The sequence below is a fragment of the Carcharodon carcharias genome, chromosome 1 (genome assembly GCF_017639515.1).
Source record: "Carcharodon carcharias isolate sCarCar2 chromosome 1, sCarCar2.pri, whole genome shotgun sequence".
NCBI lineage: Eukaryota > Metazoa > Chordata > Chondrichthyes > Lamniformes > Lamnidae > Carcharodon > Carcharodon carcharias.
Genome location: NC_054467.1, coordinates 61,906,362 through 62,194,719, shown reverse-complemented (window position 1 = coordinate 62,194,719; position 288,358 = coordinate 61,906,362). Strand labels below are relative to the sequence as shown.

At 43.1% G+C, this 288,358-nt stretch overlaps 2 protein-coding genes and 1 pseudogene across 5 annotated transcripts; 2 read left to right on the top strand and 1 right to left on the bottom strand.

Annotated features, from left to right (window-relative positions):
- Positions 1–57,154: 57,154 nt before the first annotated feature.
- On the top strand, positions 57,155–207,035 carry smad1 (SMAD family member 1). Of its 3 annotated transcripts, XM_041200126.1 has the most exons (8): positions 57,155–57,318; positions 57,728–58,076; positions 89,958–90,594; positions 156,140–156,391; positions 160,824–160,946; positions 184,964–185,185; positions 193,586–193,842; positions 204,625–207,035. In XM_041200126.1, the coding sequence occupies exons 3-8, from the start codon at positions 90,195–90,197 to the stop codon at positions 204,766–204,768; spliced, it is 1,398 nt and encodes a 465-aa protein (XP_041056060.1). In that variant the 5' UTR covers positions 57,155–57,318; positions 57,728–58,076; positions 89,958–90,194; the 3' UTR covers positions 204,769–207,035. The 3 variants fall into 3 exon arrangements, with proteins under 3 accessions (XP_041056060.1, XP_041056051.1, XP_041056068.1); XM_041200117.1 differs by lacking the exon at positions 57,728–58,076; XM_041200134.1 differs by lacking the exons at positions 57,728–58,076; positions 156,140–156,391.
- Positions 207,036–216,909: 9,874 nt separating this feature from the next.
- mmaa (metabolism of cobalamin associated A) lies at positions 216,910–263,072 on the top strand. 2 transcript variants are annotated; one of them, XM_041200146.1, is made up of 6 exons: positions 216,910–217,575; positions 223,014–223,136; positions 229,672–229,842; positions 248,889–248,974; positions 251,603–251,752; positions 262,437–263,072. In XM_041200146.1, exons 1-6 carry the CDS (start codon positions 217,146–217,148, stop codon positions 262,740–262,742), a joined length of 1,266 nt encoding a protein of 421 aa, XP_041056080.1. In that variant the 5' UTR covers positions 216,910–217,145; the 3' UTR covers positions 262,743–263,072. The 2 variants fall into 2 exon arrangements, with proteins under 2 accessions (XP_041056080.1, XP_041056091.1); XM_041200157.1 differs by lacking the exon at positions 223,014–223,136.
- Positions 263,073–287,050: 23,978 nt separating this feature from the next.
- Positions 287,051–287,987, bottom strand: LOC121283088 (annotated as a pseudogene).
- Between the last annotated feature and the right edge of the window lie 371 nt (positions 287,988–288,358).

The window sequence follows — 288,358 nt, the reverse complement described above, 5'->3', positions numbered from 1 at the left end:
ATGCTGAGCGTTGCAGCGCATGTTTCACATTGGGCGGGCCTTAATTGGCATGAAATCGCGGTCACGGCCCAATCATGTGCGGCGGTCAGCTTCCTGACAGCTCCTGCTCACCCTACCGAGCCCGCCCGATAAGAGCAAAATCCTGGCCTATGTAATTCTATATCTGGATTAATAAACCCTTGACAGACATCATTGGGGTAAATTTTATATCAACACCTGCCATCATATTTGAAGGCAGGGGCAACATAAAATAAAGCAAACATGTGAACATACAAATTAGGAGCAGAAGTAGGCCATTTGGCCCATCGAGCCTGCTACGCCAATTAATAAGATCATGGCTGACCTGTTTGTGTTTCACATTCCCATCTATCCCTGATAACCTTTGATTCCCTTTCCCAACAAGGATCTATCTACCTCCACCTTAAAAATATTCAATGATCCTGCCTCCACCACCTTCTGAGGCAGTGTTCCAAAGTCTGAGAGAAAAATATTCTCCTCATATCTGTCCTAAAAGGGTGACTGCTCATTTTACAACAGTGCCTTCCAGTTGTTTTCTCACCCACAAGAGAAAACATCCTTTCCACATCCACCTGAACTGCCTCCAACACATTTACATCCTTCCTTAAATAACTGCACACACCATTCGCAATGGGGTCTCACTAATGCCCTGTATAACTGAAGCAATACATCCTTACTTTTATGTTCAATTCCTCTCGTAATAAAGAATAGCATTCCATTAGCTTTCTTGTGAACCTCCTGGCACCCAGCAGATTGCCAGCCTGCCACTTTCCTGTGCACCCCCAACCTGTCGCCCACCTGACGAGGCATGAGCAAGGCATCAGGCAGCTCCCAGCCCTTAGATCTATTGAGGCCCTTCACTGGACAATTAACTGCTAGTTAAAGTCCTCTTTTCACCTCTGCCACAATTTTTCTGTCTGCGGGAGAGAGCGGGGGCATGGCAAACAGCCCGGCGCTTTCACTGCACAGGATGCTGGCAGGCAGAATGGGGGTACCTCCTTCGGGAGTCCCTCTGCCTTTTTCCTCGGGACTGCTTATAATCGCAGCAGTGGCCACTACTGTCTTCTGGCACTACTGGGACTACATAGCTGCCAGCTAATCTGATTGTCCCTTACTAGTGAAAATCCCACTCAAATTAAATAAGGCCATCCCCAGCATACTATCACTGAGAGGCATCCAGCTCTCTGGTCAGTGCGGTGCAGATGGACATTTCAGTGGAGATGGAGGGAAGTGGAGGAGGTTAATTCAACCCACTGTAAAATCCACCCTTAGAATCATAGAATGGTTACAGCACAGATGGAGGCCATTTCATCCAGCATGTCCATGCTGGCTCTCTGCAAGAGCAATCCACCTAATATCACTCACCTACTTATACCCCTATACCCTGTAAATTTTTCCTTCTCAGATAATGTTCCAATTCTCTTTTGAATGCTATGATTGAATCTGCTTCCACCACACTCTCAGAAAATGTGTTCCAGGTCCTAAACACTCACTGCATAAAAATGGTTTTACTCAAGTCACCGTTGCTTCTTTTGTCAATTAGCTGAAATCTGTGCCCTCTGGTTCTCAGTCTTTCCACCAAATGGAATAGTTTCTGTCTATCTACTCAGCCCAGTCACTCTCCACAGAATTCCCAGCCTCTGGTCTGCTTTTGTAGCCACAGTGTTTATATGGCTGGTCCAATTAAATTTCCAGTCAATGGTCACCCCAAGATGTTGATGCAGCGAGGGATTCAGTGATGGTAATGCACTGAATGTCAAGGGAGAAGATTAGATTCTCTCTTGTTGGAGATGGCATAAATGTTACTTCCACTTAGTAGCCCAGGTCTGAATGCTGTCCAGGTTTTACTGCAAGGAGGCACAGACTGCTTCAGTATCTCAGGAGTTGCGAATGGCGCTGAACATTGTGTAATCATCAATGAACATCCTCACTTCTGACCTTATAATGGAGAGAAGATCATTGATGAAGCAGCTGAAGACAATTGTGCCTAGGGCACTACCCTGAGGAACTGCAGTGATGTTTTGGGACTGAGATGATTGGCCTCCAACAACCACAACCAGTGAAGGATTTTTTTCCCCGATTCCCATTGACTTCAATTTTGCTAAGGCTTCTTGATGCCACATTCAGTCAAATGCTGCCTTCAGCCAAGGGCAGTCACTCTAACCTCACCTCTTGAATTCAGCTCCAGGAACCAAGCTGTAATGAATCCTGGAACTGAGTGCCACTGGCAGAACCCAAACTAAGCATCAGTGAGCAGGTTTTTGGGTAAGTGCAGCTTGATAGCACTGTCAATAACACCTTCCTCACCTTGTTGATAATTGAGAGTAGACTGATGAGCAGTAATGGCCACATTGCATTTGGCCTGCTCTTTGTGGACAAGACATCCCTTGGCAATTTTCCACTTTGTTGGGTAGATGCCAGCACTGTAGCTGTATTGGAACAGCTTGGCTAGAGGTGTGGCTGGTTTTGGGGCACAAGTCTTCAGTACTCAGCTGGGATATTGTCAAGGCCCATAGCCTTTGTTTTTTCCAGTGTATTCAATCATTCCTTGATATCACGTGGAGCAAATTAAATTGGCTGAAGACTGTAATTTGTGATACTGGGAACGTAAGGAGTAGGATGAGATGGATCATCCACTTGACACTTCTGACTGAAAATGGTTGCAAATCTTTCAGTCATGCCTCTGCAGACATGCTGGGGCCCCCATCATTGAAAATAGGGACATTTGTAGAACTTCCTTCTCCAGTTGTTCAATTGCCCTCCACCATTCATGACTGGATGTGGCAGGACTGAAGAGCTTTGATCTAATCCATTGGTTGTGGGATCGTTTAGCTCTGTCTGTTGCCAGCTGCTTTTGGCATACATGTAGTTCTGTATTGCAGCTTCATCAGGTTGGCACCTCATTTTTAGTTTTGTTTGGTGCTGCTCCTGGCACGCCCTTCCGCACTCTTCATTGAACCAGGATTGATCCCTCGGCTTGATGGTTGGAAATGGTAGAGTGGGGGATATGCTGGGCCATGAGGTTACAGATTGTAGTTGAATACAATTTTTCTGCTGCTGATGGCCCACAGTGCCTCATGGATACCCAGTTTTGAATTGCTAGATCTGATCTGAATCTATCCCATTTAGAATGGTGCTACTACCAAACAACACTATAGAGGGTATCCTCAGTGTGAAGACAGGACTATGTCTCCACAAGGACTGTGAGGAGGTCACTCCTGCCAATACTATCATGGACAGATAGATTTGCAACAGGTGAATTGGTGACTTCTTGTTTGTTCTCTCACTGCTTGCCTTAGGCCCAGTCTAGCAGATATGGCCTTCAGGACTCAGTCAACAGTGCTGCCACCAAGCCACTTTTGGTGATGGGCATTGAAGGGTACATTCTACATCCTTGCTTTCTTCAATGCTTCTTCCAATTGGTTTTCAACATGAAGAGTACTGATTCATCAGCTAAGGGAGGGCAGTAGATGGTAATCAGCAGGACGTTTCCTTGTCTGCGCCTGACCTAATGCCCTGAGATTTCATGAGGTCCAGGTTCAATATTGAACACTCCCGAGGCCACTCCCCCTTGACTGTATACCACTGTACCTCTAGTGGCTCTGTCCTACCATTGGGACAGGACATACCATGGGATGGTGATGGTTGTGTCTGGGATATTGACTATAAGATATGATTCGGTGAGTATGACTATGTCAGGCTGTTGCTTGACTAGGCTGTGGGACAGCTCACTACCACCTTCTTAAGGCAGTTAGGGAAGGGCAATAAATGCTGGCCTCCTATATGAACATACAAACATACGAACAAGGAGCAAGAGTAGGCCATTCAGCCCCTCAAGCCTGCTCCACCATTTAATAAGATCATAGCTGATCTGATAGTAACCTGAAATCAGCATCCCACCCACCTCTGATAACCTTTCACCCCCTTGCTTACCAAGAATTTAACCACCTCTGCCTTAAAAATATTCAAAGGCTCTGCTTCCACTACCTTTTCAGGAAGAGAGTTCCAAACTCTCACAATCCTCTGAGAGAAAAAATTTTTGCATCATTTCTGTTTTAATTGGGCAACCTTTATTTTTAAACAGTGACCCCTAGTTCTAGATTATTCCTCTCTACATCCACCCTGTCAAGACCTCTCAGGTTCCTATATGTTTCAATCAGTCACCTCTTACTATTCTAAACTCCAGCAGATACAAACCTAGTTTGTCCAACCTTTCCTAAGCCCATCCCTGGTATCAGTCTGATAAACCTTCTCTGAGCTACTTCCAACGTATTTACATCATTCCTTAAATAAGGTGACCGATACTGTACACAGTATTCCAAATGTGGTCTCACCTGTGTCCTATATAACCTCCCAACTTTTGTATTCAATTCCCCTCGCAATAAATGATAACATTCTATTAGCTTTCCTAATTACTTGTGGAATGAATAAAAAAAACTCTCAATTTTGGCACAAGTCCGCAGAAGTTAGTGAGTAGTACTTTTCAAGCCCATTGGAAAGGGTATGCCTTTTGTTGTTTCCAGTGCCTAGGTCATTGTTGGGTGGTCTGTCCAGTTTTAATCTTTGTCGACTTTTCTGTAGTGGTTTGACACAACTGAGTGGTTTGCTAAGCCATTTCAGAGGGTGGTTAAAAGTCAACCACGGTCAGGAGTCTCACATAGGCCAGACCAGGTCAGGGTGGCAGATGGCAGATATTAGTGAATCGGATGGGTTTTTACAACAATTCAGTAGTTTCAAGTTTCATGGTCACCATTACAGAGACTAGCTTGTTATTCCTGATTTATACATTAATTGAATTTGAACTTCACCAGCTGCTGTAGTGGGATTTGAACTCATGTCTCCTGAGCATTACCATTATGCCACCATCACCCCTAACCAGAGCATAACTTCCCTGATTTTGTACTCATTACCTCTGTGTATGAAGCCCAGGATCCCATATGCTTTGCTAATTAGTCTTTCAATATGTCCTGCATTCTTCAAAGATCTATTCAATTGAACTCCCAGGTCCCTCTATCCCTGCACACTCTTTACCACTGCGCCATTAAGTCTATTTTGCCTCTCCCTATCCCATCTGCCAAAGTGCATCACCTCACATTTCTGAGTATTAAATTCCAGCTGCCCATTCTGCTACTCTATCTATGTCCTGTTGCAGTCAATTTGTATCATTCTCATTGTTTGCCACACCTCCAAGTTCGGTACCATGGGCAAATTTTTGAAGTTTTATGCTGTATTACAATAGCAGGCCTGACCATTGTACAAACAGCAGTTTGCCTGTTATGAGAATGGCACTTGCAGACAGCATTGAGCAATGCTGAAACAAAAACAGAAAATGCTGGAAAAACTCAGCAGGTCTGACAGATTCTATGAAGAGAAAGATAGAGTTAACATTTTGAGTCCATATGACTTTTCTTCAGAGCTCTGAAGAAGAGTCAAACGGACTCAAAACGTTAACTCTGTCTTTCACTCCACAGGTGCTATCAGACCTGCTAAGTTTTTCCAGCATTTTCTGTTTTTGTTTCAGATTTCCAGCATCCTCAGTATTTTGACTTTATATTATTGAGTAATGCTGCCCCACTTGCACTTTTATACCTAGGGAAAGCAGAGCCCTGCACATTTATAATGAAACATATGTACAAAAACCTGTTCATCATAAATACAGCAGCCTATATAAAGAAAATGGGATACTGATTTACATTTCATTGTTTTAGATCTTCTCCCTATCTGTATGATTTATGAAAGAAAAATTATATAGAAATCAGTATTAAGCAATCCCTAAATATGGTATCTTATTTAAAACCCAAATTTATTTTGTTTAAAAAGTATTATTTTGTTTCAAAATTCAACTCACCAAGGTTGAATTTTTCCTGTCTTTTCATCACAATAATAGTGTATTTGGGGGTTGAAAATGGGGCATGTGCAGTTGGAGCCATTTGATAGTGAATAACGGATTAATGTATTTCAGGATGTTCAATGTTGCAAATGCACTGAGGCAGAACATGGGATAGTGGAGGTGAACACAGCTGATTTATCAAAGAGTGCATCCAAGTAAAGGTTAACTACAGCTGTCTCCTCACAGTGAGAGAGTAGGAATATCCTAGGACATGGTTACCACACCTTGTTCTAGTATATATCCACAGGCTGGTTTAAAAGATAAGAACAGATTATCACCCCTTCTTCTGACTCAAGGAACAAACAAACACTGTGGAAGACAGATTATCTCCAGTAAATTAAAAATCCAAAGTATGTGTGCACTTCCTGCCCATAAAACCTTACTTCTTGTAGTTACATTTGTCACACATTTACAAATTCCTATAATGGAAGCTGCCCATGAAGGCTTTTCATCACATCCTGCCCCATTTATGAACATCCCTATGTTATCTCCAACCACATCATATTGGCCAGGACACCCCTGTGGTCATTTTTTGTCATCATCTAATTTTGCAACAAATTCACCATTTCCAACCTATGTTACCTTAACTGGCTTTACACTTACATTATTAAAATGGCATAATCAAAATTGAGCTGTTGACTGCTGTCAATTTTATCTATTTTTTTTTTAAAAGTAGCAGCAGCAAGAATGAATAAACAACCTCTTCTCGCAGTAATATAGATATGTTCACAATTTTAGAATTATACTCTCTAGTTGATTGTGCCTTCAGCCAGTGAAAACATATTTATTTCTTAAGCTTGTATTTTACTGCTCCTTTTCCTTTTCACATCTTTCAATAATATTGTATGAGTTACACAATGGTTGGTAGTTTCACATGAGACGATACTTTCAAGTGACATTCAGTCTAGTAAATCAACTTTTCTTTTAATTCCCAGGTTGTAACTTTCACAGTTTCCCATCCTTGCCTGACTTCCTGCGCAGATGTACATACAATTTCCTCAAAATTGTGAAGACAATAGAATCAACTTGTTATTTGAAATCCACTGCTTTGTGGGTGGTTTAGTCTGTTATCCATTTTTTTCTAAATATGCCTCTGCAAAACACCTTGGGTGTTTTCCATCATTAAAGAAGTTAAATAAATGCAACAATAACAGAAAATGTTGGTAAAACTCAGCAGGTCAGGCAACATCTGTGGAGAGAGAACCAGAGTTAATATTTCAGACTGATGACCTTTCATCAGAACTGCTGATTTAATACAAACTGTGGTGATTGTTTTTGTCTTCTTCAGATCTCTGGTGAAGCAGCTGGGTCAACCATTTCCAGCTGGCAAAACACCAAATCTCAAGATGAAAATTGACAAGACCTGTGCAGCATTGCTCATTGCTTGACTATGCAATAGTATGGAATGGTAGTGAAACAATATTAGTCTTTAGAAGGTAATTCCCAGATCTGCATCAGTCATTATAAAAAGCCAAAAAAAAAATGCCAGATGAATAGTCTTGCAAATCAAGCGTTTAAAATGTGTCCAGCTGCTCAGTTAAAATTGGCCCACAACTTCTGTTCCCTGGGTGGGAGAGGTGAGGGGGGTGGTCATACCCCAGAGTAGCCCAGGAGACTTACCCTTGGAAGTCCTCCAGCAAGGACTGCACGGGAATTACCCGGGAAGTTTACATTTCTGATGGACGATTACCCTGCAGTGATTTAAATCGGAGATTTTGGATGGCTCTTAGCAGAGTAGTTCCACAGGAAATGTTAGAAGGATTAAAACCACTTCTAACTCCTGGGTAACTATGGCTCTGGCCACCATCATCATCACCCACCCCCCTCCACAACTCCCTACTGGACACCCAAATGCTCCCCCGCCCCTGATTACCCCAGCCCCCCCCGCCCCGACCCCCCTGACTACCTAGAAATTTATTCGCGTAGGCACGAAATAAAGAAAGGGACAAGCCCCGCCCTGAATGAATAGGCCTGAGCTGCAGGTGCATGCAGTCTGTGGCCTTGTGTCTCATTTTCATTGAACCTGACGAGCCTCAGATACCGAATGGATGTACCCCGGCAGCTCACCAAAAAAGAGACATCCAAATTGCCCATGAAGGGAAAAAGCTGGCCAGGTCCTATTTACATTCATCAATCTTTTATTCTTTAATCAGCACAAACAACAGGAGAAAAGACTGTTTCGATAGATGCGTGGAAATTTTTAAAATTTCCTTTAGTGTCTATTTATAATGCTGCTACGAGAGTACAATTATTTTCCCTAATTTAGAAAAGCAATACTGTTTCTGGCTAATTGTACCCTATTAATAGACTTCTCAGTCATTACGAATTAAATTAATAATATTATTCTTAACTTTGAAAAATTCTGTATCTCTGCTAGTAGCTATCAGTTTGGTGAGTGTTACAGCAAAGAAGAACAGGAAGTTGTTGTATCAATGGTGCATCCCACCTTCAAAAAAACTAACTGATTGTGAGATGATCCCAACAAATTGAGCTGTTCACAAACTTGGTTTTCTGGTTTGCACACAAGAAAAACTGAATGACAAGGACATTTCAAAGTGACAATATCCTCTTTGATGGTCTATGTATAATACAGTTTGAAAACTCCTGAAATTTAGTGTGGCTCAGATCACCATTTTTCACATGAAAAATTGGCTATATGAAAATGGAGATCCATTGAGTATTGCCATTGTGAGATTTGAACTCTTGATCTTAGGATTATAAACCCAGTACCATAACCACTTGGTTATTTAGGCCAAGCTAGATCCATTGCGTATGGTGAACATTATGTGGAAGCACTTAAAACATCTAATTAGCATTGTAACATCTAATGGATTGATAGCGTGTACTGATTAGACATATGTAGTGGGTTATTATGATTTCCTTCCCCTTCCACCCCCACACAAACAAAACAGAACTTCACAACACATTGATCACAAATCGCCTGAATCTGGAAGCACTGGCAAAGTACGCATTTGAAGCAAATTATGTTTGAATTTTACCCTAATCAAGAAGGAAGTCCAAAAGTATAGTTTATTCTTTTTAAAGTATTGCTCTGAGGGTGCAGCCTTGTAGCCACATATATAAGGTGTACTCTTATACAAGCATTACCGTTTAAAAGGTATTTTTTTTAATTAAAAAATGACATTTTTTGTAGTAATCTGAGATGGTGTCAATAACTCAACCTCCATAGCAAGTGCATCTCAGTTTCTTTCTCTTTTGGATTTTCTTCCTTTTTATGGTTTCAGCATAGGTAAATCAGATTAGAACTGCTTGCTCACATGGATGGTAAGGACCAATGTGGATTGGCTGGGCCAAATGGTCTGCTTCCACATTGTGGACAGAATTTTCCATGTATGAGACTAAGTGCGTTGGCTGGCAGTTTCGGCATTGCCCACCCAGCTGGCTGGAATGGTGGGAACTCACGCCCAATTCCGCATTTGGATGCTTATTAATTACGCACAGGCAAACTGGGAGCTGATTCGTCCACCCACCATCAGCTGGCAGATTGGAGGTCCAGGTTCCACATTTAAATGCCAGTCCAACACATACACCTCACTGTCTCCAGCCCACCTGTCTTCAGGACACATGCAGAGCTGCCTCCCAGCCACAAGAAGTAGGCCAAAAGACCCAAGAAGGCACCACCACACTTCACCCACCAGGCCCTCCAGGCCTTGAACAGAGGGGCACAGGCACACAGGCAAGTTCTCTATCCCAGGGATGGCTGCAGGAAGCACAGCAGCCTCACCTCTCCAGCCGGGGAGGCCGTCGCAGCGCAGGTCAGTACGGCTGGCAACCATGCCCAAAATGGCACCCAGTGCAGGTAGAGGGTAAATGATCTCATCCGCTCTGCCAGGGTAAGTCTTCCTTCAGCTCCCTCCAATATCAAACTCTTATCATGCCATCATGCTCTCAAATGGCTACTCTCTTCAGGGATCTCACACACTATTCGTGGGGGACACATATCAACACTCGTTCTCTCACCAAGACTTTCACATCACCACCATCCCATCTATCATGTTGCTCATATTCCAACCTCTGGCCCTTCTGGGGAGGGCTCACCACACACAGGGGACATGCATCTCACCCAACCTCTGCTCCATCCCTTCTCATCACATACCTTACTTTCTTCTTCATGCAGACCAAGCTGGCACACAACAGGGTCGAGAGATAGCAGACTGGGGGAGGGACAGCCGACATCCTCGCCCTCAGTGAGTTTGAGGATGCTGCAGCCGAGCTGGCTGGGGAGAACAGAAATCACTCATATGGGGAAAGGGAGATCGACCTCTCCCAGCAACCTAGTACGGATCACAGCTCCAGCACTTCATCAAATCCTGACATTCACATTGAGTCACATGCCATCTTATCTAGCTCATGCTCATTAACTGAAACTCTATTTTCAATTTTCCAGGCCCCAGCAGATCGAGGCCCACAAGCCAGTCGAGCACCAGTTTGAGCCCCCACACCATGTGCAAAGAGGAAGCTCTGAAGAACCGCCACAGCACTCGCACCAACCCTGCACCAGCTCAGAGATACACACGTCGGTGGGGCACAGATGTATGTCGGGCTCACTTTCTGGGGACGACCTCGCTGACACACCCCCGCAGCAGTCAGACGCAGGGACAGCTCAGGTTTCCGGCAGTCAGAGGGCTGCTGGAAACCAGCCACCCACTCAGTCCGAGTCAGATGATGAGCCTCTGGAAGTGGCCGTCAACTCAATGCTGGAGGTGCAACGACAGACAGTTAAATATCAGGCAGAGATTTGACAGTCACTCAGCAGCCCAGAGCAAATGATGGAGGAATCCATCCGCCTTCTGTCTTATGTTGTGGTTCTAACATGTGAGAGCCTTGAGGTCACCATGGGAAGGCTGGCGACCACCATGGAGACCTTGGTCCAGCAGGTCTTGCTGGGGTGGGACCCTCAGGCACCCACAGGGAGGATGAGTGTCAGCCAGACACTGCAGGGGCCTCCTCTCAGGATGCTCCAAGTGTACGCAGCCTCTCACAGCCCCCTCTGCCTGTGACCCTATTCGCTCCAGCTGATCAGGCCTCTGATATTGCTTACGCTCCTGAGCAGGTGACCCTTATCAGGCTGGGGCCCTCCAGGCCTTGGGCTACCAGAGGATGTCTACAATGTCTTCACAGACATCAGGACTTAGTAGTCAACAGGCTGCCTCCACCTCTGTTGTGGGAATCAGGCCTAGCAGTAGGGTTCAGAAATTTAAGAAAATTTGATGTCACTTTTGGGTCACGGGTATGCTAAAGAAATTGCACTCTCTGAAATCATTTGACGGTTATGTGAATGTTTTGGTCAACTGAAGTCATGGATTTGTACATTGGAATCCTCCTATGTCGAGGTTTAGCCATCCTCCCACTCAGTGACAGTGTTCCACTGTGAGATTAATATTCCTTTACTTGATGTTTTTTCTACATTACAGGCACTATATAAAGGTGGTATGTGAATTGAAATAGAATTAGAAGTGCTGATGTCCTATGATCTTAAGGCTTAACCACACAGCTCAGGATTGAAGGCACAAGAGTGTAGCCAACTTGAACAATTCTTTTTTTTGACTATTTAAATTTTATTTTTGTAATCTGTTTACTGATAGGACCAGTAAAATTAATCATCCGGACAAAGAATAACTGATTGGTTAGATCTGAATTAATTAAGTTCACCAGAAATGAACAAAAAGACATTTGGTTGAGGGACAAGCCTACTGTCTCCAATTTATTTAATTAAATCACCTAGTGAAATTAGGTTGTATACATGCATAATGCACGTTTATAAAGACAAATGGTGTGCACATGAAATAAATAAATGAATACAATCTCAAACCTGTAGGACTCTTCCTATAACATATCCCAACAGTCCCATTACCTTCCAGTTAAATCAAATCTTTAAGGAAAAAGCCAACATTACTCATTAAACAAACCATTTTTAAAAGTCCATTAACAATTATGGATTGCAATGAGATATATAGCAAAACATCATGGATTTTTTTATGAAAGCCGACATTTCTTATGGACGCTACTTAAATTTAATTTTAAACTGCAATTTCCAAATCTTGTCTAAGAGAACCAGCTGATAAATATCCTATGAAGAGGCATTATTTAAGTTGTTTTTATTAAACTGCATTTTAATTTCCTTGATTAAATAATTAAAATACGCAGAATGAAAACAAAATAGTTAGCACTTGTTAATTTGTACTATAGCATCTTTTAAATAGGGTCCCGGGAGAAGGTATTATGTAAATTGGACGAGTTGGAAGTCTGCAGCTTTTAAATTGTGGACTGGGTTCTCTTTGATTGCCCTCAGTAATTTTACTGGGAGCATCCAATTCATTAGTTAGATGTTAAATACAGGCGCAAGTAATTTGTATGTATTGTATTATATGGAATAAAGTCATTGTTCAACCTCGGCAGTGAGCATTAATTTATACCAAAGTATTACATTAGCCCTTTATATGCTGCAAACAAATTGACTCATTTGAAGACTCTGAGAATTACTTCTAGTATATTCAGTCGAAGCCTTCTTCCTTGTAAGATATTTAAATGATGCTGCAGCCTTTCATTTCCTAATTTTCACTCGCAACAAACAACATCACTAAAAACAGACTATCTGGTTATTGTGACATTGCTATTTGAGGGATCTTCCTGTGCACAAATTGGCTGCTGCACTTCTTACACGGCGTTTCAGAAGTACTTCATTATCTGTAAAGCATTTTGGGATGTCCTGAGGTTAAGAAAGATATGATATAAATGCAGGTTATTTCTTTTTCAAAGTACTAGGGGTAAGTTAGACTAATAAATATAAGGAGCAGCTGTTTCCAGGATCATTTGAGACTGGTGGAAGTGAAGGGTTTTTGAGCCTGAAGACTGCTAAAAGTTTGATTTGTGATGCAGCTGAGAATTTTGGAACAATGATTCTGGCATCCTCCCTTCACAGCTTTGGCCTTGTTTCCGACAGTTTCTGCAGTAAGGGTTTTTGACCACCACCCCACCCCTTAATTCATCTATGCACAGCAAGAGCTTCTTAGATGCAGGCATGGCATTCCTCCTGAGCTTATCTTTGCATGCTGCTGTCTCTGAGCAGGAAAAGCAGGTGGAATTGAGAAAAGCAGAGTGACCCTACCAGATATAACTCCTGCCCCCTACCCGTCCCAACCAAAGTATATACAGGCAGCATAGATCCTATGCGATGATGTGAATTAGATAAATGCACTTCATCAAAGAGGGGACAGAGAAGCCCTCTCATATACTATGTGAGGGGTTACAATTACACTCGTCTGCCTGCAGTGTTCAGTTTGCAGTAATGAGAGGGACAAATTTGCTCAACTTTTACTGGGTCATTTCAGGTAGCCACAGAGCAGGGGGAATCCCTGAAATATCAGGCAGGGCGTAGTACAGACATGCATTTATCAAGTGACTGATTCTTTGCAGACAAGCTGCAGTAATCATTGACTTTTACATTCCAGCAAGGCAGTACTGAGCTAGAGCCAATCGGTTTTATGGGGTTGTAGTTTTCTCAAGGTCCACGATGCAATAGGTGACATTCACATCATTTTGCAAGCTCCTACAGTCAACCCCACAACCTCCTCCATAAGCTGAGTATCCATTCTGAATGCACAGATCGCATATGACAACATGGTTCACCCTTTGGAATTTGGACCTCCCTGCCCTCCTCAATGAAGAAAATCACATCAACAGATGGTGCGTGGTGAGAAGACCTAGGCCGGGATTTTCTGTGCCAGCCGGCGTTGGACGTGTTCGGTTGTGTGAGCAGACAATATGGTGTGATCGGTTTCATGACAGCGTGAAACCAGTTTGCGATCGACCGTTCAGCCCGTTGATGGCAGGCTGCGTTCTTCACCATCTGACTTCAGGAACCTCATTGTAATACATCAGCATATCATTATTAGGCCAGCCCGCCAGAATCATTCCACCCCCCAACTCTCCACCACTGAATTGTACACCCAAGTTGGCAGGAAAACATGCCGATGTGTTTCATAACAGCAGCTGGCAGGCTGGACTTCACTTGGGACTTCAAGATTTGTTTTTGCCTTCCTTGCCTCGGGCAGCACTCACAGTCATCAGCACCAGGCTTCACAGACAGCACCACCTCACTTTTAGGGGGGCTCACAGCAGGTCTCTACCTACCAGTCCAGCCACATGTGGGTGGCTTTTTAATGGCTGCAGGTCTAGGGCTTGCTTGGGGAAGGGGGAGAAGTGGCCTCAGGCAAGGGAAGAGGCTGCAGGACTAGAGCTGTACTGGGGAATGGGGGTATCCCAGGGTGTGTGTGGGGGCACATGTTGATCTGTGCAAGTGACCTCAAGATGGCGAGGGTTGAGGAGGCAGTCTCCAGAGGGGATGAGGCCAGATGGTCATGTGAGGGTAAGTGTGTGTGAGAATGGGTGGTGATGTCCCTTGAGCTGAGAGTGAGTGAGATGCCAGTAAATGTGCGATGGGCTTGAGTGTGTGAGTTTAGAGTGATGAGATGGTTGCCATATCCTGGCTGCACGGATGAGATCATTCATCCTCCATCTGCATTTGATTGCCAACCTCTTCTGTGCAGCATTGGCACTGATCACCACTGCCACCATCTCTCAAGCCTGTTTGGTCACACCGCTGCCTCCAGTGGCCAGAACAGGGGTAGAGAACATCGCGGAGGGCCTCTACGGCATCCAAAAGGCATTCCAATGAGGCATCACTAAACCTGGGGGGCTGCAGTCTTTTTGCCTTTCGTGGACCTCTTCTCTGCAGTAGTCATGGGCTGGATGCACTGAGACGAGTGCACGCAGCTGAACTTTAAATGTGGTGCCTGGTGTGATGAAGTGGCGATGAATTGGAGCCCGCCTGCCATGGAAACAAACCTACTGTCTCCAATGCATAACTAATGTGGTGGGTTTGGGATGATACGGTGTGAAAACCCGCCATTGCAGCCGGCGGCTAAAACATCATTTTTCCCACCGGCTACCGCACTTCGTGCAAACCTGGGACGATTCCACCCCTAGTGCCTGTTCCCAAGGACACTGATCCTATTAAGTTTGCTCAAACATTAGCAAATCAGCATTACATCAAGGCTCAACCTAAATTGCCATCAAGGGGACTGAAAAAGATGCTTTTGCCACTTTGAAGGGTTGAGGAAGGGCTCTGGAATATACTAAAGTTCAATCACGCATAGTTGTTCCTGCTGTGCTTTGCACAATGTTGCCACACAGAAAAGCTTGCATTTGGACATGCCTAGAGAGATGGCTGTAGCTGCTTTGAACATACATCATGGGAACATCACGTTGGTCATTACTAGAGAACATCTTAGTGACTGTTGAAAGTGGTGTTAGAACACAACTGATTACTGTTGCCTTCTCTTCTACTTAACACAGTGTCCTTGTTTAATCACCAACTCAACCCCTCCCCAACCTCAAATAACAGACAGGCCTTTCAGCCTAGTATCCATCTTGGAACATGCTAGCACATCAGATCTCTTTTCCCCTGCATGACCATACTGATCACCTGATTGAATAGACCCTTACAAAATAAGTGCAGTCCTTGCTGTGTGACTCTAATCACCACAAAAAAGAATATGCCAGAAAATGAAGATCCTATTTTAATAAAACAAATTCCAACAAACCTTCTCTGTTCTCACACTGTGCTTCCGCTAAGTGACTAAACTTGCTTTTCTTTTGTCCTGCTGTTGCCTCCTCTGTGCCACCTTCATGATGACCTGAGGGGGAAGGCTGTCATTCTTGGCACCTGCCTGCCCCCTATATTATGGGGGCGAGCTCAGGAGTGGGCAGGAAGGTGGTGTGATGGGTGCCCACCCCATTTACGTGCCCTCCCCATGGGAAACATGTCCGCCGGGGGCACGTAAAATTCAGCCAATAAGGTGCAGAAAGAGATCGTTCGGCCCATTGTACCTCCACCAGCTCTTTGAAAGACGGATCCAATTCTTGCTGAAAAGAAAGACATGTTGCCGAAGCTTTTCATCTTGCACTCATCAGGAAAGATGTAACAATGTCAAATTTCAAACAATCACAACAACTTATACTACACTAGAAAAGGGTACTAATTGGTTGCCTTGCACCCTTTTCTCCTGCAGTATAAATTGTGATCATCAGAAATTTGGCATTCTTGCAGTTGTCCTGACAAGTGCAAAATGAAAAGCTTTGACAACATGTTTCTTTTTTCATCAATATTCAAGTTCTGTAACACCAAGCAACTATCCAATTAGTCACATTACCATTCCCTTTCCTCATTGCCCAGTAAATTTTCTTCTTCAAGAAGTGGGAGGTAATTTGGGGAGGGCAACCAAAGGCAAGGGGATACATACTAAGTGGAAGGATACTGAGAAGTGTGGAGGAATAGGGGTACCTTGAAGTGCATGCCCATAGATCCCTCAAGTTAGCAGGATAGGTAGATAAGGTGGTTAAAAAAGCATATGGGATACTTTTCTCTATTAGTCAAGACATAGAATATAAGACCATGGGTGTTATGTTAGAACTGTATAAAACATTATGAAGCCAAAGCTAGACAACTGTGTACAGTTCTGGTTACCACACTACAGGAAGGATGTGATCACATAGGAGAGGGTGCAGACGTGATTTAGGAGGAAGTTGCCAGGAATTGGAGATTTTTAGTTATGAGGAAATGTTAAATAAGCTGAGGCTGTTTTCTTTTGAACAGAGAATGCTGAGGGAAGATTTAAATTGTATAATACTATGAGGGACCAAGATACAATGAATAAGAAGGCCTTATTTCCCTTAGCAGGGGTAAAGATTGAAAGTAATTGGCAAAAGGATTAGAGATGAATTGAGGAGAATTTTTTTCACTAAGAGGGTGTTGGGGGTCTGGAACTCACTGCCTAAAAGAATGGCAGAAACTCTCACTATATTTAAGAAGTATTTAAATATGCACTTGAAGTGCTTTAGTGTATGGGACTGCAGACCAAAAGCTAGAAAATGGGATCAGACTAGAGAGCACTTTTTTTGGTTGGCACAGACTCAATGGGCTAAATGATCACCTTTTCTGCTGTAAATTTTCTATGTTTCTATGGGTGGAACTTTCTGTGCCTGCTAGTGTCAGGGGTGTTCGGCAACATGAGCGGACAATATGGTGAGAAAGTCAAAAATCAGTTTCACAACGTTGTGAAACCAATTGATGGTGGGGCCTTGTTTCCCACCATCGGATATTGGGGACCTCATTGTAATACATCTGCATATCATTATAAGGCCAGCCCACCAGAATCATCCCCCCACCCCCGCTGGATCATCCGCTCACGTTGGCATGATTGTACGCTGACATGTTTCACAACAGCATATATAAGACACGCACTTGGTGAGCTACTCTTTGAGGATAACTTGGAGGTGAGTGCATAGTAGCATTGCGCACTGTCATAAGGGTCGCCTGTTGGACCTCAAGGTTAAGGTGAATTAGGAGGGCTGGTGGGCAAGGGCTGCCCTGCAGTTTAAGATAGTGTACAAGTGCATGCAGGGTAGTGGAAGAGAAGCAGCCACGCATTAGGGAAACCTTGTATAAAGTGATCATTCCTCTGCAGCTGAGACAGTTCAAGCGCAGCCACATTGACACATGTGGAGTCGGGTCTCTAGCTTATCTGCCCACTCAAGCAACGCAGAGGCATCAAAGTGCCACCAAGTTATCCAGAGCTTTTCACTACTCGAGCATAGAGTGCAAACTAATGGGCATTTTAGTGGACTGCAGAACAAATGGATGATTGATCGCATTGTACAATCTCCTTGCTAAAGCTAGCCATGGAGCAGTCACTGGTGGAGGCGCTCACAGCCCCTTGCAATGTCATCATTCAGGTTTGGACCCAGTCTCCCCCATGGTTCAAGCTAACAGTGCAGCCTTGCAGTGTGGGTTAGGAGAATGCCTGCGCCTGAGCTGAGAGCACAGCATGCAGTCCCAATGGGCAAAGCTGCTGCCATTCGGTCAGGTGGAGTGGGACAGACATGGGTGGGTTTTCAGGCAGCCATGCAGTGCACTAATCTCTGGCCATCCAAGTGGTGGTCAGCACTCCCTAGGATGCATTAAGAGGCCTTCAGACTAAACCAAGAGAGCTTCTTAGAACACCCAAGCTAACACACGTCTCTCTCTTTCATCCTGCAGGAGGAGTACATCAGGAGCATGGAGGTTGGTGACCTAGCTGTATGCCTCATGGCTTACTGAGAGCAGAGGTGACAGAGAAGAAAGCGACGGAGGCACCTGGCTGGGCAGAGGGAGGAGCAGCACCCCTAGGAAGTAGGGGCGGCTGGGGCTCCCGCACATGCTGCCAAAGAGCCACAGTGAGCCATCGCTGGTCAGCACCGAACTGGACCGAGGGACTATAGACGTCTCCTTTCATTCCTGCAGGTGACCGGGAACCAGTGTCGCTGAAGACTGCGCATGTCTAGGGAACTGGTAGGAGGTCACATCTGCCAGTTGCTGCAGGGGACATGGAGGGCATCCATTGCCCTGGCCTTGAAAGTGACCACAGCGCTCAATTTTTAATGCCAGTGGCTCCTTTCAGGGCTCCACAGGTGACCTCTGTGGGATATTACAAGCGTCTACCCACAAATGCATCCATGAGATCATGGATGCCAACTTCGCGAGGGCACACAACTTTGTGTATTTTGCCCGGGACCAGGAGAGCCAGGATGCAAGAGCGATTGGATTTGCCCAGATCTCAGGTTTCCCATGTGTGCAGGATGCCATCGACTGCACTCACGTGGCGCTTAGATCTCCGTGGCAACAAGCGGTCAACTATGTTAACTGCAAGGGCTTCCATTCGCTAAATGTGCAGCTGGTGTGCAACCATCACAAATGCATCTGCAGGTCTGCACATGGTTTCCAAGGAGTGTCCATGACTCCTACATTCTCAGTCGGTCACAGATCCCTGATATCTTCTAGGGTTCACAGAATCTGCAGGGATGACTCCTCGGGGACAAGGAATAGCCACAGTGGCCGTGGCTGAAGATACCTGTGTGGCGGCCTCAGACTGCAGCAGAGTGATGGTATAATGCGGCTCATGCTGCAACTCGCAACTTGATGGAGTAAACCATCGGGAAACTAAAAATGAGGTTCCGGTGCCTGGACTGGTCTTGTGGAGCCCTGCAATATAGTCCACAGAGGGTATCATGCATCATTGTTGCTTACTGCGCCCTTTATAGCCTGGTGCTGCAATGGCCAGAGGAGCTGATTGAAGAGGAGATGGAGGAGCTGGAGGCCTCCTCTGATGAGGAGGACTTATTCAAATGGAGACATTACTTAAATGGAGAAAAACTGCAGAAAGCTGCAGCACAGAGGGATTTGGGGGTCCTTGTTCATGAATCCCAAAAAGCTAGCATACATGTTCAGTAGGTAATAGGGAAGGCAAATGGAATGTTGGCCTTTATTTCAAAGGGAATGGAGTACAAAAATAGGGAAGTCTTGCTAAAACTATACAAGACACTAGTTAGACCACACTTAGAATACTGTGAACAGTTTTGTCCCCTTATCTAAGGAAGGATGTACTGGTATTGGAGGCAGTCCAGAAAAGGTTTAGTAGGTTGATCCCGGGTATGGAGGGATTTTCTTATGAGGAGAGGTTGGGTAGTTGGGCCTGTACTCAGTGGAGTTTAAAAGAAGTCTAAAGGCGACAATGACAGCAGTGAAGTCATTGCACTGGCTAGACGAGGCAAGTGTGCTTGGGAGGCCCTCACAGCTGCTATATTTGTGGAGGATGATGAGAACATGCAGTGAGGAGACACCTTAGATCCTCACATTGCATCTGTGAACTTTTAACTCCAGTCTGGCTTATGGCAGTGCACATACCCTCCGTGATAATGCTCCTGTGATGGAGATGCAATGGAGGATCTAATAGTTGCTCAATTTCAGGAGGATGATGTTGAAACAGTGAGGGCACTCCATAGATCTTCATCGTTGTCTTCAAGGACCTCCCCTCCCTCATCCCCATCAAAGTCCAGAAGACCAGAAGATGTAGGAACAGAAGTAGGCCATTCAGTCCATCAAGTCTGCTCTGCCATTCAATGAGATCATGGCTGATCTGATAATCCTCAACTCCACTTTCCTGCCTTTTCCCCATAACCCTTGATTCCCTTACTAATTAAAAATCTGTCTATCTCAGTCTTGAATATACTTAACGACCCGGCCTCTACACCCCTCTGCTGTAAAGAATTGCACAGCCTTTGTGAATGTCTGCCTCCTGTCTGGCCAAGGACAGCTCACTTGTGCTCTGTGATCAGGGTCATATCATAGAGACACAGCGATGAAACTTTAGAAGCATCTGATCCCTTGTCCAACTTCAGCACCTGACCCATTCAGGAGCACAGCATCACTGGTCACAGATGCTGAAGAGATGGGAGCCAGCCCCACCTTAAAGGTGCTGAGAGCACACAGGGAATGATGGAACTCTGTGATGCCTGCCCACGACATTCTGGCATTAATGACAAGCACCATCAAGGTGCAGGCATCATTACTGTGTCCAGGGAATGTGAGGTCAGACCATCACTTTGGTCTGAAAGCTGCACAAAGCACAGGGAAGAGGCCCTGGACTGCGACGCCTGCCTTTATCTTGTGCAGAAAGGTTTCACATCTGAATGACATGAACACTGCTCATCAAAACAAGGAGCCATAGGCAGGGAGACATTGTTGAGAGTTTATTTACAATAGTGAACATTATGTACAAGTGATTAACATCCGTGCCCAGGATGAGCAACTACGTCTTCTTAACCTTCCTAACCCCGTTGCTCCCCGGAGATCCACAACGGAGGTGGAGGCAGCCTGCTGACTGCTACCCCCTGTCTGTGATTACCTTGGCTGCGTCCTCTGGAGGGCCAAGACCTGGAGGGCTCTGGCCTGCTTTCGGGTCCTGCTGTGTGCCAGTGGCACCCTCCTCGGCCTGTAGATCTGGAGCTGATGGGGTCGCAGGAAGACGGGGTGCAGATGGGCTGGACACTCCCGGAGTCACCTAGATAAATGGCCCTGGGGTGTGCACCTGCTGATCCTCCTCCCTAATAGTGCCTGAGGGCCCCTGGCTGACTCCATGAGAAGAAGGGGTAGCTGGAGTGAGATCGAGCTGCCCCGCAGCCGTCTCGCATACACACTGTTAGAGGGCAACTATCACGTCAGTGATGGAGTTCAGCCCACGCAGCAGTGCAGGAGTGACGTCCTGGACCAAGGTCTCCATGGCGGCCACCATCCTGCCTGTGTTGACCTTGGTGCGTTGCAATGCCGGCACTATCACCTCAGCCTGAAGGTGGATGGACTCCTCCATCATGCCTTGCAATCTGAGGAGTGCAGCGACCATCCCTTCCTGATGTTCCTGAGCTTGCCTTTGCAGCTCCAACAATTGTAACATGGCCAAGTACAGAGGCTCGTCATATGACTTGGACTCAGCAAATTCCTCAACTCCAGCAGTCCTCCATGTGCTGGACACCTGGGAAGTCTCTGCCACCACCTGCTGTGGATCAGACAGTGCGATGTGCTCACCAGATTATGACCCCGAGGCTACTCTAAAGATAGGTCCCACCAAGGTGTGTGTCTCTGCTCTGGTAGAGGGTGTAGGTGAGCGTTGTGACGAGACTTCAAGGAGGGGGCCTTCAGATTCCTCTTCAGAGGTTTCTTTGGGGCTTGATTGGAGGCCCTGCATCATGGAGTCCCTCAGCTGTTTCCCAGATATGCCTGTGAAAGCAAGGAGAGATAATTAGTGCACGGCAGTGGCCTGTGAAACAGGACACATCAGTTACAGCATGGTTGTCTGATCAATGCTGCACTGCTGTATCCTCACTTGGTAGAGCAATGCTGACCTCAACGTCAGCACAGGTCTGGCCCAGATCCTTGCTGGCCAGCTAGATGGTTCTGTTTCCAAAGTCTGTGAGGACCTTGATTTCAGGCATTCCTCCACCAGCCAGCAACCTTTCCCTGTTGTTGTGTGCCAGCTTGACCTGCATGAACAGATTTGGAGAGAGTGTAAGCAGGACACCTGCCAGTCCAGATGATAAGTATGCCTGGCATGTGTGGTTGGTGAGTGGTGACATGGATGGGATGAAGACAATGAAGGTGTGTAAGAGAGAGTGAATGGTGTTGTCCCTTGAACCGGCAATGAGTGAGGGCCCTGTTGATGTGTGATAGGTTTGTGAGTGTGTGAGTTGGGACTGATGAAAAGAGTGACTTACTCTGGTGGAATGGAGGAGATCATTCATTGTCTTGCAACACTGGGTGGCTGTCCTCTTTTGCAGGGCATTGGCGCTGAACACTGCTGTCACCGCCTCCCAAGACAGACTGGTGATGTTGCTATCCATCCCCGCCAGAGCGGGGGTACAGTACATTACAGTGGGCCTCCATAGCGTCCAAGGACACATCATTAAATTTGGAGGCTGCACTCTTTTTAACTTTCGGAACCATGTCTTCCGTGCAGCAGCCGTGGGCTGGAAACACTGAGAGGGGTATGCGCGACTGCTCTTTAAATATGGCACCCTAAGTGATGAAGCGGCAAGGTGATGGTGTGGCAGGCGAATGAGAACCCGCTCGTCATGGAAACGGTTTGTTTCTTGGGAATGCATAATTAATGTGACAGGATTGGGATGATATGGAGTGAGAAGCTGCCATTGCGGCCAACAGGTAAGATGTCATTTTTCCCGCCCACTGCTCCACTTAGTGCAAATCTGGGATGATTCCTTCCCATGTTTCTAAGTATTTCTCCAATTTCCTTTTGAAAGGTATTATTGAATCTGTTTCAACCGCTACATCTGACAGCAAACTGAGTGATGCAAATTCTTTACTCCCTATCTGCTGGTCCTACAACTACTGCAACCTTCTGCTAGAAATGTTGATCTTGAAGGTGCATTCTAAGTTCCAATCACCCCCAGCATTTTACTTTTTATTTTACATGTGATTTGCACCAATGGATTGTTCATTGGCTTTGCAAATGATCTGACCCAGGGTATTCTAAAAGATTCAGGTCTGAAAGCATCTGAAAGCAACAAACATTAGTGCAAATAAAATTCAAGTCACCCTATGCAATTTTGGGCCCATCACCTTTAATATTTATATCAAACCCTAACGAAAATCCAGTTTTTTAAAAAAAGAATACCTTTATGCTTTGCCTCCTCCACCCTCATCTTCAATAAGTGCAGGGAGCTCATCGCCTTTTCTCAGTAAGATTATCATCCCTTCAGCTTCCCTTCCCACATCTCTCCCTTTCCTTAGCCCACCAAGATACACTACCTCTGAGTTACCCCACCCCTACCATAGACCTGAACTTTTATCCCTGTCTAGTTTTCCTTCTGTACCCCTTCATGTCCTCCATGCTCTTTAATCTTATCATATCCATGAGACCCATTCCTGCTCTCTCAGCCCTATTCTGACTAGACTGCAGTCCACCCAACTTCCCATCCTGACCCCCATACTAGTAGATATCACAATTGATTCCCTCTCCTCGTATTGCACCCCCTCATTTTCAAATCTGTGATCACCATCTGCCTCCTCCAAAAACCCATTGACACCTCTATCCTTGCAAATTATCACCCCATCTCCAACTTTGGTGCAATATCCCACATTATCCTTCTCGACCTGCCTCCAGGCTTTGACATGGTTAATTTACACCATCCTCCTCCAAATACCTTTCCTCCACCATCCAGGAGAGCCAAAATATCGTCTCCTGGTAAAAGCAAAATACTGTGGATGCTGGAAATCTAGAACAAAAACAAAAATACCTGGAAAAACTCAGCAGGTCTGACAGCATCTGTGGAGAGGGATTGCCAGAGAATCTCTGGCAATGACCTTTCTTCCTACCCAACACTGAGTTCCTCCAAGAATCTATCCTGGGCCCCCTCCAATATCTCATCTAAATGTTGTGCAACACATCCAATGTTACGTTCCACATGAATGCTGATGACACCCAGTTCTACGTCACCACCACATCTCTCAACCCTTCCACTGTCTCTGTATTGCCAGGCTGCATGTCTGACATCTGGTATGGGATCAGCTGAAATTTCCTCCAATTAAACTTTGGACACAGCAAAGCCACTGGCTTTGGAAACGTGGCACCCTCTTTGACTTGGAGATAAGCTCCTAATCATGTATCCACCCCATCACAAGACCGTCTACTTCCACGTCTGTTTCATTGCCCATCTCAGCCCCTGCCTCAGCCCACTTGCTGCTGAAACCCTTATCCATGTGTTTGTTCCCTCTAGACACCAATTTTGCAATTCTCTCTTGGCTGGTCTTTCACTTTCCAACATTAACTTAACCTCATCCAAAACTCTGCTATTTGTATCCTAAACCACACCAAGGGTCATTCACCCATCACTCCTGTGCTTGCCAACTTACATGGGCTCCAGATCCACCAATGCCTCAATTTTAACACTTTTATCTTCATGGTCAAATCCTTCCATTACCTCACTGTTCCCTATCTCTGTAATCTCCTCTGGCCCTACTATCCTCAAGGAACATTGGGTGGAATTTTCTGTGCCCGCTGGCGTCAGGCATCATGGCGGGTGTGAGCAGACAATATGGTGGGAAGGCCAAAAGTTGATTTTACGCTGTCGTGAAACCAGTTTGCAATCATCCGCTCTGCCTGTCAATGGCGGGCCACGTGTCCTACCGTTGGGCATCAAGAACCTCATTGTAATACATCTGCATATCATTATAAGGCCAGCCCACTAGAATCATCCCCCGATGTCAAATTTATCGGAGGGAAAACATGCCGGTGCATGACACTTCTTGTCAAGTGTAACATGCAGAAGACGGATCTTTTTGTCAGGGCCTTGCTCACATCACGGACATCCGAGGAGCAGAAGATGCTGGAGCCCGACAGCAATGGGACCCTGAAGGAATGTGCATCACATGCTGGGTGGATTCTAATGGACATGGCTCCGCTGCGAAGCAGCTCACAGAAGGTGGAAAATCACTGTAGAGGGTCTGCTTTGGAATTCAGTGTCTTAGCCATGGTCTGTCATTGATGTCATCAAGGGGATGGAAAGGAAAGTCCAGCTGTGAGTGAGAGAAGATGTGCCGGCGTGGGCTGGGTGGAGGTGGAATTTAGGTGATGGGGGGTTAAGCTTGGGAAGGAGTGTATGAAGGAGGTGGCAGGAGAGGTAAGGTTTGGAGGGGGGAACAAAGGTGTTGGGGCAGTGAGATTGGGAGGGGGGAGCAAAGGTGGCGGGGGGTGAGGTTAGGGTGAGTTTAGGAATGGGGGGAAGGGGAGAGTGATGGGGAAGAATTTGGCAATTGGGAGGTCAGTATAAGCAGGAAGGAAGGTGTAAGGGAAGGACTTTGGAAGTGGGGAGGTGTCCTATGGGGCAGGAGTCCAGGGGGAGGAGTAAGGATTGGAGGAAGAAGTAAGACCGGAAGAAGAAGTAAAGGTGGAAGGAATCCAGAGAAGGGAAAAAGTAAGAGTGGAAGAAGGTGTAAGGCTGGAGGAAGGTGTCAGGAAAGGGGAAGGACTAAAGGGAGGGGAAGGAATTCCAAGTGGGGAAGGAGTCCAGATGGGGGATGTCCAGGTGAATGTGCAAGGAAGGGGCCTGTGGAATCAATGTCTGCCTCCTGGGGAGAGAATTGAGGGTGGGCATAGTAGGAGGGAATGCTGAGAATGACAGAGGACAGAGTGAGGCTGTACGGTGGGAGGATAAGGGTGTGACGGTATCAGTAGCAGAGACGGCGAGGGTGGTTGGCAGGGACTCAGAGGCAGACACGTGCCTTGGGTGTGCAAAGGAGGAGGTCAGGAAAGTTAATGTGAATGGGGATGGGCTTTTCAGGGAGGTAGGGAATGCACACATTCACCTGAACATCCCCAAAAGAAAAGAGCTGTGGCTGGTTAGGCGATGGGGGGAGGTGGAAGATGTTGCCAGGGGGGTCAACAGGGGGGAAAGGACATGGGTGACTGGGGGAGGGGAAAGGACGAGAGACCTGAGCAAAAAATGTTAGACACACCATGCTTGCATATCCAAATGTGAAACGAGACTCGTGGAGAATGGGAACAGATGCTGCATGGGAGTGTGATCAGTAGCTGGGCGGAGATGCAGGTCTGCTCAGATGGACAACTGAAAGCGAACCCCAGCAGGCAGCATTGAAAATGCCCAGGGCATTGAGATGAGTGTCATGGAGGAAGGATCCGCGTGCATGGGAGAGTGTTTGCACAAGGCTCCGAAAGGCCCTGCCACACGCACACTTCTCCCTCCAGAAGCACCCATGGGCCAGCTGGGTGCAGCTGAACTGCTGGAGGAGGGAGGGGGTGGGATGCAGGAGGATGTCGTGCAAAGCCTGGAAATGAAGCTTAAAGACACATTACACATTATTCCGTGAAAGTGAATATATTTTCAGATTATAAAGTGACAAAATGTGTTCATCTGTGCAACCAACTATGATCAGAATTTCTTAACTTTGAGGCCTTACATTCTAGGTACTGCCCTGACATCCGAAGCAGGGGTGGAGACAGCCTGTGCAATAGTTGGCTCTGTTGCCTCTGATGACTTTGGTGTGGGTCCTCTGGAGACCTGATGCTTTGAGGGTCCTGGCTTGCTTTGGCTGTCCTCCTGTGGGCCAGCTGCTCCCTCTGCAGTGACAAAGGATGAGGTTCAGGGAGTCACAGGCAAAGGGGACTTGGAGGGAGAGGACAGCCTCTAAGATTCCTGAGTGAATCACCCAGGGGTTTCCAGCTGCTGCGGCCCCTCCCTTTGGGTGCCCGAGGGCCCCGGCCTGACTCCTTGAAGGAAAGGAGCACCTGGAGGGATGTCAAGGTGCCCTGTTTCCCTCTCGCGTTGCCACTACAGAAACTCACCCATTGCTACTGTGATGGAGTGCAGGTCAGCATGCATCTCCGCATTCTGCTGGATCAGGGTCTGCACCATAACTTTTCTATGGTTCTATGGTCCTTTCCTTCCCATGGATACCTCCATATGTGCACATGTGGGCACCACTTCATCAGAGAGCAGGTGGACGCACTCCTCTGACCTATTCTGTTGAGGGCTTCCAACAGCTCTGTGTGAATTTCCCTTGCTTTCTGCTGACTCTCCACAATGAATTGGAAGACCCAAATCCAGAGGCTTGTCATCTGACTCGGACCTCACAGATGCCTTTTCCCCAGCAGCCCTCCAAGTGCCAGGGAGCTCGGCTGAACTTGTCTCCTCTTGCTGGTCTGTGCTATGACCACCAGATTGTGAATCAGAGCCTGCTCTAGATCTAGGTCCCACCGAGGTGTGTGTCTCTGCGCTGGCGGAGGATGTGGGTAAACACCATAATGGGTCTTCCAGGCTTCGTATTTCCAGCTCTTCAATGGAGGAGGTTTCATCTTGGCTGAAGGTGAGGACGTGGATGGAGGTGAGGGAGTGGCTGGCAGAGGGTGTCGGTCGCTTGGCAGAGCTCCCTTTGAACCAAAGTAGAGAAAATTAGTGCATGGCAGCGGAGTCAAAAGCAGGAGAGAGAGCACTCACAGTTGCATTGAGGGAGGGATGGTGTGGTGCAGGATCCACACGAGGGTGTTCGCTGCCAACCTCATGGTCACCGCAGGCACAGTACACATCCTCACCAGTCAGTGTGATGGCACGCTCCGCAAATTGAGTGAGGGTCCTAAAGTGGGCCACTCCACCCCCAGTCTGGGGCCTCTCTTTGCTGTTGTGAGCCAGCTTCTCCTGCATGAAAACAGATGAAGAGAGTGTGAGCAGGACACATGGCACTGCATGGAATGATTGTGCGGTGAATGGAGCCATGAACGGGATGAGGATGTGAGAACAAAGAACAAAGAACAAAGAAAAGTACAGCACAGGAACAGGCCCTTTGGCCCTCCAAGCCTGCGCCGATCATAATGCCTGTCAACTAAAACATTTTGCACTTCCAGGGTCCATATCCCTCTATTCCCATCCTATTCAAGTATTTGTCAAGCTGCCTCTTAAACACCACTATCATACCTGCTTCCACCACCTCCTCTGGCAGCAAATTCCAGACATTCACTCCCCTCTGCGTAAAAAACTTGCCCTGCACATCTCCTTTATAGTTTTCTCCTCACCTTAAATCTATGTCCCCTAATAATTGACTCTTCCACCCTGGGAAAAAGCTTCTGACTATCTACTCTGTCCATGCCACTCATAATTTTGTAAACTTCTATCAAGTGGCCCCTCAATCTCCGTCGCTTTAGTGAGAACAATCCGAGTTTCTCCAACCTCTCCTCATAGCTAATAACCTCCAGACCAGGCAGCATCCTGGTAAACCTCCTCTGCACCTTCTCCAATGCCTCCATATCCTTCTGGTAATGTGGCAACCAGAATTGCACGCAATATTCCAAGTGTGGCCTAACCAAGGTTCTACACAGCTGCAGCATGGCTTCCCAGCTTTTATACAAAATACCCCTGCCAATGAAGGCAAGCATGCCATATGCCTTCCTGACTACCTTATCTGCCTGCGTTGCCACTTTCAGTGACCTGTGGACCTGTACACCCAGATCCCTCCGCCCGTCAATGCACTTAAGGGTTCTGCCATTTACTGTTTAATTCCTGCCTATATTAGACCTCCCAAAATGCATCACCTTGCATTTGTCCGGATTAAACTCCATCTGACATTTCTCCGCCCAAGTCTCCAATCGATCTATATCCCGTTGTATCCTATGACAATCCTCTTCACTATCTGCAACTCCTCCAACCTTAGTGTCGTCTGCAAACTTACTAATTAGCCCAGTTACATTTTCCTCCAAATCATTTATGTATACTACAAACAGCAAAGGTCCCAGCACTTATCCCTGCGGAACACCACTGTCACAGCTCTCCATTCCACTGCTATGCTCTGTCTTCTATGACCAAGCCAATTCTGTATCCATCCTGCCAGCTCACCTCTGATCCCGTGTGACTTTACCTTCTGTACTAGTCTGCCATGAGGGACCTTGTCAAAGTCCTTACTGAAATCCATGTAGATAACATCCACTGCCCTTCCATCATCAATCATCTTTGTCACTTCCTCGAAAAACTCGATCAAGTTAGTGAGACACGACCTCCCCTTCACAGAACCATGCTGCCTCTCACTAAAACACCCATTTGCTTCCAAATGGTAGTAAATCCTGTCACGAAGAATCTTCTCCAATAATTTCCCTACCACTGACGTAAAGCTTACCAGCCTGCAATTTCCTGGATTATCCCTACTACCCTTCTTAAACAATGGAACAACATTGGCCATTCTCCAGTCCTTTGGGACATCACCCGTAGCTAGTGTGGATACAAAGATTTCTGTCAAGGCCCCAGCAATCTCCTCCCTTGCCTCCCTTAGTACTCTGGGGTAGATCCCATCTGGCCCTGGGGACTTATCCACCTTAATATTCTTCAAGGCGCCTAACACCTCCTCTTTTTTGATCTCAACATGATCCAGGCTATCTACACACTCCTACCTAGACCAATCGACCGCTAAGTCCTTCTCTTTGGTGAATACTGATGAGAAGTATTCATTTAGTCTCTCTCCCATTTCTTCTGGCTCCACACACAGATTCCCACCTCTGTCCCTGAGTGGGCCCACCCTTTCCCTGGCTACCCTCTTGCTTTTACATATGTATAAAAGGCCTTGAGATTTTCCTTAATCTTCGTTGTCAGTGACTTTTCGTGACCCCTTTTAGCCCTCCTGACTCCTTGCTTAAGTTTCTTCCTACTTTCTTTATATTCTCCATGGGCTTCATCTGTTCCCAGCCTTCTAGCCCTTATGAATGCTTCCCTTTTCTTTTTGACTAATCTCACAATATCCTTCGTTATCCAAGGTTCCTGAAACTTGCCATGCTTATCCTTCATCCTAGCAGGAACATGCCAGTCTTGAATTCTTATCAACTGATATTTGAAAGCCCCCCACATGTCAGTTGTTGATTTGTCCTCAAACATCCGCCTCCAGTCTAGATTCCTCAGTTCCTGCCTAATATTGTTATCTTTAGCCTTCCCCCATTTAAGCACCTTAACCCAAAGACTCGTGTTATCCTTATCCACCAGTACCTTGAAACTTACTGAATTATGGTCACTTTTCCTGAAAGGCTCCCCTACTGAAACTTCAACCACCTGGCCGGGTTCATTCCCTAATACCAGGTCCAGTATTGCCCCTTCCCTTGTTGGACTATCTACATATTGTCTCAGGAAACCCTCCTGGATGCACCTTACAAATTCTGCACCATCCAAACCCCTAGCACTAAGTGATTCCCAGTCAATATAGGGAAAGTTAAAATCACCCACCACAACAACACTATTGCTTATACATCTTTCCAAAATCTGCCTACGTAACTTCCTCAATCTCCTGCCGGCAGTTGGGAGGCCTATAGTAAACCCCCAACATTGTGAGTGCACCCTTCCTATTCCAGAGCTCAACCCATATTGCCTCGCTGCATAAGCCCACCGAAGTGTCCTCCTGTCGTACAGCTGTGATATTCCCCTTAACCAGCAGTGCAACTCCCCCACCTCTTCTACAGCCCTCTCTATCCTGCCTGAAACATCTAAATCCTGGAATGTTTATCTGCCAATCCTGTCCATCCTTCAACCAAGTCTCTGTAATAGCAATAACATCATAGTCCCAAGTACTAATCCAAGCTCTAAGCTCATCTGCCTTGCCTGTTATACTTCTTGCATTGAAACAAATGCATTTCAGACCCCCAGTCCCACTGTGTTCAGTAATTTCTCCCTGCCTGCCCTTCCTCTTTGTCCTACTGGCCATATTCACTAGTTCCCAGTCATTTATTTCAGCTGCTGACCTGTTGATCTGGTTCCCACCCCCCTGCCATACTAGTTTAAACCCTCCTGAGTGACACTAGCAAACCTCGCAGCCAGGATATTGGTGCCCCTCCAGTTTAGATGCAACCCGTCCTTTTTGTACAGGTCCCACCTGCCCCGGAAGAGATCCCACTGATCCAGATATCAGAAACCCTCCCTCCTACACCATCTGATCAGCCATGTGTTCAGCTGCACTATCTTCCTATTTCTAGCCTCAGTGGCACGTGGCACAGGGAGTAATCCTGAGATTACAACCCTAGAGGTCCTGTTTTTTAACTTTCTGCCTAACGCCCTGAACTCCTGCTGCAGGACCTCATCACTCTTCCTGCCTATGTCGTTAGTGCCTATATATTCCACGACCTCTGGCTGTTCTTCCCTGTTCAGAATGTCCCATACCAGATCAGAGACATCCTGGACCCTGGCACCAGGGAGGCAACATACCATCCTGGTGTCTCTTTCACGACCACAGGAGCGCCTATCTGAGCCCCTGACTATAGTGTCCCGTATGACAATTGCTCTTTTGTGCTTTGACACCACCCCCCCAGCTCCACCGCCGCTGAACGAAAGAAACAGCTGTGGTGCCATTGCTCTGTCTACTGCTGTTGTTTTCCCCTGATAGGCCATCCCCCCAACAGTATCCAAAATGGTATACCTTTTAGAGAGGGGGACAGCCACAGGGGATTTCTGCACTGACTGCCTGCCCCTTCTAGCTGTCACCCATCTATCTGTCTGTACCTTGGGTGTAACCACATCTCCAAAACTGTCAATGACGCTTTCCGCCACCTGAATGCTCCTAAGTGCATCCAACTGCTGCTCCAACTGATCCATGCGGTCTGTGAGGAGCTGCAATTGGGTACACTTCCTGCAGATGTAGTTGCCCAGGACACTTGAAGCGTCACAGATTTCCCACATCCCACAGGTGAAGCACTTCACCCCAGCAATTGCCATTTCTAGAACTATTTAATAAATTAATTTAAATCTAATAACTGCTTATTGACTCCTTATTAACTATACGTTCCCTAGGGCAAGATTTCTACTATAAATGCTAAATTCTAAGAACAATAATCCCCTGATTCTGGTCTAGATACCCTCTATTAATTAAGTGATTAATTTATTTGGTTTAATTAGTTTAACAATGTTTTAGTTTCAAATTCAGTGTAGATTCTCTACCAGCCAATCAGGTCACAGATTTACCGTGAAGCCACTTTTAATTATTATTTTTAAATTTTTTTTTAAGACCCGAGGTCCACGAATCCCTGAGGTAAGGTTTTTATACTCACCTCGATAGAACTCCACCCTCCGACTCTGAGGGAGTATGAGACTGATGGAGATGTGAGGGTGTGTGTGAGAGTTAGTGGTGTTGTCCGTTGAGGTGTGAGATCCCTGTGGATGTGTGATGTGTTTGTGAGTGTGTGAGTTGAGATGATGAGAAGAGTGACTTACCCTGGTGGAACGAATGAGACCATTCATCCTGTTACGGCAATGGGTGTCTGTCCTCTTTGGCGGGGCATTGACACTGACCACAACTGCCACCGCCTCCCATGCTGGACTGGTGACCTTACTTGCTGGTTTTCTCCCAGAGCAGAGGTAGAGGACATCTCGGCGAGCCTCCAAGTCGTCCAAAAGATGTTCCAGGGACATGTCACTAAATTGGGGGTCTGCAGTCTTATTGCCTTTAGGGGCCATGCCTTCTGTGCAGCAGTCCTGGACTGGAAGCACTGAGGGGTGCGCTTTAACTATGGCGCCCGACGTAAGGAAGCGGCAAGGTGATGGTGCAGCAGGTGAATTGGAAGCCATCCACCATTGAAATGATGTGTTTCCCAGGAATGCATGATTAATGAGGCGGGATTGGGATGATATGACCCAAAAAGGCACCGTTGTGGCCGGCGGGTAAAACTTTCTTTTTCCTGCCTGCTACTGCACTTCATGCAAATCTGGGACGATTCCGCCTATTGTGTTTCTCCAACTCTGGCTGCTTGTGATTCTCAACTTCCTTCACCCCACCATTGGCATTCATGCCTTCCATGTCTAGGTCTCAAACTCTTGATTTCCCTGTGGAAACCTCTCAACTTCCCCACCTTTCAACACATCAATCCCCCTTTAAAATGCTACTTAAAACCTACATTAAGAGGAAGCTAACTAAATAAATGAGGGTGAAAGGGTTGGAAGGTTATGTTGATAAGGCTAGATGAAGACTGGGAGGAGACTCGAGTGGAGCATAAACTTGGCAAGGACCAGTTGGGCCAAATGATTTATTGCTGTGCTGTGAATTCTATGTCATTCTATGTGCTTCCAATTGATGTGATGCATCAAATATGTTACAACAGTGGGTGGTATGTAGTAGTCAGTCTGCTTTTCACCTCTTGCTTTCAGTTCTCATCGCTGGCTAGCAACTCTTGTGAAAAGGGAGCCGAGTCCATAAGTCTCTCTTGCCAGTATGTAGCCTCTTCACCAGCAAGCCCTACACGCTGCCTCCCAATAGCAACATACGTAAGCTGGGTATCTTGCATACCAGGTTAAACTACAGGGACTCAGTGGAGGCCTGACCCCCAGATGTGTGGCATGCTGGCACGTGGTGCCCACGAACCAGAATCCCAGCAAATAGCCCCACTGCCTTGTGGGTGTCTAAGGAGAGAAGAAGGCTAGGGAAATAAACCCTGACAGAAAATCCAGAATGGAATCCCGAATGCAGCAATCTGTTATCTATCAGGCAGCATTCCTGCAACTCCTGCAGAAGAGCTGGTACCAAATAGCACTGGTTTCATCCTTTCCTTTGGACAATACTAGTAATGCCAAATGGTGGGCGGTGGCGTGGTGCTGATGCTTGGGCAACTCAGGATCTCCATACTATTTGTCCAAACCTGTGCCCTTGAGAGGACACTCCAGGCTCGTGGTTTATGTTGACACAACAAGGGAAGAAACAATTACCAGTTATAAGCTCTCTCTTGATTGCCATAGAAAGATCATCATATCTGATTGGATAGCTACTGCCCACCTCAAGCTGGGCAGCCCCCAGTCAATTCGGTGCTGTCCCCCCATGGTCTGCTTGCTTCAAAGAGTGCTTGGAACTTAGAGAATCATTTCTCAACAGGCGGGTTACTAATCTATGCACCAGGCAAGACAAACTCAACAAGGAAGACACTAGTCTTATTCATCACCAGTTGGAACACAAGGACCATACCTCCTGGCCTTACCGACAACCTTCTGCAGATAGATGACGCACACAAGACAGCTGTGATTGACAATGAACTTACAAGGCTTAATGTGGACATTGTTGCTGCAAGAAATGGAACCCTTAAAGAGAAACACTAAACCTTCTTCTGGCAGGGTAAAGCTCAAAAGGCAACACATGCGCATCGAGTGGGTTTCGCAGTTAAAAACACTCAACTTGTGAGGACTGAAACCCCCACAGAAGACTAAGAGAGACTTTTTACACATCACTTATCAACATACGTGGGCCAGTTAACCTCATGCCTCTGTGCCCCAATACTCTCCTCCACCCCAGAAGTCAAGGATCAATTCTATAAAGCACTTGACACATCAGCAGAATTCCCAGCACTGAGGAACTGTAGCTTCTAGGGGACTTCAACACAAGAGATGGTACCAACTACACAGCTTGGCCAACGTGTGTAGGGCACCAGGGAATCAGCAAGATGAACAAAAATGTGCAGAGCTTGCTGGAGCTATGCAATCTTTCCATGGACTCTGTGTGATCAACAAACCAAGCCATGTCACAAGGTGTCGTGGAGCTCACACCAAGATCATGCCACTGGCACCAGCTAGATCTCATCATCAGCAGTTGTATCACCCTCAACAGTGTGCTTATCACCCGCAACTATCACAACGCTGACTGTGACACTGGCCACGTCCTGGTATGTAGCAAAATCAGGCTTCAGCCAAGCACCACTCCAAGAAAAAAGGCTGTCCTCAGTTCAACACTTGCTGTAGCACTGACCCAGAAAGGATCCAGGAGTTCATCAACATCCTCAATCAGGCTCTTCTGGACAACAATCCCCACGGCAAGATTGCAGTGCAAAGCGGGAATATCTGCACAACACCATCTATAACTCTGCACTCACTGCTTACAGGAAAAGAGATCAGAGGAATATTGACTGGTTTGAGGCTTCTTGGACTGAAATGGAACCAGTTACTGCAACAAAGAGGAGAACCCTCATGAGCTACAAGATCCCAGCAAACAAAATCTAGATGCTCTCAGACTGCCACAATCATGTCTCAGTTGACTGCATGGCACTGTGCCAATCGGTGGTTGAAACACTGCACAGCATGCAATCTGTTGCTGAATTCGGGGATGCTGGAGGGATGTATGAAGGAATCAAGAAAGCAACAGGCCCAGCAGCAACCAAATCAGCCCCCTTGAAGACAAAGGCAGGGATGATCATCGCTGAACCTAGCAGGCAGGTGAAAATGCGGGTGGGGCATTATCTCAAACTACGCAACAGAAAACATTGTCACCAAAGAGGCCCTCAACGGCATTCCAGAACTTCCTGTCATGGAGGAGCTGAACAGCGAGCTTACCACAGTGGAGTTTAACAAGGCTTTGACCGTCTTGCCAGTGGTAAAGCCCCAGGAAATGATGGCATTCCACCTGAAATCTTCAAACTTGGGAATTCAGCACTGCTGCATCATTTTGTCTCTGCTGGAAGAAAAGATTTGATCCTCAAGACATGCGTGATGCAAAAATAGTCACCTTGTCTAAGGGGATCAAGTGACTGGGACAATTACCGAGGCAGGTCCTTGTTAACTATTGGTCTTGCTCATGTTGCAGATTGCAGACCCTAGCATCACACATCTACCCTGAGACTTAGTGCGGCTTCAGAGCTGGCAGATAGACAGCAGGTATGATTTTCTCACTTCGGTGGTCACAGAAGAAGTGTCACGAGCAGCCACTCAACATTGCTTTCATAGACCTCACTGAGGCCTTTGACTTGTCAGCAGGGGCAGATTCTTTAAACTGCTGCCTAGACTCCTGGGCATCATTTCTCCTTTCCACGAGAACATGCACAGTTTCGTCAGTTACAATGTAGCATCATTGGAGGCTTTCAAGATCAGCAGTGAGATAAAGCATGGCTGCGCCCTGGCACCAACTCTCTTTGGCATATTTTTCTCCATGCTGCTATTGTATGCTTTCAGTGACTCAAATGAGGGTGTCTACCTGCATGCCAGAGCCAATGGCAAGCTGTTCAACTTGGCAAAGCTGCGTGCCAAGATCAAAGTGGGCAAAGTCCTGTCCTTGAGTTGCTGTTCATGATAACACCGCACTGGCATCCTATATTGAAGTTCACTTGCAACAGCTTGTAGATCAGTTCTCCCGGGCCTGCAAGGAGTTTGGACTGACAATCAGCATCAGGAAAATCAAACTCGTAGGTCAGGATGTAGAAACTCTGCCTTCCATTACCACTCATAACCTCACTCTGCAGGTCATTGACAGCTTCACAGACCTTGGATACCTTAACATACCTTGGCCTAAAGAACACCTTAATTAACCAATGCAATATGATTTCATCAACAATATTTTGGCATTTGTGCTGTGGAAACAAAAATGTTTACTCTGATTCTTCTCTGGGTGTACTTTGCTTGCAGGAATCGTTCAAGTTTTTGTACACGTTGGCCCATGTGTCTGATTGAATGATAGATGTATTATTTGAACAGGAAACTCTCATTTTATGTGCCACCCAAAGATTTGCGTAATATACCCCTGCATTTTATTTAATTTGTTTGGGAGTTTGCACTAGAAGTTGCAAAGTGCTGTGCACAAGTAAGTTGTGAGGGGCTTTATATAAATGAAGTTCTTTCTTTCTTATAACCTTTCCAACAATAATGGCAATAAACTAGCGATAAACCATTGTAAATGCTGCCAATTACATTTTAGATTTAGGGGTAAATCAATCTCTACCTCAGTATTGTCCATTCCACATCCTGAAGCAACATACAAGTGACACAAAGGACATTATTCCAACCGATTCCAACAGATTTCTCTTTACTTTCGCCTCTGCTTTATTACTGAAAAGAAATAGGCCCTCTAACTTTTCTATGCTGTGTGAGATCATCATATTGCTGGTATAGACAGAATTCTGAAATGAAAGTACTCAGGAAATGCACTTAATTCAATTTATCAGTACTAATTTGGTCACCACAAAATTTCCACTTTATGCTGCCCAAATACAATTACATCTTTTTTCACCACAGTATGTGGAGTTGCACTAAGTTCTGTCACTGCTTGTAACATGCACAAAAAAAACAATTTAGCATAGGATGTTCTGAAGATGTGCTTTCCCCAGTTTCAATATTTAATTCACAACTGCATGAATTTCATAATAATAGCCAAACTTCTTTGTACAGAGTTAAAGACAACTCATTAAATGGGGCAGAAAACAAAAACAAAACCCCACCCACATTATGATTATGTAAAAAAAGTACAATCTAAAAATTACAGATTTCATATCAAATCCTCTTGGATTGGACATCAAATGGCATGGGCCATCTTGCACGTGTTCTTCAGCTCAAGCATATTTTGCATCATAAATTGCTGGATGCGCAAGTTCCAAACAGCATGGCAAGAGCAAAGAATGGTCTGGAATAAAAACAGAAAATGCTGGAAATAACAGGTCAGGCAGCATCTGTGGAGAGAAACAGTTAACATTTCAAGCCGACGACCTTTCATCAGGACAAGCATCTGAGACCTCAGCAAATGACAGGATCAACAGTGTATCTGCAATGAGATTTGAGGATTAAGAAAGAAAACAGATGATGGATTAGGAGGTTGAATTAGACTCAATTCAGGTATTGGAGGAAAAATGGGAAGGGAAAGAAAGATTGGATTCAGAGGGAGAAAAAAACAGAAAGGGAAAGGGAGAAATAAATTTAAGAATTTGAAATTGTTTACATCCCTAAAATAAATGACTACATGCAAGAACGAGACTCAACAGTTTAAATTGTTCCCTTTCTTGGGCAGAGAAATTGATTGGTATTACATTAACAATTATCATATCATTAAAATATTATTATACCATTAATTGTGAGCACTGACTTTCTATGGCAAATTTAATTGGCAATTAATATCTAAATCTGACAAGCTCTTTAAAATAACAAGCAGACTAAGGTAAAATGGTGATGCAGTGATAACAGCTATGGGTTTATAACCTATAGGCCCAAGCTAATACTCTGGGGATAAGGGTTCAAATCCCACCACAGCTGCTTTTAAAATTTAAATTCAATTAATAATTCTCGAATTGAAAACTAGTCTCTATAATGGTGACCATTGTCCTTGTCTAGTGAAGGAATCTATTGGCCTTATCTGGTCTGGCCTAAATATGACTCCAGACCCAAAACAATGTGGTTGGCTCTTAAATGGCCCAGCAAGCTACTCAGTTCAAGGCCAATTAGGGAATGGGCAGCAAATGCCCATTAGTTGCTGGGGATGCCCATATCCTGTGAAAATTGATAGCAAATTTTTGAGATTTTCAACTCCCCTGAACTTACAAGCCAACTTGTGCATTAATAGTGACATTATTTTTTCAGGAAGATATGATCCATTACACTTAGACACTTAACAGGCTGAGGGAAATTCCTGTTTCCCTCGGCTGACTAATATTGTTTGCTTTCGGCTCACACAATTGTAATGCTGAAAATAATATCAATATCATTGTAATAAAATTATTCAAACATCAGGAATAGTTTAATTATCATAATCTTAACTTAAACAATTAAATAAATAGTAACTAACCCTTGTAACTAACAATAAAATAATAACACTCTAATTCTGCTCAATATATTGTTCATATTTCCCCCATTGTTTTTTTCCTGTTTTCAATCTCCATTTGAAAGAGGGAATCAAATTCACACCAACACCGTGTATTTATACAGCACCTTTAATGGAGTAAAACGTCCCAAGGTACTTCACAGGAGTGTAATCAGCCAAAAATTGAAACCAGGCCAAAGAAGGAGATATTAAGACAGGTCAAAGCATTTCATAGATTATTATTGACGTCTGTCCATCTCGGAAGACAATGGACTGCGCCCAGGACGCATGTCACTTCTGTATTGAACATGTCTGTTGTGGCTGTAGAGGTGGACTCATGAGTGGCAGCCTCTTCTTCAGCTGGCACAAGGTCAACTGATGTTTTCTTCCTTCTGGCGGGCTCTCTTTCCTGCCATCCGGTCACTTCTTTTGTCCTCCGCTTTTTCCACATCCTTGCTGAATGCTTGTCTCCAGGCACTTAGGTCAGTAGCGAGGACTCCCCATGCATTGGCTGCAATCCCAGTCAACTTGAGGTCACCCTTGCAAAAATCCTTGTATTGCAGATATGGACAACCTGTTGGTCTCGTGCTGATAACAGGTTCACCACAGAGCATGTGTTTGGGGATGTGTCCGTCATCCATTCAGCTCACATTACCCAGCCAACGGAGTCGCCATTGACTCAAGAGGGCAAACATTCTTGAGATCCCTGCACACTGGTGTAATTCCATATTCAGCACTGTCTTGCCAGGAGATGCCCAATATTCATCTGAGGTAGAAGAGATGGAAGCTGTGCAGCCACTTTTCATGGCTTGCATTAAGTTGTCCATGCCTCACTACTGTAAAAGAGGTTGCTGAGAACATAAACCTGATACACAAGGTGCTTTGTATTTTCAGTTAGTTTGCTATTGTTTCACATTTGACTTCTCAACTTCCCTGCTATGTCAACCCCCCCGGAGGTGAGAGGAAATGTGGGAGGTCAGGGCCTTGTTACTTTTGAGGCTGTTGAAGAGTTAGCCAGCAGCATATAGCCAGGCTGCTTTCTGCCCATATTGCAGCTTAGCCATTCATTGAAGAAATTTGGAGATAGATGTCTCCAAAGGCCAAACGCAGTAAACCTTCCAGCCACTCCACAGATGCTAATGGTAGCTGCAGTGCCTTAATGCAGCTCCATCAGTCCAGCCCTCAACAATGCACCCACTGGTCTCACAGTCATGGCTGCCAGCCTCCATTGTTCTCCCACTTTGGAACCCGCCTACCATCCTTAATTGGACAGTGAATGCAGAGGTGGCTTCATAATCAACTGCCATCCAGAAGATTCCCCCTATTGGTGCACACCCCTGATTTGAGTGGGGTGGGAGCCAGAAATAGTCCGAATGCCTGAAAGTTTTTGAAGACAAAAATTTTTAAAGCACCCATATGATGTACAGATAGACATAATGTAAGGGCTTGGGATGGAGTGGATTTCTTGAAATATGTACAGGAGAAATTTTTAGGTCAATATGTCGAGGGTCCAACAAGGGACAGTGCAGTGCTGGACCTAATTCTGGGGAATGAACCTGGACAGGTGGCTAAGGTGATGGTGGGGGAGCATTTTAGTGATAGCGACCACAACATGGTACAGTTTAAGTTTGTTATGGACAAAGAAATAGACAAGTTGCAAAAAAATGTTTTGGATTTGGGGAGAGTGGATTTTAGTAAAATATGGCAGGATCTGGCCAAGGTAGACTGGGAATAGCTACTTGTGGGGCAATCTACAGAGGAGGAGAGGGGGGTGTTCAAAAAGAAAATAGGGAGAGTACAGGCTCAACATGTTGCCTCTAGGGTGATAGGAAGGACTAACAAGCCCAGAGAATCATGGATGACCAGAGATATTCAGGATACGATGAGAAGGAAAAGAGAGGCTTTTAGCAGGTACAAGGGAAGCAAATCAGCGGAGACATTAGTGGAGTACCGAAAGTGCAGGGCGGAGCTTAAGAAAGCAATTAGGAGAGCAAAAAGGGGATATGAGAAAGCTCTGGCTGGTAAAAGTAGGGAAAATCCCAAGATATTCTATAAGTATATCAATGGGAAAAGGATAACCGGGGAAAAAGTAGAGTCCATAAGAGACCAAGGGGGCAATCTATGGGTGGAGCCAGATGACATCGCTAGAGTGTTGAATGAATACTTCACGTCCGTCTTCACCCAAGAGAATGAGAATGAAGGTATTGAACTCGGGGAGAGAGACAGCGAGGTACTTGAGCAAATTGATATAGGGAGTGACAAGATATTGGAGGTGTTGGCAGGCTTAAACGTGGACAAATCTCCAGGTCTGGATGATTTGTGTTCCAGACTGCTGAGGGAGGCGAGGGAGGAGATTGCAGGGGCTCTGACCCAAATTTTTAATTCCTCCCTGGCCACGGGGAAGGTGCCAGAGGCCTGGAGAACAGCTAATGTGATTCCACTTTTTAAGAAGGTTTGTAGAGATAACCCAGGGAACTACAGACCAGTGAGTCTCATGTCAGTGATAGGGAAACTATTGGAGAAAATTCTGAAGGAGAGAATCTATCTCCACTTGGAGAGGCAAGGTTTGATCAGGGATAGTCAGCATGACTTTGTCAGAGGGAGCTCATGCCTAACAAATTTGACTGAATTTTTTGAGGAGGTAACCAGGTGTGTAGATGAGGGTAGTACAGTTGATGTAGTTTATATGGATTTCAGCAAAGCCTTTGACATGGGAGATTTATAGAGAAGGCAAATGCATATGGGATACAGGGTGATTTGATAAGGTGGATTCAAAATTGGCTTAGCTGTAGGAGACAGAGGGTGATGACAGAAGGATGCTTTAGTGACTGGAGATCAGTGTCCAGTGGCTTACCACCAGGATCTGTGCTCGGTCCCCTATTATTTGTCATTTATATAAACAACATAGATGATTATGTGGCAGGTAGGATTAGTAAGTTTGCGGATGGCACAAAGATTGGCTGGGTGGTTAACAGTGAGGTTGAGTGTCTTGGGCTACAGGAAGATAAAGACAGGATGGTCAAATGGGCAGATAAGTGGCAGATGGAATTTAACCTTGAAAAGTGTGAGGTGATACACTTTGGAAGGAGTAATTTGACAAGGAAATATTCAATGAATGGCATGACACTAGGAAGTTCTGAGGAACAAAGGAACCTTGGCGTGTGTGTCCATAGATCTCTGAAGGCGGAGAGGCATGTTAGTGGGGTGGTGAAAAAGACATTTGGGACACTTGCTTTATCAATCGAGGCATAGATTACAAAAGTAGGGAGATCATGTTGGAGTTGTATAGGCCAGTTATGGTTGCCACATTATAGGAAGGATGTGATTGCACTGGAGTGGGTGCAGAGGAGATTCACCAGGATGTTGCCTGGGATGAAACATTTAAGTTATGAAGAGAGGTTGGATAGACTGGGGTTGTTTCTGTTGGAGCAGAGAAGATGGAGGGGCGACCTGACCGAGGTGTACAAGATTATGAGGGTGGATAGGGAGCAGCTGTTCCCTTTAGTTGAAGGGTCAGTCACGAGGGGACATAAGTTCAAGTTGAGGGGCAGGAGGTTTAGGGGGAATGTGAGGAAAACCTTTTTCACCCAGAGGGTGGTGGAGGTGGGTTACCTCACATCCTTTAAAAAGTACCTGGATGAGCACTTGGCACGTCATAACATTCAAGGCTATGGGCCAAGTGCTGGTAAATGGTATTAGGTATGTAGGTCAGGTGTTTCTCACATGTCGGTGCAGACTCGATGGGCTGAAGACGCCTCTTCTGCACTCTGTGATTTTGTGAACTTGGTAATGATCACTGTTCCAGATTGATTTTACTATGTCAAAATATGACTTTAATTGTATTTACTTTCTTTTATTTGATGACTTATTAAATAGAATGTTGATTTTAATCACTTCTGTATCCAGTTCATTATTCTTCAACGTTATTAGCCAGCTACCTTCTCAAAATATTTAGACTTCAAAATTCCTCTGTTCTGCGAGGCACCTTTCTTTCCTGCAGTTATTTGTAAATAATTGTAGTTTAATGTGAAAAATGCCACTATTTTAGCACTGCTTGTGAACCTATTAAATTGTAAGCAAAACAATGACATTTTTGCTGGAAATATTGCTTAAATACATGCAGTTATGCGAAATATTAAAGTTATTGATCTGATTTGGCTTGATGTCCAACAACAAATGAATATTTTTTAAAGTCAAACTTAAGGCAAATTGAATTTGAATAGGCAATGCTTAGCTCCAAACAAAAGTATTGCTCATTCAGCTGGAATTCAGCTCCCAATAATTGCTTTAATTGGTGTTTAGGAAAGGTCAACATTACTTATTCCATTAAAGTTCTGTTTAGTTTAGAGATGTTTAGAGACAATACAGATTAGCAGTAACTAACCAGTGGCACCACTTTATCACAAGAGAGTCAGCAGGCATGCACATGAATGCAATGACGTGCAATTTTACGCTATTGTGACTGCACCCTAACCCAAACTCACAGAATACAAACATGAGTACTAAAGGCAGTATCTGCTTATCCTCAGCAATCTTGCCAACAGTTTAGCTTGCTCTGCAGTAATTGGTTGATCACCTGTTTTTCCTGGTTTATGGATGCTTTGGCACCTCACCTGCAACCTCTATGAAACTGACAATGGAATCATGGACACTTTTTCTGCCTCTGTGCATAGCCTTCAGTAGATAACTAAAGTTTCAGTTAAACAATCAGCACAAATAGATTTTCTTCTGATCAGGATCTATGTAGGGTGGCAGACCCCTCTCCAATTAAGCCATTTATATTAGGCTGTTCTTGGTCTTGCTGAAATGGTAAACCCAACATCCATGGAATTGTGGGTTTACATTTTTTATAAATGAATAATTCCTTGAAGGATGGGATGGATGTGGGAGCAGCAGCCAAGCAACTGATGGACAAAAGCAACTGTGTTGCATCATTAGTGTCAACTCACAGGATGTAGGGAAGTGTGTTTTGAGGTATTGTACAGAAACTGATGCCTGATTGGCCTTGTCATCCACCTTCCAGATTGGTCTGTATTACCTCAAGTAACATCAGTTCTGCTTCACAGCCAAATTCTATCATTATTCCAGGGTCATCCTCAAGGGAAAAGTTGATCCAAGACTCCTCTTAATGACATGTTACCTCCTCGCTCCTCACAACTGTTATTGCCAACACCAAAGATTAGAATTTATGGGGCCTGAAGTTCCACAGGGATTCTGCCAGCCTCCCATTGTAACTCCAGTGGGAACATTTCAGAAAACAGCATTGACACAGCTGCAGTCGATTTCTGCCACTTCCAGGGATTTCCTGATTGATTTGTAAGAGTGGACTAGCCATTCATCCTGGCTCAGTTGGTCACATTCTCACCTCTGAGTCAGAACCTTATGGGTTCAAGTTCCATTCCAGAAAGTTAAGCTTGTATGGTACTTAGGGAGTACTCCATTATTAGAGGTTCTGTCTTTCAGTTGAGACATTGAACCATGGCCTTGTCTGCCCTCTCAGGTGGAAGTAAAAGATTCCATGGCACTATTTCAAAGAAGAGCAGGGCAGTTCTCACCAGTGTCCTGGCCACAATTTATCCCTCAACCAACATCAGTAAAAGTAGATTATCTGGTCATTATCCCATTGCTGTTTGTGGGACTGCTGTCTGCAAATTGTCTATCCTGTTTCCTACATTAAAATAGAGACTATGTGACATAGACTACAAAGCAGTTTGGGATGTTGTGAGGTCACAAAAGGTGCTATATAAATACATCTTTTTTTCACAAGGCAAGTGTTGGAGGTGGGACACAAACTCCTAGCAATTTCTGCTCCTCAGTCTTCAGTGAGGCTTGACTGAGTGGTAGCATTCTCACCCCTGACTTTGAAAACAGGTTCAAACTCTATTCCAAATACTTGAAAATGAATTCTAGGTTGACACTTCAGTGCTGTACCTAAAGAGTGCTGGACTGTCAGAGATGTTCACCTTCGGTGGCATCACCAAACAGGTGGCTTCAATTGGAAAGAAAGTCAGGCGTTATGTAAAAAGGGCGGTCAATCTGTTATGCCCTGTTTTGCACTACCAATGAAGTAAATTTTCACACCGCTGTAAGTTACATGAGATGTTAAATTGCAACATTATCTGCTGCCTCAAGTGGATGTAAAACACCCATGGTAATTTCTGAAGAAGAGCAGGATAATTCTACAACATTTATTCCTCATTCAACACCACTAAAATCACATTATTTGTCATTTACCTCATTGTTAGCTTGCTGTGTACAAATTTACTAGGGGCTGGATTTTACTTGCCTTCATCTGGCATGTTTTTGGGAGGAGCACATAAAATAGGCCAGCTGGCTAGCCCACCACCTTCCTGCCCACCCCCGAGCTGGCCCCCATAATATGCTAGATGGGTGGATGATGAAATCGGCAGCCCATCCATCATATGCAAATATACAAGTAATGGTCAATTAGGCTTGTTAGCAAGCCTATTGAACTGAATAATATGCTGCTCATGCCATTATACAGGCAGGCAGCTTTGGGCGGGCTGTTTTTTAAGGCCTAGATAAAAAGGGGTCGGAACGAAGGGGTACCTCATTTGCGGGGTGCTCTGTGGTCATCAGGGGAACACCCCCCAAAGATTTCACCCCACCTTCCTTCCCTGCCATCTGCCCTCAAAAGCCCAGCCACCCTACCCATTCTCCCCTTTCCCTGAGATCTTGTTCCCAGCACATCCCAAAACTTTTCTGGTGCAGTGATGATCTTCTTCATTTCCCCTTCCTGCAGTCCCAGCAGTGCCCACTACTGAGCTCTAGCGCTGCTGGGACTGCTGGAGCTGCCGACCAATCAGGTTGGCCAGCAGCTACTGGGGCAAAACTTCCTCCCATTGAGGGGCAGAAGTCCCGTGCTCAACAAATTTAGCTCACCCTCAGCATATTATAGCTGTGAGGTGGGTTTGTTCCAGTCGTGTCGGCTTCTGGTCGACTTTCCTCCTGGAGGGCAAGAAGTACACCCCTCCCCCCCCACCAAACCCCCACCCCCTGTAAGGTGCAGCCCTACATTTTACAAGTATATAATTGGCTGTGAAGGACTTTAGAATGCCCTTGGGACATATAAGGTGTGTATAGTTGTAAATTCTTTTGTACTTGTAATCAACCGTTTCATTATTCTAAGGTAGGGGTATCAGAGTATCTTGGGGTGACTTTCTGCTGGAATTTTCTTGCTTATCTCTAATTTCATTGGAACAGCAGTAGAAACCCTGGAAACACATGTTGTTATAGTGGATAAAGTGGGAGAACTCCTGTGGCAATTCAGTTTTACAGTGTCTAACTTCAAATAAGATTCCAAATCATCTCTTATTTTGCATCTCCCTATAATCCTATTGGACAAGAAAACTGATAATGAGTCGCTTTACTGTTGTACATTAGTTAAGGAGATCAGCTATTTGAATTGAATGTGAGGTAACCTAGAGGTGTCTCTCATCTGGAATAAAAAGGCATTGTTGATTTACAGGAAAGGGTTGGGATGTGAATGATTATGGTCACATCTCAAAATAACTTGTTACCAATAGCAGCTTTGCCATTAAACAGTCTGCCATTACTATCTTTTAAGTATTTGTTCCAGAATTTTAATCACAGAAAAATCCTATCCTATTCTATTCATACAATTCCAATAAGGCTCTTCCAATGGATAAAAGCTGCAGCGAAAAATCAGATTGATAATATTACAAATGTTTGTGATAGGAAAAGTGCTGAGTGGCTGCTCAAAGAATTGGTGATCTGGCTATTACTGCTTTTAATTTGAACAAAAGATTCAAAATCTCGATGCAAATTGGTAAAATTTTCAGAAAGTACCAAACTAGGAGGAGCAGTTTATTCTGCAGAGAAAACAAAGGAATTACAAAACAAGTTAGAAAAAATATGTGTTGTAAGTAGGCAGGATATTGGCAGATGAAAGCTAATGTGGGTAAGTGTAAAATACTGCATGTAGGAAGATAAATGGGCAACATATACTGTACAGTCCATGAATTGTGTCAAAATAAATCAAGAAAAAATTCAGCACAGGGCAATGAGGTGGCTGCTTATTTGCTTCTCATATTGTCTCCTGCTCAGTTGTTGTCTCATGCAATTTCAGGGAGATTAGTGGAGAGAATCCAGCCATTAGATCTTTTGACTATGAAAGGATATAACTGAGGGATAATCTAATGTATAAAAATGGTAACTCTGAGACTTTACTTCAAACTAAATTACAAAAGTAAGACAAGAGGCAACACGTTCAAGCTCATTGAGTCACAGAATTAGAGAATTGCATAATTTTTACAGCACAGAGAGAGGCCATTTGGCCCATTGTGTTTGTTCTGGCTGTCTGTGGGACATTTACCTGGTGCCATTCCCACACCTTCTCCCCATAGCCCTGCACATTCTTCCTTTTCAGACAACAATAAAGGATAACTTTGGGATTGTCATGAATTTATTCTTCACACAATGAATAATGAATACACAGAAGAAAGCTGACCTGCACTTCTTAAAGGTGTCTGCAACAGGGACTAGAATTGACAGTGAAAGACTTTCTGAGCTGGATGAAACCAGGGCAATATAGCACCAAGCCAGAGAAAGGGCTCGTAGGTTCTTAGATGCAACACTGGAGGGCTTAGTGGCAAGGCCTTGTGGCAAGAGCTGTGTCATCATGATGGCCAGGTTGTGGTGAATGTAGGAAACTAGTGCGAGCAGGGAGGCGCACCTTCCACTGCAGGAGGTGGAAATGAGAAAGGGTGTCTTCCCACATTGGTCCAGGATGACCTCCAGATTTATACTATGAACACAGTCAAGCAGTTAACCATGCAGGTCAATGCCACGAGTCTGGTCTCATGGACCTGAATACAGTGCAAGAAAAGACATTCAATAAGTTACCCCATAAAAGCTTAGTACACAAGAAAAGAGCTCATGGTGTTAAGGTGATATATTAGCATGGATACAGGATTGGCTAACTAACAGGGAGCAAACAGTCACTGTAAATGGGTCGTTTTCAGTGGATCAGTGCTGGGGCCTCAACTATTTGCAATTTATATTAATGACTTGGATAAAGGGACCATTGTGGCCAAATTTGCTGATGATACAAAGATAAGTGGGAAAACAATTTGTGAGAAGGACACAGAATCTGCAAAGAGATATAGATAGGATAGGTGGAGTACAATGTGGGAAAATATGAGGCTATCTGCCTTGGTAGGAAGAACACAAAAGCAGAATATTATTTAAATAGAGAGAGACTACTGAATGCTGTGGTATAGAAGGATCTTGGTGTCCTTGTTCATGAATCACAAAAAGTTAGCATGCAGGTACAACAAGTGATTAAGAAAGCAAACAGTATGTTGGCCTTTATTGCAAAGGGAGATGGAGTATAAAAGCAGGGAAGACTTGCTACAACTGTACACCATGTTGGTGAAACCATATCTAAAGAACTGTGTATAGCTTTTGTCTCCTTATTTAAGAAGGGATATTTTTCATTGGAAGCAGCCCAGAAAAGGGAAGAACAACAGAGATCTGGGGATATTTTTTGGGGGACCAGAGTCTGATGTGATAGTCATAGACAATTTGCCCAGTGGGATGATGTGCCCAATGTCTCTTCCTTTTTTCCTCCTTCTCTTCTTCCTCCTCCTGTTCCTCCTCTTTCTGAGATGGTCGCCAAAGGCTTTGTGGCAAGAGCTGTGTCGTCATGATGGCCAGGTTGTGGTGAATGCAGGAGACTAGTGCGAGCAGGGAGGCACACTTGGCGAGTCCTGCTGCCTTCCTCCCAAGCAGTCCAAGCAGCGCAATCATCACTTCACAATGCTGATAGTCTGTCCCATGATATTTCTATTTTTAGCGTGGCTCTCATTGTTAGGAACACTATCTATCCACATATGGTTGGGTGTTGGAAGGGAGACATCAGCCATGTTTACCACTACTAATCCTTGTCACCAAGAAGTCTTTGGTTTGACATGGTGTCTCAAAGATGGCTGGAAAGGCTGACTGGTGTGGGATGAAAGCATTGTGACTGCTAAAATCACTGAATATGTGTTCTAAAGATTGTGCAGAGTGCACTTTATGGGTTATAGATGAATAAATGACCAATGAGGATTTTTGAATTATGTATCCAATATTTTTTGTGGTTTATTTTTAATTTCAGTAAACCACCAAGCCCTGTGGTCCATCCTCCACTGAAACCTTATATAAGGAACTTTTTACATAGGGGAGAACAGTATTGTATATTTACAGGAAATTACCATATAATTTATTGAATAAAGAATACCCCTGTAATTAACTGAAATTATTTCTCTCTAAATCTGCAGTAGAGGTCCCAAAACCTTTATCATCCTTCAAGGAACATCTTAGAACCACAGAAATTTATAGCTCACTAACACGCCATTTGGCCTATAATGTGTCTTTGCAAGTATTCCAAAACCAATCCCATTTCCTGCTCACCGATTAGCCCTGTGTCTTCCTTTGTTTATTTCTGCGGTTGTACTGCCAGTTGTCACTTCACTAGAGCAACAAAGACTACAAAAACTTCTTACCTCAGATTCTGCCAGCTTTCGTTGCATCACTATTAACAATAGCTTAGAAATAATTATATTCTGCTAGGATAAGATTTGTTTTTTAAATTTGAATGGTGATACAGTCATCAGGCTGCTTTAGTACTCCAAGGTCTTGAGTTAGAGCAGCTATCCTTTTCTGTACTTCCTCAGACAGCGAGTTCCCTGTTTCAGCTTTGCTAAGTAGAGGGCGGGCACATCATCCAAAGGAAGAGGAGACAACAGGCAAACAAGTCATCTAGGTTATATTCAGTCCTGTCTTTGTGGCTGGTTTATGAGTGACATTTTAGAAGCTTGGAGTGAATTGTTTGCCAGAGTAAAATACAAAATAACTTAAACGTCCCCCCTTCTGAAAAAAATTAAATAATGCAAGACACTCGTGACAACTATTGCATTTTATTTTTATATTTTTAACATGTGTGCAAATATTACATTCAAATTGTTGTACTTCTGTCATCTCCTTCAAGAAAATATCAATCACTGTGTAATTATATATATTTATTTTTAGCACCAATATATACTTCTTTTTAACAATAATTACTGGCCTGTGTTTTCACCGTGAATCTATTTAAATACTTATGCTTTTGCTGACTTGCTTTTACATACCATGTTGCATCCTCAGCAAACTTAGGCAGATTTCTTAAAATACCATTATCAATGTCATTAATAAATATTTTATCTAATGGTAAAATATAATAGATTATAATAAAATGCCAGAAGTCCCATGACTGATCGATGTAGGACTTCACTAGTCCATTAATAATGTGTTATCACAATGCTCTGATTGGAAGGCCTTGCATTTTTTTTACATTTTGCACATAGAAAAGTGTGACGCATACCTCTTCAGAGTATTCAGGAGAAAACTCTCCTTCAAATCATTTACCAATGCACTTTCAAATTCTAATCTTTGGCCAAGAATTCATCATAACATTTCTTCAGCTACTGGTTTACTAAATCACACCTTCTCCATTGCCTTTAATGTCGTTATCCCATTAGAAATATTACTCTCTGTCACCCTAATTATTCCCCCTGATATACCCCTCATCTCCATTCCCTTAAGTCTGAAGGACAAATATGTCTGTGGCAAACAACTGGTTTGACATTCATCACCAGACCTGGCTGGACCAGGCTCTCCATTATTAAAACTGCTCATTATTCAAAGATCACCCTGAAATACAATTATAACCCCGGCTTCTTTTCTCTACCACAAACTGCCTTCTTAAACCACCTTCCCCACCTCTTCAATCCTCATCTCCGACAATAGACATTTTTGTCTCGAAGATCAAAACACTTGATTTCTGCCTTTGCTGCTTCCCCATAGGCCATTGGGACAAACTTTCCCAAATGTTGCCTGTTGCCCTATCCCTGAAATCGTTTTTCTTTCGATTCTATTCCATCTCCCACAGTTCCCTATCTGACCTCATCTTGTCCGTGAGACCCACCTCCTGCTCCCTTGATCCTATTTTGACCAAACTACTGACCACTCAACTTACTGGGCCCCAAGCCAGCTTTTATTATTAACAGTTTTCTCTCTTCAGGTCCTGTTCCATCCTCTCCTTCCAATCTGTCATCATCAACCCTCTTCCCAAATAATTGCCCTTAACCCCTCTATTAAAAGCTACAGCCCCAACTCTAACCATCCATTCCTCTCCAAAATCCTTGAATGCATTTTCACTTCTGAAATCTGTGTCCATCTTTCCAGCAATTCCATGTTTGAATCCTTGCAATCAAGTTTCTGGCCCAGCCGCAGTACTGAAAGGGCCATTGATAAAATCACAAATGGCATTCTTTGTGACTGTGGCCGTGACTGTAATAAGTTATTCCACTTAATCCTTCTCAACTTATCTGCAACCTTCAGCACAGATGACCACAACATCTTCCTCATGCCTCTCTTCTGTCCTTCAGCTATGTGCTGCTGACCTGGCTTAGTTACATTTTTTATCTGGTGAGTTGAAGCCAGTGAATCATCTGCAATGGCTTCTCTTTCCACTTCCACAATGTTGCCTCTGGAATCCCCAAGGATCTATTCTTGATTCCTCTATCTCTAATTTACATGCTATCCCTTGGCAATATCTTCTAAAAATACAACATCAAGTTCCACGTGTATGCCAAGACACTCAACTGTATCTCACAATCACCTTTTTGGACCCCTCCACTGTCAATGATTTCCACCCTAATTGTCTGACATCCAACACTTGTCGAGGAGAAATTTCCTCCAACTAAATATTGGGAAGACTGAAGCCATTGTCTTTGGCCCATGCCATGAACCCCATTACTGAACCGCTATTTCCAATTACTGACAACTGTCTTAAGCTGAGTAAGACCGCTCACAAATTAGGTATTGTGTTTAACCATGAGATGAATTTCTGAGCACATGTATCATCAAGACTGCCTACTTTCACCCCTATAATGCAGTTCAATTCATTTACTGCTGGAAATCTCACCTATGCCTTTTTTACTGCTTAGGCTTGGCTGTCCTAGCTGCCCTCCCATTTTCTACCTTCCATAAACCTAGGCTCATTCAAAACTCTCCTGGCCATAGCTACACTTGCTCCAAATCTCATTCACCCATCATCCCTTGCTAACTGATCTTCACTGGCTCCCGGTCTAACAACACTTCAATTTTAAAACCTCACCCTTGTTTTCAAATGTCTCCATGGCCTTGCCCCTTCCTATCCCTGTAGCCTCTTCTAGCCCTACCAGGTTTTGAGATTAAAACAGAAAATGTTTGAAACTCGGCAGATCTCCATACCATGCCAGGTCGAATTTTCTGGTGCCCTTCCAAAATCGTCCCACTCAGCCTGAGTATTCCAGAACTGATTACCACCAGCAAGGCCCACCTTAGTTATTAAATCTCCAAGGCCCCGCCTTGTTATTAAATCTCCAAAATCCCCGCCCCTTCCATCTTCTTCATTTTGAACAGATACCCGCTCTCACCAGCTTCCAGCTTGGCTGCTAACACAAGCACAGTCTTTCCCTGCTCTTCACAGTAACTGTATTGTCACTCTTTCTCTCTTTATCTTCAAAAAGCAGCTGCCCATTTTCTGTGTCAGGATGTGAAAACTGTCACTTGCTTTTCAATAGGTTTTAATTTGTGTTTCTTTTCAATGCCAAACAGATCATGTGGGACAGTCTCCAGGGAGAGATTTAGTATGATCACCATCCTTCCTATCAAGGACCTTATGTTAAAGGAGACACTTTAAAACATAACCACCTTGTAAAGTCCCATATTCGTAACACATGGAAAGATGCTCTATGAGAGAGACAGGGTGTAGGGGGTTACTGAGGAATGGACCAGGGTGTCGCAGAGAGAATGGATCCCTTCAGAATTCTGAAAGGGGAGGGGAAGGGAAGATATGTTTGGTGATTGCATCACGCTTGAGATGGAAAAATAGCAAAGGACAGCGGAAGCCTTTGAGATTTCTGTGCTCTTCCAATTCTGATCTCTTGTGCATCCCTGATTTTAATTGCTCCACCATTTGTGGCCATTCATTCAGCTGCCTTGGCCCAACACTCAGACTCTTTGCTGTTTCCCAGATCCAGGCATAAACCAAATGTAAATAAAAATACCTGGAAAAACTCAGAAGGTCTGGCAGGCCAGACCTGCTGAGTTTTTCCAGGCATTTTTATTTTTGTTTTGGATTTCCAGCATCCATAGTTTTTTGCTTTTATAAACCAAATGTAATTTGTTTTTATTAGTGCAAGTACCACATGATTATTGTGGGTGGGGTTGCATGCTGTTACGGAGGGGGAAAGCATTTTTTTTCAGCTACTAATGAGAGCCAAACTGGTCCTCATATTTTGAAGTAGGAAGCCCCACACGCACTAACCTAAGACCTCTGGGTTTGTGAGACCAGTTATACTCCAAAGGATCACCTGGACTGCTGTCCAGAATAACTGGACACAAAGGCACAAGCAGAATATGGGAAGGATTGTTTCTTCAGGTGGCATCTGTTGCAGAAGTTGCCTGGTTTGGAGGGGTACAACTTGTAAACCTTGTGCGCAGTGTGCTGTGTATGATGTTGAATTAACTTCTGCAAATTGCTTAAGGTAAGGGGGTGTTTAGGATCTGACTCCAAGCCCTTTGCCATCCTTCTTCCCTTAGCAGTTGGCCTAAGTCAAGTTTCTAGGCATCTCTCAGGTTTTTTGATCTGTTCCTAGTCATGGAGGTAAGATTAATACAGGGGATGAAGATACTTTCACAAGAGGCTGTTGGGAAGTGGAGGAAAATTTCCAAGAGTGATGGGTCACTGACATCTATGAATTATTGCAGATAATGTTTTCTTTGGAGATAGTGCTATTGGTCATATCAGACAAAAAGTAATTTGTCAGATAGCTGGTGGAAGCGCAGAATCTAGCACTTCTGGAGAAATCTGATGATCTCTTTTTCATGCTGAGCTCTGCATCCAGTTCAGGTGAGCCTTCCTGGCATCTCCCCACTGTGCCATACTGGGGAGAGGAGTAATAATCTTAGTGGGATTTTTGGGTAGGCACAGAACTAGCTCCACGTTGAGAGAATTTTATTGATAGTGAGTATTTTTGGCTCTTTGATAAAGGCAAGATACTGCGGATGCTGGAAATCTGAAATAAAAACAAAAAATGCTGGAAAAACACAGCAGGTCTGACAGCATCTGTGGAGAGAAAGACAGAGTTAACGTTTTGAGTCTGTATGACTCTTCCTCAGAGCTCTGAAGAATGAGATATTAAATGGACATCCTGCTTGCCTGCTCAGGTGGATGTAAAAGATCTGGTAGCATTATTGGAAGAAAAGCTTGGTCAACAAAAGCAGAGTAAATTGGGAACAAAAATAAAAATACCTGGAAAAAATCAGCAGGCGTGGCAGCATCTGCGGAGAGGAACACAGTTAATGTTTTGAGTCCGTATGACTCTTCAACAGAACTAAGTAAAAATAGAAGAGAGGTGAAATATAAGCTGGTTTAAGGGGCCGGGGTGGGGGTGATGGGGTGGGGGGGGGAGGGGGGGAGAGGTGGGGGGTTGGGGGGGGGGGGTTAGTGGGACAGGTAGAGCTGGATAGAGGGCCAGTGATAGGTGGAGAAAACCAAAAGATGTCATTGACAAAAGGACAAAGAGGTGTTGAATGTGGTGATATTATCTAAGGAATGTGCTAATTAAGGGTAGAAAGCAGGATAAGCAAGTTACAGATTGCCCTAGTGGGGGTGGGGTGGGGTGAAGGAATCGAAATAGGCTAAAAGGTAGAGATAAAACAATGGATGGAAATACATTTAAAAATAATGGAAATAGGTGGGAAAAGAAAAATCTATACAAATTATTGGAAAAAAAGGGGGGATTGGAAAGGGGATGGGGATGGAGGAGAGACTTCATAATCTAAAATTGTTGAACTCAACATTCAGTCCGGAAGGCTGTAAAGTGCCTAGTTGGAAGATGATGTGCTGTTCCTCCAGTTTGCGTTAAGCTTCACTGGAACAATGCAGCAGGCCAAGGACGGACATGTGGGCATGAGAGCAGGGTGGAGTGTTGAAATGGCAAGCAACAGGGAGGTCTGGATCATGCTTGCGGGCAGACCGAAGGTGTTCTGCAAAGCAGTCACCCAGTCTGCGTTTGGTCTCTCCATTGTAGAGGAAACTGCATTGGGAGCAATGAATGCAGTAGATTAAATTGAGGGAAGTGCAAGTGAAATGCTGCTTCACTTGAAAGGAGTGTTTGGGCCCTTGGACGGTGAGGAGAGGGGAAGTAAAGGGGCACCTTCTGCGGTTGCATGGGAAGATGTCGTGGGATTGGATTCAGGTATAGGGGATGAGGGAGGAGTGGACCAGGGTGTCCCAGAGGGAATGATCCCTGTGGAATGCCGCCGGAGGGGGGGGCTGGTGTGTGTGTGTATGTGTGTGTGTGTGTGTGTGTGTGTGTGTTTGTGTGTGTGTGAAGGGAAGATGTGTTTGGTGGTGGCATCATGCTGGAGTTGGCAGAAATGGTGGAGGATGATCCTTTGAATGAGGAGGCTGGTGGGGTGATAAGTGAGGACAAGGAGGACCTTATCATGTTTCTGGGAGGGAGAGGAAATTGGGTCTATATTCTCTGGCGTTTAGAAGAATTAGAGGTGATTTTATTGATTCTGAAGGGGAATGACAGGGCAGACATTATGAAATTATTTTCCCAGGATGGAGAACTAGGACATGAGGGCAGAATCTCAGGTCAAGGGGATGATTATTTAGGACTGAGAGGAAAAATTTCTTCACTTAAGAAGTTGTGAATATTTGGAGTTCTCTATCCCAGAGGATTGTGGATGCTCCATCATTGAATACATTTAAGGCTGTGATAGACAGATTTTTGCTCTCTCAGGCAATCAAAGGGTATTGGGAGTGAGCAGGAAAATGAATTTGGAGCTGAAGATCAGCTACCTTGCATTTTCTGATATGTATTAATGACCTAGATCATGGTGTACAGGGCATAATTTCAAAGTTTGCAGAAGGTACCAAAGTTGGAAGCATTGTGAACTGTAAGGAGAATAATGTATAACTTCATAAGGACATGGACAAGTTGGCAGAATGGGCGGACAGGTGGCAGTTAAAGTTCAATGCAGAGAAATGTGAAGTGATTAATTTTGGTAGAAAGAACATGGAGAGACAATATGAAATAAAGGGAGTGCAGGACCAGGGGGTGTATCTGTGTATAGGTTATCGAAAGTGGCAAGACAGGTTTAGAGCCCGGATAATAAAGCATTTGGTATTGTAGGCTTTATTAATGGGAACATGGAGTACAAAAGCAAGTAGGTTATGTTGAACTTATATAAGACACTAATTCAGCCTCAGCTGGAGAATTGTGTCCAGTTCTGGGCACCACACTTTACGAAGGATGTGAAGGCATTAGAGATGATGCAGAAAAGATTCACGAGAATCATTCAAGGGATAAGGAACTTCACTTTTGAAGATACAAGATAAACTTAGGTAAGTTGGGGCTGTTTTCCTTGGAGAAAAGAAGGTTGAGAGGAGATTCAAAAGAGGTATTCAAAATCATATGTGGTCCAGACAGAGTAGATAGGGAGAAACTGTGCCCATTCGTGAAAGGATCGAGAACGAAAGAGTACAGGTTTAAAGTAATTGGTAAAAGAAGTAAAGTGATATGAGGAAAATCTTTTTCATGCAGCAAGTGAGCAAGGTCTGGAGTGCACTGCCTGAGAGTGTGGTGGGGCAGATTCAATAATTGAAGTGTTCAAAAGGGAATTAGACTGTTATCTGAAAATGAAGTATGTGCAGGGTTATGGGCAGAAGGTGGGAAAATGGCACTAAGGGAATTACTTTTTGGGAGAGTTAGTGCAGCCACAACAGGCAGATGGCCTCCTCCTGTGATGTGACAGTTCTGTGATGATCATGTTGAATGGTGGTGCAGGCTCGACATTTCTTCTGTTCTTATGTTTTAATTTTCGTCCTTCAAACAACACCATTGGAAAGAGATTATCTGGTTATTCATTGTGGGACTTTGCTGTGTGCAACTGGTTCCTGTATTTCTCTATATAAGCTGCAATTCAAAAGTAATCCACGTTGTAAAGCATTTTTGTGCTGAGGCTGCAACCCAGTACTGCAGCAAAGTAAATTCTTTCTTTTCCATGTTTATCTTTTAACTCTTGCCATTCTTTCCTTTTTTTTACATCCTGCAGTTTTTGTCTCCTATACCTAAGGACTGCATGAGGGCTTTAATTGTGATACTCCAACTAGCGGTAATACTAGTGAGCCCAGAAAATAATTCTTGAGCAGTTTTCAAAAAATGAAAAGGAATTAAAATATAAGAAATTGTAGAAAAGGTACTGAGGAGATCACAATTCCGTCGCAGATCAGGTTTGTTTAGAGATTTTTAAATGCAAGAAACTCTGGCAATTATACTAAACGGAATTATAAACAACAAGTGCTTAGGTTATTGGATCAAATTGGAAAAGCGACGTTTGCTTAAATATTAAAAACATCGATAAAAATGTAGTTGGAATTTACGTAAATTACAACAGATTTGTTTTCAAGGTTAAATATGAAGAGACTCCGGTAACAATATCCATAAACACAATGATGGCTCGACTCCTCCAGAAATGAAAGATTTAAATGCATCAAAAAAAGTCTTGCAAAAATAACAGTACTGTGATTAGGTATAAATAATTAATAAATGAATTCAAAAGAAAGCAATCGTGAATGAGATTGGAGATAAGCTGTTGTTGAAGTGAAAGGTGCTGACAGTGGGTGTGTTGAGTGGAGTGTAGGAGCTTGACTCTGTTCAAAGTGATTGGGAAAGTAGTGCGGCTGGTTGGCGGTCTGATACATTGCGCGGTGAGCAGTCGCAGCCTGGCCGACGCCGGGGTTCTGGCGATGATGCGGCTGATGGAAGAGCTGCAGATGGAGCGGGAGGGAGGAGGCCGAGCGGCCGGTGTTCAGGTAAGTCAACAGCACACATTACTCTTAGTAATATTTAATTCCTCTTCCCCCTTCAGCTTCGGGTTTCTTTGGCATTTCAGCCGAGTGGAGCCGGCGCGGTTTTAAAAGAGTGAAAGTTGTCGGCTCCCCCCCCCCTTCCCTTAAAAGTACTTTTAGGACAACATGGCGTCACCGGGAAAAGGGGAAAAAAGTGGAGCCAGTTAGCTCGGATCTGGGGCATAAAGTGCATTAACTCCTGGGGAAAGTTCCTGCAAGTTCATGTTGCCGGAGTCTCCGTTTCTGGGCTGCAGCCTCTAGTTGTTGCCGGTGTTTTGGGCTTCAGCTCCAGCGCCGTGTGATCCGCTGCGAAAGTTTTTTTTAAAGTGCAATTTAATCGAAAGGATGCGACTGATCTTTCTTTCCTTCACAGCCTCGTTCTCTTTAGACGTTGATGGAATAACATTCCCCACTTCAGTTTCCACCGAGGTGAAAATGTTTTAATAATGCGTGTCCGCCTAACGCTGCAGGGTACAGGAAGCTTTAAGAATCTTGGACAATTTTCATTTTTTTTGTGTTTCGTGATATTTGATTAAGAGTTTGAATGGAGTTTGTGGACGTGATTTATTTTTATCCGACTCTGGTGTAAATCTTGTGAAACCATCTCCTCCATCTTCTTGACTCCTCGATTTCCATTTCACGGATCGTCACTGGGTGAAATGCAGAAAGTCTCAAAGATGTGCCACGTTTTTTGTTGTATTAAAACAGGGAGCAGTTTTACGGTAGGATTTTCAAAAAATGCGAGGAACTTTGCAGTTAAACTTCTATAAATACTTGGGTTGTGAAAGGAACTTTTAATATAAATTATGCCGTGTTGAAATATATTTTAAGTGTTTATGTTTTGATACGTTAAAGTGCTAATTGTAAATATATCTGAAGTAAGATACTTTATTGATGCTCCGTAGAGGGAATTGTTTATTTTTGATTTAGTATAGAGAAGGTATCTTGTTTCTAAATTTAGCTGGCTAAGAGAGCTTTTGCCTCTGTCGGCTCTTTGTGTACTTTTAGCTGTGACCTCTTAGATGAATGTGACAGGTACTTGCACATAACTGAAATGACCTGTATGGATTATCAAATTTTGGTTACAGTATAACGTGTGCACAGTATGTTTCTTTTATCTGTGCTGGAGATTTTTTTATACGTGTTGGTGCATTATCTGCCGTGCATCCTCCTTGGCATTTTGACAGGAATCAGTTCAAGGCAGGGATTGAGTTACCAAAAGGACAAGAAATTTGTCCTTGCATTGCATTTTTTTAATTTTGTTTATGTTCGATGTATCCTCTCACCATTACAAATTTTCCACCGCATTTTTGTGTTGTCTTCCTGTTGTCAAGAAACCTTTGAAAATGCCCTCATAGGGTCAGAAGTTATAACTGTTTTTAAACATGCCCTTTTAAATATAAGGCTCATTTTTGTCATTAAGGGCAGACCTTTAAATCTAATCTTAGATTCAGTTAAATATAAACATGTGTATGCAAATGTCACTTCACATTCCTACTACCAATATTGTTATTTGTTTAAAAAAAACTTATAAAGATCCTCAGTCAGAAAATGAAAAATTAGAGCTTTCCTTTTGAGACCACATTTCCATAAAGTTTTCTGTATTTTATCTTTTCAATTTCAGCTTATGCATTTGTTCTCCAGAAGAATACTTAAGTGAAGTGTATCCGAACTGAGACTGCCTCTTCGATGGCCAAAGCAGGGAATGCAGGAAAAAATTAGTTTTTGCGTGCAGTTCCTTTCTATTTTTAAATTGTTTCTACATCTTGCATTGATGCTTATGTAATTATTTGGTGCATGTAAATTTAGGATTATGACAATTGTTGATTTACCTTTGCATTCAATGGTATTTAAAGGAAGTGTAGGATAAAGTATTTCATTGTCAAAAATGGTGTGTTGACTAATTTATATTAAATTGTTGCAAAATAGTTTACACATTTGCAGGATTCTCTAAGTGGTATTGGTAATTACACTATTCCTTTACTCTTGAGAGTGGTATTTCAGATAAATATTTACTTTGTGCATTATTGACATTATTGAATCTTTTTTAATGGCAGCATTCCTAGTCAGTAATTTCTGAGGGTGTTTTCCAAATCTGGGGCCCAAGTTATGGGCCAGAATTCAGGACACTGAAAATTCTCCCCCCTTGTATTCTAAATGCAAATGTCACTTCACATTCCTACTGCCCTGTCTTTCCACTTCCTGGTTTTTGTGTTGTACACCTTGCAGCTGGAAGTAGTATAGGTTAGGCTTGTGTGAGGTTTTGCAGAACAAAACAACCAGTTAGTTGGGGTGGAGTGTGGTGTGGAAGAAAGAAATGAGTCAAATGAGACAAGTTAAGCACTGTTGGTTTCTTATTCTTCATCTCTGCATGGTGCTACTTGTTTGGAAACCTTTATTAAGGCAGGCTGATCAGACTTTGAACAGAAATTTCAGCTTTTTTGGGAAATGATGGAGTTGAATTATTTCTAGTTAGTTATTGCAGTAGAGGGTATTCCAATATTTGCTACGTACCAAAATCTTACTGAATTTGGTAATTATGATGTCCTTGAAGGGGTGGTGGTTGTGTTACAGTTCACTCAGAGCCTGAGTTGCTGTGGCAACATGCTCTTGTCCATGCATGTTGTAGTCTGGAGCTATGGATGGTGATGGTAGAGGCTGCAACGTTCCTTCCATCACGTCTGACCACGAATCTCTCCCGCTCTTAACCAGTTGCCATTGGCACATGCTGGAAGGATTTGTAGCTTGATACTCAGCCAGTTTGACTGCATTATAAATGCACCTTCCTTGGACATCAAGTCCTCAGGTGGGACTTGAATCCTGAGATTCTGGCTCAGAGGCAGGGATGCTACCCACTGCACCAAATGACCTCAGCTCTCAAACACAAATACCTCTGGAGCAAACTTTCGTAGTCAAATGTTGACTAGCTGGGTATATTTTCAAGTAAATTAATCATGCATGAACTCAAATTTTAACAAATTTATTTTCCCTTATTGTTTTAAACTGAAGCATCCTTCAGTTCTGTATTATGTATGCACCAGCCTGTCGGATGCAATGGTATTGCATTTTTAAGATTCAGAATTCCACTTTCAGGGGAAGGTATTGCTGTTCTTTTATTGGTTACAGCATTGTCACCAGGAGTTTTAATTGCATCTCTGGATTCAATTTCTATAGGTTGGGACTCGGTTTTATGTTTGGAGTTGGAGTTGGGGTGTATTCCTGATAGAGCACTTTTACTTTTGATTCATTAGTGATTATAAGGAAGTTTCCCTTGCTGAGCAATATGGGTCAGCTTGGTTTTTATTAATACTAAACTATTGACCTGTCATTGTGGGACTGTGGGAGCAACAGCTATGACTTTGTAGTCAGGAGAGATGCTTGAAATATTAAGCCTACGTGCAGGACTTAGTGACTGAATGGGTAAAACACAGTTGGCTGTGGTATTGAGACATATAGATTAGGAAGATTCTGGGTTCAGTTCATGTTTCTACTACAATAGCTTATCCACTACAATTTGGTCTTGTCATGTGTAGACTAGTATGGAAAAACTCCAGCTAGAGTTACTGCTCTTATCAAGGTCAGTGTGGTTGCTACTGGAAAGTGTAATTTTGGATGCGAGTGGGTCAGCTCAGCTGTAACTTTCTTAAATATTGGCAAATCCTGCTGATGTCATTGTCTATGCATTCATGAAGAGTGGATCTTCAAGACAGGTAGTAAATTGGTGCATCAAACATTGCATTAGATGCTTCTGTGTGGCGTAGTCTTCAAATTTCCACTAAGCTGTTGTAATACTGCATCATCACTCACCACCACCAGCCCCTTCGGCCAAAAGAAGGAAGATGTATTTGATTAGTTGCAGCCTGCTATTGCATAATACGTGGGTCTTTACCCCCTTAAAGTTTTACAGATAACTAATGGAATTGGTAGCTAAGTCATCTTCCTCCTGTTTGCTTGGCTAGGTAGAGAAACAGGATAAGGAAAATGAAAACCATCTAAATGGGGCTGAAGATATAGCACAGTGAACTTTGCTTCATGATCGAAAAGCATAAATCATTTTTCACAACAGAAATGTACTGCAAACTTATCATGAAGCAAACCAAAATGGAGAGAATTTTTGATCTTTCACTGTAACTCTTGTACTGAAATTGAGAAAGTAAAAGTGTTGGGAGGAACAACTGTTGCTACATATTCAATGTAACTCCTTTCAGGATCTCGAGGCATTTTACAGCCATTAAAGCATTTTAGAATTGCAGTTACTGTTGTAATATAGGAAGCTTGGCAGACAATTTTGCACAGCATGCTTCCACAAACAGCAATGTGATGATAACGAGCTAAACAGTTTTTAGAAGTTTGACAATTAAGTTTTGAATGGTGGGGCCTGCTCTTGTTCAAAATAGTGCCATTGAATATTTTTCCATTTGTTTGAGAGAGGCAGATGGGGCCTTGGTTTGACATCTCATCCAAAAGATGCAGCACTCACTCAATACTGCATTAACGTTTCAACCTAGATTTTGTGCTTAAGCCCCCAGAGTGGGACTTGAACTCATGATCTTCTGACTCGGGAAAGAATGCTATCAACTGAACCATGGCTGACACGTGTAGAACATGGAGCATGGAGTTTTAATCTATTAAATGCATCACTTGCCGGTGGAATAGTAGGTACTGCAGCACATGGTGTGGAACAAACCAGGAAGGTTTCAGCTTTCATCTTTCAGGTGACCTCGCCTCTGGCCACTGTGAGATGCTACTATTGGTTTTAATGTTTGTTTTAAGGAGAAGAACCAACCAGGGTCCCATTCATGATTGTTAGCCATTGACCTTTGCTGAAAAGTACGTGTGACTGGGTGTTCGTTATTCATAGCTGTGATTTAAAAAGTTTAAATAGCCTGATTTCATTCACTGGCAACTTGTATAAGGGAAAAATGCTAAAGGTTGTGAGCATCTGTGGAGCTATATCTCTGTAAGACTCAGATTTATTTTGTACCCCCACCTGTGTAGCTTTATTTTTCATAGTGTTGTCCATGCTTTCTACCCTGTTTATACTATGATGTATCTCATGGTGCTTTCACATAAATAAGGTGAAAAACCTGCATCTAGAGTCAAATGCAACTTGAACATGGTGTTTAGGATGGTGGGACTGCAATTTATTTTGTGGCCAAACTATATAAATTTTCAGAGTAGTATTGTAATTTACACATTGTTAACCAACGTGAAACTTTTAAAACATAGAGGATGTTGTGGGTAGAATTGTAAGTCACAAATCTATTCTGAAAAAAACAGTCAAACAAGTCAATCTTGCATATGTGGTTTGGTATATATTGCTGTGGATTTGCTTCATTAAGTAATGGCTGACTTCAGAGAACCCCACTACCATGCTATAGGTCAAAGCAATGCATTAGAGAAGACTAATTTTTAGTAGCTGCTAAATTCTCTTCACTTGTTTGAGTTAGAGTTCTCAGCTGAAATGTTCAAACTTCATGAGTCTAGACATGAAAGATGTTTTATAAGCTCCAGAAATAACAGTTGTAATCTATAAATAAGGAACATGCTCTGGAATACTGTGTGCGCTCCCTGTTGGGAAGGTTTTGACTTGTAAAGTTATGAATTGTTTTTGGTGGAATAAATGTTGAAGACAAATGCTGGTAACCAAGCCGAGCTTAGAATATCCAGCAATGAATGTGTAATGAAAGATCAGTGACTGCTTTTACATATTTGTAAAATATTTAAAATGTGTTTAATTTCTATTCTGTTGACAGCTTTAGTGTGTGATTGGATGGATCACTTGCTAACTTTTGTTACCCATTGATTGTCCTTTCTGGTCGTTCTGCAACTTGTGGATTCTTGGCACGATTTTACTTTTCTTGAGATATTTCAGTTGGTCCCTGTGTTGGAAGGTGGTGAGTCTGAACCCACATATGGATTTAAGTATAGTCGTAACATACTGCAATGCAATACTGAGGAAATGCTGCATTTTAGGATATCTGTTTTTTTGGATGTGAAAGAAGCCTTGTCTGCCTTTGCAAAGAAACTATTCAAAGATAAAGAGTGAGATGAAATAGCCAGTATTGGGGGGGAGGAAGGTAACTGGGATTTCATAATTGCCATTAGCTACCTAGAAAGAAAATTTCAGTCCGGCACAGATTGCTAGAGTTGAGATGTAGAAGCGCATGTTTATTGAATCTGAGAGCTTTAATGGACACGCTAGCTACCCTTTATAAATAATGTACATTCTTTGTAAAATGGATTCCCAAGAGCCTGCAGAGAAAGCATCATTATCAGACTCTTCAACCTTCTTTGAAATCCTCAATTGATTTACAGCTCAGAAATTGTGCAAAATGATACTCCAGTCTGCATCAGGTCAGTCAGTGAAAGTCAAGATGTGATCCCATTATCCCAGACATAGTAATTAACCCATTTGATTGGACATGGAATCAAACTGGCATGGCCTTCAGTGTTCTGAGCAGCGAGTGGACAATAGATTTTATTATTGATATATTTTATTAGAATATACTAGCTTAATGGATCTGATACAATAAAAAAAATTGCCTTTGACCTGTAAAAATTGACATTGGATTAGCTGACCAGCAAGGTCATGATAATTGTGTTCTTAATATTTGCCTTTGGCATGAAAAACTTTCTCAGTGTTGCACTATTGACTTTCCTGTTCAAGAGGTTTCACTTATAGACTAGCTCCTGGTCAGTTAAAGGCAAGCAAATATGATTGTACTGTGTACCTATATATTCTGTGTAGTGTAACAAATGTCTAGTAGTGAGTTACAAGGATGTTATTCAATTGAGCTGTTCTGATGTTGTGAATTGTGAGTGGCTGGTGAACATCAGCAGATCTGCAAGATTGAATTACATTCTTAAACTCACTGCCAGACTTAGTAGGCAGTGATAAGGCTCTAGTGTCAGTGCAAAGAAGGGGGGGACCCCACTGCTTTGCTTTGGAATTATGTTGGTTTCTGATTCTAGATTTACATGGCATTGGTGCAAAACAAATTATTCTGGGCCAATGTTGCGGTATAAATGCAGCTTTCCATTATATTCTAAGTGTTATACCATATTGACCATAATAATTGCTATTTTTGATAGAACACAAAAAATAGTTCATTCTCATTTGTTGATCTTAAATTCCACTGTTAAAGATTTTTTATTGATTAAACAGCATCCTTTGGGTCTTTCCGATTTTGTGGATATAATGTATGAATTCTTGTATAAAACTAGAAATTTTGCTTAGGGTTTTGGGGTTGGAAGTAGGTGGGTTCTCCTATGAGCTAAATACAGTTCACCTTAATTTATCCATCCAGAAGTACCTTACAATCCCTCACATTGTAGTATCTGCTAGTCTCTTTAAATGTTTCTGGGGTTTTTGTCTCCACTGTTTTATCTCAAAGTCTATTCAATGTGTTGACCACTTCTAAGTATTTCCTTATAAATTTGCTTTTTCCTAATTTGAACCTATATTCCCTTGTCCTAGTCTTGCAATTTGCTTTGGAGTACTCTTTTGGATTTACCTATTCGCTACCTATGACTCTTTGGAACATGAACAGCAGATTGACCGGTTTCCTGATACCTTCTTCGTGTTCAGTGACATCCTCCTGATTGCTGGTGCCTCACAAATCTCCTTACTAGCCTCTTTCAGAACTCCAAAGTAGCCTGTTGGTGGTAATTTGATTTTGGAGTCCTTTTGGCTTATTTGGCACTTCCATGTCTTTACATTGAAGTTGTTGAATTTACTTTTGTTATCTTTTGTTTACTTAGCATGTTTCTTTAGGAGAGGAGGGAGACAGTTTGCAGTGGGGGAAGCTGAAAGTATAACTGAATAAATTGCAGTGGGATGATGGTGTTTGTCCTTAATCCTTGTACGTGTATGTTGCTGGGTTAGGCGTTAAACTTATTTACACAAGTGCACTGTTCATAGATATAACGTGTTTGTGGCTGGCTTCTGAGTTGAAAACTTTACTTAATTTGCTGTGGTAGGAATTGTGCAGACTTGTTTAAAATTGCTGTTCCATTACAATGATTGAATTCATTGGTAGGCTTTGCCTGTTCGAGGAAAAAAAGCAAAAAGAAATATGGAAAAGAGGAGTAAAAAGGCACATTAAATGTTCTACCGTAGCATCTATAGCATTTTAAAAACTGGATATTTGTTATTTACCTTGCTTTGGTAGAGTAAATGCACCTCTGATCATCCTAACGAGACTTGTATGTATTAGGAGATTCTGTCACTGCATCAAGCATACCAATTGTGTGATGGTCACTGATGTGTATGGTATGATTTACAGGGCTAGGACAAATGCTAACTTTTCTTTTTATATATAAAAAGGCATATCCTTTGATAATTCTGCTGATTTTTTATCTTCACTGTTTGCAAAATCTGAACTCTGTTTTACACTGAGGTGGATGATACCACTTTTTAATAATTGTGGTTCTTGTGAACTGTATAACATGAATGAGAATATATTCTGTCTAGGGCACCCCATCAAGTTGGAAGTCTGTCCAGATATATCATCAACATAGTTATATTTGGAAGGGATCTTAACATTGAGAAATAGGAAGACAGTGAAGATAACATTAAATTTACATTTTTTTTATATTTGATGCATTTGATTCCTAACTAATATACGTGAGATTGTGTTTGTCATGACAATCATAAAGTAAACAATTTATTTAGAACATTTTCAGCTAGTCAAATTGCTGCGCTGTCTCTATATTTGTCATCTGTTTTGGCACTCAGTAGAAGCCGTTCAGTACAGCCTAGCTCACCATCATGAACCGATTAATTAGTAAAATATGTTACACAGTACTTTTTAAAAACTCTTATTATCTGATGCCACGGCAAATGGAGCGTAAGCTGAACTCTTGTCTGCAGCATTACAGTACTATACTTATTTGTTAGAAGTGTGTTTAACAAAAAAGGAAGGATTACTCGGTGAATGTTGCAACCTATCAATTTGGGGACGAGGTATGGTTTCATTGGCAAATATTCACCCCAACTTCAATGCAAATTAAAGACCACTATGTGTTTTAATTAGGCAAAATTGTGACTCTTCAAATGTCAGGGAGAGCTCAAAAAATCTAAATCCAGCTTGTCCAACCTTTTTGCCTTGGGGGCGGGGGGCACATTTCCATTTTTTTCCCCCTCACTTAAGGGGCCAATTATCAAATTTCGGAAAGATAAGTTTTGGCAAAACTTCAAACCGAATTTAAAAAAAAAAGTAATAAGAAAAGAAACAAATGCTGAGCAAAAATAAAGCAATGTCTTAGCAATAAATTAAGTGAAAAAAGAGTATTGACCAGAGTGTATGTGCCAGGTCATTCCCAGTCTTGAGGCACTCACTCACTCATAGCTACGTGGTGGGTGAGGAGGGAGGTTGTGTGTGTTGGGGTGTGTGGGTGGGAGGGGGTGTGTGGTGGGGTGGGATTGTGGGGGTGGGGGGGCTGTGATTGTGAGGGTGTGTGTGTGGGAAGGGTTGTGGGGGTGGGGGGGGGTGTGGGCGGGGGTGGGGAGCTGGGGTTGTGGGATGTGTGCGTGTGGGAGAGGATGGTGGGATGTGCGAGTGCTTGGGAGGGGGTGGGCGGATGCACAATTCCTAACTTCACCCATTCCCCCTCCGTCTCCCCACACGCACACACGCCCGCCCCATGCGCATGCACCCACCCCACGCGCGCGCACACACCACCAGCACCCCACGCACACACACACAACCCACCAACCACCAACACCCTGCGCACGTCGCACACACACACCCCAGGCGCGCACACCCCACACACACACCCCACCAATCACCCACACATTCCGTGCTCCCACACACAGTGCACGTGTGCGTGTGCGCGCTCCCCCACCCGCCCCACGCCCCCACACACCCACCATCGCCCTCCCACGCATGCTTGCGCGCACACCCACGCACTCATGCGGACGCCCCCTTCACAACTTCTCCCCCCTAGACCCGGCAAGCGCACCCACCTGCCCCAGCCCGTGCCCTGCTTGCCCTCACCTGTGGTGGTGTGTTGACTTTTTACTTAAACTGTATGTGCTGGTTGCTTCCCAATATATAAAAATAGGGATAAAAGCAAAATACTGCGGATGCTGGAAATCTGAAACAAAAATAAAAATAGCTGCAAAAACTCAGCAGGTCTGACAGCATCTGCGGAGAGGAACACAGTTGACGTTTTGAGTCCATATGACTTCATCAGAACTAAGGAAATAGAGAAATGAGGTGAAATATAAGCTGGTAGAGGGGGGTGGGACAGGTAGAGCTGGATAGAGGGCCAGTGATAGGTGGAGGCAAAGAAGAGATTGCCAAAGATGTCATAGACAAAAGGACAAAGGGGTGTTGATGGTGGTGATGTTATCTAAGGAATGTGCTAACGAGGACATTAAGGGTAGCAAGCAGGACAAGCTAGTGGCAGATGGCACTAGTGGGGGTGGGGGCAGGGGATCGAAATGGGCTAAAGGGTGGAGATAAAACAATAGATCAAAAATTTAAAAATAGGTGGGAAAAGAAAAATATATTAAAAAGTTGTAAATTATTGGAAAAAGGGGAATCAGAAAGGGGGTGGGGATGGAGGAGAGACCTCATGATCTGAAGTTGTTGAACTCAATATCAAGTCCGGAAGGCTGTAAAGTGCCTAGTTGGAAGATGAGGTGCTGTTCCTCCTGTTTGCATTGAGCTTCACTGGAACATTGCAGCAGGCCAAGGACGGACATGTGGGCATGAGAGCAGGGTGGTGTGTTGAAATGGCAAGCGACAAGGAGGTCTGGGTCATGCTTGCGGACAGACCGAAGGTGTTCCACAAAGCAGTCACTCTGTTTGCGTTTGGTCTCTCCAAGGTAGAGGAGACCGCATTGGGAGCAACAAATGCAGTAGATTAAATTGAGGGAAGTGCAAGTGAAGTGCTGCTTCACTTGAAAGGAGTGTTTGGGCCCTTGGACAATGAGGAGGGAGGAAGTAAAGGGGCAGGTGTTGCACCTTCTGCGGTTGCATGGGAAGGTGCCGTGGGAGAGGGTTGAGGTGTAGGACGTGATGGAAAATTAGGGATTCTGATGGTGAAGTGCTGCACGTAGCTAGCAAATTTACCTTTTTACTGTGATCATCCACACTGAAGTGTGTCTCCCCCTCACCCAAGTAATAGATGCAGCAACCTCCACTTCTACTTCTGTTTAACCCAAAGTTGAGATGATTTTGTGTTAGGTCCAGGATGGATGCAGGTGAAGGATGCTCATTTCAATTGCCAAAAAAGATCTTCTGGGTAGCTGAGTTAATGTATTTTGATATGCGATTCGACTCTGCATTTCACCTTCGTGTACACCACTGAAAGTTAAACCGATATTAATTTTCCGAGCTTCTGCTTCTACTGCATGGTCAGATTTAACCTGACCTTTATAAAATTAGGTGTTGTTGATTTACAAAGGGGATGCTTGAACTTCAGAACATTTCTACTGGGAATTGAAAATCATTTGATTTCTAAACAAAGCATTTATTTTAGGGCGCATTTCAGTTTTTGATAGCGAAGTATATAATTTTGTGCTAAACCTTCTTAATCTTTTTCTGACTATTTGTTTTCCCTTTGCATGTTCCTTGGAAATGCATGAGGCCTAATTGAACTTTAAAATTGACTCTGTCAATCAATGGGACCTAAATTTCAGAAATTTGTCAGAAAACATAAATTGCTTTATGTAATTTACACTTAAAATTATGCATAAATTGAGTTTCCACTATCTTTAACACTGATTTTAAAGCATTGTGCTGTAAGTTGGCCCTGCCAACAAAACTGCCTATGCCCCCAAGTGGAAAAAATGAGCATGATGAGTTTCTGATGATGTGACCACTCAAGTCAAATTAAACATTTACTTTGGGTTTAAAGTTGCTCGTAAGCATGTTTTAAAAGTTTTTAAATATTAATTACCCTGCAGTGTTGAAGCCAGTAAATTATTCAGTATAGTTTTAATTATTGTCAGTAATTTTACAATAAAGTTACTAACTGGTGGGCTAGACATTCATTAAAATCCTTACCTTTACGTGATAATAAAACTACAAGTTACCACTGTTTAGTATATCAAGGAATAAATTTACTACTGGGGGAAAAAACCAACTGTGTTGCCCAGTTACGTTGGTTCATGGAAGATTTTATATTTGTGACTATGCAAATAAGTTTGGATGGCAAGTTGAACTGTAATTTCACTTTGAAATTTGTGCTTAGATTTTTGATCGCATCCAAAGCGGAAATGCTACCCTGTGGTTTCTAACATTTTGTTTGCTTAGAAATGCTCAAATGCTGGTTTTTTTCTCCTTGGCCATGTTTACAATTCTCAGGCCAATAAGGTTAAAATAATGTGTGATTTTAAACTTCATATTGATTATGCAAATCAGATTGACAAAAGTAGCTTGGAAGATGATGTATGTCATAGTGTATTTCGGATAATTTCTTAGAGCAGCACGTTCTACTGTCAACCAAAGAGGCTATATTAGACCTGGTAATGTGCAATGATACAGGATTAATTAATGACCTCATAATGACCTCAGGCCTTTAGGTAACAGTGACCATAACATGATAGAAATCCACATTCAGTATGAGGATGAAAAGTGTGGGTCTACTAAGACTAGAACCGTACCCCTGTAACTGCCTTTATTTAAGTTTGAGGACAGAGTTGGCTAAAGTGAACTGGTAGTTTAGAAAAATGACAGGTGATCTTACTGAAACATAAGATCCTGAGGGGACTTGACAGGGTGGATTCTGAGAGGATGTTTCCCATTGTGGGGGAGTCTAGAATTAGGGTACACTGTATAAAAATTACGGGTGTTCCTTTTAAGAGTAAGATGAGAACGTTTCTTATCTCAAAGGGTTGTTAGTCTGTGGAATTCTCTTCCCCAGAGAGCAGTGGAGGCTGGTTTATTGAATATATTCCAGGCTGAGTTAGATAGATTTTTCATTGACTAAGGTGTCTAGGGTTTCCGAGGGCAGACAGGGCAATGTTGAGACCACAATCAGATCAGCCATGATCTTATTGAATGGTGGAACAGGCTCAAGGGGCTGAATGGCCTATTCCTCCTAATTCTTGTGTTCTTATTTTAATGGTTAACAGCTGCTTTCAAAGCAATATTTTAGAAAAGTGAAAATGAAATACTCCTTCAGTTTTCTTTACATTCACAATAAAAATGAAACACAACCCCACTTTAGCACCAGTCTAATGCTTTTGGGTTGTGTCGCATGGACCAGTCATAAACTATACCTTAACCCAACTTCCAAAAGGAACCCCTATGTTTTCTTTCAAAAAGCGTGTAACAGTTTTGTGATTTTTTTTTGCTGATTGTGGGCATTTTTCCTTCAATTCAATCCTTATTCTCCCTAAGCATCTCTAGTTGACTTTGGCAGATAAGTGAGGATTTTCTTTGCTTTGCAAGTTGTAAATGGTGCTTCCTGTTGGGGGTATGTCCAGCTTAGCTAGGTCTAGACAGCTTTGATTGGGAGAATGAAAACTTAGACCCCTGAGTATGTGGTGGGGTAATGATGGAGTTTAATGTATGCAACACTGTTTAGTTATTACCACTGCTAGTTTAATGAGGGTCAGAGAGCCATTCTACCCATGAGAAAATGGATACAGGAATATCTGGAGCCAAAGACCACTTCTTTCCCCTCCCCCTAAAAAAAAATTAGTCTACAGGTTCCAGTAGTGAGCCAGGAAACCTGTTCAGTTATTGACAGTGCCTTGAAGTACCAGAAATCAGTTTAGCGGTGATAGAGAATTCAAATCCCTGTTAAGAGGCCTGACTTAGTTCCTAACTTTTATCACTTCATGTTTTACATCCTGGTGGCCACGGATATAGCAGTCATTAGTTGATCATTAGTCAAATGTCCAGCATGGGATTGAACCCCCACTGGACAGACATTTGGTATTTGAATCTCCTCACAAGTGGAATCATGAGCATCACAGTCTGCTTTAAAAATGCCATTACCACCATTCCCCTGACTACAGCATGGATGCACAAGATCATCCATGAAATTATGGTTGTAGCTTCAACTTCAGCATCATGATCGTCTCCTTGTAACCAAACTTTAGGCATTTTAAAATTAAGATGTTGCTTGAACGTGAACCAATGTAGGTCAGTGAGTGCAAGGGTGATAGGGGAACGGGAGTTGGTGCAAGGGAAGACTTGGGCATCAGAATTTTGAACGACCTCTGGTTTACAGTGGATATAATGTGAGAGACCAGCAGGAGTGTGTTGAAATAGTCAAGTTTGGAGGTAACAAAGCATAAATATTTCAGCAGCAGATGCGATGAGATGGGAACAAAATTGGGCAATGTTACAGAGGTGGAAATAGGAGGCCTTAGTGGTGACGCAAATATGAGATCAGCAGCTCATCTCGGGGGCAAATGTGACACCAAGATTGTCAACAGACTGGTTTAATCTGAGACGTTGTCAGGGAGAGGGATGGAGTTAGTACCTAGCGAACAGAGTTTGTTGGGGGTGGATATGCAGAAACAATGGATTCCATCTTCCTAATATTTAATTGGAGGAAATTTCTATTCACCCAGTACTGGGTGTTAGGTAAACAGTCTGATAATTTAATTTTGCAATTTGAGAGGCGATGGTGCGGTAGAGTTGAGTGTTGTCAGCATACATCTGAAAATTAATGATGTACTTTTGGATGACATTGCTGAGAGGCAACATTATAGAAGAGAAATAGGCAGGGATCAAGGATGGATTCTTGGGGGTCATTAGAGGTAATGGTGCAGGAGCAGGAAGAGAACCCATTGCAGAATGAGCTATGAGAGTAGTCCCACTCAGTTGGACAACAGTTGGAGGAGAATGGTTGGTCAACTGTGTTAAAGGCAGAGGGCAGGTCGAGAAAGACAAGGAGAGAAAGTTTGCCTTTGTCACATTGGAGTCCATTTAAGACTGCCACAGTAACGAAACAGCTCTAATCAGAAATGGAAACCTGATGGGAGGGACTCAAACATGGAGAGTGGGCTAAAAGAGTTTTAAAATGTATTTGGGGATGAGGCTGGAGTTAGGAATGCATCCTTGGTGAACTCTAGAGGTGATCACAGAGAAATGGAAGGAGAAGGTACTGCTAAACATGCTCTATCCATAATTAGATAGGCTAGTCAAGACCAGTCTCATGATCACAGTCACAGAGAATGCGATTTGCAACTTTGGTTAGAGTAATTGTATGTAAAAATGGCGAGTTTTGATTTGCAGTGAAGTGTTGCAGTGAATGGTACAAAAGGCAGGGAATTATCCAGAGTTGCCATGAGAATTACAAACTCATTTAAGTGGCTTTCAGACACATTACTTTTCAAAATAAATGGTAATATTGATAATGACTCTGTCACTTAAAACTCAGTTGACGTGCAAAACATACAACTTCTGGTTTTCTCCAAAATGAAAGAACATTACTTGTATTCTTGCTTAGCTTTACAAGCCTGGGAGTAAATATAACTCTTCATAATATCAACTTTATAAATACACAGACCACTCCTTTAATGGTATCAGGGACTTAGACAAATCAAATCTTCTCATAAGATTTTGCTACATTCTTTACAAGTCTTAACACATTTAGAATTTTATGATTAATTAACTGCTTGCAGGTGAGACTCTGGTGATTGAACAGATGCACTGCAATCTCAAAGTTTCATAATTACTTTTGGCCAGCTTATTTAAAAAAATACACTGCAACCTTCTAAATCTACATATAGCCTTCAGGCAAATATCCAGATGCGATGGAATTTAGCCAACTATTCCCTGTTGAAATGAAGTCATCTGCACGCCTCATTTTAAGCACATTTGCTATGAGGATCCTTTCCCAGTGATTATGCATTTTAAACCAGCTTCATAAATTAATCAACTACTGCATACTTGAAATGCTTTGCAAACTTATCAGGGTAGGTGGGAAAGGAGTTGAGAACCACATCAGCTATGATCTTACTGAATGGCAGAGCAGGCTCAAGGGGCTGAGTGGCCTACTCCTAATTTGTTTGTTACGTGAATTTGAACTCATTTTTTCTACTGTTGAATTCTGAGATGGATTTAGCTAATATATGTTTTAAATGTGGTAAATATGGTTATTTTGAGCTTAAAAAACCAAGAAATAATGAGATACATTTACCTTTGTTTCAACAAGAATTCATAAAGCAAATATGGAAGCAGGGAAAATTATACGGTGAACCAATTGCATTTCAACTGAGTCTTAGGTCCACTATCAACTTTGAGAGTAGAAAAGGGGAAGAAGGGACTTTGAGATGGGATCTTAACTTTCCCCAGCTGTTCTCTTATTGCCCCTGTCCATGCCTACCCCCATTTGATTTCCACCCCTAACTCACTGTATAGGTCAAGGCATGGGCTTCAAATTGATATTTCTGAAGGATCTCTCTTCTCCCTACTTCTGCAACCTCCTGTAACTTTGTGCTGCCTCTGTTGTGTTTTGCATGCCTCCCTGTTTTCCACCTTGGGGAGCGTGCTCATTCCCAAGTTGTCCAACCTTGCTACATTTCTTCCCCTACTTAAAGAGCCACTTCAGTATGCTTTCTGTGAATTCCTCTGCTTGGGTTGGGTTATTTTTATACAAGGAACACAGCTATATAAATGTGACTTGGTATTAACCCAAAAGAGCAACCTCTTGGGCAACCTCAGATATTTCATAGATAAACATAGTCAGTTCTCGTACACCTAATTCACTAATTATTACTGTCTTTTAACTCAGTTGGAAACAACAGTAATAACTTGGATTTATATAGCACCTTTAAATAGTATAACATACCAAGGCACTTCACAGAAGTATTATCAAGCAAAATTTGATATGGGGCCAAATAGATGTTAGATCAGGTGACCAAAAACTTGGCCAAAGGTAGATTTTAAGGACCAACTTAAAGGATAAGAGAGAGTTAGAGAGGTGGAGAAGTTTTTGGAGAGAACTCCAGAGCATTGCCTCGGCAGCTGAAGGCACAGTGGAGTGATTAAAATCGGAGATGTGGAAGAGGCCAGAATTTGAGAAGTGCAGTGATCTGAAGGTTGGAGGTTTACAGAGATAGGACAGGGAGAGGCCATGGAAGGATTTGATGACAATATTGAGAATTTTAAAATCAGTGCTTTGCTGGACTGGGATCCATGCAGGCCAGCAAGCACAAGTGTGATGGGTGAACAGGATTTGGCCCCAGTTAGGATATGGGCAGCAGAGTTGTTGGGGTTGGGCGTGAGAGGTGGGAATCAGCTAGCGTTGGATTAGTTGAGTTTGGAGATAACAAAGGCATGGATAAGACGTTGAGCAGCAAATGACCTGAGGCAGGAACTTAGACAGGCAACATTAGAAGTGAAATTGGTGATCTTGGTGATAGAGAGGATATTTGGTTGAATGTTGATCTCTGGGTCTGATCGGACACCAAGGTAGCAAACAGCCTGTTTCGGACCTCAGTGATCAGGGAGGTGCATGGAGTTGGTGGCTAAGGAATGATCTTTGTGGCAGGAATCGAAAACATTGGTTTTAGTATTCCCAACATTTTAATTGGTGGAAATTTCTGCTTGTCCAGCACTGGACATCAGGGAAACAAACCTGACAGCATAGACATTATAAGGGTTGAAAGGGGCGGTGATGAGATACAGCAGGGTGCTTACAGTAAACGTGTGGAACCTGATAAGATGTGGATGAGAAATAGGAGGGCCCAAGGATAGATCCATGGGGACTTGAGTTAATGGTGTAAGAACAGGAAAAGAAGCCATTGCGTGTGATTTTCTGGCTATCATTGGATGGATGCGAATGGAACTGGGCAAGGGCAATTCCATCCAGGTGGGTGACGGGGGATAGGCATTGGAAGGAGAGTGGTGTCTCTCATGCTGCAGATCGGTAAAGAAAGATAGTTGGCCTATGGTAACAGTCCCATAGGAAGTCGTGTACAGTTTTGATAAGGACCTTTTCAGTGATGTGGCAAGGCAGAGACTTGACTGAAGGGGTGCAAACATGAAATTATGGATATGGATTGGGTGGTGATAATGCTTTCAAGGACTTCAGAGGGGAAAGGGTGATAATTTGCAAGGCTAGAAGGGGCCAAGGGTGTTCTTTTTTTGGGAGATGACAATAGCAGACAGCAGATTCTCTTTGCCTTGGACACTGTTCCTATGTCCGTAATTCTCCCTGATTGTCATCTCACTGCCCCTCTGTAATCATCCACACCTAGTTTTATAATACTTTAACTCTGGTCTGAAAGTTGATTGTTAGATCTTTGAGATATATAAAAGAATGGTATTAATTTGTAATTCTGCCAGAGTTCTCGATGCAGCTGTTGATTTTTACGCTACATCTCCTGGAAGTCTACTGTTGGGGAGGAAATTGTAATGTGGAATGTTCCTTTGAGGATTATGCAACAATGGAAAAGTGTTATGGGCAACATAATACAAGGACATCTTCCATAAATATGTTCCTAAATATGTTTCCTTTGTTAGCAATTAAAGTAGCAATCACATTACACTGTGGAAAGTTCCTCTTAGGGACCTTATAATGGTTCCATGGTAGCTGGTTGGCTTTGAAACACATCTTTCCTTCATGTAACATTGCTCATTGCTTGTTTCCCCCCCTCCTATCAAAGATGATTGCCTAGTCTTTTTAGGTAGTGTTATCGTTGTGTTTCAGTTATCCAGTAATTGTATTTGTGGGATGAAGCTTATTTTGATAATCAGAGTTAAAACCTAACTTGTAATACAAAATAAACCAAGATGCCAAGTTTCCATTGTAAAGCCATTATTAAAATAAAGGCAATGAATTGCTTATCTTGATGATGTAGTGCTGCATTGATTTTCTCCAGGAGAAATTTACAATTAATTGGATTAATTACATTCACTTTGCATTTTTAAAAGTACTATATTCAGGACTTTTATGTTGGCTTAACAAATTTATCCTCTTGGTAACTGACTTCTGCAGACTAGGGACGTCCCTGGTTTTATTCCTGGTTTGCTAATAGTTGATGTCAGTTGGGGGCCCTAGAGTGGACCTCAATCTCTGTATTGGGGGCAGGAAAATGGACAACAGTTTCTGGTTCTGACTGACAGTAGCACCATTGAATGTTGAGTGAAGACAGGATTGGATTTGACAGTGTGAGACCCTGCAGTCAAATAACCTCTGAAGAGGAAGAGCAAAAAAATATGCCTACTTAGGCAAAGTACTAGAGGGTGTCCAGTCAAATGCGAACTCTTCAAAAGTAGCATCAACAAGTGCGTGCCTTGTTGGGAAAAATTGTTGGAGAATGGAAAAGGAGTCAAAGGATGCACCAAGTCTTGCTAGTTTTAATGGTTCCCCTCTAAATCGTAGTTAGAAACACACCTCTGTGATTACTATAACCCATTGATGGATCACGCGTTGCTGATTACTTTATTTTTCCCGTCAATCTCTTTCCTGCTTTCCTTGTATTTGCATGACATCTTTGACATTGTAAAGCATCTCGAGGCACCTTGCAGGAGCAATAACAAGCAAAATTTGACACTGATCTATAAAAGGATATATTAGGCTAGGTGATCAAAAGAAAGGGAGATTTTAAGGTGATCTAACTCTTGATAGGTGAGAGATTGAACCATCTACTGTCTTGGTCTATGTGGCATGACTGTCACAGCCTTAATGAGCTAAGCCACCAAGGGAGGTCACTAATTTGATTTATATTGTGTTTAGCTGAATAGCCCAATGTTATTGCTCTTTCAGCAGGCTTGCATATTGCATAGAACTGAAGCATTAATTAAATCTTTTTAATTTGTAAATTTTGTTGCATCTCATAGCTGAATCCTCACTATGACTGAGAGGTACTAACATTTTTTGCATAAATGATGAATGAGGTTAAAAATAAGCTAATGCTCCTGAAATTTTCAGCTCACCACATCTATTTAGTTATAGATGATATTTTCAACTGAAGTTTTTGATTTACTTATGGGTTAATAGATATTAGTCATCTTATCTCTTCAGGAAAACTGTTTTGATAAAGAAATATAATGGTAAATGCTCAGTTGGTTTGAAATAATGAGGAGTTTTTGTTAGAAGTCTATCATCTCTGACTATTTGAGTATGTTTTATATTTGTTACACGTAAATCTCATTCTATATCTAACCTGAAAGTTCTTGAGCTATTATGTCTGTTTTGGCATCATTCTCGGTTGTAATTAAATAGCCTGTCATTCCTAGTGGCAGCTGGGTGTAGATCTAGGCTCCTTTTTACACCATGAATATTTCATGTACAAATGTAGTTGGGGAGGGAGTAATTGCTTTGTGGTGACCAGCATGTAGACAGTGCAAATGCTTATCGGATGAAAGTATTGCAGCTGGATATCCCATTCCGTTGTAGATTGTAGTTCTCTTGCTTTCTACCCTAGAAACTGATGATCCAAAGTAGTATTTTAAAGGAGAACGCAACCTTTGCAGCTGTGAAGAATGAGTGCTTAATTTTTTTATCTCCAGTTATGAGCTCTCAAAAATCTAATGTGCAGTTAATAACTATTTCCCTTTCCCATTCCTCCTGACTGGGAGAGGAGGTGGGGGGGGTGGGGGGTGGTGAAAGGAAAAGGGAGAAACATTGGTTTAGAGTTTGGGTTGGTAATGATGGTTGTGAAACTGTTAGTGTTCACTGTCATTACTCTGAAACTACCATAACTTCTGGCAATTGCATATGCGCAGTTAAACACAGAAATCCAGAAGTTGCTGTCAGTGAGCCCCTGTCCCCACATCACTGAAGTATTTTAGCTTAATCCCATGTGTATTTTTCAATCTTTTTCTAATTTTACAGAAAGTAAAATGAGAAAAGTGAATGCTAAAATCTGTTAGTTTCTGGTTTGCTATCTGAGAATTCACCAATGTGATTGGCTGCTTGATGACAGAGATCCCCTACAGCGAGCGCCAGAATTAAGTTCACAGGCAGGTGAAATGCTGCCACAGAGCTCACTAGATCTTTGTGAATAACTTTCTTCAAGTTCAGCAGTGAGCATCATCATTTTGCTGCTGATGGTGAAATCCGGGCCATTGTTTCACCAGTGCCAGACCTATAGCTATCCTTCAAACCCAGTTGCAACCTTCATCTCTTCCTTTCCCAGTAAAATGATTACTACATCCTGTCAGCTGTTCAGGATGACATTTGTCTTGTACCCTCTTTTTTAAAAAAAAAACCCTTTTGAATGAAAAAGGGAAATGTCAATTGTCTTTCCTATCCCTTCCACTTCTTCCTAGCTGTACCTTTGAATAAGAGCACTTTGTCAAATGACACAACTTCTCTGGGGAGACACTGAAGTTTTCTAAAAAAAAAACAGAATTACCTGGAAAAACTCAGCAGGTCTGGCGGCATCGGCGGAGAAGAAAAGAGTTGACGTTTCGAGTCCTCATGACCCTTCGACAGAACTTGAGTTCGAGTCCAGGAAAGAGCTGAAATGTAAGCTGGTTTAAGGTGTGTGTGTGGGGGGCGGAGAGATAGAGAGACAGAGAGGTGGAGGGGGTTGGTGTGGTTGTAGGGACAAACGGTGTGGTTGTAGGGACAAACAAGCAGTGATAGAAGCAGATCATCAAAAGATGTCAACGACAATAGTACAATAGAACACATAGGTGTTAAAGTTAAAGTTGGTGATATTATCTAAACGAATGTGCTAATTAAGAATGGATGGTAGGGCACTCAAGGTATAGCTCTAGTGGGTTTTCTTTTTATATAATGGAAATAGGTGGGAAAAGGAAAATCTTTATAATTTATTGGAAAAAAAAAAGAAGGGGGAAACAGAAAGGGGGTGGGGATGGGGGAGGGAGCTCACGACCTAAAGTTGTTGAATTCAATATTCAGTCCGGAAGGCTGTAAAGTCCCTAGTCGGAAGATGAGGTGTTGTTCCTCCAGTTTGCGTTGGGCTTCACTGGAACAATGCAGCATGCCAAGGACAGACATGTGGGCAAGAGAGCAGGGTGGAGTGTTAAAATGGCAAGCGACAGGGAGGTTTGGGTCATTCTTGCGGACAGACCGCAGGTGTTCTGCAAAGCGGTCGCCCAGTTTACGTTTGGTCTCTCCAATGTAGAGGAGACCACATTGGGAGCAACGAATGCAGTAGACTAAGTTGGGGGAAATGCAAGTGAAATGCTGCTTCACTTGAAAGGAGTGTTTGGGTCCTTGGACGGTGAGGAGAGAGGAAGTGAAGGGGCAGGTGTTGCATCTTTTGCGTGGGCATGGGGTTGTGCCATAGGAGGGGGTTGAGGAGTAGGGGGTGATGGAGGAGTGGACCAGGGTGTCCCGGAGGGAGCGATCCCTACGGAATGCTGATAAGGGGGGTGAAGGGAAGATGTGTTTGGTAGTGGCATCATGCTGGAGTTGGCGGAAATGGCGGAGGATGATCCTTTGAATGCGGACGCTGGTGGGGTGATAAGTGAGGACAAGGGGGACCCTATCATGTTTCTGGGAGGGAGGAGAAGGAGTGAGGGCGGATGCGCGGGAGATGGGCCGGACACAGTTGAGGGCCCTGTCAACGACCGTGGATGGAAAACCTTGGTTAAGGAAGAAGGAGGACATGTCAGAGGAACTGTTTTTGAATGTAGCATCATCGGAACAGATGCGACGGAGGCGAAGGAACTGAGAGAATGGGATGGAGTCCTTACAGGAAGTGGGGTGTGAGGAGCTGTAGTCGAGATAGCTGTGGGAGTCGGTGGGTTTGTAATGGATATTGGTGGACAGTCTATCACCAGAGATTGAGACAGAGAGGTCAAGGAAGGGAAGGGAAGTGTCAGAGATGGACCACGTGAAAATGATGGAGGGGTGGAGATTGGAAGCAAAATTAATAAATTTTTCCAAGTCCTGACGAGAGCATGAAGGGGCACCGAAATAATCATCGATGTACCGGAGAAAGAGTTGTGGAAGGGGGCCGGAGTAGGACTGCAACAAGGAATGTTCCACATACCCCATAAAGAGACAGGCATAGCTGGGGCCCATGCGGGCACCCATAGCCACACCTTTTATTTGGAGGAAGTGAGAGGAGTCGAAGGAGAAATTGTTCAGCGTGAGAACAAGTTCAGCCAGACGGAGGAGAGTAGTGGTGGATGGGGATTGTTCGGGCCTCTGTTCAAGGAAGAAGCTAAGGGCCCTAAGACCATCCTAGTGGGGGATGGAGGTGTAGAGGGATTGGACGTCCATGGTGAAGAGGAAGCGGTAGGGGCCAGGGAACTGGAAATTGTTGATGTGACGTAAGGTGTCAGAGGAATCACGGATGTAGGTGGGAAGGGACTGGACAAGGGGAGAGAGAAGGGAGTCAAGATAATGAGAAATGAGTTCTGTGGGGCAGGAGCAAGCTGAGACGATCGGTCTACCGCAGCAGTTCTGTTTGTGGATTTTGGGTAGGAGATAGAAGCGGGCCGTCCGAGGTTGGGCGACTATCAGGTTGGAAGCTGTGGGAGGGAGATCCCCAGAGGAGATGAGGTCAGTGACAGTCCTGGAAACAGTGGCTTGATGTTCAGTGGTGGGGTCATGGTCCAGGGAGAGGTAGGAGGAAGTGTCTGCGAGTTGACGCTCAGCCTCCGCGTGGTAGAGGTCAGTGCGCCAGACAACAACAGCACCACCCTTGTCAGCGGGTTTGATGACAATGTCAGGGTTGGACCTGAGAGAATGGAGTGCAGTAAGTTCAGAGAGAGACAGGTTAGAATGGGTGAGAGGAGCAGAGAAATTGAGACGACTAATGTCGCGCCGACAGTTCTCAATGAAAAGATCGAGAGAAGGTAAGAATCCAGAGGGAGGGGTCCAGGTGGAGGGAGAATATTGAAGATGGGTAAAAGGATCCGTTGAACTGGGAGAGGACTCCTGCCCAAAGAAGTGAGCCCGGAGACGAAGACGGCGGAAGAAGAGTTCAGTATCATGCCGAGCCCGAAATTCATTGAGGTGAGGGCGTAAGGGTATGAAACTAAGTCCTTTGCTGAGCACTGAACGTTCAGCATCGGAGAGGGGAAGGTCAGGGGGTATAGTGAATACACGGCTGGGGTTGGGACTGGAAGAAAGGGTGGGGACGGAGGGACAGGCAGGGGTGGAGGGTCCTAGATGGGTGTTGGTGTCGATGAGTTGTTGGAGCTTGCGTTCCTCAGCACTTGAGAGAAAGAGAAAAAGTTTCTTGTTGAGGCGTCGGATGAGCCGAAGGATAAAATGAAACTGGGGGCACGCGCAGCTTTGAAAAAGGGTACGGCGGTGCTGCTGGAGGGAGAGGTCGAGTGTGTTCATATGGCGGCGCATGGCACTGAGAGTGGATTTCAGAATGTGACGGGAACAACAGTCCGAGAAACGTTTTATGTCCCGGAGATACCTGTAATCCTCTACATTGGAGAGACCAAACGTAAACTGGGCGACCGCTTTGCAGAACACCTGCGGTCTGTCCGCAAGAATGACCCAAACCTCCCTGTCGCTTGCCATTTTAACACTCCACCCTGCTCTGTTGCCCACATGTCTGTCCTTGGCATGCTGCATTGTTCCAGTGAAGCCCAACGCAAACTGGAGGAACAACACCTCATCTTCCGACTAGGGACTTTACAGCCTTCCGGACTGAATATTGAATTCAACAACTTTAGGTCGTGAGCTCCCTCCCCCATCCCCACCCCCTTTCTGTTTCCCCCTTCTTTTTTTTTTCCAATAAATTATAAAGATTTTCCTTTTCCCACCTATTTCCATTATATAAAAAAAAAACCCACTAGAGCTATACCTTGAGTGCCCTACCATCCATTCTTAATTAGCACATTCGTTTAGATAATATCACCAACTTTAACTTTAACACCTAAGTGTTCTATTGTACTATTGTCGTTGACATCTTTTGATGATCTGCTTCTATCACTGCTTGTTTGTCCCTACAACCACACCAACCCCTTCCACCTCTCTGTCTCTCTATCTCTCCGCCCCGCACGCACACACCTTAAACCAGCTTATATTTCAGCTCTTTCCTGGACTCGAACTCAAGTTCTGTCGAAGGGTCATGAGGACTCGAAACGTCAACTCTTTTCTTCTCCGCCGATGCCGCCAGACCTGCTGAGTTTTTCCAGGTAATTCTGTTTTTGTTTTGGATTTCCAGCATCCGCAGTTTTTTTGTTTTTATCACTGAAGTTTTCTATTCTGATCTTGCTCTTGTGTTTTAATCCTGTTTACCATGCCTGTTTAAAAACAAATTCTCTGTCCAATAGAAGCGGCCTGTCATATGCACTAAAAACAAACTATTTGTGTAAGTGAAATATCTTGCCCTTGGCAGCTCCCAATACTGCTCTGTCACCTGGACACTCTTAGACACATTTTCCATTAATTATGAAGTGGTTTCTTCCTGAGATTTTTTTTACTTATTCATGGGGTGTGGGCCTCGCTGGCTAGGATAGCATTTATTACCCATCCCTAATCGCCCTTTTGAGAAGATGGTGGTGAGTTGCCGCCTTGAACCACTGCAGCCCATGTGGTGTGTAGCACAGGCACACTCATGGTGCTATTAGGTAGGGAGTTCCAGGATTTTGACCCAGTGACGTTGATATATTTAAAGTCAACTGCTGGTGTTCCCATGCCTGCTGCCCTTGTCCTTCTAGATGGTAGTCTTTGTAGGTTTGGAAGGTGCTGACTAAGGAGACTTGGTGCATTCCTGCAGTGCAACTTGTAGATGGTACACACCGCATCAGTGTGCATCAGTGGTGGACAGAGTGAATGTTTGTGGATGAGGTGCCAATCAAGGTGGCTGCATGGTCATGGATGGTGTCAGGTTTCTTGAGTGTTGGAGCTGCACTCATCCAGGCAAGTGGAGAGTATTCCATCACACCCCTGACCTGTGCCTTGTAGATAGTGGGCAGACTTTGTGGAGTCAGGCGGTGAGTTACTCGCTGCAGGGTTCCTAGCCGCTGACCACCTGTAGCCACAGTATTTATATGGCTAGTCCAGTTCAGCTTCTGGTCACTGATAACCCCAGGATGTTGATAGTGGGGGACTCAATGATGGTAATCTTCTTCTTATCGTGTCCACAGACAGTCTATACATGGCCCAGCCAGAACTGGACACATTTTTGCGCCTTGTTGTTGAATTCGGCAAGATCAGCAATAGTGCAGGGTTCCTCTAGCGCTAGACATTGCAGGAGATGTTGTATAGTCTGTGGCTCAGTTCCACATTCACAAGTTGTTGGGCAGGTTGTATATCCCCATTTGCTTAGTGACATCTTTGAATGACCTACACCAGTCCTAAGTCTGTTAAGGCGCTTCCAGGTTGCCCAGTTGCAATTTACTCCTGGGGGAAGGCTTTCATCCGGTAGAATTTCCATCGCTAGGGGTAGTTCGAGACTGGCGAGCTGGTCTTTCCGCAAGGCGATGTGGGCTTCAGATGGGGTTGATTGTAATAGGACAATACTGTTCATGAAGCTCTTCCTTGACTTTAGGCAGCTGGGTGTAGGTGTATGACCATTTAGAGGGTGCCTCTCATCTAGTGTTTGACGAAGTCGCTCTTTCTTGCTGGCTACGTTCTTCTTATATTGGGGGAGCGATACCCGCCAGGATATAAAGGCTGTTGGTGTTTGTTGGTTTTAAACAACCTGTGATAAGTCGGCAGCTTGCATTCAGAATGACATCCATCTTCTTAGCATGAATAGATCTTTCTCATGCAAGGCAGGCGTATTCGGCAGTGGAATAGCAAAGAGCAAGTGCACTGGTTCGTAATATTTTCAAGCTTGCTCCCCATTTTGTGCTAGTGAGCTTATTCAGGATGTTGTTTCGTGTACTCACTTTTGCCTTTGTAATGATGGGAATGCCATTGAATGTCAAGGGCCGATGGTTAGATTCTCTCTTGTTGGAGATGGTCATTGCCTGGCACTTGAGTGGGGTGAATGTTACTTGCCACTTGTCAGCCCAAGCCTGAATATTGCCTAGATCCTGCTGCATTTGCACATGGACTGCTTCAGTATCTGAGGAGTTGCGAATGATACTGAACATTTTGCAATCATCAGCGAACATCCCCACTTCTGACTTTATGATGGAAAGATGGTAATTGATGAAGCAGCTGAAACTGAACACTACTCTGAGGAACTCCTGCAGTGATGTCCTGGAACTGAGATGATTGACCTCCAACAGCCACAACCATCTTCCTTTATGCTAGATATAACACCAACCAATGGAGAATTTTCCACTTGATTCCCATTGACTCCTTGATGCTGCACTCAGTCAAATGCTGCCTTGATGTCAAGGGCAGTTACTCTCACCTCAGCTCTTGAATGTTCAGCTCTTTTGTCCATGTTTGAACCAAAGCTGTAATGAGGTCAGGAGTTGAATAGCCATGGCAGAACCCAAATGGAGCATCAATGAGCAGGTTATTGCTTAGCTAGTGCCGCTTGATAGCACTATTGATGACCCCTTCATTACTTTACTGATGATCAAGAGTAGACTGATGGGGCGGCAATTGACCAGATTGGATTTGTCCTTTTTGTATACAAGACATACCTGGGCAATTTTCCACATAGCCAGGTAGATGCCAGTGTTGTAGAATTGTTCAAAATCTACCTTATTCAACATGGTGGTAGTGCCACACAACCATGATGGAAGGTATCCTCAATGTGAAGATGGGATTTCATTTCCACAAGGACTATGCGGTGGTCACTCCTACCGATACTGTCATAGACAGATGCATCTGTAGCAGACAAGTTGGTGAGGATGAAGTCAAGTATGTTTTTCCCTCTGGTTCAACACTTAACCGCATACCCAGTCCAGCAGCTATGTCCTTTAGGACTGGACCGGATCAGTCAGTACTGGTGCTACCAAGCCACTGTTGGTGATGGACATTGAAGCCCCCCATCCAGAGAACATTCTGTGCTCTTGCCACCTTCAGTGCTTCTTCCAATTGGTGTTCAACATGGAGGAGCACTGATCCATCAGCTGAGGGAAGCACATTTCATGGTAGTCAGCAGGAGATTTCCTTCCCTTTGTTTGACCTGATACCACAAAACTTGATAGGGTTTGGAGTTGATGTTGAAGACTCCCAGGGCAACTGCCTCCTGATTATATACCACTCTGCTGCCACCTCTGCTGGCTCTGCACTGCTGGTGGGATAGGGCAAACCCAAGGATGGTGATGGTAACGCTTGGGAGATTGTAAGATGTTTCTGTGAGTATGGCTGTCAGGCTGTTGCTTGGCTAGTTTGTGAGATAGCTCTCCCAATTTTGGCACCATTGACAATCATCACTAGACTTTTAATTGCAGATTTTTATTGAATTCAAATTTTACCATCTGCTGTGGCAGGATTTGAACCCTGATCCCCTGTGTCTCTGGATTACGAGTCCATCGACAATACCACTTCACCACCATCACCTCCCGGTAACCTTTCTTCGTTCTGTGAATGCTGACTGAGCTGCAGTGTAATTGCAGCTTTTCCTGTCTGGCTTTCTCCGAGTGGACCTTACTGCAGGTTATTTTTTTCAGAACGTTTTACTAACCTCTTCTCCTTGCACTCTTAAAATGAGTGGAGAGTATCCTTAATTTTCTGCCCAATATTAAATTTTACCATGCAGGGCTGGAGAAGCTAGTTTTTGAATTTCTGATTAGAAACTTTTAATCTTTCAACAGTTAAACCCACAACTTCTAATATTGTGAACATCTCTTATAGTCTTTGCCATTAGGGGAAACTGTGATGAAGGGAATTATATAAACTTGGATAACCCTTTAGTCAGCAACAAAGCATACAATCAATTCTTTCAGATTGGCAATGCAAATATTTAATTGGTTCCTGAAGAGAAGCATAATGTAAATTGCCACAGAAATGGAGCGTCCTGACTTTCTGATTTAGGAAAGTGATTCATCTTCACAAGTGGCGTATGCAACAGAGAATAGCTTGGATTTGATCCAACCACTGTTGGATCTGTCCATAAGTAAAAGCATCGATTGGATGATTAGCATTCCAGTTTTGCAGTTTATCAAGTGGAACAAGGATCACAGTGTGGTCAAGTTCATTTTAGGAAAACCCGATCCATTCCAATTGTCTGTCAAAAGTTTTTTTTTAGATTTTGCAATTCCTTAAAAAGGTTATGTTCAAAAGTTGGGTAAAGTAAAAGTACACATTGACACAGCTCCTGGGGGCAAACCACTGTCCCTGAGTTTGTTTATAGATGTAAACATGTACTGTGCTCCATAAACACAACTTTTGCAACAGGTAAGCACATGCTGTGTTCAGAACATTAGATCCTGTATGTGCTGTTCTTCAAATGTGTGTTGCAGTGGACCAGGGTCCAACAACTACCAGGCTGCTTGAGGTTCTTTTTTCGCTAAAGTGCGGTGCTTGAAGGTTAATGCAGCCCATGGTACCCTATTTTTAAAACTTTAAGCTTGTAAATTATTGATGAGAGAATCTTTTCCTGGAGAGAATTGGTTTAGTAAATCAACCTGACCTGAGCTAATGCACACCCCTTAATAGACTTTACCATATTGATTTGTCACGAGTGTATTAGCATTTAGTAATCTAGTTTGTAAAGCATATTGGCTATGTGTTGAGCCAGAGCATTGTTACTACCATGGATTTATTTCACTTTAACTCCTTGAAACCACCATTACAGACAGAAGCCTAAAGTGGCTTAGAAACATAGATAATTGAAGCAGGAGTAGGTAATTCGGCCCTTCAAGCCTGCTCCGTCATTCAATATAATCATGGCTAATCCTCTATCTCAGCATCATACTCCTCTCTCCCCATACTCCTTGACGCCTTTAGAGTCCAGAAACCTTATCTATTTCTATCTTAAATATATTCAGTGACTTGGCCTCCACAGCCTGCGGTGGTAGAGAATTCCACAGGCTCACCACCCTCTGAATGAAGAAGTTTCTCCTCATCTCAGTCTTAAATGGCCTACCCCATATCCTGAGATTATGACCCTTGTTCTAGACCACCCCCCAGCCAGAGGAAACATCATCCCTGCATCCAGTCTGCCCACCCCTGTCAGAATTTTATACGTTTCAGTAAGATCCCTTCTCATTCTTCTAAACTCCAGTGAATACAGGCCTGGTCGGCCCAATCTCTCCTCATACGACAATCCTGCCATCCCTGGAATCAGTCTGGTGAACCTTCGCTGCACTCCCTCTATGGCAAGTATATCCTTTCTTAGGTAATACTTCAGGTGTGGTCTCATCAAGGCCCTGTACGGCTGCCGTAAGACATCCTTGCTCCTGTACTCAAGTCCTTTCATAATGAAGGCCAACATACCATTTACCTTCATAAAGGCTGCACCTGCATGCTTGTTTTCAGTGATTGGTGTACAAGGACACCCAGGTCCCTTTGTACATCAACTTTCCTAATCACCATTTAAATAATACTCTGCCATTCTGTTTTTCCTACCAATGCGGATAACTTCACACTTCCATGTTATACTGCATCTGCCAATTATTTGCCCACTCAACCTGTCTAAATCACCTTGAAGCCTCTTAAAACTCTCCTCACTGCTCATATTCCCACCAAGTTTCGTGTCATCAGCAAACTTAAAAATAATACATTTGGCTCCCTCATCCAAATCATTGATACATATTGTGAATAGCTGGGGCCCAAGCACTGACCCCTGTGGTACCCAATTAGTCACCACTTGCCACTCCAAAAAAGACCCGTTTATTTCTACTGTTTCCTGTCTGTGAACCAATTCTCAATCTGTGCCAATATGTCGCTCCCCCGAATCCCAAATGCTTTAATTTTGCATACTAACCTCTTATGAAGGACTTTATCAAAAACTTATGAAAATCCAAATACACCACATTTACTGGTTCTCCTTTTTCTATTCTACTAGTTACATTCTCAAAAAACTCCAGTAGGTCTGTCAAATATAATTTCCCTTTCATAAATCCATGTTGACTTTGTCTAATCCCATTGATTTTTTCTAAGTGTCCTGTTATCACATCCTTTATAATAGACTCTAGCATTTTCCCTACTACTGATGTTAGGCTAACCAGTGTGTAATTTCCTATTTTCTCTACTTTTTTAAATAGTGGAGTTACATTTGCCACCCTCCAATCTGCCAGGACTGTTCCAGAATCTATAGAATTTTGGAAGATGACAATCAACACATCCACTATTTCCATAGCCGCCACCTTTAGTACCCTGGGATGTAGATTATCAGGCCCTGGGGATTTATCGGCTTTCAGTCCCGCTAATTTCTGTAGCACTATTATTTTAGTAATAATTTCCTTCAAGCCCTCCTCCTCACTAGACGCTCGGTTCCCACCATTTCTGGGAAGTTATTTGTACCTTCCTCCGTAAAAATAGAACTAAAGTAGTTGTTTAATTGCTCTGTCATTTCTTTGTTCTCTATTATAAATTCTCCTGTTTTGGACTGTAAGGGGCCTACGTTTGTCTTCACTAATCTTTTTCTTTTTATATACTTATAGAAGTCTTTACAGTCTGACTTTTTTAGAATAAAAAGGAGAAAAAAAGTCTTGCACATGCACAGTGTTTTTCAAGGACACCACATATCCCATAGCACCTTACAGTCAATTAAATGCTTTGCAGTGCAATCACTGTTGAAATGTAGGAAATATTAGTGAATCTTAGTGTCAATAATAATATGTCACAATTAGCATCTAAACTACTTGACATTTTGCTCCAGAATATCCCAGTCAGACCATCAAGTGGATTGGTTGGTTTAACTAATTACCTTCCTCCTCTTCTTATCCCTCTGGTCCTTTGATCCATTTGAAGGAAGCAGTAATTTTAGTGAGGCCTTATTGGCTCAGGTAGTTCTGACTTGCTGACCTTTTGCAATTGGTATTCATCTTGTCTTTGAATATAATTAGCCAACTAAGAAAGCTAAGTAGTGCTTGTGTCAGAAATATTACTTTTCAGTCCATTGAAAGTTTGTAGAGGGTAAGCTACTTCTTAAAAAAAAACAATATTTTTTAAATTTACTAGTAAATACTGAGCGATTTAGTTGCGTACACTCTTGACGAATGATGTAAGGAAAGCGGGGATTGGGAGAGGGGAAGAAAGTCACCACTGATCCAGAATGATTGAATGTTATCACTGCTATTCAGCCAAGGTCAAAGTATTGTATTTTTTTTTAAGAGATTTTGAGAGTATATCTGATCCCTTATTTATGTGTCAAGTTGGACTGAAAAAAGAACATTTTTCTGAAAATCTATGCATGCATTTCTTTAAATATTTTCATACTTAAGATTACAAATTAAGAGGTTATTTTTATTTTCTTTGGAGACAAAGATAATGAAAAGGTGACAAATGAAATGAAATTGCCTTGCATCTGCTTATAACAATTAGATGTGATATGTGTCTGACACGTTGACTTTTAAGGTCTTTTCCCAAGAATTTCAATGTATGTGTAAGCACTATGTTGTAGGATATTGAAGTGTGTTTTTAATCAAACTATGAATAGAGAGATACAATTCATTCACGTGAAACCAAAATGGAATTTGAATCTAGTTAATTTATGCAAGTTGAGTCTTGGCATTCTAATGTCTAAAATCTTGACTGCAGTTCCAGCTGGTTAGCAAAAAATGTTTGCACTCACTAAGTGCCAGACCCTTTTTTATATCAGTGCACAGTACCTTGAAAACACATTGAGGTATTCATATTTGGAGTGATTAAATAATTAATGTTGAACATGATTCTATTTTAACCTAACTTTTCACTTTCTTGTTTTCCCTTAGATCCAGAAGAAAAATATCTGAACACATTCCAACACAGAGCTAAGAATATTTTTGCCTATGGATTTCTTTTAAAACTGAACTTTGGGACAATCCTGCCAAAAGTACGAAGCGGAATTTCATATCTCAAGACTGGATTTGATGCTTAAAACGGTACTTTTAAAAACCACTTGTTCAGAACTACTGTTGATCTCTTGTATCCAATAGCGTCCCTGCTATTGGCTTCAAAATCCGGTCGAGATGACAATGGCAAGCTTGTTCTCATTCACCAGCCCAGCTGTGAAACGCCTACTAGGCTGGAAGCAAGGAGATGAGGAAGAAAAGTGGGCAGAAAAAGCTGTTGATGCACTAGTGAAAAAACTTAAGAAGAAAAAGGGAGCTATGGAGGAGTTGGAGAAGGCATTAAGCAGTCCAGGTCAGCCTAGTAATTGTGTCACTATTCCCCGCTCTCTAGATGGTCGTCTTCAGGTATCGCATCGAAAGGGTCTACCGCATGTAATTTACTGCCGTGTGTGGCGTTGGCCGGATCTTCAAAGTCATCATGAACTGAAACCACTCGAGTGTTGTGAATTTCCATTTGGCTCAAAGCAGAAAGAGGTCTGCATTAATCCATACCACTACAAACGAGTAGAAAGTCCTGGTAGGTCTCTTTGTCAATCCTTAAGTATGGTAAACAGAATATTAATTACTGAAAGCATATGATATGGACAAAACCTACAGTAGCAGATAAAATTTTCTCTCAGTTGGCAATAAGTGCTTTAGCTGAAATCTGTATTCTGGTTGTTACCATTTTGCAAGACTTTCATAGTATTAATCGAGCTAATTCGTGGATATTTTTATTCTTAATTAGAGTAGATATTTGGATTACAACTCTTAATGTGCACTTAAGCTTAAATATAATTTCATTTTTGTTACCTTTATATTAAATACTACTAGGGATGAGTTTCCACAGGGGTTCTCCTGGTTGTTTACCTTCGTTTTGGAGGAAGCATTGTGGAAGCCCTGAAATAAAGCAATGCAAGCCATTTTTGCAGGGTTTCCATGGCATGGGTGCTTAACAGTACTGTGTGCAGTTAAGGTGGCTTATATACTTGCATTGGTAACAGTTCAGGGAAGGCTCACTAGATTGATTCCTGGAGGAAGGGGTTGTCTTATGTGGAAAGGTTGAACAGGTTGGGCCTATACTCAGTGAAGTTTAGAAGAATGAGAGGCAATCTTATTGAAACATGTAAGATTCTGAGACAGTGGATGGTGGGAGGATGTTTTCCCCTTGTCAGAGAGACTATAATTAGGAGACATAGTTTAAAAATAGGGGGCCTCCCATTTTTGATGGAGATAATGAGGAATTTCTTCTGAGTTGTTAGTCTGTGGATTTCTCGATACCAGAGCGTGATGGAGGCTGTGTCATTGATTATACTCAAGGCTGAGTTCGACAGATTTTTGATCGACCCAGGAGTCGAGGCTTATGGGGGAAGGCGGGAAGGAGGACTTGGGTGCTCTGATTATTGAATGGCAGATCAGTCTCAAGGCACAAAATGGCCTATCTGTCCCATTTCCTGTGTGCTTACAAGTTAAGGTGGACAAGTGGGAGAACTTCTGTATGCATACTTTTTGTGCTGCAAAATAAGGTGCAACAAACCATCATGTTTTCCCAATTTTAGATTGTAAACCTTTTTTTAAAAATTAACATTGGAGCTGCTTAAATGGCTAAGATGGATTTGTTACAAAAACAGAAAATGCTGCAAAAGCTCAGCAGGCCTAACAGCATCTGTGGAGAGAGAAAGAACAGAGTTAACGTTTCAAGTCTATATGACTCTTCTTTGGAGCTAAAGAGAAGGAAAGACGTCTTTACTTCTCCTTAGCTCTGAAGAAGAGTCATATGGATTTGAAACGTTAACTCTGAATTTTTTTCCCTCTGCAGGTGGTGTTGGACCAGCTGAGTTTCTAACATTTTCTGTTTTAGTTTCAGATTTCCAGCATCCGCAGTATTTTGCTTTTATCATAGATTTGTTACAGTTTGGATCCACTCCCAACTCTCTACTTATGCTCACCATAAGCAAGTTTCCATTGGCAGGTTGTGCTTCCTATGAACCAAAGCTTAAATTTTGTGAAAATGAGGTGTAGTATGCCTTGGCGTGAATAGTTCAACCACTGAATTATACTGGAAATAATATGGGAGATGCTTTAAAAAAAGTATTTTTAATGTGATGAGGGACCAGTTTATATTGCTAAGGGGCAAGAGCTCTATTTGCCAAAAAAATAGCAATGCATGACCAAGGACGTAAAGGGACAATATAAAAGTGGTGAATGGGAAAAATACAAAGAAGAGCAAAGGGTGACATGGTAAGAGGTATAGAGAGGAAGTATGAAAAGAAACTAGCAAATGATATCAAAATCAATGTAAATTTTAAAAATTATTAGGAACAAGGTATTCAGGAGCAGTGTGGGCCTTGAAAATTGACCATGGTGATTTGTCAATGAAAATAAGGAATAATTATTTTGTGTCAATATTTACAATGGAGGAGCAGGTCAATGTGCTGAAAATTCCAAGGAAATTAATATTGAATCAGTGACAGGGACTCATCAAAGTTAACATAATCAAAATGACAAATCCTCAGGACAAGATTGTTTCCATCCCAGGGCTTTCAATGAAGTTTTCAAGAACATTGGGATCTTCCAAAGTTCTATCGATTTGGGAACCAGTTCTTTAGATTGGAAAATTGAGCATTGCACTCCACTGTACAAGAAAAGAGCAAGGGGAAAACCAGAGAGATTTCAGCCTCGAAAGGAAGATCAAGCACCCTACTTTTTCCACTCTGTTACATCAATGGCCTCTCCTTTATTGGTGTCAGCTGCTGCATTGGTGGTGGGCCTACTGTGGTCCTTGATCTTCCTCCTGTTGTGAACTGGTTTGTCATACAGTAAGAGTGGGAGTGTATTGGTGTGTGTGTTCTGTTGAAGGATAAGTGTGTGGTGAGAGGCCAGGAAATAGCAGATGTAGGGAAGAGGTGCCATCAATTCAGATTCTTGCTTGCAGTAGATGTAGTGTGTACAAGTGGAAGCAGAAAAAATACATTGTGTGCTGCTGCAATTGGAGGAGGGGTGGCAAGCAGGTGTGGGAGGGCTCGGTGCTGGGGCTATCGTAGTGGTGCAGGGCTATGTAGTGTGTTTAAAAATGGGCAGTCTTGTATGGTAGCTCTGGCCAAATGGTTAAAGTTCTTTCTATATTGTTGCCAGGTCTGTAGCGTGAATCTCTTAACAATAACATACTCAGCTACTGCTGTCTACTGTTGCTTGGCTATCTGTCTGGGGAGGAACAGCAGCAGCTTCTTCCTGGTCACCATCTCACTGGGACAACCAGGGATCTAGTAGTTGTAGCTCAGTAATTCAGCATTCACCAAAGAAACCTCTCCTTTTAAGAGGTGTAAGCCACTTTTAAATTGTATGTGTTGCTGGATTTTTCTCCATCCATGGCCAAGATGATGAACACAATCACGAGCAGTTCTGACAGCTCACCCATACCATGGAAATGACACATGTACTTGAAAATGCGCTTCCTCACTGCAGCAGGTTCTGGCAGGCAGAGATGATGCCTCACCATTTTCTTGCCCAATTTGGGCATAGGTTGATGATTTTTTAAGACCAAAAATATGTTGGCTTAGCACATATTTGACACTGAGGAAAGAATTATACACAGAACCAATGAAAACAAAGTGATGGAAAACTCAGCAGGCCTGACATCACCTGTGGAGAGAGAAGCAGAGTTAACATTTCGAGTCCAATTAGACTCCTGAACCAAAGAATTATATTGGACTCGAAGCATTAATTCTGTTTCTCTCTACATGAATCTACAAGACATGCTGAGTCTTTGCAGCATTTTCTGTTTTCATTTCAGATCTCCAGCATCGACAGTATTTTGCTTTTATACACAGAAGCAAGCTTAATCAGCGGCAAACTCTTATTCCAAACTGTTTTTGATACTTTGGTTTCATAATAGTTTGTTTAAATCCTTTTAGATGTCTTAGAAATCTGTGACGCCACATTGGGCACTTAATAATCCAGTGAGCCCATCTTGCTAGTTACTTGGATATATGGGGCTTGGCTTAAATAGCCAAGTGGTTATGGTACTGGGTTTGTAACCCCAAGATCAAGAGTTCAAATCTCACAATGGCAAACTATGAAACAATGTAACTTCATCTGAATAGGAACAGATGGAAATGTGTTTGTACTCAAAAGAGTTACTTGGATATATGGTTCAAGCAAATGACCTTTAGATGGGTAGCAATCTAGGCCAAAGTGTCAAAAGAAGCCTTTCATGTGACAGCCAGTATAGGGACCTTGCAAAGATTGTCTTAACATCTAACCAGTTTGCCCAATGGAAGGATTGTCTGCAAGTAATATAAATTAGGTAGGCCATACTACTCCGATGCTAGCTATTGTCACTAACGTAGATACTATGTACTTGCCTCATTTCCTTTCCTAACCCTCTACGAAGCTCTCAGACAAAATAAATCCCTTTCAGATAATGGCAAGCAGAAACCTGTTTAAATATCATTGTGTAAATATACACATTATACTGCTTATAACTCTCAAGCCAGAAAAGGACAATGACGAATTGAACAAACAGCCATGATTTCCATTTAAAAAGGAGTCCAGGCTTTGTTACATTTTAAATGAGAGAATATTGGCTAGAAAGACTAAACTGCAAGAGCATTTGTCTCATCGAGCTGAGAAGAATTCTTGCCCAGGTGGATTGCAAACAAAAGTTAGTAGTAAATGAGTAATGAGAGGTTTTCAAATAGGAGAGTTCAGATACAGATAGGACACATTCCTGTGAGAAGGAAAGGAAGGGCATCTGAAGCCAGAGCTTCCTGAATAACCAAAGAAATTAGGATGAAACAGTAGAAGGAGGCTTATGATAAATTTCAGATTCATAAGGGTCAAGAATCAAGCAGAATAGAGTGCAAATGAGAACTGAAAGAGTAAATAAAAAGGGCAAGGAAGGTGATGTTGAAGGAGCCTTGGTGAGTTGCTGCATTGTATTTTTGTATATGGTACACTCTGCTACCACTGTGCGTTGTTGAAGGGAGTGAATGTTTAAGGTGCTGGATAGGGTGCCGATCAAACAAGCTGTTTTGTCTTGAATGGCGGTGAGCTTCTTGAATGGTGAAGCTGCAAGAGGAGAGTATTCCACCGCACTCCTGACTTGTGCCTTGTACAAGCGTTGGGGAGTTAGGTGGTGAGTTACTCACTGCAGCTTCTGACCTTCTCTTTCCACAGTATTTATAAAGCTCGTTCAGTTAAGTTTCTGATCAATAGTAAACCCCTGGAATGTTGATGGTGGGGGATTTAGTAATGGTAGTGCTGTTGAATGTCAGAAAGAGAGTTAGATTCTCTCTTATGGGAGATGGTCATTTCCTGGCATTTGTGTGATGAGTGTTACTTGCCAATTATCAGCCCAAGCATGAATGTTGCCCAGGTCTTGCTGACTGAACACTGACTGCGTAAGTATCTGGGCAAACATGAATGGAACTGAACACTTGCAGTCATGAGCAAAACCCCACTGCTAACTTTATGATGGCGGAAAGGTGATTGATAAAGCAGCTGAAAATGGTTGGATCTAGGACACTACCTAGAGAAGAGAGAATCTAACCATTGCCCCATAACATTCAATGACATTACCGTCACTGAATCCCCCACTGTCACTACCCTGGGTGGGGTTAACATTGGCCATACACTAAACTAGACTAACCATATAAATATTGTGGCTACAAGAGTAGGTCAGAGGCTAGGAATCCTGCGGCGAGTAACTCACTTCCCGACTCCCCAAAGCCTGTCCACCATTTACAAGGCACAAGGCACAAGTCAGAAGTATGATGAAATACTCTCCACTTGCCTGAACGAGTGCAGCTCCAACAATACTCAAGAAGGTTGATACCATCCAGAGCAAAGGGGCCCACTTGATTGGCACCCCTTCCACAAACATAACACGCCTTCCACCATTGATGCACAGTGGCAGCAGTGTGCACCATTTACAAGATACACTGCAGTAAATCGCCAAGGCTTCTTTGGCAGCACCTCCCAAACCCACGACCACTATCATCTAGAAAGACAAGGGTAGCAGATAGATGGGAACATCACCAGCTGGAAGTTCCCCTCCAAGCCACTCACCGTCCTGACCTGGAAATATATTGCTGTTCCTTCACCATTGCTGGGTCAAAATCCTGGAACTCCCTCCCTCACAGCACTGTGGGTGTAACTACACCACAGGCACTGTAACGGTTCAAGAAGACTGCTCACCAAGGGCAATTAGGATTGGGCAATAAATGTTTGTCTAGCCAGCGATGCCCATATCCTGTAAATGAATAAAAAAAATCCTCCTGTGGCTGAGATGATTGACCTCCAGCAACCGCAACCATCTTCCTCTGCTAGGTATGACTCCCAACCAGTTGGAGATTATTCTCACTGACTGTGGTTCTACGTCTTAAATATAGTCAGTTGTTTCTTGAAATCATGTGGATTGAATCAAATTGGCTGCAAACTGACAACTATGATGCTGGGAACTTCAGGAAGAGGCAGAGATGGATCATTCATTTTGCACTTCTGGCTAAAGTTGGATGCAAATGCAGCAGCCTTGCCCTGGTGCACTGTCATGCTGGACTCCCCCATCATTTTGAGGATGGGGATACTTATGGAGCGGCCTCCTCCAAATAGTTTAATTGTCCACCACCATTCATGACTAGATGTGGCAGGACTGCAGAGCTTAGATCTGATCCGTTTGTGTGCGATAGCTTAGCTTGGTGTGTGTTGCATGCTGCTTCTGTCGTTTGGCACAGATATAGTCCTGTGCAGTCTCACCAGTTTGGTACCTCATTTTTAGGTATGCCTGGTGCTGCTCCTGGCGTATTCTTCTGCACTCTTCATTGAACCAGGGGTAAATCCCTGGCTTGATGGTAATAGTAGTGTGAGAGATATGCCAGGCCTTGAGATTTCAGATTGTGGTTGAATACAATTCTCCTGTGGCTGAAGGCCTACAGCACCATGGATACCCAATTTTGCATTGCGAGATCTGTTCTGAATCTATCCCATTTAACACCGTGGTAATGCCACACAACACAGTGGACACTATTCTTAATTTTAAAAAGGAACTATATGTCCGAAAGGACTGTGGGGTCATCGCTCCTCTGTGGGGTCATCGCTCCTATCTATAAAGCCAGAAATCCTGAGCAAGATTGATTAGCAGACATGTTTTGGATCAAGCAATGGGAAACGTGGGAAGTCACTAACAAGTTCCTTGTGACAAAACCCATCTGTCGAATGGCAGTCTCTTGAGCTACCATGACAAGAGTTGTCCTTCCTAAATAGGTTCAGGATAGGGCAAGGCCCCTATGCAGCCAACCTCCACCGCTGAGGTCTCAGTACAAATCCCTTATGCACTTGTGGAGAGACACGAAGAATGATGCACATTACTGAGGGGTGCACCCTCTACAGACTAACAGGTGAACTAAACATCTTAAACTCAGCAAATGAGGCTGTCGCATGGCTTTGGGTATTTGCATTCATTAAATAATAAGCTCTCACCAATACTGTCAGGGCAGATTCATCTGCAACAGGTAGATTTGGAGAAGATGAGGTCAAATCGGTTTTTCCTTCTTGTTGGTTATCTTACTGCCTGCCACACGCCCAATCTGGCAGCTATGTCTTTCAGGGCTCATTCAGTAGTGGCGCAGCTGGGCCACTCTTGGTAATGGGAATTGAAGTCCCCCATCCAGAGTACACCCTGTGTCCTTGCAACCCTCAGTGCTTCTTCCAAGTGGTATCCAACATGGAGGCTATTGATTCATCAGCTGAGGGAAGGCGGCAGTTGATAATCAGCAGGAGGTGAAGTTGCGGGTTGAGCTTGCAAGAGGTTAAGCCATGACTGAGGTCATAAAAAGATAAGATTTGAAGTGCAGCAGAAGATCATTTGGCCCATTGTGCCCATGCTATTTAAAAAAAATGCTATCCTATTTAATCACACCTTCTAGCTCTTGGTCCGTAGCTCTGTAGATTACTGTTCTTCAATTGCATAGACAATGTCTTATAATTGTGTTCAGGGTTTCTACTTCGACCACCCTTCAGGCAGTAGTTTCTGGCCTCTTCCACACTGGGTGAAACAAATACTCAACTCCCCTCTAATCCTTCCACCAGTTACTTTAAATCTATGACCCCCTGGTTATTGACTTTTCTGCTAAGGGAAGTAGGTTTTTTTTATTCGTTCGTGGGACATGGGCATCGCTGGCTAGACCAGCATTTATTGCCCATCCCTAGGTCGGCCTTTTACATTCTATCTGGGCCCCTTATAATCTTGTATACCTCCATTAAATCTCCCCTGTTCAATAAAAATCAATCCCAGCTTATCCAATCTTTCCTCATAGCTAAAATCCACCATTCCTGACAACCACCTTTTAAATCTTCTCTGTACTCTCTCTGATGTGATCACATCCTTACTCAATGGGTGACCAGAACTGAGCACAGTATTCTAGAAGGGGTCTAACTTATGTTTTATATGGTTCTAGCATAACCAACCATACTCTGCCTTGGCCAATGAAGGAACAAATCCTGTTTGCCGCCTTGACCACCTGTTCTAAATGTCCTTCAGAATCTTACTTTTTTTTAATGTATTCCCTTGCCTTGTTTATCCTTCTTAAATGCATTATCTCATACTTCTCCAGATTGAATTTCATTTTCCATTTTTCTGCCTACCTGACAAGTTCATTGATAACTTCCTCACCATCAACCACATGGTTAATATTCTTAACATCTGCAGACGACTTTATCATGCCCCCTACATGTAAGTTTAAATTACATCATCGATATCTATCATGAACATCAGGGACCCCAGTACTGAGTCCTGCCAGACCCCCACTGGAAACAGCCTTCCAGTCACAAAAACCCTTTGCTTCCCACTATTGAGCCAATTTTGGATCCAAATTGACACTTTTCCTTGGATCCCATGAGCTTTTAATTTACTGATCCTTAAATACTCGGAAGCAGTTTGTGTACGCGTTCAGCAAGTTACTCGAATGACTTTCAGATTTGGACTGTTAAGTGGCAAGTAATATTTGTGCCACACAAGTGCCAGGCAAGAGAGAATCTAACCATCGCCTCTTGCCATTCAGCAGCATTACCGTTGCTGAGACCCCACCATTAACATTCGGGGGGGTGGGAGTGGTAGCTACCATGTTCCTAACACTTAACTCAACCAGCCATATAAGTACTGTGGCTATCAGAGTAGGTCAGAGGTTGGGAATCCTGTGTTGAGTGACTCACCAAAGCTTGTCCATCATTTACTAGGCACAAATAAGTAATGTGATGAAATACTACCCACTTGTGTGGATGAGTACAGCTCCAACAGCACTCAAGAAGCTTGACACCATCCAGACAAAGCAGCCTGCTTGATTGGCACCCCATCGATCACTAAACATTCACTCCCTCCTGCACCGTGTGCAGTGGCAGCAGAGTGTACCGTCTACAAGAGTACTTGCGGCAACTCACCAAGGCTTCTTCCATAGCACTTTCCAAGTCTGTGACCTCTGCCATCCAGAAGGACAAGGGCAGCAGACACATGGGACGCCACCTCCTGCAAGTTCCCCTCCAAGCCACTCACCAACCTGACTTAGAAATATGTTACCATTGCTTCACTGTCGCTGGGTCACAATCCTGGCACTCCCACCCTAACAGCGCTATGGGTGCATCTACACCACAACTGCATAGGCTCATCATCTTGAGGGCAATTAGGAATGAGCAACAAATGTTGGCCTTGCCAGTGATGCTCACATACATGCAAGAATTTAAAAATCTGCCATTTGGAACCTTGTCAAAAGCCCTGCTAAGATCAATACTAACTGCATCAAACATCCTACCCTCATCGGCCCTGCTTGTTACCACCACAAAAAATCAAGTTAGTCAAACATGACCTTCCCTTAGTAAATTCATGTTGACTGTCCTTAATTAATCCATGCCTCTCTAAATTACTATTCATGCCATCCCACAATTTATTTCCTATAATTTACTCATTCAGGCAAGTGGAGAGTATTCCATCGCACTCTTGATTTTACCCACAGGTGAGGTTAGGCTGACTGGTCCACAATTACTCAGGCTATCTCTTCCTCCCATTTTAAACAATGTCAGCAGTCCTCCGGCACCAACAACTGTAGGCTGAGAAGATTGGAAAATGGTCAGAACCTCCGCTATTTTTTCCCTTTGGCACCATTAGCCCGGTGATTTCTTTCACTTTCAAACAAGTTTATACCATAATATTTCCTCTTTCACTGTTTATCCCATTTAATATTTCACTATTTAATATAACACTCCTCCTGAATGACAGTGTCTACATTGTCCCTCTTGTGAAAGTAAATACAAACTGTTCATTAAGACGCATGCCCACTTCTTGCACTCCCATACGCAAGTTACCTTTTTGATATCAAATTAGGCCAAATCTTTCCTTAATTATTTATGTATTTATAAAACATCTTTGGGTTTTCCTTGGTTTTACTGGCCAAGATTTTTCATGCCCTCTCTTTACTTACCAATTTCCTTTATAATTTTACTCTTACACTTTTGATACTCCTCTAGGTTTTCTGCAGTATTGAACTCTTGCAATGTTTTACGGACAGGCATGTCTAACTTTTAAACTCCAGTATATCTACAATGTTGTAAAAATGTAGAGGCGTTTGCTGTAAGGACTCTTCAATTTAATCTGAATTCTTAATTGTTTCTAGTTGGCAGAATCCTTAATATTTTCTGCATTTTCTAAAAAGGCTGTTTGGAGAATTTGGATCAAGTGTAATGGGTGAAATACTGGCAAGTGGAATACTTGGTTAAGGTTTCTACTGCCACTACATATTAAGACTGAAGTAGTTGTCATGATAAAATCATAGGCCTTGAAAGTGAAATAGCTCTTTTAACCATTAGGCAATGGAGCAGTTTAATTAGCATAAAGCAGACTGTCATCCCGTAGTTGTTCCAGAATGATAATAGCAATATTTTTTATACCTTTTTGCTTATCATGCTTAATGAATCTGATGACAGCTAGAAATCCAAATTGAGAAAATGTCATGGTATTTGAAGATATAGATATCATCATTCGTACTTAAATGACTTCTTTTGAAGTTGTGGAAGCCGGCTGGGAAATTGAGTTGAATCTGATTCCAGTTAATGTTTTATTCCCTTAATCAAAATGTTATAAAATTAATCATGCATTAACGAAAAAAGAATTCATTAACTTGGAAGAGAATCTGTGTTTAAATGTGCTGGAAATCTGGTATTAGCAGTGGAAATGTCATTCAGCTCAGCGTATAATTGCAGAAAAGGCTTGCTTCAGTATAATGCACTTTGAAGAAGTGGAATATCTCGTTTCCCAGAGAAAAATAGAGCCACTAACAGTCCAAGTGGTTCAGTTGTGTTCCAAAGGACAATAAATTAAAGTTCTGGACAACCTAACAATCTGCAAGAATTTTGTTCATGTTTTGTCTCCATTGGTTTCTCTGGAGTGCTAGCCAGAATCATAATAGACTGCAAATTCTTGATTCTTGTTTTCTATCCTGGATATATGGTCTTTTTTGATTAGAACCCCCCTCTCTTTCTTTGTAAGAGGGTTCAGGTGCCTTCAGTTCTCCCCCTCAAAAGTTTATGGTCTCCATACTGTTTCAGCTAAAGTGATTAGCAGCCTATAGTTACTGTAGCTGAGAATTTAGTGATGTGGGTGAGACTTATTACCTGTTTGAATTATTTTGACTGTTCATTGATTGTCTATTGCTGTACAGTGGAAAGTAAAAGAAATTTCTTTCCTCATACTGGTAAAGAGAAGGGGATCTCATTAGTTACCTGCTTGCAAAATTTATTCTGCTTTGTTTCCCCTCCCCCCTCAACCTCCCACTCCACTGCTTAACCCCAGCCTTGGGTTACAGAATGTAATTCCTCTTTCTACAATTGCTGCTGAAAGAGGGGCGTGTTGGAGCAGTATCCAGATTTATGAAGTTGAAAGGACTTGCCTTTTAAATCAGAGTATTTACCCTCCATTGAAGGCAAAAAACATTTTCCCTTTCCCAATTTCTGGGCTCCATACCTTTCACTGTGGATGTGAATATCCTGTTTGCATTGCTATTGCTGATACCCTCAGGTTGCCAAGAGGCTGCTAATGGACATTTCTCTACAAACAGAATTATCTTAACTCCCTTTGTTTCAACTTTTTCGTGGGTAGGGAAAATTTAAGATCAGAAAATGAGTAGAGTGGAGGAAACCAAGACTGCAAGACTCTAAACAAACAAATCCCAGGAATAAACTATATTTATTCCATGCTACAGAGAAATTGGTGAGATTTGTGAAAAATTGATGATCCTGAGAGTTAAATAATGGGCAGATACCAGTATGCTGTATGTAGGCTAATGTGTCAGTTTTCAAAATGGGTGATAAAACATGTTCTGTGTACATTGGTCTGAGTTCAGTACCAATAGATGTGATTAGGAGTAAACCTGAAAGTTATTAGTGCAATAATAACTTTATTAAAAACAAAAACAAAAATAAAAATACCTGGAAAAACTTTTATTAAAGCAGGTCAGCTGGATTTACAAAGAAAAATCATGTCTTGGCTTCTTAAGTGACATATCCAATGAACTGTGAAAACTGTATGACATGGTGTATCTAGGCATGTGACAAAGTTCTACACACAAGGTTATTAGTTAAACTCAGCTGAAAAATTGCGATAACTCTTGAGAATGGATAAGAAATTGCTGACCAGAAGAAAACAGCACATACTTGTTTTGAGAAGATTTGGGGGGAACAGAAGCACTGGGTGCAGTGCACCTTGGCTTGGTGTTGGGCCCATGACTGTTTCTTAATTTCATTGCTAACTTTATTCAGAAATTCAGTGCAGATTGGCAGACACAGAACTAGGAGGAACAGTTGGTGGGTAGCACAACTCTTAATTAAGTTTAACATGGACACGTGTAATAATGTACTACACATTAGCAACATTTTACATCATCCATTTCCATTAAATTCTGATATTTAGGAAAGAAGGCAAGTTGAGGTAATTAAGGATGGAAATGAATGAATGGTAACCTCTGTAATATCATCTTCATAAATAAATGGCAACACTCAGAATAATAAAAACTGGTACAAAAGTCAGGCTGTACCCAGACCAAGGGCAAGCAAAGGGATTTATGAAAAGCATTGAGCTAGTGGCCATAATTCTTGAGATGTAGTGTCACTGCCAAAACTGTAATTTATCACTCATCCCTAAGTAACCTGCGAAGGTAATGGTGGACTGCAGCCTTGTTTCACTGTAGTCTGTGTGGTAAAGATGCTATGACAGCGCTAATGGATAGGGAGTTTCAGTATTCTGATCCAATATTGAAGGAATATATATGCCCGAGTCAGAATGTTGTGTGAGTTGGAGGTGATGGAGGTCATAGGTTTAGAAGGTGCTGCTAATGCAACTTTGTGAGCTGCTGGAGTGCATCCTGTAGATAATACACGTTGGAGCCACTGTACACCTGTGAAAGAGTTCTTGGATGTTTGGACTAGTGAATGAGATGCTGATCAAGAAAACTGCTTTGTCCAGGATAATGTTGAGCTTTCTGGTGTCTGGATGAGCAAGCTCGTAACAAGTGGAAAGTACTCAATCACGATTCTGACTTATGCCTTATGGTTGAGAAACTTTGGGGAGTTGGTAGGTGAGCCAATCCTGGCAAAATACTGAGTATCTGAACTGCTCTAAAAGTCGGGGCATTAGTGTGGCTGGTCCAGTAGGCTTTCTGGTCAGTTTCTTTCTCACCCTTCCCCCAACTTCCTTTGGGGGTGTTGGGAAATCAGGTGATGCGAGTGCCATTGAATGTAAAGGAAAGGTGGTTAGACTCTTGATTGAACATAATCATTGCTTGGCAGTTGTGCAGTGTGGATGTTACTTGCTACTTAGTCCAAGCCTGAATGTTATCCAAATGTTCCTGCATTCTGGGCTGGATTGTTTTATTTTCTGAAAAAGTGTAAATAAAGAAGAGACTTGCATTTATATAGCAAGTTATGTGAGCTCAAGACACCCCACAATGTTTTACAGCCAATGAAGTACTTTCAAAATGCTCTTTTTGTTTGTCCTAAGGAACTCCAGTGATTTTCTGAGGTGTGATGAATGACCTCCACTAATCCCGACTATCTTACTTTTTACACCAGCCATTGGAGAATCTTTCTCTTGATCACCTTTGACTTCAATTTGACAAGGGTTTCTAAGTGCTGCACTAGAGCAGTCAGTCAGTTCACCTCTGGAATTCAATTCTCGTCTTTCTTTGGAGCAAGGCTGTAATATAGTTTTGAGGGAATGTGGGATGCATTGCTGTGCTGGATGACCATACCTGCAAAGGCTTAGAGTTGCAGAGCTGCAGGCATTGCAAGGCGTCAAGTTGGAGGAGAGTTAACTGGACACTTTGTTCTGGTAAGCAGTCACAAGCCTTATTTTAGAACTGTAGAGTTGGTCTATGGTCAGGGACAGGAGGATGTGACTGAGAGCCAGGCAGGTATAAGGATTCAGCATGTAGTGATGGAGGAACCTCAGCCCCTGAATTTGACCAACAGTTACGAGATACTTGTACCTGTGTGGATGAGAACAAAGACTGCAGGCTGGCTGAGGAAACCATTCAGGGGTGGGCTGGGGAAGGAATGAGGTGGTGATAGGGGACGGTATAGTCAAGGAGGTAGAACTCTCTGCAGTCGTGACTGGGAGTTCTGAAGGATGTATTGTCCGCCTGATGCCAGAGTGAAGGGCATCTCCTTGGGGGGGTAGAGGAAGGATCCAGTTGTCATGGTCCAGGTAGGAACCAAAGATGTAGGCAAAACTAGGAATGACCTGTTCTGAGTGTTTAAGGAGTTGGGGTCCAAATTAAAATGCAGAACTTCAACATCTGTAATCCCTGGATTGTTACCTGAGCCATATGCAAACTGGTAAATGATCGAGCAAATTCTAGAATTAAAAGCATATCTCAAAGCGTGGTATGGGAAGAAGGGGGTTTTGATTTATGCAGCACTGAGGAAAGATGGAGCTGTTCCATTGGGATGGGCTCCACTTAAACTGGGGTGGAATGAATGTCTTGGCAAATAGTATTAATAGGGCTGTGAATGGGTTATGAAAGTAAAAGGGGTAAGGGGAGGGTTCAGGTGAAAGGAGATTTAGAAATCTAAAGAGAAGAGTTGAGACCATGAAACATTGTAGTGCTTTGGGTAAAGACAGGCAGAGTGGAACAGGTAGGGTCAGAAAGTTTAACAGTAAAAGTGCATCAGTGAACAATGCCCATGCAAGTAATAGTAGTTAGAAACTAAAATTAAGGGCTCTTTAACTGCGCAAAGCATTCACAATAAGATGGATGAACTAGTGGCACTAATAGAGATTTATGGTTTAGATCCAATCACCATTAGAGACATCACAAGGTGACCAGGGTTGGGAAATAAATATTTCGGGGTACACAATATTTTGAAAAGAGTAGCAGCCTTGAAAGTAAAGGAGGTCCATAAGGACAGTTGTGAGAAAGGATCTTGGCTCAGAAGATCAGGAAGTGAAATCATTTTGGGTGGAGATTAGGAATTGCAAGGATCAGAAAATGCTGATGGGAGTAGTTTATAGGCCCCCTAGCAGTAGTTACATGGGCAGAAGATTAAGTAGGAAATAATTAGAGCTTGTAACAAAGGCAGTGCAATAATTGTGGGGGACTTTAATCTTTATATAGACTGGACCAATCAAATTGGCAAAGGTGGTCTGAAAGATGAGTTTGGAAAATGCTTTTGTGACAGCTTCCTGGAACAAGAGGTATGAGGGCAGGAGTCGGCAAACTTTTCAACCTGGACCAAACTTTAAAACTTTACCTACCTGGACCATGACAATTGGATCCTTCCTGTCCCACTTTCATTTGGGTATGGAAATTATATTTCAGGTCACAATTGGTCAAGAAATGAAGAATTCATGTTCAAACAGGGACAGCATGTCACACTGTCCCACAACACAAATACCCTTAACACTTAAAGAAAATTAAAACTAAGCTTCTAGTTTTTTAAACACTTGAAATTATCTTAAGCTTGCTGGTAGCAGTGCCTGGGAAACTGCTGATGATTTCCAGTCAATCTGGGAGGGTTGGCAACTCGACTTCAAATGTTAGCAGCGGTTTCCTGCAAAAACTGGACACAGCCAGCAGCTGCCACTGAAAATAAACTAAGTCACATGTAATAATAATTATTTGCAGCAGATAGAATAATGCAAGTGAGGGAAATTTCTGACAGACTTTTGTTTAACAGCTTTACTGATTAAATTTATTCTACTTAGATCTGCGTCAGCAAGTTCCACCAAAATCTATTTCACTCTCAATCATTCTCCTCTGAGCATCTGAGCTGTGGTAGTTCCAAAAATTCCACCAAAATCCAGTGGCCATTTGCAGGGCCCCATTGGCATATGTAGTTCATGATATCTGGCTTCCCAATGGGAAAGACAAGCATGATGGATTACAACTCCTGAGGTGCAATGCAATGCAACTTGAGAGTCAGAGGTAAAGCTCCTAAAGGCCATAGTTTCCCCACCCCTGCCCTAAAGGAAAAGCTGTTTTAGGTGTAGTATTCTGCAGTGGGCAAGAGTTAATTAGAAATCTCATAATAAAAAATCTTCTGGATTGAGATCTATAAATGAGATGTACATTAAGTTTGAAACCGACATTCACAAGTCCCATACAAGAACCTTAAACAAAGCCAGTTACATAGGTATAAAGGGAGAGATGGCTAAGGTTGATTGGGTAAATAGATTAAAAGGTATCTAGGTAAATAAACAGTGGGAAACATTTAAAGAAACAATTCAAAATGTTCAACAAAAATAGATTCCATTAAAAAACAAAAACTCAGCAAGAAAGATCCATCTCTGACTTCCTTAGTAAGTTAAGGATAGTTTAGATTAAAATATGCTGATAATGTTGCAAAGAATAGCGGTAAGCTAGAGGATTGGGAATGCTGTAGAAGCAAAGGGCTGCCAAAAAGTTGATACAAAGGGGAAAATTAGAATGAGAGTAAACTAATCAGGAATATTAAAATATATTGAGAGCTTATCCAAGTGTGTAACAAAAAAAGAGCGACGAAAGTAAATGTTGGCTTCTTAGAGGCAGAGACAGGAGAAATTGTCATGAGAATGAAGAAATGGCAGAGACATTGAACAAAAATTTTGTCTGACTGCACAGTAGAAGTCACATACTAGAAATAGAGGATAATCCAGGGGCTAATAGGAGTGAGGAACTTAAGGTAATTAATATCAGCAGTGAAAACATATTGGAGAAACTTAAGGGAGTAAAATCTGACAGGTCACCAGGTCCCAGGGATCTATGTCCAAGTGTACTAAATGAAGTAGCTGCAGGAGATGGTGAATACGCTGGTTATGATATTCCAAAATTCCCTAGCTTTTAAAATGGTCCTAGCACATTGGAAGTTAGCAAATGTAACACTGCTATTCAAGAAAGGAAGGAGAGAAAACGGAAACTACAGATCAGTTAGCCTGACATGTCGGGAAAATGCTGGAATCTATGATTAAAGAAAGGTCTTAAAAATATACTTGCGCAATCATAGTATGATGAGACAAAGTCAACACAGTTTTATGAAGGGGAAATCAAGTTTGACAAATTTGAAAATATTTTGAGATTGTTGCAAGTAGATAATGGAGAACCAGTAGATGTAGTATACTTGAATTTCCAGAAAGCATTTGATAAGGTGCCACATGAAAGGTTAATAAGTAAGATAAGAGCTCATGGAGTTGGGGGTAATACATTAGGATGGATAGAGGATTGGTTAATGGATAGAGAGAATGATAAACGCAGCATTTGCAGTTGACAGACTCTGGCCCATGGAGTGTGCAAGGATCAGTGCTGGGGTCTCTAGCTATTTACATTTTATACTAATGCCATTGAGGAAGAGACCAAGAGTAATGTATCTAAGCTTTCTGACAAAACAAATCTAGATGGGAATGCAAGCTCTGAGGACACAAAGAAGCTGAAAAGAGATATAGACAGGTTAAGTGATTGGGCAGCAAGGTGGCAGATGGAGTATTATGTGGCAAATTATTCACTTTGGTTGTAAGAATAAAAAAGCAGATTTTTTAAAAAGTGTGAAACTTGTAAATGTTGATGACAGGCTTATGTGTACTTGTACAAGAAACATAGAAAATGAGCATGCAGGTACAGCAAACTATTAGGAAGGCAGTGACGCATTGGCCTTTATTGCAAGTGAATTGGAGTATAAGAATAAGGAAGTCTTGTTACAATTGTACAGGGCTTTGGTGAGACCACACCTGGAATACTGTGCACAGTTTTAGTTTCCATGTATAAGGAAAGACATTCTTGCATTGGAGGTGGTATGGCAATGGTTCACTACATTGATTTCTGGGATGAGTGGCTTTTCCTAAGATAAGAGTCTGAGTAAATTGGGCCAATACTCTCTGGAGTCTAGAAGAATGTGAGGTGATCTCATTGAAACGTACAAGATTCTGAAAGGGCCTGACATGGTAGACAGTGAGAGGTTGTTTCCCTGGCTAAGGAACCTGGAAATTGGGGCAGTCTCAGGATAAAGGGTCAATCATTTAGGACTGAGATGAAGAGAAATGTCTTCACCCAAAGGATTATGAATCTTTGGTATTCTCTACCCCAAAGGGTTATTAATGCTTCATCACTGGATATGTTTTCGGTATCTCAGGAAATCGAGGGATATGGGAAGCGGGCAGGAAAGTGAGTTGAGGCCGAAGATCAACGATCATGCTTGATGGACTAAATAGTCTACTGCTATTTCTTAGGTTCATCAGGACCAAAAGAACATAACTGAGCATCGGTGAGCAGGTTATTGGTGAATAAGTGCTACTTGATAGTACTATTGATGACTCCCTCCATTGCTTTAATTGAGAGTAGGCTGATTAGTACTGATTGACTAGGGTTGTGCTAGGACGTAATTGGGCAATTTTCCAGATTGATGTCAATGTTGTAAGTGTACTGGAACGGCTTGTCTACAGGCATGGCTACTTCTCGAGAATATGTCTTCAGCACTGCTGTCAGAACATTGCCGGGGGCCCCTTGTCTTTTCTATGTCCTGTTATGATCCCAGCTGAGATTACACCTGGGCAAGCCTGATCCCAGGGTGGAACCCAGCTTGATAGATCCTAAGTTTTATTTGTTTGTTTAGGTACGTGGAGAGCGGCTAGTGAATGGAGTCATCGGAGTCAGCTAATGAACTTTTAACGAAAGCAGAAAACATTTATTAAACAAGAAAAGATTAACTATATTACAATACTCCTTCACCCACAATTATACCTTTACAAATATATACAAATTTATAAGGATAACACAAGTTACAAAAGTTATCTTATACTCTAATGTCAACAGTAAGTACACAGACCATGTAAACCAAAAAAAAGGTGACCTATGGTCAGGCATACCACACTCTGAAACCAAGTGACAGGTGCCACCTCAAACAGATGCTATGGATCTCTCCTCAACTCTCCCCCCAGCCTCTTGTCCCACCATGAGCCAACCGGTCTCACTGAACTCCATCTTTCACATGAGGGTATCCAACCTCCACTCTCTAAGAACTTGCTTTGGAATCTTTTCCCAAACCAATGCTTTCTCTCAGACACCTTCCGCAAAGGTTCACCTCCAGAGTTTCGAACTATCCTTTTGACGTTCCTCTCCCCTGGGTCATCACGTGCATTCAAACTGTCTTCCATACACTCTCTCACCGATCAACAGTACCACTGCTTCACATGCCCATAGAAAAGAGTTACAGACCTTCACTTGCCTCTTTGGACCTCCTTGCCTCTCTCAAGCTGTTCTCGCTTTAAATCTGCTTTCTGCAGCTTTTGTCTCTTTAAATCTGAAGCCTTTGTCTCTGTCCCTCACTCTTAACTTTACTTAACAGGACCTTTTCCAGATTCCTGTCCTTCCTTTGACTAGAAGGTCAGCTTGGGACTTTCCACTCCCCTGGATTCTTGAGGTTTTTCTTTATTTTGGGACTTGCTATCTGTCCCCTTTGCTCCAGCCTCTCCTGGCAGCTACTTTCAAAACCAACTGAACTCAAACAGCTTCCAAAACAAGTTGTTGTTTCTAGCTTTTGTGTGTTTGTCTGTGGGAGGGACCTGCCTTTCTGGACCCCTGTTGCTAGGCAACAGCACAATTCCTCCACTCTTGTTTATCTTAGCTGCAACAGTCCTAAAAACCTCATTAGAAATGCAAGCACCTTTTAAATTTGAAATTAAAACTCAATTTGACCTTAACCAAGACACAAATACAAATCAAACTTTAATAAACTTTAAAGCTAAAACTCATTCCTAATGCCCACAAATATGAATATAGTTTAGTTAAGCTATCCCTATTTCCTAATAGTCCAGTTACTCAGCTTTATGATGGAGTGAATTGAATTGGCTGAAGACTGGCATCTATGCTGGTAGGAATCAAAGGAAGAGACCAAAAGCAGTTGTCCCTTTGGCATTTTTGGCTGAAGATGGTTGCAAGTGCTTCAGCCTTTGCAATTGTATGCTGGACTCTGCCACCATTGAGCATCCTCCCGTTAGTTGCTTAATTGTTCACTGCCATTTATGACTGGATTTGTCAAGGCTACAGAGCTTTGACCTGACCCATTGGTTGTAGCATGCTGCATCCAGGCTAGCACCTCATTTTTAGGTAGGCCTGGTACTACACCCAGCATGCTTCTCATTGAACCAAGTTTGGTCATTTGGATTACTAACAATGGAAGAATTGGTGAAGGCAGGTGATATTATGGAAGGGAAAGTAGCTGGCTGTGGTAATAGAGGGGATATGGTACTGGAAGCTCAGCTTGGTCATATAGATGCAGATGCAAATAACGGGGAGCTGGTGGCACAGTGCTAATGGCACTGGACTTTAATCTGGAGGCCCAGGCTAATTCTCTGGTGACACAGGTTCACACCCCATCACGGCAACTGGTGGAATTTAAATTCAATTAATAAAATCTAGAATATAAAGCTAGACTCGGTAATGGTAACCATGAAACTATCAGTGATTATTGTAAAAATCCATCTGTTTCACTAATGTCCTTTAGGGAAGAAAATCTGTCTTCTGTTTCTTCTGGCCTACATGTGACTCCAGATCTGCAGTAATGTGGTTAATTGTTAACTGCCCACTGAAATTGCCTAGCAAACCACTCAATTCAAGAAAAATTAGGGATGGACAACAAATGCTGGCCTCACCTGTAATGCCAACATCCCATGAACAGAATAAAAAAAATGATCTAGTTCAGCCTGAGACACTGACTAGGGAGGTAGATAGAATCGGTGGCTGGGGAAATGTGTTAGTGTTCAGGGCCGAAGGTAATGCTGCTGGTCTTCCCTTGTTTAATTGGAAGCAATTCCTGCTTATCCAGTGCTAGATGTTGGACAAGCAGTCTGACATCAGGAGGGGTTGAGAGAAGTCATGGTTGTGTATGTGGAATCTAATGTGCTTTTGGATGATGGCATTGAGATGTAGCATGTAGATGACAAATAGGAGGGAGCCAAGGATATATTCTTTAGGGATATGAGAGGAAAGGGTGGTAGAATGGTAAAAGAATACATTGCATGGGTGATTTTTTTTGCCTATAACTGGATAGGCAAGAATGGAACCAGATGTGGATAGTCTTACTCAGCTAGACAATGGAGTAGAGGCAGTTGTTACCTATAATTTCTCTATGGTAGCTGAACCTGATGCTTTATTGATTTGTACACACTGCACTTATTAAACCCGTGACCTGAAAACTTTTTTTTTGCAGATGGGGTATTATCTTTGCCTGACGTACAAAGTTCTTTCATTTTATTCGGTCCTTTTTAATCAAAATAAATGTGGATGTATAAGTATTACTGTATAGGAAGGATGAACAATTTTGAAATTCGGTATAGGCTTGATAAGATGCACTGGGTATATTGGAAATCATGCCCTGAGTTCTGTCAGCAAAACAGAATCTATATACCTAAAATATACTATTGGTGAACCATATAAATATTTGCTTTGTCATATAGAACTTGGGTATTGCTGGAAAAAAATGACATGCTGTTGAAGCTTTTTGCCTTGCACTCTCAGGCCAGACACAAGAAAGCCACATTTCAAAGAGAGCAACAGTTAATACTGCATTAAAAAAGAAAGGGTGCTGATTAGTTGGCAAGTTGACTCTGGTAGAATCATCGCCATGGAGAATGCACCAGGAAACTATTGTCCCCCGTGCTTTTGTTTAATTCAAAAAATGCACAATGCCTGGAAGTATTCTTTTTACCTGCAGAGAACAGGCCCCTGCATATGAATATACAGTAAACTGTGTGCTATCCAGCACTCTACCAACCAGAATTCCTGACGTTTCCCTGATACAAATCGACACTTTACCAACTGGAAGTAATTATGAAGTTATCCAGGACCTGTACCTGTACACTATTATTTTATAATTTAGTTTGTTTTAATGTAAAATTGGAGATTAGAAGTAAATACAGTACTGTTCTTTACTTCCTGCTTCTATATTAGTTAATGCTACAAGTATTGTGCTGTATTCCATTGGTAAACGAAATTCACTGTAAACTGGCATTTTTGATAAACCAGCACCAACCATTCACAGCACATGCCGACTGAAAAAGATTTTGCTATACGTAGCTTCTAGCAAGTGTGAGTGAGCCACATGCAAGCCTGACAATTTTAAATTGGTTGTTCATGTAATTCTTGGCACACTTGGGATTATTCAGTAAGTGCTGACTAATCATGGAATCGCAGCCAACATTAGACATTATGCTCTTGAATATTGCAAGCATGGACTGGTTGAGTACTCTGCCTATTGCGAACAGCCGAAGGAATCTGTTGTTTGATACGATTCGCCAATCGTTGGGATGTACCTGGCATCGCACTAGCAGTGAAATTCATATACCACAATACTCATTTGTGCAGGAAGCAGAATGTCTTTTTGGCCTATTGACAGCATCCTGTTAGTGGAAAATGCCATTTGTGTTGCTACTGCATAGTAGCAGCGTGAAATGGCTAGCTTCACCTGCTGCTCAAATCTTTTGAGATAACTATACTATACCCTTTCAGGGTAATTTGAGGTAGACTGGGCACTTTTCAGGTCTGAAAGTGGCGGCCTTAGGCCCACTCGTGAACATGCACAACACATATCAAGCAACGGTCTGACGGTTAGCCATTATCCTGCAGGATGGGTTTGATGGGCCCTATTTCATGTCAGCCTTGCACAGTGAGCAAATGGCTTGGGTCCTTTTTATGCAAATAAGGCCAATCTTGTAGCGCGTGGAGCTACAGGAATCCCAATGCGTTTGTTGATCAGTGAAGGTAGGCTTGCGATACAAAGTAGTGGACAACCCATTGGCAGATTTCTCAACTAGAATGTCGAGGAAAGGAAGCTACTTGCTAGAATTATGTAAGAGTGACGAGTTGCCTTTTGGCATAAATGATAGGATGCATCCTCATTGTTCACTATGTCCACATATGTTTGGGCCACCCAAGAAGCACACAAGTGACATTCCATTATGCTACATTTTACCTGTGACTGGTTCTGGGCAATATGAATTGGTCAAATGGTTGAGTGAGTTGCTAAAACTAGTTCTGAGTGAGCTTTCCGCATGCCTGGTGAAGGATTCCATCACCTTGCAAAGACTACACGTGACCTGCCTATCGACAGCAATGTTGTGTCTATGTGCTTGTTTGACATTGCGTGCCTATTCACTAGTGTGCTACTTGAAGCCGTAGATGTTTGCGCCACATCGCGATATCATGGCAATCTGGACATGCCACCATATCCTGAATTTGTATTCATTGAACTTACAAACTCAGCAACTTGTGCAGTTGAGTTCAGCTTTGATGACACAACATATGCCAAAATGGGTGGTGTTGCCATGGGGATCCCCTCTTGGCTTGGTTCTTGCCAATATCTTTGTTGGATTCCATGAGAAATGCTTTTTCAATGGCATGATCCCTAACCACCTACTGCTTACATATTTCTGATATGTAAATTACACTTTTGCTATATTTGAATCTGTAGCTGCATGGAAGAATTTCCTTGCACACCTTAACGCATTCCACCCCACACTCAAATTCACTTTTGAATGGAGCAGTCTTAATGGGCTACCTTTCCTCAATGTGCCAGTTGAGAAATTCACCAATGGATTCTCTACTGCTGTCTACCGCAAACCTACCTTCGCTGGTCAGTATAATCTTGGGGATTCCTACAGATTCATGAATTATAAGATTGTCCTTATCGGCAATCTTGTAAATAGAGTCCAAGCCATTTATCCAACGTGCAAGCTTGGCACTGAAGTAGGCCACATCAAAGCTATCCTACCGGATAATGGCTACCCTGATCAGACCAATCCTTCACTGTGTATATGGAAAACTCACTCAGCACTGGTTTTAGTAACTCATGTATGGCGGATAGTCACAAATGGGCATAAGGCTGTCACTTTCGGACTTGAAAAGTGCCCAGTCTATCTCAAATTACCCTGAAAAGATAAGGTATCTCAAAAAATTTGAGCAACAAGTATTATGGCACAGCTGATGATAAGTGCTGAGTTGCTCAAATCCCAAAGGGAAACTTGAAACAACTGCCACAACTGTTTTGCAATTTGTATATTTCTTTCGACATGCGTGCCTTGAATTCAGTGATAATAAGTCCACCAAGTCTTAAGGTTTCTTACAAAACTAAATTAAACATTTATAAATAAAAGGAATGATTTTAAGCATGTACACAGGCTGAAAAATTACTACTATGATAACTCCTAGCCCCCGAGTTAAACTAACTTCCAGTTACACTCCTGTTAAGGCAACAATAAAACACACACATTTAAACAGACCCAGGCAAAACACATACCCTGGACAGTTGAATTCAAAATGAGCTTTTCTGAGCTTTGGTTCCTTGTACACAGCAGATTGAGGCTTAGATGCTGGAAGGTTTTCACACTTGTGTTAGATCTTCAAATGCCTGCCCTTACAGGCCTTCTTTCCTTTATGCATATTTCCCCTTTGAATGCAAATTCCCATTGTTTCACTATGCCTTTGGACTTTTACCTCTAATAATAAAAAACCTATCATAGTACCAATTTTATCAGTAATTTTTGGAAAAATAAACACACTGTTTCTTAACTTCTTCTGGCTAGGTGTAACATTTCACCCTCCCTTTTGAATTCAAGCTACTCTGGTTTATTTAAAAATGCAAATGTTCCCTTTACACCTCACATTCTAAAACACATGTCCAGAAATCTCAAAACTTCTCGTTTTGTTGTAGGCATGGGGAAATCCGTGATAACCTTGACTTTCGCATCTTTCGGAGCCAACTTACCATGGCCTAGATATGTGACTTGCGCTTTTGCAAATTCACTTTTAGCCATGTTCTTCAAAGTAGCTTCTTGTAATCGATTAAATAATTCTTTCAGATATTGTAAATGCTCTTCCCACATCCGACTGAAAGCTGTCAAACCGCCAATATAAGCAGCACAATTGCTCAGACCTGCAGTTACTTTGTTTGTCAGCCTTTGAAATTTTGCAGATGCATTTTTGATATCAAATGGCATGACTTGAAACTGATATAGTCCACTAGGAATCACAAAAGCCGATATCTCCTTTGCTTTCTCTGATAATGGTACTTGCCATTATCCTCTTAGCAAGTCAATCTTTGTGATAAATTTGATTGTCCCACTTTCTCAATGTAATCTTCCAACAGTGGTATAGGATATGAATCCACTTTTGTCACTGCATTCACCTTTCTATAGTCCATACAGTTTTTGTGTTCCATCTGGTTTCAGTAGCACAGTGGGCGAACTCCAGTTACTACAACTAAACTCAATGATATCATTTCGAAGCATGAATTTGATTTGTTTCTGTACTTGTGATAACTTTGCTGGATTTAACCTATAAGGATGTTGCCCTGTCAAAGATTAAACTTCTACACATACACCATGTATAGCTAAATTTGTCCACCCCAGCTTAACCTCACAAATAACTTTGTGTGACTGCTGTAGCTTCTCCAAATCACTTTGACACTTGACTGGAAGGTAGCTCAATATGACATTTAAATTCTCAAGTTTATTATCAAATTTGATTAAAGGAAAATCAATTTCAGAATCCTGTATTTCTACCTCTTTCTCTTTATCTACCACCGCTAACAGCTCCTTTTGGTCCTCTTCCCTGCCAAAGTACTTTTTAAGCATATTTACATGATACACCCTCTGCTTCTTTCTTCTATCTGGAGTATTTATTAAATAATTTACTTCATTTAGTCTCTTTTCAACCCTTAAGGGCCACTAAACATTGCCTTGAACAAGTCACCCAGTACTGGTAACAGAACTAGCATTTTCTCCCTAGCAACAAAACTACGAGCTGTAGCTTTTCTGTTTGCCCTCACTTTCATCGTTTGCTGTGATATCTTTAAATGTTCCCTAACCAACTCACATGCTCTGTCCAATTTTTCTCTGAAATTTGATACTTAATCCAGGAGAGTAGTTGCTGAATTTTGACCCACCAATTTCTCATGAATCAATTTCAGTGGTCCCCTTACCTCATGACCATAAACTTGTTCAAAAGGACTAAAACCAGTTGATGCATTAGGGGTGCCCCTAAAGAAAATAACCAAGAATGGAATACCCCTGTCCTAATCCTATGGATAATCCTGACTATATGCCCTAATCATAGTTTTTAGAGTTTGATTCCATTTTTCCAAAGCCCTTTGTGACTCAGGATAATAAGCTGTTGACTTAAAATGTTTTTTTTGCCAAACTGTTCATTGCTTCCTTAAACAGCTGTGACATAAAATTTGAACCCTGACCTGATTGCATTTCCTCAGGTGAACCATATCTTCTAAAAAAAAAATACTTGGTCAACTCTTCCACAGTTTCCTTTATTGTAATATTTCTCAAAGGTGTTGCTTCAAGAAACCTTGTAGACATATCAATTATTTTCAGTAAGTACTGATTTCCACTTTTCGTCTTAGGAAGGGGTCCTACACAATCAATCATGACTCCAGTGAAAGGTACTTCAAATGCTGGAATTGGAATTAAAGGTGCCGGCTTAATCACTGCTTGTGGTTTCCCTTTCACATGACGTTTTACAGAATTTGACTAAGTCCCTATGCAATCCAGGCAGATAAAAATGATTTTGTACTTTTACCTGTGTTTTTCTAATTCCCAAATGTCCGCCTATTGGAATTTTATGAGCTATCCTCAGAATCCTTCTCTATATCCAAATGGTATTACAATCTGATGCACCTCCCTCCAGCTTTCATTTGCTGAAACATGATAAGGCATCCATTTTCTCATTAAAACCTTAATTACCCTTAAGGTAATAACATTCTGGAATACACTTTGTCTCTGTTTCTGAGTAAGCTATCTGATATAACTGTTATATTTGCGAATCCTTTTTCTGTAACTACCAACTGCCTTGAGTTAAACATCTCAGCTGAATTGTCTTCTGTTCTTTCCTCCTGAACAATGTTATCAAAAACAGTGCCAGCTAATTGTACTTCCACACCTCCTCCCTGCCTTTGACCTTCCTGTTTTTGTTTCAACCTATGAGCCTGTGATCTTGTTATCACACATTCTGGAAACAATCCAGGATGCGCTCTCTGTAACACTTCTGTTGAAAACACTTCTACAGGCTGCTCAACTACCATAGACATCACCCACATCTGTGACCCAGTTATATCATTACATAAAATAAATTGAACCCCTACAGTGGACAATTTTTCCACTACTCCAACAACCACCTCACCCGTTTTCCACTTATTCTTTAAATTTACCTTCCACAATGGAATAGGTTTAGTATCTTCATGAACCCCACTTATTATCACCTGTTCCTGCAATACTCCCTCTAAACAACTAATATCACTATCGCACAACATTAAGGATTGACTAGCCCCCGTGTCTCTTAAAATTTTAACACCTTTATCTACTCCACCCTATACACATGGGAAGACTTTCCCTTCACATACAAAATCTTTAAACATTTCTGCAACCTGCTCCTCAGAATTCTCTTGAGTAAATTGTGAACACATCCCCACTTCTTTACCTATCACTGTACCCCAAAAATCCCTACAATTTCCAGCACATTGACTTCATATGTCCAACTTTATTACTATGAAAACACCTCAATTTTTGAATGTCACTTCTAACCTCAGCACCTTCCTTTTTATTCTGAGAAAAAGCTTCCTGGGAATTTCCTTTTTTACCTGTACACAAACCATTGTTTCTTCCTGTGCCTGAACCTCAGAACCCCCAGTACTTTTACTTTTAGAACTTTTCTGTAACCCAATAATCCCTACAGTTTCCAGCACACTGACTTCATATGTCCAACTTTATTGCAATGAAAACACCTCAATTTTTGAATGTCGCTTCTAACCTCAGCACCTTCCTTTTTATTCTGAGAAAAAGCTTCCTGGGAATTTCCACCTGCTCCTCTTCACTGACTACCCACCTTCCTTTCACCTTCCCACTTTCTATCCTTCTCTGATTTAAAAGTGTGACGAAAAAGGTTTAGCTCTGTGAACTAACTCATAATCATCAGCTATCTCTGCTGCTTGAGTTACCATTTTAACCCCCTGTTCCTCCACATGAGTTCTCACTACCAAAGGAATTGACTCTTTAAATTCTTCCAAAAGAATTACACCTCTAAGAGCTACATATGTCATCTCTATCTTTTATTGCCCATATCCATCAGTCAAAATTACTTTTTTATACTCTTTCAAACTCAGTATAAGTTTGCCCAGGCTATTTTCTCATATTCCTAAATTTCTGCCTGTATGCCTCAGGAACCAACTCATATGCATTCAAAGCAGCCTTTTTTTACCACATCATAATTCACCGACGTTTCTTCTGACAGTGAAGCATAAACCTCATGTGCTTTACCCACCAACCTGGATTGTAACAACAATGTCCAGTTTTCCTGTGGCCATTTCATTTGTTTAGTTATCTTCTCAAATGAAGTAAAGAATGCTTTAACATCTCTTTCCTCAAACTTTGGAAGAGCTTGTGTAAATTTAAACATTCCCCCCACATGTGAGGTTAAATGTTTTATCATGATCAAAAGTTTCCTCAGCATTTGATGTCTCCTTTTTAAAATCCGACTTTTTAAGACAGTACTCTCTATCTCTTTCCTTCGTTCTCTCTTCCATTGCTCACTTTTCCCTCTGGAGATCAATTTTCCACATTTCCATTTCTTTTTGAAATAATTTCTCTTTTTCCCTTTTCTGCTGCCTCTAGTTCCAGTTTTTTTCATTTCCAATTCTTTTTCCTTTTTGTTTGCCTCCAATTCAAGTTTCCTCAGTTCATTTGCTTGTTGAAAGTTAAGCCTCTTCATTCCTAACTGAAGTCTCACTGCTTTCAGCTGTGACTCACTGGTGTCAGGTATCACTTCCAACTGTAGATGCTGTGCTATCACTTCCACCATGTCTGCTTTCTTTGCCCCTACAGGTACCCTCAACTGCAACTTATCTGCCAACTCTGTTAACTTACCCTTAGATACTTTTTGTAACCCAATCAGAGTTATAGATTCTACTTCAAAAAAAAGGTTTTAGCCATGGTTTGCAGCCTCACTACTTTAAAAATACCTCACACCAACTCCTAAATGCAAAATGCTTCTTGTAGTCGTAACCTTGAGATTCACCACTCCAAACCATTCAAGGAATATCAAATAAATTCCGATATGAGCCCCCAATTTTGTTATGGCACAGCTGATGGTAAATGCTGAGCTGCTCAAACCCCAAAGGGAAACTTGAAACAACTGTCTTGCAATTTGTATATTTCTTTCAAGATGCGTGCCTTGAATTCTGTAGTAATAAGTCCACCAAGTCTTATAGGTTTCTTACAAAACTAAATTAAACATTTATAAATAAAATAAATGATTTTAAGCACATACGTAGGGCTACAAATCACTACTATGATAACTCCTAGCTCCCTAGTTAATCTAACTCCCAGTTACACCTCCATTAAGGCAACAGTAAAACACACAGGTTTAAACAGACCCAGGCAAAGCACGCACCCTGGACAGTCGAATTCAAAGTGAGCTTTTTTGAACTTGTGTTCTTTGTAGACAGCAGATTGAGGCTTAGATGCTGGAAGCTTTTCACACTTGTTAGATCTTAAAATGCCTGCCCTTACAGGCCTTCTTTCCTTTATACATATCTTCCCCTTTGAATGCAAATTCTCATTGTTTCACTGTGTCTTTGGACTTTACCTCTCTGATAATAAAAATCTACTATGGTACTAATTTTATCAGTGATCTTTGGGGAAAAATAAACATCCTGTTCCTTAACTTCTTTTGGCTAGGTGTAACATTTCACCCTCTCTTTTGAATTCAAGCTATTTATTTAAAAATGCAAATGTTCCCTTTGTACCTCACATTCTAAAACTTCACTCATATGCACACAAAATAGCCATTTTTAGCACATCGTGATTCATCGACATTTCTTCTGACAGTGAAGCATAAGCCTCATGCTCTACCCACCAACCTGGATTGTAACAACAATGTCCAGTTTTCCTGTGGCCATTTCATCTGTTTAGCTATCTTCTCATCTCATTCTAAAACATCACCCATGTTTACCTATTTAGCATTTCAAACTTAGCTTCTCTTCTTACATCAATGCATCAGACCAGCTGTTTTTAATTCAATTAAGTTCCAACCACACAAACCGATAGACACAGACCCCTCTATTACTCTACTTTACAATAACTTCTAATAACGTTATGAAATTATTATATCTTCCTGACACAGGTGAAACTCTGTTCCATGTTGCTACAGTGCATGCGAACATATGAACGTATGAATTAAGAGCAGGAGTAGGCCATTTGGCTCCTCGAGCCGGCTCCACCAATAAATAAGATCATGGTTGATCTGAATGTAACCTCAACCCCACATTCCTGCATACCCCTGATAACCTTTCACCCCCTTGTTAATCAAGAATCTATCTAGATAAAAACAAAAAAACTGCGGATGCTGGAAATTCAAAACAAAAACAGAATTACCTGGAAAAACTCAGCAGGTCTGGCAGCATCGGCGGAGAAGGAAAGAGTTGACGTTTCGAGTCCTCATGACCCTTCGACAGAACTTGAGTTCGAGTCCTTTTAGAAAGAGGACCAGCTTATATAAGCTGGTTTAAGGTGTGTGTGGCGGGGGGAGAGAGAGAGAGAGAGAAGTGGAGGGGGTTGGTGTGGTTGTAGGGACAAACAAGCAGTGATAGAAGCAGATCATCAAAAGATGTCACAAACAACAGAACAAAAGAACACTTAGGTGTTAAAGTTGGTGATATTATCTAAACGAATGTGCTAATTAAGAATGGATGGTAGGGCACTCAAGGTATAGCTCTAGTTGGGGTGGGGAGAGCATAAAAGATTTAAAAATATTTAAAAATAATGGAAATAGGTGGGAAAAGAAAAATCTATATAATTTATTGGAAAAAAACAAAAGAAAAGGGGAAACAGAAAGGGGTTGGGGATGGAGGAGGGAGCTCAAGACCTAAAGTTGTTGAATTCAATATTCAGTCCGGAAGGCTGTAAAGTGCCTAGTTGGAAGATGAGGTGTTGTTCCTCCAGTTTGCGTTGGGCTTCACTGGAACAATGCAGCAAGCCAAGGACAGACATGTGGGCAAGAGAGCAGGGTGGAGTGTTAAAATGGCAAGCGACAGGGAGGTTTGGGTCATTCTTGCGGACAGACCGCAGGTGTTCTGCAAAGCGGTCACCCAGTTTACGTTTGGTCTCTCCAATGTAGAGGAGACCACAAGTTCAACTCAAGTTCTGTCAAAGGGTCATGAGGACTCGAAACGTCAACTCTTTTCTTCTCCGCCGATGCTGCCAGACCTGCTGAGTTTTTCCAGGTAATTCTATTTTTGTTAAGAATCTATCTAGCTCTGCCTTAAAAAATTCAAAGACTCTGCTTCCACCGCCTTTCGAGGAAGAGAGTTCCAAAGACTCATGACACTCAGAGAAAAAAATTTCTCCTCATCTATGTCTTAAATGAGTGACTCCTTATTTTTAAACAGTGACCCCTAGTTCAAGATTCTCCCACAAGAGGAAAATCCTCTCCACATTCACCCTTCAGGATCTTAAAGGTTTCAATTAAATCGCCTCTTCCTCTTCTAAATTCCACTGGATACAAGCCTAACTTTCCAGCCTTCCCTCATAACACAATCCGCCCATTCCTGGCATTAGTCTAGTAAACCTCCTCTGAACTGCTTCTAATGCACTTACATCTTTCCTTAAATAAAGAGATCAGCACTGTACACAATACTCACTGATGCGCTGTACAACTGAAGCATAATAACCTCCCTATTTTAGCAATCAATTCTCCTCACAATAAGTGATAACGTTCTATTAGCTTTTCTAATTACCTGCTGTACCTGCATACTAACCTTTTGTGATTCATGCACTAGGACACCCAGATCCCTCTGAATCTCAGAGCTCTGCAATCTCTCACCATTTAGGGAATATAGTTTTTTATTCTTCCTACCAAAATGAACGATTTCACATTTGCCCACATTATACGCCATTTCCCAGATTTTTATCCACTCGCTTAACCTAATTAAGTCACTTTGTAGCCTCCTTACACCCTCTTCACAATTTGCTTTCCTATCTATCTTTGTGTTGTCAGCAAATTTAGCCACCATTCCTTTGGTCCCTTCATCCAAGTCTAATATATAAATTGTAAAAAGTTGAGGCCCCAGCACTGATCCCTGTGGCACAGCACTTGTCACATCCTGCCATCAGAAAAAGACCCATTTATACCAACTCTTTGCTTCCTGTTAGCTAACAAATCTTCTTTCCATGCCAATATGTTACCCCCTACACCATGAGGTTTTATTTTCTGCCATAACCTTTGATGTGGCACTTCATCAAATGCTTCTGGAAATCTAAACACAGTACATCCACCGTTCCCCTTTATCCACAGCACATGTGACTCCTTCAAAGAACTCCAATAAATTGGTTAAACATGATTCCCCTTCCACAAAACCATGTTGACTCTGCCTGATTGCCTTGAATTTTTCTAATTGCTCTGCTATAACATCTTTAATAATAGATTCTAACATTTTCCCTATGACAGATGTTAGGCTAACTGGCCTAAGGTTTCCTGCTTTCTGTCTCCCTCTGTTTTTGAATAAAGGAGTTATATTTGCTGTTTTCCAATCTAGTGGAACCTTCCCTAAATCTGGGGAATTTTGGAAAATTTAAAACAGTGCATCAGCTATCTCATTAGCCTCTTCTTTTAAGACCTTAGGATGAAGTCCATCTGGACCTGGGGATTTGTCATCTTGCAGCCCCAACAATTTACTCAATACCCTGTTGGTTGTAATTTCCCCAAACTCCTACCTCCCATTTCCTGACTTACAGCTATTTCTGGGATGTTACTTATGTCCTCCGTAGTGAAGACAGAAGTAAAATACCTGTTTAATTTGTTCGCCATCTCCCTACTTTTCATTATCAATTCCCCAAATGCATTCTCTGTGTAGAACCAATGCTCACTTTGTTAACTCTTATTTAAATACCTATAAAAATTCTTATTATCCGTCTTTATATTGCTAGCTAGCCTTTTCTCATTCTCTAATTTTTCCCTCCTTATTGATCTTTTTGTCATTCTTTACTATTCTTTATATTCTTTCCAATCTTCTGACCTGCCACCCATCTTTGTGTAATTATATGCTTTTTCTTTAAGTTTGATACTATCTTTAACTTTTTTAGTTAACCACGGATGGTGGGCCTTTCCCTTGGAATTTTTCTTTCTCATTGAAATTATATATTCTGTGTATTCTGAAATATCCCTTTAAATGTCTGCCACTGAACCTCTGTTCCCTATCCTTTAACCTCATTTGCCAGTTCACTTTAGCTAGCTCTGCTTTCATGCCCTCTTGATGGCCTTTATTTAAGTTTAAAATACTAGCCTTGGACGCATTCGTTTCTCCCTCAAAATGAATGTAAAATGTAAATCATATCATCACTGCTACCTAGGGATTCACTAGAGGCTATCAATTAATCCTATCCCATTGCTCAATACCAGGTCTAGTATAGCCTACCCTCCTGTTGGCTCCAGAACATGCTGTTCTAAGAAACTAACCTGAAAACATTCTTTGAACTCTTCATTTACGTGACCGTTGCCCATCTGATTTTTCCAGTCTATATGTAGATTAAAATCCCCCATGATTTTTGCTGTACCTTTCTGGCAAGCTCTCATTATCTCCTCTTTTATACTCTATCCTACTGTGTAGTTACAATTAGGAGACCTGTACAGCACGTCCACAAGTGACCCATTCTTCATCTCAGCCTAAACTGCTTCTGCATCCTGGTTTCCTGAAGTTTGGTCATCCCTCTCTAATGTGTCAAAGCATCATTAATTAGCAGAGCCACCCCTCCACTTTTAACTTCCTGTCCTTTCTAAATATCACGTACCCTTCAGTATTCGGGTCCCAACCTATGTCATAGCTATGTCTCTGTAATGGCTATCAATAGCATGTTGCAGTAGCGACATGAATAGTATTTTCCAATACCAGGATGCTTCCATCAAGCCAAAAAGAGGTTTTGCCTATCACACATGAGTAATTGGTATATGAATTTTGGTGCTGTTGTGATGCCAGGTACATAGGCCATGCGCCCCAACGACTGGTGGCTCGTATCAAACAGCATGTCCCTTTAGCTGCTCACAATAGTCAGAGTACTAATCGTACTCAACTACCCTGTGCTTGCAAAACTCAGAATGCCATTTAACATTAGACATTATGTTCTGTGATTGGTCAGCACTTGCTGAATAATCCTCAGTTTGCTAAGAATTATACTGTATTTTCCTCCCTAAATGCCTCCACCTCTCAACCTCTTTCTTCCTTTAAGGTGCTCCTTAAAAAATACCTTTTTGAACAGGCGTTTGGGTACCTGCCCTAAAATTGTCTTAGATGGCTCAGTGTCTAATTTTGCTTTATAGCATGCCAGTGAAGCATCTTAAGGCATTCTTTTTTATGTTAAAGGCACAATATAAATAATTGTTGGTCTTCAGGTTTGCCCTTGTCAGGTGACTTATTTGGTAACATGAACCATAACGTGTGTGGAACAAAGGTAAAATTACATGCTGTTTTTCTGACCCCTGTTTTTCTGTTTTGTCTCACTCCACTTTTTGATCCAGATCCTGACTCGGAGTGGCATTTGTCCATTGCTTTTGAGGAAATCCTGAATTTAACAATGGCTGGTGATGATCCCAGGCAGTTCCTTTACTTGCTACAGAAAGATAGTGGAACCATTACAATTTGATAGCACAAATGAAAAATATGTTCATACTAAACTCCCATGATAGCTGGCGAACAAAGCTTTCCCTTGTAATTTGCAGTGTTCTGACCTCGAGCGTTTGTGAACCTCTCCTTCAGCCTCTCCTATTTATATTTATAGCAACCCCCTTAACCTTTCTCACATGCCCAAACATTGATCACAAATCAGGCCATCTCCAAACACTTCATAGTATCCATCAGCAGCCACACCCCAGATCCGCTTCCAGCTCTACTTCCTCTTGTGTCTGTGTATTAAGGAATATTTACTGATTATCATACAGAACACCAATGAAACATCTCTGTAATGTCATCACCTACAACTTTTGAACAGTTGCATGGCCATAGAAATGCTTATTTACATGAAAATTATTGTTGGCGTTGAATTCTCAGTGTGCCCTGTTTGAGACCACTACTGTACTTGCAGTAGTGTAACTCCTGTGCTTCGATGATGCTCTTCCTGAAACAAATGATTACAATCTGTCTCTTCCATGAATAGTTGAATGGTGTACTCTTCCTTCCGCACTACACCTCCCCCCCCCCCCAATTCAAATACAACCACACATTCATTTGTTGAGCCATGGGTGGTCCTCCTGCACTTCTGTGGCTGTTTATCTGCTCTTTTGCACCTTGTGGTATCTTTGCTAACAACCTGGTCATTCCCCTGCTATAGCCCCCATTAATGCTCCCTCAAGTCCAAGGGATGCAGAATGGATCATTTCTGGTGCACAGTTGGTTTAACTACCTATCAGCAGATTTGGCTGAAACACATGGAGCATTATCAGGCTTCAGTGTTCTCTGCAAAAACATATTACTGCAGGAAGATCCTGGAGAACAATGACAACGTCACCCCCTCCACCCCATCCATAGGATCTTTTCTCCACTACCAGGTGGTTTGTTAAATCGCTTTCCCCTGCCCATCCATTCTTCCACCAACAACTAGGAGGAGTTTATAGGGCTGCTTTGTCACTTGTTATCGGAATCACCCATTTAGCTGGCTTCCTTCCCAAACCAACTATTTTGTAAGGCTTCACCGGCCCCCAGCATTTTTATTCAGTTCAGCACTTCCCAAACTGGGTCACAATCCCCATTGGTGTCACAGAAACAGCAGATAGGGTCGCGAGCTCCCTCTCTTCCAAGACTGTGTACCACACCAAGGCCCAGGTGGTGTTCGGCCCAGCCATGCCCTGCTCCTCTCTTTTCTTTCTCTGAGGCATGGTGGAGGAGAACTACAGACCTGGCAGGTGAGCAGGGAGGCTTCATAATCATTCTGTGTAGGCTGGAAACCCTGAATAAGAAGCTACCTGTCCTGTGTTTGCACCAAGTGGGGCTGCAGCTGCGGGGTTTCTCCTGTTGAAAGGCCAGGTTACTGGCTGCCATATTGAGAGGGGGAAATGTGCAGCAGGGCGCTAGCATGGCTGCCATCTTTATAGGGGATAGTGTGTGGCAGGGTGCATGCTTAGCCATCCTGGGCCAAGAAGCAACAGGAGTGGGCCTTCACTGAGCCTCCTGTCTCTGGCAAATAGAGCTTGGCTGAAACCAACATAAGTACATGAAATAATAATTTTTTTACAGAGATTAAAATGAAGATTTTCATATTTATATGTATTATATGTTCTATAATGTGTAAGCTTTAATAGTTATATACTGAATGTTAGTTTGCTGCCTTATTGTTTTTGATGGCATCTGTGGTCATGCGTGTTAAAATGGGGTCACATTGGAAAATAGCTTTGGAAGCACTGCTGTAGTTGCTATCCTGTCTCTCTGTAAGCCCTCTCCAAACTCATGTCATTTGTAACTTTCAACATAGACTCCCATGCTCACTAAACTGCCAACCACTTAACTTTTCCTTCCTGATCCCCATGCTAGCTAAAATGTAAACAAAAACAAAAAATGCGGGAAAAACTCAGCTGGTCTGATGGCTTCTGTGGAGAGAAAGACAGAGTTAACGTTTTGAGTCTGTTTGACTTCTTCAGAGCTGAACTACTGACTACATCAAGATCGTACCAGAGAGTAAAGATAAGCACTGGGCTTTGAATCTCTCCAGTTTCTGCCCCTGTCACATCACACAAACTGCCTAATTAAAGACATGTCATCCTTTGTAACTGGTACCCTATCTCTCCTCTTTCATTCATACCTTTCTCACCTTTAGATTTCAACATTCAAAACATATCTTCAGCTCATCCAAAATTCTGCAGGCTCTATCCTACCTTGTGTTAAGTTCTACTTGCCCATTACTCTTGTGCTTGCTGACCTGTATTGGCTCCTATTCATTTAAGTTTCTCATGCTCGTGTTTGAATCTCTTGTCATCTTCTCTAGCCTTAAATACCTCCTAGAACATTAACTCTGACTCTTGTCTCTTAAGTACCCTGCAATTCCTTTGTCTGATCTTTGGTGACCTTCTAGGCCCATTGGTCTCCCGTTCTGTCCTAAACTTCTCCATCTCCCTCTTTTCTTTTTAAGACCCTTCTTAAAAAAAATCACCTCTTTGATCAAAGTTTTAGTCATTTCCCCTAATAGTTGCTTCGACTTGGCATCCTTTTTTTTATCTGATTAGGTTTCTGTGATGTGCCTTGGATGTTTTTCTACATTAAAGGTGTTATGTCAATGCATCTTTTCTGACTTGTTAAATTGCCGCTTTTGGGCAGTAAAGCTAATGGTGAAATGACTCTGCTAGAGTGTACTATGCAATTAGGTGGGGGAGTTACTTGCATGATAAAAGGATGCCTGAACGGATGGAGGAGACGATGAGTACTGCACATGTCGTGAGTTTATTTTTAGTAGAGGTTACGTATCCTTTATCTGTAAATCCGAAAACCGACCAGATCCGAAAACCGCAATTTTTGTGAACTTCATTGAGCTTTAGTGCAGTAGGTCTAGTTGTTGATCTGCACTGCTTACCTTGCGATATTTGTAGTGAACATATCAAAAATAAACTTACTTCAGTGATACATATTACTTTTCTAGCTATTTTATTTACTTTAGACTACACATAGCCTAGGCTTAGGCTATTGTATTGTAAGTTTATATGCAGTATCTGAAATACGAAATGCAATTGGCCCTGAGGGTTTTTGACAAAGGCTACTTGACCTGTATGCTCTTAATTGTCAGGGCTATTTGGATTTTATCTTTGCTATTAAATATTTTTCATACAGTAGAGAGCTTTTACATGATCAGTAATATTTTCGCATCCTGTCAGAGGTCACATCCTGGTCTGACAGTTACATATTTTTATTAGAATTCAAGTTTCTGAAATGGGTGTGTAATCACCCCTCTAGTATGCTCCCCTCCACTTATACTACTGCCCATGTAACATTATTCCCACCAGGGTCTCAGAGCATTGGCTACGCACTGGTATCTGTATTGTGGAAGCAAAAATCTGAAACACTATTAATCAGCAAATACCAATCCAGTGCTTCCCAAGCTGTTTCCCATTGTGACCCCATTTTCACATTTGAAAATTAACATAGCTTCCCAGATGCCAACACAAACAATGCAGCAGTTGGGGAGATATGATGGCCTAGTGGTGATGTCCCTGGGCTAGTAATCCAGAGACCCTGGCAACATTGTCAATTGTCATAAAAAGATTCTGGTTCTGAAATGTCCTTTAGGGGAGGAAATCTGCCATCCTTACCTGGTCTGGCCTACATGTGGCTCCAGACCCACAGCAATGTGGTTGGCCCTCTTAAATGGCACTCAGTTCAAGGACAGTTCGGGATGGGCAATAAATTCTGGCCTTGCCAGGGATGCCCACATCCCATCAAAGAATAAAAAAAGCAGCACGGTAACATTCAGTATATAATTAAGTTTGCATATTATAGATCAATATAAAATCATATAAATATGAAAATCTATTATAATCTATTTTGTAAAATTTTATTGCCTGTGCTTATTTAGGTTTCAATCAAGCTCTCCAAATTCTCCAGTTACAGAAGACTGTGAAGGCCCTCTCCTCTTGCTTCTTGGCCCAGGATGGTTGTGCATGCGCTCTGCTGTGCCCCCTATAAAGATGACATCCACGCATGCACCCCTGCAAATTACCCCCTATAGAGATGGCAGCCATTAGCCTGGGCCTTTCACCAGGAGAAACCCTGCAGCTGGCATGCTGCTCAGTACTAGCATGGGACAGGTAGCTTCTTATTCAGGGGTTTGCTGCCTACACAAAATGTTTATGAAGCCTTCCTGCTCACCTGCCAGGCCTGGAGCTATCCTCTGCCATGCCTCAAGAGAGGAACAGGGCAATGGCTGGGCCGGACACCGCCTGAGCCTCAGAAAGGGTTGCAGTTTTGGAGGAGAAGGAGCTCCCGAATCCATCTACTGTTTCTGCACCGGGTTGCGACCTACAGTTTGGGAAGTGATGTCCTAGCGTTTTAAAAGAAGTAGCTTCTGAGACATAGATGCATTGGTTTGATCTTCCAGAATTCCTTTGATTCTAGAATAGACCCTATGGATTGGTACGTATTTAAAGTATAGCCCCACTATTTAATAAAGGAGGGAAAGAGAAAATAGGGAACTTGTAGGTCAGTTGTCAGGGAAAATGCTAGAATCTATTATTAGAAAGGTAGTAACAGGATATGATCAGGCAGTGTCAGCATTGATTAATGAATGGGAAATTGTGTTTGACATCTGTTAGTTTTTTGAGATTGTAAATAGCAGGGTAGATAAGGGGAAACCAGATTATTACAAAAATTAGGCCACATGGGATTGGGCATAATATATTAGCATGGATTGATTAACGGACTGAAAAGTGTAGGAATAAACGGATCATTTTCGGGTTGGCAGGCTGCAACTAGCTACAAGGGTCAGTACTTGGACTCAGCTATTTACAATCTATATCAATGACTTAGGTAAGGGGACAGAATGTAAAAGCAAAAAACTGCAGATGCTGGAAATCCAAAACAAAAATAAAAATACCTGGAAAATCTCAGCAGGTCTGACAGCATTTGCGGAGAGGAACACAGTCAACATTTCGAGTCCGTATGACTCTTCAACAGGGACAGAATGTATTGTTTTCCAAGTTTGCTGATGATGATAATGTTAGTTGGGAAAGTAAGCTTTGAGGAGAACGCAAAGAGGCTGAAGAAGGCGATAGACAGATTAAATGAATGGGTAATGATATGGTAGATGGAATATAATGTAGAGAAATGTGAAGTTACCCACTTTGGGAGGAAAAGTAGAAAAGCAGAATGTTTTTTAAATGGTGAAAGACTGGGAAATGTTAGTGTTCGGATGCATCTGGGTGTTCTTGTACACCAATCACAAGCATACGGGACAGCAAGCAATTAGAAAGGCAAGTAATTAGAAGTGGTATATTGACCTTTATTACAAAGGGGTTGGAATACAAGTGTGAATAAATCTTACCACAATTATATAGGGCCTTGACGAGACCATACCTGGAATACTATATACCTTTTTGTCTCCTTACCAAAGGAAGGGCATACTTGTCTTGGAGGATATGCAGCAAGGTTCACCTGACGATTCTTGGGATGAAGAGATTGTCCCATGAGAAGAGATTGAGTAGCCTAGTCATATATTTGCCAGAGTTTAGAAGAATCAGAGGTAATTTCATCAAAATGTATAAAATCCTAAGGAGTTTGACAGGGTAAATAATGGGAGAATGTTCCTCTTGGTTGGGGAGTATAGAATTAGGGCTCTCAGACTCTGCTAAGGGATTGGCCATTTAGGACCCAGGTGAGAAATTTCATTGCTCAGAAGTGTGAACCTTCAGAATTCACCACCCCAGAGAGCTTTGGATGCTCGGTTGTCGAGTATATTGAAGTGAGAGATTGAGAAGTATTTTTGGTGACTAAGAGAATTGAAGGATATGGGGATATAGTGCAAGAAGGTGTAACAGAAGAATGGATCAACCATGATCTTATTAAGCAGCAGAGCAGACTCGAAGGACAGAATGGCACATACTCCTACTAATTGTTATGTTTGTAGAATTAGCTGTTTGTGTTGTAACTTCTATGTTTATGGCTTGTCCTGTTCAGTTTCTGGTTAGTGGTAACCCCAGGATGTTGAAAGTGGGGGATTCAGTGATGGTAATGCCATTGAATGTCAACATTTTGGGGTTACCATTGACCAGAAGCTGATTTGGGCTAAGTATATAAATACTGTGGCTACAAGAGCAGGTCAGAGGCTAGGAATCCTGTGGTGAGTTGACTTGCCTCCTGACTCTCTAAAGCCTGTTCACCATCTTTACGGCATGAGTCAAGAGTGTGACGGAATACCCTCGACTTGCCTGGATACGAGTGCAGCTCCAACAAAAATCAAGAAGCTTGACATCATCCAGGACAAAGCAGCCCATTTGAGTGGCACTCCATCTTAAATAGCCAAGTGGTTATGGTACTGGGTTTGTAACCCCAAGATCAAGAGTTCAAATCTCACAATGGCAAACTATGAAACAATGTTACTTCATCTGGGAACAGATGGAAACGTGTTTGTACTTGAAAGAGTTACAAACATTCACTTCCTCCACCACCAATGCATAGTGGCAGTATTGTGTGCCATTCACAAGATGCACTGCAGGAATTCAGCAAGGCTACTTAGACAGCACCTTCCAAACCCACGACCAGTACCATCTAGAAAGACAAGGACAGCAGACAGATGGGAACACCACCACCTCCTGGAAGTTTCCCTCCAAGCCACTCACCATCCTGACTGGAAATGTATCATCGTTCTTTCACTGTCGCTGGGTCAAATCCTGGAACTCCCACTCAGCACTGTCGGTATACCTACACCACATAGACTGCAGCGGTTCAAGAAGGCATCTCACCACTACATTCTCAAGGGCAATTAGGGATGGGCAATAAATGCTGGCTTAGCCAGCGATGCTCACATCCCATGAACGAATAGGGAAAAAAAATTCTGTTGTGTTTCCTTTTTGAAAAAATGCATATTTGGTCATTTGTAGCTTCTTCAGCAAAAGATATTAAACAAATGTATGTTGTTACATTATTGGTCTTTCCAGCTGAGTGAGTGAATTGAAACCTGTTCAGGTCCTCCACTTCTATTGTAGCTCACTGTATGAAGCGTGTGTAATCTTTGCCCATTAAATCCTGCCTCTTCATAAGCTACGGTTTTCATTTAAAAAAGTTTGCTAATTATACTATGGAGAGGTTAATTTTTTTCATGATATGAATTGTTGCTATAAAAGTTAACATTCAGTTTATTGATGAAGATGTTTATGTATGAAATTCTGAAAACTTCAACGTGCAGTTGTCTAGTGTGTCTTTTTTTCTTAGAAAGTAATTTGCTTTGGCAGAATAAAGGGTCATCTGACTTGGTAGGAACAGCTGGATGTGTTGAATGGGCAGGAAATTCCAGATTAAGAATGAGGGCTTTGTTTTGAGCATATTCTTTGGTAAACTGCTGCGGACATGTGGCATTTTGAGACAGAAGGGCACAGGAAGTGACTCATCTGGAATGCTGTACACAATTGTAGGAAATGCAAACAAAGTGCCTTGGGTAACTTTAACATTGGCATCTGTCACCTTAATTGTTTAGTTGCTTGACAATCTTAAAATCTTGGTATTGGCAGTACACAGATGTCATGTCTCTGATCACAAGTGGTCTGAGTTTTCTTTTTTTGGTTGTGGGGGAAGAGAGATTTTATTTGTTATATAAAAAATTTTCCCAAAATGCTTTTGGAGCTGCTGTTAATTTTTACTTTATTCTAAGATGTGGGATAAAAGACTAGACGCATGTAAATGATTGCTGCCAGTAAAATTAATCTTCAGTTTTTGACCATGAGCAAAGAACAAAGAAAAGTACAGCACAGGAACAGGCCCTTCGGCCCTCCAAGCCACTGCCAATCATATTGCCTGTCAAACTAAAACATTTTGCACTTCTGGGGTCCGAATGCCTCTATTCCCATCCTATTCTTGTATTTGTCAAGCTGCCTCTTAAACACCACTATCGCACCTGCTTCCACCACCTCCTTTGGCAACGAATTCCAGACACTCAGTACCCTCTGCGTAAAAAACTTGCCCTGCACATTTCTCTAAAGTTTTCTCCTCTCACCTTAAATCTATGTCCCCTAGTAATTGACTCTTCCACTCTGGGGGAAAAAGCTTCTGACTATCTACTCTGTCCATGCCACTCATAATTTTGTAAACTTCTTTCAAGTCGCCCCTCAATCTCCGTCGCTTTAATGAGAACAATTAGAGTTTCTCCAACCTTTCCTCATAGCTAATAACCTCCAGACCAGGCAGCATCCTGGTAAACCTCCTCTGCACCCTCTCCAACGCCTCCATATCCTTCTGGTAATGTGGCGACCAGAATTGCATGCAATATTCCAAGTGTGGCCTAACCAAGTTTCTATACAGCTGCAGCATGACTTCCCAGCTTTTATACTCAATACCCCTGCCGATGAAGGCAAGCATGCTATATGCCTTCTTGACTACCTTATCCACCTGTGTTGCCGCTTTCAGTGACCTGTGGACCTGTACACCCAGATCCCTCTGCCCGTCGATGCACTTAAGGGTTCTGCCATTTACTGTATAATTCCTGCCTGTATAAGACCTCCCAAAATGCATTACCTCTTATTTGTCCGGATTAAACTCCATCTGCCATTTCTCCGCCCAAGTCTCCAACCGATCTATATCCCGTTGTATCCTTTGACAATCCTCTTCACTATCTGCAACTCCTCCAACCTTAGTGTCATCTACAAACTTACTAATTAGCCGAGTTACATTTTCCTACAAATCATTTATGAACACTACAAACAGCAAAGGTCCCAGCACTGATCCCTGCGGAACTCCACTAGTCACAGCTCTCCATTCAGAAAAGCACCCTTCCACTGCTATCCTCTGTCTTCTATGACCAAGCCAATTCTGTATCCATCTTGTCAGCTCACCTCTGATCCCGTGCGACTTTACCTTCTGTACCAGTCTGCCATGAGGGACCTTGTCAAAGGCCTTACTGAAATCCATGTAGATAACATCCACTGCCCTTCCATCGTCGATCATCTTTGTCACTTTCTCGAAAAACTCGATTTGATCATGTGACCTAATATCATCTTGGTGTCATAATATGTTTTATAATGATCCTGTGAAGCACCTTGGGATGCTTCATTATTTTAAAGGCTCTATATTAGTATAAGCATCAACTTGAAACAATTTACAGGTATTGCCTGAGATGAGATTTCTGGCTTGGAATTACTTGCATAGTTTTTATGCATCATGTAACATGTATTTTTTAAAGAGCTTAATAGACAGTAATTGCAGGTAAATGCTTACTTATTACTAGCTATATTAAATGTTTCGGACTTGCCAATCTGTTAGCACCATCATGCGGCTTTTTGTTTACATGTAGGTGTAATAATTTGAAAAAAAACGCTGCTTTGGTTTGAGAGGGATGCTATCTGTAGCATTGTTATTTCATATGCTCCATCCAAACTCCCAGATTTTTAAAAACTCCAATCCTACTATCAGTAGCTAAACTCAATAGCCTGGCCCTGTGCTAACCGACAATGCAATAAGCTATTTTTCTTCAGGTGCTATTACACCCTTCAAAGCTGTTAATCCAATTCCCTTTTTCAAAAAAACTCAATCTCAATCTACACTAACAACTAACCACCCATCTTCCACCTCCCTTACCTCTGCTAAATCTTTGACAGTGTTGTTTCCCAGATCTGGGACCATCCCTCTTGTAACTCATTGTTTGAATTCCTCTAATCAGATTTGTGCGTCTCCTGCATTATTAAAATGAGCCTAACCAAAGTCACAAACAACATAACGTTGACAATATTGATCTCCTACAGCTTTAATTCCATCCTTCAACCTGTGTTTTCCAGGTTGGTGTGCCTCCCTTTGTTTCCACCCTTGCCCTTCTAATCATGCCTGGAGCATCTCTGCCAATAGCTTCTTTCTATCCCAACGTCTCGGGAGGCCCTAAGAATTCTTCTTCAAGTTATGCTTTTTCATCATCCATGTACTGCCCCTTGATGGCGAAATATTCAAACGGGGAGTAATTTTCTATCTATCACTTAAAGGTGTTCAACTTTGCTTATCTCTCCTGCTGCCTAGCCCTCTGCACAAGACACCCCACCCACCCCGACCTGCCCAAACCCCACATTTCTAATGTGGGAGAGAAATTTATGTTCTATCATGTCCTAATCGTTCTTGCTGACCAGAAAATTTGAAAATGTCCTTCAATATTCTGAATCCACATTCTTCAATTTCAGAGATGCAGCTGATCTATTAGACCCCAAAAGGTGACTAAATCCAAAAGGCCTGTGCAAACTGCCAGTGATAACGTTTTCATACAGTGCTACTCCTGATTGCGGAACTGTCCCAGGAAATTGCTTGCAGTTTTCACATAGAAAGTTTAAATGCAGAGTTAATCGAGAATTGGCTGGCTACCTGAAAAGAAAAAACGTGCAGATTACGGGGATAAGACAGGGGAGTGAGACTAGGTAGAATGCTCTTTCAGAGAGCCAGTGCGGACTCGATGGGCCTAATGGCTCCTCCTGCACTGTAAAGATTCTGTGAAAACGCACTGTTTCAGTGAATATCATTTGTAAACAAGAGCTGCAGGAGTATGTTTTAAGCCATGGGAAATCTGATTTCCTGATGCTTTCAAATACAATTTCTGCATATCTTGATGCTACTGACAACCGCCCAAGATCATTTTCATTAGACAGCTGTTCATGTTGCACTCCCTTCCAGCTGCTATCTTTTGTGCAGTCGAAAGTATAATTACTTATTAATCTGGAACACACCATTGGGAATTGATCACTTAGCTTGGTAGGGGTGTGTAGCACAAGAGGTCTGAAACAAATAAAGGCCCCTTAATCAAATGATCAGAAATAACTTATTCACAAGTTGTACACCTTTCAAAAAAAAAATGAAAGCTTAAATGCCTCTATTTCCTCAATTGTTGGCTGTTGATAGCTGCTGTATAATGAGTAATATTTTCAATACTGGAGCAACTTTGCAGTTGGAGAAATACTGATCCTGCTGATGTCACTTGTACGGCTGAGTGGCGAGACCAGAAGCTTTTGCCCATGGGAAAAGTCGAGGAATAATTGAATCATCTGTGAACTGCTGCTCTCTGCCTCCCAATGGCTGATTCAAAGTATCGTTGGTAGCAGGTGCTTTATGGAGAACTGGTGGATGACATGAAAGCAGTGCAGAAATCAAAGGTGCTACAGAGACACGGTGTGGGTTCATTTGAAGCAGTGCAACATGGTCTTTGAGTCTGGTCACCTGCAGAGGCCAATAGCAAGCTAAAGTGAAAGAAATGAAGAACTTTGAGCTACAATGTCATGCTGGTGTGGAAGCAGGATGTGAGGGGGAAAAAAAGATTGGCAGTGTCGGGAAATCAACAGGAGATGATCTCCCGCTTGTGTTAGACAATTGTCAGTCACATGTTGGCCTGCGTAGTCATTAACATTTACTCCCATCTTGGTTGGCACTGTAACCCTTGAATTTGAGGCACACGCTACTATTAATAATTAGAGATAAGGATGAAATTGGGATTAAAGAAAAAGGAGAGGATGACCATTACGATCCTTGGCCAGATCCCGGGTTGTGGGGTAGATCTGATTAGGGACAATAATGTTTTGTTTAAAGTGGACAAAGTTTGAGATTCGAGACACTTAGTAAGTGAAAAAAACAAGATTACAAAGGTTTTGAACAAGCAAAAATAAACTTTACAAGTTCAGAAAGATAAAACAATTTACAATATCTATCTTAGACTCTAAAGTTCAGGGTAAGCATGATGTAATTGTGAATTAACAAGCTAACTATGGTCGAACACACCACACTTCCCAATAAATGAAAGATGTGACCAAAATGGATTTCATGGATTTCTCAACAACCCACCCCGATGTTATTCACACTGAGAGTCAGCCACTGAGCCTCATTGAAACTCTGTCTTTCTCACGAGGATTTCCAATTTTCACCTTCAAACATTTTGCCTTGGAATTCTCTCCAAACGTCAGTCCAACTCGGACAGCTTCAACGATGGCTTACCTTGCAGGATTTCAATCTTGCCCTCCAAGATTACGTTCTCCTGGATTTCTGAGTACATTCAAACACTAGCTGTCAATTAGCAGAACAGCACTACTCCGAAGGGGTACATTTGACTCAACCTTTGTGGATCTTGTGGGCTTCTCTCAAGCCCACTTCACTTAAAGTCTGCTAACTCCAGTCCTTTTCATGCTTTTTAACTTAACTAGGACCTCTTTCTGTCTTCCTCCCTTGTTCCTAACCTGGGACACTTGCTTGGCCAGCTAACTAAAAAACAGACTCCCGAAGAACTGCTGTTCACTGACATTTGAACTGACCAGGTGATCTATCACAATACTCGGAGGATCCCATCCGTGTGACTAGGCAGGAACCAATGTAACAAGTTGTTGAGCATCCTGTTTCTTAAACGTTACAATCTCCACGAACTACAAGTTTACATAGCACAAGGACACAGAAGGAATGGATTTCATAACAATGACAAAAGTGGCTACAAAGAGGCTAGGAAATAAGTTTAAAAAAATGTTAGGAAAGCCAAGATGAATTCTGAAAAGAAACCATCAAAGAATATAAAAATTACAGTCACAAAATTTTAATGGCACAGAGGAGGCCATTCGGTCCATCGTGTCTGCATTGGATCTCCAAATTAGATTTATGACCCAGTGCCATTGCCCTGCCTTTTCCCTGCACCCCTGCACATTGTTTCTAGTCAAATAACCATCCAATGCCCTCTTGAATACCTTGATTGAACCTGCCTCCACCACACTTCCAGGCAGTGCATTCCAAGCCCGAACCACTTGTGTGAAAAAGTTTTTTCTCACGTTACATTTGCTTCTTTTGCAAGTTACTTTAAATCTGTGCCCTCTCGTTCTTGATCCTTTTACAAGCAGGAACCGCTTCTCTCTATGTACTCTGTCCAGCCCCCTCGTGATCTTGAATATCTCTATCAAATCTCCTCTTGGCCGCCTTCTCTCCAAGGAGAATAGTCCCAACCTCTCCAATCAATCTTCATAACTGAAGTTTCTCATCCCTGGAACCATTCTTATAAACCTTTTCTGCACTTTCTCCAATTTATTCACATCCTTCCTATAATGTGGCGGCTAGAACTGTACACAATACTCCAGCTGCGGTCTTATATAAGCTCATCATAACCTCCCTGCTCTTGTACTCTATGCTCCTATGCTTTGTTAATTGCTGTCTCCACCTGTCCTGCCACCTTCAATGACCTATGCACACATACACCCAGGTCTTTCTGCTCCTGCACCTCTTCACAATTTCTTATGTTATATTGTCTGTCCATGTTCTTACTACCAAAAATGCGTCACCTCACACTTATCCGCATTGAACATCATCTGCCGCCCATCTGCCCACTTCACCTTATCTATGTCCTTTTGAAGTTTTACACTGCCCTCCTCGCAGTTTACAACACTGTCATGTGGATGAGTAGACTGACCATGACACCATAGTACAGGAAGCCATTCGAGTGAGGCGAGTTACAGGGAGTGTGGTGGTGGTAGGTGACTGTATAGTCAGTAGGGTAGACACTGTTCTCTACAGCTGAGAGCAGGAATCCAGAAGGCTGATAAAAACAAAAAAACTGCGGATGCTGGAAATCCAAAACAAAAACAGAATTACCTGGAAAACTCAGCAGGTCTGGCAGCATCGGCGGAGAAGAAAAGAGTTGACGTTTCGAGTCCTCATGACCCTTTGACAGAACTTGAGTGAGTCCAAGAAAGGGGTGAAATATAAGCTGGTTTAAGGTGTGTGTGTGTGTGTGGGGGTGGGGGGGGTGGTGTGTGTGGAGAGAGAGAAGTGGAGGGGGTTGGTGTGGTTGTAGGGACAAACAAGCAGTAATAGAAGCAGATCATCAAAAGATGTCACAAACAACAGAACAAAAGAACACATAGGTGTTGGTGATATTATCTAAACGAATGTGCTAATTAAGAATGGATGGTAGGGCACTCAAGGTATAGCTCTAGTGGGGGTGGGGGGAGCATAAAAGATTTAACAATATTTAAAAATAATGGAAATAGGTGGGAAAAGAAAAATCTATATAATTTATTGGAAAAAAACAAAAGGAAGGGGGAAACAGAAAGGGGGTGGGGATGGAGGAGGGAGCTCAAGACCTAAAGTTGTTGAATTCAATATTCAGTCCGGAAGGCTGTAAAGTGCCTAGTCGCAAGATGAGGTGTTGTTCCTCCAGTTTGCGTTGGGCTTCACTGGAACAATGCAGCAAGCCAAGGACAGACATGTGGGCAAGAGAGCAGGGTGGAGTGTTAAAATGGCAAGCGACAGGGAGGTTTGGGTCATTCTTGCGGACAGACCGCAGGTGTTCTGCAAAGCGGTCACCCAGTTTACGTTTGGTCTCTCCAATGTAGAGGAGACCACATTGGGAGCGACAAATGCAGTAGACTAAGTTGGGGGAAATGCAAGTGAAATGTTGCTTCACTTGAAAGGAGTGTTTGGGCCCTTGGACGGTGAGGAAAGAGGAAGTGAAGGGGCAGGTGTTGCCTCTTTTGCGTGGGCATGGGGTGGTGCCATAGGAGGGGGTTGAGGAGTAGGGGGTGATGGAGGAGTGGACCAGGGTGTCCCGGAGAGTACGATCCCTACGGAATGCCGACGGGGGGGTGAAGGGAAGATGTGTTTGGTGTTGGCATGATGCTGGAGTTGGCGGAAATGGCGGAGGATGATGCTTTGAATGTGGAGGCTGGTGGGGTGATAAGTGAGGACAAGGGGGACCCTATCATGTTTCTGGGAGGGAGGAGAAGGAGTGAGGGCGGATGCGCGGGAGATGGGCCGGACACGGTTGAGGGCCCTGTCAACGACCGTGGATGGAAAACCTTGGTTAAGGAAGAAGGAGGACATGTCAGAGGAACTGTTTTTGAATGTAGCATCATCGGAACAGATGCGACGGAGGCGAAGGAACTGAGAGAATGGGATGGAGTCCTTACAGGAAGCAGGGTGTGAGAAGCTGTAGTCGAGGTAGCTGTGGGAGTTGGTAGGTTTGTAATGGATATTGGTGGACAGTCTATCACCAGAGATTGAGACAGAGAGGTCAAGGAAGGGAAGGGAAGTGTCAGAGATGGACCACGTGAAAATGATGGAGGGGTGGAGATTGGAAGCAAAATTAATAAATTTTTCCAAGTCCTGACGAGAGCATGAAGCAGCACCAAAGTAATCATCGACGTATCGGAGAAGGAGTTGTCGAAGGGGGCCTGAGTAGGACTGGAGCAAGGAATGTTCCACATACCCCATAAAGAGACAGGCATAGCTGGGGCCCATGCGGGTACCCATAGCCACACCTTTTATTTGGAGGAAGTGAGAGGAGTTAAAGGAGAAATTGTTCAGTGTGAGAACAAGTTCAGCCAGACGGAGGAGAGTAGTGGTGGATGGGGATTGTTCGGGCCTCTGTTCGAGGAAGAAGCTAAGGGCCCTCAGACCATCCTGGTGGGGGATGGAGGTGTAGAGGGATTGGACATCCATGGTGAAGAGGAAGGGGTTGGGGCCAGGGAACTGGAAATTGTTCATGTGACGTAAGGTGTCAGAGGAATCACAGATGTAGGTGGGAAGGGACTGGACAAGGGGAGAGAGAAGGGAGTCAAGATAACGAGAAATGAGTTCTGTGGGGCAGGAGCAAGCTGAGACGATCGGTCTACCGGGGCAGTTCTGTTTGTGGATTTTGGGTAGGAGATAGAAGCGGGCCGTCCGAGGTTGGGTGACTATCAGGTTGGAAGCTGTGGGAGGAAGATCCCCAGAGGAGATGAGGTCAGTAACAGTCCTGGATCTGTGGGTACCCGCATGCGCCCCAGCTATGCCTGTCTCTTTATGGGGTATGTGGAACATTCCTTGTTCCAGTCCTACTCCGGCCCCTTTCCACAACTCTTTCTCCGGTACATTGATGATTACTTTGGTGCTGCTTCATGCTCTCGTCAGGACTTGGGAAAATTTATTAATTTTGCTTCCAATCTCCACCCCTCCATCATTTTCATGAGGTCCATCTCTGACACTTCCCTTCCCTTCCTTGACCTCTCTGTCTCAATCTCTGGTGATAGACTGTCCACCAATATCCATTACAAACCCACCGACTCCCACAGCTACCTCGACTAAAGCTCCTCACACCCTGCTTCCTGTAAGGACTCCATCCCATTCTCTCAGTTCCTTCGCCTCCGTCGCATCTGTTCTGATGATGCTACCTTCAAAAACAGTTCCTCTGACATGTCCTCCTTCTTCCTTAACCAAGGTTTTCCACCCACGGTCGTTGACAGGGCTCTCAATCGTGTCTGGCCCATCTCCCGCGCATCCGCCCTCACGCCTTCTCCTCCCTCCCAGAAACATAAGGTCCCCCTTGTCCTCACTTATCACCCCACCAGCCTCCACATTCAAAGGATCATCCTCCGCCATTTCCGCCAACTCCAGCATGATGCCACCACCAAACACATCTTCCCTTCACCTCCCCTGTCGGCATTCCGTAGGGATCGTTCTCTCCGGGACACCCTGGTCCATTCCTCCATCACCCCCTACTCCTCAACCCCCTCCTATGGCACCATCCCATGCCCACGCAAAAGATGCAACACCTGCCCCTTCACTTCCTCTCTCCTCACCGTCCAAGGGCCCAAGCACTCCTTTCAAGTGAAGCAGCATTTCACTTGCATTTCCCCCAACTTAGTCTACTGCATTCGTCGCTCCCAATGTGGTCTCCTCTACATTGGAGAGACCAAATGTAAACTGGGCGACCGCTTTGCAGAACACCTGCGGTCTGTCCGCAAGAATGACCCAAACCTCCCTGTCGCTTGCCATTTTAACATTCCACCCTGCTCTCTTGCCCACATGTCTGTCCTTGGCTTGCTGCATTGTTCCAGTGAAGCCCAACGCAAACTGGAGGAACAACACCTCATCTTCCAACTAGGCACTTTACAGCCTTCCGGACTGAATATTGAATTCAACAACTTTAGGTCTTGAGCTCCCTCCTCCATCCCCACCCCCTTTCTGTTTCCCCCTTCCTTTTGTTTTTTTCCAATAAATTATATAGATTTTTCTTTTCCCACCTATTTCCATTATTTTTAAATATTTTTAAATCTTTTATGCTCCCCCCACCCCCACTAGAGCTATACCTTGAGTGCCCTACCATCCATTCTTAATTAGCACATTCGTTTAGATAATATCACCAACACCTATGTGTTCTTTTGTTCTGTTGTTTGTGACATCTTTTGATGGTCTGCTTCTATTACTGCTTGTTTGTCCCTACAACCACACCAACCCCCTCCACTTCTCTCTCTCCACCCCCCCCCACCTCGTCCACCCTACACACACACACACACACACACACCTTAAACCAGCTTATATTTCACCCCTTTCTTGGACTCACTCAAGTTCTGTCGAAGGGTCATGAGGACTCGAAACGTCAACTCTTTTCTTCTCCGCCGATGCTGCCAGACCTGCTGAGTTTTTCCAGGTAATTCTGTTTTTGTTTTTAGTCCAGAAGGCTGTGTTGCCTGCCCGGTGCCAGGGTTTGGGACATCTACACAGGGCTAGAGAGGAACTTGCAGTGGCAGGGGGAGAATCCAGTCCTCGAGGTCGATGTAGGTACCAACGACATACGTAAGATTAGGAAAGAGGTTCTGCGTAGGAAGTAGGAGGAACTTGGCACTAAATTAGAAAACAGAACCTCAAAGGTAATAATCTCGTAATTGTTACCTGAGCCACATGCAAATTGTGTAAATAAGATTAGAGAGATGAATGCCTGGCTCAAAGACTGGTGTGGGAGAAGTGTGTTCTGGATTAAGGGGCACCGACAACAGCACTGGGGAAAGTGAGGGGTTGTACTGTTGGAATGGATTTCACCTGAACTGTGCTGTCTAGTGAGTTGTATTGTTAGGGGAGTAGAAAGGGCTTTAAACTAAATAGTGGTGAGAAGGGATCATGTTGGGGAAGGTTGAGTAAATTAAAGGAAAATAGATCAAGGTAACAATAAAGGTAATGATAATCAGAGTACAGCAGAACGGAACAGTGATTGCAAATTTAAGAGTGTGCCAGCAATTAGGGCCAGAATTTACAAAAGCAGTAAAAAAAAACTGAATTAAGGGCTCTGTATCTGAATGCCTGCAGCATTTGTAATAGAACAGATGTATTGTCAGCTCAAATAGAAATTCAAACGTACAGAGACGTGGCTACAAGGAAACCAAAGCTGAGACCTGAATATCCAAGGGCATGTAACATTCAGGAAGGACAGAAAGCTGGGAAAAGGTGGTGGACTAGCTCTGTTAATTGAAGGGGGTATTAGTACTATAGTGAGCGATGACAGTTCTAAAGATCAAGATGTAGAGTCAGTTTGGGTGGAGCTAAGAAACTGCAAGAGGCAGAAAACATTGGTGGGAGTTGTTTATAGGCCACCAGACAGCAATGGTAATGTAAATCACAGTACAAATCAAGAAATTAAAGGTATGTCTAACAAGGGTAATACAGTAATCATTGGGGGATTTCAATCTACATATAGACTGGGTAAACCTAATTAGTATTAATGTTATGGGGAATGAATTCTTGGAATTTATGTGAGATGGTTTCCTCGAGTAGTATGTTGAGTGACCAACTAGGGAACGGGCTATTTTGGATCTAGTATTGTGGAATGAGAAAGGGCTAATTAATGATTTGTTGTAAAGGAGCCTTTAGGAAAGAGTGACCATAATATAATAGAATTTTGTGTTAACTTTGAAAGTGATGTAGTTCAATCAGATATTAAGATCTTAAATCGAAACAAAGGAAACTATGAAGCTGTGAGAAGCAAGTTGGCTATGGTGGCTTGGGCAACTACATTAAAAGTTATGATGGTAGACAGGCAATGGCAAGTATTTAAAAAATTAATACATGATTTGCAACAAAAATACATTCCTTTAATGCGCAAAAACCCAACAAGGAAAATGCTGTAACCGTGGCTAAAAAAAGAATTCAAGGATTGTATTATATCGAAGGAAGAGGCATATAGAGTTGCCAAAAAAAATGGTAAAATGAGGATTGAGAACATTTTATAATTCTGCAAAGGAGAGCCTAGAAAAAAATTAAGAAAGGGAAAATAGAATATGTGAGTAAACGAGCCAGAAACACACAAATAAGCTGAAAAAGCTTCTATAGGTATGTAAAAAGGAAAAAATGAGCAAAAACAATTATGGGTCCATTACAAGTGGAGGCAGGAGAATTTATAATGGAAAATAACTAAATGGCAGCGAAACTGAGCAGATACTTTGTGTCTGTCTTCACGAAGGAAAGTTCTTGAAAAGCTCCCAGAAATAATGGTGAATCAAAGGACTGATGTAAACAAGGAACTGCAAGATATACTGTAAACAAGGAACTGCAAGATATACTGATATAGCTAGAAAAAAGTGCTAGAGAAATTAATGGGACTTAAGTAGATAAATCCTTTGGACGTGATGATCTATATCCCAGTGTGTTGAAAGAGGTGACTGTCGAGTTAGTAGATACATTGGTGGTCATCTTTTAAGATTCTATAAACTCTGGAATTGTTTCTGCAGATTGGAAGGTGTCAAATGTAACCCCACTAGTTAAGCAAGGAGGGAGAGAGAGAAAATGGGGAACCACAGCCTTAATAGGGCAAAAGAGAGATACGAAAACAGCCTATCATCCTAACATCAGTTGTAGGGAAAATGCTAGAATCTATAATAAGGAAGTGATAATAGGACACTTAGAAAATAAGGGTAGGATTAGGCAGAGTCAACATGGATTTATGAAAGGAAAATCACGTTTAACAAACTTGTTACGAGTTTTTTGAGGATGTAATTAGCTTAATAGATAAGGGTGTGTTATATTTAGATTTTCAGGAAGTTTTTGATATGGTCCCACACAAGAGGCTAATAAACAAAATTAGAGCATGTGGGACTGAGGGTAATATACAGGCATGGATTGAGAACTCGTTGATGGACAGAAAATAGAGAGTAGGAATTAATGGGCCATTTTCAGGTTGGCAGGCTGAGACTAGTGGGATACTGCAAGGATCAGTGCTTGGATCCCAGCTTTTCACAATCTATATCAATGATTTGGATGTGGGGATTAAATGTAATTCTTCCAAGTTTGCAGATGGCACCATACTAGTTCGAAGTGAGAATTGTGGGAAAGATGCAAAGACACTTTGGGGATTTAGAGAGGCTGAGTGAGTGGGCAGAAATTTGGCAGATGTTATACAGTGTGGAGAAATGTGAGGTTAACTACTTTGGAAGGAAAAACAGAAATGCAGAGTATTTCTTAAATGGTGAGAGATGGAAACGTTGAGATTGAAAAGGGACTTAAGTGTACTTAATCATGAGCCTCTAAAAGCTAACATGCAGGTGCAGAAAGCAATTAGGAAGGTAAATGATATGTTGGCTTTTATTGCACGAAGATTTGAGTAAAGATGTCTTACTGCATGTATATGGAGCCTTTGTGAGACCACGCCTGGAGTGCAGCTTTGGTTGTCTTACCTAAGGAAAGATATACTTGCCATGGAGAGAGTGCAACGAAGGTTGACCAAATTAATTCCTGGGGTGGAGGGATTTTCCTATGAGGAAAGATTAAACAGACTGGGCCTTTATTCTCTGGAGTTTAGAAGGATGAGAGATTATATTCAAACATTCATAATTCTTGCAGGGCTTGACAGGGTAGATACAGAAAGGATGGTGGAGGGTGGTTTCTAGAACCAGGGGACATAGTCTCAGAATGAGGGGCAGTCTATTTAGGACTGAGATGAGGAATTTCTTTACTCACGAGGGTGGTGAATGTTTGAAATTCTCTCCCAGAGAGCCGTGGAGGTTCAGTTGTTGAGTATGTTCAAGACTGAGATTGATAGGCTTCTACATATTAAACATATCAAGGAATATGGAGATAATGCAGGAAAATGGTATTAAGGTAGATGATCAGCCATGATCTCATTGAATGGCCTACTCCTATTTCTTATATTCTTATGTTCTTGTGTTCTTACATGGAATCGGGAGACAAATAGTAGATTACATAGTAAACTGCCTGAAATTAGCAAGCAATATGAGTGTTAAAGGTACTTAAAGTAGCAGAAGGTGAGTGGTCATTTTTCACCGGGATCAGGGCAGGGACCAGGACATAGAGACTCCACCTTTCATCAACATTGGGAACCACACACTGAAAGTCGTTGACAGCTTCTCATACTTTGGATCAAAAATTACCAGCAATCTGTCCTTTGATGAAGAAATCAGCACCAGGATTGCCATGGCTGCAGCTGTCATGTCAAAGTTGAGTGTGGACCAAAAGCAAACTAACTAAGAATACAAAGCTCAGTGTGTACCAGCACCCTCCTTTAAGATTGTTAAACATGGGCAACTTATGCAAGCCAAGAAAAGTGGCTGAACAGCTTCCACTTCTGCTGCCTCAGACAAATATTGGACATCTCTTAGGAAGACAGAGTGCCGAATATTGAAGTACATCAGGGTGCAGGGATCCTTTCTCAGGCTAATGCTATTCATCTCTGCCAGCTTTGGAAGGTATTGCCACTCACGAATCAGCCTCTACAGCCATAGGGGATGATGTTCAATACAGAAGTGGTGTACGCCCCGGGCACAATCCATCATCTCCCGAGACAGATGGGTGCAAATAATATGTAAGTGCTGGGACCACTTTGTCATTTTACATGAATGATTTGGACTCTGGAATCAGAAGTGCAACATCGAATTTTACGGATGATACCAAAGTGGCGATTAAGTTAATACTAAGGAAAATGTGACAAAATACAGGACCGCAGTATCCCGAATTTTGCGGTCAGTGATGGATGAAGGGTGTTCACCAGTCATTACGCATACAGCTGTCTGCAGATTTTTAGTGGGCTTTTGTGTGCAGCTTGCACTCATCAGGAGCCCCCACTAAGATTATGCCCCCTTGTTCTGGACTACCCTCCAGAGGAAATAGGATAGATAGTGAAGGTCTATTAAATCTTTGAATCATCTTAAATACCTCAATTATATCCTCCCCACCCCACCTCCAGGGCCAATATCTGCTTCTTCAGTTGCGGTGCCCAGAATCAGCATGTTACTGCATTGATAGACAATGCATGAAGAGCATTTCCTTCAGTTTGGAAACCGATTTGCAATTGCATTACTGGAATCCATGGTAATGTCGGTAATTTGTGTAAGATTAAGTCTAATTAGAAGCTGGAAATTAATTTACCGTTCAGCTTTCTACTTTTTTTCAGTTTTCTACTGAAAAAATTCAAATTTGTACCCAATACCAAAAATGTTACCCAGCTTCTACAGTAATTCAGTGGTGAATTTCATATCAGTCTGGGATTCGTACTACAGGCTCATTAGGGAAAGATGTATGCTAACCCACTATTTAGTCCATTTAATATGTATTAATGAGCATGTATTTTCTCTCTTAATTTCACATTGCCTCTGAAGATATGAAACTTGGTTTCCTTGTATGATATGCACATGTCTTATCAGTTTAAAATATATTAATGATATGAATAAAGGGAGGAAGGTTGATTTGGGGCCTGACAGTCTATTGCTGATAGGAGTGCAGAGCAGCATCATTAATCAGCATTACTCATCCACTCTCATACTAATTTTTGTATTGATATTTTATTACTTTAGCTGCTGTTTTTTGCACAGACTCCATATTGATTTTTCTGACTGTCTGTGATAAAGAAATAACAGACTGGTTGCAGTAGGTGAGATGAGCATCAGCTTGATTAGTTAATATCAAGATTCTGTTGTAGATTTAGGGAAAGGATGACACAGATTTACTGAGTAATGAATGCAGTCATAGGTAATTTGGAATCCTGTCCTGTCAAGCAGAGAATGAAGGATATTTGTAACTGTGGACAGTCAGCTTTTTCATTCAGCCGAAGATTAAAAAGCATCCTGTTTTTGTACATGGGCACACAATGACATCAACTTTTTTTGAATGACTCTGGTACTTCATTGTGTACACATGTATCCTGTAAAACTGACAGTTGAATAAAAGAATTTCTGTTAATATTGAATTCTAAACCATTTGACTCCTACAGTATAAGAGTTTGGTGAGGGATAGGGAGATGGGCCTTTCAGGTTGCCCTCCCTCTGCCTGGTTTTCATTTTTTCCTTTTGTGGGATGTTTGTAAACAAGCTACCTGCCCTGTCAGCTAATGATGGTGCATGACATGGAGGGACTCTGGGAAAATAGTAAATTCTTTGGATGAGGTAATTGTTGTGAAAGCAAAGGTTGAATAATGTGCTTTACTTAGGAATACCATATGCAATAGTACCTTTCAGTTTATACAACAAGTGAACCAAAGTAATTTTCAAAATGAAAAAAATTCTCCTAAGAAGCCCATTAGAAGAATTGCAATTGAAGCTTAGTGCAACTTTCCTACAGTGTTCCATTTTATTAATGACGTTCGTTTCAAATCCAGGCCCAGAAGGGAAGTGGGGTCTCTTGCGATCTCCCAAAGAACCCACCTGAGACCGAAAAACATGATCAAGCTTTAATTCCACCCTCCCTAGAAGACCACTGGACTTTTAATTCTGAAATCAAATCCTATGGCTTCCATTGAGATTGGTCCCACAATCCACTGTCCTGAGATCAATAGCCTCATGAAATTAGATTGTGTTGCTTCTGCCCCATTCACCCATTGGTCGCCTTGTGTGATACAATTGCTGGCAGAGAATCACTGGGTCACTGGCATACTTTGTGTGCCTACTTAAAAAATCCACTGGAATAATGCCTCGTGGACAGCCATATGGATGGAATGCTGTCTCCTTGCAACGCTTGTACGCTTCCTATTCTTGTGCTGAGTGAAAATGCTGCTTTATTGTTCAGAAAGCTTGTTTTTCTCCTTTTATAACCACAGATTATGTAGATATCTCAAACACTGCTTTATTTTTGACTCGTCAGTCTTGGATCCACAAGACAGTTGTAGCTAAAGGTAGTTGTAGTTCATATGTATGGGGTAGGGAAAGAAGGGACAGGAACTTAAACTTTGCATCAGACAATGTTATATCATCTATAAACATCTTTGGGTTTTCTTGTACTCAAGAGAGGCACTGCAGTGAAATCATGATGAGTCAAACTTAGATGACACGAAATTCCAGTTATGTCAAAGTTGTCAACCGTTGCCGCAGGCAGAATAGCAGATCCTATAGAGTGGTGCCCGTAATAAGCCAAAATTCCACACTGGTAACTCCGGATTAGCCGAACTTGTCATCATCTTAGGCAGTCCCTCAGGGTCGAGGATGACTTGCTTCCACACTAAAAATGAGTTCTCAGGTGACTGAAGAGTCCAATGTGTGACCTGTTACAGGTGTGGCAGATGGTGGTATGGGGAACAGGTAGGTGAAGTGCCCGGGTTTCTTCGAGTTCTTTTTGCTGTTGATGCTTGGCTTCACCTAGCCCTTGACAATGAGACTTGAGTTCAGCTCCTTCCCGGATGTTTTCCCTCCACTTTGGGCTGTCTTGGGCCAGGGATTCCCAGATGTTGGTGGAGATGTTGCACACTTTCAAGGAAGTTTTGAGGGTGCCCTTGAAATGTTTCCTCTGCCCTCCTGAGGCTCACTTGTAATGTCAAAGCTCCGAGTAAAGTGTTTGTTTCGGGAGCCCCGTGACAGGCATGTGGACAATATGGCCTGTCCAATGGAGCTGATTGAGCTGGTCAGTGTTTCAATGCTGGGGATGTTGGCCTGAACGAGAACACTGATGTTGGTGCACCTATCCTGCCAATGGATTTACAGGATCTTGCGGAGGCAGCACTGGTGGTACTTCTACAGAGTTTTGAGGTGCGTGCTGTACATAGTCTGAGCCATATAGGAGGGCGGGTATCACTACTCTGTCTAAGCTTGTCACGTGAACATGCTGACCAATCAGAGAGGAGTTGGACCATAGGAATGCACAATCATGAAGCACTGGGCAAGCCATATTTTGACATCTAGATCTTCTTGTGAAATGATGTGCAAAGACTCTGAATATGACTAAACTTGAGAAAGTTAAGTGTTGTCAATCAGAGGTTGCCTGCCTGTTTACATAGCCGAGGCCGTAGAGATGCCTTAAGATTTCGTGCTGCAGCACGAAAATACTAATAGCATGTTTGACTGAATTGATCTCATGGTGGACTATATCACGCATGTCCAAAGACAGCGTGCTAAGCAGAAAAAGAGCTTAGCAGAGCTAACTCCTGACATTTTTCAATGCTCTGACCTTTTATAAGGTCAGGCCATTGTATGGTGTGAACAAATTGAATAAAGACTTCACACACTTACCGATTTACTGTGTTTTTATTTGGCATTTGAATCTGTTGTTTTTGACATTGACGGCGTTTGTAGGCCTCTCAGGTTACATAGAGGCGCATTCATGTGGGAATGGGGCCTCAGCGACCACGAAACTCCGCTTAGCATGAATTTGTGGGTGGACCCCCTGGGATTTGACTCATCAGGATTTTACTGTATATAAAAATGTGCCTAGTCTACCTTAAATTACCCTGGAAAGGCAAAGTATCTCAAAAATTTTAACAGTGGGTTAAATAAGCCATTTCACTCTGATACTATGCAGTGTCATTGTGAGTAGTATTTTCCACTAATAGGATGCTACCATCAGTCCAAGAAAAATCGTTCTGCCGACAACACAATTGAGTGACATCATGTATGAGTTCTAGTGCCAGTGTGATGCCAGGTGCACGGGCAGTACCTCCCAACAACTAGCTGATCACAACAAAAAACATGTTCCTTCGGCTGTTCGTAATATGCAGAGTAAAACACATTCAATCAGCCTGCGCTTATAAAATGCAAAGCAGAATGTTTACTGTGTCACAAGGCTATGCTCCGTTGTTTCTAGAAATATAACTTATCAAATTCCAACTGACTGGAAATTTTCCAATTTGAAATAAGACAGAACAAACTACTTAAAAATGTATGGTCACCCTCCAAGGTGAAAAAGCAAACGAGACTTGTTTGAGAGTGATATTTCTGATAATTCGGAGACCCAACGAAACTGGTCAGTGCCTAAGGAAAAGACATTAAAGTGCAAAGTGGCGAATGTTGAAACAATGGCTGCCACAGATAGACCCAACCAAAGGCCCTTGGAAATACCCAGTGGGTGAAGTATAACAGACTATGTTGCAGCCACTGCAGAGAGGATTGCAAGAGAGATTTCAGCAGAAGGGACAGGTTGAAAGCTCACTCTCCCTCTCTTTCTTGGAACAAGTGTATCACCCGGTTCAGAAGGAAAACGAGATCTCGTAATAATTGCAACATCATCTACATCAGATTGCATCCACGAAACCAGCTAATCCAAATCGGCCGCAATGTTTAAAAACCTACGCCTCAAGGACAATCAAAGGGCACTTAACAGTATATTCTTTTAACTTATTTTTATTGGACTCTTAAACTTCCCTTATTTCTGATACCTGTGTGCGTGAGAGGGAGAGGCGATGTCGTAGTAGTCCAGACCCAGGGTAATGCTCTGAAGACCCAGCAAATGGTGGAATTTGAATTCAATAAAGATGTCTGGAACTAAAAGTCTGGTGTTGACCATGAAACTATATTGATTGTCATAAAAACCCATCTGGTTCACTAATGTCCTTTAGGAAAGGAAATCTGCTGTCCTCATCTGGTCTGGCCTATATGTGACTCCAGATCTGCAGTAATGTGGTTGACTCTTAAATGCCCCCGGAAATGGCCTAGCAAGCCACTCAATTGTATTGAACTGCTAAAAACAAGTCAATAAGGAATGAAACTGGATGGACCACTCAGCACCAACCTAGGCACTGGAAACTGTTGACCCTGCATACTCCTCCTTACTAATATCCGAGGCCTTGTGCCAAAACTCGGAGAGCTGTCTCACAGACTAGTCAAGCAACAGCTCGCTGTAGTAATACTCATGGAATCATACCTTACAAAACATGTCCCAGACACCACCATCACCATCACTGGGCATGTCCTGTCACACCACAGGACAGACTCAGCAGAGGTGGCAGCACAGTGATATATAGTCGGGAGGGAGTTGTCCTGGGTGTCCTCAATATCAACACCGGATCCCATGAAAGGTCATGGCAAACTTGGACAAGGAAACCACCCGCTGATTACCACATATTGCCCCTGTCAGCTGATCAATCAGTGCTAGTCCATGTTGAACACCACTCAGAGAAAGCACTGAGGGGGGTGGGGGGGTTGCACTTTGGGTGGGGGACTTCAATGCCCATCACCAAGAGTAGCTCGGTAGCACCACTACTGACCAAGCTGGCTGAGTCCTAAAGGACATAGCTGCTAGACTAGGTCTGCGGCAGGTGATGAGGGGAAGACATACTTGACCTCATCCTCACCAACCTGCCTGCCACACAAGCATCTGCCCATGACAGTATTGGTAAGAGTGACCACCACACAGCCTTTGTGGAGATGAAGGCCCGTCTTCACATTGAGGATACCCTCTATTGTGTTGTGTGGCACTACTACCCTACTAAATGGGATAGATTTCAAACACATCTAGCAACTCAAGACTGGACATCCATGAGGCACCGTGGGCCATCAGCAGCAGAAATGTCATTAACCACAATCTGTAACCTCATGGCCCAGCATATCCCCCACTCTACCATTACCACCAAGTGAGGAATCAACCCTGGTTCAACGCAGAGTGCAGGAGGGCATGTCAGCAGGAAATTGCAGGCCAGTTAACCTAACATCTGTCATAGCTTCTAACATTTTCCCTATTATCTAAGATGTCATAGCAGGGCACTTAGAAAAATTCAAGATAATCAGGCAGAGTCAACATGGCTTTGTGAAAGGGAAACCTTTCATGTTTAACCAATTTATTGGAGATCTTTGATGGAGTCACATGTGCTGTGGATAAAGGGGAACAGTTGGATGTACTGTTCTTAGATTTCCAGAGGGCATAGTACTTATGCTCCAGAACTTGCCGTGCCCCTAACCAAACTGTTCCAGTACAGCTACAACTCTGGCATCTACCCAAAAATGTGGAAAATTGCCCAGGCGTGTTCTGTACACACAAAGGACAAATCCAACCTGGCCAATTACAGCCCCATCGGTCTACCCTCGCTCGTGAGTAAAGTGATGGAAGGAGTCATCAACTAGTGCAATCAAGCGACATTTGCTTAGCAATAAACTGCTCACTGACGCTCAGTTTGGGTTCCGCTAGAGTCACTCAGCTTCTTATCTCATTACAGCCTTGGTTCAAAGAGCTGAACTCCCGAGGTGGGGCGAGTGTGTCTGCCCTTGACATCAAAGCAACATTTGACCAAGTGTGGCATCAGGTAGCCCTAGCAAAACTGGAATTAATGGGGATCGGAAGAGGAACTATCTGCCGGTAGGAGTCATACTTAATACAAAGGAAGATGGTTGTGGTTGGCGGAGGTCAGTCATTTCAACTACAGGACATCACTGAAGAAGTTCCTCAGGATAGTGCCCTATACCCAGCCAACTTAAGCTGCTTCATCAATGACCTTCCTTCCATTTAAGGTCAGAAGTGGGGATGGTGGCTGATTGTGCAATTTTCACCATTTGTGAATCCTCGTGTGCTCAAATAGTCCATGCCCAAACGCAGCAAGATGTGGAAAGTATCCAGGTTTGGACTGACAAGTGGCAAGTAACATTTGTGTCACACAAGTGCCAGGCAATGACCAACTCCAATAAGAGAGAATCTAGCCATTGCCCCTTGACATTCAATGGCATTACCATTGCTGAATCCCCACTATCCTGGGGGTTGCCATTAACCAGAAACGGAACTGGACTAGGCATATAAATATGGCTTGTGGTTAATGACAAAAGTAGGTCAGTGGCTAGGAACCCTGCAGTGAGTTACTCACCACCTGACTCCCAAAAGCCCATCCACCACCTACAAGGCACAAATCAGTAGTGTGATGTAATATTCTCCATTTGCCTGGATAAGTGCAGCTCCCACAACACTCAAGACACCATCCAGGACAATGCAGCCTGCTTGATTGACACCCCATCCACAAACATTCACTCCCTCCACCCTGACGAATAGTGTCAGCATTGTGTACCATCTACAAGATGTGTTGCAGGAACTCATCAAGCCTCCTTAGACAGCACCTTCCAAATCCATGACCACTATCACCTAGAAAGACAAGGGCAGCAGACACATGGGAACACCACCACCTGGAAGCTCCCCTCCAAGCCGCTCATCATCCTGACTTAGAAATATATCACCGTTCCTTCACTGTTGCTGGGTCAAAACCCTGGAACTCCCTCCCTCACAGCACTGTGGATGTACCTACACCACATTGGACTGCAGCTATTCAAGAAGGCAGCTCACCACCATTTTCTCAAGGGCATTTAGGAATGGGCAATAAATGTTGCCTAGCCAGCAACTCCCATTTCCCATGAATTAATAAGAAAACAGACATTGTGTTTTTATTTTTTTTTTCTCTCGGGTTTAGTGATTAATAAATTTGCTCTTTCTTTAACTCAAGAAAACCTTGTTGGATTAGCTCCTTACTGCTCACTGCATAAATGGTTAAATATATTCTGGTTTGGAAAAGGCATATCCTCGTGAAAAAGAAGCTTAAACCTTTCTTGTGACCAACAAAGGAGGCTGAATAGAGGGGAGCCAGTTCACTCCTCTTCACCTGGTCTTAACAGTTAGATGTGATTCTACGATTGGGCAGCAATTGCTGAACAATCCTGAGTGTACTAATAGCCACGTTAACACCCATGTCAAGAGAATCAGTCGAGCTCATTTATGCTTGCTAGAAGCAGCATACATTCATATGCAGGGACTCATTCTTTGTGAACAAAACGGTTAATTTCAAGCCCTGTGCCTTTTTTGAATTGCTAAGAAGCATGGGGAGTTAGATCCCCATTGTTTTCTACATTGCAACACCTCGATCCATCAGAGTCGACTTGCCAACCAATCAGTGTTCCTTTTCTTCTGTGGTAATTGGTTGTAAATGGTTGTGATTTTTGCCATTCTTGCGTTTATTCTGATGAGTGCAAGGTGAAAATCTTCGACAACAAACTCTGTCTTTGCAGCAATGCTATATAAATGCAAATCTCTGTCTTCTATATACCCAGGCTGTTATTTGTCTGGTTCCATTCAAGCTCTAAAAGGGACTACCAGTTTCTAGAGAGTGGGAGTGAAGATCGTTGTTGTATATGTATTAACTCCATGGTAGATTCTAAAATATATAAATAGTCATTTGGTGGTACAGGACCTTGAGTATTGCTGAAAAAGAGACATGCTATCAAAGCTTTTCGTTTTGGACTTATCAGGACAGCTCACAAGAAATTACGAACAGTAAAGGAGAACAACAATTTATATTGCATGAGAAGAGAGTGCCGAGTAGTTGGCAAATGGACTCTAGTGGAGATGTTACCATGGAGAATGCAGTATGGAAGAGTTAACTGCCCAGCTTTGTTCACATTCAACCTGGGCAGGTCAACCCTGATTAAGGCATTGCCCTGGGGAATGAATCAGGGAATGACTGTTCCCCAAGCCTTTGTTTAGTTGAAAAAGGCACAGCGTGTGGGCATGTTCCTTTTGTCCGCAGTGGACGGGGCCCTATGTGGGTTCATTCCCCAGGGCAATGTTTTGACCAGTTAGTTGACCTGCCTGGTTTGAATTTGAACAGAGCTGGGCAGTTAACTGATCCATGCTGCATTCTCCATGACAATGCCTCCACCAATCAATCGGTACACTCCCCTCGTGCAGTACACATTGTTGTTCCCTTTTACCGTTGGTAATTTCTTGCGAGCTGCCCTGATGAGTGCAAGACGAGAAGCTTTGATAGCATGTCTTGTTTTCAGTAATGTTAATATATGTATATATCTCTGAGAGATACCATTTGTTTATGCTCTGCATTTATAAGTTTTTATTTGCTAACCAGCAAAGCAGTTTTAAATGGGTGGTGTTGTAGAGCATTTTTAAATTTTTTGCCTTCTCTTTTGTTCCAGTTCTTCCTCCAGTGTTGGTTCCAAGGCACAGTGAATTTAACCCACAACATAGCCTACTTGCACAGTTTCGTAATTTGGGACATAATGATCCTCCTATGCCACAAAATGCTGCCTTTCCAGTTTCCTTTCAGCAACCAAACACCCACCCATTCCCTAACTCTCCCAACAGAAGTTATCCCAGCTCCCCAGGTAGCAGTACATATCCTCATTCTCCAGCAAGCTCTGGACCAAGCAGCCCATTTCAGATGCCAGGTAAGAATATATTCTACTCTACTACAACATATATTAGCCTTCATAGTTATATTAACTACCCAAATTAGATCTAACCAAAGTGGTTTAATTTTGGTTGCGGAAATGCTTTCCTTTTACAAGATACTACCTTCTGTTGTAGTCTTAAAGCAGCTGTACTTTTTTTTTAGGGATTTTAGCGTCCAGCATAATTTTTGTTAAGGAATAACAAGGATCTTGTGGTGTGGTGAGAGGAAAACAAAGCAAATAATTGATTTGACTCCTGTGGGCACAGAAATGAGTTACGACCATTTCTTTAGAGCAGTAATGGATGCTTGGAATTCACTGCCATGTGCAGATGTATAGTATTGTAATCACATTCTAGAATAAACTGGTCTGTTCCCAATAAATGGAACATAGCATCTGATTGATTGTTACACTAGGCTTGTCAGGTGCAATTGATTGCATGCTTCCTCTCGTGAAAAGAAAACAGACTGATTTGATCAAGACTGCAGTCATAATGGTTTCCTTCACTGAAATTGATTCTAGGAAGGAGAGCCTGTTGTTTATAACACTGAAGAACAAGAAAGAAATAGTGGTTATATAGGTGAAATATAACCGTAGAATGTTTAAATTTAAAACAAATATTACAGAAATTTTCAGATTCAATGTCATATAAATTATCAATATTTTAATTAGTGCCATGAATCTAGAATTCTGAATTAAGTTGCTGATAGTTGCTCCCTGTAACTTTACTTAAGAAGCTAATACCTGTCTGACAGGCAGTGAACTGTAAGAAAATAAATACATTGAACTCAAGAGAGCGACACAAAGTTGAAGCTATTGAACTCTTTAGTAAATTTTAATGAGTAGCCCATTGCTTAATTTTGTACTTTCAGTTTTTACTTATAATACATTTAAAATACATTTGAAGTACTTTGAATGAAGCAGCTTTCTAAAATTTAGTGCAAAGTGAATCCAACATGGGGAAACACATATAGTTTTATTTAAACAAATTGTGTAGATTAAGCCACCAAATCTATATTGGGAAGTTAAGCCTAAAATTTGGTTTTACTATTCCTACATTCCTTTTTCAAACCTAAATTTTGGCTTTACTATTTCTGCATCCCCTATTTAGATCAGTTAAGCTATTTATTATAAGGTCCATAAGATAGATACATGCAAGCTTATTTAACCCATCCTAGTTTGTTTGTTCATAACAATACAATACTTCCCTTCCAATATCCAGTTGTCAAATTATTCAGTTGTTTTCCTCCACTATCTAATCAGGAAGTGCATTTCATGTGTTGATCACTTCATGTGTCTAGAAGTTCCTGACATTAGTCCCAAATTTCCTCCTATGCAGTTTGATCTCTTCCTGACCTTTGTTCTACTATAGTGAATTGGATTAGTGCTGAATTTACTTCTCCCCACTTAGTACTTTTCATACCACTGAAGTCTCTGTCACTTCGCTGTATTCAAGGCTGAAAAATCTTAAGTTTTTCCACTCATTTCTCAAAACACAGTACTTTGTGGCTCAGGTTTAGCCTTTACAGAGAAATCTAGAGTTCAGAAACAGACTATCCAGCCCAAGTGGTCTATGCTAGCATTTATATAAATGCTGCCCCCTCCAACTTATTTATTACCTCTTTCCACCCCGCCCCCAATCCCATTATTTCCCATCTCTCTCATGTGCATCAAGCCTTCCCTTAAATGTGTCAGTGCAATCTGCTCCAACGTTTCCATGTGGCAGTGAGCTTGACATTCTTACTGTTATCTGTGCACATCTGTGAATTCTTTGTTGATCAGTTAGTGGTTATCTTATATTTATGTCCCCTTGCTCATGACTCACCCATAAGTGGAAACCATTTCTCCATATCCACACTATCAAACCGCTTCATAATTCTAAAGACTTCTATCAAGCTCCCAGATAGACTTAAATTTCAACGGATATTGTTGATGCCGAAAAAAGACATGTTGAAGCTTTTCGTCTTGGAACTCACCGGGGCAATGCCCAAATTCCAAATTTTGGTGCATGAGAAAAGGGGTGCTAATTGGTTGGCAAGTTGGCTCTGATTGGTCGAGATGTCGCCATGGCAAATGCACCAGGGAGCTATTGCCCCGATGCCTCTGTTCATTCAAAACAGGTACAATGTTTGAGCATATTCTTCTTACCTGCAGAGGACAGGGCCATGAATATGAATATAGGTTTCTTCTAGTGAGCGGAAGTGAGCTGCATTGCAAGCCCACCTGATCATCTTTAATTGGTCGTTAGTGGTAATTCTTAGCATGCTCAGGATTGTTCAACAAATGCTGCCCAATCGTGAAATTGCATCTAATGATAGACATTATGTTCTGAGTTTTGCATGCACTGGTTTGTTGAGTACAATCGATCCTCTGCCTGTTGCAAACAGACATGCTGTTTGATATGCTCTGCCAATTGTTGCGGCGTACAGCCTCATCGCACCAGCACTGAAATTCATATACCACATCACTCATTTGTGTGGTAGGCGGAGCATGATTTTGGCTTGACAGCAGCATCTGTTAGTGGAAAGCACTACTCATGTTGCCACTGCATAGTAGCATCATGAAGTGGCTAGCTTCAACTGATACTCAAATGTTTGAAATATTTTGGCCTCCCAGAGTAATTTGATGTAGACTGAGCACTTTTCAGGTCTGAAAGAGCCAGTCTTAGGCCTATTTATGAGTATCCGAGATACACAGCGAGCAATGGCCTGATTGAAGCAGCTATTGTGCCGCAAGATAGCTTTGATGCGCCTTGCACGGTGAGTAAATCACTCAGCCCCTATTTATGAGAATGCTGTTGGAGCTGTAAGAATCCCAATGTGTATTTGATTAGTGAAGGTAGGCTTGTGGTAGACAGTAGTAGAGAACCCATTGGCAGATTTTCAACTAGCATGTTGAGGAAAGGGAGTTTATTAGACTGCTGCATTTCGAAGATGAATTTGAGTGCACGTTGGAACGCATTAAGATGTGTAAAGAAATTCTTAAATGCAGGTGCAGATTCAAATATAGCAAACGTGCCATCTGTGCATGGAAAAATGCAAGGGGTAGGAGGTTAGGGGTCATTCCATCAAAAATGCTTTTCTCCTGGAAACCAATAAAAAGTTTAGCGAGAGCTGGCCCTAGAAAGGAACCCATGGGCACACCATCTATTTTAGCATAGATGGTATCATTAAAGCTGAATTCAAATGTGCTAGTTGCTGAGTTCATAAGTTCAATGAATACAGATTCAGTTCATGGCATGTCTAGGTTGCCATGATAATGACGCAACGCAAATGCCTGTGACGACTTTGAGTAGCACATTAGTGAACAGGCTCTCAATGTTGATCAAGCACGTAGACATGGCACTGCTGTCAGCATGCAGGTCACATGTAGTCTTTGCGAAAGTGAAGGAATCCTTCACTGACTACTCAAACAACCCGTGTTTGCAAAACTCAGAGCTTAATTTCTCAAGTTAGATGTGGTTCTGCGATAGGTTAGCATTTGCTAAAATGCAATAACCAATTTAAGATTATCAGTCAGGCTCATAACATAGCTCACTTACATCTGCTGGAAGCTCCAAATGCAGGGCCCTGTCCTCTGCAAGCAAAAGAAACATATCCAGACATTGCACCCTTTTTGAATAAATAAAAGTCAGTGTGTGCATGTGTTTCAGCTAGACAAAATATGTGGTAGCCATTCACTGGTTCATTCATCAGGGCAATGCCTTGACCAGAGTCAAGCTGCCTGGTTTAAAATTTCAAACAGTGCTTGGCAATTAACTGTCAGTCACCATTAACTGGTGCACACTACATAGCAATGCCTCGACCAATCAGTGTCCACTTGCCAACCAATCAGCCCTCTTCTCATACGGTATAAAGTTCTTCCTTCCCCTGACATTGGTATTTTTGCGATTGTCGTGATGAGTGAGAGATGAAAAGCTTTGACAACCTGTCTCTCTTTTTTCAGTAATACTCAAATTCTATATTACCAATAACATTGTTATGGTCTCTTAAATATTTTATGTATCTTAAATATTTTATTTTAGTAGATTCCTGGCTATCTCCTCAGAATCACCTGCTCTCTCAACTAGCTTGGTGTCACGTGCAAATTTGCCTGGCTAGCACTTAAGTTCTAAATCCAAATCATTGTACATTAGACCGTCTGGTGGCCCTAAGTCTACAACACTGCACTCAATAGTCCTTCCCCACATCCACATAACCTTACTCCTCTGAAGTATTCAGTATTTCTTATCCTTTAAACAATCTATGTATTCTTCAGCTTCATCCAGAATTTCCACCCCCTTAACCTTTAACTTCCAGATTTTAAAATTAAATATTTTCTGAATAATGGACCTACACCACTTGCATTTTTGTGGTGACATACTTGCATTGATTTTAAACTGCTTAGCATTCACTCTATATAGTTGTAATTTTGTTATCTGTCTCTCCAGCTGATACCCCTCCTCCTGCATATATGCCTCCAGATGATCAGATGACGCAAGATGGTTCACAGCCCATGGATACGTCAAATGTCCTTGTTCCTACACTACCACCAAATATAACCAATAGAGCAGGTAAGCTATGGAAACTAAACAAAAACTGAAAACAAAATAACTTGTGTTCCATGAGAATGTAAAATGTGTGTTGGAAAGTTTGAGGTAGTTATGAATATTGGAGGCTGATATGGTGGTTGCTGATCCTTTTTGATGTACATATTATGATGTGAATCAATTTGGGGCTATATCTTGTTCTGAAGACCTTTCACTAATCTGCCAGAAAATCTAAAATAGCTTCATTCATCCAGTTTATTTTTCTTTATATGCCTTTTTAGTGAATGCTGCATTTTCAAGAGATGAAGCATCAATAAATTTTTCCAAAAGACTTCATAATTTGACTTGGGTATTTTTGATTCCTGATCGACGTTGTTAGTTGACCTGAGCCCAGACAACACTAGGGTCACTCCAGTTCATGACAGTCATGAAGAACGGGTATTTGGGTAAGGTTAGCAAATGGAGCTTATTGTTAGCTATATAGTTTTATCTTTAAATTTGGTGGTCTGATTACTGCTCATATCCAGTTTAATGTTTTAAAAAATGATGCTGACGAGACCATATTTGTCGCCCTGAGATGATGGTAGAGTGGCTTCTCCTTGAACCACTGGAGTCCTTGTGGGGCTGATGCTCCTCTAATGGTGGTGTGTGGAATTCTGGGATAGTGAGCCAGTGATGATGAGGGGATATATGGTCAGGCCAAAATAATAACTTGGAGTGATTGTGATCCCACAGCATAGCTGCTTTTGCTCTTTTTGGGCATAGAGGTCATGGGAGGGGAGACTATTGAATTAAACTTGTCTAGTTGCCTGTCATCCTATAATCATAAAGTACTGCAGACATCATGTGCTAGTGGTAGAAGAAATAGATTTTGAGGCTAATGGTGCGAGCTAAGATAAAATGAACTGGGATCTATAGGTTCCACCTAGATAGAGCCGGGACTGAATCCCTTGCAGGGTTATTTGCTAGTGCTATTGGGGAGAGTTTAAACTAACCTGGCAGGGGTGTGGGAACCAGGAGATAGCATCTGAGAGGAATATAAAAGTGCACAGAATACTGGGATAGATAGCTAGAGCTAAAATAAGGAATAGTAAGTAATAGATGGGGTCAGAGTATGGGAGAAAGTAGTAAAATATAATCAGGGTTACTGTGAATGCACGGAATGTGGTAAATAAAATAGGTGAGTTACAGGCACAGATTGCCATGCTGTGGCTATAACAGACACCTGGATCAAAGAAGGGCAGGACTGGTTGTTAAATATTCCTGGATACAAGGTGTTCAGGAAAGATAGGGAAGGAAGAAAAGGAGGAGGGGTGTCAGATTGATTAAGGAGAGTATTGCAGTGCTGGAGAAAGGGGATGTCCCAGAGGGTCAAGAACAGAATCTATGTGGCTAGAGTTAAGGAACAAAAATGGTGCAATTACATTGTTCAGTGTAGGTTATAGGCCAGCAACTATTGTGAAAGATGTAGAGGAACAAATTTGCAAGGAATTGACAAAGACGTGCAAGAATTACGGAGGCGTTATAATGGGGGGCTTCAAATATCTGAATATAGACTGGGATGGTAATTGTGTAAAGGCAGAGAGGGCAAGAGTTCCTAGAGTGTGTTCAGGAAAATGTTCTGCAGTATGTTTCCAGCCCAACGAGAAAGGCACTGCTAGACCTGGTTCTTGGGAATGAAGTGGGCCAATGGATTAAGTATCAGTAGGAGAACATTTAGGGACAGTGATCATTATACCATAAGATTTAGGCTGGCTATGGAAAAGGGCAAAGAATAATCCAGAATAATAATGATTAACAGGGGCAGAGTCAATTTCAATTGGATAAGAACAGATCTGAGCCTTATAAACTGGAGTCAAAGATTGGCAGGAAAAATGGTAGCTGATCAATGGGCTACCTTCAGAGAAGAGGTACTTTGGGCACAGTTGAGATGCATTCCCTCAAAAGGGAAAGGTAGGGTAAGCAAAGCCAGAGCTCCCTGGAAGACAGAGATAGAAATTAAGGTAAAAAAGTGAAAGTGTGCTTAAGGTAGATGTCAGGTAAAAAATACAATTGAGAATCATGCTGAATATAAAAGATTCAGGGAAGTGAAAAAGCAAATAAGAGAAGCAAAGTGAGAGTATGAAAAGAAACTGGAAGCCAACATAAAAGGGAATCCCAAGGCCTTCTATAGGCATATAAATAGTAAAAGGGTGGTCAAAGGAGTAGGGCTGAACAAGGACTAAAAAGAGATTTATGCATGGAGGCAGAGGGCATAGCTGAGATATTAAATATAAATGAATACTTTGTAAGTGCTTTTACCAAGGAAGGAGATGTCACCCAGGCTACAGTGAAGAGGAGGTAATTCATAGACTAGAAGGATTTAAAATTAATAAGGAGGTGGTATTGGATAGGCTGTTGGTACTCAAAGTTGATGAGGCTCCAAGACCAGAAGAAATGCATCGAAGGATACTGAGGGAAATGAGAGTGGAAATTGCGGAGCCACTGGCCATAATTTTTCAATTTTCCTTAGACTTGGGTGCTGTCAGAAGACAGGAGAATTGCAAGTGTTACACCCTTGTTCAAGAAAGAGTGTAAAGATAAGCCCAGCAACTACAGGCCAGTTAGTTTAGCTTTGTTGGTGGGAAACTTCTAGAAACAATAATTTGGGACAAAAATAATACGGACAAATGTGGATTAGTTAAGGATAGCCAGCATGGATTTCTTAAAGGAAAATCATGTTTAACTAACTTGCTGGAGTATTTTGAAGAGGGAACAGAGAGAGCTGTTGAGGGCAATGCTATTGATGTGTACCTGGGCTTCCAAAAGGCATTTGATACAATGCCATACAACAGACTTTTGAGCACAGTTATAGCTCATGGAATAAAAGGGACATTTGAAACATGGATACAAAATCAGCTGAGTGACAGGAAACATAGCAGTGATTAATTTATGTTTTTCGGGCTGGAGGATGGTTTGTAGTGGAGTTCCCCGGGGTCAGTGTTGGGACCCTTGCTCTTCCTGATGTGTATTAATGGCCTAGACCTTGGTGTACAGGGTGCAACTTCAAAGTTTGAATTTTGTTACAAAACTTGGAAGCATTGTGAACTGTGAGGAGGACTGTATAAAACTTCAAAAGGGCATAGACAAGTTGGTGAATGAGCGGACAGTTGGCAGATGAGGTTCAATGCGGATAAATGTGATGTGACTCATTTTGGTAGGAAGAACATGGACTGATAATATACAATAAAGGGCACAATTGTAAAGGAGTGGTAGGAGCAGAGGGACCTGGGTGCATATGTGTACAAGTCATTGAAGATGACAGAATAGGTTAAGAGCATGATTAATAAAGCATACAGAATCCTAGACTTAATTAATAGGGACATAGAGTACAAGAGCAAGGACATTATGTTGAACTTGTATAAGACACTGGTTCAGCCTCAGCTAGAGTATTGCGTCCAGTTCTGGGTGCTGCACTATAAGAATGATGTGAAGGCATTGGAGAGAGTGCAAAAAAGATTCTAAAAATGTTTCCAGGGATGAGGGGTTTGGACAGAGTAGATGAGGAGAAACTCTTCCCACTTGTAAAAGGATCGAGAACGAGGGGGCACAGATTTAAAGTAATTGGTAAAAGAGGCAAAAGCAAGATGAGAAAAAGCTTTTTTCACACTGAGTGGCTTAGGTCTGAAATGCAGAGAGAATATGGTGGAGACAGGTTCAGTTATAGCATTCAAAAGGGAATTAGACCGTTATCTAAAAAAGGAAAAATTTGCAGAGTTGCGGGGAGATGGCGGGAGAATGGCACTAAGGGAGTTGTCATTCGGAGAACCTGTGCAGATATGATGGGCTGAATGGCCGCGGGCCGCCTCCTGCGCTGTAACAATTCTGTGATTCTATTCTGGATGATGTGCCCTTCAACTGGTGTGAGGCTAGCACCCAACTGTGCAAGTGAAAAGTATTCCATCACACTCCTGACTTGAGTCCTATAGATGGTGGAGAGGTTTTGAGGGGCTCAAAGATTACTCACTTGTTGCAGAGTACCCAGCCTCTACCTTGCTCTTGTAATTAGTATTGAAATGGCTGGTCCAGTTCTGGCCAATATTAACTCCTGAGATATTAGGAGTTGGGGGACACTGAGATGGAGCTGTTGAAGAACAAGAGAAATGGTGTACTCTTACTTGAGATGGTCATTACCAGGCATTTGCATAACACTGATGTTATCTGCCTCTATCCCAAGCCTAAATGTTTTTCAAATGCTACTGTAATATGGCATGCTTGATTATTGAAGGGATTGTGAATGGGACTTAATACTGAAATCCACAGTTAATGGCTCCAATTTATGCTGACAGGATGGGATAATTGGACTGCAGATGCTTTCCTGAGGAACTCCTACTTCAGTGTCAGAGGCTGTCGTGAACATCCATTGACAACTATGACCCTGATCTTTTGTTAAATATGATTCCAGCCACTGGAGTGTTTTTCTTTGGCCCCCATTAACTTAAGTTTTGCTTTACTCCTTGATGCCATGCTTACTGTAATGCTGTAAAATTGAGGACAGGTGCTCTCAACTGCCTTCTGGAGTTCAGCTCCAATGCCTGTGTCTGGACAGTTCTGTGATGAGCACTGGAGATAAGTGGTTGTGACAGTATCCAGATTGTACATTGTTTGATTTCACTGTTGATAACTCCTTCCATCTGAAAACTGATTGGTAGGAGGTTCATGTGGTAGTAATTGGCTGCATTAGATTTTAACACTTTTGTGGGTGGAACATACCTAACATATTGCCAAGCAGATTGTTATAGCAATACTTTATCAGGCAGTGGTTAGCTCTCAAATCCAGCCTTGCAGCAGTGCAAATGGAATATTGTTGGAGCCTGTAGCTATTTTGTTCTGTACATGCAGCCACTTAAGTTTGCATGGAATGAACTGAATTGGCTAGATGCTGGCCTCAGAGGTAATGGAGACCTCCGAATGAGGCCAGGTATGATAATGCATTTTGTATTTTTGGCTGAGGATGTTTGCAGTCATTTCAGCCTGTCTCTGATACTCAAATGCAGGGTTGCACTGTGATTATTGATGCAAATTTCATAAAGCCTCATCCTCTTTCATAAAGCCCCATTCAAATTTCATAAAGCCCCATTCCCAACTGGATGAGCAGTGTTGGTTGCGGGAATGCTTGTCTCTGTTTACAGCTCAATTAGGTGATGTTCATGCTGGTAGCTGGTGTAGTAGCATGGTTTCTCACTTTTAAGGTCATTTTTCTATTGCTCTTGATGTGCCCTTCTACATTCTCCCTTGAGTCAGGACTGCTGTCTGGCTTGATAGGACATAACCAGGAATGTTGGATAAAGTTTGGGATTCTGAGAGGATGATCATGGTAACCTGTGACTTGACTAATCTATGGGACAGCTCTCCAACTTGTGCACCATTCTGCAGATTTTTAATTCTTTCTTTGGATGTGAGCGTTGCTGGCAAGGCCAGCATTTTTTCGCTGATCCCTAATTACCTTTGAGACCACCACCTCGAACCTCTGCAGTCCATGTAGTAGTATAGGTAGATCCACGGTTCTGTTAGGAAGGGAGTTCCAGGACTTTGACCCAGTGACAATCAAGAAATAGCAATATATTTCCAAGTCAGGATGGTGTGTAGCTTGCAGGGAAACTTGCTGTGGTGGTGTTTCCATGTGCTGGTTGCCCTTATCTTTCTAGGTAGTGCAGGTCGTGAGTTTGCAAGGTGCTGTCTAAGGAAGCTGTTGGAGCTTTGCAGTGCAACTTGTAGGTTCGACACACCGTTGTAACAGTGTGTCATTGGTGGATGGGATGCTATTCAAGTGGCCTGCTTTGTCCTGGATGGTGCCGTGTTTCTTGTAGAGTTAGTTGGAGCTGCACTCATCCAGGCAAGTGATGAATATTCCATCATAATCCTACTTGTAGATGGAAGTCAGGCTTTGAGGAGCCAGGTGAGTTACTTGCTGCAGAACACCCAGTCTCTGACCTCCCCTTGTACCCAGTATTTAAATGGGTAGTCCAGTTAAGTTTCTGATCAGCGGTAACCCCCAAGATGTTAACAGTGGGAGGATTCAGCAATTGCAATGCCGTTGAATGTCATGGGGAGTTTCTCTCTCATTGGAGATGGTCATTGCCTGGCACTTGTGTGGCATTAATGTTACATGTCACATATCAGCCAAAGCGTGTGTGTTGTCCAGGTCTCATTCCATATGGATACAACTGCTTCAATATCTGACTAGTCATGAATGATACTGAGCACTGTACAGTTGTCAGTGAACATACCCAGTTCAGACGTTTCTTTTTATTCATTCATGAGATGTGAGCTTCGCTGGCTGGACCAGCACTTATTGCCCATCCCTAGTTGCCCTTGAGAAGGTGGTGGTGTCATGAAGCTACTAATGTATAAAATATTTTGGAAAATATTTTTCTTTTAAAATAGAGGTTTAGTTTGTGGTATGTCTTAATTGGATTAAAGCCAGCTACTCTTGAGTGCTTTGATGTGTACTAGTTTTGATATGTAAGAGAGATAGCATGCACTTAAATTTTTTGAACAGAGCATTCAAGAAGTGGGGTGAAAACGTGATGCTTTTCTAGCAGCTACCAAGCAATATGTTTATATTACTAATAAAATTGGTACTATGAAAGGGGTTTCATTGTTAAAAGATAAAGTTCAAAGAGGCTGGTGAGACAATGAGAATTTGAATTCAAGCAGTGGTGGTAGGTATAACTTCAGTAGTTTTCGGGTATGCAGGCAGAGGCAATGTAAGATCAAAAGGCAGCCTCAAGCCTCTAACTAGCTCCGCAGTAAAAAGAACCTCATTTTGAATTCGTATGGTGAAAATGCTTTGCTTGGTGTCTGGTTAAGCCTAAGGGCTGTTGTTGCCTTAATGGAGATTAGTTTGGAAATTTGTTAAAAGTTATGATAGTAGTAATTTGTAGCCATGTGTATATATTTTAACCTGTGTAAATTAATAAAATGTTTCACTTTGTTAAATGTAAAACCTCGAGAACTAGTCTGCTTAGAGTCGCATCTCAAACATAACACTTAAAATTATTGGTCATGACAGCTGTTTAAAGTTACCCTCTGGGATTTTTAAAAATAACTCCGCTTTGCCAACTGCATTGGTCATAACAATTGAGGGCTCGCCCGGGATAAATTATATTTCTAATTCCTCAATTGGCTAGGCATTGGTGGATCTTAACGTTTATGAATACAAGAGGCACTTTGGATTCAGGAATTGGCGAGGTATTTTAGAAGTGGTGAGACTGCAAGATGGCTTTGGCAATTGCTAAGACTTGTCTGGGAGTAGAAGAGATAACTGAGTGGGTTGGAGAGAATAACCAGAAGCAAGTTAACAAAGTTGACGGATAAGTTACAATTGGGGTTATCTCCGGAAGCTAGGAAATCTGATATAGTTAACTACAGTTGGAAGTGAAACCTGACACTAGTGAGTTACAGCTGGAGGTAGTGAGACTTCGGTTGCAAATGAAAAAGCTTGAATTAGAAGCAAAGGACAGAGAAATGACTTTTAAAAGCGAATTAGAAATTCCGAAGATGGAGAAAGAGGAGAGATAAAGAGAATCCCAACTGAAAATGTTGGCAGTTAGTTTCAAATTGGGAAAGGATAAAAAGTGGGAAGGTGAAAGGAAAAAAAGTGGGACGGTGAAAGGAAAGCAGATAGTCACGGAAGAGGAGTAGCTGGAAGTTCCAAGGGAGTTTTTTTCTCAGAATAAAAAGGAAGGTGCTGAAGGTAGAAATGATATTCGAAAGTTGAGGTGTTTTCATTGTAATAAAGTGGGGAACACAAAGTCAGTGTGTTGGAGGTTGCAGGAAAAATCTGTAGGAATTATTGGGGTACAGAAAAGCTCTGGAAGTAAAAGTACTGTGTGGGTCTGAGGTTCAGGCACAGGAGAAACCCGTGGGTTTGTGTACAGGTGAAATGGAGAATCAGTGAAGGGTAAAGAATTAGGAATGTGTTCACAGTTTACTCAGGAGAATTCTGAGCAGCAGATTGCAGAAATGTTTAAAGACTTTGTATGTTTGGTATTTGGTTAGGGCTATGGGTTGCTGTTGCCTTGATGGAGATTAGTTTGGGAATTTGTTAAAAGTTATAGTAATTTGTAGCCATGTGTATATATTTTAACCGGTGTAAGTTAATAAAATGTTTTACTTAGTTTAATGTAAAACCTTGAGAACTAGTGGTCTGATTCCTGAGTTTAGAGTCACATCCCAAAACTAGCACTTAAAATTATTGGTTATGACGGTTGTTTAACATTTCCCTCTGGGATTTTTAAAAAATAACTCAGCTTTACTAACTGCATCAGTTATAACAGATGGTGAGCTGCCTTCTTGAACTGCTGCAGTCCATGTTGGTGTAGGTACACCCACAGTGCTTTTAGGCAGGGGGTTCCAGTATTTTGACCCAGCGACAGTGAAGGAATGGTGATATATTTCCAAGTCAGGATGGTGAGAGACTTGGAGGGGAGCTTCCAGGAGGTGGTGTTCCCAGCTATCTGTTGCCCTTGTCCTTCTAGATGGTAGTGGTCGTGGATTTGGAAAGTGCTTTGTAAGGAGCCTTGGTGAATTCCTGCAGTGCATCTTGTAGATGGTACACACTGCTGCTACTGTATGTCAATGGTGGAAAGAGTGAATGTTTGTGGATGTGGTGCCAATCAAGCGGGCTGCTTTGTCATGGACGGTGTCAAGCTTCTTGAATGTTGTGGGAGCTGCATTCATCCAGGCAAGTGGGAAGTATTCAATCACACTCCTGCCTTGTGCCTTGTAGATGGTGGACAGGCTTTGGGGTGGATGCCAGTCTTATAGCTGTACCGGAACAGCTTGGCTAGGGGTGTGGCAAGTTCTGGAGCACATATCCTCAGTACTATTGCAGGACTATTGTCAGGGCCCATAGACTTTGCCGTATCCAATGCCTTTAGCCATTTCTTGATATTACATGGAGTGAATCGAATTGGCTGAAGACTGGCACCTGTGATGGTGGGGACCTCCGGAGGAGGCTGAATGGATCATCCACTCGGCACTTCTGGCTGAAGATTGTAGCAAATGCTTCAGCCTTACCTTTTGCAATGATGTGCTGGGCTCCCCCATCATTGAAGATGAGGATATTTGTGGAGCCTCCTCCTCCAGTGAGTTGTTTAATTGTCTACCGCCTTTCACTGCTGGATTTGACAGGGCTGCAGAGCTTAGATCTGATCTGTTGGTTATGGGATCACTTAGCTCTATCACTTGCTGCTTATGCTGTTTGGCAAGCAAGTAGTCCTGTGTTCGAGCTTCACCAGGCTGATGCCTCATTTTTTGGTACACTTGGTGCTGCCCATGGCATGTCCCCCTGCACTCTTCATTGAACTAGGATTGACCCCCTGGCTTGATGATAATGGTAGAGTGGGGGATATGCTGGGCCATGAGGTTACAGATTGTGTTCGAGTACAGTTCTGCTGCTGCTGATGGCCCACAGCGCCTCATGGCTGCCCGGTCTTGAATTGCTAGATCTGTTTGAAATTTATTCCATTTAGCATGATGGTAGTGCCACACAACACAATGGAGGATATCCTCAATGTGACTTCGTCTCCACAACTACTGTGCGACGGTCACTCTTACCGATGCTGGACAGATGCATCTGAGATCAAGTATGTTTTTCTCTATTGTTAGCTCCCTCACCACTTGCTGCATACCTAGTCTAGCAGCTATGTCCTTTAAGACTCGGCCAGCTCAGTCAGTAGTGGTGCTACCGAGCCACTCTTGGTGAAGGACATTGAAGTCCCCCACCCAGAGTACATTCTGTACCCTTGCCATCCTCAGTGCTTCCTCCAAGTGGTGGTCAACATGGAAGAGCAGTGATTCAATAGCTGAGGGACTGCAGTACGTGGTAAGCAGCAGGAGGTTTCCTTGCCCATGTTTGATCTGATGCCATGAGACTTCATGTGGTCTGGAGTTGACGTTGAGGACTCCCAGAGCAACCCCCTCCCGACTGTATATCACTGTGCCGCCGCCGCTGTCGGGTCTGTCCTGCCACTGGGACAGGACATACCCAGGAATGGTGATGGTGGTGTCTGGGACACTATCTGTAATATAGGATTCCGTGAGTTTTATGTCAGGCTGTCCCAATTTTAGCTGTCTCAGATGTTAGTAAGGAGGACTTTGCAGTGTCCACCAGGCTGAGTTTGTCATTGTCGTTTCCAGTGCCTAGGTCGATGCCGGGTGGCCAGTCAGGTTTCATTCCTTTTTTTGAGATTTTGTAGTGCAACTGAGTAAACCACATTGCTGTGTGTTTGGGGTTGCGTTTGGCCAGACCAGGTAAGGACAGCAGATTTCCCTTTCCTAAATGAAGGACTTTTAGACTTTTAATTCCAAGTTTTTGTGGAATTCCAGCAACTGCTGTGGTGGGATTTGAACCCGTATCCCCAGAGCATTACCATGGGTGTCTGATAATACCACTATGCCATCGCCTCTCCCATATAATGGAGGGAAAGTCATTGTTCAAGTGGCTGAAAATGGTTAAGCCTAGGACACTCCCTTGAGGAACTCCTGCAGTGATGCCATTGGGATTGAAATGATTGGGCCCCAACAACCACAATAATTTTCATTTGTGCTAAATATAACTCTAGTGGAGAATTTTACTCCTTATTCCCATTGACTTCAGTTTTGCTGAGGCTCCTTAATGCCACCCTCAGTGCTGCCTTGATGTCAAGGACAGTTGCACTCAACCCACCTCTGGAATTCAGCTCTTTTGTCCATGTTTGGACCAAGGCCGTGATGAAGTTAGGAGCAAATGGCCCTGGTTACACCCAAACCAATCCCAAAAAGATCCCCTTAGAGGCCGAGTAATGATGAAAGACTGGAAAAACATGAACTTGTCCTCCATGGAAGGCATCTGAAAGTTGGTCTTGGAGATATACAAGATAGTAAATAATTCGGAAAGTTAAATTGACAGAACAGCTCAAAGGTGCAGACGTTTAATTAAACTAGTACAGGCAAATGTAGGACTCAGATTAAGTTCTTCACAGTTATCAACACATGGAATGAACTTCCATTTAGAATAACGGAAACAAAAGCCTATAATCGGTAAAGTACCAACTGTTTACTTCAGTAAGGGGACTTTAGGGTCATTGTCGATTGGTCAGCTGTATGCCCTCCCTCATCTATAATAATCTTGAGTTCTTCTGGGAAACTAGACCAAATCTGAAATTCTTACTTGAGCATACCTTTGTCTAGCTCAGATTACCGTTCAAAGTCAGTCCCCCATATGTCAAAGGTGGAATGCAGATCCTTTAGTAGTTGGTTTGTGAAAGATCACTGTCAGCACATTGTTTTTATTTCCATGTCTTCGATTCTATGGAAATTGGATTGATTCATGGCACAATAGTATTACTAAACTTTATGTACCTTCAGGGAGAGGAGCTTCTGCAAAGTTTGACCAATGACAGCAGCTATGCGAAGTCTAGGCATGTTGCCTTTACACCTCGCATGTTCAACAAATCTGATTTGATCTCTGCAACTAGGGAATGCCATTCACTAAAATTGTTTTTACTTCACTATGAATTTTTACATCTCTCATAGCTGTGGCCTATTTAATCCATACTCCCATGGGGAAATTGTACATCAAATATGGAGCACACTTTAGAGGTTATACTTCAGATTAATCAAAGGATTCCTTGGTGAGATTCTTAATCCAGTTCTTAAAAAAAAATGGAATTCCAAAAAAGACCCGTCTGCATATGTGGTCTGCATTAGTACTCAATAAAAAGCTATACCCATCTGTGTCCACTATCTATTACTCTTGCATCTACTTGTACTTCCTGTCTGCGCCATTTACTGACAGCATCAGATTTTACTCACGCTGGTCATTTTGTCCATTATACATTTCTGTGTCTCCATAAATTTCTGTGGCTCCATTTATATTGTAAAATGCCTATCTAATCTCAGATCAACAAAACCTGGCTGCAAGGTCTTGTAGTTCTCAAAACTTCCTAAAAATGTTTACATTTGCCATTTTGTCCCTCACGAAGTTGGATTTCTAAGTTTCAAAACAATGCTTTAACCAAAATTAAAAGAAAAGTTTCATGTCACAATAAAATTATTAAATTTTTCTGCCCTCTTTATGCCTTCTTTAAAGTCTTTACTTGAAGACCTGGGCTTGGAATCGGTATTGTTGCCCAGAGCCATGGCACTGGCAGCAGACTTCAAATGCACAGTCTCGGCATCAATGTTGTGTACTCGCTTCTTAAGATGAATCATGACCATTCAGTCAGCTATACTGGAGAATATTTTTTCCTTGGTTAGGAGCATAGGGACATAGGAGCAGGAGTAGGCCATTCAGTCCATAGAGTCTGCTCCGCCATTCAATTAGATCATTGCTGATCATCTACTTCAATTTCACTTTCCTGTGCTATCCCCATATCCTGTGATGCCATTAGTATCCTGAAATCTATCAATTTCTGTCTTGGGCATGCTCAACGATTGAGCTTCCGTGGCCCTCTGGGGTTGAGAATTTCAATTCACCACCCTCAGAGAAGAAATTCCCCCTTATCCCAGTCTTAATGGCCTGCCCCTGATTCTGACACACTGCCCTCTGGTTCTGGACTCGCTATCCAGACGAAACACCCTATCTACATCTACCCTGTCACACACTGTAAGAGTTTTATGTTTCTTTGAACCCCTAGAGAATACAGACCCAGTTTCTTTAATGTCTCTTCATAAGACAGTCCCGCCATCCCAGGGATTAATCTGGTGAACCTCCGTTGCCCTCCCTCTATGGCAAGTATATCCTTGTATAAGGAGACCAAAACTGTACACATTACTCTGGGTACAGTCTCACCAAGGCTCTACAATTGCAGCAAGAAATCTTTACTCCTGTTCTCAAATCCCCATCATGATAAAGGCCAACATTCAATTTGCCTTCCTAATTGCTTGCCGTTAGCTTTTAGTCACTCATGAACAAGGACACCCAGGCCCCTTTGGATATCAGCATTTTCCAACCTGTCAACATTTAAGAAATACTCTGCCTTTCTGTTTTTCTACCAGTTTTCTCCTCAGGAGATTTTTTTTAATAATTATTTGAAGAAAATTGAAATGGCAAATTTCAAAAGCCTTCCTGAGGCAACTGTGGGAGAGGGGGAAAAAATGATCAATTATTATACACTTAGGTGTAGTCTTTGTCTTGTAACATTTTTGAAGTGTTAATCACTTCACGTTTCAATAAAATGTTGAATTTTTGATGTCAGCTAATTACCATATGCTCCATTGATGATGATTAGAAAATGTTAGTGCTAATGGCTTTCACCTGAGAGCGATTCTGCTTTCTAACACCTTGAGACAGTGGGAGACAAATAAGAAAATAACAAGCAGTTTCTGCATTTTGATTTGCAACTTCTAAAAACAAGCTGAACTTTGAAAGCAAACAAAGCCTCTGAAGGAAGCAAAAAGGTAGGGTTTATGGAGTTAAGTAACCTTTGGCTTCTCATAATATGCTCTTGGGTGGTGGTGTAATGAGTGGGAGAGGATGAAGGCTTAAGGGCTTGATGAGTCACAGCAGAGCAAGAAGGAATGGAGGAAAGAGGGTTGAGCCAGTAATTCAAAGAAGTAGAGGTAGGGGAAATGAGGGTATAGTGGTTACACCAAGGACATGATAGAAATGAGGGGATGGAGGCAGGAATGAGCCATTTGGGGAAGAGATGGGATTTCTCACCATACCACATTATCTTCCAGCTGAAAGAAAAGGCAAATCTTGAAAACAAAAAGAGTTGAAAGAAGAAAGGAAGCAGAACCAGAGGAGGGCTTACAGAAAAATGATATGTAGACGGCAAAAACAAACCATATTCTCTGATTTATAGTTCAAAACCACTGGAACTTGACTAGTCTATAAAATAATACTTTTTTAATCTATCTATACTGTTTTGGTTGCTCAGTTTAAGGGTAACCCCTGCTGGATTTATGTGGTGGGTGGTGCTTGGAGCGAGTGGAGGACTGGAATGTATGATGCATTTGCAGCTGCCAATGGTTGGTGGCGATAGCAATGGGGTGGGTGGGCTGGTGGAAGATGAAAACAGTGGAAGGTAAGAGGGGTCCAACAACCAAGTTACTCTGGCTGCATTAGAGTGTTCCCATGAGGGATGGGATGGGAAGGATGGGATTGCAAGGAGGGAGGGAGTGGCATGGGAGGAGTGGATGAGATGATGGAATGGTATGACAAAATGGTAGGGATGGTTATTTGATACAACTTATTGTTCAGAAGCTATTATTTTGCTTGATATCTGGATAGAGTGGATGGGAAGGGCCTATTTATTTTAGCAGAGGTCAGTGACTAGTGGCATATATTTAAAGTGATTGGTAGCAGTAGCAGAAGGGAGATGAGGAAAAATCTTTTCACCCGAAGGGTGGTTAGGGTCTGGAATTCTTTGCCTGAAAGGGTGGTAGAGGCAGAAACCCTCACCTCATTTAAAAGGTGTCTGGAAGTGCACCTCAACTGCCATAACGTGCAGGGCTGCAGACCAAATGCTGGAAAGTGTGATTCGGCTGGGTGGCTTGTTTTTTCGGCCAGGCCAAAATGGACTCCTTCTGTGCCGTAAACTTTCTATGATTCTAAAAACGAAAGTTCACTAGATTTGAATGGAAAGATTTTTCAAAAAATATCAGGTGAATTAAAGGAATACATCAATGTTGATTCTTTATGTAAAGAAGATAACAGTCTATATCCTCCAGGTTTCTACACAGTCTAACTCCAATCAGCATGGCCTTCAGACAAACTTAAACTCAAGGAGGGAGCAGTTATAATGTTGCTACAAAACTTAAATCCTAAGTAAGAACTCTGTCATGGAAAAGATTGATAGGAAACTGTTTTATGTGATAATAGATAACAGACAGATTTCAAGGAAATAATGCTTGTTCCTCGAATAATATTGAGCACCTCAGATATAAATCTGCCTTTTCAACTCAATTCCCAATTAGTTCCTATTCCATAACAATAAACAAGTCACAAGGCTAGACTCATAACAAAATTTGTATTTATATTCGTAGGCCTGATTTTGCACATGTATGGTTTATGTAGCTTTTTCTAGACAGGAATGTTTCAATTGTAAAGTCTTTGGTGAAAGGATAACTAGAAATCCTATATTTAAAGAAGTACTATTGCAATAAAGATACTAATTTTATTGCATATGTTGGTCTTTGCTGGTGGTAGATTTAAAAACTTGCCTCTGTGCACATTTAGAACCATAGAACACTACAGCACAGAAAACAGGCTATTCAGCCCTTCTAGTCTGTGCCAAAATATTATTCCGCTAGTCCCATTGACCTGCACCTAGTCCATAACCCTATAGAACCATAGAACACTACAGCACAGAAAACTTCTGTCAGCTTGTTCCATTATAAATTTCTACTGCTGCTTTTATAATTAAATCTTGCCTATCCAAACACATCCTGCTGCTCATGGAGGTGGCAACCCTATACTGGATGGTAAAATTTCAGCATGGTAAGTTTACATAGGGAGTTTCCTTAAATATGAGCACAGCTCTATATTTCAATTATAAAATCCTAAGGACCAAATGGATGACTTTAAAATAGGGTGAATTATGTGTCTGTGCCCTGGTCCAATTGATCTTCCCCCAACCCCAGTACACTTGATCTTGTCTCCTTGTCCGATGCAAGTGGAGATGGACTAGTATAAGGAAAAATTGGAGTTCTTAGAAAAATATAATTGTCAAATGGTTCTGCGAACTTCTTTCTCATTGTTTCCATTGTGGCTTAATAAAAGAAAATGAGGAAGAGAAATGCATCTGTCCTTGTACATCTGTAGGATGTTTAATGTTTATACCTGCCTTGCGTTTATATCATATGATTTGGGCTTGCTTGGGAATAAATAATCTGGGAACAAAGGAATTTTCCTTAGTGTATGTGTATGTATGTATATATATGTGTGTGTGTATATATATATATATATAGATATATATATATATATATAGGTATATATATATATAGATATATATAGATATATAGATATATAGATATATATATATATGTGGTTCCAAAATAACTGGAAAGTAAAGACATAAACGGCTTTGAATGACCAATTAGACCTTTTTTTTTTGCAAAAATATACTTTATTCATAAATCTTCAACATTTCAAACCATTTCAAAATCACCATCACAAAAATACAATCAGGTTCAACTTTTACAACATGAATCACAAGGTGTATCAGTACAAACAATGAATATTACAATCATTGGCAGACATTCATTTTGAGCTGTACATCCGAGGGGCTCTTTACAGTTCCCAGCCCCTCGGTGCATTATGGCAGAAAGGTCTTAGGCAGTGACCCTTCCCCATTGCGCCTTTGCGGCGGCTGCTCCAAGCTTTAGTGCGTCCCTCAGCACATAGTGCTGGACCTTGGAATGTGCCAGTCTGCAACACTCGGTCGGGGACAACTCTTTGCGCTGGAAAACCAAGTTACAGGCAGACCAAAGAGCGTCTTTTACTGAGTTGATGATCCTCCAGCTGCAGTTGATGTTTGTCTCGGTGTGTGTCCCTGGGAACAGCCCATAGAGCTCAGAGTCCTGTATCACAGAACTGCTCAGGACGAACCTCGACAGAAACCACTGCATCTCTCTCCAAACCTTCTTTGCAAAGGCACAATCTACAAGGAGGTGAACAACGGTCTCTTCCCCACCAAGCCACCTCGAGGGCAACATGCCGAGGGGGTGAGACTCCTGGTGTGTAGGAAGGATCTGACGGGGAGGGCCTTTCTCACCACCAGCCGAGTTACGTCTTGGAGCTTGTTGGAAAGTTCTGGCGATAAGGCATTCTGCCAAATGACTTTGTCAGTCTGCTTGGGGAACCATCCCACCGGGTCCACTCTCTCCTTTTCCCTCAGGGCCTTTAAGACGTTATGTGCCGACCACTGCCTGATGGACTTGTGGTCGAAGGTGTTTCTCTGCATAAATTTTCCCACGAGGGACAGGTGGTACGGAATGGACCAACTACTTGGAGCGTTCCGCGGCAGCGTGGCCAGACCCATCCTTTGCAACACTGGGGACAGATAGAACTCAGCATGTAGTGACACTTGGTGTTTGCATATTGAGGGTCTACGCACCACTTGATGCAGCCACACACAAAGGTGGCCATCAGTATCTGGGCGATGTTGGGCACGTTTTTTCCCCCTTTATCTAGAGGCTTGTACATCGTGTCCCTTCAGACACGATCCATTTTCGACCTCCAGATAAAGCGGAAGACGGCTCGGGTGATCACCACCACACAGGAGTGTGGAATGGGCCAGACCTGCGCCACGTACAGCAACAGCGAGAGTACCTCACACCTGATGACCAGGTTCTTACCCGCAATGGAGAGGGAGCATCGCTCCCACATGCCCAGACTCCTTTTCACTATAGACACTCGCTCCTTCCAGTTTCTAACGCGTGCCCTGGTCCCTCTGAACCATATCCCTAGCACCTTCAGGCCGTCAGTCCTGACAGTGAAGGGGACAAAGGATCGGTCAGCCCAATTCCCAAAGAATATAGCCTCGCTCTTCCCACGATTTAACTTGGCTCCCGAGGCCAGTTCAAACTGGTCACAGATGTGGATCAGTCTGCGCACCGACGGGATCCGAGCAGAAGCCGGCAACATTGTCCATGTACAGAGAGGCTTTGACCTGAGTGCCTCCACTGCCTGGGATTGTCACTCCTCTTATGCCCGGATCCTTCCTGATGGACTCAGCAAAGGGTTCTATGCAACACACGAAAAGAACAGGCAAGAGAGGGCAGCCCTGCCTGACTCCAGATTTAATCGGAAAGCTATCTGATTCCCACCCATTGAGAGAGACTGCGCTACTGATAGTGTAGAGCAGTTGGATCCAATTGCGAATTCCCTCCCCAAACCCTATTTTGGAGAGCACATCCACCATGTAGGTGTGCGATATTCTGTCAAAGGCCTTCTCCTGATCCAGGCTGATGAGGCAGGTAAGCACACCCCTGTCCTGTACATAGGCAATCGTATCCCTGAGCAGTGCGAGGCTGTCAGAGATCTTCCTGCCCGGCACAGTGCAGGTCTGGTCAGGGTGGATCACCAATTCCAGAGTGGATTTGACCCGATTGGCGATGACCTTGGACAGAATCTTATAGTCCACATTCAACAGTGAAATGGGTCGCCAATTTCTAATTTCCTCCCTTTCCCCCTTGTGCTTATAGATGAGGGTGATAATGCCTTTCCTCATGGATTCTGACATACTACCGGCCAGGAGCATACTCTCGTACACTTCTAGCTGGTCCGGGCCAATCCAGTCCCACAGAGCCGAATACAACTCCACCGGCAAGCCGTCACTTCCGGGAGTTTCCCTCTTCTCGAGGGACTCAAGGGCCTTAGTCAGTTTGTCAGGAGTCAGCGGTTTGTCCAGGCTCTCCTGTGTACTGTCGTCTAAGACCTCCATGATAGAGGACAGGAAGGACTGGGAGGCCATGCTGTCTGTGGGCTTCACGTCATACAATCCAGCATAAAAAAATTTGCTGATCCTCAAAATGTCGGACTGTGAATACTTTACTGAGCCGTCTTCTTCCTTCAGGCTGCTGATCACAGAGCTCTCTCTCTCTAACTTTTGGAAGAAGAAACGTGAGCACGTCTCGTCCTGCTCCACGGAGCGGACTCTGGAACGGAAGATGATCTTGGAGGCCTCCGAGGCAAAGAGCGAGGCTTGCTGGCTCTTCACCTCTTGGAGTTCCTCCTTGACATCGACCCCCATCACCTGCAGCCGGAGCAGATTCTGCATGTTTTTCTGGAGTCGGGACATTTCCCTCTGTTCCTTTCTAGCTTCTGGGTGCCTTTGAGGATGAAAAACCTCTTGATGTTTCCCTTGATCGCTTCCCACCAGTGTGTCAGTGACTCAAAGTGGGGTTTCACGGTTCTCCAACCTTTGTAATCCCTCTTGAGCTCCTCAATGTTCTCTGGGGTCAGCAGTTGCACGTTTAGCTTCCATTCCCCCTTGCCCACCCTCTGGTCTTCGTCTAAGTTACAGTCAGCCAGTAGGATGTAGTGGCCAGAGAAGAACACCGGCTTGACGTCGGTGAATCTGACTGCGAATGCACGGGACACAAACAGGAAATCTATCCTGGAACGGACGGACCTGCCAGGCTGCAACCAGGTGTATCTACGCTGCGCTCCGTCTGCAGGGTTGCTGAAGACGTTGTGCAGCTTGGCATCCTTTACTGTTTCCATCAGGGATCTGGACGTAGCGTGCAATTTGCTTTCGGCCCTGCCGGATCGTCCAGCCACATCGATGATGCAGTTAAAGTCACCACCCAGAATGACAGGCCTGGAGGTCGCCAGCAGCAGTGGGAGCTGCTGAAAAACCTCCAGCCGCTCAGCCCCTTGTGACGGGGCGTACACGTTAATTAACTGGAGTGGAGCATTCTTGTACATTAAATCTGCTACGCGGAGGCGCCCGCCTACCACCTCCTTAACCTGGGAGACGGTGAATCTGCCTCCCCACAGCAGAATACCCAGGCCGGAGGAACGAGAGTAGTTTCCTCCCGACCAGATCGATGGCCCATGGGACCACCATCGTGACCATTGCCTGTAGGTGCTGAGGTGCGGTATCGCACACTCCTGCAGAAACAACAGGTCGGCTTTGACCTTGGCAAGGTAGTCCAAGGTCGCAACACATCGCGTAGTAGATTTAATGATACGCACATTTATGGATACAATCTTTAAACCCATTTTAAAGCATTTAGTTTCTTACCAAACCTGTCTCTGAGAGTTCCAGACCTTTGGTCTGCTCCTTCATGCCCGTAGTGTGCTCAAATTGCTTTGCTTTGGATGGGCTGAGGAAACCGTCCTGAACCTCCCCATTGGCAGTGTTCTGCTCAGGTGGCATCTGGGGGTCCGTGCAGAGAGCGGGGTTTGAAATGTCCTCTGCTGGAGAAGCTTCTCCAATCTCTCCCTCTCTGGGGCATTGCTGCTCCCGGCTTCCCGGAGCTGGGGTGCGCTGAGCGCCTCACTGCTCCCAGATTCCTGGGGCTGTGGTACACTGGGCTCTTTGGGTTGTGGGCAAAGTTGGGGTGCGCTAGTCTCCTCATTGTCTCCAATGTTCTGGAGCTTGGGTGTCTTGTCCTCCAACTCCCTAGCGTTTTGCCGCTTTTTCTGTTGGCGCCGCCCTGGCCCTTCTTCTTCCGAAGAGCTGCTGCTCTTGTTATCCGTGTCGGATGGGAGACGCCTCTTGTCTGGGAAGTGGTTTGGTTTCTTCTTAGCCCCTTCTTCCTTTTGGCTCTCTTCATCAGCTGCCACTCCCACTGCTGCCTCCTCCTCCTCCGTTGATTCGCTTTCTTGAGGAGTGGGAAATTCAGGGGGCAGTGGTGTTGATTGGCCGTCTGTTGCCCCAATCTTTTCCTCCACCTTATCATTCTGTGTCTTCCTTTGTCCTGTTGTTCTCCCTGGGGGCCTTGGTGGTTGGAGTGACACGAGGCATTTCTTCTGCTTCCCCCTCGTTGGCTTTGGCTGCCTGTGCATAAGTACGGCAACGTTTGGGGCAGGTCTTGTAGAGGTGACTTGCCTCGCCACACAGGTTGCAGCACTTAGCCTGTTTACAGTCTTTTGTCTGGTGCCTTTCCTGTTTGCAGTTCTTGCAGAGGACGGCGCTGCAGTTGGCTGCCACATGACCAGCCTTGTCGCATGAGTGACAAAGTTTGGGTTGCCCAGCATAGACAAGGTAGCCACGGCTTCCCCCGATAGCGAATCTGGAAGGAGGGTGGAAGATGGCTCGCTTACCATCGGTCTTGAGCGTGACCTTAACCTGGCGTTTACACGTCCAGATCCCCAAATCATCTCTAACCGCAGTGCAGCTCCCAACCTTATCGAAGTACCTGGTAAGGAAGGTGAGCACGTCAGCGACAGGGACGAAGGGGTTGTAAAGATGCACCGTCGCAACCCGGTCTCGTTGCAACGGCAGAGCAAAGAGCGGCTCCGCCGTCAGGATCTTCATTTCTGGTAGGTCTTTCTTCTCCTCAAACACCTTCAGGAGCTTGACGCAAGTTGCCACTTGCTTGAATGTCACATCAAAAAATCCAGGGCTGGGGAAGTCCTGTAGGCAGTAGATCTCCGCAGCCTCAACCACACAGCTTGAATAGGATCCTCTTGGTGAAGAAGGTCCGATCCATTACTGTTCCTTCTTCGCTGCCCTTCACCATGACTCGGATGGTGTTAGGTACCCCATAGTAAGAAGTTCGACTGGTTATGGCCATTGCTCGTTGATCTTTCCCTGGCAAAAACGCGATCAAGGTCTCTCCCCTGCCAGGTAAGTATGACCAATTAGACCATTACTGCCACAATAAGATGAAACTTTCATCAGATCAATTCTATTCTTTGCTTTACCATCCCTCTTTAAAAAAAGCATTTTAAATTATAGTTGACATAAACTAATTTGGCGATACAGACACTTTTTTTTACAGTATGTGAATAAAACCATACAGATATTTGAGGGCTTCACAAAGTTTACTTTGCATTATTAGTCTGAAAAATATAGATTTCTAGGTGATGGTGAGCTGAGCAAATGTGCATAAAATGGAGGGAAGGGAGGGGCTTGCAGCTGTTTCCTTACGATTGCCAGAATGCAACTTGTTCTCCTCCTAAAAAGATTTGAAACAGTGTAGTTATTACTATGGAGAGTTGACACATTGTGTGATCCTTAAAGGAAAATGGCTAAATAGTTGCAGTGTGCAGAGCAGAGAACTTAATCTGGCTTTTCAAGCATACCTGGTCTTTAGCCATGAGGGAGTTTAGTTTATGAAACCAGAGTTCATTAGCGGCATTCACAATGAATTGTATAAGGTAGCCATGCTTTGTTTTGCTACCAAGACCAGTTTATCCAGTGTTGTTTTGAAGACTGAACTACTCCTGATCATAGATACAAGGCATTAAAAATCCTGCGCTGGATGTTTGCTTGACAATTTTTGTTTTACGAGCAGAACCTGCCCTCACCACCTCTTCTCCTCCATCACCACCACCACCACCACCACCACACACACACACACACACCCCCCCCAACCCCCCACCCCGGCCCTACCACAAAAAGTAAAACCTCAGGTTATCTATGAACCAGAGCAAGATTTTATGTAGTTTACAAATTTGATATGCATCAAAATGGAGTTGCTTCATCTTAGAATCACCCAAATGCATAATGTGGTACTCCTGCAGACAAACTTACCCAAACAAGTCTATTCTGTTAATACTGCTCCCGTCACATAAAAGTGGATGCTTTTCACTTTAGACACTAAAGTGTTTTTAAATTTGTGTTCCATGCACACTGGTATGAGCAGAAAGATTCAAAGCTCTCATGCAATATTTGACTTAGAAGATGATGTGTTTACCTGGTGATAAAAGACCTTGAAGATGTGAAACGACTTATTCTGTTGATTTAATAAGTGCATCTAAATCCAGACCTTCCTCGCTCTCATTGAGGATAGAGCGCTGATGTCTTGTGCAGTGGATGAGGTCGAATGTTTCAAACATATCCAGTGTATAACTATGGTTTAAATGATCAGTGGTGTTTTTGGAGTTAAGATGTAGTAATTCTTCTATCGTATAAAGTATCAGATTTAAATGATTGGAAATGCTGCTCTTGGGATTGTCTTTGAGGACCATATTTAACAAGCTGCATCCTTTCAGTGCTTATCAAGTAATTTCCAACATTAGCATACCCACTTTTCATGATTTGTGGCAAATTTAAGGAACTTTTTTCAAAATCATGATTCATTCTGCGATATTGGCCAATTGGCAGTGCTTTGGCAAACTCTTTTGTCCAAGTTTGCCTCATTTTTAAGCCGTAAAGCAAGTTTCAAGTTTTAGAACTCTTCTTGCAATCTTCATTTTTCCCAAAAATTAGTCTACCAAAGTTTGAAAAATTCTGTGTCTCTTTTTTCAAAATGACACAAGTTAAGTTATTGTGATTGGCCATCACATATACAGCACTCTAACCAAACATTTAGCGATTGATAACTGCTTTGAAACAGAGAAAATGTTAATTTTTTAAAAATTAATTTGTGGGATGTGGGTATTGCTGGCTAGGCCAGCGTTTATTGCCTATCCCTAAATGCCCTCGAGAAGGTGGTGGTGAGCTGCTGCCTTGAACTGCTGCGGTCCAATTAGTGTGATTAAACTACTTCTAATGAGGAAATTGCAAAATTCCACTATGTCTGTGTCCATACAGTGAATTTCTGACCTTTGGCATTTTGTTATGAGGAGGCACTGAGGACTGGCCAAATGTTTTTCCCTGGAGGATTGGTGACCTCAGTCATACTTCCTTACAGCACCTAGTGCCTATGGGCCCACAACTACCACGTGTTTCAAAGCAGATGGCTTGGCTTAAATAGCCAAGTGGTTATGGTACTGGGTTTGTAACCCCAAGATCAAGAGTTCAAATCTCACAGTGGCAAACTATGAAACAATGTAACTTCATCTGAATAGGAACAGATGGAAACGTGTTTGTACTCGAAAGAGTTACTTGTAGGTGTTGTTGCACAGGAGACCAAAAGCTGGTCTTAAGTAGCTGAACCATACAGATATGTTCTGATCTAGTATATGCAAAGATAGCTGATCTCAGCAATAGTGCTAGAAGACTCTAATTAACCTTAGTGCTCCTGGATTAAGGAGGGAAAAATTGGTAAACATACTGCATGTAATCCATAGCCATTGACCCTGTTTAGGTGAAATCAGAACCTATCCTATGTCAAACCCCCTGTGATTGTTTGGCCTTCACACTTAAAGTTTTGGCTTAGATTAAATATCTGTTACTGAGGTGGCAGAGTATCCCTGATACCTATAGAATTGTACCACAGCAAATCTTCAAGGGTTGGAACAGAAAATACTTTAGATGGCCTTCAGCTTTTGGGGGCATTTAGGAAGTGAGTCGTTGGCTGATATATGTGCCTTCAACTGTAATGTAATCCATTCATCATAATGCACCAATTCTTAAAAGATGATGTTTTCTCTAAAACTATTTTGTTGGTGATGAGAGCACCTGTTCATTAAGAAGAAATATTAATGGTAACTTTCCTCTTTGTAGATGTTCAACCGGTTGCTTATGAAGAACCAAAACACTGGTGCTCCATTGTCTATTATGAGCTGAATAACCGTGTGGGAGAAGCTTTCCAAGCCTCCTCTACTAGTGTGTTAGTGGATGGTTTTACTGATCCTTCAAACAACAAGAATAGATTCTGCCTCGGGCTTTTGTCCAATGTGAATCGTAACTCGACTATCGAAAATACCAGGAGACACATTGGCAAAGGTAATCTCTCAATTTTTAAGTTCAGTGGTAAATGTTGCATGTTGTAAGAACATAATTAGGAGCAGTACACATGGGCCCCTCGAACCTGCTCTGCCATTAAATACAATCATAGTTGATTTTCTGCCTCAAATCCACTTCCTGCCCAATCCCCATATCCCTTGATTACCTGAGACTAAATATCAACTTATTTCAGTCTTGAACAGACCTGGGAAAATTATGGCCACGGGCCACGTTTGGCACGTGGAAGCTTCGGCCACAGAACAATATCTGGATACGGAAATTATATTTGGGGAGGGGGGTGGTTGCAGCCATAAATTCCCTAAAAATGAACAATTGTTAAGGTAAATTTTGGTTGAAAAAAAAGACAAAACCTTTATTATTATGGTAATTATACTGTTATAATGATGCATTGCATAAAATAGTGCATAAACAAATGTATCATCTTTTTCACGCCCTCTTGGCTTAATGTGAACAATGTAGTTGGCCAGCCCTCTTTACAATGGCATCAAATTTTGGTGTTATTTCTCTCTCTTCACAGATGGTTCCTGACCTGCTGACTACTTCCAGCATTTTGTTTTTATTCCAGATTTCCTAGAATTTTTTTGTTTTATCAATATAAATGCTACTCTACTATGATCGACATGGGGAATGGTGTTGCACGAACCATGATGGACAAAATAGTAAAGAAGAGAAAAAATATGGAGAGACCAAAAGGCATCTCAGAAGCAGTCACCACATCTTGTGGGGAGTACTGTGAATCCATATCCTCCCTTTACCTTTCATTCCTGGAGCTGGGATTTAATAACCTCCCAGCACACTTTAAAAGAGGTGCTATCAACTGCATTTGTAATCTGTTCCACACCTGTTATGGAACAAGTTCATAATTTTCAATTTTTTCCAAACATGAAACCCTAACCTAAAACCACACATTCTTCACTCCCTATTAAATCCATCATCCTTCTTCTGAAAGTTTAAACTTTAGCTGCACCTTTGGCGGAACAGAAGACACTTTATCAACTCTTAATTTTCAGAAGTGCATAAAATGAGATGCTCATCTCAAAAAGTTAAACTGTGATTTCTGTGGAGACCTACAGTCATAGATGTTTCAGGGCTTGCTGTAGGTGGCATCATTTATGTTTCAGTAATCCCTTGTCCACTAGCAGAATTGTAAATCAAGTCTTTGCTGGATCTACAAATCAACTACCCTCTGGTTATTTTGGCCTTTAATCTTTGTCCTCTGGTTACCAACCCTTCTGCCATCAGAAACCGTTTCTCCTTATTTACCTAATCAACACCCTTCATGATTTTGAACATCTGTATTAAACCTACCCTTAACTTTCTCTGCTGTAAGGAGAAAAACCCCAGCTTTTCTCATCTTCCCACTTAACTGAAGTTCTACATCCCTATATCATTATGAAAGTGGCTATAGGAATTTATAATGTAAAAAGTTGACAGGATGTACACATGGATGCAAATTTTTTTTTAATAGATTATGGATGTGTAACCATTCTAATGGGTAAAAGCACTCTTCAGTTTGTTTCTATGCCAGTGCAGACCTAAAGGTCCCAGGTTCAAATTCTAGACAAACCCATGGCAATAGACCTCGGTAAGAGAATGGGAAAAATGAGGAAACCAAACTGTATAAAAGTTGACATGACTTTTCATAAAGGGCATTAAAACCTGAGTATAAAATAATTTGAAGTTTTGAAATTATGGTGTATATACTTGCAAATTTAAAAAAGCAAACCAAAACTGCAGTAATCTTAGGTGTTGTTTGTGCTGCTCTCACTGCTCTATGTGCACTCATCTGTTTTAACATAGTGGCCACACTCTCCAAGAGAAGCCTGTCTCCAGCCTCTGATCAATGGCTAGCTCCAGTTTATCTGGAAGTACTTCTGTTGGCCTTGAAACACTTCCCTTGAAGATCTCCAGGAGCTGCATTTTACTTGCATCACTCCGGATGTCAATCAACCAGGAGCAGTAGCTCAGGTTGCGTTGCATTCATTGGCACACATTGCATGCTTTCCCCGGTACAGAGCCACAGGACGGATTAGAAGCTTGCGTGGGTCATAATTTTCCTAAGTCTGATCTAGAACCATAGAACACTACAGAACAGAAAACAGGCCATTCGGCCCTTCTAGTCTGTGCTGAAATATTATTCCGCTAGTCCCATTGACCTGCATCTAGTCCATAACCCTCCAGATCTCTCCCATCCATGTATCTATCTAATTTATTCTTAAAACTTAAGAGTGAGCCCGCATTTACCACATCAGATGGAAGCTCATTCCACACTCTCACCACTCTGAGTGAAGAAGTTCCCCCTAATGTTCCCCCTAAACCTTTCCCCTTTCACCCTAAAGCCACGTCCTCTCGTGTTTATTTCTCCTAATCTAAGTGGAAAGAGCCTACTCACATTTACTCTGTCTATACCCTCATAGTTTTGTAAACTTCTATCATTCTTCAACGCTCCAAGGAATAAAGTCCTAACCTGTTTAATCTTTCCCTGTAACTCAATTCCTTAAGAGCCGGCAACATCCTAGTAAATCTTCTCTGCACTCTCTCAATCTTACTGATATCTTTCCTGTAGTTAGGCGACCAGACCTGCACACAATACTCCAAAGTTGGCCTCACCAATGTCTTATACAACCTCACCATAACATCCCAACTCCTATACTCAATACTTTGATTTATGAAGGCCAGTATGCCAAAAGCTTTCTTTACAACCTTGTCTACCTGTGACGCCACTTTTAGGAAACTATGTATCTAAACTCCCAGATCCCTTTGTTCCTCTGCACTCCTCAGTGCCCTACCATTTACTGTGTATGTCCTACCTTGATTTGACCTTCCAAAATGTAACACCTCACACTTTTCCGCATTAAATTCCATCTGCCATTTTCTGGCCCATTTTTCCAGTTGGTCCAGATCTCTCTGCAAGCTTTGAAAGCCTTCCTCGCTGTCCACAACGCCTCCAATCTTAGTGTCATCAGCAAACTTGCTGATCCAATTCACCACATTATCATCCAAAACATTGATATAGACAACAAACAACAGTGGTCCCAGCACAGATCCCTGAGGCACACCACTAGTCACAGACCTCCAGTCTGAGAAGCAATTATCCACTACCACTCTCTGTCTTCTCCCACACAGCCAATTTTGAATCCAGTTTACAACCTCTCCATGGATACCAAGTGTCTGAACATTCTGAATTAACCTCCCGTGTGGGACCTTGTCAAAGGCCTTACTAAAGTCCATGTAGACAACAGCCACAGCCTTTCCTTCATCTACTTTCTTGGTAACCTCCTCGAAAAACTCTACAAGGTTCATTAAACACGACCTACCACGCACAAAGCCATGCTGACTATCCTTAATCAGCCCTTGGCTGTCCAAATAATTATATATCCGATCTCTCAGAACACCTTCCAATAATTTACCTACTACTGACGTCAGGCTCACTGGCTTGTAATTACCTGGTTTATTTTTGGAGCCTTTTTTAAACAACGGAACAACATGAGCTACCCTCCAATCCTCCGGCACCTCACCCGTGGCTAAGGACATTTTAAATACTTCTGCCAAGGCCCCTGCAATTTCTACACTAGTCTTCCTCAAGGTCTGAGGGAATATCATGTCAGGCCCAGGGGATTTATCTACCTTTATTCGCTGTAAGGCAGCAAGCACCTCCTCCTCTTTAATCTCTATATGTTCCATGAAACTACCGCTTGTTTCCCTTCCTTCCTTGTAGACTATGCCAGTTTCCTGAGTAAATACTGATGCAAAAAAACTGTTTAAGATCTCCCCCATCTCGTGAGGCTCCACACATAGATGACCACTCTGATCTTCAAGGGGACCAATTGTGTCCCTTACTATCCTTTTACTCTTAATATACTTGTAGAAACCCTTTGGGTTTACCTTCACATTATCTGCCAAAGCAACCTCATGTCTGCTTTTTGCCTTCCTGATTTCCTTTTTTAGTATTTTCTTACATTTTCTATACTTTATAAGTACCTCATTTGCTTCTTGTTGCCTATACCTGCTATACACCTCTCTTCTTCTTAACCAGATTGCCAATATCCCTTGAAAACCAAGGTTCCCTATGCCTGTTAACTTTGCCTTTAATCCTGACAGGAACATGCAAACACTGCACTCTCAAAATTTCGCCTTTGAATGCCTTCCACTTACTGAACACATCCTTGCCAGAAGACAACTTATCCCAATCCACTCTTCCTAGATCCTTTCTCATTTCCACAAAATTGGCCTTTCTCCAATTTAGAATCTCAACTCAAGGACCAGACCTATCCTTATCCATAATTAGCTTAAAACTAATGACATTGTGGTCACTGGACCCAAAATGTTGCCTACACATACTTCTATCACCTGACCTGTCTGGTTCCCTAATAGGAGATCAAGTATTGCATCCTCTCTCGTTGGTACCTCTATATATTGATTTAGAAAACTTTCCTGAACACATTTGACAAACTCCAAGTCATCCAGCCCTTTTACAGTATGGGAATTCCAGTCAATATGTGGAAAGTTAAAATCTCGTACTATCACAACTTTCTGTTTCTCACATCGGTCTGCTATCTCCAATTCTCCTCCAATTCTCTCTGACTATTGGGCAGTCTATAATACAACCCTATTAGTGTGGTCACACCTTTCCCATTCCTCAGCTCCACCCATATGGCCTTTGTAGACAAGCCCTCCGGGCTGTCCTGCTTACGCACAGCTGTGATATTTTCCCTGACTAGTAATGCCACTCCTCCCCCTTTCATCCCTCCCCCTCTATCACGTCTGAAACAACGGAACCCTGGAACATTGAGCTGCCAGTCCTGCCCCTCCTGCACCCAAGTCTCACTAATAGCAATAATGTCATAATTCCACGTGCCAATCCACACCCTAAGCTCATCTGCCTTTCTGATAATACTCCTTGCATTGAAATAGATGTACCTGAGAACATTTCTATCACGTACAGACCCTTGATTTCTGTCTATACATGCATTCCTCTCTTGACCATTGTCCTCCTCCACCTCATTATCTGCTCTAACACTCTGGTTCCCCTCCCCCTGCAAATCTAGTTTAAACGCCCCGGAGCAGCACTAGCAAACCTACCCGCAAGGATGTTAGTCCCCCTCCAGTTCAGGTGCAAACCGTCCCATTGGACCAGGTCCCACCTTCCCTGGAACAGAGCCCAATTGTCCAGAAACATGAAGCCCTCCCTCCTGCACCATCTCCTTAGCTATGTATTTAGCTGCATTATCCTCCTATTTCTAGCCTCACTAGCACGTGGCACAGGTAGCACTCCTGAGATAGTAACCCTGGAGGTCCTGTTTTGCAGGACCTCCTCCTCCTTCCTATCCACGTCATTGGTCCCTACATGGACCATGACATCTGGCTGCTCACCCTCCCTCCTGAGAATATTGAGAACTTGATCTGAGATTTCACGGACTCTGGCACCAGGGAGGCAACAGACCATCCGGGATTCTCGATCTCTCCCACAGAACCTCCTATCTGTCCCCCTAACTATTGAATCCCTATCATTACTGCTCTCCTGTTTTCCCTTCCTCCTTTCTGAGCTGAGGGTCTAGCCTCGGTGCCAGAGACGCGACCACTACAACTTGTCCCTGGTAGGTTGTCCCCAACAACAGTATCCAAAGCGGTATACTTATTGTTGATGGGAACGGCCACAGGGGTGCTCTGCTCTTTCTGTCTATTCCCCTTCCCTCTCCTGACATTCACCCAGCTGCCTGCCTCCTGACTTTTAGGGGGTGACTGTCTCCCTGAAGCTCCTGTCTATTACTGCCTCTGCCTCCCGAATGATCCGAAGTTCATCCAGCTCCAGCTCCAGTTCCCTAACTCGGCTTCTCAGGAGCTGCAGCTTAATGCACCTTTTGCAGGTGTAGTCATCAGGGACAATTGTGCTGCATTCGGAGCACTTGACTGCCCCAACTGCTGCCTCCATTACCTACTCCTAATTTACTTAAAGGACTTTACCTGGCCCTACCCCACTGGGAGCAAGCTCGTCCTCAGCCTCTGCTCATCTAAGCCTCTCGAGCCAAAGCCTCAAAGCTCCACTCCTTCACTGGGCCGCTCACAGGCTGGTCACTCCTCTTTAGCTTCCCCTCCTTTTATTTTCAATCTCTGCACTCTTTTTCAACCGACCTGCCTTCAAGATCCGCGCTCTTTTTCAAATGTTGAGTGCAAAAGTCCTTCTCCTCGATTCCCTCCTGAGTTCTGATGACTGCACTGACTTCTCCCAGAATGCTTCAGTCACTTTTCACCAGCACCCTCTGTTGGATCTATATGGTTTACTGCTGTAAGTCAGCTTCTTCAACAGCACCTCCCACACCTGCAAGCTCCATCAACTGAAAGGGCAACAGATGCATGAGAACACCATTGTTTCCAGGTTTCCCTTCCAAGGCTTACGTCATCCTGATTTGGACATACATTGCCTTTGCTTTGTCACGGGTTCAAAATTCTGCAGTTCCTTACCTAATCACACTTTGAAAATACCTTCATTCACTTCTTGGAGGGAAAACGGCTGATTGACAAATACCAGTGTTACCCATTCCAATATTTTTTTTAAATTGGAGGCAAGGAAGTAGTACTGAAATGGGGTAAAACATATCTATGGTAGAATTCTGATGATGGCAAAAAACAAAATGAAAGCTTGAACCACAATCATTCAAGGGCTTTTGGATATGGAAGTTATGTCAGGGGACTCGGAGGATTGGCAGTGTAATACCTCTTGTTCAAAAGTGATAAACTAGGTAACTATAGAGTAGTTCAGTTGCTGCCACGGCCCCCATCAGTTTCATGACTCTATCTGGGTGAGGAGAAGGCTGGCTTGTTAAGACATTGTTGTTAGTAGCACTCTTAAACTAGCCTCCTGCAAGTGCCTGAGGGTGAAACAGGTTAGAAAGTTGCCAGTATGAAAAAACAATTTGCATTTATGAGGACAAAACAAGAATTTAGATTTATATTTATCACTATTTTGTCCTCAAGATGTCCTTAAATTATTTATGCCCAATGAATTACATTTTTAAAAATTTATTCTTGTTTGGATTTGTTGCTTATTCCTTGAGTAGAGTGGCTAGCTAGGCCATTTCAGAGAGCAGTTAAAAGTCAGCCACCTTACTGTGCATCAATTGTCAAATGTAGGCCAGACTAGGTAAAGATGGCAGATTTCCTTCCCTGAAGGACATTAGTGAACCAGATGTATTTTTAAGACAAAAGAAAAATTCTGGACATGATGGAAATCTGAAACAAAACCAAAAATTGCTGGAAAAACTCAGCAGGTCTGACAGCATCTGTGGAGAAAAAGACGCAGTTGACGTTTCGAGCCCATATGACTCCTCTTCAGAACTAAAGAGAATTAGAAATGTGGTGAAATATATGCTGTTGAGGGGGGTGGGACATGTGACGCTGGTTAGAAGGCCAATGATAGGTGGAGGCAAAGGAGAGATTGCAAAAGATGTCATAAACAAAAGGTCGAAGGGGTGTTGATGGTGATGATACTGGCTAAAGGAGGTGCTAACGGTATTTTTAAGATAATTGATAGTTTCATGGTTACCATTACTGAGACTACCTTTTAATTCCAGATTAGTTATTTAAATTAATTAAATTTAAATTTCACCAACTGCTGTGTGGGATTTGAACCCATGTCCCCGGGCATTAGCCTGAGCCTTTGGATTATTAGTCCAGTAATATTACTTTACATCGCTGTGTCCCCCTAACATTTGAAATGTTATTGTTTAAATGAAATGGATAACCAAATTGTGTGTCTTTTGGTGTTTGAGGGAGAAATGTTGTTCAGGATGACTTGAGGCCGTAGAAGGTTAAGTTATTTTAGCTTGTGCTGGCAATTTCCCACCTTAGCCCACTACTAAAACCCATCTAGTGGTCAGATTGAGCACTACAGGCAAAGTCCTGAAATGAAGTGAACAGGATTTTCCCCTCATCCAGATAAAGCCAGGACCAAGATACTTCAAAACTAACAGGGAAAAAATACTTCTGTCTACTTTTAAAATAATGGTATAGGATCACACTTCTCCTTTTAAGTTGAACGATAATACTCCTGACAATGCAGCATGCCCTTGAGCCTTAGACTGGGAAAAGTAACTTGACTATTGATATAACACTAAGAGTACAAATATGTTGTGCCATAGCACTGTCCATTGAATATATGCTTGAACATACTGTGATAGAAGCTAAATTTTCGATAAATTGCCATGATTGCCAAGCTTAGAAAAGTGCAGTAAATAACTTATATTTATAAGTGCTGTATTTATACATATGCTATGAATATCTCAAAGCACTTCATGATCAATAAATTCCTTTTGAAATGAAGTCCTTATGAGTAGTAACTTGTTGTATATAGAAAGCAAACCTGTGTTTGTTGATTTGCAGGTGTTCACCTTTATTATGTTGGAGGAGAGGTGTATGCCGAATGTCTGAGCGACAGTAGTATTTTTGTACAAAGTCGAAACTGCAATTATCATCATGGCTTCCATCCAACAACTGTTTGCAAGATTCCCAGTGGATGCAGTTTGAAGATCTTCAACAATCAGGAGTTCGCTCAGCTTTTGGCCCAGTCAGTCAATCATGGCTTTGAAGCAGTTTATGAGCTTACCAAGATGTGCACCATACGCATGAGTTTTGTAAAGGTAATAGAACTTGCACAGAAATTGTCCAAAGTAAAACTAGATGTTTTACTAGTTTTCATTTGGTAGTAAGGGAAACTAGATAAAGTACCCAAGGGAGAAAGGAGTAGGAGGATATGTTGATGGAGTAAGATGAAGTAAATAGAGTGGGGAAAGGCTTGTGCAGAGCAGAAACACTAGCATATGGTGGGGAAGGAGGAAGAAGTATACTGCTTCTAACCCTCTGAAATTTTCTTCTAGACTCTAGGCTGTATGGCCTGTTCTGTGCTGTAAAATTCTGTCATTTATTTGTAGTCACAAGTAGTTATCATTTTTGTACGAAGATACCCATTTTTTTTTCTTCCTAATGGGTATCTTGTAGAGTTCATGGGAAGTCAAACATTAAGGATATTACTTAACTGTATTGTGGCTGTGTTGGGACCTGGGCGCACAGGGAAATGGGCCTAGGGTCTTGCCGTACTGGGAAGGGATCTCTAACAGTCTTCAGTATTTTGAAGAGGGTTGCGGTATCCAGGCAGGGAGCACTGGGAAGCGTGATGTCATGATTTTAGAGGCATAGGGGTTGTTTTGGATTCAAGGAGTGCTGAGAATGCAGTCTAGGGGGTTGTGAAAACTGGGGGAGTTTCTGGAATTTTGTAAAGTGAGGAATCCAGTGATCCAGAAGGATGGAGGGGATTTTGGAGGATTAAGTGGAGTAGTTTATCTCCTGTACCCTCCCCCCAACCCCTATCACAACATTGCCATTTGCTAGTCCCTTCTCTGTGTATCCCTTTTTGCACTCTGGTACATTGGAGCAAAAGTAGGCCATTTAGTCCCTTCATTTTGTCCTGTTAGATTGAATCATGACTGATTTGTATCTGATCTTCATCTGCATTGGCTGCACATCCCTTTATACACTTGACAGTGTATAGTGCCAGCCATGGGCACTTCGAGCCAGAAGGGTGTGGGTTCAAATCCCACTCCAGGCTTTACATAACACAAATCCAGACTCTCTCACCAGTGTTGCACTCTTAGTATAATGTCTCACCTCCAAGGCACCCTAGTTCTCTCAGGTAGATGTAAAAAAAACCCAAGGCATTATTTTGAAGAAGAGGAGTTACTCCTGGTGTCCTGGCTAATATTTATCCCTCAATCAACAATATTAAAAAAAACAGATTAACTGATCATTAAAATATTGCTGCTTGTGAACCTTGCTGGGTGCAAATCGGTTGCTGTGTATCCTTCATTACAACAGTGACTACACTTCAAAGAAAAGTACTTAATTGCCTGTAAAGTGCTTTAGAACAACCTGAGTTTGTGAAAGGCATTTTATAAAATTGGTCTGCTAAAATGTAAATCTTGATGGCTCACAAAAATCTATTGATTGCAGATTTAAAATTATTAATTGAGTTGGCATCTGCTGCTTTTTGTGGGAGAATGTTCTGCACTCCTACCACCCTTTGCTTGAAGATTTTTTTCCTAACTTCTCTCCTATTTGATCTGGCTCTGGTTTTAAAATTAAGTCCTTTTTTCCTGGACTCCTCCATCATTGGTAAAGGTATCTCTGTACCTATTCCCAATTTCTTTTAAAACCCTAAAAATCTCTTCTTTATTCCAGATAATACATGTATGTAATCTCATCATCTAACCTTTGCAGTCCTTGTTAACATTCTGGTGAATTTGTGCTTCACTTTTTCCAGGGTCATTCTGTATATCCTTTCTGAGGTGCAGTGCCCAGAACTGTATACAGTACTCTAGAGATGAAATAACCAGGGCTTTGTTTAGCTGTAGTAAACCGTACTTCCCTTTATGTTCTAGGCCCTTAGCAATAAAGGCTAACATTCCATTGTGTTTTTATATTAATTTATGTGCCTGACCACTATTTTTTAGCCACAGACCCCAAATCTCTCTGGACCTCCACTGTTCCTTGCTTATCACAATTTAAATAGTAATCTGAGTTATCCTTTATTGATCAAAAAATGGATAAACTCACAGTGCTCATATAAATACTGTGAGTACAAGAACAGGTCAGAGGCTAGGAATCCTGCAACGAGTAACTCAACTCCTGACTCCCCAAAGCCTGTCCACCATCTACAAGGCACAAGTCAGGAGTGTGATGGAATACTCCCCACTTGCCTCAATGAGTGCAGCTCCCACAACACTCAAGAAGCTTAACACCGCCCAGGACACAGCAGTCCGCTTGATTGGTACCACATCCACAAACATTCACGCCCTCCACCACCGACGCACAGTAGCAGCAGTGTGAGCCATCTACAAGATGCACTGCAGGAATTCACCAAGGTTCCTTTGACAGCACCTTCCAAACCCACAACAGCTACCATCTAGAAGGACAAGGGCAGCAGATAGATGGGAACACCATCACATGGAAGTTCCCCTCCAAGTCACTCACCATCCTCACTTGGAAATATATCGCCTTTCCTTCACTGTCGCTGGGTCAAAGTCCTGGAACTCCCTTCCTAACAACACTGTGGGTGTACCTACACCACATCGACTGCGGTGCCAAGAAGGCAGTGTACCACCACCACCTTCTCAAGGGCAACTTGGGATGGGCAATAAATGCTGGCCAGCCAGCAAAGCCCACATCCTGTGAATGAATAAAAAAAAACTTAGCTGCCTTGAAATTCATCTGCCATTATTTTGCCTACTCAATCTCTCAAATGTCTCTGTAATTTTCTGGTCCCATTTGCACTAATTACTGTATCCCAAGGTGCAAGGACTAGGAAATACAGATTTATGGTTTTAGGCAAGTGAGGCAGGGAGGATGTGCGGGAGAACTTTTTTATGCAGCAAGTGGTAATGACCAGGAACATGCTGCCAACAAAGGTGGTGGAAGTTGATACAAGGAGCAATTTCAAAGGAAATTTCATGGTCACTTGAGGGAAATAAACATACAGGGCTATGGAGTTGACTGGATTGTTCTACAAAGGGCCTGGTTTGGTACATGGACCTGATTTGCCAAATCGAATTCTTTGCTGTAATAACTCTCTGACTCTGACCACCAATTTTTGTGTCATCCAATTTAGATTTATGGGTCTTTTGTGTAGTCTAATTCATTAATAAATATAGTGAACAGTTGAGGCCCCAACACTCTTCCCAACACAACTGGTCACCTCCTTCCAATTTGAGTATATATCAACATTTTTTACCCCGTCATTTACCACCTAACAAGTACTGTAACCAGGTTATTAACCTATCTTTAGTTCCACAGGCTTTAATTTAGCCTAACAGTCTTTTTTGTGGAACCTTTATTGAATGTCGTCTTGTAGTCTAGGTTACAGCCATAGACATTCCCTTGTCTATTATTTCAGTTACTTCCTCAAAAATTCAGTTAGCTAACCTTTAGGTGTTACCTATCTTTTACAAATCGCATTGGCTCCCTGTAATCAAATTTCTCCGCATGCTCACGCACTCTGCTCTTAATTATAGATTCCAAATATTTCCTCACAACAGATGCTAGACAGCGGGTCTAATTTCCTGGTTTCTCTCTGTCACCTTTCTTAATAATAGAGTTAAGTTTGAAATTTTGCATCTGAAGGAACAATTCCAGAATTGGGAGCTTTGGAAGAATATGGCTAAAGCAGCTGCAATTTCCTTGTCTACTTCTTTTAAAACCCTGTGATGGAAACCATCAAGTCCTGGGAATTTGCCAGTCTTTGGTGCTGTTTTTCCTAATACTGTTTTCTCAGTTAACTTTAATGAGTTCAGGTCTTTGACTCGTTATTAATTTCCCAGAAATGGCAAGTATAATTACCTCTTCCTTTACTGTGAAGGCTGACACAAAATAATTATTCAACATGTCTGCCATTTCCCTATTTTCATTTGTAATATTACTCATCTGTTTTTAAAGGACACTCATCACCCACTTTCTCTTTGTAAAAACTTTCATCACTCAAGTTTTTTTTTTAATTTTTATCTCTCCCTGTCCCTTGGAATCTCTCTCTTCAGTTACCATGCCCTAAGAGAATTTTGGCAACCATGGGCTTCCACGTGTTGGCCCATGGTTACACTTGACCACGTACTGCAGTGGTTTGCCATTTTCCTTCTGCAGTTTCTGGCTGACCAGGAGACTCTCCCGCTCTTATTGCCTGCCATAGGTATATTGGAAGGATTTACAGGGGAGGCAGTGGTGTGTATTGTTGCTGGACTAGGAATCCAGAGACCCAGGGTAATGCTTGAATCCCACCATGGCAGATGGTGAAATTTAAATTCAATAAAAACTTGGAATTAAAAGTCTAATAATGACTGTGAAACCACTGTCGATTGTTGTAAAAACCCATCTGGTTCATTAATGTTCTTTAGGGAAGGAAATCTGCCGTCCTTACCTGGTCTGGCCTACATGTGACTCCAGACCCACAGCAATGTGGTTGACTCTTAAATGCACTTTGAAGTGGCTGAGCAAGCCACTCAGTTGTATCAAACTGCTACAAAGTCTCAAAAAAGAAATGAAACCGGACGGACCACTCAGCATTGACCTAGGCACCGGACACGACAGCAGCAAACTCAGCCCTGTCGGCCCTGCAGAGCCTTCCTTACTAATAAAATTGGGAGAGCTGTCCCATAGATTTGTCAAGCAACAGCCTAACACTCATAATTAATGTCCCCGACACCACCGTCACCGTCCCTGGGTATGTCCTGTCCCACCGGCAGAGGTTTTGGGACAGTGGTGTACAGTTGGGAGGGAGTTGCCCTACGAGTCCTCAACATCGACTCCAGATCCCATGAAGTCTCATGGCATCAGGCCAAACATGGGCAAGGAAACTTCCTGCTGATTACCACGTACCACCCACCCTCAGCTGATGAATCAGTACTGTTCCATGAAGAACACCAGTTGGAGGAAGCACTGAGGATGGCAAAGGTATAGAATATACTCTGGGTGGGAGACTTTAATGTCCGTCATCAAGAGTAACTTGGTAGCACCACTACTGCCTGGGCTGTTTGAGTCCTAAAGAACATAGCTGCTAGACTGGGTCTGTGGCAGGTGGCGAGGGAACCAACAAGAGGGAAAAACATACTTGACCTCATCCTAACCAACCTGCCTGCCGTAGATGCAACTTTCAATGACAGTATCAGTAGGAGCCATGACTTCATACAGTCATTGTGGATCCAAAGACCCGTCCTCACATTGGGTATACCGTGCATTGTGTTGTGTGGCACTACCACTGTGCTAAATGGAACAGATTTCGAGCAGATCTAGCAATTCAAGACTGGGAAATCATGAGGAGCTGTGGGCCATCAGCAGCAGCAGGATTGTACTCAACCACAGTCTGTAACCTCATGGGCTGGCACATCCTCATTCCATCATTACCACCAAGCCAGGGGCTCAGCCCTGGTTCAATGAATCGTGCAGGAGAGCATGCCAGGAGCAGCAGCAGGCATACTTAAAAATGTGATGTCAACCTGGTGAAGGTGCAACACAGGACTACTTGAGTGCCAAAGAGCATAAGCAGCAAGTGATAGACAGCTAAGTGATTCTGCAACCAACAGATCAGATCTAAGCTCTGCAGTGCTGACACATCCAGCCGTGAACGGTGGTGGACAATTAAACAATTCACTGGAAGAGGAGGCTCCACAAATATCCCCATCTTCAATGATGGGGGAGCCCAGCATATCAGTGCAAGAGATATGGATGAAGCATTCTCTACAATTTTCAGCCGGAAGTTCAGAGTGGTTGATCCATCTTTGCCTCCTCCAGATGCCAGTCTTCAGCCAATTCAATTCACTCCCTATGATATCAAGAAACAGTTAAAGGCACTGGATACTGCAAGGACTATGGGCCCTGACAATGTTCGAGCAATAGTACTGAAGACTTGTGCTCCAGAGCTTGCTGCACCCCTAGCCAAGCTGTTCTGGTACAGTTATAACAATGGCATCTACCCAGCAATGTGGAAAATTCCCATGTATGTCCTGTGCACAAAAAGCAGGACAAATCCAACTTGGCCAATTGCCGCATCATCAGTCTACGCTCGATGGAAGGGGTCATCAACAGTGCTATCGAGTGACACTTGCTTACCTCAGTTTGGGTTCTGCCAGGGTCATTCGGTTCCTGAAGTCATTACAGCCTTGGTTCAAAAATGGACATGAGAGTTGAACTCCAGAGGTGGGGTGAGAGTGATTGCCCTTGGCATCAAGGCAACATTTGACTGAGTGTGGCATCAAGGAGCCCTGGCAAAACAGGAATCAGTGGAAATCGGGGGTGTGGGGGGGGTGGGGGTGGAAATTCTCCTCTGGTTGGAGTCATATTTAGCACAAAGGAAGGTGGTTGTGCTTGTTGGAGGTCAATCATCTCCATTCCGGACATCACCGCAGGAGTTGCTCAGGATAGTGTTCTCGGCCGAACCATCATCAGCAGTTTCCTCAGTGACCTCCCTTCTATCATGAGGTCAGAAATGGGGAAGTTCACTGATAATTGCACAATGTTCAGCACCATTCGTGTCTCCTCAGATACTGAAGCAGTCCGTGTGCAAAATGCAGCAAGACCAGGACAACATCCAGGCTTTAGCTGACAAGTAATGTGCGTGCCACACAAGTGACAGGGAATCAGCGTCTGCAACAAGAGAGAATCTAGCCATCGCCCCATGACATTCAATGGCATTACCATCGCTGAATTCCCCACTATCAACATCCTGGGGTTACCATTGATCAGAAACTGAACTGGACTAGTCATATAAATACTGTGGCTACAATAGCAGGTCAGAGGCTAGGATTCGTGCGACGAGTAACTCACCACCTGACTCCCCAAAGCCTATCCACCGTCTACAAGGCACAAGTCAGGAGTGTGATGAAATACTCTCCACTTGCTTGGATGAGGCCATCTACAACAACACTCAAGAAACTGGACACTATCCAGGACAAAACAGGCTGCTTGATTGACGCCCCATCTGCAAACATTTATTCCCTCCACCACCAACACACATTGGCAGCAGTGTGTGCCATCTACAAGATGCACTGCAGAATCTCACCAAAGCTCCTTAGGCAGCACCTTCCAAACCCACAAATGCTACCATCTAGAAGGAAAAGGGCAGCAGATACATGAGAGCACCGCCACCTGGAAGTTCCTCTCCAAGCCACTCACCATTCTGACTTGGAAATATGTTACCATTCCTTCATTGTCACAAGGTCAAAATTCAGGTGTCCAGCTTCTTTAGTGTTTTTGGAGCTGCACTTATTCAGGCAAGTGGAGAGTATTCCATCACACCCCTGACTTGTGCCTTGTAGACGGTGGACAGGCTTTGGCTGTCAGGAGGCGAGTTACTTGTCGCACAGTTCCTAGCCTCTGACCTGCTCTTGTAGCCACAGTATTTATAGGACTAGTCCAGTTCAGTTTTGGGTCATTGGTAACGCCCAGGATGTTGACAGAGGAGGATTCAGCAATGGTGATTTTTAAAAATTTTATTCATCCACGGTATGTGGGCTTCGCTGGCTAGGCCAGCATTTATTGCCCATCCAAAGTTGCTCTTAAGAAGGTGGCAGTGAGCTGCCTTCTTGAACCACTGCAGTCCATGTAGTGTAGGTACACCCGCAGTGCTGTTAGGAAGAGTGTTCCAGGATTTTGACCCAGCGACAGTGAAGGAACGGTGATATATTTCCAAGTCAGGATGGTGAGTGACTTGGAGGGGAATTTCCAGGTAGTGGTGTTTCCATCTATCTGCTGCCCTTGTCCTTCTAGATGGTAGTGGTTGTGGGTTTGGAAGGTGCTGCCTAAGTAGCTTTGGTGAGTTTCTGCAGTGCATCTTGTAGATAGCACACACTGCTGCTACTGTGTGTCAGTGGTGGAGGGCGTAAATGTTTGTGGATGTAGTGCCAATCAAGCAGGCTGCTTTGTCCTGGACAGTGTCAAGCTTCTCGAGTGTTGTGGGAGCTGCATTCGTCAAGGCCATTGGGGAGTATTCCATCACACTCCTGACTTGTGCCTTGTAGATGGTGGACAGGCTTTGGGGAGTCAGGAGTTGAGTTACTTGTCACACGATTCCTAGCCTCTGACCTGCCCTAGTAGCTACAGTATTTATATGGCTAGCCCAGTTCAGATTCTGATCAATGGTAACTCCCAGGATGTTGATAGTGGGATTCATTGATAATGCCATTGAATGTCAAGAGGTGATAGTTGGATTCTCTCTTGTTGGAGATGGTCATTGCCTGAAACTTATGTGGCACGAATGTTACTTGTCACTTGTCAGCCCAAGACTGGATGTTGTCCAGGTCTTGATGCATTTGGACATGGACCGATTCAGTATCTGAGGAGTCACGAATGGTGCTGAACATTGTGCAATCATCAGCGAACATCCCCACTTCTGATCTTATGATGGGAGGAAGGTAATTGATGAAGCAGCTGAAAATGTTTGCGCCTGAGGACACTGCCCTGAGGAACTCCTGCAGTGTTGTCTTGGAGCTGAGATGACTGACCTCCAACAACCACAACTATCTTCCTTTGTGCTAGATATGACTCCAACCAGCGGAGAGTTTAGCCCCTGAACTCCATTGACTCCTTGATGCCACATTGTGGCCTTGATGTCAAGGGCAGTCACTCTCACCTCACTTCAGAAGTTCAACTCTTTTGTCCATGTTTGAACCAAGGTTGTAATGAGATCAGGAGCTGACTGGTCCTGGCGGAACCCAAACTGGGTGTCAGTGAGCAGGTTATTGCTTAGGAAGTGTCACTTGATAGAACTGTTGATGACCCCTTCCATTACTGATGATGGAGAGTAGACTGATGAAGCAGTAATTGGCCGGGTTGGATTTGTCCTTTTTGTGTACAGGACATAACTGGGCAATTTTCCACATAGCCGGGTAGATGCCAGTGTTGTAGCTGTACTGGAACAGCTTGGCTAGGGGCGCGACAAGCTCTGGAGCACAAGTCTTCAGTGCTATTGCCAGAATGTTGTCCGGGCCCATAGCCTTTGCAGTATCCAGTGCCTTCAGCCCTTTCTTGATATCACGTGGAGTGAATCAATGTGGCTGAAGACTGGCATCTGTGATGCTGGGTACCTTTGGAGGAAGCCTAAATGGATCATCCACTTGACACTTCTGGCTGAAGATTGTAGCAAATGCTTCAGCTTTATTTTTTGCACTGATGTACTGGGCTCCTCCATTGTTGAGGATGGAGATATTTGTGAAGCCGCCGCCTCCAGTTTGTTGTTTAATTGTCATCACCATTCACATCAGGACTGCGGAGCTTAGATCTGATCATTGGTTGTGAGATCGCTTAGTCTTGTCTATGACTTGCTGCTTATGCTGTTTGGCACGCAAGTAGCCCAGTGTTATAGCTTCACCAGGTTGACACCTCATTTTTAGGTATGTCTGGTGTTGCTCCTGGCATGCCCTCCTGCACTCTTCATTGGGGTTGATTCCCTGGCTCAATAGTAATGATAGAGTGGGGGAATATGCCGGGCCATGAGGTTTCAGATTGTGTTCAAGTACAATTCTGTTGCTCTGATGGCTCACGGCATCTCATGGATGCCCAGTCTTGAGTTGCTTGTTCCACATCTATCCCATTTAGCACAGTGGTAGTGCCACACAACACGATGGAGGGTATCCTCAATGTGGAGGCAGGACTTCATCTCCACAAGGATTGTGGGGTGGTCACTCCTACTGATCATGTCATGGACAGATCTGCAGCAGGCAGGTTGGTGAGGATGTGGTCAAGTATGTTTTTCCTTGTTGATTCCCTCATCACCTGTCACACCCAGTCTAGCAGCGATGTCATTTAGGGCTCAGACAGTAGTGGTGCTACCGAGCCACTCTTGGTGATGGACATTGAAGTCCCCAACCAGAGAAAATTCTGTGCCCTTGCCACCCTCAGTGCTTCCTCCAAATGGTGTTCAACATGGAGGTGCACTGATTCATCAGCTGATGGAGGGTGTATGTGGTAATCAGCAGGAGGTTTCCTTGCCCATGTTTGACCTGATGAGACTTCATGTGGTCTGGAATCGATGTTGAGGAGTCTCAAGGCAACTCCTTCCTGACTGTATACCACTGTGTCGCCACCTCTGCTGGGTCTGTCCTGCTATTGGGACAGGACACACCCAGGCGATGGTGTCTGGGACATTATCTGTAAGGTACGATTCTGTGAGAATGACTATGTCAGGCTGTTGCTTGAGTAGTCTGTGAGACAGCTCTCCTCACGGAGGACTTTGCAGGGTCAACAGGGCTGTGATTGCCTCGGTCGGTGTCGAGCGGTCCATCCGGTTTTATTTGTTTTTTGTGACTTCATAGCGGTTTGTTACAACTGAGTGGCTTGCTAGGCCATTTCAGAGGGCAGCTAAGAGTCAACCACATTGCTGTGGGTCTGGAGTCATGTGTAGGCCAGACCAGGCAAGGACAACAGATTTCCTTCCCTAAAGTACATTAGTGAACCAGATGCGTTTTTACAACAATCAACAATGGTTGCATCATTAGACTTTTACTTCCAGTTACTTTTTGCCATGGTGGGATTCGAACCTGGGTCCTCAGAGCATTACCCTGGGTCTCTGGATTACCAGACCAGTGACAATACCACTACAACACCGCACCCCCCACAATTGTTAAATTGGACATTGTAAATCTACGAGTACTCAATATGAATACTTAGAACTAGCCTTGACCATAAAGATGACTGATACAGGAAATATAACACTGTGACATTGTGAGACACCGAAGTTGGAGCAAGCTAATTATTGCATTTTGGTGAGAAATTAATTCATGCAACCTAATTAATTTGTTGCTGTCTTGGAGAAAATGTATCTTTCCTGTATTTAATTTTTCTTTTTAAAAAATCGACTTTAATTCCTGTGGTTTTTTTTGCATTTTTAGGGTTGGGGTGCTGAGTATCATCGACAGGATGTAACAAGTACCCCTTGCTGGATAGAAATCCATCTACATGGTCCTTTGCAGTGGCTGGATAAAGTTCTCACCCAGATGGGTTCCCCACATAATCCTATCTCTTCTGTGTCATAACAGTGCTTTAATGCTGCTTCATAGTGCTCATAAATCCTTGAGTGTTGAATTTCTGGAGTTTATAATCACTTGAAGGACAAACAAAATGGATACACTCTGGACTGTCATGGATGGGAATTGGAAGATACTTGACGTTTTATGACCAATTGTTGGAGAAAGATGATCAGTCTTTTTAGTATACTGCTGTTCTTGTGAAAGTGTTCAGTTTACACTGTAGTATTCCATTTCTACCTAATCTGAAGAACTTGTATAGATTATGGTTTTAGAATATGGAGGTGAAAGATGACCAAGCGTAGATAATTCATTTGAATGTTACTGATACTGTGTATTTTAAGTACTAGTTTGTGGTCAAAATATAGATATAAAGTCATTTTTCCAAGATAGCACAATTGCTGCACAGTTGGTATGCTGAAGTTAAAGGTATATTGCACAAATGATGACTTACAAAACTTCTACACATTAGGTCACTTGGCATCTGAAGTACAAATGTGGAAGTAGACAAAATGAGCCCTGTGTGCAGCTTTGTCTTAACTTGAGTGCTGACATTTTTTTTGTAATCAAACACGAATAGTGTCAAGTAACGGCTCAATTCTAAGTGGATTTCTAAGATGTGTATAATTTTATGTGTATGTTGAGGTCTAAAATAGTTACCTTTGTCCTCATTTTCAATTGGGAAGGGACTTTCAATCTGACACTAGAAGGAAGTAGGTAAGGGGGCAATATGTCCTCTGCTGTGCATTTGGTGAATTCTGCATTTTTAACTATTACATTTAATGTGTACTTTGTTCAGTCTATGAAGCTACTGTTCTCTTTCTTGTAGCCAAGCATTAGTTTTGAAATACTTTTTGGCACGCAAAACTTGCAGCAAGTATATGCTGCATCAGCAGTTCTGACTCTTTGTTACCTTTGATATGTGCTAGTTTGTCTCTTTAAAGAGTGGTTTTGAAATCATTTCTGTAAATCCTCTGACTAACTGATTAGTCGTTACCAACAGGTTGGACATTTGTAGGATGATAGAACTAGATTCTTGTATGTTTACTTCCAGCTGGATTGGTTCAAGTTGGCTGGATGTTTGCAGTACATTGCAAATTTTAGCTTCCCGAGTGGTTAAATCAGCTTGTTTTATATTTTTATTTGTTTCTAATAGTGCTTGTTTCTTTTCTGCTGTATATGCACTTTTACACATGACTTTGCTGTTGTGCTGTGGAATTTGGAGCAACATTTATTCTGAGGAAAGCAAGTCTTCACTCAAACATATAAATCTGTTTTGGCATGATTTTTATAATACCTATTTCCTTTGACATTTTTGTAATATATTTGAGAATTGCACCACAGCAAAGTCTGTATGGTAAAATATCCCAAAAACTCTATCTTTGTAGTCTTTAAAGACCCTGAATTCATTTGGTCCATTTGTTTAAACTTGTTGTGTGGGGATAAAAACCCTCAGGTTTTCCGAAACAAAATTGTAAATCACCACCCTGTTCAAAATACTCTTAACCGGACATAGGAGAAATGAGAGGCCAGAGTGGGGAGAGAGCCAATAAAACACATTCAGAGGATGGATTTATATAGAATTTTCACTGGTGCATGCAAATTTGGTTCATAATAGGAACATTTTAATACGTTGATGAAATTTCATCATCGTGACATGCACAAAATACAATAAACTTGCATATGTTGTACCAGTTAAAATTGGTTGATGCCATAATATTGTTCTAATGAAATATAAACGCATTGCAAATGAATGAAAACATTTTAAAAGTTATATGAAAGCAACAGGAGGGCAGAAATGAGGTGATTGAAAATAACTCTGTAGAACTCACATGTTTTTTTTCCAAGTTTTTGTATTTTTTCTTCTCTCTAATTTTCAGCTGTTCTGCATCCCATATGAATGGAAGGCAGTCAGTTTAGATGATGCAACTCTCAAAACTTTCCATAAATGTCATCAGTGAGAAGATTCAACTTTAGCAATATTGTAGTGCTGAACAACTTTAATTGGATATCTTTCAGCATTCTTGTAGGCATGATATATGATGACCCACTTATGGTGTTCCTCTTTTCTTCCCCCAACCCATAAGGGACTAGTCTGTAATTTAAAATCGCTAGAAATCTATAGACATGTGAGGAAGAAAGCAAAAATGTTTTACAGAATTGACATGTACAAAATAAACCTTTTTATTCAACAGAAAAATTGGGATATTCTTGAGTACTGTGTAGTGCTGTTATCAAGTTGCATGAAATGTTTCAATAAAAAATACTATAAATTATCCAAGTTCATTTCTTCATGTAAGATTTTGGTTCAAGAAGTAAACACTATTATAGTGACATTAAGTGGAACAGCATTGGAGATCAATTAAAGTGTTTGTCCTGTTTTCTTTTGCCTTCCATACCGTTTGTTTCGCTCCCTGTATGGTTCTCGGTCACCAAAGATAGACAATCCTTGAGCTCAAATTTTCCACATTCACACTAGATAGGGAAATTGAACATAACATGACTACAGTTTTCCAACTAGCATTGGCAGTATGTGACTTAGCCTCATTGTTGGTGTGGGCTTGTAAGTTCATCCCAGAATATCTATATGTTAAATCTTGCCTATGTTGTGCACTTGTCTATAAATCTCTGCTTTCAGTGATACACTTTGAGTTATGCTTTTCATGCCAGCACTGGCATAGAAACTGAAGCTGCCTCTGACTGTATGTCAGCATTTATAATGGCAGAATCTTTACCTAGTGCCACACAAAGGGAGAACCACACTGTCCGATATGCTTCAGACAAGATGTCGAAGAGCAAGGAAATTCTTATGTCCTGACCAAAATTTTTCCCTCAACCGACATAATTGAAACAAGCTATCGGATTAAATATCTTGTTTGTGAAACTTGTGTATAAATTGAGTTAGCCTATTAGCTAAAATTTTAGGGAGTTTTAATTTAAGATTATATAAACAGTGATACAATTCAAATCTCATGGTTGCAAAATTGAGCAAAATAGTAAAGCCTCATGTATTAATTAGGAGTAGGCCACTTGGCCCCTCGAGCCTGCTTCACCATCCAATAAGATCATGGCTGATCTGATTGTAACCTCAACCCACATTCCGGCCAACACCTGATAACCTTTCACCCCGTTGTTAATCAAGAGTCTATCTAGCTCTGCCTTAAAAATATTCAAAGACTCTGCTTCCACCACCTTTTGAGGAAGAGTTCCAAAGACTCTCAACCCTCAGAAAAAAATTCTCCTCATCTCTGTCTTAAATGAGTGACCCCTACTTCTAGATTCTCCCGCAAGAGGAAACATTCTCTCCACATCCACCCTGTCAAGACCCCTCAGGATCTTAAAGGTTTCGATCAAGTCACCTCGTACTCTTCTAAACTCCAGTGGATACAAGCCTAACCTGACTAACCTATCTTCATAAGACAACCCACCCATTCCTGGTATTAGTCTAGTAAACCTTCTCTGAAGTGCTTCTAACATTTCACATCTTTTCTTAAATAAGGAGACCAGTACTATACAAAATACTCCAGATGTGGTCTCACTAGTGCCCTGTACAACTGAAGCATAGCCTTTCATAATTAATGATAACGCTCTGTTAACTTTCCTAATTACTTGCTATACCTGCATTCTAGATTTTTGTGATTCATGCACTAGGATACCCAGATCCCTCTGAATCTCAGAGCTCTGCAATCTCTCACCATTTAGATAATCCTTTTTTTATTCTTCCTGCCAAAATGGAAATTGCACGTTTGTTCCCATTATACTCCATTTGCCAGATCTTTGCCCACTCACTTAACCTATGTCCCTTTGTAGCCTCCCTGTGTCCTCTTCACAATTTACTTTCCTACCTATCTTTGTGTCGTCTGCAAATTTAGCAACCATTCCTTCAGTCACTTCATCTAAGTCATTTATTTAAAGTGTAAAAAATTGAGCCTTCAACACTGATCCTTGTGGCACACCACTCGTCACATCCTGCCAGCAGAAAAAGACCCATTTATGTCAACTCTCCGCTTCCTGTTAGCTATCCATGCCAATGTTAACCCCATACCATGAGCTTTTATTTTCTGCAATAATCATGGGATGTGGCACTTTATCAAATGTCTTCTGGAAATCCAAGTACAGTACATCCCCTTTGTCCACAGCACATGTGACTCCTTCAAAGAATAAATTGGTTAAGCATGATTCCCCTTTCACATAAACATGTTGACTCTGCCTGATTGCCTTGAATTTTAAGTGCCCTGCTATAATATCTTTAATAGATTCTAACATTTTCCCTATGACAGATGTTAGGCTAACTGGTCTGTAGTTTCCTGCTTTCTGTCTCTGTCTTTGCATAAAGGAGTTTCATTTGCTATTTTCCAATCTAATGGAACCTTCCCCAAATAAAGGGAATTTTGGAAAGTTAAAACCAATGCGTCAACTATCTCACTAGCCACTTCTTTCAAGACCACAGGATGAAGTCCATCTGGGCCTGGGGATTTGTCAGCCTGCAGCCCCAACAATTTGTTCAATACCACTTCCTAGTGATTGTAATTTTCCCAAGTTCCTCCCTCCCTTCCATTTCCAGATTTACAGCTATTTCTGGGATGTTCGTTGTGTCCTTTATAGTGAAGACTGAAGCAAAATACCTGTTTAATTCATTCTGCCGTTTTCCATTATCAATTCCCTAGATGCGCTTTACCTCTTATTTAAATATTTATATTAACTCTTACTATCGTCTTTATATTACTAGCTAGCTTTCTCACGTACTCTTTCTCTTGTTCTCCCTGCGACTTGAAGGTGGAGGGTACAAGAGTGAGGGTGGGAGTGTATGCACGCAAGAGGGTGAGTGCACGCGCGCACTGTCTTGCTTGTGCCCCTCTCACTCACTCACCCACCTTTCACACTTTCAACCACGCTCTCAGTCCCTCACCCACACACACATACCCACCCACTCTCATTTAAAAAGGCTATGAGAGAAAGGCCAGAAAATTATAGGCTGGTCAGTCTGACTTTGGTAATGGGCAAATTATCGGAAACAATTCTGAGACAGGAAAAACTGTCACTTGGGCACAGTAGGCATGGTTTTGTTAGGGGAAGATCTTGTCTTACTAAATAGAATTTTTTTGAGGAAATTACAAGGATGATAAATTAGGGTAGTGCAGTGGATGTTGTCTGTATGGATTTCAGTCAGGCATTTCACAAGGTCCCACATCACGGACTGGTCAGGAAAGTGAGATCTCATGGGATACAGGGGAAGGTGGCAGATTGGATCCAAAATTGGCTCAGTGACAGGAAACAGTGAATGGATAACAGTTTCCAGTGGTGTTGGGGCCCTTGTTGTTTGCTGTATATATTAATGATTTAGACTTAAATATGGGACGCATGATTGGGAAATTTGCAGACGACAAAAATTGACCGTGTAGTTGATAGTGAAGAGAATAGGTGTTGACTCCAGAATGATATGGTTTGGCTGAGTGGGTGGAGAAGTGGCAAATGGAATTCAATATAGAAAATTGTGAGGTAATGCATTTGGGGAGGGCAAACAAACCAAGGAAATACTCAAAAAATGGGAATTTATTGAGAGGGGTTAAGGAAGTGAGTGAGACACCTTGGGATGCATATCCACAGGTTCTTGAAGGTGGCCAGACAGGTGGACAAGAAAGCATATGGAATACTTTATTGGGCAAGGTATTGAGTACAAAAGTAGGAATGTAATGATGGAACTGTATAAATTATGAAGGGCTTAGATAGGGTAGACAGGAAAGACTTGTTACCCCAAGCTGAGGGGAATTACCAGGGGCAAAGATTTAAGGTGATTGGTAGAAGGATTAGAGGGGACATGAGGAAAAACGTTTTCACCCAGAGGTTGGTGTCTGGAATTCACTGCCTAAGTTTGTAGTTGAAACGCTCAACTCATTTAAAAGGTCCTTGGATCTGCGCCTGAAATGCCGTAACCTGCAAGGCTACTGACCAGGTGCTGGAAAGTGGAATTAAAATGAGCAGCCAGTTTATTTTCTCTTTTTGGCCAGCACAGACATGATGGGCTTAATGGCCTCTTTCTGCACCATAACTTTTCTATGGTTCACACACTCACTCAACCACCATCACTCTGAAAATCGGCTTGGGGGTGGTGCGATGAGAGCTGGGGCGAGACCTGAGAGCAAGAGGCATCTGAACGTGAGTGCCCATCAAGGGGAGGGCCAAGAGCCTGGATACGCAGAGGAAACCAGTGGGACACTGGGAGTACCTGGCAAAAGAAGCCGGGCCAGGGCAGCACATTTGAGCTGGTGGTTGGAGGAGCAGACTCATGAAGGAATTCTCAGATGCACTGAGCTGTCTTACCGTTGTTCAACAACAATTCCAGGGGTCACGGGTTGGACAAGCCTGCCTGGGGGGGGAGGATGAGGGGGAGTGGTGGGGGGAGGAGATGAAGGGAGTGGTTGTGGGGGGGGGGGGGGGTGGAGATGAAGGGAATGGTGGGGGGGGGGGAATGGGGAAGGGTGGAGGGATGAGGTGGTGGGGGGAATGGGGATGAGAGGGTGGGGGGAATGAGGGGAGTAGTGGGGGGGGTTGAGGAGAGTGGTGGGGGGATAAGGGAAGGAAGAGGGGAGTGGTGGAGACGATGAGGGGAGGAAGAATCGAGTGGTTGGGGGATGAGGGGTGGGCTGGGGGGATGAGTATGGGGGTTTGAGGGGAGGGCTGTGGGGGTTTCGGGGATGGGGTGTGGGAGGGGGTGGTGTAGAGGGGAGCGGTGTGGGGGTGGAGGGGTGTGGGGCAGTGGGGGGGAGGGGGTGGTGTGGAGGGGTAGTGGTGTGGGTGGGTTTGGGGGAGTGTGTGGTGGGGTGTGGGGGGAAGGGATGTGGGCGTGGGGGAAGGGGTTGTGGGGGGAGGGGAGGGGGAGTGGGAAGGGAGGCAGGGTGGGGGTGTTCGGGGATGAGGTGTGGGAGGGTTGTGGGGGAAGGGGGTGGAGTGGAGGAGTAGTCGTGTGGGTGGGTTTGGGGGGGGTGGTGTGGGGCGAGGAGTGTGGGGGGGCGTGTGGGGGAAGGGGCGTGTAGGGGAAGGGGTGTGCAGGGGTGTGGGGGGGGGGGCGTGGGAGGAGGGGTTGTGGGGGGAGGGGTGGTGTGGGAGGGGAGGGGAGTGGGAGGGAGGGGAGAGTGAGGAGATGAGGGGGAGGAGTGTGGGTGGCAAGGTGGGGGTGTTGTGGGGGGTGTGGTGTAGGAGGGTTGTGGGGGAGGAGGGATGTGGGGGCAGGGGGAGGGGTGTGGGGAGGGATGTTGGGGGGAAGAGGGGAATGATGGTGTGGGGGGAAGTGCTGTTGGGGGGATGGTAGTAGTGGGGAGGCGATGGGGTGAGGGGAGAGTGGTGCTGGTGGGCTGGGAGAGCAATGATTGAGTGGGGGGAGAGTGATGGTGGTGGGAGGGGTGGGAGATGGTGGAGTGGGGGGAGAGCGATGGTGGTGGGAGGGGGGTAGAGACCAGTGGTGGGAGGAGGGTGTGGGGGGAGGGGTGTGGCAGAGGGGTTTGGGGGCAATGTGGAGGATGGGTGTGTGGGGGGTGGGGGGATATGAGGGGGAGGGTTGTGGGGGGGCAGGGGGAGGGGTGTGGTGGGGAGAGGTGTGGTGGAGGGGAAGAGGGGGATGATGGTGTGGGGGGAAGTGATGTTGGGGGGATGGTTTATTAGTGGGGAGGCGGTATTGGTGGTGGTGATGGTGGTGGGTGGGAGAGCGAGCAGTAGTGGTGGGGTGGAGAGCGATGGCTGTGGGGGGGTGCGGAGAGTGATGATGGGGGAAGTGGAGGAGAGCAATGGTGGGGGTGGGGGGAGAGGGGGAGAGCAATGGTGGGGGAGGGGGAAGAGCAGTGATGTTGGGAAGGGCGGAGAGCGGTTGGGGTTGGGGGGGAGAGCGGGGGCTGGAGGGTGATGGTGGTGGTGGGGAGGGGGAGAGCGATGCTGGTGCCGGTGAGGTGGGGAGAGCGAGCGGTGGTGATGGTGGGGGCGGGGGAGAGCGATGGCGGGGGGTGGGGAGCGATGGAGGAGCGGATGGAGAGCGTTTGTTGGTGGGGGGCGATGGGGCGATGGTGGGGGGGGAGAGAGAGCAGTGGTGGTGGGGGGGAAGGGCAGTGGTGGTGGGGGGGGGAAGGGCAGTGGTGACGGTGGGGGGTGGAAAGTGGTGGTGGTGGAGAGAGGGGGAAGAGCGGTGGTGGTTGGGGGGTGGTGGGGTGGGGAGAGCAGTGGGTGGTGGTGGTGGGGGGGGTGGGGTGGGGAGAGCAGCGGGTGGTGGTGGTGGGGGGGGTGGGGTGGGGAGAGCAGTGGTGGTGGTGTTGGGGGGGAGAGCAGCGCTGGTGGTGGGGGTGTTGGGGGGGAGAGCAGCGCCGGTGGTGGGGGTGTTGGGGGGGAGAGCAGCGCCGGTGGTGGGGGGGGTGGGGTGGGGAGAGCAGCGCTGGTGCTAGTGGTGGAGGAGAGAGCAGTGTTGGTGGGATGGGGGGCAGAGCAGTGCTGGTGGGGAGGGGGAGAGCGATGCTGGTGCCGGTGAGGTGGGGAGAGCGACAGTAGTGGGGGCAGGGGAGAGCGATGGCCGGAGGGTGGGGAGTGATGGAGGAGCGGATGGAGAGTATTTGTAGGGGGGCGCCATGGTGGGGGGGGAGAGAGAGTAGTGGTGGTGGGGGGGGAAGAGCAGCAGTGATGGTGGGGGGTGGAAAGCGATGGTGGTGGGAGGGAGGAAGAGCGGTGGTGGTGGAGAGAGGGCGAAGAGCGGTGGTGGTGGCGACGGCGGTGGTGGTGGTGGGGAGAGTGGTGGTGGTGGGGTGGGGGGGGATAGCAGTGGTGGTGGTTGATGGGACAGCGGTGGTGGTGGGGTGGAGGGGAGAACGATGTTGGTGGGGTGGAGGGGAGAACGATGTTGGTGGAGTGGGGGTGGAGAGCAGCGGTGGTGGGGGGGGGCCGTGTGGGTAGGGCAGCGGTGGTGGTGGGGGGGGGGGGGGCGGGGTGGGGAGAGCAGCGGTGGTGCTAGTGGTGGAGGAGAGAGCAGTGTTGGTGGGATGGGGGGCAGAGCAGTGGTGGTGGGGAGGGGGAGAGCGATGCTGGTGCCGGTGAGGTGGGGAGAGCGAGCGGTGGTGATGGTGGGGGCGGGGAAGAGCGACAGTAGTGGGGGCGGGGGAGAGCGATGGCCCGGGGGTGGGGAGCGATGGAGGAGCGGATGGAGAGCATTTGTGGGGGGGGCCATGGTGGTGGGGGAGAGAGAGTAGTGGTGGTGGGGGGAGAAGGGCAGCAGTGATGGTGGGGGATGGAAAGCGATGGTGGTGGGAGGGAGGAAGAGCGGTGGTGGTGGCGACGGCGGTGGTGGTAGTGGGGAGAGTGGTGGTGGTGGGGTTGGGGGGGGATAGCAGTGGTGGTGGTTGACGGGAAAGCGGTGGTGGTGGGGTGGAGGGGAGAATGGTGTTGGTGGGGTGGAGGGGAGAACGGTGTTGGTGGGGTGGAGGGGAGAACGGTGTTGGTGGAGTGGGGGGGGAGAGCAGCGGTGGTGGGGTGGGGTGAGGGGCAGCGCAGAGGTGGTGGGGTGGGGTGAAGAGCGCCGGTAGTGGCGGTGGGGTGGGGGGGAGAGCAGTGGTGGAGGTGGGGTGGGGTGGGGTGGGGAGAGCAGCCGTGGTGGTGGGGTGGGGAGAGCAGTCGTGGTGTTGGGTTGAGGTGGAGCGGGGTGGGGACAGCAGCGAGGTGGTGGGGTGGGGTGGGGTGGGGCGGGGTGGGGAGAGCAGTGGTGGTGGTGGGGGGGCAGGGTAGGGAGAGCAGAGGCGGTGGTGGAGGGGCGGGGTGGGGAGGGCAGCGGCGGGGGTTGGATGGCGGGGAGAGCAGCGGTGGTGGGGTGGGGGGGAGAGCGGAGGTGGTGGGGTGGGGGGAGAGCGGAGGTGGTGGGGTGAGGGGCAGAGCGGAGGTGGTGGGGTGAGGGGCAGAGCAGAAGTGGTGGGGTGGGGTGAAGAGCGCCGGTGGTGGCGGTGGCGTGGGGCGGAGAGCAGTGGTGGTGGTGTGGTGGGCAGAGCAGCGCTGGACGTGGGGTGGGGAGGGGGGAGCAGTGGTGGTGGGGTGGGGTGGGGAGAGCAGCCGTGGTGGTGGGGTGGGGAGAGCAGTCGTGGTGTTGGGTTGAGGTGGAGCGGGGTGGGGAGAGCAGCGGCGGTGGTGAGGGGCGGGGAGGGGAGAGTAGCTGCAGTGGCGGGGTGGGGAGAGCAGCGGCGGTGGTGGGGTGAGGTGTGGAGAGCATCGGTTGTGTTGGGGTGGGGAGAGCAGCGGTCGTGATGGGGTAGGGTGGGGAGAGCAGCGATGGTGGTGGGGGGGTGCAGGGAGAGCAGCGGTGGTGGGGGTTGCCGTGTGGGTAGGGCAGCGGTGGTGGTGGGGGTGGGGCGGGGTGGGGAGAGCAGCGGTGGTGCTAGCGGTGGAGGAGAGAGCAGTGTTGGTGGGGTGGGGGGCAGAGCAGCGGTGGTGGGGGGGGGGGCCGTGTGGGTAGGGCAGCAGTGGTGGTGGGGGGGGCGGTGGGGTGGGTAGGGCAGCAGTGGTGGTGGGGGGGGTTGCAGTGGGGAGAGCAGCGGTGGCGGTTGGGGGACTGGAGTGGGGAGAGCAGCGGTGGGGGGGGAGAGCGATGTTGGTGGTGTGGGGGGAGAGCGGCAGTGGTGGTGGTGGTGGAGGGGAGAGCGGTGATGGTGGGGGGGGAAGAGCAGTGGTGGGGTGGGAGGGGCGGGGTGGGGAGAGCAGCGGTGGGGGTGGGGTGGGGTGGGGAGAGCAGCGGTCGTAGTGGGGTGGGGAGAGCAGCGGTGGTGGTGGGGGAGCGGTGCGGGGAGAGCAGCAGTGATGCTGGGGGGGGGGTGCGGGGTGGGTAGGGCAGCAGTGGTGGTGGGGGGGAGCAGGGTGGGTAGGGCAGCGGTGGTGGTGGTGGGGGTTGGGGTGGGGAGAGCAGGGGTGGCGGTGGGGCGGGGTGGGGTGGGGAGAGCGGTGTTGGTGGTGTGGGGGGGGGGGGGGAGATCGGCAGTGGTGGTGATGGGGTGTGGGGGGAGAGCGGTGTTGTTGGGGTAGTGGGGAGATTGGTGGTGGTGGGGTGGAGGGGGGAGAGCGGGTGTGGTGTAGGGGAGAGCGGTGGCGGTGGGGTTGGGGGGGAGAGTGGTGGTGGTGCTGGTTGGGTGAGGGGAGACCGGCAGTGGTGGGAGAGCAGTGGTGGCGGTGGTGGTGGTGGGGTGGGGGGGAGAGCAGCGGTGGTGGGGTGGGGTGGGGGGGGAGAGCGGCGGTGGTGGGGTGGGGTGGGGTTGGGGGGAGAGCGGCGGTGGTGGTGTGGACGGAGAGCAGTGGTGGTGGGGTGGGGTGGGGAGAGTAGCGGTGGCACCGGCGGTGGTGGTGGGGTGGGGTGGGGGAGAGCAGTGGTGGTGGGGGGGAGAGCAGTGGTGGTGGGGTGGTGGTGGGGGGGACAGCGGTGGTGGTGGGGGGTGGGGGTAGAGCGGCAGTGGTGGGGCAGGGTGTGGGGGGAGAGTGGCGGTTGTGGGGCAGGTTGGGGGGCAGAGTGGCGGTGTTGGGTTGGGGGGGAGAGTGGCAGCGGTGGGGGTGAGAGTGGTGGTGGTGGGTTGGCAGGGGGGAGAGCGGTGGTGGTGGTGGGTTGGCGGGGGGGAAAGCGGTGGTGGTGGGTTGGCGGGGGGGGAGAGCGGTGGTGGTGGTGGGTTGGCGGGGGGGGGAGAGCGGTGGTGGTGGGTTGGCGGGGGGGGGAGAGCGGTGGTGGTGGGTTGGCGGGGGGGGGGAGAGCGGTGGTGGTGGGTTGGCGGGAGGGAGAGCGGTGGTGGTGGGAGGGGACAGCGGTGGTGGTGGGTTGGCGGGGGGGTACAGCAGTGGTTGGGTGGCGGGGGAGGAGAGCGGTAGCGATTTATTAAACTGTTTTTGCAGTTGGTATTCGACCAAAAGAACTAGTGAATGGTGATAAGGATTGTTTCACATTCATCGAAAAAAAACCTTAGCGGTACTTCATCGTTACAATAAAGTGCCTGGCTACACTTTGTGCACAACTCTTTAAGTGTGCTTTCAATACACAACTGCCATCAAAGGCAAGATTTCACATTTAACTCCAACAAAAATTAGTGGCATTCATTTTCCGAAACGAAACCATTACCTTCACGCATATGCGTATTGAGAAAGGTCACGTGGCCCGAGGGCAGTGCACGCTGGGTAACATTCACCTGACTTGTTTGTGGTCGTTTCTTTCTGTGTTTGTAATGTAGTCGTGACCGAATAAGGGTTGAAAAATCAAGCAGCTTGAGTTAACAGGCCACATTGTTTCCCCACATCCAAGTGTACTTTTTAAATTAAAATATGAAAAGTGTAGCCACTTAAAACATGTTGGCGGAGTTTTAAGCCCAGATCTGGTCGTCGCTGCCTTCCTCTGAAGGATGTTGATGGCGGCGCGGCTGTGGCGTTGCAGCCGTTGGGTCCCAGACAGGCTGCACAGTTGGAGTTCGGCGCGTTCCAGAGCCTTTTGCCTGAGCTCGGTGTCCCGGATGGGCGCGAAGGGACTGCTGAAAGCCTCGCGGCGGCAGGCCGCTCGAGCGCAGCCCAGGAGCCTGAGCAGCGTCGCGGCGGCGGTGCGAGAGCAACAGATCTTGACCGATACACTGTCCGAGTGGGAGAGGCAGCTGCTTGACCGGTTAGTTGGTGGGCTGCTGGGTGGACAAAGGGCCTGTCTGGCCGAGGCCATCACCCTGGTGGAGTCGTCTCACAAACACAAGAAGTGCTTGGCTCAGCTGCTGCTGCAGAGAGTACTGACCTGCCAGAGGGAACGGGAGCGGCCGAATGGAGGGACGCCGCTGTCCTTCAGAGTGGGTCAGTACCGATCTCTGACTTTTTAAAACCCGCCACTCAGAAATATATATTTACGACACAAAAATAGTCCATTTGCTCATTGAGTACGCCTGCTGAAAAGTACCAAACCAGCCTAATCCCACTTTCCAACTCTTGGTCCCTAACTCTGTAGGTTACCGCACTTCAGTTGCGTACCGAAGTGCTTTTAAATGCAAGGAGCATTTCTGCCTCTCTACCACCTTTTCAAAACCACAACCACTACAATCTAGAAGGACAAGAGGAGCAGACTGATGGGAACACCATAACCCCAAGCCACTCACCATCCTGACTTGGAAATATAATGCGCTGTAACCATTCTGTAATTCTTGACAATGTTCTCATAAATCTCTGTACCCTCTCTTGTGCAATCAGATCCTTAGTGTTTTGCGGTGGAAAGAACTGTATGCAGTATTCTAGCTGCGGTCTAACTAGTATTTTACACTGTTCTAGCATATTCCTGATCTTTACACTTCGTGTTGGCCAGTAAATGAAAGCACCCTGTATGTCTTATCTACCTATTCTGCTAGCTACAGGGATCTGTAACATGCACTCCAAGGCTCCTCTGTGCCTCTACACTTCTCAGAATCCTACCGTTTATTATATATTCACTTACCTTGTTTGTCTTCCCAAATGCATAACTTCATATTTCTTCAGAATAAGCTCCATTTTCCACAATTCCAGCCACCTGACTGATCCATTGATATCTTCCTGCAGTCTACAACTTCCTACCTCTTTAACCCAGGGTTCATTTCCACATCATTTGTAAACTTGATCATGCCCCCTATATTTATGTCTAAACTGTTTATATGTATGATGAACAAAAGGGATCCAGTTCTAAGCCCCGTGGAACCCCACTGAAAATGGTCTTCTGGTTACACACATGTCTGTTGACCATAGTACTTTACTTCCTGCCACTGAGCCAATTTTGGAACTAACTTGCCATTTGTCCTTGAATCCTTTGCCCTTTTAATTTTCTGACCAGTTTTCCATGTGGGACCTTGTCAAAATCCTTACCTACAGACTACATCAAACATGTTACCTTCATTGTCCTTCTATGTTTCCTCCAAAATAATCAAACAAGTTAGTCAGATATGACCTTCCCTGAACAAAAAAATGTTGCTAACTGTCCTTGATTAATCTGTGTCTTTTTAAATGATGATTTATACAGTCTGTCAGAATTGTTTCCAATAATTTGCCCACCACAGTGGTTAAACTAACTGACCTGTAATTACTCAGCTATCCCTTCCTCCCATTTTACATTATTTGCCGTCCTCTGGCACCATGCCTATATCTAGAGGGGATTGGAAAAAAATGGTCAGAGCTTTTGATGCTTCTTCTTTTGCTTCCTTTAGCAGCCTGGAATACATTTCATCTGGGCCTAGGGATTTATCCACCTTCAAGTATGCTAAATAACTTAATATTTTCTCTCTCATAATGGGGGAGAATGGGATGAGCATAATGTTTATCCCACCCCATATTTCTCACTTCTCCTTAACTACTGTGTTTTTTTAAATTCATTCACAAGATGTGGGCTTCGCTGGCTGGGCCAGCATTTATTGCCCATCCCAAGTTGCCTTTGAGAAGGTGGTGGTGAGCTGCCTTCTTGAACCGCTGCAGCCCATGTGGTGTAAGTGTACCCACAGTGCTGTTAGGAAGGGAATTCCAGAATTTTGATCCAGCGACAGGGAAGGAACGGCAATTTATTTCCAAGTCAGGATGGTGAGTGACTTGGAGAGGAACTTCCAGGTGGTGGTATTCCCATCTATCTGTTGCCCTTGTCCTTCTAGATGGTAGTGGTTGTGGGTTTGGAAGGCGTTGTCGAAGGAGTCTTGTTTAACTCCTGCCGTGCATCTTGTAGCTGCTGCACGCTGCTGCTACTTTGCATTGGTGGTGGAGGGAGTGAATGTTTGTGGACGTGGTGCTAATCAAGACTTCATGGGTTCTGGAGTCGATGTTGAGGACTCACAGGGCAACTCCCTGCTGACTGTATACCACTGTGCTGCCACCTCTGCTGGGTTAGTGATGGTGGTGTCTGGGACATTATCTGTAAGGTATGATTCTGTGAGGCTGTTGCTTGACTAGACTGAGAGAGAGCTCCCAATTTCAGTACTAGCCCCCCCAGATATTTGTATGGAGGACTTTGCAGGGTCGACAAGCCTGAGATTGCCATTTTCATTTCCGGTGTCATGGTCGATGCCGGTTGTCCATCCGGTTTCATTCCTATCTTTTGTGACTTTGTAGCAGTCTGGTACAACTGAGTGACTTGCTAGGCCATTTCAGAAGGTATTTAAGAGTCACACTAGGAGGGGTAAGGCCAACGGATTTCCTTCCCTAAAGAACATTAGTGATGCAGATGGGTTCTTTTTTTACCACAATCGACAATGTTCATTTCATGGTCATCATTAGACTTTTAATTCCAGATTTTTATTGAATTCAAATTCCACCATCTGCCGTGGTCAAATTCCACCATTGAACCCAGGCCCCCGGAACATTACCCTGGGTCTCTGGATTACTAGTTCAGCGACAATACCACAACGCTATCGCCTGCCATTTGTCCCACTCTTTTGTAAAAACAGATGCAAATTATTCATTGAGAACTATGCCCACAACATCTGCCACCACACACAAGGTAACCTGTAGTCTCTAATTAGCCTTATTCTTTCATTAGTTATCCTCTTCCTCTTTATTTATAAGATGTCTTTGAGTTTTTCTTGATTTTACTTGCCAAAATTTTTCCATGCCCATTCTTTGTTTTCCTAATTTCCTTTTTAATTTCATTCCTAGACTTTCTGTGCTCCTTTAGACTTTCTGCAGCGTTGAGCTTTTGGATCTCATAAAAGATTTTCTTTTTTGGCCTTTTCCTACTCTATGCTCTTTTAAGTCCAGAGTCTAAATTTGGAAGTCCCACCCTTTTTACTTGTAGGAATGTATTTGTGCTGGGCCATCTTAAGCTCCTCCTTGAATGCCACCCACTTCTCTGACATTGGTTTACCTTCAAGTAGCTGTTTCTTGTCCACTTTTGTCAAATCTCATCTCAGCTTAATAAAATTGGTCTTTTGCCAGTTGAAATCTTTTACTCTTGGTCTATTTTTATCCTTCACCATGAACTATGGCCAATGCCACTAAAATGCTCTTCCACTGGTACTCCTTCCACCTGCTTAGATTCCCGAAAACTGCCAGTCCAGAACTGCCCCTTCTCGTGTTGGGCTTGCTATGTGCTGGCTAAAAAAGTTTTCAACGCATTTTAAGAAGTCTGCACCCTTTTGCACTGAATTTATCCCAGTTCACATTGTTGGTGATGTTACAGATCACACAGGCTGTCTGAGTTGCTGTGGCAACATGCACTTTAACAGGCATGTTGTAACTGGAGCTATGAATAGAGACAGTAGAGACTCCAATTTTCTTTCCATCACATGGAAAGAAAGACCTCTGTTTGGAGGTCTATACTGTAATGTGATCACACCCAGCAGTGATATTGCCCCTCTTTTTTTATATCACAGCTCATTCCAAATGTTCCTTCTAGTATATCAACCCTGCTGACAGCTGTGATTGTTTTTAGACCATTTGCGACCCCCTGCCCCCTTTTTGCTATCCCCTAGTTTATCCCTTCTGAGAACCGTGACCAAAAATGTTGAGCTGTTGTTCCTGCTCTTTATTGAACTACAGATCAGTAATAGTACGATACACTTCCAAATCAGAAAATACTGGAAAAACTCAGCAAGTCTAACAGCATCTGTGGAGAGAAAAACAGAGTTAACATTTTGAGTTCATATGACTTCTTCTGCATGTTCTGCAGCTGCTTCATGACATCCTTGGGATCCTGGCATTAGAGAGGAATCATGTCTTACCCTGGAGAAAGGCCTGTATATTCCCCTAAAAATTTAATCTCCTGTCAATATTGCATTCTTTACTACCCCCACCCTGCATAATTGAGTGATCCATGGTACTGTGATCTTGGCTCTGGCTGTACTTCCCAGAGGAACGATCACCCTTGCCAGTATTCAGCAGTGAATACTGTTTGGAGAACGAGATGCATTCAGAGCCTCTACACTACATGCCAGGGCCTGCTTGACTGTCTGGCGGTTACCCATTCTCTCTCTGCCTGCATCTCTTAAGCTGCAGTGTAGCACCTATAGAAATATGCCACCCATATAGCTCTCAGCCTCACAGATTCACCACAGTGACACCAGCTACTGCTCAAGCTCTAAATTCCAGAGGTGAAACTTTTCCAGCTGGTGAGATTTCCTGGACATGTGTTTATCCAGGACACAAGTGCCCCGGAGCTCCCACATTGAACAGGATTCACACAGAATTGAGGTGCCCTGCATGCCTCTATTTATTAGTATAATAAACTAAAAAAAACCTACTCACTGATCAGCGGCTCCCCTTGTGCTGATGTCACTTTTTTTTTAACCTTGCTCCTTAGTCTCGAGCTCCTTTCGTCTGGGCTCTCTGTGATCAGAATGAGTTGCAAAAATTGAAAACCTGTAAGTGAATGGGGCTTTGTTTATTGTTAGAGATAGATCAAACTAGAAATTAAACACACTTATTTTTCTCCTTCCCGTCTTGCCAGAAGACAACAGGTAATGCCTTCCTGGCTTTGCTTGACATTCGTGCAGGTGATTGCCAATCACTGGTGAGAACTTTGGCTGATCAGCATGGCCTGATGTTGAAAAGACAAGGCTAGTAGATTCCCTTTGATTACCTGTTTGAACCTTCTAATCACTTGGATCTTTTGAAGAGTTATGAGGCTAACAACTCTGACCATGAAGGGATCTCAACATCCCTCTTTTCTTACCTTTGGTCTCACAGAAGATGAGAGGTCTGAGGAACACTGAGATTGCAAATTTGACATTTTTGTTATTACTGATTTCTACTGATTTGCCATGTATGCTTGTGTTCTTCATATCTCTGACTAGCATTTATAATTACTGATTCAGTGATTGTATTCCATGTGCTAACAATCCATGGGAAGCCTGCCAACCTAGAATCTAATCCTGTTTTATCCAAAAGTCTAAACTGTTATGCTTCTGTTGGACAGTTTTTCTTAGAGATCAGCAAGATTGCAATTGTGTGATGTCACACCCAAATTTTGAACTTTATATCTTGGAACTAATTGATTATGAAAGATAATACAGTGGTATGATTGGATATATAACCTAATAGGTAATGTATAAGTTATATATGAGTGGGTTCTTATCACACTGAAAGCACATAATGTAGTCCACGACAAAACAGTTATCACACTGGTATTATTTTTTTCCCCCTAGCCTCTCTGTATTACGTTTTACTGAATTAAATAATATAAAGATCTTAATCTATGAAAAGACCGGAGGAGAGTTTGGCAATAAATTAAAACCACATTTGTGTTGGAAGCAAGACCCAGTTGTGGTGAGTTAACATACCTGTTTACCTTTCAGCACTGTCTGGTCCACCTGGCGCTGGGAAATCCACATTTATTGAAACATTTGGGAAGATGCTGACTGGAAAGGGTCATAAAGTTGCTGTTCTGGCTGTTGATCCATCTTCAAAAACTTCCGGAGGTAGTAATAAGTTGCATGTGTTAATCTTGTGTGAAGGTATCCATTGAGTTGAAGTGTAGACTTAATATGGTGACGTTCTTGCAAATGCTTCTTATCACTGGTAGATAAGGTTCCTAATGAGTCCGTTGGGAATTGATTGAAGGGTAGAGGGATTATGTAAAGATAGGTAGTTTAGGTACCTGTCAGTATGAGTGGGCATATGGTAAAGACACCCACCTGTTACTTGGTCCATAATAAGTACTTCCATTAAGACAAGCCAGGCTTCCGTATATCAGTTCCACCTTGTACAGACTACAATGTATACTCAAGTCAGTGGACATAGAAGTCTGACACAAGTCATATAAGAAGCTCAACTCCATTCTTACCCACAAAGAAAAGAAGCTAACTCTCAATAAACCAGGAATTTGCAGCATACCATACAATTACAGGCTTGTCTGCATTGGGAAACAGGTCACAGCCTACACAATATACTCAAGAAATATCAAACCTGCTTCAAACGTAGTGAATGCGACAAGTCAGCTATCGTCAAAAATGCTCAACCACCACATCCAATGGTCCAACTTAGACTTAGCCCATCCATCACACATCGGCATACAAGATGTGTCAGGGAGTTGATGGGGATCTACAGTCACCCATGATGGTGGCCTTCTCATCAGAGACATCTTACTCAAGAAACACATTACCATCCATTCTGCACAGTCGCCAAGTCACTGGCAAGAACGTTGACACACATTACCTACTTCAAGCACAATAGCCTGACCAATCAGCAGTAAGATCCTGCTCATATTCCAATCCTCCACAATATATAACTACCTCTTTTACATGTTCCAGACGACGGGCGGAGTATGCTGCCCAAAATGTCAATGCCGCCAGTTCTTCTAAGGAACTCTTAAGGTGGTAGCTTCTTTTTTCAGAGCAAATTTTACATGGTCTAACTATAAAATCATCTTGCTCAAGAAGAATTCTTGTATGTCACATGAATTAAAGGGAGAACTTATGCAGCATCTTATCGTGTCCTCATGTTCCAAAACACTTCCTAATTAATGGCATACCTCTGGAATGCAATATTGTTATAGGCACAGCAAGATCCCACAAACACACAATCAAGTTATGTGCAGTTGGATTCACAGGGTGCTTAAACATTGTATCAAATCAGACCTGTGTAGTGTTTTAAATGTAAAATGGTAATCAATTATAGTATTGTTAAATGTTTAAAGAAGAAAAGTAGGTTCCACAATTTATGATATGCATTTTGAAGTATGAACATAGCTCCATGCAAAATTACACAATTGACTTAAATTTGAGAAGTGGGAATTTGAACATAGCTGATGACATTATTTTCATTTTGATTGCTGGCTTTTAAAGACCATTTACATTTATTTATTCGGCATCATTGTTTGTGTGATTATGCATTTTGGTGTTTTAAGCTGTGCTTTTTTCCCCCATTCCTCTTCACTCTCCTTGTTGGGCATGGTTCCCTAGGTGCTTGATTGCCACCCTGCCCCCGATATCTCTCTCAAGTGGCCATTCATGTGTGCCTTGTAAAGCATAATCTGATAATAGCTTTGTAATTTTTTCCAGTAAGTATGATTTGGCCAACTTCACAATACATTTCACTCTCACTTACCATGTAAGCCAGCTTCCATAGAGAAGATTTACATTGAGTGAACTAAAACATGGCTTTGCCTATGAAGTAATTGGGAGCACTCTTGTTTACATATAACATTACATATAACAACTCTAGAGAACAATAATGTATTATCTTTACTTACAAGTCAAAATGAAGAAAGAATTATAGAAAGATTATCAAAGCCAAAGAGAACTGCTACTTTGATTTGCTAGCATGATAACTGTAATTATTAGGAAAAACTTTAGATACTGGGACCATTTTGGGGAAGGCAAAGAATAGTTTTACATAGAATTTACAGCATAGAAACATGCCATTCTGTCCAACTGCTAGTGGTTATACTCTGTAAGCGCCTCCTCCCACCCTACTTCATCTCACCTTATCAGCAATGCCTATTTCTTCCTCCCTTGTGTATTTGACTAGCTTCCCATTAATTGCATCTATGCTATTTACCTCAACCATCCCATTTGGTTGGGAGTTGCACATTCTAACCACTCTGAGTAAAATAAAGTTTGTCCTGAATTCCCCATTGGATTTATTTAATAGAAGGTTTATTATAAATAGTAAGGCTTTTATAGTATTAAATAGGGAAATACAATCTCCGGCTGAGGGGTAGGTGATTAAGGATAATCAATTTAAATTGCTACTTGAGATTGAGGAGAGAGGTTAGAAGCAGTTTCTTTTATACAGAGATTTGTTAGATGTTAGCCTTGCTTCTGCATCAGAAGGTTGTAGATTCAAGTTCCATTCAAGAGACTTGACCGCTAATCCAAGCTGATATTTCAGTGCAGTGTTGAAGGAGTGCTGCACTTTTGGGTGGAACATTAAACGAGGGTCTTGCTTACCCTTTTAGGTGGAGAGAAAAGATCCCATGATACTCTGAGGAAAAGGGAAGTTTTCCTGGCTAATATTTATCTCTTGACCAACATCAATAAAACAGATTGTCTGGTCAGTAATTCGTACAAGCTACTATATAAATGCAAGTTTATTCTTTCTGTCTTTAGGGCATGGGCAACTTTCTCATGGAGTAATTGGACTGAAACCATTGGACCTCTTAAGGAAAGATTAGATAAACATTTGAAGCAGAGGGAACTACAGCTATGGAGAAAGGACAGGACAGTGAGATTAGTTTGGATTCCTCCAGCAAAGTGCAATCACAAGCATAATGGACCAGATTGTGCTGTAAACATCATCTGTTCTTTGGAATGATTCACATAAATGATAGTTAACAGAAAGCAAATTGAATTTGCTCAGCTAATTTTTTTTTAAAACAGAATTGATATTGTTCTGACACAATTTTGTTTAACAAAATCAGATTATGGATTTGTAATCACTTCCAAATATACATTGCTTTTGTTTACAGTTTGACAGGTGATATAGTTTTATTGCAATATAAGTGTTGGCAGGTTATTTGGTCATGTCTTTCCAAGACATCTATATTTGTTTCCAGCAGAGACCTGTGACTTTCTTTTCTCTACTTAATCCAGGGGTACTGAGGCCAAATGTAGTTATCCACCATTTCTCAACCAATATTGTAGCCTGACAGGGCTCCTGTTAAGATTACTGTGAGGGACTAAGACTTCACCCTGTACGTTCTTTAATAAAATATATAGAAATATGCTCATTGCTATCTCTAAAACATTCAAACTGAACAAAAGACCTAAAATGGTTGAATCTATGTACATCTGTGACCCCAAACAAAAGAAGCCACCTGGCAGTATCAGGGAAACTTGCACATCATTATAACTAAAGAGCCACTAATGATGACCTATGGGTTGCACAGACCAAATTCACAGAGAGCTATATAAAGGCATTTCATAACCCAGGTGGGCAACAAGAGTCTGCTTATCTGCTAAGCCCTGCAACCTTCCTTTCAGTTCTTAACAGTTGAGACATTTAACCATCTCAGGGACCTAGACAAAGGATACATGCCTTTTATCAAAGACAGTGTGGAGAGGTGGGGTCATGTGATGTGGGCCTCTGCCTTGTGGAACCAGTGACATTGCCTTGCTGAACTGCCAAGCCTCAGTCTGGTTTTTTTTATCATCTGACTAGCAGCCTCACAGACAAGAAGCTCCGGTTCAGATTGGACACCTGGCCCCATCTTAACTGCTTCTGCTGGAAATTCTGTGCCGTTGCCTACAAGACTGCATGCCTATTTTATCATGTGAAGGCAACACCACTGGAAAAGTGAATTATCCAGCATCTGTTTTCAGCTCTGACCTCCGTGAAAGAATACCTCATTAGACTTTGATTCTGGACCCTGGAACCCATGTGAAACAATATTTCTTTTCCCTGTGGCCTCTGCACTGTAAATCTTTCTTTTCTCTATCCCTCTTTTACTGTCTGAATGTAAAGGAGGCAACATTGTGAATCTGCTCCCGCGTTTTGAGTGTGTGCAAATAAATTAACCCTTTGAGTTCATCCTATCTTGAGTTTGCTGTGGGGTTATTAATAGAAAATTGGATCACACCAAAACTGAGGTTGGGAAATACACCACCGCTTATAAAGGGGGGGAGCAAATCAAAAACAACTTTCAGTTTACGGACAGGTGGCGAGAGGAGAAATTAGTGCTGTTTATATCTGTTCATAACATGACTGTATTTCTTTAATCGGCTATTGCGTTCATTGTTACCTCCTCGGATGATATGACTCAGATCAGGAACTTGCCTGTCAATGTGCTGTACCAATAATTGATAGGACATCTGATGCACCATGCATTTGGGTTACACCATGCATTTTGTCTTCAGACGTTACAGTATAGCAATTACATCAAGATGTTCTGGTGACATGAGAGCAAAGTTTAGTTTATACAGTTATCTGAAAACCAATTCAGATAATGGCCTTGTCTTCACATGTAGCTGCCCTTTTTTATTTCAGAGAAATTCACAAAATTTCGCAAATGTTTTTTTTTAATGTCCAGATTTAATTTTGCCAGAAGCATGAGTATACCTAACTATAGCTAATGTACTTCATGTATTTATAGTATGATGACGTTCACATTAAAATATTAATGTTTAACTTAGTTGCTACAATGAATAGTTAAATGTGACCTTTTTGCACATAGTAAGATTCCATAAAGAGCATTCAAATGAGTGACCAATAAATCTTTTATTTTTTTTCGAACTTGAAAAAACTTTTAATGATGGTTGGATGATTAGAAACAAGATATGAGAGTGGAAAATGTACAAAAATGTGATTGAAATGTAGTGTTTGAATCGATAAATTAAACTTAATCTTCAACACTCCACTAGAAAGTAAGGCTGATGGTGTTGAGAAGGTAAACAGGGAACTGGTTTCTGTTCTTTGAATGATGTCATGGGGTCCTTAATGTCCAACTTAACTACTGGAACAGTTTGATTGGCCCTTAGTTAATGATTCCTCTAAAGGATACAGCAATCCTTCATTCCTGTCCTGGAGTTCTGTGTGCTGAAAGAAACAAGAACAAACTTGTTTTCATAAAGTGTCTTTCACCTTCTTGGGATGTTCCAAAATGTTTCACAGCCATTGAAGCACTTTTTGAAGTGTAGTCACTATTGTAACATAGACAAATATGGCAGTATATATGTGCACGGTAAAGTCTCAACACGAGAGAATCTGCTTTAGTGGTTCAGGACTTTGGCCAAGTGGACACTATGGTGGTCTGTAGTAAATGGTAAGGTGGAGAAATGTGGAGTGGCGTGTTGGTTGAGAGATAAATATTGGACAGAATAGCTGGAAAACTCTCCTGCTCATCTCTGAATAGTACATGGGATCTTTTATGTCCACTTGAGAAGGCAGACATAATTTAATAGTTTAATATCTCATCTGAAAGATGATGTCTGCACAATCTCTCAGTACTGCACTGATGTTTCATGCATTAGATTATGTTTAAGTCATAGAGAGGTGCTTAGAACTCTCAACCTCCGTGGCTAAAGGGCCACCACCCAAACCAAGCTAGCACAATGCAGTAAACTTATGTTATATGGTTTTAATATGTATGAATGTGCTAGAATTTTTCAACATGTGTCCGAATAAATTTCTAGAACGATAGGGGAAAACCATATGTCACAATCTCTTTCCAGAACATAAGCTTGTTTTATTTAACTATGCTGAAGGCTGAAGCAGGAGGGATGTGTTGATCAGCTAATTGAGGGAGAAGACGTTTTTACTTTGTACATGTGTTAATCAGCTTTTCAGAACAAGTGGAGGGGGTTTCTAATTCAATAGCTTGCTTAAAGCTTTTGTTATTCCTGATCTGACAAAAGATTTTTGAGGGGGAGGGACAAACGATTGAACATAAAAAAAACTATAAATGGAATTATGATGTGGTAGCAACAATGGAGAGATTGTCGTCATGATAAAGTAGCAACAATCTTGGAGAGATCACAGAGTTAAACAGCAGTAGTTAAGAAAGATTGATGTAATAAAAGTCAGCAGTTGGACGAAATTGTTGGGAATGCAAAGAAAGTACAAGGAGTAGCCAGAAAAGTAATAGAAAAGTGGCAGAACACTAAGTTAGGACGAAATGCAGTGAGAAATGGCAGCACTGACTGGGAGATAGATAAACAATAGAAGCATAATGGTAAAACAAGGAAAACTATAGACAAATATGAAGAAAGCAAAAGTAACAAGCCCATCAAGACAGTAAAAGGAAGAAAGGGAAAAGTGTTTTTTGTGCATTTGGTGAGGTATCCAAACCAAACAAATAATTTAATAACCAATTAGAAAACAGAAAAACATAGGCTATGTATTTGTAATCTCTATCCACAACAAGAAAATTGCAAGCATTGTAGATGCAAAGACAATATATATTTCAAGTATTCAGACTTGGAATGCTTCAAAATTACAACACTCTTGAAATGGTGTCAAATATAGTGGTGCTATATTTCATGAAATAAATTTTAATTTTGCTATTTCAACTTTCAGGGTCACTCTTGGGTGACAAAACAAGGATGACTGAACTTTCAAGAGATATGAATGCTTATATCCGTCCATCACCCACTCTGGGTATGTTGGGAGGAGTAACCAGAACCACAAATGAAGCAATTATTTTATGTGAAGGGGCGGGATATGATCTAGTTCTTGTAGAGACTGTAGGTAAGTTAATGTGTGCACCCTTAGAATCATAATTTTGTACAAAATGTACATAAATTTCTTCATCCTGTGTTTAACTGACCACTTGCAGTACCACGTCTCTACCATTAAATGTCATTAGCATGTTTTGTATTTACAGTGGGCCAAATAATAACAATAATGGTATTCAAGAAACAAGTTGGCAACTTGGAGGATGGGTTGCAGTGTGACATTTGAAAAATTCATGTAGGGACTAAGTAATCAGGTGGAAGAACCAGTTCTGAAATTGGGTAAACAAAAACAGAATTACCTGGAAAAACTCAGCAGGTCTGGCAGCATCGGCGGAGAAGAAAAGAGTTGACGTTTCGAGTCCTCATGACCCTTCAACAGAACTAGGTGAATCCCAGGAAGGGTTGAAATATAAGCTGGTTTAAGGTGGGGGGAGGGGCGGAGAGAAGTGGAGGCGGGTGGTGTGGTTGTAGGCAAAAGCAGATCATCAAAAGATGTCACAGACGGCAGAACAAAAGAACACATAGGTGTCGAAGTTGGTGATATCTAAACGATTGTGCTAATTAAGAATGGATGGTAGGGCACTCAAGGTATAGCTCTAGTGGGGGTGGGGGGAGCACAAAAGATTTAAAAATATTTAAAAATAATGGAAATAGGAGGGAAAAAGAAAAATCTATATAATTTATTGGAAAAAAAACAAAAGGAAGGGGGAAGAAACAGAGGGCGCGGTGGGGAGGGGGGGAGATGGAGGAGGGAGGTCAAGACCTAAAGTTGTTGAATTCAATATTCAGTCCGGAAGGCTGTAAAGTGCCTAGTTGGAAGATGAGGTGTTGTTCCTCCAGTTTGTGTTGGGCTTCACTGGAACAATGCAGCAAGCCAAGGACAGACATGTGGGCAAGAGAGCAGGGTGGAATGTTAAAATGGCAAGCGACAGGGAGGTTTGGGTCATTCTTGCGGACAGACCGCAGATATTCTGCAAAGCGGTCGCCCAGTTTACGTTTGGTCTTTCCAATGTAGAGGAGACCGCATTGGGAGCAACTAATGCAGTAGACTAAGTTGGGGGAAATGCAAGTGAAATGTTGCTTCACTTGAAAGGAGTGTTTGGGCCCTTGGACGATGAGGAGAGAGGAAGTGAAGGGGCAGGTGTTACATCTTTTGCGTGGGCATGGGGTGGTGCCATAGGTGGGGGTTGGGGAGTAGGGGGTGATGGAGGAGTGGACCAGGGTGTCCCGGAGGGAACGATCCCTACGGAATGCTGACAGTGGGGGTGAAGGGAAGATGTGTTTGGTAGTGGCATCATGCTAGAGTTGGCGGAAATGGTGGAGGATGATCCTTTGAATGCGGACGCTGGTGGGGTGATAAGTGAGGACAAGGGGGACCCTATCATGTTTCTGGGAGGGAGGAGAAGGCGTGAGGGCGGATGTGCGGGAGATGGGCCGGACACGGTTGAGGGCCCTGTCAACGACCGTGGGTGGAAAACCTTGGTTAAGAAAGAAGGAGGACATATCAGAGGAACTGTTTTTGAAGGTAGCATCATCGGAACAGATGCGACGGAGGCGAAGGAACTGAGAGAATGGGATGGAGTCCTTACAGGAAGCGGGGTGTGAGGAGCTGTAGTCAAGGTTGCTGTGGGAGTCGGTAGGCTTGTAATGGATATTGGTGGACAGTCTATCACCAGAGATTGAGACAGCGAGTTCAAGGAAGGGAAGTGTCAGAGATGGACCACGTGAAAATGATGGAGGGGTGGAGATTGGAAGCAAAATTAATAAATTTTTCCAAGTCCCGACGAGAGCACAAAGCAGCACCGAAGTAATCATCGATGTACCGGAGAAAGAGTTGTGGAAGGGGGCCGGAGTAGGACTGGAACAAGCAATGTTCCACATATCCCATAAAGAGACAGGCATAGCTGGGGCCCATGCGGGTACCCATAGCCACACCTTTTATTTGGAGGAAGTGAGAGGAGTTGAAGGAGAAATTGTTCAGTGTGAGAACACGTTCAGCCAGACGGAGGAGAGTAGTGGTGGATGGGGATTTTCAGGCCTCTGTTCGAGGAAGAAGCTAAGGACCTCAGACCATCCTGGTGGGGGATGGAGGTGTAGAGGGATTGGACGTCCATGGTGAAGAGGAAGTGGTTGGGGCCAGGGAACTGGAAATTGTTGATGTGACGTAAGGTGTCAGAGGAATCACAGATGTAGGTGGGAAGGGACTGGACAAGGGGAGAGAGAAGGGAGTCAAGATAACGAGAGATGAGTTCTGTGGGGCAGGCGCAAGCTGAGACGATCGGTCTACCGGGGCAGTTCTGTTTGTGGATTTTGGGTAGGAGGTAGAAGCGGGCCGTCCGAGGTTGGACAACTATCAGGTTGCAAGCTGTGGGAGGAAGATCTCCAGAGGAGATGAGGTCAGTGACAGTCCTGGAAACAATGGCTTGATGTTCAGTGGTGGGGTCATGGTCCAGGAAGAGGTAGGAGGAAGTGTCTGTGAGTTGACGCTCAGCCTCCGCGAGGTAGAGGTCAGTGCGCCAGACAACAACAGCACCACCCTTGTCAACGGGTTTGATGACGATGTCAGGGTTGGACCTGAGAGAATGGAGTGCAGTAAGTTCAACGAGAGAGAGATTAGAATGGGTGAGAGGAGCAGAGAAATTGAGACGACTAATTTTGCGCCGACAGTTCTCAATGAAAAGATCAAGAGAAGGTGAGAATCCAGAGGGAGGGGTCCAGGTGGAGGGAGAATATTGGAGGTGGGTGAAAGGATCTGTTGAACGGGGAGAGGACTCTTGCCCAAAGAAGTGAGCCCAGAGACGAAGACGGCGGGAGAAGAGTTCAGCATCGTGCCGAGCCCGAAATTCATTAAGGTGAGGGTGTAGGGGTATGAAATTAAGTCTTTTGCTGAGCACTGAACGTTCAGCATCGGAGAGGGGAAGGTCACGGGGTATAGTGAATACACGTCTGGGGCTGGGATTGGAAGATGAGGTCGGGACGGAGGGACAGGCAGGGACGGAGGGTCCTAGATGGGTGTTGGTGTCGATGAGTTGTTGGAGCTTGCGTTCCTTAGCACTTAAGTTTTTTGTTTTTTGTTTTTATCTCTGTGTTTAATTGACTGCCACTGCTCTTCAAGAAATGCCTATCTCCTTGAAGAAGTTCTGTTCGTCTCTGCGACAAGATTTCCGTATCTCTCTTTTGCCTTGTTCACCTTCATTGCTTTCCATTTCTCTCCTGGTGCTTGACAAGGTGTTTACTAAAACCCGCTTTCACAGCCATATCTCCTTTCTCAGTGACTGTCTCCGTCTCCGAATTACCCCACGTAGATTTCAACTGAAATTCCACCCCTCATGTTTCGAACCCACCCAGGATTACAGGTATTTCCGGGACGTAAAACGTTTCTCGGACTGCTGTTCCCGTTGCATCCTGAGATCCACACTCAGTGCCATGCGCCGCCATATGAACACACTCGACCGCTCCCTCCAGCAGCACCACCGTACCCTTTTTCAAAGCTGCGCGTGCCCCCATTTTCATTTTATTCTTCGGCTCATCCGACGCCTCAACAAGAAACTTTTTCTCTTTCTCTCAAGTGCTAAGGAATGCAAACTCCAACAACTCATCGACACCAACACCCATCTAGGACACTCCACCCCTGCCTGTCCCTCCGTCCCCACCCCATCTTCCAATCCCAGCCCCAGCCGTATATTCACTATACCCCCTGATCTTCCCCTCTCCGATGCTGAACGTTCAGTGCTCAGTAAAGGACTTAGTTTCATACCCCTACGCCCTCACCTTAATGAATTTCAGGCTTGGCACAATGCTGAACTCTTCTTCCGCCGTCTTAGTCTCCGGGCTCACTTCTTTGGGCAGGAGTCCTCTCCCCGTTCAACAGATCCTTTCACCCACCTCCAATATTCTCCCTCCACCTGGACCCCTCCCTCTGGATTCTTACCTTCTCTTGATCTTTTCATTGAGAACTGTCGGTGCGACATTAGTCGTCTCAATTTCTGTGCTCCTCTCACCCATTCTAATCTCCCTCTCGCTGAACTTACTGCACTCCATTCTCTCAGGTCCAACCCTGACATCGTCATCAAACCCGCTGACAAGGTGGTGCTGTTGTTGTCTGGCACACTGACCTCTACCTCGCGGAGGCTGAGCGTCAACTCACAGACACTTCCTCCTACCTCTCCCTGGACCATGACCCCACCACTGAACATCAAGCCATTGTTTCCAGGACTGTCACTGACCTCATCTCCTCTGGAGATCTTCCTCCCACAGCTTCCAACCTGATAGTCGCCCAACCTCGGACGGCCTGCTTCTACCTCCTACCCAAAATCCACAAACAGAACTGTCCCGGTAGACCGATCGTGTCAGCTTGCTCCTGCCCCACAGAACTCATCTCTCGTTATCTTGACTCCCTTCTCTCTCCCCTTGTCCAGTCCCTTCCCACCTACATCCGTGATTCCTCTGACACCTTACGTCACATCAACAATTTCCAGTTCCCTGGCCCCAACCACTTCCTCTTCACCATGGACGTCCAATCCCTCTACACCTCCATCCCCCACCAGGATGGTCTGAGGGCCCTTAGCTTCTTCCTCGAACAGAGGCCCGAACAATCCCCATCCACCACTACTCTCCTCCGTCTGGCTGAACTTGTTCTCACACTGAACAATTTCTCCTTCAACTCCTCTCACTTCCTCCAAATAAAAGGTGTGGCTATGGGTACCCGCATGGGCCCCAGCTATGCCTGTCTCTTTATGGGATATGTGGAACATTGCTTGTTCCAGTCCTACTCCGGCCCCCTTCCACAACTCTTTCTCCGGTACATCGATGATTACTTCGGTGCTGCTTCGTGCTCTCGTCGGGACTTGGAAAAATTTATTAATTTTGCTTCCAATCTCCACCCCTCCATCATTTTCACGTGGTCCATCTCTGACACTTCCCTTCCCTTCCTTGAACTCGCTGTCTCAATCTCTGGTGATAGACTGTCCACCAATATCCATTACAAGCCTACCGACTCCCACAGCTACTTTGACTACAGCTCCTCACACCCCGCTTCCTGTAAGGACTCCATCCCATTCTCTCAGTTCCTTCGCCTCTGTCGCATATGTTCCGATGATGCTACCTTCAAAAACAGTTCCTCTGATATGTCCTCCTTCTTCCTTAACAGAGGTTTTCCACCCACGGTCGTTGACAGGGCCCTCAACCGTGTCCGGCCCATCTCCCGCGCATCCGCCCTCACGCCTTCTCCTCCCTCCCAGAAACATGATAGGGTCCCCCTTGTCCTCACTTATCACCCCACCAGCGTCCGCATTCAAAGGATCATCCTCCACCATTTCCGCCAACTCTAGCATGATGCCACTACCAAACACATCTTCCCTTCACCCCCACTGTCGGCATTCCGTAGGGATCGTTCCCACCGGGACACCCTGGTCCACTCCTCCATCACCCCCTACTCCCCAACCCCCACCTATGGCACCACCCCATGCCCACGCAAAAGATGTAACACCTGCCCCTTCACTTCCTCTCTCCTCATCGTCCAAGGGCCCAAACACTCCTTTCAAGTGAAGCAACATTTCACTTGCATTTCCCCCAACTTAGTCTACTGCATTAGTTGCTCCCAATGTGGTCTCCTCTACATTGGAAAGACCAAACGTAAACTGGGTGACCGCTTTGCAGAACACCTGCGGTCTGTCCGCAAGAATGACCCAAACCTCCCTGTCGCTTGCCATTTTAACACTCCACCCTGCTCTCTTGCCCACATGTCTGTCCTTGGCTTGCTGCATTGTTCCAGTGAAGCCCAACGCAAACTGGAGGAACAACACCTCATCTTCCGACTAGGCACTTTACAGCCTTCCGGACTGAATATTGAATTCAACAACTTTAGGTCTTGACCTCCCTCCTCCATTCCCCCCCCCCGCCCTCTGTTTCTTCCCCCTTCCTTTTTTTTTCCAATAAATTATATAGATTTTTCTTTTTCCCTCCTATTTCCATTATTTTTAAATATTTTTAAATCTTTTATGCTCCCCCCACCCCCACTAGAGCTATACCTTGAGTGCCCTACCATCCATTCTTAATTAGCACATTCGTTTTGATAATATCACCAACTTCGACACCTATGTGTTCTTTTGTTCTGCCGTCTGTGACATCTTTTGATGATCTGCTTCTATCACTGTTTTTGCCTACAACCACACCACCCCCCTCCACTTCTCCCCCCACTCCCCCCCCCCCACCTTAAACCAGCTTATATTTCAACCCTTCCTGGGATTCACCTAGTTCTGTCGAAGGGTCATGAGAACTCGAAACGTCAACTTTTTTCTTCTCCGCCGACGCTGCCAGACCTGCTGAGTTTTTCCAGGTAATTCTGTTTTTGTTTTGGATTTCCAGCATCCGCAATTTTTTGTTTTTATCTCTGAAATTGGGTAGATTGCATAAGGAATTTACTGAACTTAGTACAAATAAAAATTCTTGTTTGAAGGGGTTTGAACTTTCTGACATGAAAGGGCATTGACATACGACTGGTACTGAGGGCCTAAGATCAATCTCAGCATGCGCTTTTGTATTCTTTAGATTGGGACGGTTTGTGCATGTGTGAGGCCTGGTTGCCACGTGGCGCAGCATATTTGACCAAGGGACAGATGTAACCAATATACATCAAGGACAGGGAGTCTGAAAAGGATAAGCAATCTCAGAAGACAACAATTTATTTGTTTTTTTTAGCACACTGTCCACTTGGCTATCCTACTTCAAGTCAGCTTCAATGTGTGTACCCAGGATTTCCCAAGGAATCTTTACAGTGCAGAAGGGGGCCATTGAGCCTGCACTGGCTCTCTGAAAGAGCATTCTATCTCGTCCCATTCCCCTGTCTCAATCCCATTTGCACATTTTCAAGGGTTTCACCTCTGACATGGTGTAGTTGCCTAACTTCACATCAATGGGCATGTGCTTGTGTCTCCTGAAGTCAACTTGCATGGCATTCTTTTTACCCCACACCGTTCATTGAGGGTGTCAAGAGTTTCCTGCAACCTCACCAGCTGCATCCCGCTGCCTGGACTTAGTGACTGGCATATCACCCAGACATTTCCAATAATTGAGACAAGAGAGAGCACAATTTTTCCTTGCTCCTTTTCATAACTAATCTAAACCTAACGATTCTTTCCCAAATGCTCTCACAGTGAAACACATCCACTTGCCATAATACATTCTCTGGCATTAGATCCAAAACTACTTGTTCTTTGCTGGTGTGTGAATGGCGATGATATGCAGATGAGTTTGTTGTTGACAGTATCAAAGGTAAAGAAAAGAAGTTTTGTTGGACATCTGTATGTTTTGGGAGGGCATCAGATTAGCTGCTGTTCTTGATTATGTATCAAAGGTAGCAATTTAAAATCACTTGAAACGCCAAAATTTGGTCAAAAATAAGAATCAGCAATGGAAATAAAAATAGAGATTAGAAACTAGTAATTGCAGAAAATTAGGACAGCAGAAACCTGTCTGTTTTTCTTCTGGTGGAAATAGGGCATTTTGTCTTAGTTACATTGCCTGTCATGTTACCTTTGAATGTGACAAGTAATCGTGTGCTACTACTTATTTGTTAGCCCTTTGACTGACATAAACCAATTTTTATACAATGATTGATGGCATTTTACTGATCAGGTACTTCTCATATATCTCATCTGTTACAATAGCATCACTGCAAGAATTGTGCTGCAATCCACCGAAATGCTCAAAGGGCTGAAATTTTTAGGCCACCTGCAGGTGGGAAAGCAGGTGGGTAGACCCATAAATTAGGGCACTGGAGCATCAGCGGCATGCCTGCTGCTGGCCGATCCCCATCCACCACGATTTTACAAGTAGCAGAGGAGGCGCTGGGTGGGTTGCCTGGCCCGATTGAGGCCCTTAAGTGGGAAATTAATACCAAATTAAGGGCCTCATCCATAAGTGAACGGCAGCGGGAGAGAAAGGTGCTCAATGTGTAGCCCATGCATGGGATTTAATGCTGCAGACTGCTGGCCAATTCAAGGTAGGAGACTGTTTCATCATTTGTTCTGATCTAAGGTCATTAACCTGAAATGTTAGGCTAGAACTTCTGATCTCTGGATGGTTGTACCCCAGACCCTCCAACTACACCACACCATCCCCCCAGAACCACCCCCACTGGTCTGCCAACTATCCCTGCCACTGCAGCTGGCTCACCCCTAACTCTTTCTCGGTGTCCCCCCCCCCCCCCCCCCCCCCCCCCCCCCCCCCCCCCCCCCCCCCCCCCGCCCCACCAAACAACTAATCCCCGACCCGACTACCTGTCAAAACCCCCCATGAACCCCAATACACACTCTATCCCCTCACCCACCCATCTGCCACCTGACTCCCTTGCCCACCTGTTAACCGAACCCCCCTCACCCACTTGCCTGCGCCCCCGATCCCCCTCGCCCGCCCGCCTTACATACTTAACCTCCTCTCCATAGCTTCTCAAGGTGGGTTTAGGACCTTTAAACTCTCTCTAATTACCAGAATATGGCAGCTAGTGCCATAAAAAAGGGGGTTGTTGCCCCAAAGAGAAGCTGAAGTAAATATCGGAGGCACTTATTACCCTCGGTAAACTTGTGTTTGTGCTAAATTTCCAATAAGAGCGCACGTTGTAAAAAAATAAAGGGGTTGTGTCTTCTTGATGATGTACTCTTGCACTCTGCAAGGATTGCTGCGCTGCATGAGTTTGGAAGGACCCTCCATTGGAAGATGGACCCCAAACATTGTAGGAAGGTAAATAGATAACTTTGTGTCTGATTCTGGTCAGAAATAGAAACTCTGACCCAGATTTGAAGCTCTGGGCCATTAACTTTGTTTATCTCCATAGATGCTGCTGACCTGCTGAATTTTTCCAGCGTTTTTTCTTCTTATTGAAAGAAGGGGGTACCTTTTGCCGGCTGCCTGTTGCCTATCGGCGGCCTCTCCCCATCGTGTTTCCTCCCATATCCACCATCCTCCTGCCCTATCCAACATTCGGGGGGAACCCTTGGATGAGTCATATGACACTATCACTTAAGCTATTCTGTCTAGCTTCTGCCAGAATTGTCTTACCTTACATTACCCAAATTACATTACCCAAACTTTTGTGAATGCTCACTTAACCCAAATCTAAAGCTGCAGTCTTGGTGTTCTGGTTGGCTCTGAACTAAGCTTCACCTCTATATCAGGTCCATCAACAAAACTGCAAGTTTCTAAATTTGTAATAATTCTTGCCTTTGTTTGTCCCTCACCACAATCTGCATTGTCATCTATACTTCTGTTTACGTCAGTGCTCTTTGATGGCTTCCAATACCAATGAGAAGTTGCATTTATGGAATGCCTTTAAAGGGAGTAAAAAGTGGATGTTCAGTCAATCACTTTCCAGTTCTCGCTGGCTATAGGTGTGGTGCCAGAGAGCTGAAGGGCTGCTAATTTTGATCAGTTGTTTAAAAAGGGAGGAGGGGATAGACAGAGTAATTCGTTTGGTACAGTGACATTGCATATACTTCCAAGTCAGGATGGTGCTTGACTTTGAGGGTAACTTGGGCAGTGGTGGCCCATTCGCTTGCTGCTGTTGCTCTAGATAATAGAGGTTGTGGGCTTTGAAAGTGCTGCCACAGAATCCTTGACAAGATTCTGCAATGTAAATGGTACATACTGCAGGCACTGTGCAGTGGTGGTGGGTATGTTACCAATTAAGCAGGCTAGTGTATTCTGGAAGGTGACAGCCTTCTTGAGTGTTGGACAGCACTCATGCAGGCAAGTGGGGAGTATTCCATCACACTCCTGACATGTGCTCTGTGGATAATGACAGGCTTTGGTAAGTCTTGAGATGAGTTACCCACCACTGAATTCCCAGCCTCTGACCTGCCCTTGTAACCACAGTATTTATATGGCTAGTTCAGTTAAGGTTCTGGTTAGCGGTGACCTTCAGTATATTGATGGGGGAATTGTGCACTGGTAATGCTATTGACAGTTATGGGGCGGTGGTTAGATTTTCTTGTTGGAGATAGCCATTGCCTGACACTTGCGTGATGCGAATGTTACTTGCCACTTATCAACTCGAACCTGAATGTTGTCCAGGTCTTGCTTCGTTGAGGATGAGGATGCTTGTGCAGCCTTCCTCTGGATAGTTGTTTAATGTGGCTGAACTACAGAGGTTTGATCTGATTCATTGGTTTTGGAATCATTTAGCCCTCTCCATAACATGCTGCTTCCACTGTTTAATATGCATGTGATCCTGTGTTGTAGCTTCACCAGCTTTAGTGCACATTTTTCAGGCTTATCTGGTTTTGCTTCTAGGAATGCTTTCATACATACCTCATTGAACCCAAGTTGATCCCCTGGCTTGATTCTAATGCTGGAGTGAGGGATATGCTTTGCAATGAAGTTATAGATTGTGGTGGAATGCAATTCTGCTGCTGCTGATGGCCTACAGCGTCTCATGGATGCCCAGTTTTCAGCTGCTTGTGTGTTCAGAATCAATCCTATTTAACTTGCTGAAGGTGTAAAGATGAGATTTTGTCTCCACCAGGATTATGCAGTGGTCAGCCCTACTAATACTGTAATGGATGTTGCTTCTTCAACAGGTAGATTGGTGAGGACAATGTCAAGTAGGCTTTTCCCTTGTGTTGATTCTTTCACCAACTGCTGCAGGCCTAGCCTGCCAGGCCAGTCAGCAGTGATGCCACTGAGCCACTCTTAGTGATGGACATTGAAATCCCCATCCAGAATACATTTTATTCCTTGCTGCCTTCAGTGCATGTTCTATAAGTGGTGCTCAGCATGGAGGAGCACTGGTTCATTATTTGAGGGAAGACAGTAGGTGGTAATCAGCAGGAGATTTTCTTGCCCATGTTTGCTTTGATGTCATGAAACTTCATAGAGTCTGGAGTCAATGTTGAGGGCTCCCAATGCCACACTCGTCTTGTACTTGCTGCACTTATCTCTGAAATGCCCTACATTCTAGCTTGCTGTATCTATTCTCTTTACTTTTGTCTAATGTGTGCCCTGTGCTCTGGTCCCTCTCTGCACTCTGGAATTGGCTTGCTGAACATGTATGCTTTCTACCTCTGTTCCTTATCTTCAAAGGCCTCTTTAAAACCCATCTCTTTGACTGTATCTTCAGTCCTTCACGAATTCTCCTAAGTCCTGTCCATTGGCTATTTCACCATGTGATATTAAGTTGTTATCTCATGTTTTTTGGGGCTAGCTCAATCGTTTTGAATTTCTACATGAGCATTGCAAAATGATAATAGTCGTCCATTGGAAATATTACACAGGCTCAGCTGTACTTTGTATTTCATTTACCATGATTTCCATTTAATCTTTCTAGTTTCTGATTCTTTCTTTGTGCACTGTTACATTGAACAAGCCTTAGCACATGTTGCCTTTCTGCAGAGTTTGTAACATTGTTCCAAACATGCCCATATTTTCAGCCAAAAAAATCGCTAAGAAAAATAATTTTTAATGTTTTACCATCAGTATTGTAGAAATTTTTGTGGGTGTATGTGTGCAGAGCTGCTATTCCAATTCTATTCTAAGATTTATCTTTGCATTGTCTTCCGCTTTTGCCATTGATATTAACTCAAGAAAGAAAGAACTTGAATTTATATAGCCCTTTTCACTACCTTAGGATGCCTCCAAGTGCTTCGCAGCCAATCAGGTACTGAAAAAGTTCTTTGTTGTAGGGAATAATAGACAGTTTTCATTTTTCAAAACTGAAGCACTGTAACAGTGACTTTGATTATATACTCAATTCTTGGAGGCTTAAACTCAGAACGTTCTGATTTAGTGGTGCGAATGCTACCACTGAACCAAGGCAGACACTGCCATTCAACTAATGCAGTCAATACTGTGAACTAAGGGTGGCTTTGATTCTGTACATTTCTTGAGCTTCAATTTTATGTCTAATATTTGCTCTCTAATATAAGCGTAAATATAAATGTTGCATTATTGAAGATGCCATCTTTCAGCTGAGATGTTAAACCAGGGTCCCATGTGCCGGTTCCGATGGTTCAGGGGAATGTTCAAAATTCTGTAAAAATGTTCAAGGCAAGAAATTCTCTGTGTCCTGACTGATATTTATCCCTTAATCACCACCACCAACATTAATTAATTAATTATCTATCTTATTTACTATTTGTGGGACCTTGCAGTACAGAGATCGGATACTACATTTATCCACATGACAATAGTGGCTTCAAAAAGTAATTAATGAGCTGTGAAGTACTTCAGGGAAGCCTGAGGATATGAGAACACTTAAATTTATGGCAATTGGCAGTTAAAAATTTAAAATAAAATCTCCCTTCATTAACCACCCAAGATGCACTCGATTCAAGTTTCAAGTGGGTCTTAGAAGCGATCAGCCAGCGTTTCTGGCCAAAACAAACGACAGCCTTTTTTCCGTTTTTAACTGCTGCTATAGTGGTTGTAAGACCAGAATACCATTGGGTAGAGTGTGCACCATGCATGCTTGACCCATTGGTACTGCATGTTGTGCAACCTAGCCAGTGGTCAAACGGTGCCACTCAAAAGCAGGCATGTTAAAAGTTTAAATGTGATTTTTGTGTGATCTGGTAGTGCATTAATTCTGGCCCCTCAAAACTGAACCTCGACAATACCTGCCCCTCCTCTGGGGCAACAGTAACAGATAATGTTGATACAGAATTATGCAGGTGGCTATTTAAAGGGACACCTGGTCATGACCATCCCCCCCTCTACCAGCTCTGCAGGACTGCAGAACCCCTGCCTTCTCTCTGCCAGATCCTACAGCCCTTTATTCAGCGCTCTCAACTCTGGATCACATTCCCAGTGTTCCCTGATTCAAAGACTATCCCCAGTGCTCACAATCCCTGAAATCATCCTGCTTAGTGCTTCCAGGACCCATGTGCCAATGATATATGTCCCAGTGTTCCCAGAATCATCACCTCCAGTGATTTCAGAAATTGGCCCTTGGTAATCCCAGACACTAGGACCAATCTCATATACTTTTAGACAGATCCCATTCCAGTAGTGCCAGACCCCAGTTATCCCAAGGCCCCAGGGGCACCACCAATGCTGACAAATAAGTGTCTGTAACAACATCAACAGCTTTGATTTATAAAGCTCCTTTAACATAAACTTTCCCAAGACACTCCACAGGATTCTTATCAAACTGAATTTGGTACTGAGCCACATAAGATAATAGGCTAAACAACCAGAAACTTGGTCATAGGGTTTTAAGGAATACCGTAAAGGAGAGGGAGAGGTAGAGGGGCAGAGAGGCAAAGATAAAATTTCAGAACTTACAAACTGGGCAACTGGGGGCATGGCAGTCAATGATGGAGCAATGAAAATCGAGGATGTGTAAGAGATTAGAGTTGATGAAGCACAATGATCACAGTTATAGAGCTGGAGGAGGTTACAGAGATAGGGAGGGAAAGGGGCATGGAGAGATTTTAAAATAAAAATGAGAATTTTAAAATCAAAGTTTGCTGACAGGATGACAGTAACAATTGTTGTTATATCAACCTGCTCTAAAAAACCTCCAACTCATTAGGAGCATTGCCACTTAGGAACCATAAGTGTACAAAAACACATGGATTGCCCATGGAGTTGTGTATGGTAAAATGAAGCATTTGGTGGGTCTCTCAGCTGTTGTTGTTCTCATGTTGTTTCTCACTTCTTCTTTTTCATTTTTCTTCCATTTTGGTTGGGAGGTGAAGTATGATATGGAAGAGAGCACCTGAGGACTACAAATTACATTTCCAATGGTGCACATGAGAAGACTGCAGCCTGCTGCATTGTTCAGTTTCCTTTCAATCCCTCTCTTCTGTCCTGCCCTCAACATGTATCTTGTTATTCTCTCTCTCTATAGAACCCCTACCCCTTTGCCTTCACTTTTGTTTCCCACTATTCCCTCAGTGACCCTTCCTCATTGCAGAACACCTGTATCCTCCCCTTTCAATCCCTTCCCCCTACTGCCTCATTCTCCTGAGGATTTCACTCACCCCTCTATACCCTTTTTCTCCTGTCTCCATAATATCATAGCAACTGGAATTGAGCTGCAAGAGTATGTACAGTTTGATTGGGACCAGGATTGGGAATTGAAAGATTGAGGGCAGGTAGGTAGCATCTTGAGCAATACTGGGTGGAGATACCAGGCAGGATGGAGATAGGTAAGCATTGCCAATGGTGATAGAGAAGGAGAGGCTTGGCCTTAACTCAAATTAAAAAAAAAATAGGATTTGGCACCATTCTCTTTGGGGAGAAATTCATTTGTGTAACCCAGTGGTACTGCACAGACTTGTGTTGATTCTGTGGGCCCTCAATTTTGCCTATATTGAGATCCAACACAAGTGTGTATCGTGGTGCTGCAAGCCAATTTCTCCTCTTAGTGTTCAAAGTAATTAGGATTTCCAGGTTTAATTTCTCCCCGTTATTGTTTATTTTGGCTACATCTGGTCACTTTAACTTTTTTAGCTGTTTGAAATGGTTGCTTTCATTACTAAACCAAAACTTGGTACCAAGTAGAGGGAATTGTAGTCTTTGTGGGTTTTTTAATAAAATATTAAAATAAACCTGACAGATTTTTGTGTGATAATCATAAAACACTCTAATTGAACTATACAGAACTTTCATGTTCTACAAGTTATTTGACTTAAATCGTGAAAGAATATATTCAAAAATATATTATTGGATGAAGCTTTATAAGGTTATGTTTTGGGACTGTGGGATGAATGTTTTTTTGCGGGGGGGTGGGGGTGCAGATGGCTCTCCCACCCCAAGAAGCAAAGTCGGCATGGAGTTGACCCACTCTATGCCACCCTGCCCCATAGCCCTAACGTGCTGTGGGCAGGTTAAATAGGGGTAGTGTGGGACTTCTGCCCCTCACTGGGGAGGAAGCCCTGCCCTCTGGATCTGCCAGCCAGTTGAATTGGCTGATAGCTCCATTAGTCCCGGCAGCACTAAGAGCGCATTAGTGGGCATTGCCAGGGCAGCAAACTGGAAGAATGCCTGTTAAGTAAGGCCTGTTAAGGCCAGGTAAGTCTGGAGCCTTCAGCAGGGAGAAGGCAGTGCGGTGGGGGTGGTATGTTTAATGCAGCAGGCGGTAGAAAGAAAATGGGGGTTCTATCTTAGAGGGCAAACTTCTGATCAGCAAAAGGCAGCCCCTGAAGATGGTACCAGCCCTTTGCTCCCACCCTTTTTAAAAAAAAGAGTTCAACAATTGGCAGTCTACTGCCGACTGCCACACCAACTGTTCTTTTTTGTTCATCCACAGGATGTGGGCTTTGCTGGCTGGGCAAGCATTTATTGCCCATCCCTTTTTGCCCTTGAGAAGGCAGAGGTGAGCTGCCTTCTTGAACCACTGCAGCCCATGTGGTGTAGATACACCCACAGTGCTGTTAGGAAGGGAGTTCCAGCGACAGGGAAGGAACGGCGATATATCTCCAAGTCAGGATGGTGAGTGACTTGGAGGGGAACTTCCAGGTGGTGGTGCTCCCATCTATCTGCTGCCCTTGTCCTTCTAGATGGTAGTGGTCGTGGGTTTGGATGTTGTTGTCTAAGGAGCCTGGGTGAGTTCCTGCAGTACTTCTTGTAGATCTTACACATTGCTGCCACCAATCGTCGGTGGTGGAGGGAGTGAATGTTTGTGGATTGGTGTCAATCAAGCGGGCTGCTTTGTCCTGGATGGTGTCAAACTTCTTGAGTGTTGTGGGAGCTGCACTCATCTAGGCAAGTGGGGAGTATTCCATCACACTCCTGACCTGTGCCTTGTAGATAGTGGACAGGCTTTGGAGAGTCAGGAAGTGAGCAACTTGTCGCAGGATTCCTAGCCTCTGACCTGCTCTTGTAACCACAGTATTTATATGGCTAGTCTGATTCAGTTTCTGGTCAATAGTAATCCCCATGATATTGATAGTGAGGATTCAGTGATGGTAATGCCATTGAACTTCAAGGGGTGATGGTTACATTCTCTCTTGTTGAAGATGGTCATTACCTGACACTTGTCTGGTGCAAATGTTACCTACCACTTGTCAGCCCAAGCCTAGACATTGTCTAGGTCTTGCTGCATTTGGACATGGACTGCTTCAGTATCTGAGGAGTCGCGAATGGTGTTGAACATTGTGCAATCATCAGCGAACATCCCCACTTCTGACTTTATGATGGAAGGAAGGTAATTGATGAAACAGCTGAAGATGTTTGGGCCCAAGGATCTAAGGATCTCCTGCAGTGATGCCCTGGAGCTGAGATGACTGACCTCCAACAATCACAGCCATCTTCCTTTGTGCTAGGTATGATTCCAACCAGCGGAGTGTTTTCCCCGATTCCCATTGACTCCAGTTTTGCTAGGGCTCCTTGTCCACACTCGGTCAAATGCGGCCTTGATGTCAAGGGCAGTCACTCTCACCTCACCTCGGGAGTTCAGCTCTTTTGTCCATGTTTGAACCAAGGCTGTAATGAGGTCAGAAGCAGAGTGACCCTGGTGGAACAAGGTAGCGAGTTATCAGAGTCAATTGGCCTGGTAACAAGCCCAATTGACCCTTGATTATTTAGTTAAATACGGCAGGCGGGCAGGCTGCTGATCTTGGTGCCTGCCCACCCCACCCCTGCATTATGAGAGTGAGCTTGGGGGGGGGGGGCGTTGATGGGAAGGTAATGAGGTGGGCATCCTCCTGAACATGACCCCCTGCTGAAACCATGCCTGGAGGGGGCATGCAAAATGTAACCCTGATTCTTTAATTTAGCGTAAAATTGAGGATTTAAGGAGTTCATCTGAACTGTTCTGAATTCTGCTGACAGTAAGCCTTGGGTGGCTTGGTTGTTAAAGATTAAAGGGGGGCTTGGTGTCATGAGAACATACTTTATGTCAAATAATGATTTTTAATTCACTGCCAGAAACCCAGATTGAAAGTTTGAAAAACAGAGACTAAAGGTGATTTGAGCTCGTAGCCAAAGATGGCTGCTCAATTTACATCACTGCACCTTCCACATTCCAAACCACTTGAGATGCAGACACGATGTCTGCAAAAGCCCATTAAGTACAATAACCAGGGGAATATAAGTGAACCACATATCCTGTCCCTATTAGCAAGACTTCAAGGCAATCACCTGACCTTTTCAACTGGTGAAATAAAGCATGAAACCTAATCATTTGGACAATGGGACCCTAGATGAGAGAGCGTTCCCAGACATGAAATGATTAAGTTACAGGAGGGAATACACTAGTAATGACCATGTTTGAATCTATGGGTGACACTCATGTGACAGGCCCTCCCTTTGTATGTTTAAGCTTCTGCTTTCTCTGCAGTAAGAGGTGAAGCAGCTGAGATGCTGAAGAGAGAAGACCTGAGTGGGGTCCCTCTTTCTTCCCCCTCTCTCTCCAACCCAACTTAGAAACATTTGAACCCTGTTTGCTGACCGTGACTGCCCAGGGACATTATTGCTGTGGACAGAGACTTCTTGAAAGAAATCAAACCCGCAATATTTTCTCCAGAAGAGCAGCCAAATCAGCCGCCTACAATTTTGAATCATATTGACAAGGGAAACAGCAGGACTGCTGAACTTATTCTGAAGCCAGCCAAGTCACTAACCTCCACTGACTACATATGTCTTTTATTTTTATAAACTCTAACTTACTCAACGTATCCTCCCTACTCTGTAATCTATTTGTGTGTGTGAAAGGCTGAGTGTATTTTATTTTAATTAAAATAAATTAAATTTATTAATTTATAAATAAATTAATATATATTCTTTGTTAAACTCGGAAAAAACCTGTCCAGTTGTTTCTTTTATGATCACAAAGCATAAACAGTTAAACCCACAGAATTGGCAAAAATATCCTTTTCACAAAACCTGTTACTGTAAAAAGAGGAGTGAGAAAATAGGGGAGCCATTCGATCCCTCCTCTCCTGATCATGACACTGAGAAGAGGCTGCAAAAGGTGTACCTGCCTGTAGGCAATGGTAAAACCATCTGTGCTAACAGTGGATAGACTGTTACTGTTGAAAGTCCCAGTTACTGTTAGGAATGTCAGGTTTTGTAAACAGTTGTGCTTTGCACTGTCTGTTTAGTTCCAAGATGGAATGGAGTTGGGAGCCTAAAAGATAGCCAATTAGCATTTCTACTTAGATACAAGGCCCATTTATTCACGTTGTCATGGAAATGGGTTTTAACAGGGTGACAGTCCATATTAAACCATTATAGGATTACTTTGCATGTTTTCCTAAAAAAATCACAACCTCGCAGCTTTAGCCGGCTACAATTTGAGAGAGAGCAGAGAGATAGAGACAGCCAGTCTCTTTTGTTCAACATTTGTTGGGAGCTTGTGCTTAGATCAAAGAGACCAAGGCCTTGAGGGTTGAAACAAAGTTGGAAGGTTTACCTAGCCTTGGCTAGAGGGAGAGATCTTCAGGGTAAACTACGCTGTGAAAGTCAGTTCAGGGGTTAGAAGTTGTCTGGCTGCAAAAGAAAAAAGGAGCTAAGAATCACTTTGGACTGGTTCCGGGAGAATTGACCACCCTCATACGAGTAACGTATAACCTTAGAGGGAGATTTTTGTTCATTATAAATGTTAAATGAGAGATATTTTCTGTAGTTCGGAGTATAAGTTGCCTACTGAAATTGTGTTTAGTGAATGTTGCCTTTAGTTTGTGTGTTAAACGTCTTAAAAACTTGAAATCTTGTCGCGTGATCCTTTTCGTCCATTCACTGGCAGTTTGAATTTCTTTTTAAAAGTTATTGGTCTATACAGGGATCGTAACATATTCAGAAAGGTGAAAGCCTGTCAAAGAAGAGTGGAATTTTTATAGCCAATAGAAGTAGCATTTTCTGTTTTCCCAGGGTTTGTTTCATAAAATCTGGTTTGAGAATTTTTATCCCCGTACTTTACCAGTTATTCATCATTGAAACTAGTAATCTAAATGAATGTTCATACTTTTTAGTGATCTCGCTGGTTGATGGTACTTTGTTTCCAAATAATATAGTTTTTTTGCTGAACACCCATCTGTCGAAGCAACGGCAGAATCCATCAACATAATTTTATTAGAGCCCATTCAATGAAACACTGTCAGTATGTTGCATTCTTTGCAGGTGTGGGCCAGTCTGAGTTTGCAGTAGCAGATATGGTGGATATGCTGATATTATTCATTCCACCAGCAGGAGGAGATGAACTGCAGGTGAGATGTAAGCTGCTTGATGGATATTTTAATACATTACTGGTTGATTTGTGGAATTTAAAACTAACAAAAATTAAATTTACAGAATCCCTTTTAATTTAAAGTAAATGATTACCTTTAACAAAATAGTTCCATGTGGTTTGGGTTCTTTCCATTTTAATGTGAGAGGGGTGGGGATATTACTTGAGATTTTGAGCTGCAGGTTATGTTGAAAGCTGTGGTAATATTGCACAGCTACCCTATTTCATTTTGCTTTCAACATTATTCCCTCTTGTCTTAGAAGGACTTATTCCTGCTGGTGTATGGTTTTATGCATTCCAAATTTTTTTTGTTCAGTCATGGGATGTGGGTGTCACTGGCTAGGCCAGCATTTATTGCCCAGCCCATCCCTAATTGCACTCGTTCAGAGGGCATTTAAGAGTCAGCGTTCAACATTGCTGCGAAGTCACGTGTAGGTCAGGAGTCACATGTAGGCCAGACCAGGTAAGGACGGCAGATTTCCTTCCTTAAATGACATTAGTGAACCAGATGGGTTTTTATGACAATCGGCAATTGTTTCGTGGTCATTAGACTGTTAATTCCAGATTTTTATTGAATTCAAGTTTTCATCTGCTGTGGTGGGATTCGAACCCCGGCCTCCAGAGCGTTACTCTGGGTCTCTGGAATACCTTCCCTATTTGTGATGTATGTGAAAGGCTGTTTGACCACAGCAGTCTCACAGCTATACGCCCGGCTTTCACTGTTGCGCTCTTTTCAGTAAGAGTCACTGTATGGTAGTCAAGAGAGGGAACTACAATTTTTTTCCTTCCTTTCCCCACCCCTGGATGAGGGATGCCAAGATTAATTAAAATGTCTTAGCTGACCTTAGTTGGAGCATCGGCTAACTTAGCATAAATTGTTTTTTTTTCATATTCGTTCATGGGATGTGGGCGTCGCTGGCTAAGCCAGGATCTATTGCCCATCCCTAATTGCCCTTGAAAAGTTGGTGGCGAGCCATTTTCTTGAACCGCTGTAGTCCATGTGGTGTTAAGAAAGGAGTTCCAGTGAACCAAACCTGCAGTGTCCTGGTAGATGTTAATCATTTAGAAAGCTGTTGTTTTTTTTTATGTTGAGTTGATTTTTGAGTTATTTTTATTTAATGCAGTAAACGTTAATAATAATTACTTAGTCTTACCCAAGTCTAGATGTACTATGCCATAGTATGTGTCCAGTTATATAATGGGTCGGAATTGCCCTTATTGTTGTAATCTAATAAAACAATTAGTAACAAGCGTGCTTATTTATTTTGATGATTAAATTGATTCAGCATTGGGGTGTTAGTGATATAAAAGAAACATTTTTAAAATTACATTTTGTTGCTGGAAAAGGTTTCTGCACCAAATTAGAAAATGTTCTTTGGACAGTTACAGATCTTAAAATGTGGGGCATTTTGCATTTCAGAGGCGGTTTGTAACATTTTTTTTCTCCCATCAGCATTGCTAAACGTGTGAGATTGGTGTTTGAAAGGTTTGATCAGATTGTATCACTAATGTGTTTAGATGATTCTTATTTCAAAATTAGGAATGTGATGAATAAGCTCTTCCCCCTCAATTATAGTAATATACATTATCCAAAATGTCCCATACAAAATTAATTGGACATTAGGTTGACTTGCAATGAGGGACTGAGAAATTTTCCAAAACGTATGCCATTCACAATAATTGGCTCAAACAATTTGTTACACGTATGTTTAGGAAGTTTGCATTTTAAAATAGGCTAGATGACACCTTTAATTGAAGTCTCAGCGTTTGATTATGTTCAGACTGCCCAGTTATCACTGGAAAATGGCAGATTGTTTGGGATTTAAAAGTGTCTATTTGGAGAAGAATTAGAGAGAGTCTATGGTAGCAGAATTAACCCTGCCCAATAGAAGCACACCTCTTGTCAGGCAATAGCACAGGCAGCATTGGAACAGTTCATAGCCAAGAACATCACAAGCACTGTTGAAAGAGAAAATGTGAAATTAGGGTGCGGCAGGGGATGAAGAGAAGCACATTGAAACTTTAAATTCAAAATCTCATGCAAGTTTATATGTTAATGTGTCAGAGGCTCAGAAACCCTCTGCTGTTGCTTGGTTGCATGTCATCAAGCAATGGCTTTGCTACCAAGTTGAAGTTTAAAGTGGTTGATGTAGGCTCCCCAGATGACTTAAAGTGTACGCAGTAAGTCACAGAGAAGTTCCATCCACTCTTAAGTTAGTTGATCTTAATTGGCGTGATGAGGAGCGTTGTAATTGGCATTCACCCCGAGGAGGAGAATCCAGCAAGTGTAGAAGTGTGAATATCAAGTAAGTATGTTCTACAGAGTATGAAGCATGCATGATTTATAAATTTCTAAACTTGTTGCAATCAGGTTCAGCTGTGATGTCTCCTTTGGTTGAATAGTCTGCCAGTTCCTACTGTCCAAGCTCAGAAATGATTAACAGCCAAGAATGTATGCCACATGTACATCATTTTCCAATGAATTCCTTCAAAAGACAGACAAAAAGAAAATTAGTGAAGGGGAAAAGGACAAGACTTTAAAAACATAGCAATTTCCTTGGTAGGGAAGTCCGTTATATCAAATTAATTCATTGTTTTTTTTCCTTAGGGTATTAAACGTGGTATAATCGAAATGGCAGATTTAGTTGTTATAACCAAAGCTGATGGAGACCTCCTCCTTCCTGCAAGAAAGATACAAGTTGAATACACAAGTGCTCTGAAGTTGCTTCGTAATCGGTCAAAGAATTGGAAACCAAAGGTTGTATATGCTAAACATGAGCTATGCATGTCTTCCTAAACATGCTCTTGCCCCACTTAATATTTTTGCTGGCAGAAATACAGAATATTTGTACCATGAAATAGCTACCGTATACATATTTAATTTTCTTTAATTGGTGGATCCTTACTGAAAGGCACATTTTACCCTATCTTTATGGCTTCTATGCTCCATAGCATTTTCCTTCAAGATGCTAGGCAGACCATCTCTAAGTCTCTGCAAATGCAGAGTCTGATTTTTTTTTTTAAATAGAAGCACACATCAACATTTTTAAAGTTCAGTGCATATTCTGATCAACCATGTCATTTTTTTTAGGAAATTTAACATGTTCTATATTTTGGACTCAAGAACTGACTCATGCTGTGCACTTGCAGAGGCATAATTCAATTAGGTAGATAAATCCAAGATTAAGCTCCTGATTCTGCAGTAGAAAAAATTGCATTTTCTAATGCCACACTCCAAGCTTGCACAGACCTGATTAGAGCCACTAACATAATTATTCCCACAGTGAATTCCTTGTGGTCCTTTGCAAAATATCTCATTATTCAGTGAGTGCATGTTTAAAACAGCAGTAGTTGAAACTGGGACTGTCTGAATTTGCAAGTTGGATTTTACGTGCGCCTTGAGAGCCCTACTTGGCATTCAATTGAACCTACCAATGACTGACTTGGATTTGGAAGAAGACAAGGCTTTCTGGTGGTAGGTATATTGGTTTTCACCCAATGTAACTCCATGCAGAACTGCTTTGGCATGTCTGAAGAGATCTGCCTTCACCATCTCTGCTTCAGCAGGGAGGTTGTCTTCTGGTGACTATCCATAATCACCACTGCATTGAACTTTAACAATTCAAGATTTTCAGTGTAAGAGCAGTGTGGTGTGGGCCTCATTGGGGGTCTTGTGACTTGCCTTGGAGACTCCCCTTTTTGGTCCTGCTGATAATCCCAGCAGCTTGGAATTGATACTGACTTGCTGCTCTTACTCTGTGTCTACCTCTTCTGCAATTCTATGAGGGAGGCAGCTGGGAAGCACAGATGGTTCACCATCTAATTAACCATTAACCAGCCCAGCTGTCACCTGCCCCATGCAGATGAGCAAGGGTCTCTGTGGGGACGGACCTTCATGCTACTAACCAGTGGAAAATTGCCATTAAAGTTCCCTCAAGCAATGATCCCTGCACTTAGAGCCTCCTTTGGTTTGGAGCCCAGATATTAATAGTGGTGTGTACAGTGGACGTGCAAAACTGCATCTTCATTGAGTCTTCATTCTTCAAGCTTTCCTGCAGGTTACCTTGGAGTTTCTATTCACTTTACAGTGCTCTGCAGGTTCATGATTCTGCCCAGCAAGCATGCTAGAGTGGCACTTCCACAGATGCTCCACTATTCCATGCAAGAAATATTGAAGATTTTTATGAAGTGTTTCTGCTGATTAATCAGTTCAGTCAGTAAGGAACATCTGAGAGTTCCCAGCAGCTGCCCATCTGCCCCCTCTCTTGTTCATCTGCACTAGCTGCTCTTTAACCACTTGGTACTTAATTTAGGTGCTTTTTCTTGACTGCCCCAGCTAATGTTGCCCATGTGGCTATTTGGTGCCATTGAGATCTAAAGTGCTTGACACATATTCATGATGGGGCTACTTTGTGCTTCTTTATCCCAGAAGCAATATCTTGAAAGGCACCTACATATAGTGAAAGGGAACGTGTATATAAGGTACATGTTTCAATCATGTGCACAATTGCGAAACAGTACTGTACATTGCAGCGGAGAGGCAGGTGAAGCTACCTGTTCATCATGGAATTTAAAGAAGTTGCTGAAAGAGCCACCTTGTTAATGAAACTACAACTTCCTCAATGAGCCATTGAGAAAGAAACATCCTACCTTGCACCCTACCCTACCAAGTGCGACAGTGCAGGCAACATACTTAAATTGCCCAAACTCACAGAATAGACAGTTGGAGGCATCTCAGACAGTGCAGAGGACGCTATCTATTTTAATTCTCAAGACTTACCCAGGTTTGTTATTTAAGGGATTGGATGCAATTCAAAGCTTTCAACTCTGCCACAATACACTAGCACACCTTAACTTCAGCCTTAAAACAGTGCCATCACTTGCACAACTCTGACTTTCCTTTCCCTTTATATTTTTTTTCCCAGAATGAAATTATCAATTTAATCCTAATTAATTCATTTTTAGTGGAAATTATTATCTCGTGGTTTGCGTGATGTGGAGACCTGACTAATATTCTACTAAGGGTTCTTAGAGCATTCAGTTGCAGAGAATGAATGAGTTTAGGCTGAATTCAAATGCAGGTCTAACATTTGAAAGACAGACTGGTGTTCTACATAGTGCACTATCCAGTGTTCAGATGAATAATTTGCGGTAGTTGTGATTTATTAGACAGAGTTGTAACTATGTTTGTGGCCAATATAGGTCTGATCTTGTGGATTTTATTTGTATGTCTATGTAAATTTAGCTTTATATCTAACACACATCCTTAATACATAGAAAATTTGCCCATCGTACTTCTCTAAGTATTGCACTTACAAAATGTATGTGTCATGCTGGCTCCTGATTAGCTCAAGTAGCCACTCTGTTAGGTTAGCTGTACCAATTGTTTAATATAGATGAAAACCTATGTTGAAGTTGCTCATTTATTTTCAAAGCTATCAGTTAGGAACCAACGATTGCTACAAAATGGAAGAATCAATTGGCTAAAATTAATATTTCCAGTTTCTTTTAGGAACCATGCTGTTTCCTCGAGTAGCTTTATGCACCTTAAATAAATGTAACTTATATTGTAGAACGCTTCAATAATTTGAAAAGAATTTTAACTTAACCAAAATTGTCCATGTTCTATTGAAAATCAACTCAATAAGCTGTACTCTTGGAGGCCTTCCTGAATCACAGAATGGTAGTCTAAGTTTTGCTCATTCTGTGGAGTGTGCTTTATCAGCTTGATCTTCCTAACTGATATTTTTGAGCCAATGTGCAAACAATTCTACCACCAACCCCAGACCTCAACTCCAAAGAGACACAGTGGCTATACTGTTTATAGACTGTACTATGACACTCTGTTCATGTAAATGACCTTCACAGGCTCTTCAGTTGATCTTTGCGGCACCTCATCTGCTCCCTGCCACCAGCTTGAAACACTGAAAAATTACCTCTAATGTCCTGTCAATTGGTAGCTGTGCTCCATTCTGAGGCCAGGCCTTCCTGGGTCTCAACCTCAATCTTCCTTTTCCTTCTTCAGTGCTTCCACACCAAATCACATCCAATTATTCTATGTTCCAATCATCCACATCACTCTCACTCTAGGTGTTTTACCTGAGTATCTCACCAGTACCTATGGAATGGAGATGGTAGTGTTCCCATGCGTCTTTGCCCTTGTCCTTCTAGTTGGTAGGGCTCATGAGTTTGGAATGTGATCCCTGAGGAGGTTTGGTGAGTTTTTGCAGTGCATCTTGTATGCGGTAGACACTGCTGCCACTGTTAGTTGGTGTTGGAGGGCGTGCATGTTTAAAGTGTGGATGGGGTGGCAGTCAAGCAGATTGCCGTGTCCTGGGTGGTGTTAATCGTCATCAGTGTTGTTGAATCTGCACTCACCCAGTCAAGTGGAGAGTATACTTTCACACTACTGAGTTGTGCCATGTAGATGGTGGACAGGCCTTGGGGAGTTGCTCACTGCAAATTTCCCAGCTTCTGACCTTTTATAGCCACAAAATTTATATGACTGGTCCAATTCAGTTTCTGGTCAATGGTAGCCCTCAGGATGTTAATGGTGGGGGAATTCAGCGATGGTAATGCCGTTGAATGTCAAGAAAAGATGGTTAGATTCTCTCTTATTGGAGATGGTCATTGCCTGGCACTTGTGTGGTGTGAATGTTACTTGTTACTTAATCCAAGGCTGAAGATTGTCCAGGCTATTGATTGCTTCAGTACCTGAGAAGTCACAAAAGGCACTGAACACTGCAGTTATCAGCAACCATCTCCATTCCTGACCTTAGATATAGGGAAGGTCATTGACGAAGGAGCTGATGATGGTTTGGCCTGGGACACTATCCTGAGGAACTGCAGCGGTGTTCTGGTGCTGAGATGATTGGCCTCCAACAACCATAACCACCTTCTTTTGCGCTAGATATGACTTCGACCAGGGGAGAGTTTTCCCCTGATTTCTATTCACCTCAATTTTGCTAGATCCCCTTGATGCCATACTTAGTCAAATATTGCCTTGATGTCAAGGGTAATCACTCTCACCTCACCTTGTAAGTTTAGCTTGTTTTGCCTATGTTTGGGCCAAGGCTGTAATGAGGTCAAGAGCTGAGTGGCCCTGGCAGAACCCAAACTGAGCATTGATGAACATTTATTGGCGGCGTAGTGGTATTATCACTGGACTAGTAACGCAGAGACCCAGGATAGTGCTCTGGGGACTCGGGTTCGAAACCCACCACGGCAGATGGTGAAATTTGAATTCAATAAAAAAAATCTGGAGTTGATGACCATGAAACCATTGTCGATTGTCATAAATCAGGAAAATTACAATCACCAGGGAAGTGGTAGTTAGCAAACTGTTGGAGCTGAGGACTGATGGACTTCAACTATGGGTCTTAAAAGAAGTGGCTAGTGAGATAGTTGATGCGTTAGTTACAACTTTTCAAAATTCCCTGGATTCGGGGAAGGTGCTATTAGATTGGAAAATGTAACTCCTTTATTCAAAAAATTTCAGGTAACCAGGCAGAATCAACGTGGTTTTTGCAGGGGAAATCTTGTTTAACCAATTTATTGGAGCTCTTTGAAGGGGTCACATGTGCTGTGGATAAAGGGGAACCGGTGGATGTACTGTACTTAGATTTCCAGAAGGCATTTGATAAGGTGCTGCATCAAAGGTTATTGTGGAAAATAAAAACTCAAGGTGTAGGGGGTAACATATTGGCATGGATAACTAGTGGTGTGCCATGGTAATCGTTACTGGGCCCTCAACATTTTATGATTCATTTAAATGACTTGGATGAAGGGATTGTAGGTATGGTTGCTAAATTTAATGATACAAAGATAGCTAGGAAACTAACTTGTGAAAAGGACATAAGGAGGCTACAAGGGGACATGGGTTTAAGTGAGTGGGCAAAGATCTGGCAAATGGAGTATAATGTGGGCAAATGTGAAATTGTCCATTTTGGCAGGAAGAATGCAAAAGAATCATATCTAAATGGTGAGAAATTGCAGAGCTCTGAGGTTCAGAGGGATCTGGGTGTCCTAGTGCATGAATCGCAAAAGACTAGTATGCAGGTACAGCGAGTAATTAGGAAAGCTAATGGAATGTTTTCATTTATTGGAAGGGGAATTGAATACAAAAGTAGGGAGGTTATGCTTCAGTTTTACAGGATACTGGTGAGACCACATCTGGACTACCGTGTACAGTATTGGTCTCCTTATTTAGGGAAGGACATAAGTGCATTAGAAGCAGTTCAGAGAAGGTTTACCAACCTGATACCAGGAATGGGAAGGTTATTTTATGAGAAAGGTTGGATAGGCTAGGCTAGTATCCACTAGAGTTTAGAAGAGTAAGAGGTGACTTGATTGAAACATATAAGATCCTGAGGGGTCTTGATAGAGTGGATATGGAGAGGATGTTTCCTGTTCTGGCAGAATCTAGAACTAAGGGTCACTGTTTAAAAATAAGAGGTCGCTCATTTAAGACAGAGATGAGAAGAATTTTTTCCTCTGAGGGCATTGAGTCTTTGGAATTCCCTTCCTCAAAAGGCAGTGGAAGCAGGGTCTTTGTTTTCAAGGCAGATTTAGATAGGTTCTTGATTAACAACAGAGTGAAGGGTTAATGGGGCTAGGTGGGAGGTTACAATCAGATCACCCATGATATTATTGAATGTTGGAGCAGGCTTGAAGGGCCAACTGGCCTATTCTTCGTTTGTATGTTCGTAAAAACCCAACTGGTTTACTAATGTCCTTTAGGGAAAGAAATCTTCAGTAGTGATGGAAGGGGTCATCAAAAGTGCCATCAAGCGACACTTGCTTAGCAATGACGCTCAGTTTGGGTTCTGCCGGGCCACTCAGCTCCTGATCTCATTGTAGCCTTGATTCATACATGGACAAAAAGAGTTAAATTCCAGGTGTAAGTGAGAGTGACTGCCCTTGACATCAAGGCAGTATTTGACTGAGTGTGGCATCAAGGAGTCTTAGCCAAAGTGGAGTCAGTGGGAATCAGGGGAAAACACTCAACTGGTTCGAGTCATACCTAGCACAAAGGAAGATGGTTGTGGTTGTTAGCCAATCATCTCAGCTCCAGGGCATAATTTCAGGAGTTCCTCAGGGTAGTGTCCTAGACCCAACCATCTTCAGCTGCTTCATCAATGACCTTGCTTCCATCATAAGGTCAGAAGTGGGGATGTTCGCTGATGATTGCACCATGTTCAGCACCATTCCCACTTCTCAAATACTGAAGCAGTCTACGTCCAAATGCAGCAAAACCTGGTCAATATGCAAGGTTGGGCTGACAGCTGGCAGGTAACATTCGCTCCACACAAGTGCCAGGCAATGACCATCCCCAACAGGAGAGAATCTAACAATTGCCCCCTGACATTTAATGCCATTACCATTACCGAATCCCCTACTATCAACATCCCAGGGGTTACTATTGACCAGAAACTGAACTGGACTAGCCATATAAATACTGTGACTAAAATAGCAGCTTAGAGGCCAGGAATCCTGCAGCAAGTAATTTAACTCCTGACTCCCCAAAACCTGTCCACCATCTACAAGGCACAAGTCAGGAGTGTGATTGAATACTCTCCACTTGCCTGGACGAGTGCAGCTCCAACAACACTCAAGAAGCTTGACACCATCCAGGGCAAAGCAGCCCTCTTGAGTGGCACTTCATCTGCAAACATTCACTCCCTCCACCACCGGCACACAGTGGCAGCAGTGTGTCCCAACTGCAAGATGCACTACAGGAGCTCACCAAGCCTCCTTAGACACAGCACCTTCTAAACCCACAACCACTACCATCTAGAAGGACAAGGACACATGAGAACACCAGGACCTATAAGTTCACCTCCAAGCCACTCACCATCCTGACTTGAACTTTATTGCCGTTCTTTCACTGTTGCTGGGTCAAAATCTTGGAATGCCCTCCCTAACACCACTGTGGGTGTACCTCCACCACATGGACTGCAGAGATTCAAGAAGGCAGCTCACCACTGCCACCTCAAGGGTATTTGGGGATGGGCAATAAATGCTGGCATGGCCAGAAATACCCATATCGCATTAACTAATTTTAAAAAGTGCCACATGATAGTAATGTTGATGACACCTTCCATCACTTTGCTTTTGATTCAGTCTTTGGTTTTGTGAAAGGGAAATCATGTTTAACTAATTTATTGGAGTTCTTTGAAGGAGTCACATGTGCTGTGGATAAAGAGGAACCAATGGATGTACTGAGTTCCAGAAGGCATTTGATAAGGTGCCACATCAAAAGTTATTGCCGAAAATAAAAGCTCATTTTGTAGGGGGTAATATATTGGCATGGATATAAGATTGGCTAGCTAACAGGAAACAGAGTAGGGATTAAATGGGTCTTATTCTGGTTGGTGGGATGCAACGAGTGCTGTGCCACTGGTTCAGTGCTGGGCCCAACTTTTTACAATTTATATAAATGCAATGGATGAAGGGATAGATGATATGGCTGCTAAATTTGCTGATGACACAAAGATAGGTAGGCAGGTAAGTTGTGAAGAGGACGTAAGGAGGCTGCAAAGTGACATATTTTAAGTGAGTGAGCAAGACCTGGCAAATTAAGTATAATGTGGGCAAATTTGAAATTGTCCATTTTGGCAGGAAGAATTAAAAAGAAGCATCTTATCTCACTGGTGAGAGATTGCAGAGCTCTGAGATTCATAGGGATCTAGGTGTCTTAGTGCATGAATCACAAAAGGCTAGTATGCAGCTATAGTAAGTAATTAGGAAAGCTAAAAGAATGTTATCATTTATTGCGAGGGGAATTGAATACCAAAGTAGGGAGATTATGCTTCAGTCGTATAGGGCACTAGCAAGACCAGAATATTGGTCTCCTTACTTAAGGAAAGATGTAAATGCATTAGCAGTTCAGAGAAGATTTACTAAGCTAATACCAGGAATGGCTGGATTGTCTTATGAGGAAAGATAGGACAGGTTAGGCTTGTATCCACTGGAATTTAGAAGAGTAGCAGGTGACTTGATTGAAACTCTTGACAGAGTGGGTGTGGAGAGAATGTTTCCTCTTGAGGGAGAATCTAGAACTAGGGGTCACCGTTGAAAAATATGAGGTCGCTCATGCCTTGAAGCTATTAATGTATATAGTGTTATTGGAGATTTTTTTAAATAGAGGTTTAGTCTGTGGGTGTGTCTGTGTGTCTTAATTGGATTAAAGCCAGTTAGTCTGGGTGCTTTGATGTATAGTAGTTTTGAGATGTAAACATTAAGATAGAGGACATTTGCATTTTGTTGAATAGAGCATTCAAAGAATGGAATTGAAATCTTGCACCAAGCTCAGTGAGACCAAGCAATGTTTATATTACTAATAAAATTGGTACTATGAAAAGGGTTTTATTGTTAGAAGAGGTGGAGTTCAAAGGGCCTGGTGATACAATGAGAATTTACATTCAAAGAGAAGACTGAGTATACCTGAAAGCAGTTTTGTGTGTGCAGAGAAGAGGCATGTAACATTAAAGCAGCTGTAAGCCTACAACTGCCTATAAAGGAACCAAAGTGAAAGGAACCTCATTTTGAATTTGTAAGGTGAAAATGCTTTGCCTGGTGTCTGTTTAAAGTCTATGAGTTGTTGTTGTTTTAGTGGAGATTAGTTTGGGAATTTGTTTTAAAAAATTATGATAGTCGTAATTGGTAGCCACGTGTATATGTTTAACTTGTGTAAATTAATAAATGTGGCATGTACTTTGATATAAAAACCTCTCGAGAACTGGTGGTCTTATTCCTGAATTTAGAGCTGCATCTCAAACATACTACTTGAAAATATAGGTTATGACAGTTGTTTCAAGTTTCTCTCTGGGATTTTAAATAATTTTACCAACTACTTTGTCATAACACTCATTTAAGACAAATTAGAAGAATTTTTTTCTCTGAGGGTCGTGAGTCTTTGGAACTCCCTTCCTCAAAAGGCAGTGGAAGCAGGGTCTTTGAATATTTTTAAGGAAGAGCTAGATAGATTCTTGATGAACAAGGGGGTAAAAGGTTGTTGTGGGTAGGTGGGAGGTTACAATCAGATCAGCTATGATCTTGTTGAATTGCAGAGCAGGCTTGAAGGGCCGAGTGTCCCACTCCTGCTCCTAATTCGTATGTTTGCATGCTGATGGAGCGGCAACTGGTTGGATAGGATTTGACCTGCTTTTTGTGCAGGACATACCTGTGCAATCTTCCACATTTTCAAATGGATCCAACTGTAGTAGCTGTACTGGAACAGCTTGGTTAAGGGTGTGGCTAGTCCTGGAGCATAAATTTTCAGATTTACTGCTGGGAAGCTGTCAGGGCCCATAGTCTTTGCTGTTCAACCTTTCCTTGATTTCAAATGGGGTGAATTGAATTGGCTGAAAACTGGCACCGGTGGTGCTGGGGACCTCGGGAGGAGGCTGAGTTGGGTCATCCACTTGTCACTTCTATCTGAAAATAGTTTCAAATGTTTCAGCCTTATAGTTTGCACTAATGTGCTGAGCTCTCCCATCATTAAGGATGGGAATATTTGTGGAACCTCCGGCTTTATTCTTTTGTACAACTAAGTGGCTTGCTGGGCCAATTGAGAGGGCAGCTACGAATCAACCATATTATATGAGTCTGGTCATATGTAGGCCAGATGAGGTAAAGATGGTAGATTTCCTCCTGAAAGGACATTAGGAGCCCACCTGGGTTTTTACGGCAATCCAATAGTGTCATCGTCGCTGGTGTTTCTGCCTGCACCCATAAACCAAATTTACTCCCTTGCTTCTTTCTGGCCACACCAACTTCACCCCATACCTTTCCTTGCCTGACCTCCCACTCTGTCTCTTTTTTCAGATAGCATGTGTTACAGCATGTGTCCTGGCCAATCCCAGTACCAATCGTTAAGCCATGCATGTCATCCATCTTGCTGCGTTACTAAACCTTAAAGATGCATGTTCTGTATATCAGTAAAGGAACAAGTGCTGGAATCATGTATGAGAACAGAGACTTGCAGAATGAGTGAGACAAAAATAATGAGAAAAGAGATGGCCACAGAGGTAAAGGTATATCACAGTCATCCACATAGAGGGGTGAAATGAATGAAGGCTTAGAAAAATTGAGAGAAGGATATAAGCAGTAATGTGTGTCGGGGCAGGAAACTGAAAGGTAGTTACAGAGAAAAGCCACTGCTATATGTATATAATGTTGTGGATTTGGGTTTGTAGTTCCCGTGGTATTTAGTGAGCAAGTTTGTTAGTTGGTGGCAATTGGAAGACAATGGTGCTATATTTGAGGCACTGTTGTCAAATTTAAAAATCATTCACAAATTGCTGTTAATTTTGAGGAGGCTATTTCATTAAGTTTTCTTAATGTTCTTGTAATTTCCATGTGCATGAGGATCTGCAAGAGCGACCCAATTATAAGAAAAGTTTAATATCCAGTTTGTAAAGCTTATTTTCCTTTTTTAGGTGATTCGTGTGTCTTCAAAAACTGGAGAAGGGATTCCTGAACTCTGGGAGAAAATAGCAGAATTCCGCACCTCAGCATTAGCAAGTGGTGAGTTGCAAATAAGAAGACAAAAACAACAAAAAGTGTGGATGTGGAACCTGATCGAAGAGAATGTTACTGAATATTTCTGCAACCATCCAGCTGTTAGTAGTCAGATTCCCAGCTTAGAAGATAAGGTTGTCAGTGGTGATATAACTCCTGGTCTGGCAGCAGATATCCTTCTGAAGGCATTTTCAACAAAGGAAGAAATACCATACTCTAAATGAAATGTTGTAAATCTGAGTGTTATGGATTACATATTTTAAAGTGAGCATGATGTTTGCACAGCCAAATTTTAATAACCCAAAGTGTTTTAAAGGAACATTCCTTGCTGGATCAATGGGATCTCCATATAGGAGCACCTTAATGAAGATTCTCTAGCATTACATTATTCACATTTAAAAATCATCATGTATGTTTGTACAGAATATTTCCTGGACAAGCATTGCAATGTGATCTGGTTTTATTTATGAGGCTGACTGTGGCCACTATTCATTAATCACTTTTGTCACATGGACTAAATGGTAATTTGCAAAATAAAAATTGTTTGAAACATTTCTAAGAAATAGCTTCTCTTTATAACTGTTTTTACCATTTTTCAATCTCATAACTTATCAAGACTTCATGGAAATTTTGTTTTACTAAATCATATGTCATAATAATACTTATGATTAGTAGGTTGATTTTTCCAAGTACATTTAGCGGAAAACCATTTCAGAAAATTGTTGTTGTCCTACCCATGACTTTCCAATATACATTGCAAGCAAGACCTCCTGCTGCCAACGCACACTGAATTAACCACAGCCCACAGTTGTATTCATTAAATCTTGTTCAGTAATTATGCATTTGGCAAATGTCAAAACCAACCGGTTCCTATCACACATTTTGTTTCTCTTAAAAAGGGGAAAAATAAACACATTTATTTTGCTGCTTGATTATGTTTTATGTAAATTACAAGTGTCGGTCTTGAGATTGATTTTATTGGCTCATGTAGGTCATTTTAGGGCCTTGTTTATCTGTCACTTTGGTCAGCTGGGTTACATGTCATTCACACTTTAGTAATCTACTAGGGAAAATGTTTGACCTTTAACTGTTAAAGAGAGTATAATTTTATAACCAGAGAGAGGCATCTAATGTCATCTGTTACCCTTGCCCACATCAAGAATATTTTAAAGCTCAATTCTGAATTGACCATTTTTTGTATGATTTCTTCTTGCGCATTGATGCTAAAGCAGCCCTTGCTGTTATGCTATTTTAGTTTTATATAATTTTGTTTCTGTTAATTTGATTTCTTCCCTCTTAACAGAAAGCATTGATAGATTTAAGGTACAGTTCTGTGAGCATTGCAGTCATGGGAGCTATACCTGAATGGCTATTCGTCTTATGCAAGCTTATAGTGAGTGTCAATGGATCTTTCGATTGTTGTGAATAAATCTGACCTTGACCTCGTCAAACATCCTGCATTTTCTAGCAGGAGTCAGAACTAGCAGTCTGCAGTACAAACCCTTGTCCAGAAGTACTAACCCGACCTAGTAATTCCTAACTCCCAGAGATCAACAAATTCACATTATCCAGAAGTGAAAGCAGGGAACCTTCCTAGTCTGTATGGTTCAGACAGGGCTTTGACTGACTGAAATGTCAATAGCTCTAATTCCTTTTCTAGCATTTCTATATGCTTTTTTAATAAGACTGTAAGCACATCCCTTTTCTGCATCTCCTGAGCCCCATTTTCCATTTGAAATAGGATTCACATTTTAAGAGTTGGCTTCACATTTTAAAAATGATTTGCAGCTCAAAGCCAATTCCAAAGGTCAATTGTTCAAACCATTTAAGACCTAGAGTTGAATTAGTAATGTGAATATATCATGGATGCAAGTTAGGTCAACTCTCAGCTCAATTTTATAGAATTGTTGAAGATGAGGAGAATATTAATGGGAAAATGCGGGAAGTATGAGAAGGGCAGTGAATACAGATATTTTTTGGGGAATAATTGGGAGGAGGCCGTAGCCGAGGGTTAAGAAGTGTGAGGTGATACACTTTGGAAGGAGTAATGAAGTGTCTATTATTTATGTATGTAAGAAAGGTATGAAGTGCCTATTATTTATGTATTTTTTTATTCATTCATGGGGTATAGTCGTCAATGCTAAGGCCAGTATCTATTGCCCATCCCCAAGTGCTCTTGTGAAGGTCATGATGAGCTGCTTCTTAGAACCACTGCAGCCCATATTGTGAAAGAACTCCTACAGTGCTGTTAACTAGCGAGTTCTAGGATTTTAACCTAGTTTTGATGAAGGAATGGTGATATATTTCCAAATCATGTTGTGTGACTTGGAGATGGTGTTCTCATACATCTGATACACTTGTCTTTCTAGGTGTTAAGAGGTCGCATGTTTGAAAAGTGCTGTCAAACAAGCCTTAGAAAGTTACTGCAGTGCATCTTCAAGATGGTACACATTGCACTTGTGGTGCAGGGAGTGAGTTTAAGGTTGTGGATGGGATGAAATTCATGTGGGTTACTTTATCCTCGGTGAATTATTATTCGGCATTTATATAACCGAGTCTTGGGCTACAAGAAGATATAGACGGGATGGTCAAATGGGCAAATAAGTGGCAGATGGAATTTAACCCTGAAAAGTGTGAGGTGATACACTTTGGAAGGGGTAATTTGACAAAGAAGTATTCAATGAACGGCATGACACTAGGAAATTCTGAGGAACAAAGGAACTTTGGCGTATGTGTCCATAGATCTCTGAAGGCGGAGGGGCATGTTAGTGGGGTGGTGAAAAAGGCATATGGGTCACTTGCCTTAATCAAGGCATAGATTACAAAAGTAGGGAGGTCATGTTGGAGTTGTATAGAACCTTGGTGTGGCCACAGCTGGAGTACTGCGTGCAGTTATGGTTGCCACATTATAGGAAGGATGTGATTGCACTGGAGGGGGCGCAGAGGAGATTCACCAGGATGTTGCCTGGGATGAAACATTTAAGTTATGAAGAAAGGTTGGATAGACTCGGGTTGTTTTCGTTGGAGCAGAGAAGATTGACGGGCGACCTGATCAAGCTGTACAAGATTATGAGGGGCATGGGGTGGATTGGGAGCAACTGTTCCCCTTAGTTGAAGGGTCAGTCACAACGGGACATAAGTTCAAGGTGAGGGGCAGGAGGTTTAGGGGGGTTACGAGGAAAAACTTTTTTATCCAGAGTGGTGACGGTCTGGAATGCACTGCCTGGGAGGGTGGTGGAGATACGTTGCCTCACATCGTTTAAAAAGTATCTGGATGAGCACTTGGCACGTCATAACTTTCAAGGTTATGGGCCAAGTGCTGGTAAATGGGATTAGGTAGGTAGGTCAGGTGTTTCTCATGTGTCAGTGCAGACCCGATGGGCCGAAGGGCCTCTTCTGCACTCTGATTCTGTGATGTAGAGTTTGAGTTTTGGAGCAGCACTCATTCAGGCAAGTGGAGAATATTCCATCATACTCGACCTGTGTCTTGAAACTGATTGATGAGTTACTCACCTCAGAATATGTAGCCTTTGAATAACTAAGCTCCGACCTACTGTTGCCACAGTATTCATGTGACTGGCCCAGTTAAGTTTCTGGTCGGTGAGTTCCAGGATGTTGATGGTGGGAGAATCAGTGATGATAATGTCAATGAATGTCATGGGGAGGTGATTAGACTCTTTTGGTTATGGTCATTGTGTGTCACCAGTGTTACTCGCCACTTATCAGCCTAAATCTGAATGTTGTCCAGGACTTATTATGTTGACATGGACTGGTTCATTATCTGAGAAGTTCTGAATGGAGCTGATTCCCACTGACTTCAATTTTTCTATGTTTTTTTGATCCACACTCAGTCTAATGCTGTCTTAATGTCAAGGGCAGTCATTCTCACCTGACTTCTGAAATACGGCACTTTTGTTCATACCAAGACTGTCATGAGGCCTAAAGCCACTGGTCCAGGCAGAACCCAAACTGAGCATCGGTGAACAGGTTATTGGCGAGTAAGTGATGCTTGACAAGACTGTCAACAATGCCTTCCATACTTTGCCAATGATTTGAGGTGGGTGTTGGGGGCAGTAATTGGCCAGACTAGATTTGCCCTGTTTTCTGTAGACAAGTTCCCACTTTGTCGGATAGATGTCACTGTTGAAGCTGTGCTGGAACTGTTTGGCTATGTCAGAGCCTTTAGTTTTTGCTGTATCCTGTATGCTTAATTGTTTCTGGATATCATGTGGAGTGAATTGAAATGGCTGAAGATAGACATTTGTGGTTGAGGGGACTTCAAGAGAAGGCCAAATGAATCATCCGCTCAGCACTTCTGTTTGAAGATGATTGCAATCATTTTAGCCATATCTTTTGCACTCATACTGGGCTCTGCCACGATTGAAGATGTTCATGGAGCCTTCTCCTCCAGTTAGTTGTTTAATTGCCACCATTCATAGCTGGATGTGGCAGGACTTTCAGAGCTTTGATCTGATTCATTGGCTGTGGGTCACTTGTTTATGACTTTAAGCATGCTGCTTCCACTGTTTAGCATTCAGATTGTCTTGATTTGTAGCTTTACCATTTTGGCACCTTATTAAGTATGGCAGTTACTCCTGGCATGCTCTTCTGCACTCTTCCCCTGGCTTGGTGATAATGATAAAATGCCATGCTGTGAGTTCCAGATCACAGTGCAATACAATCCTGCTGCAGCTGATGACCTATAATGTCTTATAGGTGTCCAATTTTCAGCTGCAAAATCTGTTCAGAATCTACCCTGGTTAGCATGGTTAGAGTGCCACACCACATGATGGGGGTGTCCTCAATGTGAAGACAGGATTTTGTCACCATAAGAACTGTGTAGTGGTCACTTATACCAATACTGTCATGAATAAATGTGTCTTTGGAAGGTGGATTGGTATGGATGAGGTCAAGTACCATTTTTCCTTGTATTCTTCTACTATTTGCCACAGATCAGTCAGGCAGATATGTTCTTCCTGACTTTGTGAACTTGATCAGTAGTGGCACTACTGAGCCACTCTTGGTGATGGATGTTGAAGTCCCAAACCCAGAGTACATTGTGTGCCCATGCAACTCTCAGCCCTTGTTCCAAGTGGTGTTGAACATGATGGAGTACCAGTTCATTAGCTGAGGCAAGGCAGTAGGTGGTAATCAGAAGGAGGTTTACTTGCTAACATTTGATCTGTTGTCATGAGCCTTCATAAGGTCTGCAGTCAATGGTGAGGACTCGGCCGCTCCTTGCTGACTGTATACCACTGTATTGCCACCTCTGATTGGTCTATCAGTCTTGTGGGACACTATACCCAATGATGGTAATAGATGATAGTCTCAGAATCATACCTATGTCAGCCTGTTGCTTGATATGTCTGTTGGCTAGCTCTCCCAATTGTTTCACTACTCCCCAGAGATTAGTGAGAAGAACTTTGCAGGGTTGCCTGGGTTGGGTGTGCTTTCATCATGCGGAATCCAATGCTTCCGATGATACAGGATAATTATACCAGTTTTGGACCCAGTCCTGGACAGTGGCACTGTGATGAGCATTTCCAGTGTTGTGCTGTTAAACTACTATTACAAGACAGATTAACTCATTGTGGGATAGATTTTCATTACCTCATGGGTAAGAATCTGATATAAAGAATTACTTTCCTTTTATTTCATTCCATTGATTTAATTTGAAGGTAAGAATTAGTTTAAAAGCAATGTATCTCCTGGTTGAATCACATGTCGAGGCTCACAAATAAAGAATGGTCATTTGAATAATGTGTCAGAGGGTGAAATTATTTGATAATACTGGTAAGAAGCGCCTTGGGATGTTTCACTACATTGAAGGTGGTTTATAAATGCAAGTCTTTGTACTCCAACAAAAATAAAAGTCAATGCATTCAAGAGAGGAAGAGGAATGAAATTGGCAAAGAAAAAAAAAATCACTTACAAATTGACCACAGAATAATCTGCTCACAACTTGATCACTTTTAAGTTATCTTGGCTGTTTCGCTTGTCCAGGGAACAAAAGCTAACTTACCACATTGGTGCGTCCAAAGGCACCCATCTTTCTGGTACCTTGTCCAAGTGACCTCTCTTGATTTGTGAGCTTTGGCAAAAAGTGTTGCCGAGTGATTCAACAATGAGATACTTGGCTTCTGAACTCAATCTTATCCTTACCTACAACTGAAGTCAGTGAAATAGGATAAAAGGTGTATTTGGGTATAAGCGGTAAAATAGTAGGATGAAACAAAAGGAAAAGGAATGATTTTATTTCATAAGTATGATTGTATACTTTTTAAGTAGAGCTACAATTGCAAACATTGCAGTGCTTTAAGAAAAAAAAAACACCCTTTTGAAAATTAAGATCTTGAAATTAATTTTTGTGGCCTATTGAAATTTTGATCATCATGTTGGCTAGCAAAACGATCAAAATGACTGATAATGGGGGATTGAAATTGCAGCTAGGGAAACTGATTAGAGCTGTGAGAAATAAGATCAGAGTTGAGGGAGGTGAAAATGGTCTAGAACTATTTTCAAACTTTGATCTCTAGTGAGAGAACAAAGCCTCGCAGCTTCCTTCGTCACTTTTGAGTTTATTAAGAATCGCAGTGTCCTTGACGTAAGATGGAATTTTATGAACATGCATATGAGCTAGGAACAGGAGTAGGCCACTGGGCCCCTTGAGCCTGCTCCGCCGTTCAATAAGATAAGGCTGATCTGACTGTAACCCCAGCTCCATATTCCTGTCTACCCCAATAACCTTTTACCCCCTTGCTTATCAAGAATCTATCTACCTCTGCCTTAAAAATATTTAAAGTCTCTGCTTCCACTCTTTTGAGGAAGAGAGTTCCAAAGTCTCATGATCCTCTGAGAGGGTAACATTGTCTTAAATGAGCAACCACTTATTTTTAAACAGTGACCCCTAGTTCTAGATTCTCCCACAAGGGGGAGCATCCTCTCCACAGCCACCTTGTCAAGACCCCTTAGGATCATATATGGTTCAATCAAGTTGCCTCTTATTCTTCTAAACTTCAGCAGATACAAGCCCAGCCTGTCTAATCTTTCCTCATAAGAAAACCTGTCCATTCCCGGTATTAGCCTAGTAAACCTTCTCTGAACTGCTTCCAATGCATTTACATCCTTAAGTAAGACCGATGCTGTACATAGTAGTCCAGACGTGGTTTCACCAATGCCCTGTATAACAGAAGCATAACCTCCCTACTTTTGTATTCAATTTCCCTTGCAATAAATTATAACTTTCTAATACCTTTCCTAATTATTTGCTGTATCTGCATACTAACCTTTTACAATTCATACTGTAGGACACCTAGATCCCTCAATCTCAGAGCTCTGCAATCTCTCACCATTTAGATAATATGATTCTTTTTTATTCTTCCTGCCAAAATGAAGAATTTCACGTTTTCCCACATTATACTCCATTTGCCAGATTTTTGCACACTCCTTGACCTATCTATATCCCTTTGTAGCCTCCTTATATCCTCTTCACAACTTAGTTTCATGTATCTTTGTGTCATCAGAAAATTTAGCAACCATACTTATGATCCCTTCATTCAAATCATTTATATAAATTATGAGAAGTTGAGGTCCTAGCACTGACCTCTGTGGCACACCACTCATTGCATCCCACCAATCAGAAAAAGATCCATTTATGGCTGTCCTCTGTTTCCTGTTAGCTAGCTAATCTTCTATTCATGCCAATATGTTACCCTCTCCATCATGAGCTTTGATTTTCAACAATAACCTTTGATGTGGCACCTTATCGAATGCCTTCTGGAAATCTAAGTATAGTACATCCACCGGTTCCTCTTTATTTACTTCTTCAAAGAACTCCAATAAATTTGTTAAACATGATTTCCCTTTCATAAAATTGTGTTGACTCTGCCTCATTACTTTGAATTTGTCTAAGTGCCTTGCCATAACATCTTTAATAATAGCTTTCAAGATTTTCCCTTTGATTGTTTTGTTAAGCTAACAGGCCGTGGTTTCCTACTTTCTGTCGCCCTCCCTTTTTGAATAAAGAAGTTACATTTGCTATTTTCCAATCAAATAGAACCTTCCCTGAATCTAGGGAATTTTGGAAAATTAAAACCAATGTGTCGACTATCTTACTAGCCACTTCTTTTAAGACACTAGGATGAAGTCCATCAGGGACCTGGGGATTTTTCAGCCTGCAGCTCCAACAATTTGCTCAATACCACTTCTTTGGTGATTGTAATTCTCCGAAGTTCTTCCCTTCCCTGATTTACAGCCATTTCTGGGATGTATATTGTATCTTCTATAGTGAAGATCGATGCAAAATACCTCTTCAATTCATCTGCCACTTTTCCTTATTAATTCTCCAGATTCACTTTCTATAGGATCAATGCTCACTTTGTTAATTCTTTTCTTTTAAAGACATTTTTAGAAGGGTCAGAATAGGTAAGAAAGGAGGAGGATGGCATATTGGTGAAAGAACCAATACATAGTGTAGAGGAATGAAGTACATTGGAAGAAAGGTTCAGACAGAGTCAATAGGATTGGAAATCAGAGTTTTAAAAGGGAACTCTGTGGGTTTGTACTACACATCCCCAAATTGTAGAAGAGAAGCTGAAGAGGAAATTAGTAGATAGTTTAAGGAGATGAGTAAGAATAACAAAATAATTGTTCTAGGAGCCTTTATTTACACACATTACTATGAGAATATAATTGTTTGTTCTGAATTGGAGAGAACTGGAGGCTATAAAGAAAGAAATTAATTTCCTAAAATATGCGCAGTCATTAATCCACTAGTAGTGAGAGTGTAAGTCTACAAGGGGAGAGGCTTTGCTAGATCTAATTGAGGAAAAAATAGACCTGGTATCTGGCAATTAAATGCAGGTGAACACCTTGGGAGTAGCAATCATATCATAAGGTTTAGGGTCCAAATAGAAGAAAAATGTCAGTGCATAATTAGGGGCAAAAAATTTCAGAAAGGTAAGGGTGAGCAAGTTGAGATGAAGTGGAAGAAGAAATAGGCACACAGGGCAATAGATGAACATTGAGGTGTCTTAAAATGATTGCAGAAGTGCACAATAAATGCGCACCATTAAAAAAGAAAGACTACTTGCTGATCTTTCCTGAATACTTCAGATGCTAAAGGGGTGGCCAGCATAGAGCCTTAAGCTGAAACGTTGCTTGAGCCCATGTTTAGCACAAGGTGTCAATTTGATAAAGGAGTTGAAGCCAGCAGAAGGAACAAACACCCTGAGATTTGTTAAATAACTGCCGCTTAAGGTGCACTCATTAAAGATGATGTGCAACATTTTAATGACTAGAACTTCAACTAATGCCCTCTCCTAACAGCAACCAGCTGTTTGGAAGAAAACATGGCATTGATGTCAGTATTAAAGGGAGGACTCACCATTTCGTGGTCATGATTGCTGGACTTCTTGTAGGAGTCACCAGCAGGGATGAGAAATTCCTGCCATTTGGATCATAGAATTCAACCCTTTTCATTCTTTTTCTGACCACCGCCTGCCCAGGGGAAAATGTTACTCAGCCCCTCTCGCTTTAATCTACTTCCATCCAAGGCTCTGTTACTGATTGAGTGACTGACCCAAGTGCAGCCTGTCACTCAGCTTCAGGCGGGGGGACGGAGATGCCAGCCAGCTGCGGTTTCAGCCATGACCAACTTGATACAGCAAATGCAGCTTTGTGCTGCCCCTGGCTTGGCCTGCTCAGGACCCTGGTACTACCCAAGCACCAACTGAAAGCAGAGGCTGTGCTCCCCGGCCTGCTAGGGTCTGAGCTCCGAGGGCCACAGGTCCTACCCCTCAGGAAATGGCTTGCTCTTGCCCGACAGTTCTGATCCAGTGGTGCAGGTTGAGGAGGAGCTGCAGCCACCCATTGACAGTCAGCAGCAGTGATGAGCTAAGTTCGGGCAAGATGGAGACATAATGTACATGTTCTGTCATTATGGATTTCATCCTGTATTACATGTATTAACTGCACTGAATGCTGAAAGGCTGAGGTTATTTTGGTGCTTTTATACAAATGCATTGGTCCACATCTTGTCAGTAATTGAAGGAAGACAAAGGAGAAACTATTGTTTCTACCCACTTGGTCTAGCAATTCCACCCATTATCAAGTGGCCTAGAAGCATTTACGTTTGATTACAGATCATAAAAAGTGCTATAATTACACTATTCCTTGTCACAAAAAGTTTTGGATATCTTGCCTTCGGCCACTAATTTTCAGGTCTTTTTGTCTTGAGCCACTCTCGCCCCTCACCAGAGCAACACAGCTTGGTCATGGACTTTTGCCCCTTAGTCTGGATGAGGAATGGTAGGAGGACATGAGGCCAGCAAAGCTGCATCAGCTACTGCAGGAGAGGGACAGAAGAGTGAGGTTGGGGAGATGGCATTCATCACCCCTGCAGGTACAGAACGCCCCTCCTCTATTAGAACCTCCAGTACTATATCTGAGAACCTGTTCTTCTCCCTCAATTTCTGAACCATCCCAAACGATGCTACTGTATGCCAGTTAGAGCACTCCAAACCACAGGTTGAAGAAGATTTGAGGAGCCTTCATACACTGATGCATGAAAATTGTCTGTTCACTTCTGTGGAGAGAGTTACCCTTGGAGTCCTTAACATCGACTCTGGATCCTATGAAGTTTCATGGCACCAGGTCAAAGATGGGCAAGGAAATCTCCTGCTGATTATTACAGTCCTCCCTCAGCTGATGAATCAGTGCTCCTCCATGTTGAACACCACTTGGAGGAAGCACTGAGGGTGGCAAGTGTGCAGAAAGTACTCTGGGTGGGGAACTTGAATATCCATCACCAAGAGTGGCTCAGTAGCACCACTACTGACCAAGCTGGCCGAGTCATAAAGGACATAGCTGCTAGACTGGGTCCGTGGCAGGTGGTGAGGGAACCAATAAGAGGGAAAATCACACTTTACCTCATCCTCACCAACCTGCCGGCCGCCGATGCATCTGTCCATGACAGTATCGGTAGGAGTGACAAATGCACAGCCCTTGTAGAGGCAAGGTCTCCTTCACATTGAGGATACCCTCCATTGTGTTTTGTGGCACTACCATCGTGCTAAATGGGACAGATTTCGAACAAATCTACCAACTCAAAACTGGGTGTCCGAGGCGCTGTGGTTCATCAGAGGCAGAATTGTCCTCGAACACAATCTGTAACCTCATGGCCCGGCATATCCCCCACTCTTCCATTACCATCAAGCCAAGGGATCAACTCTGGTTCAATGAAGAGTGCAGGAGGGCATGCCAGGAGCAGCACTAGGCATACCTAAAATGAGATGTCATCCTGGTGAAACGATAACACACATACTTGCATGCCAAACAGTATAAGCAGCAAGTGGTAAATGGAGCTAAGCAATCCCACAACCAACAGATCAGATCTAAGCTCTGCAGTCCTGCCACATTCAGTCATGAATCGTGGTGGACAATTAAACACTGGAGAAGGAGGCTCCCAAAATTTCCCCATCCTCAATGATGGAGGAGCCCAGCACATCAGTGCAAAAGATAAGGCTGAAGCCTTTGGTACAATCTTCAGTCAGAAGTGCTGAGTGGATGATCCATCTCACCTCCTCTGGAGGTGCCCAGCATCACAGATGCCAGTCTTGAGCCAATTTGATTCACTCAACGTGATATCAAGAAACAGCTGAAGGCACTTGATACTGCAAAGGCTATGGGCCCTGACAATATTCAGGCAATTGTACATCTACCCAGCTATGTGGAAAATTGCCTGGGTACACAGAAAGCAGGACAAAACTAACCTGGCCAATTACTGCCCTATCAGTCTACTCTCAATCATCAGTAAAGTAATGGAAGGGGTCATCAATGTTGCTAACAAGTGGCACTTGCTTAGCAATAACCTGCTCACTGACGCCCAGTTTGGATTCTCGACAGGGCCACTCAGCTCCTGACCTCATTCCAGCCTTGGTTCAAACATGGATAAAAGAGCCGAACTCCAGAGGTGAGGTGAGTGACTGCCCTTGACATCAAGGCAGCATTTAACTGAGTGTGGCATCAAGGAGCCCTAGCAAAACTGGAGTCAATAGGAATCAGGAGGAAGTGGGGATATTTGCTGATGATTGCACAGTGTTCAGCACCATTCGTGATGACTCAGGTACTGAAGCAGCCCATGTCCAAATGCAGCAAGACCTGGGCAATATCCAGGCTTTGGCTGACAAGTGGCAAGTAACATTCGCGCCACACAAGTGTCCAGCAATGACCATCTCCAACATGAGAGAAACCAACCATCGCCCCTTGATGTTCAGTGGCATTACCATCACTGAATTATCCACTATTAACATATTGAATTACCTTTTCCTGTTTATAACAAAAGGCTATCCCCTGCTCATTGATTTTACATATTCGCGATCTCTACCACCTAGAAGGACAAGGGCAACAGGTGCATGGGAACACTGCAAGTTCCCCTCCAAGGCACACACCATCCTGAGTTGGAACTGTATCGTGGTTCCTTCACTGTTGCTGGGTCAAAAACCTGGACCTCCCTCCCTAACAGCACTGTGGGTGTATCTATACCATATGGACTGCAGCGGCTCAAGAAAGTAACTCATCATTTCTTTCTCTAGGGCAGTTAGGATGGGCAATAAAAATGCTGGCCTAGACAGTGACACCCAGTGAGAGAATAAATAATATTGCACTTGGAGGGCTTTGTTGATGGGAGTCAGGAGTGGGTTGTGGGAGGTAGTGTTCAACTATGTCACCTTGGATTTTAACCTTAGAAGCAACTTAATTCCCATCAGTCTTAAAATTACTTTAAAAAGTAGAAATAGTTAGATTTTAAAAATTCTGCTTACCGATTTTCTCCCTTTCCTCAGGACATCGATAATTCCATGGCTCCTTGCTGACCTATTGTCATTTAGTAGTCTCACACATGCACATGGCTGATCTATATGTATGCTGATGACACCCAGCATTACCTCACCACCACTTCCTTCAATCCTTCCACTATCTCTAAATTGTCAGACTGCTTGTCTGGCAGCCAGCTCGAGGTGAACTGAATTTCGTCTGTTTAACTATTCCTAGAAGACCCAAGCCCTTGTCTTTGATCCCAGCCTCAAACTTTGCTTGCCAGTCATTATCTCCTTTCCTCTCCCTGTTAACCAGACTGCTTGCAACTTTGGTGCGATATTTGACCCCAAGATGAGCTTCCAACCACATATCTGTGCCATCACTAAGATCTCCTATTACTGGACTCGCCCTCCCTCGGTGCATCAGCTGCTGAACCTCTCATCTATGCCCTTGTTACCTCTAGCTAGTCTCCCACAATCAACCTCTGTAAGTTTGAGATAATCCAAAATTCTGCTGCCTGTGCCTTAATTCACACCAAGTTCCATTCTCCTATCACCTCTGTGGCTCCTGGTGGAGTAAAGTTGATTTAGGGATAAGTATTGACCAGGACATTGGGGATAACTCCCCTGCTCTTCAAAGTAGTGCCATGGGACCTTTATTATCTACCAGAGGGGACAGACAGGGCCTCAGTTTAAGATCTCCACCAAATGACAGCACCTCTGGCAGTGCAGTTCTCCCTCAGAACTGCATTGGATTGTCAGCCTTGATTTTCATGCTCAAGTCCCCTTCTGACTTAGAGGTGAGAGTACTGCCAACTGAGCCACAGCTGACACATGGCACACTGTTGGCAAATAACTGAGCACATCTGAGACCTGTTCTTCAGTGCATCTTTACCATAAATTCCGCATGCTAGTCGCTCCACATTTGCAGGCAACAGTATTCTAATTTCATGCCACACGTGACATTAGGTACAAACCGTACTTGGACTATCAGGTAATCTTACAAAAGATTATGTGGGGGCAGGCTGTGGCATTGGCAGTGGAAGGGTGAAGATCCTTGCCCATCTCACTTGTATTATCCTAATATCTTGAGCAGTGCCTAGGGTATTGAAAGCAGTTTTATTTTTGTTCATAGGCAAGGATTCAAACTTCTCCAAGAAGAGCTATTAATTCACTGCGCTCACCTACACTTACCTGACTTCCATAGGAATGTTACGAAGATTCCATTTGGTGGTATAATTTTCATGTTTTTACCTTATACCCTCAATCACTTCTAATTCAATTTCATACATTCCATTAAATACCATTCTATCTCATTCATCAGCTCTGGAGGAACTTCACTGTCCCATGAGACCAGCAGTGCAAGAGTGAAATGGCATAAAAGGCACAGTGACAGAACAGGCTTGTGAATGGAAGGAGCACAAGCAGAAATTGAAAGAGTGATGTCAGAGTGAGATACAGGTGGTTCGAAAAGGAAGAAGCAGCAGAACTTGAGGGAACGAAGATGAGAATAGAGGGTAATTATTGAGCTAGGGATCTGAGATAAGGAACTAGAAATATTAAGTCAGGTTTTCAATCTTATATTTATTTTTAGAGTCTTAGGTTTCGTTTCTGATAAATTTAGTTGCCCAATAAATAGTGGCAAGGCAGGGCTATTAGATGCACATCCTGCTCCATGTGGAAACTTAAGGAATTTTTTCCTAGACAACCACATGTGCAGGAAATATTGTCAGGTGAAGGAACTTGTGCTTTAGGTTCTGAAGCTTGATTGGAGCTGAAGTTACTGCAGTACATCTGTGAGATGAGAGTTTTGTGGTTAGAGGTTTCTAGAGGCGGTCACCCCCAAGCTTAATAGTGTGCAGGCAGAGAGTGTTACAATCCCCATGGAGTTACCATAAACCAAAATAATCAAATTTACTGAATGATGCCCACATGAGGAAATTACCAGCAAGATTCCATTTTTTGAAGCTTTTATTTTAACATGAATGAGAATCAGTGCAAATTACCTATGAATTAACAGGTAAATGATATTTTGAATAAAAAGGTAAATTTCACTTTAAATAGCTGATACAACAAAGAAATGTCTTATGCAATCACAAGCACCCCAAATCACACTCCACATAAATATGGCACCATGCACAATCTCTCAGTCTTTCCAACTTGGCCTCTGGTATGTAGGATCTCTCACTTTTCCACTCAATCAATCCGGCTCTTGAGTTGCGTTCACCAGCAGCACCATTCCACCTGAGGTCCCTGGCTACAGTTACAACTGACAAGGCATACATCTATGAGCCTCTCTCACTCTGGTCATATTGGTCCTGATGGCTTACCTTTCCAGAATTCCTCTTAAACCACCCTACCAACATTTCTGCCCTCGACCTACTGCATTGTGCCAGTGAAGCTCCATGTAAGCTTGAGGAATAGCATCCAATCTTTCGGTTAGGCACTTAACAGCATTCCAGACTCAACATTGAGTTCAACAATTTCAGACCATTATCTCTGCCCTATTTTCTTTCCTTTTCTTTGCTTGTTTCAGTTTTGCTCTTATTTTTGCCTTCAGTCAGCAACACACTTGCTTGAGGCACATCTTTTGCTTCTTCATTTTTCTTGCCCCGTCACTATTCTCTTTGGTGCGAGAAGCCTAACTCTTCTGTTGTTCAATCTCTCCTGCCTATCACCCTATCACAGCCTTTTGTCTTTGTCCAACCCAACCCCCGCTCAAAAGCTATTGCATTTATAATTTTTCCCAGTTCTAATGAAAGGACATAGACATGAAGTATTAACTCTGTTTCTCTTTCCATAGATGCTGCCTGGCCTGCTGAGTATTTCTAGCATTTTCTGTTCCAGCATCCACAGTATTCTGTTTTTTGACTAACTGACAATACCCAGTTCATGATCAGGTCCACTGATGCAAACTTACAGCTCTTTTGTATGCCTGAGCTGTTCATATTGCTTTTAGGATTCAGTCCTGTTTAGCTTAGTCGTACATTGCTTCCCCAAGAGCTTCTGGAACGCTATTTTTCTTCTTACTGTCAAACAGAAAACTGACCTTTTTATAGAGAGCTCAGCTTGCTGCTAAATGCACCCAGAGTTTAATAACTATGTCCTGCTGCAGCACTTAATTGTGTCTGCAGGTCTTCTTTGTGTCTGTGTTGGTGTTGTAAATAAATGAATGAATAAAATAAATGAATTAACGGCACAATTAGAAGTTAATGGTTATGATCTTATAACCATTACGGAGATGTGGTTACAAGGAGATCAAAGCTGAGAACTAAATAGTCAGTGGTATGTGACTTTTCGAAAGGAAAGGCAGGAAAGAAAGGGTGGTGGGGTAGCTTTGTTAGTACAAGATGGAATAAGTACTATAGCAAGAAAGGAACTTGGATCAGAAGATGTAGAATCCATATGAGGAGGTAAGAAATAATAAGGGCAAGAAGATACTGGTGGGGAGTAGTCTATAGGACCCTACCTGACAGTAGCTATAGTGTAGGACAGAGAATAAATCAGGAGATAATGAGGGCATGTAAAAAAGGCAGGACATTAATCATGGGTGACTTTAATCTTCATGTAGATTAAGAAAATCAAATTGACAGAGGTAGACACAAGCAAGAACGCATAGTATGTATTCAGGACAGTTTCTTAGAACAATATATTATGAATCCAACCAGGGATCAGGCTATTTTGGATCGGGTAATGTGTAATGAGGCAGATCTCAGAGTAAAGGATCCCCTAGGAAACAGCGACCATAATATGGTAGAATATAACATTCAGTTTGAGAATGAGAAACTTAGGTCGGAAACAACTGTGCCAAACATAAATAAGGGTAATTACAAAGGAATGAGTGCAGAGTTGGCTGGAGTGAACTGGGAAAGCAGCTTAGCAGATAAGACGTTTGATGAACAATGGCAGATGTTTAAAAAAAAGTTCATGACTCTCAACCGTAAACCATAATACTTTCCTTTGTGCTAGGTACGGCTCCAACCAGAGGAGAGTTTTCCCCCTGATGACCATTGAATTCAGTTTTGCTGGAGCTTCTTGATGCCACACACACTCAAATGCTGCCCTGATGTCAAGGCCAGTTACCCTCATCTCATCTCTTGAGTTCAGCTCTTTTGTCCATGTTTGAACCAAAGCTGTATTGAGGTCAGGAGCTGAGTGGCCCTAGTGATCTCAAACTGAGTGTCAGTGAGTAGGTTATAGCTGTCTAAGTGCTGCTTGATAAACTGTCGAAGACACCTTCCATTACTTTGTTGATGATCGAGGGTGGACTGATGGGGTGGTAATTAGCTGTGCTGGATTTGTCTTGCTTTTTGTGGACAGAACATACTGGACAATGTTCGGCATTGCTGGTTGGATACAAGTGTTGCAGCTGTACTGGAATAGCTTGGCTAGGGACACAGCTACTTCTGGAGCACGTCTTTAGTACTACTGCTGTAACACTGTCAGGACCAGTAGCCTTTGCAGTATACAGTGCCTTCACTGGTTTCTGATATCACTTGGAATGAATTAAGTGGAGGAGTGGAGCCAGTTAGGGGCATAAAAGGGGACCTATGCATGGAGGCAGAGGGTGTTCTGAGGTACTAAATGAGTACTTTGTATTGTGTCTTTGCCAAGGAAGAAGATGTTGCCAAAATCATAGTGAAAGAGAAAGTAACTGAGATACTAGAAGGCTAAAGGTTGATAAAGAACACGTATTAGAAAGGTTGGTTATACTTAAGGAAAGTAAGGGTGGAAATTGTGGAGGCACTCGTCACAATCTTCCAATGCCATTCAGATTCCGCGGTGGTGCCAGAGGACTGGAGAATTGCAAATGTTACACCCTTATTCACAAAAAGGTATGAGAAACCCAGCAACTACAGGTCTGTCAGTTTAACCTCGGTGGAGGGAATGCTTTTAGAAATGATAACCTGGAACAAAATTAGGAGCCACTTAAACATGTGAGAATTAATTAAGGAAAGCTGGCACTGATTTGCTAGGCTTTTTTGATGAGTTAACAGAGAGAGATGATGAGTGTAATGTGGTTGATGTGTGTATGGACTTTGAAGAGTTGAAGCCCTGGACTGAAAGAAATGGTAGCAGAATGGATTTGAAGTTGGCTGAGTGACAGGAAACATAGAGTATCAATGAATGTTTTTATTTTAAACCGAAGGAAGTTACACAGCGGTGTTCTCCAGGGTGGGTAGTGGGACCACTGCTTTTCTTGATATATGTTGAAAACCTAGGCTTGGATATACAAGGCACAATTTCAAAATTTGCACATGACATAAACTTGGAAGTATTGTGGACTGTGAGGAAGATATAAAATCAAGGAAGTTGTAATGAACTTTTATAAAATACTGGTTTGGCCTCAACAGGAGTATTGTTTCAAATTCTGGGCACTACTTTAGGAAGAATGTGAAAGCTTTCGAGACAGTACAGAAAAGCTTGATGAAAATTGTTCTGGGTGAGAGATGCAGTGAATGGTTAGGATCTGGAATGCCTGAGATTTTGGCTGGAGGCAGATTAGATCATGGCTTTCAGAAGGGAATTGGATAAGCACCTGAAGGGAGAAGATTTGCAGAGCTCCAGGAAAAGGGTGGGTGAGTGGTTCCAGCTAAGTTGGTCATGCGGAGAACCGGCACCGACCTGACAAGCTGAATGACTAGCCTCCTTTGCTATAACGATTCGATAATTCAAAACAATATGAAACATAGAAAATATAGATTAATCATTCCCACCTGTTCCCAGTTATTGATACATTTTGTTTATTTTAGAGCAGTTTTTATTTCCTAAAATTTTGTGCCTGAATCCGTCATATCATAGAAATGATCCAACATCCAAAGTGCAGTATTGTTGGACTGAACAATGTTCAGTTTTATTTCCCAAAATTTTCTTCCTTGATGCACAACAATGGACAGGATGACCTAAACTGCTTTCTAATTTCTAAAACTGTTGGATCTCTTGCTGCACCAACATACCCTCAGATACCATTGTGTCACTTCAAATATTTTTAAAAATTCTTTATTGAATGACCAAGAACCAAACTCTTTATTTTTCAAAGTCTTCCTACCTTCAAACTGTGAATTAGGAATCAGTTAGCATAGTCCCATTACAAGGCGTCTCCAGATTAATGCCCTAGAAGTAACAATTCCTTATTTCAAATCATTAAATGTTTAAGAAATTCAAACTGCCAATTTTTATGTGATAGTATTAACTTTGGTATTCGGCCTCCACAGAATTTACAATAACCAGAATATCAGTTTGGCTCCAATGAAAGTTGGGTTTTTATCTAGAAGGACAAGGACACGTGAACACCACCACCTGCAAGTTCCCCTCCAAGCCACACACCATCTGAACTCTGCAGTACAGAAGGGTCTGGATGTCCTGGTACATGAATCACAAAAAGTTAGTATACAAGTACAGCAAGGCAAATGGAATATTGTCATTTATAGCAAGGGGAATGGAATATAAAAGTAGGGATATTTTGCTACAGTTGTACAGGGTGTTGGAGAGACCATATCTGGAGTGCGTGTCTGATTTTGGTCACCTTACTTGAGAAAGGATATAATAGCATTAGAAGCAGTTCAGAGAAGGTTCACTCGAGGTTCATGGGATGAAGGTGTTACCTTATGAGGAAAGGTTGGGTCTGTATCCATTGAAGTTTAGAAGAATGAGAGGTGATCTTATTGAAACATATAAGATCCTGAGGGGACTTGATAGGATGAATGCTGAGAGAATATTTCCCCTGTGAGAGAAACTAGAACTAGGGGGGACAGTTTAAAAATAAGAGGCCTCCTACTTAAGATGGAGGTGAGGAGAAATATTTTCTGAGAGTCATTAGCCTGTGGAAATCTCTTTATCAGAGAGTGTTGGAGGCACGGTCATTTAATTTTTTTAAGCCTGAGTTAGATAGATTCTTGATTGACAAGGGAGTCCAAGGGTAAAGGGGTAGACAGGAAAGTAGAGTCGAGGCCACAATCAGATCAACCATAATCTTACCAAATGGTGGAGCAGGCTCAATGGGCCGACTGGCTTACTCCTGCTCCTAATCCATATGTTCACATGTAACCATATTCACTTGTTGCTGGGTCAAAATCCTGGAACTCCCTTCCTAACAGCACAGTGGAGGTACCACATGGACTGCAGAGGTTCAGCAAGGCAGTTCACCACCACCTTCTCAAGGGCAATTAGGGATGGGCAATAAATGTTGGCCTAGCCAGCAACACCCACATCCTGTGAATGAATAAAAAAAAAAATCACATAGTTAACCCCCATAATTCCAGTTTAATTCAGACCAATGTTTTATTAACTAAACACAATTCATAATAGATAAAATATTCAAAATTGTATGTGCTTGCAAATACCTAGTAATATGATCACTCTTTTAATTATTTCTTCAGGTGCCTTTCCAAGTCAGTGTAAAAATATTGAATATAACTGAAGAGAAAATATTTTCCAGAAACCAAATTAAACCAAAATGCATTGAAAAGTTTAAATTAACAGACATCCTGCATCTGTACCAGGCAACTTTAACTCCAAAGCTGTATTGTGTCTTTTTTAAAAAATAATCTGCCTTTCTTTATAGAATTGCACAAGCTCCAGTCAAAATAAATCCACACCAATGTCTTTAATTTAACAAGTAAATTAGAAAACTTTCCCCACTCCTGGGTATATAATCTTCAGTTGAAAGGAACATAAACCATAAGACCATAAGACATAGGAGCAGAAATTAGGCCCATCAAGTCTGCTCCGCCATTCAAACATGGCTGATAAGTTTCTCAACCCCATTCTCCCGCCTTCTCCCTGTAACCTTTGATCTCCTTACAATCAAGAACCTATCTATCTCGGTCTTAAATACACTCAATGATCTGGCCTCCACAGCCTTCTGTGGCAATGAATTCCATAGACTTACCACTCTCTAGCTAAAGAAGTTTCTCCTCGTCTCTGTTCTAAAAGGTCTTTCCTTTACTCTGAGGCTGTGTCCTGAGGTCCTAGTCTCTTCTACTAATGGAAACATCTTCCCTACGTCCACTCTATCCAGGCCTTTCAGTATTATGTAAGTTTCAATCAGATTCCCCCTCATCCTTCTAAACTCCATCAAGTATAGACCCAGAGTCCTTAAACGTTCCTCATATGTTAAGCTTTTCATTCTTGGGATCATCCTTGTGAACCTCCTCTGGACCCTCTCCAGGGCCAGCACATCCTTCCTGAGATACGGGGCCCAAAATTGCTCACAATATTCTAAATGTGGTCTGACCAGAGCCTTATAAAGCCTCAGCAGCACATCCCTACTTTTATATTCTAATCCTCTCGAAATAAATGCCAACATCATATTTGCCTTCCTAACTACCGCGCCAACCTGCAAGTTAACCTTAAGAGAATCCTGGACTAGGACTCCCAAGTCCCTTTGCACTCCAGATTTCTGAATTTTCTCCCCATTTGGAAAATAGTCTATGCCTCTATTCTTCCTACCAAAGTGCATGACCTCACACTTGCCCACGTTGTATTCCATCTGCCACTTCTTTGCCCATTCTCCTAACCTGTCCAAATCCTTCTGCAGCCTCCCCGCCTCCTCAATACTACTTCTCCTTCCACCTATCTTTGTATCATCTGCAAACTTAGCCAGGATGCCCTCAGTTCCTTCATCTAGATCATTAATGTATAAAGTGAAAAGTTGTGGCCCCAACACCGACCCCTGCGGAACTCCTCTAGTCACCGGCCACCATCCTGAGAAGGACCCCCTTATCCCTACTCTCTGCCTCCTGCCAGCCAGCCAATCTTCTATCCATGCTAGTACCTTTCCTCTAACACCATGGGCTCTTATCTTACTGAGCAGCCTCCTGTGCGGCACCTTGTCAAAGGCCTTCTGGAAGTCCAAGTAGATAACATTCATTGGCTCTTCTTTGTCTAACCTACTCGTTACCTCCTCAAAGAATTCTAACAGATTTTTCAGGCATGACCTCCCCTTGATGAAACCATGCTGACTTTGCCCGATTTTACCATGCACTTCCAAGTATTCTGAAATCTCATCTTTAATAATGGACTCTAAAATCTTACCAACGACCAAGGTCAGGCTAATCGGCCTGTAATTTCCCGTCTTTTGCCTCACTCCCTTCTTAAACAGGGGGGGGTTACATTAGCGATTTTCCAGTCCTCTGGGACCCTCCCTGACTCCAGTGATTCCTGAAAGATCACCACTAATGCCTCCACTATCTCTTTAGCTATCTCCTTCAGAACTCTGGGGTGTAATCCATCTGGTCCGAGTGATTTATCCACCTTCAGACCTTTCAGTTTTCCTAGCACCTTCTCCTTGGTAATGGCCACCATACTTACCTCTGCCCCCCCGACTCTCTTGAACTTTGGGGATGTCACTCGTGTCTTCCACTGTGAAGACTGACGCAAAGTACCTATTCAGTTCCTCCGCCGTTTCTTTGTTCCCCACTACTACTTCTCCAGTGTCATTTTCCAGTGGCCCAATGTCCACTTTTGCCTCTCTCTTACCCTTTCTATATCTAAAAAAACTCTTGTAATCTTCTTTTATATTACTGGCTAGTTTACCCTCATATTTAATCTTCTCCCTCCTTATTTCTTTTTTAGTTGAGCTCTGTTGGTCTTTGTAGGCTTCCCAATCCCCTGGTTTCCCACTGCTCTTCACTGCATTGTATGCTTTCTCTTTAGCTTTTATGCTGTCCCTGACTTCCCTTGTCAGCCATGGTTGCCTCGTCCTCCCTTTAGTATGCTTCTTCTTCCTAGAGATGAATTTTTGCTGTGTCTCCCAAATTACTCCCAGAAACTCCTGCCATTGCTGTTCTTTTCTGCTAGGCTCATCTCCCAATCAATTCTGGCCAGCTCCTCCCTCATGCCTCTGTAGTTGCCTTCATTCAACTGTAATACCGTTACATCTGATTCCAGCTTTTTCCTCTCAAATTGCAGGGTAAATTCTAACATATTATGGTCACTTCCTCCTAAGGGTTCCTTCACCTTAAGCTCCCTTATCAAATCTGCCTCATTACACATCACTAAATCTAGAATTGTCTGTTCCCTAGTGGGCTCCACCACAAGCTGCTCCAAAAAGCCATCTCGTAGACATTCCACAAATTCCTTTTCTTGGGATCCACTACCAACCCGATTTTCCCAGTCTACCTGCTTGTTGAAATCCCCCATGATCACTGTAACCTTGCCTTTTTTACGCATCTTTTCTATCTCCTGGTTATCTTGTGCCCCACATCCTGAGTACTGTTCGGAGGCCTGTACATAACTCCCATTATGGTTTTTTTTTACTTTTGCAGTTCCTCAATTCTACCCACACAGATTCTACGTCATCTGACCCTACATCATTTCTTGCTATCGATTTAATTTCATTTCTTACTAACAAAGCAACCCCACCCCCTCTGCCAACCTGCCTATCTTTTTGATAGGATGTATATCCTTAGATATTTAGCTCCCAGACCTGATCCCCTTGCAGCCATGTCTCCGTAATGCCCACCACATCATACCTGCCAATTTCAATCTGCGCCACAAACTCGTTTACCTTATTTCGTATACTGCGTGCATTCAGAAAAAACACCTTCAGTCCTGTATTTCCTGTCCCCTTTCTCATTGTCATCCCTTTATCTGATGTGCTTGAAGTTAGGTTCCTAGCCCTTTCCAAACACTCTGTCCTATTTTGTGTTTTGGAGACTTTAATAGCCTCTCCTGGACTCTCCTCTCTTTTCAGTTTTTTCATAATTTTCCATGAAGTTGAATCCACCCCGCCACCCCCCCACCCACCCCCCTCCCCCCCCCACCACCCACCCCCCTCCCCCCCCACCCCCACCCCAACACACACACACACACACACACACGCTATCCTGCTGCTTTGTTTCCCATTAGTCAAACATTTTCCAACTTGCATGCAACTTCAAAATATTGATCCCCTTAATGGGTCATGAACTCAGAAATTCCCAATAATTTTTATGCCATATCCCTGGGTTGTGAACATAAAGAAGACTCAGTTTAAATCAGTTCAAAAACAAAAAACATGACTCAAAGTATCTCAAGAATAATACACGTATATACACACAGAAAAAAATAATTAACAAACTTAAAATCCATATGCTTCTAGAAAAGACTGATTAAAATAAAATATTTTCATTCATCAAATAAATGACTAGAGGGTTAAACTGTTTTAGCTCTGTGAACAGAAATGGGTGGTGCTGACAATAAAAACATCACATAGACACTATATTTAAGACAGACTTGCAAACAAAAGCAATTAAAAACAAGACTACAAAGGTTTAAACTGACTATAGCTCTGTTAAACATTTGTAGGCCCAGAAACTTCCAGACATTTTTTAAAAATAATTTTTATTTAGCATTTAATACCTTATCACGCACCTAGTCAATTTCATTACTCAACACAGGACAGAGAAATCTTTTGAAATTGGATTGTAAAGTGTTGGCAGCACTTGAACAACTTTTAAGGGAAGAAAAAGATATATTTAAAAACAATTCTTTCATATTAAACATGGTACATGATGCATGTACGTGATGCAAATAGAAAACATTTAACAGTCTTGTATGTGACATATAATTACAAATGAGAGTGCTTTGTACTCATTAACTATCTGAAAAGTCCACTGGTTATCAGCCAGATTTCACTTTTAAAACAGAATCATCAGAAGCAAATGGTCACAAAGTTATAGGTGGGAGTTTTATTTGGCTTCTTGAGCTTTATTGCTGTTCTATTTTTCTTTAGCCTATTCTATTAGCATTAACTACTAGTGCTCTGCCAGAGTCGTCATAAGTTTCATGATAAAGGACAAATAGTTGTGTTTTTGTCTGACATTTTCAATCTTATATCAAATTTAATTTATGATTTTCTTCTTCAGTCAGCATCTGATATTTAGCTGACTGAATCGAGGTTATGATACTGTTGCCCTGATCCGTATCCACGGGTTCTTCCTCAAACAGCTGTCTCTGTAGGTCTCTAATCTTCTTTTCATATATCATATTCCAGTCTGACACGATTGCCATAAGGTTAAACCTTATCTCTCACTGTACTTTTGTATCTGCTTCTCTATGACTGGTGTCGCTTTGCACAGACCCAGTCATCTTGATTGAATGTCCCCAAGTCAATCGGTCCTTCTCTTAATCCATCTAGTTTTCATATAATCTTCCATGGACAGGAAAGTAACTGACAAAATGGAATGCATCTTCTTCCTTTCCTGCAGTCTTGGCATCAAACTGAAACACCTCTTGCCTGGCAAAGCCATTGTAAACTTGTCGAATGACTTCTGAGTTGCACAATGCCAAGCCTTTCATAGCAGCATCAAAACTTTGTGAAAATTCTATAAATTCTCCAAGAGCTTCCCTTAGTTCTATATCTGGATGGGTACAGTTCAGTAACACATTAATAATGGCTTGGGTGGCACAGGCATTATGGATAACCTGTTTAGCAAAGAAGATCTTCTCAAGTCTTGAATCTTGGACAGTGGACCCTGCTGGTTCTTCTCCTGGCTGCCACTTGAATAGGAAGATAAGGCTATGAATTGGTTTTAACTTATCAAAGTGTTCTGGTTCTAGGCTCCATATTTCTTCTACCTGAACACATTTGCACCCGAAGCCCTTGATCAGCTCTGTAAACACTCCGGGATCACTTTCCATCAGGCCCCATTCCCTGCCGCTACCCACCATTTCTGCAGCAGCATGCCCAGAAACTTCCAGACATACAAACACACAGTTTCATACTCCCATCCAGGTTAATTCTCCTCCTCAACGTTCGTGCTTTTACATGTTAATTTTCTTGCACCTTCAGGTGAAGATAATCTACTGACATGACTGTTTTCTTTGTTTTTTTTTGTGCATCAAAAAGTTGAAAACCCAATTAAACAATCACTATCTGTTTGGGTGTTTTGATCTAATTGAATTTTCAGGTTTTGGCTGTGATTGCTCTCTGCTTAATTTAAACACCACCTCTAGCTGTCCCATTTTTGTTCAACCTATTTTTTTATTCATTCATGAGATGTGGGCTTCGCTGGTTGGGCCAGCATTTATTGCCTATCCCT

Coding starts and splice junctions, on each gene's coding strand:
- mmaa (XM_041200146.1), top strand. CDS start 217,146: ATGTTGATGGCGGCGCGGCTGTGGCGTTGCAGCCGTTGGGTCCCAGAC. Junction 217,576..223,013: donor GCCGCTGTCCTTCAGAGTGG/GTCAGTACCGAT, acceptor TTTACCTTTCAG/CACTGTCTGGTCCACCTGGC. Junction 251,753..262,436: donor CAAAGAATTGGAAACCAAAG/GTTGTATATGCT, acceptor TTCCTTTTTTAG/GTGATTCGTGTGTCTTCAAA.
- smad1 (XM_041200117.1), top strand. CDS start 90,195: ATGACAATGGCAAGCTTGTTCTCATTCACCAGCCCAGCTGTGAAACGC. Junction 90,595..156,139: donor CAAACGAGTAGAAAGTCCTG/GTAGGTCTCTTT, acceptor CTTTTGTTCCAG/TTCTTCCTCCAGTGTTGGTT. Junction 156,392..160,823: donor CAGCCCATTTCAGATGCCAG/GTAAGAATATAT, acceptor CTGTCTCTCCAG/CTGATACCCCTCCTCCTGCA.